The sequence below is a fragment of the Pogoniulus pusillus genome, chromosome 35 (assembly GCF_015220805.1).
Source record: "Pogoniulus pusillus isolate bPogPus1 chromosome 35, bPogPus1.pri, whole genome shotgun sequence".
In the NCBI taxonomy this organism is placed as follows: domain Eukaryota; kingdom Metazoa; phylum Chordata; class Aves; order Piciformes; family Lybiidae; genus Pogoniulus; species Pogoniulus pusillus.
The window spans coordinates 7449285-7737642 of NC_087298.1; the positions used below are offsets into that span (position 1 = coordinate 7449285).

The window sequence follows — 288358 nt, forward strand, 5'->3', positions numbered from 1 at the left end:
TTTTCCCAGTCATTCCTCTTGTGAGAGACAGAAGTCCACCTACAGTACAAATCATATCACTTTCTAAACCCACAAGTGAGTGCACTTCTGGTTCCTTCTGCCGCAAGCTTTGACGTCGAGTGGCATTCCCAGCATGGAGACAAATTTATTTATTCATTAATTTAATATATTCAATAAACGAACCAGCACACAGACTTATTCTTTACAAGTAATTAGAATGTATTACAAGCATACAAATGTGCCTAAGATTGAGAACTTGGGTTATAATCTAATGAAAATATTGTCGCTGAATTAATTTCCTATGTGGTGCCAGAGCCACGGAATAAAAAGTATATTGAAAGTCTTCGGAGACCTACTGTCAACAGCCTAGCACTACCTCCAGTTTTAGCTGCAGAAGATTAGATTTCAAAAGCCTGTTCCTTTTCAGGCATGTTCTAGTTGTCTTACAGGAATCTTCCATGCTTGAAAGGCCTCACAAATGTTTCAGAGATTAAGAAAGTGAAGAAATGGGCAATTTCTGCTACAAATGTCATTCAAACCATGGGATCTTAGCATCAGAGAATGCACTGAATTGGAAGGGACCTTTAAAGGCTGTCTAGTCCAACCCCACTGCAGCAAGCAGAGACATTCCCAACTAATTCAGGTTGCTCAGAGCCCAAACAGTCCTGACCTCCTTGGACAACCTGTTCCAGTATTCCACCACCCTCAGAGTAAAGAGCCTTTTCCTAGTGTCCGACCTAAATCTACCTTTCTCTAGTTTAAAACCATTGCCCCTGTCCTATTGCTATGTGCCCTTGTAAAATGTTCCTCCATAGCTTTCTTTTAGGCCTTCTTCAGGCACTAGAAGACTGTTATTAGATCTCCCTGGAGCCTTCTTTTCTCCAGGCTGAACATCCCAAACTGTCTCAACCTCTTCTGATGCTATTTCTCCTGATGCTAAAATACATCAGACTCAGAGCAATGGAATTCAAGTGCAGGTTTACCAGGAGCTTGAGGCAGTTGGTCCTCTCTGTGTCAACTGCAGTCTTATGAGCTGCAGATTACATCACTGCAGCACTGAGAGCAACAGTGGCTGGCTGTAGCTGTGGGTTCTCCCTCCGCACTGCGGCAACGGTGGGTACCAGCAGCACAGGGAAGGTCACCACTGCTTCATCCCTTCTAAGATCAGACACCCTGCTTGCCCAGTGTCTTCATTTTCTGAGCATTCTGCTCACTGACTGATGAGGTATCAGTGAGAAAATTAGTATTTTTTAGAGTGCAGTCCCAACTCATCATGTTGGGAGTGAACTGGAACACAGTTTGGTGATGCTCTCTGGGGCACAGCTGCAGAGTAAAGGGAGAAGTGTTCATGAAGTACAGCTACTGGGACTCATTCTTTGACTTGCCTTTGGAAATTAGACGAAGCTGGTGAGAGGTCTGGAACACAAGCCCTATGAGGAGAGGCTGAAGGAGCTGGGGTTGTTTAGCCTGGAGAAGAGGAAGCTCAGGGGTGACCTCATTGCTGTCTACAACTACCTGAAGGGAGGCTGTAGCCAGGTGGGGGTTGGTCTCTTCTCCCAGGCAACCAGCAACAGAACAAGGGGACACAGTCTCAAGTTGTGCCAGTGCAGGTACAGGCTGAATGTTAGGAGGAAGTTGTTGCCAGAGTGATTGGCATGGGAATGGGCTGCCCAGGGAGGTGTTGGAGTTGCCATCCTTGGAGACTGGATGAGGCACTTAGTGCCATGGTCTAGTTGATTGGCTAGGGATGGGTGCTAGGTTGGACTGGATGATCTTGGAGGTCTCTTCCAACCTGCCTGATTCTATGATTCTGTGGTACAACAGGGATATTGGTTCCAGTTTTCTGTTTCAATCAGGTGATACAGATGGGAATAAACCAAGCAGAATTGGCCTTGTTTGGGTGCATAGCTTCAAAGTTGGGCTGCATCACCCTGTGATGCCACATCTCTGGTGCACCCCTGGGAGCTGCCAGCCTGTTAGCGTTGTGTTTGTTTCAGTGCATTGTATGGAGCTCAGGCCTTCTCCCTCTTTATAGTAATGGGGGGGAAGAAAGAAATAAATTAAGTTATGCAGGCCTTTGTGGTTGTTATTTTTGTAGCAAGATGTATTTTGCCTGCTCCAGTAAGGTTTCCATTGCTGTGTCCTGCTTGAATGACTATTGCCACCGGGAGTGCAATTATCTGGTTCCTCCTCTCAGTCCTAAAGCAAAAGGTTTTCACATAGCACTGAGGTGTAAAGAAAGATCAAGGGAATGCACCGAGCTCACTGGGAGCACTTCTGTGCACCACTTATCAGCAGCTCCTTATCAACCTTAATCTGACAACACAGGTGTGAGGGAATGCCCCAGCTGGGACAGATCGCTGGTAATCTGATCAGGAGCAACTCATTGCTGGACACCAGTTTACTTGTTACCAGTTGAACAAAGGAACAAATTAAGCAAGCCTGATTAAGTCGTGTTGGTAACAAGGGAGGTGTGGTGGGGAGAGCTGCATGTCTTGGCTGTCTGTGGGTGTGCAGCTAATAACCATTACACAACACCCACAGACACGCTCCCCCGGGGGAGAGGGCATGGTAATTAGAGAATGGGTGTTTGGAAGGAAAAGGCACTTCATATCCCATGTTCTTCATTTTAATAATACAGCCTGCTGTGTTGTGAAACACCTTCCTTAGAAAAGCATTAAATGCTGTGGCCCATGTCCTCAGCCAGCCAGCGCTGAGCGAGCACTCCATGCTCTACCTGGGCAAAGGTCCCCAGGGCTGGGCTAGGAAAGGTCATGGCTAAAAGGGTCTGACTGGAGCCAGGGTAACAAAGCAGAGGAGTATTCTTCCTGAGGCACTCCTGAAAATGCCTTGCACAGAGGTTGGCATCACTGCACTGCCAGTTCTGTTCTTCTGCACACCCCATCTCCATTCCCCTTCTTGTCCACATCCCAGCTCCCACAGGGGCCCCACATGTGCCTGTCGGGATCCAGCACCCAAAGGGAGTGGGCATCACACTGGGCTTGTGAGATGTGCAAGCTTAGTCCTCCTCCTGCCCTGGTCCTGTCTTTGTGGGCAGCTGCCCAGGTTTTTCTCTACCCTCTGTTGCTGTCAAGAGCAGCCACTGCTGGTGAGACTGGGGCTCTGTTGGCAGCCTGAGGCAAAGCTGCTGCTGCTCCACCAAGACCTTGCTGGGTGGAGAAGGGGTGAATGGACTCTGCACTGTCTTTTGGCAATGGCACAAGGTTGTGTTTGTGGTCATGGGGAAGAGGCAACATAAAGACCCTGAAGCCACTCTTGTCTCAAGAGTCTGGGAGGCATCCTCATTGTGTGAAGAAAATCACTTTGGGTGTCCACCATGCTGGTCACTGTCACCTTCCTTGTGACTGTGTCTTTCAGCCACTATCATGACCTAGATTTCCAACTCCATTTTGTCACCTCTGTCTCTTCACAGTTCCCAAAACAATGTCTTGAACACCAAACTGAAGCAGCAGAAGAGCTCTAAGTGTTTTTGGAAAGAACTGTGTAGAGACTGTCTTGGTTCTGATGCTCCAGGAGGAGGCTGATTGCTTATGCAGGAAATGCTATGTCAAGTAGAAAGCTGTAAGAAATCTTTCTGCACCTTCCCCTTTCTACAGTAATTTATGTGGAAAAATGGCTCAACTCTGGCAAACCCACTTGAATTCTGAATAAGCCTACTGCAGCAAATGGAAAAGATTTGGTTTTTTGGAAGAGAAAGGACACACAAGCACCAGACCATGTCACTGACAGACAGCATGAGTGGTTTGAGCACTGAAGCCAGGCTTCTGGGCTGTCCAGCCTCCAATTCTTGGCTTCAGCTATTAAATGCTTGCCATAAAAGCATTGCTCTTATCTGCCTGTCTTCAATACTCCTCTTCCCTTTGGACATCATCTGACTCTGCCAGGGACCCTCATTATCTTCTGCTGCTAAGAATGGATCTTGTATTTGCCACCAGCTAACCAGTGGCTCACTGGCACAAGTGGTGGGCAGGAAGATTTCTGAGCAAGCAGATGCTGTGTTAGTCCTTGTGGCCACACCATCCCAAAGGCATATGGAAATATGACTCCATTACCTCTATTAGGCTAACGAAGAGAGAATGCAATGCCCTCCTATTAACTAAAGGTCAAAAGATTATCGGTTAATGTAAATCCAGAGGGTAGAAAAGAGCAAAAGGGTAAATCCATAGGGTAGAGAAGAGCAAATACTCTCTTAAGAGCCAGTGAAATGTGTGCTACTCTAATTCATGTTGTGGTTTACATAATTGTCTGCTCAGTGTTGCTCTCTTTCTCTGCAGTTCAGGGTGCAGCTCTCGTCATGTCTAACATCGTGTCTTGCTCACTGTGTGATAATCAAGGAGTCTGTGACCTGCAGGAGCAGTGAAACTAAACCCCAGGGCTCAGTGTGGAGCAATGAAGAGGGATTCCAACCCCAAGCACCATTGATGGGAACTGCCAGAGCCAAGTGAGGGTCAAGGACATGGCTATGTGCAGCTCATTTCTGAATGTAAGGTCTTCCACAGGTACAACTCGTGGCGTGTCTTCACTTCACCCAAGTATTTCTCACAGAGATCTCAAAGTATGAGACAAAACAGTCTAAAGAATGCAAATGGTGGCTCTTGCTTTGATAAATACTACAAACCAAACTCATTAGTGGGCTTTCAAAGAGAATTGTTTTGTTTTCCCATCATAAGTAAACAAAGAAATAGCATTCTCTATCATCTCCTTCATTTCAGAAGGTACCTGCTGGTTCTAGTGCTAATTACCATGTCGCTCGTGTGATGGAAAATAGCCCCACAGCATCTTAACTGCAAAACCTGGCTTTTAGGAAAGGAAGGTTTTCTGAGAAGGCAAAAACGTGCTTCATTCTTACTGAGTAATTGGTTTGTATTTGAATGCAAATAAATGAGAAGCGAGGCTGCTATGTCTGTAATAGCATTTCACATGCAGTCATCTTCTACAGTGGGGCCATATTCATGATGTTTCTTTTTTTGTTATTAAAAATATTGATAAAGCACTAGACATTCATTAGTCACACCACTTCCAAGTGCACAGAAGGATGAACAAATGTGTTTTCATTATAAGAGGTAATAATAATTAAGAGTGACAGCGCCTTATCCGCGGGATCTGCCTCCCAGCAGCAGTTTGGCTGATAAAAAACCAGAAGTTAAGATAAGGCAGCAATTATTAAGACAAATCTTTTGAAGGGCTGTTTGAACTCCGGTGTCCAGCAGATAATCTGATTTTACAAGGTGCTCCAAGGGGGGTGGGGTGGGGGGGTAGACTGCATGGGAAGCATTACCCAGGTGCAGGCCTTTAGCCCTTTGCACCGGCATTTTTACCTCTAGCCATTTCCCTGGTCTCTTCTTCTTTTGTTTGCTACAGCTGTGGCATATAAATCAGTCTTCATTCTGTCTCACTGACACCAAAGAGAAACACAGCACAAACAATGCACAACACCAAGCCCCAAATGTATTAATCATCTTTTTTTTTTTTCCTTTTCTTTATTTTTTTTTCCTGATCCCTTTCACCTATCTTTTTTTTGGGGGTGGGTGGGTGGGGGGAAGATTCAGAAATGGCTACAGGCAACTCAGTAATTCTTCCTTCATAAATATTAGATGCACACGGAGCATGAATATTTGAGCAGCTAACTCTGACTTAGGTGAAACCAATTGCTAATGGCAATTCATTTTTCCTTAGTGACATTCCACCAATAACCAGCATCAGTGGGACAGGATGATGCAATTTGGAGCTGGGCAGCAAAAGGGAAAGAAGGCACTGACTTGGAACAAAGATGCTTTATTGATCAGGCTTTCAGGTTGAACTCAGGGCTGTGTCTCTCCTCCCCTACCTTGGAGAGAGATTTAGAAGAGATATCCATGCTCAGCATTTATGTGTGGATCCTTAGGAATTAAATACTGGGAGAAAAGTTTGAAACACTCACAACTGATCTTTATCATATCTATGAGCTGTTCCCTTTTGACACAGCGTGCCCTGTGTGGCATTGCACATGCGACGTGCAAACTGCAGTGGGAAAGACCAGATGGTTCTCCAGCACCCCTCATTTGGGGTGCACTGCATCCCCATGGATAAAGCTGTGCCTTGCCCTGTGGAAGGGCAGGTGAGGTTACTTCCACCCAACCCCAGTTCCCCAGAGCATTCCCTTTCTCTCATTGACTCTTGCAGCCCTGTACTTAGAGCACAAGTCAGATTAAGCATTTGTTCCAGCGGAAAATGCTGCTGTTTTGGTCCTTAATGGACTCCTCTTCAAGCCAGATGAACTTGCCCTGCCTGCACAAGGACTGCAAAGGCTGTGCTTGCAGGGCATCATTGGCAGTGGTGGGTGGAAACAGGGCTGCCCCTTTTGGTGGCATCAGATCAGCTGTAGAACTCTGTGCTTTGATTTTTAATATAAAAAAGAGAGATTGTGACTTTATGCCTGAGGCATAGAAAAGAAATGTGGTGTGTCTGGAGCTGGGGAATGGCAATGAGTAATCAGATGTGACCGGATCAAACCTCAGCTGAAGTTCATGTTCCTGTTTACATGGCCCAAGAGACTCCAGCATGTATCTATCATTTTATATTGGTCTCAAATTTGCCATTACTCGATGAATACTTTATAATCCATTGCTAATACTCTTAACATTTGTCTGTTTCAGCATGAAGCTCCCCTTGAATGTTCTTTGCCTCAGGAAAGATCCTATTAGATCTCTCCAAAATCACCACAGCCACCATGCACCATTTTGCCAGGGCTTCTGCCACATCAGCCCATGCTGGGGCAGTGCTGGTGGTGGTTTGGGCAGAGAAGATGCTCTGGGCTTGCCACAGGGACCAGCAGCTGCTTGTACCAGTCTGTACCCAACAGATGGTGCCCAGTCAGTGCTTGGGCTGGCTGGTCTGCTGCCCACTCCCTTTGCCTGGCCAGGCAGTCAGACCAAAACCACTACAGCTCCAGCCCAGGGTCCTGCTTCTGGCTCCAGATATGCTATGACCCAGGCACTGGAAACACCAAATGCAGCTCCAGCAGCAACTGCGCATCAGCACATGAGGAGAAGATATGTTAGGGGGAAGTTCTTCCCAGAGATTGTGAAGTGACTGGCATTGGAATGGGTTGCTCAGGGAGGTGGTGGAATCACCACCCCTAGAGGTGTTCAAGAAAAGCCTGGATGAGGCACTTTTGCCATGGTCTAGCTGATTGGACAGGGTTGGGTGCTAGGTTGGACTGCATGATCTTGGAGGTCTCTTCCAACTTGGTTCATTATATGAATTCTAAGATCACTTCTGAGGCCCACAGGGTCCTTGGGCAGGGCCATAATGCCAGCTGGGTCTGTGTGTGCTGTACATACCAGGAAGGACTGGCAGCAGGGAGGAGAGTCTGCACTCAGGTACCCAGGATACCAGCACTGTTTTCCCAGATGAACCCTCTGTGGCGTTGAGCAGCAGAGCAGCACAGCTCCCTGCCAGGGCAGGCTGCTTGGGTTGGCTCCCTGCCCCCAGGCACAGCCAGCCTGAGGAGCTGGCCCTAAGCACCAGGCAACAGCAAGATGGACAGTTGGACTTTCTCATTCCCCTGTACCTCTTTTCTTGTGCTGCTTCTCCAAGTCAGCAGTACTGCTGGCTTTTCACTTAAGGATAAATGGCATCAGTTAAGACGATAAAACAATAACCACATGGACAACTGTGTGTCACCTCAGCAGAAGTGGTTAAAACCCTTGGCCCAGCTTATCTGGCTGCCTGATTCTGGAGCTGGTTCACTTTCCACACCTCCATTTGCTCTGCTTTACTTCCCTTCAAAGAATATCTCTTACAGAAATGTTCTTTTCTCACAGTGTCTTTTGAAAACCTAGCAGGAAATTTTCCATTTGAGACATTTTATTTCTATTAAAGAAATGAAAATTATCTCTGGAAAACTGAGCATATAGTTCCTGTAGGTGAAAACCAGCTTTTAGCTGGAAATCATAATCCTCAGCTTAAAAATAGTTTTAATGGCAAACTTTCAAGGCAGCCTACGAACAGTGTCTCTCTTGCTTTACAATGAAACCGCACCAATAGGATCAGGCCACATCTCACCAGGTGAGGCTGCTCAGGGCATGGGCACCACAGGCATCCAGTCAGATCACCCAGCCCTGGCAAATGGCAGGAATGTGGGAGGCTGTGCCCAAAGTGCTGCTGTTAACAGTAACAAATAGCCCTTAACTTCCACAAGCTTCTCTGGCTCTTGGACCCTGCCGCAGCAGACGATGGCAAGGAGCACTGACATCTTCCCTAGAAGCAGCAGCTCCTGTACCACTTGGACTGCTGCTCATCCTCCTGGCCTCTGCTGCACAAGGGATGAAGCAGAGGGCCAGCAAGCTGCTGTGTCCATGGTGTCAGCTGTGTGATGCAATGAAAAGACATCGCCTTGATTTCTTCTATAGCTGTGCCTGTGGCCAGTGGCAGAGGAGTGGTGCACACAGGCTTGTCATGACCCCAGGTGTGCCTAGAATGCTACCAGGTTTATTTTAGCTGACTAGTCATACTCATGTGCTTCAGAGTCAGCCTTCCTGGCACTGCCAGGAACAAGAAGCACCTGCCCCACACACATGTTGATCCTGACAGAGCTCTGCCTGAGTGGCTGGTCTGGTTGCACCACCTTTAATTCCTACAGACTTTTCCTGTCCTTAACTAGTCCATGCAAAAAATGGCTGAGGGCCATAAAATCATAAACTTGTTTTGGTGGGAAGACACTTTTAAGATCATCAGCTCTAACCATTAATCCAACACTGCCAGGTCACCACTCAACCGTGTCCCTAAGCACCATATCTACATCTGATGATGTGTAAAAGACTGTCCCCATCCCTACAGGAGAGCTTGCAAGCAGCGCTACAGGCTGGGGACAGAGTGGCTGGAGAGCAGCCAGGAAGAAAGGGATCTGGGGTTACTGGTAGATAGTAGCTGAACATGAGCCAGCAGTGTGCCCAAGTGGCCAAGGGAGCCAACAGCATCCTGGCCTGCATCAGGAACAGTGTGGCCAGTAGGACAAGGGAAGTTCTTCTTCCCCTGTATTCAACACTGGCCAGGCCACACCTTGAGTGCTGTGTCCAGTTCTGGGCTCCTCAATTCAAGAGAGATGTTGAGATACTGGAACGTGTCCAGAGAAGGGCAACACAGCTGGTGAAGGGCCTGGAACACAAACCCTATGAGGAGAGGCTGAGGGAGCTGGAGAAGAGGATGCTCAGAGGTGACCTCATTGTGTCTACAACTACCTGAAGGGAGGCTGTAGCCAGATGGGGTTGGTCTCTTCTCCCAGGCAACCAGCAACAGAACAAGGGGACGCAGTGTCAAGTTGTGCCAGAGGACGTTCAGGCTGGATGTTAGGAGGAAGTTGTTGGCAGAGAGAGTGATTGGCATTGGAATGGGCTGCCCAGGAAGGTGTTGGAGTTGCTGTCCCTGGAGATGTTCAAGAAAAGCCTGGCTGAGGTACTTAGTGCCATGGTCTGGTTGACCGGACAGGGCTGGGTGCTAGGTTGGACTGGGGATCTTGGAGGTCTCTTCCAACCTGGTTGATTGTATGATTCTGCAAAGGCCAAAGAACAGTGTGGAAGAAGACTCTGGGAGAACAAAGGGCACTCACTGCCTAGCCCAGGCTGCTGTCTCATGCCACTCAGAACTTCAGCACAGTGCTTGGTGGTCACAATTCCCAGTGATTGCAGTCCCCTGGTATTCCTGCCTGAGAGAAGAGTGATGCCATCCCCCTGTACACCCAAAACACACCTTCAGCCTGCAAAAGCAAAGAAAGAACTGCACGCTGAAAGAAAATCCTGCTTTGTTTACAGGTTGCTTTTATTTACAAATATACTGAAGTGGAATCTCTCTCTTTTTTTTTTTTTCCTCTTTTCCTGTTTTAGTTTAATGTCTGTGTGTCTGTGTGTCTGTGTGTCTGTGTGTGCACACACGTGCACATGGGAAGGAGCATAACGGATGACAAACTCAGGTACCTTAGCTGCCAGGCAATGGTGGCAGGGGTGGGGGAGGAAATTAGCAGTGAAGTGAAATTTAAAAAAACACTAATAAATAATTTAACAATGACAAGTCATTAAATAAAAAAAAAAAATAAAGAAAAGGAAAAAAAAAAAAAAGAAACAAAGAAATAAAGACCAAAAGAAAATTCCAATCTACATACATCATGGTGGTTTGTTACCAACACAGAGGGCAAAGAGCAAAGGGCCTAGGGTGGGAGGCAGCTAGTTAAGCATGAGAGAGCATAGTCATACTTTGTACAAGTTAAACAAATCGTAACAGACAGCTACAAAATACTACATTTCGATAACATAAATACAGAATATATAAATATACAAGTAATACAGCCATACACAGCTAAAAAATAGGGTGTTCACTTAAAAACAGAGTTCCCAATGCAAAGGATCTGGCAGCCCCTTCACAGTCGCTGCTGAGCAGAAACAGGGTGTGCAAAACCAAGGGGACCTGGCTGCATCCGTGAGGAGGGCAAACAAGTCTCAGTCCATTCAGACAGGCTTCACATGGTCATGCTTTAAACCCCACCAAAGCCCAAAGCCTTGGAATACCTGCTGAGAGGTAGGCAAGTGCCCAAGCAACCCCCAGCAAAGAGAGCAGCTGCCTGAAGCCCTGGCCATGCTGCGGTAGGGGCAGCTGTCCTGTGCCACCAGGGTGAGGAGGCTGGGCTGGAGGTAGACCTGCACACAGGCAGTGTCTGCTGCTCAGAAACTCACAACGTGGTTTGGGCACGGGACTGGGTCAAGCACTACCCTGAGCACGTGAGACTTTGGGCACTGCAGCTCCAGTTCCCATGGCTTTGATGTGCTTCAGTAGCCTCTCTGGCCTTTGAATGTTATGACCAAGCTCCAAGCTCATAAGAACACTTCCCTTCCTCCTGGGGTCTGCCGTTAATTTCTAGTGACTCTTGGGGACAAGCAAAATTATTATGACACAATTCAAAGAGGTGCTCTTGCACACCCCAGCTTGCAGCATCCCTAGCAGCATTACAGAGCTGGGTTCCCTGGGGCTCCTGGGGTGGTGGCTTGGGGTATACTTCTGATCCTTAAGGAAACTGGAAGGGAGTCCTGAGCACAGTAGGAAAAGGTAAGTGGGTTCACATCATCCCTGGAAGGTTTGCCAGCATGAAGGACCTTTCCCATGCAATGATGGTGCAGCGAGGTGGCTGAGCTGCTGCTGACAAGAGTGGCAATGACCCCTTCAAAGGACCTGGTAATACTCATCCAATTTGTGCAGGGTGGGTCTGAGAAACCCACTTAGCAGCCATGGTGGTGAGACCAATGTGAGTCACACCTCAGGCATGGTTAGCAGCAACTGAGCCACGTGAGCTGGATGTTTTGATGATGGAGTTTAAGGAAGAAAGGGAGATCAAAAGGCCTAGGGTGGTGTTTCAATCTTAGTGGTCACAACCACCACACTTTACTTACATTGTCTTCCATGTTGTGACTGTGAAACATATTTGCCTCCAGCCCCTAACTGCTTACAGCACAGGGTTTAACTCACAGTTACACAGAACATGAGGGGCTGAGAACATCGATGCTTGACAGGAACAAGTGCCTTGACAATCAGCCATGCCATGGAAATGTGCTGCTGCCCACCAAGAGCCTGGCACCAGAACCACACTGATCAGGAACCATTCCTGACTGCTGGGAATCTCTGTGTGCCACTGTTACAGATCTGGTAGCCACACAATGCAAACCTGTGAGGAAGCTGGTACCTTGCGCAGTCATTCTGATCTCACCCTCATCTTTTTCACACATTATTGAGCAAACACTGAAACCTAATCAATCATCTTTTACTTAATTGCATCTTGTCACCACTTTAGCTTAACATGTAATCCTTGTTTAGCCAAAACAACATGATTGAAACACGGCGAAGAGCTCACTTGATGTGTTTATATTAGAGAGGGGTTAATTTCCTAGGGAAAATGATCACTGTAAGGTGCATGTAATAAACTGCTGTCATGACCTCTAGCCTTCAAGCTCCCCTATGTGCAATCATTGTTTGTGGTTTCCGTGGAAGTGCCAGATGCTAAGAATTTTTGGCAAGAGTTTATCAATTTGACTCAGTGTAAGATATTAATGTGATATGGCCCATTAAACATTTTACTTTCACCTGATCGGTGACATTCCCTTGACAATAGAAGAGTAAAGCAGAAATCAAATAGGTCAGAGGTTGCCATATAATCTTTTACTGCAGGTCCCAGGTTAAAACCACAATGATCACACTCCAGTAGGGTAATTCATTCCACCTCAAAAAAGTGACATTTATTTTGCTTTAATGACTTTGGCCTTTGCCAGCTATCACGGGTCCACTGGAAATCACTGGCTATGCATTCCTTCCTTTGACCAGCAGCAACCCCACCGTGGCATGGGAGACATTCCACGTGCCAGAGGGCTTGACTGTGTCGTGCACATGGCACCAGATAGGGTAGAATATGGGGGAACAAACAGCTAAGGCATCATCATACAATACACCAAGGGAAGGGGAGATGGTATGTACAAGCAATGAAAGGGCATGGGAAAAAACCAGTCATCCAAAAAATCAGCAAAAGGTTATGGTTACTTCAGCTATAAAATGGGATATCTGATTCTTTCCTTGGAAATGGATTGTTTTTTTCAACATCCAGCCTAGAAGCAGAGGTAGAGTTGGGACAAGGCAGCTCTCCAAACTGTAGGTCACATTATAGTTCTCATATAAGTCCCTGTAAACACTAAAAATGCCATTTTGATCCTACCAGAAATGAGGGATGAAGCAAGGTTGTGCCTACAGATAAAGTCTATAAACCCAGTATGTTTGAGATGGTGAAGATGCTTTTCTATGACTCTACAGGAGCACAGCAGAAGGGTAGACAGGAAAACTTGATGAATTCATTAAGATCAGTGGTGACAAATGTTTATAATGTGCCACATGATATCTGCTTGCCTTCTGCCCTGCAAGCAGTGAGGATCACCTGAGTTCTTTATAGATGTTTGCTATCATGCAGAGAGAAAGGGAATCATTTATTTCGATACATGAGGAAAGGGGAAAGTAATTGAAGGGGTTGGGTAAAAAAGAATTCTTCCAATTTCAAACCCTATCCAGGGGCTTCCAACCATCACCTGAAAATCCACATCCCCAGCAGAAAGCAAGAGAATGGAGCTAGTAAAAGCCTACAGGTGTGACAGCCAGCTCCCTGGGCATGCCAGCCTACAGCTCAGGCTGCAGTCACAGAGGGAGGAGATGGGGACCTGCAGGGAGGGGAGCCATCACCCCAGCATCCTTGCAGAGCTGTCAGTCCCTTCACTGGAGAAGGGCTCTGTGTGTGGCAGAGGAACATTGCCACCGTGCAGCAGTGGGAAGGGGCTGCCTTGGGGCTGCACTTGCTCCCCTGCACTGCACACACAGAGCCTTCTCCCTTCGCCTCCAGAGAGGGAAAATGCAAGCACTCCACTTGCAGATAAAACTTTGCTTTCTTGAGAAACTTCCAACATGCTTGGTCCACATTTCCACACCTGGGGGGAGTGTGATCTTATTTTTCCCCTTAGACCAGTCATCTGATCCTGGCCATCTATATATCTCCGGGACAAAAGAGGGCCCCCCTCCATCAGCAAAGTGGTGGGTGGGCAGCTGTCCCCAGCAGGACCCCCTTCTGCTGAGGTTGCTGTCCCCTGGGTCCTGAGGCTGTGGGGGGCCAACTCTGGCCTGCCCCAGTGATGAGAGTCCTGGGCTCCTGCAGAAGGTGCTGAGCCTGTGAGTGACTGCAGGGCTGGCTGGGTACCAGTCCTCAGCCTGGAGGATTCGGATTAAACAGTGCCTTGGACTTGTTTTCGGCTGTTATGGTCAATATATTAAAGGTATTTATTTAAGAAAGTGCCTATCCTGCCAATCTTTCCCCATGAGCTCTATTTTGAACACACCCTATAATTACTGATATTACCCTGGCAAATTTTCCCCATGAAGTTTTCTCCACTAAGAGCCATGACCATACTTGTCTGCCTCTCCACATTATAATTATCACCAGGCAATATTTATAACTATACTATTATTATTTATGATATTTTATGCCCTACAAAAATCTACATGACATATGCTCAAACTTCAGCATCTGAGACATTCAGGCTTCAGCTGGGACATTCCCTTCAATCTGTGTACTCATTCTTCCTATGTTAGCACTACCAAGTTAGTTTGGCTACTTAAGGTACACACAGGAGTCGAATCAGTGTGAAATCTGCAGGGCTTGGGTTAGACTCCAGCTCAAACGTATCTAAACCACACAGTTTGTTGTTATTTTTTTTTCCCCAGTCAGTGCAAATTCCAGGGCTTCTGATGGTTTAGGCTAGAGTTTTATATCATAGCTCCTTGCTGAGGCCAGATAATTTATTCAAGTAGTGCTTAATTACTCCAGATGGACAACAGAACCTAGCACGTTTATGCCTCGTGCCAAAGGTAAACGAAGAGAACAGGATGAACAGCACAGGTTTGCCAATCGTGAGCTAGATTTGAAATTTGGCACTGCAACACTTACAAACAAATGCAAATGTTTCATTCTCACACTTCAATCAAACAAACAAGAAAGTTAATTAAATAAAACTCTGTCTTGTAAGCACCTTTTAGTTTTAATTATTTAAGATCAATACTAACCTAAAAGCCTCTGCCCCTAACATGCATCTCCTCTCCAGGGTCACAGACCTTTCTTCTTTTGAAATCACTGGCTTTCTCCACAAGTGTTAGTGTTAACCAGCTTCCCCAGTACCATATGCATAAGGGCTATAAACTAACGAGCTGGTCTAGGTTATGTAGAAACAGTGTAGAAAGGAAACAAATGTTGAACGTCACATTTACATTAACTTCTCACAGTTCAAATGGCAATTTCTCCACAACATAGTATGAATCATGCAGTAAGAAAAGGGAGGAACCTCCAGTTTCTTCCATTTATTTGTCATATGGTCGACTGATGTCAGTATCAGTGGCTTTAAAAAAAAAAAAAAAAGAAAGGAAAAAAAAAAAGAAAAAGAGTTTAAACATCCAAAAGAAAGGAAGAGAGAAAGGAGGAAAAGGTCTGGCTTTCCACAAAATCCATTTCCTTTACAATGATGAGCTCAAACCAAACCAAAGGCTGCTGATGAGCAGGGTCTTCTGTTCCTTCTGTGCTTGTCTCGTGGTCTGGTGCAAGCTGGGAATCAAGGGGATGGGACTGGTGGATGTGTTTTGTTTCTCTCTATATATGTATGTATGTAGGTAGCTAGTAATATATATATACATACATACACATATATGCACACAGATAGAGTCTTCCTAAAAATGCTCTTTGCAGTCCAGAGGCAGCAGGAGTCACTGTGAAGGAAGAGCTGGGCAACATATGGCTGTAGAGTCTGCACTGGAAAAAGTCACTGGCTAAATACGCGCCGGCTGCTTGTTCTCTGTTACTTTCATGAGGCGAAATAGGAGCTCTGCATAGAGTACAGCCTGTCAATGGGGTTTCCTACTCTAGCCTGCATGGAGTTAACTTCGGAAGAGGCAAGAAAACAGTCGCTCAAGCTAGTTAAAGAGGTATCACTGTCGATATCATGAAAAATGGAGTCGTTCCCTGCAAACGAAACGTAGATGTTAAGCTGGGTTCTGCGCGGCCGCGGCGGGACACAGTACACACGGATGCTCCTGCGTTGCACACTGCAGCAAAAGGCAACACTCCTGGCTTGGTTTCTACATCTTAACCTGAGTTTGCTCTAAGGGTCTGGCCTACAAAGAGGAAGGCTAGCAACCAACTCGCAGAGTTCAACTGGCAGCAGTGCCACCCAAATCTGCCAGGATCTAATTTATGCTTCAGTCAGCAGCAAAAAAGAGCCTTGGCTGACAATGGGAGCAAACAGCGCCGGGGAGGAGCAAGTCCCCAGGTCTCTGCGAGCTGGGATTTGGCATTTGGGGGGGCACAGGGGCTGCTGAGAAAGGTGAGACCAGACCTGAGTGCCTACAACAGGAAAAAGCAGTCTGGGAGCCATCACCAGTAATGGTCTTCATATATGGACAATGTAAAAGACAGATCTACAAATGTGACAGGATGCAGGAGGAGACTCAGCTTCCCTGGCCTCAAGTGAGCTACTGTTGTAAACACACTTTCCTCTCAGAAAATTCCACTCTTTTTTGGCTGGTTTGGAGCAGCACCTTTTATTTCCCTTAGCAACTGAGATTTCAGCTTACTTCAACTCATGAAGAGCCAGAAAGAGCTCTAGCTGTGAGCACTAAGAAAAGTGTTAGTCTGGCTCTTTTTCCTCCTGCACTCATTTGAAACAGCTTTGTGCTTTCTCCCGCAGTCTTTTGGGAGCACAGAACTTGCCTCTCGAGGACTTTTGCTTAGAAAGCCCAGCAAACTGTTAGCAACAAAATGAGGAGCCATCTAATGCTCCTTGGCACTTCAAATGTCCTCAGCTGCTTACAGGATTTACCAAATTGCCTGGTGTGTCTTGTGGACTTGTCTCAGTGTGAGAAGTAATAACACAGACCCAAAACCGATTTCTTGTTGGTCTCTGCATGCCATGTTCACAAAAGATACATGCACACAGACCTCTACATTCAAGTGCTCCTGGTCAGCAGAACAAGTCTGCCATAACAGGCCCTTTTGGGCTACAGCAAGGCCAATAATCACAGTCTGAGAAATTCTCTTAGGTTTTATTTAAATGCCACACTGCAATTGTCCAGAAGCAATTATTAGGCATTTGATGCCAGTGATGCATTTAGTGTTCCTCTCTGCTTGAGGGTGTGTGGTCAGGAAATCATGAAAGCAAACCATCATCTTATTTTGGGCAGTGAATAAAATTATGCAGGAGAAATGCACAAGAGATGTGTGGTGACACAACTCTTGGTAGCTCAAGAATTGCTCTTTAACAAATCCCAGCATCCAGACTGAGGGATCTTACAGGGGAACTTATTCATTTGGGGATGAATAGGTTACTTCTCCTTACTGAAGGCACTTTTGCCCCAAAGCTTCTAAGAAAAAGGAAAACTTTGTGAGATAGAATTTGGTACTATTTATTTCTCAGTGTCCTGGATGGGGATTAAAAAAAGTGGAGCTGGAGAGGTGGTATCACTTGATTTATGATTTATCACAATCCACACTGTGAAACAGTTCTGAAGAGCGTCCAGAGCCTGGGCTGAGCTCTCTTCTACCCCCTTCTGTGTACACAAAAATATACACACAAAACTGACTGGTACAAATTCCCTGCTACAATCTCAAAAAGAAATCTTAGAAGAGTAATTAACTCCACTGAACCTGTGGTGTGTGCCCCAGCATGGGAACCCTGCTACCTCTGACATGGCAGAATGATGCATGCCTTACCATAAGGGTTCATGTGGTCGCCTGGCATTTGTGGAGGGGTAAGACCCTGCTGAAATGGGTCTGTGCCATAACTGCTTTGATCCATTGCTACAATCTGCTGCTGTGGTGGTGCAAGTGGTGTGTAAGATGTCATCATCCCTTCCATTCGGTTGGACATTACTTCTGCAAAGCAAACAGGAGGGCACAGTCACTGTTTAGGAATGAAGAAGAAGTAGCAGACAGCAGCACCAGAGGCAATACTGAATCCAAGCACAGAGTGAGCCCAGCTAGGTGTGTCCTGCCCTTTAAAGAAGCCCTTTAAACCTTTTTCTGAGAGTACAACCCTGAGCACTAAGTTGAAAGACTTATAATTTCTGACTACATAGTTTCTGAGTCTCCTGGGTGCTGGACCATATCTTCCCAAAGTTTCTCCCAAAGTCTCAGCCCTGTTACTCTTTTGGGAGCAACTGACACCAGCCACCACTCCCTTGCTGGGCCATGGCAGGCTCTGGCTCATACTTCTGTTGGTACCAATTCTCCTCACTTAACATAAAGAGGAGGATCTGAGACTGCAAGGCCTTGGAAGTTGGAGACCCTCAAGAGCATCCATGGAGCAGCAAGGCAAGCACTGTGCAGTGTCTGTTCCAGGGTCCAGCCAGCTGCTGGGGCATAGGAAGGGCTCTCTGTGCCTTGGCTGGGTCAGCGGTGCCACCACCCTTGCAAAGAGCCTGCAGATGTCCTGCTGAGCATGGCTCCCCTTTCCTTTGGAGAACACAAACTGGAGGATCTGGAGTAAACCTCCTGGAGATTTCTTGCAATGAAAGTGCCTCTGCACTGCGCATTTCTTCTAGAAAGGAGGTAACAGAAACAGGTGTAAGCACCTCCAGGGTCTGGCCCCATGGGAGAACCCTGGGATAACCTGGGGCGGGCACTCAGACACAACAGCTCTGTATTCCTACTGGTGGTAGCACACAGTATTCAGGGACTTGTGCATGCCCTGTATGGCTGTGCTTAAGACATTAGGAGGAAATGGCACTCTGAGAACCTTACAGATTCTTTTCCCCTTGCTTTGGCTTTATCACAGATCCCCTACCTTGCCCTAGTCGCTGCGAGTTTTGCTGCTCCTGCTGCTGCTGATGCCTTCGTGCAAGTTTTTTCATCTGAGTAGAAGAGGAAGAACAGAACAAGCTCACAGCTCTGAATGCAGCAATTTTGTTTCCATACAAAACTCTCAGCAAACATCAAATCATTTAATGTAAACCATTTTTATATTCATGCACACACCACTGTGGGTTCAGTTTAATTTCTAAGCCTAAACATTACAGTTTCCAATTCATATTTGCATGCAAAATTTACTCCCAACCTCATGCTGCTTTGAGCACATGAACTTAATGTCTGTGTTAGAAAGTTGCCTTTCTTGTATGGATGTAGGAAGCAGTGCATACAAAATACCTACAGTTCAGTCCTGGGATCCCTGCGGTGTGTGCTAGGGGAGGGGGAAATCTATGTTGGAGGGCAATTTGCATTTCACTTTTGAGAACCTGACAAACAACCTACCTTTGCTCTTTGGTTTTGAAACCAGACCTGGACAACTCGCACACTGAGTCCTGTTTCAGCTGCTAGTGTTTCTCTGACCTACAGGACAAAACGGTTCATAACTGTTAAGTCTTCATATTGTTTTTCCAAACCAACCAGTTATGTTAGGCAGAACATGCCTGGCTGCTTACAGGAAAACCTGCATGGACAGAATGACTCTGTTAAATTCCTCATAGTTCTGCATAGTTTGTTCAAGTTCTGCCCTTCACATCACTACCAGTTTCTAAACAGTGAACAGTCTGAGCTGTTTAAATGACACTGAGTCACTTTGTGATTTTTGTTGCACACAGCTCTGTGCAAGAAGACACAAATCTGGCTGCAAACAAATTTCACATTGTTGAGGAACATACTTTAAAATGGCTAAGAGCCACATATGCACTGCCCCAAAAGACATAGCTTGTGTGTCATGAGGGGAACGCCACCTTTTGCAACAGTGGCAGCCTTCAGGATGCAACTCCATTGTTTTCCAATCAAACTCAGAAGGAACCAGTCACCTAGGCTGCTTTTCAGGAAGATTTGATTTGCCCCAGCTCTATCAGTGAAGCAATATGCTATGCCTTTCCCTAGCTGCCATAAACAAGATCAGCTGCAGGGTTACATTCCACAGAAAAGCAGGACTGGAAGAATAAGCAGTGAGACCAAAGCTGGGCCCTCATCTCACTAGGAAGCAACTCTCTCTGTAGTGGGAAGGAGAAGGGCAAAAGCCACTTGCTTACCTGGGCTCTGACACCCAAAGCCTATTTCATGTTTTATAAGAAGCAAGTATTGTTGTTCACCAGGAATCAGTTCTGGAGCTGCTCTGCATACTGTGGGTGAACAGCCAGAAATGAGAATGAGCTGAATGGTCCTACGCTGCTGATCATTTCAGGATGAGATGATGTTTAGATGAGCACCACCATGCATTGGCCTGGTCAATGTGTTCACCCTAAGGCACCTGCTGCTGTCCTGAGAAGAAGCAAGGGACTCTCTAGAGCTGTGGTCTGATCCTGCCACCCAGGACAGGACTGCCACTGCCTGACAGTAGCTGACTTCGGGTCCCTGATGAAGTACCTACCTTCCTACAGGGCTTGGAAGACACTTCAAAGGATGCTTTGAATGCTCGTCTCTGCTGCGTAGTAAGTATTGTTCTTGGTCGTTTAGGTCTTCTTGGGTCCTTCCCATCATCACTTCCTTTTCCTTGGGCCACTTGTCCTTTGGTGGGTTTAACATCTCCATCTTCATCATCACTTTTAACTGGTGAAAAATAAATAGGATATAAAATTGTATTTGTTCCATCAAGGTAACAAGGTATTTAAGAACTGCTCTTCAGCTGCCAAACTAACCAGCAGGTTCAGCTCTGATCCTGGGTTTATCTGAATACCTGCAGACAGGGAGAGATAATCTTAGTGTCCACTGCCTAAATCAAATGCCACAAAAGCATAGCTTTTAATTGAGGGCATGGGAGTGATCAGAGTATGGAAATTCAGAATATGTTTCAGTATTTCCAGGAATGAAGCACAGACACTCTGTGCCCTTTGGGCATCACTTGGTCTCTTATGTGTTCACCTGCTGCAACTACACCAACTGATACACACCTTTCCCTTTACAGCAAGCCACATCTGCTCCCCAGGCATTAGCTGCAGACAGGTACTACTGTGGCAGCAGAAAGTGTAAATGTAAATAGCACAACAATAGAATCATAGAAAAATAGAGTCAACTAGGTTGGAAGAGACCTCCAAGATCATCCAGTCCAACCTAGCACCCAGCCCTAGCCAATCAACCAGACCATGGCACTAAGTGCCTCAGCCAGGCTTTTCTTGAACACCTCCAGGGACCATCTCCCTGGGCAGCCCATTCCAATGCCAATCACTCTCTCTGGCAACAACTTCCTCCTAACATCCAGCCTAGACCTTCCCCTGGCACAACTTCAGAAATAGCTCAAAGTGTGTTTAGCTAAAGATAGTAGATTTCAGTTAGAGTTCTGAACATTTTGAAGCTCCAGTAATAACATTAAATACAATCTTTGCCACTTCATGTCTGTGTCCTACAGAAAACATCAGTATTCCTTCCCTGTGTCTTACAATGTGTCTGTATATGCATGCACAACATTCCCTTTCTTGGTAAATACATACAAGCATATATCTGCCTGTATTGTTCAGAGATAAAGTTTGTGTTTTCAATAACACAAGTGTTACTGTGGTGTTTAAGGCCAGGCTGGATGAGGCTTTGGCCAGCCTGACCTAGGGTAGGGTATCCCTGCACATGGCAGGGGAGTTGGAATTAGATGATCCTCGTGGTCCCTTCCAACCCTGACTGATTCTATGGTCCTATGATTCTAAATTCTGTATCTTTGTAAACCTTGTAATACAACATCTTGTTGTGCCTTGGACTGGGAAATTGCAATCATGGTGGCAAAGACTGAAGAGTAAGTGCAAATTTGGCTGTGAAACCCAACTTTTTCAACTCAGCATATTCTATTTAGCCAGACTACTGATTTTGCTTCCAGAAAACATTAATATAATCATTATAGGGACTTCAACAGGAAGAAGCACACTGCAGTTTTTATATACTCAAAGATTACGTTTGGGGAATTAACAAATTAGACTTTAATTCATTTTAGGGCCTGATTATTATGCACCTAGCAATCTAATCACCTTTTACTTTAATAAGCATCTTTTGCCTAATGATTAAAGAGAAGTTCAGTCATTTTAATAACCATGACATTATTAACTTTCCAGAATGCCATTTCTAAGGAAAGGTCTGTGAGGATTAATATTGCTCACTGGAGAGTTACTTTTGTGTCCAGTGGATAAATATTTGATTGGGGAAGGACACATTCTCAGCCAGGGCTGTGTGAAATCATTTGCCCTCCCACAGGCATCTGGGAGATCTGTGTTTTCAATGGATTAGACAATGGAAGACAAAACATCCCATTTAATTTGTCAACTTGTTTTTCAGGTTTGGGTTTGGCTAACAGATAATAATGGAGGGGTTAAAAAGCAAGCATCTCTAGCAGGAAGAAGCTACCCCTTGTGCCAAGGGAAATGCAATAGAAGCCAAGGTTGTTTTGTGCCACTGTGGCAGTGTGCTGCTGATCACAGCACAGAAAATCCGCTCCCGTAGGAAAGCCCACCCGTGCCCGTGCAGACCTCAAACGTGGCTGCCTGGCAAACAGCAGCCACCAGTGCTGGTGGAGTGAGTCAGGAAGAAAGGGGAGGAGGGTCCATGTCCATTGCTGTACACGGGGACAGCCCCACACACGCAGCTGTGTGGACACAGGCAGGCAGGCAGCAGGATGCTGAAGCTGGCGCTGAGAACGAGCTGCTGAAGGGCAAGTTGGGAACTCAGATGCCTCAGGCAAATTCACAAAGAGCCCAAACCCTGAGAGGTGAGATTTACAGAGCAGAGTACTCAAAGTCCTGCAAATACAGTATGGTAATAAATAACATGCTGCTCCAAGAAAGGCTCCAGTCCTGCACATCCTGCTGAGTCAGCAGTGACCTTTCTCTTACAGCATTCCTGACATGAAAATACAAATTTCAACAATATGGAGAATATGGCTCTCAGATTAGAGATTAGGGATAATTACTGCTCCTAGGTAAATTGGAGTAATGCATTTCCCATAAACGAGAGGCAAGCATTTGTGTCATTTGTAGCTTAATGGAATGGTAATTGTTGATTTTCTTAGATATTTTCTTGGGAAACAAGTGCAGGATTGTGATGGCTGGCAGCAAGTTGTGTACACACTCTCTCTAGTCTTGGGATCAGCCAGGGCACAATGACAGCAGGAGGTTTCCAGTGTCCTTGTGTACATGGCACAGGAAGGAGCCCTCCTGTCTCTCCTAGAACTGCCTGTGAAACAAACCTCATTGTTACCAACACTAGAGCCCCCGGGTTTTGGGCTGCAGAACCCAAATGTAGCGTGTGAACTCTTTGTCCTGTGCAGTACTCTGTTCCCAGCCCTGGACAGACAGCAAGAGGATTTGCTTGCTCCCTTTCAAAACCTTCCCTAGGAAATGGGTGGAGGAAAAGAAGCATCTGTCTCTCCATCATCAGAACTACTCAGGGAAGACACTCCACAGCTGCTATCAAGTGCGAGGGCTTCACTGTTCTCTTTAGAAGGCAAAAGCTCTGGTCACAGGACAGGGACCCTCTGCCTTAACTCCTAGGCTAAGTAGTGCAGACTTGCAATCACACTGTTCAAAGCCCAGGTCCCTCTGATGGAAGAGGTCACATTGCAGATTAGGTTTTGTCCTTTACTAAGCAGCAAATTAGGGGAGTCAAGCTAGGGAAAACAGACTGCAAACAGGGATCTTTTTAGCTGTGCCTGCTAATTAGTGTGCGTGCCACGTGCATATAGATAAGCGGAGAGGCTTTTCTATAGGAAAGCTCCACAAACCCCTGTGGCTTTTCCAGACAGAGCAGGTGTGGGAAAAGCTCACCTGAGTCTGAGTCGTCTGGGCTGACCGAGCTCAACAAGTCCTTCTCTTTTTCATAGTCACTTTTGCAGAGCAGCTGCCCTTCCTTAAGAACAAACTCGTCCCCTTTCCTCAGCTGCCGTTCACAAACGCAGCAGCAGAAGCAGCTTAAGTGGTAAACACACTCCAGGGCTCTCATCACGAATTCTGTTGGGGCGATCTTTTCCATACAGCCACTGCACTTTGCAGCAAACAGCCTGTAAGAGAGAGAGGCAGTAAAGTCAAAGGGAACATCAAATCATACGCTGCATGAATTTAAATACAGCAAATTCTTTAATTTAACTACAGCTCAGCTTGGCTCAAGCTTTTGCACACTGAGAGACTTGCATCCTTAGTGCTGGAAACATCACAGGCAGGTAATTTATTCAAATCTCAATCCCTGTGGTCTAGAGATTCCCAAATCACCTTTGCTGGATAAAAAAGACTAAGATTTATTCTTATCTCACTGTTTTGCTCCTCTTCAAAATGAGAAACAAAAGGGAGCTCTCAGAATTTGGATAACTTGTTCAAAGCCAAATGTATTCTAATTTGCCTTCTAGAGGAAGGGCCAGTTTGTGCTTTGTTTTATACAGGCTCTCTAGTTTCAGCACTTGAACCCTGTTCTGAATAGATTTCACGACGTCCCATTTTTGGTGTTGTGTCTGAGGAGGCTGATAAGTGAAGGCAGAAACAAGCATGAGTACTCAGCACTGTTGCTGAGAAGACAGTGTGCACACATGCAGTCGCACACATGCAATCGATAAAGAGAGGAGTGAAATAACATGGCTTTTCTTTGGATGTTGAGTTATTCCAGAACAACCTGTCTCTGAAGGGAGTACTGTGCATTTTAAATGGTGTGAAACATCCTTTGGCAGAGATAGGCAGTGATACAATCTGCTGAATTGCCACTATAATCACAGGCTCTAGAATGCACACTGTTTCTAGACCAGCTCTTATTAAACCTCTGCAACCCCCCTTCTTTCATCCATCATTAATTTTGTCAGATAAAGTTAGAATGATTTAGATTAATTTTATTTTGCTCTTCTAATGGCAACTAGGAATCTCCTTAGGTGAGCTTTTAGGAAGAGGGCTGCTTGAAATAAAGATGAATAGCTAAGTTACATCACTGTATCTGACCGTGGGCTCGGCAATTTGAAATTCAGTGTTTTTTATGGCAATACATCAAAGTGCAAGGTGCATTAACATTTACATTTCAGCAATGAAATGAACACAACTGCACCCATGTGTCCACAGCAACAAAAGGAGATTCTGCTTTTTAGGATGGGGTAAACTGTTTTGTGGTGTGGGTTTTTTTTTCCATCCTCAGAATGATCATCTTTCATAAAACAAGGTGATTATCTTCAATTTTAGAAGGCACAGGCTGTGGTAGTTACTGATTCCTCCAAAGCCTCCATTTTGTCTGAGCTGAGAAGTACAGCAAAATGGCAGTCACCAGCTCCACAGCAGAATGAAGGAGTCACAGAATGGGCAGGAGGGAAAAGAAAACGCAAATGCATTTGCATACAGCACCCAAAGAAAGGCTGAGTGCCCAAGAACTTGAAGGCTGTCCCTTGCTGTACCTTTTGCTCTAACAGCAGCCACCTTGCTGGCTCGGTGCATACCTTTGCAGCCCACAGCCACGGGGCACAGCTCAAGCCACGTGAGATGAACAGAGTGACTCCTTTTTGGGTCCATAATAAATTAAATGTATTAAAGGGGAACCGATGCCTCGAATGACCCACAGGCACTGTCATCTGATTTCATACAGCCTGTTGGCTTTGCCTGCAAGCTTTTTCCTACAATGCTTCAGCTAGCACATTCCTAAGCAGGAAATATTTTTATCTATACACAATAACATATTTGAAAGGATTAAAGCACAAAGGGGGGAAAAAAAAGAGCAAACAGATTTTAAGCACTTTTTTAAAAGTTGTTTCTATTTAACTGCTTAAACCTATTTGACTCAGTTTAATTAAGCTTGTATCCTTTGTCTGAAGACTGTTGTGATGATGGAGCACGCTTAAAGGCCTGAAGATTAGCAAATCTGGTGTGAAGGCATTCGGCTTCCTCGACCAGCATCTGCACTGGGACGGTTACTCTCTGTAAAATCTGACCGATGACTCCCGGGAGGGATGGACAGACTGACACATGGTCCAGCTCTGGGGCTGCAGGTGGAACAGGCAGGCCGGGAGGGGTGGATGCTGCAGCTGTTCCTACAGCCTCCAGTTCCGGCTCCATTCCCTGGCACCTCAAAAACCAATGCTGCCGTTCTGAGAAATCTTAGCAGCTTCACAAAGTGACCAAGACCCTGCGCTGCGGGCATTGCGACCTGCTAAACACCTCTGCAGGGCTGCTGTTGCAGGGCTGCTGTGACAGAGATGCTATGGCAGAGCTGCTGCGACAATCGCCGCGCCGCGGCCGTGCTGTTGATGACAACGCGGAGCGGTCCGAGGGGAGTCCCCTGGAGGAGCGAACGCTGGGCGCTGCTTCCCCAGCTCCGGGCTCCAAAAGGAAGGCTGCTCCTCCGAAAGCAGAGGCTGGCGGGGATGCCTGCTCCGGTAGCGGCTGCTGCCGAACCGACCCCTCCCGCTCGGATCCGCTGCAGCCTCGGAGCGTGCGTGGGCTGCAGGGAGACAGCGCGAAGCGGCCGCGGCCGGGCAGCAGCGGGCGGGTTCGCAGGTCCCCAGCACAACGGGGAACGGGGACAGAGCGGAGCCGGTGGCAGCACGGGACCGGCAGGATCAAGTCCGTCGCGGCGGGGACGGGCTCATGGCCCAGGGCGAGGCTGTGACTGCCCCCGGCTTCTGCCAGCAAACCTCGAAACGTGGGACGCAAAAGAGTGAGGGCAGAAGTGTCAGGGAGCTCACACACGGTGTGAGGTGGGAGAGCGTATCCCCCTTTCACACTCCTCGAACAGGGACAGCAAAATAGTCCATTCTCTTCTCAGCCCTGTGATGCTGAGCTGAGCAGATCCTTCACTGCCACACGGAGTATCTGGGGTTATTTTTCTTCCTATTTCTTCAAAACAAAAGATGTCTAACACATACACAGAAAACACTTCATGTTATTTATTGGCAAGTGCCAGGAAGATGGTGCTTCCGCCGCTTCCAAAGGCAGCCTTTTACTTACAACGAATGACATTGTCTTTAGTGCAGTACCAACTCATTCAGAGTAACCTTAGATGGGTCTGACAACACTGCATGGACTTCAGGTCTTTAGTTTGTCTGTTCTCCACACCCTGCTTCGGGATCCCACTGCACTGTGACCTGCACTCACATAACACACACGTGCTGCACTGTGTTGGATTTAATTCTGAGATGATAATTGTTAATTCTGTCTTATAAAGGGTTTACTGGTATTTTTTTCAGCTTCCAGAGAGTAACCTAAGGTTATGCACTGGTTTGTTGATTTTTTTTTTCTTTTGCACAAGGCAATCTCACAACAGGAAACTAATCTTGACAAATGACCAGACTTTGATATCTGTGATCTAAACCACTGCTCATTAGACTGTTCGTTTTATAAACGAATGGTAATAAACCTGTTGGGAAGTGTAGGATAGCAGGAATACTTTACAGATCACCCCTTCACAGGTTTCAATGGAAGCCGTAAATTTGAAGGGGAGCACACAGATACCCTGTGCTGAGACAAAGACTCTGCCCCACACACACTTAAAGAAATATTCCTTCTGCTTCCTAGACAGTTTACAAATAATCTGCATAACTCTGACTTTTTACCCCCATGCCTGATTATCTCCAGCGCTCTTAAGTTAATGTCAAACCTCAAAATCCTTGGACTTGTTAAAGTATGTGGAGAGTGGAAATCAAATGCCTTTATTAGAAGCCCCAGGAAATCTCCGACTCCTAAGCACAACGAAAACATTCCAAAGAAAATTGTTCAAAGAGCACAAAGGAGAAAAGCAGAACAAGAAAACCTTGTTTTGAATCAACGATCGCAAGAGTTTTATAAATAAATTCTGTTGCCTGGACAATTCTGAAAGACAACTCAATAGGTTTAGGAGTTTTTAAGTGTGTTTGCCTCTATGCCTGAAAACACTTGGGGGATTGGGCTGAGCTAAAGCTTGGAACAATGGCCTGTCTGTCCATCTGAGTATTTGTAATAATCACTGGGAAGCAACTTTACAGTACCAGAGAGACAAAAAGCCTTCACTAGCTAAAACTGGGTGAACTTAAGAAATTAATTTTGCATATATATCTGAGGCAATGGAAACACTGAGACGTGTGGTCTTCTCTTCAAACAGTAGATGAAAATGTTCACCAGCGGAAGAGGCCATAAAGATTTTATTTGTGAGGATATCCCTGTGAAGTCAGGCTGAATCAGTAATCCTTAGAAACAACCACAGTTACATGATCCACTGTGCCTTCCTGCATGGGCACAACCATCTGGTGTTTAATATGTACCACTGATTTATTGTCTCTCGCATAGTTATCTTGCAGCAAGTTTGACCCTGCCATGCTCCTGAGAATCACGGTTCTGCTGTTTACTCTCCTGACGTCCTGACAACCCACCCTTTACCTTTCTATTCCTCACCCAGGTCCTTCATTTCCTCCTGTCTGTGGGTAAACAGATTTTAATTGTTTTATTATAACTAATTTAATCTGTGCTGAGAGATCTCCATGTGCAGTGCAAAATTTGCTGTTCACATTAAGTGTGGTTCAAGAGGTTTGTTATACAGGACAGAGGTATAAAAATAGACTAATTCAGTCAGGTTGCTTATTTACTGGACCTCTGCCATGAAGCAGTAAATAGGAAGTTATTAAGCCATGTTTGATGTATGCAAGAGGACAGATGCTGCTGTCTACCTATCAGAGATGTTAAATCGTTTTCCTTTCTCCATTATTCTGACGTTCTGTGTTGCAAGAAACCACAGCAGATACCTGGCTTTTCTTTATCTAATAAACATGCAAAGATGGTGGTCACAAGCTTTTGTAAATATTTTATGTACAGGCTCTAGTTCTGCCATGGTTCTTTCTGATATCAGCTTGCATATGACATCCCTATGGTGCCTTATAGCCAGCTGGGAGCTCACTTGGCACTCGTATAGTAAGAAATATGGTAAAGCTGAAGTAAAATATATTATACTCTTCACACAACTGAGTTTTATTAAGAGAAGAAATTAAATTACTAATGAATGACATCTGTTACTTGTTCTTTGGGAGAAATTTTGACACTTTCATCTTCTTTAGATGACACAGAATGGAGAAAACACCATGCACAGGGCTCTTGGAGCATAAGACTTGAGCATTTTTGTAGCATCTTACAGCCCATGGGTGCTTATAAAAAAAAAAGATAAATTGTTGCTTGGTTACACTGAATTCTCCACATTCAAAACATCTCAAAATGCACTAAAGCAAAACAGAAATATTATAATTTTATGATTTGGGGGGAAAAAAATAAAAGAAACCCTAAAAAAAGAATCAATTGAAAATACTTTCCCTGCAGAAAAAAACAATTACATAGTTTATTAAAGCCAATTTCATAGCTGAAACTTCAGTAAAGGAAAGCTAATTCCCTTTCACTGAGTGGTAATAAAACATGTGCAAAAATTAAAAGTTTCTAGAAAAAAAAAAAGGCAATATTTAGGGAGAAACTAGAACAAAGAAACCTTTTTCTTCTTCACTGAGAACCGAAGAAAATATTTATTAACCCTCTATCCACAGGTGCTGTAATAAGAACACCAGCTCCTGGTGAAAGCTTGTGGTTAAAGCTGTGCCTCACCGCAGGGATTTGGATGCACAGATTAAAATGTCACTTATCTCAGTGCTGCGTTACTTTTTCTTCCCGTGGACATTTCACCTGTGTTTCCATGAGCAGTGCTGTTACTGCCATGCAATGGCAATCTAATGGGTAAGATAACAATAGAGCCCACGTGTTACCCTGTGCTACGTGAAATCTTGCTCTGAAGCTGGTGGGAGATGGACCATGTGCACTGTCAGAGCCATAAGCTCATGTAACCACGCAGATATGAGACAAATCTGCTGAACAAGGTCACCTAACCACTCTGTCAGGTTCCAGGGAACATCACAGGATGGCCACACCTACACAATGGCTTCTGTCACAATCGTATCCACAAAAATATTACCCTTTGTTTTATTTCCTTCCCATTGGAATAAGAGGCAAAAGTCCCATTTTCCTTGATAGGAGAAGAATTTGATTCATTTTTGAGCCAAATCATCAGGATTTGCAGTGCTGAACATAGCTCTGTATCATGTGGCAGTCCCAGCTGCATCATCACAGCTGGCCTTGACTGCAACAGAAGTGACAACTGACAAAAAGTCTCTTGCCCTGGGTCAATTTTCTGTCTCAGTAAAGGAAAAAAGAACAAAACAGCTGTGGGCAGTGTGCTGATGCTCCCTCTCGAGCAGAGCTTAGGGCCTCGCAAGATCCCTACAGGTGATACACCAGCAAGGGTTAGAATCATAGAATCAGTCAGAGTTGGAAGGGACCACAAGGAGCAGCCAGTTCCAACCCCCCTGCCATGGGGGCAAGGACACCCTACCCTAGAACAGGCTGCCCACAGCCTCATCCAGCCTGACCTTAAACACCTCCAGGGATGGGGCCTCAACCACCTTCCTGGGCAACACATTCCAGGCTCTCACCACTCTCACGATGAAAAACTTCCTCCTCACATCCAGTCTGAATCTCCCCACCTCCAGCTTCTCTCCATTTCCCCTAGTCCTGTCTCTCCCTGAGTCCCCCTTCTCCCCCTGAGAGCCTGAAAAGTTCCTCCAGAGCTTTTTTGTAGTCCCGCTTCAGCTGCTGGAAGGCCACAAGAAGGTCACCTGAGAGCATCCTCTTCTCCAGACTGAACAGCCCCAACTCTTTCAGTCTGTCCTCATAGCAGAGGTGCCCCAGTCCTCTGATCATCCTCATGGCCCTTCTCTGGACACACTCTGCCATCTCCACATCCCTCTTGTAATAGGGGCTCCAGACCTGGATTGGCCCAGAGGGACCACCTGGATTGGCCCAGAGGGACCATCGTGCAGACCATGCAGGCCACTACTCAAAGGATTCCCTAGACACCTGGCACTCAACCCCAGCTCCTGCAGCTGAGGCATCTCAAGATTCCTTCCACAGGCAGGCCCAACTTCTGCTGACCATGCCAGAACTCTGTGCACTGCTGGTTCCAGGGTCAGAACCATTTGTTGGGAAAGACCCAACAAATACATTCACTAAAACGAAACTCAAAGCTGCCATTCTAACCTAACTCGCTCAAGTGGGACCAGAACGACCTAAAAAGTTACATCTTCCTTAACTATAAAGTAAAACACAAAATGTAAAGTGCAGAGGAGTTTCTTGCTCCAAGCAGAATGTGACAGAACGGATTCTTCTCCCTGCTTAATTTTCATCCCCCTAATTGACCACTTTGTTCAACTGCCTTCCATCACTGCCATGCAGCTCTATTTCATAGCATTTTTCCTTACAACACTTTGATGGAAAAATTTATGAAGAATCGAATTATTGCTGTTAGAAGGGAATTAAAACAATTTTTCATTTACAAAGTCACTGATATTGCTCTACTGTGCTCCACCTTTGGGAATCCAATTGCTCTTCTCAGCTACTCCCATTCCTCTTTATAGCGAGGCAATTGCACTGTACAGATTATGGCTGCAATTTTCTCCTAATCTGTTCTGTAGAATAGAAACTGTTATAAAAGTTAAGGGCACCAATTGAATTGATAAAGCCAGGGCTGCAATTAAGAAGCCTAATAAATTAACAGAATATGACGAGTTGGTTAGAATTGTATTTTTAGGCATGCAAACATGTGGGAAATAATGTTATTTTTGCCTACAGGTTTTAAGAATGCAAAATGGGGTTTCTGCTGCTGGGCTTTTTTGTGTGGCTCCAAATTATACCAAAGTGTTATAAAAGCACAGTGTGTGTTGGGGAGTTTGTACTTCTGCTGCAATTCATGAGCTAGGCCATTACCCAAAAGCAGTGTTTTTTTTTTTTTTTTTGGGTTTCTGTCTTTGAATTTTTACACAGTTTTTTTACAGATATTAAACTAAATCATAGAATTATTGAATCAACCAGGTTGGAAGAGACCTCCAAGATCATCCAGTCCAACCTAGCACCCAGCCCTGTCCAGTCAATCAGACCATGGCACTAAGTGCCCCATCCAGTCTTTTCTTGAACCCCTCCAGGGACGGCAACTCCACCACCTCCCTGGGCAGCCCATTCCAATGCCAATCACTCTCTCTGCCAACAACTTCCTCCCAACATCCAGCCTAGACCTACCCTGGCACAACTTGAGACTGTGTCCCCTTGTTCTGTTGCTGGTTGCCTGGGAGAAGAGAACAACTCCCACTTAAATCCAGGGACATGGAATCACAAAACAGTAGTGGTTGGATGGGACTTCTGGAGATCATCCAGTCCAACCCCTCTCCCAGAGAAGGGTCACCTGGGGCAGATCACACAAGAGTGTGTTCAGGTAGGTTTTGGAAGTCTCTAGAGAAGGGGACTTCACAATCTCTCTGGGCATCCTGGTCCAGTGCTCCAGCATCCTCACAGGAAAGAAGTTTTTACCTGATGTTGAAGTGGAATTTGCCGTGTTCCAGTATGTACCCTTGCCCCTTGTCTTGTCACAGGACACTACTGAAAAGAGACTGACTCCTTGTTGACACCCACCCTGCAGATACTTGTAAGCACTAATAAGAGCTCCTCTCACTTTGCTGTTCTCCAGGCTAACCAGCCTCAGGTCTCTCAGCCTTTCCTCCTAAGACAGATACTTCAGTCCTTTCATAGCCTGTGTTGGACACTCTTTAGTATTTCCCTGTCTCCCTTGAACTAGGCATGCCAGAACATCCGCCTGTAATTCCTGCCTGTACAACTTCCCTGATTTCCAGTGGCTGCCCTGCTTGGGAGGGTCTCAGCCCCCAGCCCAGCCTGTCTGCAGCGCTGACTGTTCACCAGTCGGATGAGCTGCCTTATCCCTCTCGCTCACTAAGAGGCACAGTGAATTTACAGTTGCCTTTGAATTTACATCTCCAACAACACAGGGCAATTCTTCTAATATGATTTTTATGTGAAAATTCACCCTAAAGGCCCTACAAGCAGGGAAATTGTCCTGTCGGTGATTCACTGCCCCGGCCTTCACTTTTACAGAAAAAAAATAATCGTGTGTCAAAGCAATTCAAATGTAATTTCTAAGTTATTTCTTGGCTGGCAAGAATGTCTTAGGCAAAGAATTTACACAGGGCCTTTCCTCTCAACTACGAACATTAAGAGGAAGAAACGTTATTTGCCAGTATAAAACACAATAACTTCCTGTGCCTGCTGCACTGATGCTGTACAAGAGCTTGTGCCCAAACCCATCAGCGCAGCCAATTTAGCAACTGATTTGCAAGGGAAAGATACCTTAGTCCTGTGGTGTTAATGTCTTTACAGTGGGGGGTCTATTGCCAGCTTCTCCAAACTCATCAACACAATCTATTATTAATACCCAGAAAGGCTTTATAGTATCTTTATAGCACAAGGCAATGAAAGCTCTGTGGTGTAATCTGTTATCTATATTGCAAAAACATGGGAAATAAAACAAAACATAGACACTTCATAAACAAAATGTTTCATCTGTTACATCTCTCTGCCTCTCCTATATATAAAGCAGTAGGGTGCAGGAAAGGCATTCCGAGAGATTTGCTGTTAGATGTGGGGACCAGCTCCTTTTTAAATTTTATTTGCAATGTGACCAACTTTAAACGGCATGAAAATCTCTGCTTCCTCGGCTGCAATGAGCACGCTCGGATCCGTGCAAAATTGGGCTGCATGCTGCTTGCAGGGCGCGGGGCTTTAGCAGCAGAACGTGGCCGCTAGAACCCTAAAGGTGAGCTCCTTAGGGCACAGCGGTGAGCTGGGCAGCACCGCGCAGGGGCACAGCCGTGGTAGGGTGAGGAGGGAGGCACAGCCTGTGGTGCTGAGCACAGCACCCGTGCAGAGGCAGGCCCAGGTACTTATGTCAGGGCATTGCCATGGCAAGAGCTGAAGAATTCGTCTCGAGTAAAGCAGCAGCAAAACCAAGTGCCCACTGGCATTTTCCTGCAGGCAATTGCTTCTTTGGAACGCATTCAAGAACAGAATTTGAGCAGAGTTGGATCTTTTCTTCTGTTATTGATCTGTTTTGTGTGAAAAGCCCAGAAGTAGCCTACACTTAGGCCCTAGGAACAGACACAATCTGAAAGGCTCTTTAACAGCAAATAAGGGAACACACAGTTTAAAGCTCAGGAAGATTTTGTTTTGAATAAAGAGACTGTGGCAAAGGTGGGACTGAGAAGGGGAAACTAGGAAGTTTTGTATACTTGGTACATATATGTCTGCAATACAGTAAGAACCAAAAAAGCCCTCAACACAGGCCTGTGTCTTATTTCCCAGATGCCCTTTTATTTTCTTTGCCTGTTGAAAATAAATTGTTCTTTTGTAGGGTTTCTCTTTTCAGTCCGACTGGCAGCTATTATTTTTCTATTTCCTCTTTTTGTCACTTTGCATTATTTTTGGTGCTGTAATTCCCATTTGTTCCCACTCCTATCTTCCTGTCTCCCATTGTTCCATTTTTTAATCCCCAGTTTTACTCTTCTTCGGCTCTTTTTTGGCCCATTCTCAGTAGGGTTTGAGAGAATACCCAGGCGTGACTCCTTGCTATAGCAACCACACCTCCCCAGGAAAGCCACAACAATCTCTTCGGGAGGAGGAAAGTCTTTCACAAGCTGGCAGCAAAAGTAAATCCTTCTTCAAGGAACAAGAAGGATTAGCAGAGAGCAGTGGGCTGCAGACTTAACCCTACCCCTCATTTCTTTAGAGCACCAGTCACTCAGAACCCTGCTGTGATGTACAATTAAACAGAACCCAAAAAAATCCTGAATGACACAAGAGCCGGATTGTGTAAAGGTTTAATTCCACTTTAATACCTTTCCAAGTTCACAACTCAAAGATAGCAATTTAACCCAAGAATCCCCATCTGAGCATGAAAAGTTGCAGCTTGTCTTACAAAAGTCCCTGCTATATTCTGCTCTAAATCATGCTCTATTAGCCTGACCTTTAATGGATGAAACTTTTTTCCCCTCAGTCTTCTCACAGTTTCCCTTTACTGTCCTTCCACAAACTTTGCTCTTCAGATAAGGCAGAAGAGACTTGTCAGAGGCACAGAGCTTTTGGGAGGAACTGTAAAAAGGGTCAATAGAAAAGAAAAAGGAACACTAAAAAGAACCCAAACCAACCCCACAAAATTCAGGCATCTAAAGATGTGTCTAGGAATTTACTCTTGTAACTCAGAGTCACTCCTATTAACATTGTGTCAATTACTTAATATTGCAATGGAAAATAAACAGCTCACTTAACACAGGCTTTTCTGAAGCCTCCAAACATCTGATTCATCTTTTTAAAGTTAATGAACAGACTAACCTACTTATTTCAGTATGGATGATGATGACTATTAAAGTTGTCCTATAAACCTTATTTTTAGATTAGCATGAAACTGCCAAAACCTCCTATCTTTTGTGAGGCCACATCTAGTTGATAGAGTCCTAAAGACTTAGCTATCAGCATCTGTGTTGGTATTCAGGCTTTGGTAAACCAGACTCTCCAAACTCATACAAAAAGATTTATCCATAAGCAAGGTCCTATAGCATGCTCAGACCCTTCTTTTGCCTGGAACATTCACACAGGTTTTTAAGTTATTCCAGCAGTTAAACATATATCACACAGGACACTTGCACATGTGTGAAAATGAAATCCCATTAGACACCAACAACATTATTAGGCATGCAAAGAGGATTATTCCCTTAAGCTCACAAGACTGAAAGGTTTGTCTAAACATTTTATTAACTTTTGCTGAACTTTTTTTCTTTTTAATTTTAATTTTAATTAAATGAAACCTTGTAAGTAGGTCAAAGCTGGAAAATACAACTTCACTTTTGGTTATGTGTATGTATATATTTTATACACACATATGCACTCATGCACATACAGAAAGGAAAAGTTAGAGATGCCTATTAGAGAGAAAGCCTGCAAACCACCACCACCCCCCTCAGCACATCACATCACATCAGTACAGCATTCCTTTCTTTGGGTGAGAAAATGTGTACAGCTTGGAGCTGTTCTAGAAAAGCACAGAAATACCTCAAGGTATCCCTGAGGGTTCCACAAATGTTTCCAAAAGTTAGGTGCTTTGTTGAACATTTGGCCAAAAACTAAAGACTCCTGGTCTGGCTGTTCTGTCCTCTCTGCAGAGCTGGCAAAGCTCTTTAGGGTTTAGAGGGTATTTGCTGAAACAGAATGAAGTTTGCTCACCAGTAATTCTGAGGTCCTTAAGATCATCTGCTAAAGATAAATAAAGGAGGAGAAGCTGTGTCAGTTTTTGCTTCAAGTAAGTGCAACGAAGGGCTCCTTTGATACCATCAGGAACAAGCCTGGGTGCTCATCCACCGGCAGGACTTTAAACTCCACTCTGCTCCGCTTAGAGTTTGGTCCTAAATCTGGTGTGTGCTACTCCCTCACAGAACCCCCAGCTTTGACGTTAAAATGCCGTTAGCAGTGTCTCAATTCGCTGTTGGAAGGAAAACAATTCCTTTTTTGGACCTCACCTCAACACATGTCGCAACCCACAAACCAGCCTGCACTGAGCGTTTTGTGACCGCCAGGAGTGACACCGCAGCACATGCTCGTACCTGCTGCTGCCGCTGCTGGTGGCGGTGGGCACATCCGATGGTCAGGCGAGGGGCACGGCTGAGCTGCACATTGCTCTTGTTTCGCGGGCAATAGGCATTAAACTATATCAGATCTGCTTGTAGCACTGCAGCAAGCAGGCAGGAAATGTAGAAGTTCGGGTGTACAAGTTAATGAAATATGGTTGGGTGAACATAAGCTCTTCATTTAGACAATAACAGTTACCGCTGCAGTTTCTTTGTACCCGCTTTATGAAAGTCATAAACTCTCCAAAGAAAAGCACGAGCTATTTCACCCTGACGGTCTTTGACTCCCTCTCACTACCTGCTGGCACAGTTAGAAAGTATGAACTGCCTTTGAACAGATTAGGACCAAGTTAAAGTGTGACAACATCTTAAGCTTTCTCCACATGTTGCCAATGATTTCCAACTAAAGATGTTACCCTCATCACTTCTGCCACAATGATAAGAATCTATAGCCCACTCACTTGAGGAGATAAAAGCGGTTTAGCTGCGAGTATAAACTACTCTGACTTGCTAAGCTGAGTGGCTGGCTGTCCCAACCTAGCTGAATTTTTCCCCTACAAAGCACAAAATCCTTATCATTAGGGACTTAAGCTGCTTTTTATTTTAAGACAAAAAGAATACTGTTTATTAGCATCCAACTCAAACCAGCTGTAAACAGTTGCTTTGATGAAGAAGCAGCTACAACTTCAGTATGCCCCTAGGCACATACCCACTGAGTGTCAAGCATTAAAGGAAGAATGTAAGGTGTATACAGGGTCAAAAGAAGGCCAAGGGACATTTAAGACCTCGGGGATCCTGGATAGTCCGGTTTGCCTTTAGAACCAAAAGAGGATTTTAAGATATTTTGCTGTATGACCTTTATCTCAAGAGGCAGCTCTATGGCTGGGATCAGCCCGGAACAACAGACCTGCAGGATGAGGCTTTTCTCAGTGTGACTGTGGAAGCAACACGGTGAACTTTGATTTGACAAAGCCTAAATGGCTCCAGAATGCTGCACCTCATGGCAAACTCAGGATCCACATGGAAGACTGAAAGCAGAAGCCCTGCTGGGTTCTGTAGATATTTGAGTGCAGGGATGTGCAGGGAGTAATTCCAATTCTTGTATTGACCCATCTCATAACTTGCTTCTTTCACCAAGAATCACTTTGCTGGCTGTAACAAGTATATAAGAGATGCCCCACCAACTATTTTGGTGTGAGAAGTAAAAAGCTGTTACAGAATTAAAGACAAAATGGCAGGAAGACCAAAAAATTCATTAAAAATAAGTCTGAGAACCAACAGCAATAGCTGTGTCATGAAACATGTCTCCACAGTTCTAAATTCTCTTCTAATCAGACACACACCAGCACAGAGCCCAGACCTAAGGACGAGGTGCTTAGGCAATTCACAGATTCTGTTTGGATAACAGTTACCCTTGCATGTGGACTTGGAAGAGGTTCACAGTCATCAAAAGAAAGCAGTATAGTCCCATCTTTGTCACTCACTTCCAGCCAGCACTTACTCTGTTTCCTGGAGTGGTCCAGCCCAGTTACTACTCTCATCATGGTTAGAGGTCTCAAGCAGGTAAATGCACAGATAGCAAGAGATTCTTACATACCTCTGCTTGTTCACTTTACACTTTAATGTCTTTATTTGGACAGTGGTACTTACCACACACTTTCTAAACACAGAGCAAACATCCAAATCCTAGTGCCAGCAATGTGAATTTAAGAGAGAAATAGTCAGGGTTCGAGAGGTGAAACGGCTCAGGTGGTGAGCCTGAGTTGCCAAGTTCAACACAAGTGGGGGGGAAAAAGATCAATTCTTACAGGTTCCCCACAATGAAGTTCACACTGTCTCCATCCACACCATTTCCTGATACAGACAATTAAACACCAGGGTAACTTTGGGTGCTGCCAGGATTCCCATAACCCACTGAGGATGGAGGCTCCTGCAGGATCCAATCCTGAATCTACAAACTCGTGTTGCGTTTCAGGCCCATCCTCATCATGACACCATGTACAAGGACCACATCCCATTCCAGCAGGGAGTAAAGGACTAAAGAAACTTGGAGGTATGGCTGAGGAAGGACATAAAATAGCATCATTGACAGAGCTGATGTGGGGAGGAATCTGCAGTGGGGGTTGGTCTCCTGGAGAACTCCAAACCTGGGGGCACTCTAGAGCACGAACAAACCTAGCACAGGGCTCTGCTCAGCTCTGCTGTTGGCACTAAAGCAGGGCATAGCTGGGACACAGTGGATGCCTCACTTCACATTAGGGGACCTGGGTAATGTTGCAGGGATGCAGGTTCTATCCAGGAATCCTGCTTCTCTTATGGGGTAGCCTGCAGCCTCACTGTTCAAGCAACTGCAGGAGCTACATCAACACTTGCAGCCTGCCCACATGCCAATCTCACGGCCAGGGCCTGGCTCCCATCACAAAGAAACAGAGGCCTCAGGCCAGTCCTAAGCTCCACTGTGGATGTCCTGTGGGAGGAAGGAAGCAGAGTGTCTGTTCTGTGGTGTGCTGGAAAGGACAGGCTTTCTAGGGACCAGGCACATGGATGCAGACACTCCCTCATCATGAGAGCAAAGGCACTCTGGAGAAGCGTGGCCACCCATGCCTAGAGCTTTGTGTTCCAGCCAGCCTGACACAGACCCTTACAGCTGACCTGGGCAGTCCATGAGTGTGGTATGGCATTAGCTGCTGACCCTCCAGCCACCTCTCCTCCTCATCAGACCCTCTGCCTGGTGGATGCTGTAATCAGACCACTGGTCCAAGACTTGCTTCTACTTCCTACCCCTGGCTGATCAAGAAAGCCTCCCAAAATGAGCAGTGGTACAAAAGGTTTCAGTACTGAATGGCTTGTGGAGTTCATGTTCCTTCAGAAGCCTGCAGTGACTGCTTCAGTGTGAATTCAAATGAACTTGGCTACTAGGTGGGCCAGGCTAATCAGATCTCATTCTGGCCACACGACCTGGAAAGGCTCCATATTTTATAGGAAACTGTTACTTCTGTGGAAGGCTCTGGTCCCACCAGAGAAGCAGCAGCTCCAGGCACAGGTTCAGCACCTCCTCTTCCTCCCATGGCCAGGAAGATACAGACCAGTTTTACCAGTTCCTTTGGCAGATACAGAGTGCATCTGCCTGCCCACATCCTCACAGATACCACAGACAGATACCCTTGTTTTGGGGATTCAGTTCAGAACTGCTGCCCGGGCTTGAAGCCCTCTCCCGGGCTCTTGCCAGCCTCACAGCTTCCCCACAGCACCATCCTCCCACTGCCCACTCACACAAACCAGAGCCAGGGTTGTTTTTTTTTTTTTGCTGCTTGTCCCCACCCTTTCCCAGACTGCATCCCAGGAACATCTCCAGCCCTTGCCACGCTGGTGCCTGCCTGGAATTCAGCTTCTGGCCATCCATTCCATGCAGCTCCTGCCAGGTACACCTCAGGTACACTGCTGGAATTGCTGGCATGATTTTTGGTTTGCATGACAGGCCAAAGACTGCAGAAAGTGTGTAGTGCTGTTGGCTGTGCAGCATCACACACACAGTATAAAACCCCCAACTCTGCACAATTTATTCTGTTTAGAAATTTTCCTACATAAACCCTCATAAACTCTTTTTTAAAGAGACAGTGGTTCATCTTTATTGTCACTCTGATATCTTTATAAACTTACTCCAGTGATCTATAGGAAAAGCAAACCAGACAGCTCTGTATTTATGGGCATATTTAAGAAGCCTCTTATATTTAACAACTGCATTTAGCTGTGTTAACTGCAAGTTGCAGTAATAAAGGCTCTGCACACTTCGATGCTAAATTAAAAAAAGTTCTGCTGTTCAATAATACATAGATGCTGTTTTTTTTTTCATTACTCTTTAATATCATTTCCATTTAGTTTATAAATAATTGTAGCTAGCTAATGAAACGAAATAAAACCTGCCTCCAACCCATTCCCTAGAGCAAACTAAACTCCTCTTTTTAAAGCTTCTTAATCACCGCCCAGTTCTTACAAAATTAGCATAGTAATGGGCTTTAAATTGAGCCTCTTTGTTTTTTAATTAAGCTCCCAGCAGGTAAAAATAAAACAGATTATTGAAGAATATGCCAACACTAATAGCCTGAAACTCTTTTGACAATTAAAAAGATCCCATGTTAACCCTTTGGAGGAATCCTGCATGCTAATTAGTCACTCTGAGGCCCAAATCCATCAATATTCCATCTAGCCACCTTGTAAAGTTGAGGTGGTGAGGCTGATCTGTGGCACTCACTGCCATTTGTGATGGCAAGGTGAGGCACAAACTCTTCCCGGCAGCAGGACCACGTGGGATGGCAGCTTGGGACCCATGCGCCATTGCCTGGCACGCTGGCACCAGGACAGCGATTTGGTTTGTGCTGGGCACACATGGGGCAGCATCCACAAAGCTGAAGCTTGGGAAGTGTGGGGTGATGCCTGCTTTGATGCCAGCTGCCCAAATCCCACGGCTGGCTGGGCATCAGGGCAGAACAGGGGAGAGCTGGTGGGCAGAGGGAGGCCAGCACTGCGTGGCTGGAGCTGCTGCTCACCACCAAGGCTGCCTGTGCTAGGCAGTACTCTCTGGGCCCACAACCCAGATCCACTCCTTCTCCCAGCCCTGCAAGAGCAGCATCTCAGCTCCAGGGCCTCTGCCTTGAGCTCCTGGCTCCTTTACAGCTTTCTCTCTGCTCAGACAAAGAGCCTCTCTCGCACTCTTTTAACTGCAGTGCTCAGTGTTTGGCGATGCCTCCTTGGAGCCTCTGCTGCATTTTGTACAAAAACATTAAGAGGATGCCAGCGGCAGCAGCTCTGGTCGGCACTTCAGCCCCTGAGGCTTATTTGAAGTGTCTGCCTAGCAGCGAGTGCCCCAAACATGCCGGAGACACAGCTACTCCTTTTTGCTTAGCAACACCAAACTGCCCCAGAGGCAAAGGTAAATCTTAGGCAGAACAAGGGGGTTAAGAAAGAGCAGTGCCGAAGCCATGTCCTGGACAGCAGCGATTCTCTGGGAAAATGTAGTGGGTACTGCTGGCAGCCCAGACACAGGCACAGCACTGAGCTTCGCGGGTAGCTCTCAGTCAAATATTTGGAAACCTCCTTCCGAGGCCCACACTTCATTTTCAGTGTTATGAGGGCGTCAGTGTGAAGTGCTGGCTGCACTCTGCTCGCATCCAGCCAGGACTATTAATCCCTCGCTTTCGGGAGCTGCGTCCATCCCCAGAAATGAAATCCGCCACATGAAAAGCCCATTCATTTCCAGGGACGCTGATCACTCTGCCGCCTTCAGAGACTCGCAATAAATGCTACCGAATGCTCTTGTGTGCTCAGTAAAACCCTGTCAGGTCTTCGGCAGCTGCAGTAACCACTGTCAGTTGCTGCTTTATATTACACCTTATACCACAAGGGTCACTGTGATGGAATTAGAGGCCGACAGAGAATGTGATCAGATTTAAGGGCAGACTCCAGCCATGAATATACGCTGCCTTCTTTCACTGAGGCGTTTGGGAGCCTCTGACGTGTTCTAACATACAATTTTCAGAGACAAATGACATTTCTTGTGTCTCTTAACTGGTAGGAGATAATCTGGAGAAAGAAGGATGCACTTTACTTATAAGGGAATATGAATTCATTAGCAAAGACCTTAATTTACCCCCTGCACAGGGACAAGCGTTACACACTTCACTGGGCATCTCTGGACCTCTCACAAATAAGTGTCACCAGCAGAATCACTGAAAATCATTTTAATCCATCACAACTGAATTAACTTCCCCTGAAGTACCCTGGAGAAGATCACATATAATTTATATAAGAACTAGAGAGGCTGGACTGAAACATGATGAAGATGACTCAGAGTTTCTTAGATGGGATCCTAGGTCCCACAGCTGCTCTCTTCACTGCCTCTGCTGGACCTGAAGAAGAGACATATGTACAGAAATGCTAATTCCTCCTGGGACCGCTTCAGCTCTGGGGACCTCTCCAGGAATATATTTTCTTTTAAGCAAAAAGCCACGATGCTGAGAATAAGCTTGCAACATTTTCATCACATATGGCTGAGAACAGCTGGAGAGGCAGTGCTCAGCACACACTTCTTCATCCTTGTGCTTGAGGTTTGTCAGCTATTGGTGGGGCTCCAGGGGGCTGGAGAAGAGAGCAGCAACTTGTGAGGGAGGCGTTGCTCAAACTCCTGTAGATCTGACTTCAGAGAATGCAGCAAACAACTGAACTCCAACAGCCATTTCACACCGAAACTTCCTGGTAAACTGCAGGTAACAATTCTCTGTGCCTACAAGATTTATACTAGGGATGTCGATCTGGAATGCATGTGTACGTACAGTCTGCATCACATACCTGTGCCATGTCACATTAAACAAGCTGTTCTATGATACTGTGCTGGCAGAACCACTTTGAAGACACACGTTCACCCCAGCGCACCTCAGGAACGCAGAAATGCAAGAGGAGCTCCGCACAATAGTGCATTTAAAAATACTTCTGCCTTTTTGGACAGTTTTTACCAGGCCCAGAGACATTCCTTACTGTATGAATAATCCCTCTCCCACCACAGAATCAGTCAAAATGCAAGAAAATTTTTTTGCTACATCAAATCCTGACTGGTTTTCAGCTATGGCTGCAGACAGAACTACAATGAACCTACCAACTTTTGCGCTGTGTGCACAGGTTGTTATCTCCACCAGCGTCTTGACCTTTTGCAAATGTGATCCAAGGTGACCTTTTACTATTATTGCAGCAGTAAATGCAGTTTTCCAAGGAATTCTCACTGGAGCATGTTTTACATTAGCAGTTGGTTTGCATCAGAAAATCCAGCTTCTCTGCTGCACAGAGTTTATTAACACAGCTATCTCTATAGAGATGCACAGTTTTATATCAGCCTTATATGAAACCAGCCTTGTTATCACCAAGCCACTATCAGGCAGCACCTTTCAACAGGCAATGCAGCTGTCCAAACAGTGCCTGTTGTACCTGGGCAGCATATAGGTACTTGTTTACTCTCCTCTAGCAGAATACACAGAGGTAATTCTTCTGGATTTCATCACTGTCCCTTGTTTTACGCTTTATATTCAACCTCTCAGGAAATCAGAGAAAGGTATTATTTCCTAACAAAAATATCTGTCATCTGATCATGGCTGACAGCATCAGCCTCCCCCCTGCTTCCCCACACGAGTGCTTTTGTTTAATGTCTCCTTGGTGGGAGTATGTTTTATACTGGCAAAGTATAATACAGTACCTTTTCAACCACTGGTATCCAATCATTGCTTGTTGAAAGCTCTGCTGGTTGCTGGACATGGTGGTTGCTCAATAGAGGAGACAAAAAAAAGAACCACACAAAAAAAAAAGAAAAAGGCTTCACATGGACTTTTTTTGTTTGAAAATCTGCCTCTTGACAGATCAAAATATCAGTCCAGAATCAGCTCTACTGACCCAGGCAAGGGGATATTTCATAACTTGGAAGCACATCCATAGGTTACCAGAGTGAAATAAGAACAACGTGAAAAGAACAGTGTTTGGATCCTAAAAGTCTTTGAAGAGTTTAAGTTTTGGGAAAAAACATACCTGCAAAAGACCAGGATCAGAAACAGGACAGCAGTGCCACAAACTTCAGTCTTTCACCACATTCTCCTTCCTGATCTCACCTGGTTCACCATAAACATTGCACAGTCGTGTCTGTGCTAATCCACACATCCCCAGATGGGCACAGAATTTACTTCTTCACAACTCACTTTCTAATCAATCTTTGAAACACTTATCTGAGTGAGATGGAAGACCTGTGGAGCCACTCGAGCTGCAACCTCACTTGGAAAATACACAAGCAATTTTATTTCCACATTCTGTCAGACCTACGAGAAAGACTGTGCAGGTTTGGTAGTTAATAGCACAGCAGAAACCAGCATTTGCCCAACTCAAGGCTCTGGGAAGAAGCTGAAATACCAAGACTGTGTGCACCAGTCACCTGCAAGGAGCTCCTAGGTTGGTCAAGGGAAGCTCATGTCCCTATGTGAGTTAAGTACAGGATGAACAGATTAACATTGAGCCCTCTCTGACAAACATTACTGAGCCTAGGAGAAGCGTATCATGAGTGCTACCAACAATCCCATCAGCAGTCATATCTAGAGAAATCCTGGGCTGAAACTGGCAGGAAAGAGAAAACAGAAAGGGGATCCCCTGAACCAGTACCATGAAGATGCAAGAAGCCCAGTGCAAGGTTGTTCATTTGCACTTGAAAGCTAATGAACATCAAGTTAACAACCTGCCCTAAGCTTCTCTCACTTGTTGGTTCATGAATAATTAGTAGAACCTGTCAGTAACATCGAACAAAAGTCCGAGTCCCAGTGAGGCTCTGCTCCAGATTTTGTTGAACCACCTTAGAGTGAAGACTAGAATTAACTTACAAATGCACAAAGGTGTGATCGGAGTGGTTTCTGTCACAACACAGGGATGCACAGCTGACAGTGCTCTGCTTCCCAGCATTAAATACGTGTTCTGGAGCAGGAAGGTGGCCCCAGTGCTGAACTGTGCAGCTACTAAGTACATGAGAACCAGGACATTTCTGTCACGCTATGGGGAGGGCACAAAGCAGAGGAACTAAGTATGGGTGCTGATTTGGGGAGTTTGTTTTTTCCTTTGCCTGGTGAGTGTGTGTTTTTCTACTGTTTTGCCTCTTTGGGGCTGCTCTGTACCTTTGTAACAAAAGTATGTCCTTACTGTCAGTACTTGCTGAAGGGAGGCAGAGAAACGTAGACGGGGGGAGGAAGGGGATAGGTTCTGGATTTGGGTCAGAGAACACCAACACCAATGAGATACTGCAAGAGAACCTTTCAGAATGTCCTGCCAAGAGTGACAACAGCTGACAGTAAAGTCCAACTGCATGGAGAGAGAGAACACCTATAGAGCAGTGACTGACACTGCCACGTTACAGGGGACTCAGCCTAGGCATAGTAAGAGTGAATAAATATGGAAATGAAATTTTGGTCAGTTCAGAAGGAGAAACAAGAGACAGCCCATTGTATTATATCAAATATTATATTACCTATATAGGTTTCAAAGATACATATCCATAGTGTGTTTAGTTGTGCATTATTGCAGTCTGCACAGGTCTGTAAACTCTTGAGGTGTGTGTGTGTGTCTGCATATCTTCCCTACAACACACTCCTTGGAGTCCTGTGATAGTTAAGTGTACAGAACAGTACAGAACCCCCAGGTCCACAGCACCCTGCAAACCCTCAGCCGCTCTGCAGCAGCGCCCACAGGCTCTGCAGGAATCATCCTAGCCCTGCACCTCTGTCAATAACTGCTCACAGATGTTTCTTTACTGCCCTTTAAGGACGGTCTGGGCAGACAAAAGGGTAGAGGTGTGACTTTTCAAAATTCTGCTGTTTATTCAGAAGAAATCTTTAACTGCCTATCACCACATGACACTCTTTGATCCCACCCCTGTGCCCCCTTCCAGCTGTGCTCTCCTCCTCAAGGCAATGAGGCTCTAACGCAGCATTCACCTCCCGTTCACTGCGCATCGCTTTGCCTCGCCTGGCTTTTCCAGGCGACGTTCTGCTCTGCTGTGCAGTACAGTGCCGAGCACAGCAAGCTAGGCAACCTAACAGCACTGATCTACCCCAGCAGTGAGCATGGGAAAAGCAAGGCTGCGGAAGCAGGAGAGCGCTCGGAGCCGGGGAAGGGCTGGGGGAGCAGCCGTGCCGGTCCCTGCCGCGCCAGGCCAGCTTCCCTTCCCCTGCTGAGCCGCAGTCATGCCCTGCTGACAGTTACACAGAGCAGGGTTATGGCTCCTGTATTTTTCTTGCTTACTATATAAGCTGACTTTGGTCATCAGCTGTCAAATGGCAGAAGCAGAATAGAATAAGCGTACAGGGAGCTGAGCACCAAGCCCAGAAGCGTTATTCAGCCCTGTGGTTTCTTTTGCTCCCTTGCTCGCTTCAGCGTTTGACATTTCGCAGAATGTATCGGTCAAGACTATCACTAATTGCAGTAATGATCTCCCGGTTAAGAGTGAACTCTTGGCAAAGCTTCAAGCCCTAATCATTTCAACTGAATCCAACTGCAAGAGAACAACTACCTTTAAAGCTGTCATTTCTTATAGCAGGGTCGTTCCTGCCACCCCATGAAGCAAACATGCCAACATCCTCCAAGTCCATCCTCTAGCTGACCCACAGCAGCCCTCACAATTTCACTGGTTTTGTGACTCCCATAAAAAAGACAAAACTCTGGAAAGTTTTGTGCACAAGGCAGGCTCTTCCCTGGCAGTAACTTTGCAAACAATGCAAATCTGAAAATTACAACGAAACAAAAATTAGCAAAACATGCCTCCTGCACTCAAAACATTGTCTTCATTTTTTCTCTCACGTTTTTCCCTTCTTATTTTTGAAGAAGCATTTTCCAATTGAGTTTATTTTTTCTATCTTGGATTACCTGAAAGTGAGATAAGCAATCCATTCATATTTTATTAGATGTGGTATTATGCAAATTAGGGAAGTTGGACTTAACCGTAAATTAGCTCCCAGCTGCCTAGAGATTTCCCACCTACTAAACACTGACCCTCGGCATTCTTCTGTTCTGGAGAGGCTGAATGCAATCTCTGACTTGACCCTGTATGGATAAGGGGAGTGAGATGGGTTGGGCTTTAGAAGCCAGCCTGGAAAGCAGAGCTCCTTCAGCTCTTGATGTAAGCGTAAATATTTTTTAAACCCTTGCGATGTAAGTGACATAAAGAAGAGGCAAGAACAGTGATTTCCACACTCTGAGACAGTAATCTTCATTGGGCTTATAGCACCATAGTGGTTTACCTCAGCAATTCTGCCCACTGATCTCACAAAATAATAGGGAAAGCTGTAATTAAAGGCAGATTGAGATGCTGAACTTGAAGTCTTCAGACTTTCCAGTTCCTCCCCGGCAATGTATGAACACCTAAGTGCAAGTACAGCCCTGCAGTAACCATCCAAATACGCCTCCTGATCCAAAAGCAGGAGAAGAAAAGAGGTATTTCTTAGGGAACTCTTAAAATGGTTATGACTGCAGTTTATTCACAGCTACCAAGCACTACAGGCTGGATGAATCTCCAAGCTCTTCTTTTTGTTACCCACCAGAATCAGAAGTACGATGCCCTTAATTTAAACCACATTTCTCAAGCCTCTAAGTGGTTTAACAGAGTTGAAAAGCTCATCACCCTGTAGAAAAGTTTTGTGTCATTTTTCAGTCAAAAAAAAAAAAAAATCACAAGCTCTAATAAGCAAACTGAAAAAAAAAACCCAACTATGAATACATTCTTCCCAACACATACATTCTGCTTTTCACACACATTTTCTCAAGCTCATAGCAGACTTTCTACACAGCACATTACAGCAGAGCAAGATGCATTTGCTACAGGTATGTAACTTAAAACTGTTTGTAAGAAACATCCTAAACATGTCCCTTGCTGTAAATGTGACATCTTTACAGCATATGCTTAGTAAATGAAAGCTCTGGGAAAAGGAGGAAAGTCAGGATACCTCCCATATAACTGATTGTAAATTCTTGGGCACCAGGTTTATATTCTTAATAACCTACTAGTTAGACTTAGTGTGTCTGTTCCATCTAAGTCAATTTAAATGAGGTGTACCAGATACAGTACATAAAGTGTTTCATACTTGTGGAGATATGTTTAACTATTGTTTCTTTAGGAAAATCTAATAGCTAGCTCCATTTAATCACTGTCAGATGTTCTACATGTTGCAAGTGGTAACTTCCTTGACACAAACTGCTTTTAATCAGGAATCTCCGACATATCTTGCATACATCTCAGACTGACTTTTGTGATACATTAAAAAAAAAAAGGTTTTATAGTTTTGTTTTTTTTTTGTCATGTTACCCTGGTTTACTTTTTGCTTTACTGGGTACTTAGGCAACTTTTTCTTTCTCTGGAAAAGGCCAGGAATTCCATGGGGTTTCATAAAAATTAAAACCCAAGTGCAACATCTCCCCAAACACACACCCCCATCCCCTTCCAGCAAGCTCTCTCCACACTTACTTAGAGTCTGGATTAATACAATCAGTTCTGACACACTGGTGCAAACCCAGCCTTGGGCCCAAGTGCAGTGTTTCTGCTCTCCCCAGTCTCAATGGTTGTTTGTAAACACATCTTGGCTGAGAGCAGGCGGATGGAGCGCTGATAATAAGAGCCTTCAAACTATGTTCTTTAACTTCTCTGACTCTAAAAAGGCAATCAAAGCCACCCCCCAATGTGTGATTAAATATACGCAGGGGATAATCTCGCCTCCGAAAAGCTGGAGAAAAGGTGGTGTCGAGGCTGGTTTGAAGTGGCCTCCTTAATAGAAAAGGACGGTCCCTTTCTGTGTACATCATGATTTGCTTTGGGATTTCTGTTGTGCCCCGTAAGCCTACAGGATATTACAGCAGCTTTTGTGTCGCTGGTGACCCAGCTGTTCATTATTGAAAAATTCCACTGCTTGATGCTGAGGGCAGGAAGGCTGACCCCTCATCTTATGGACGTTACTATCTTTCAAAAGATACAGGATTAAAGGGCCGAGCAAAATCTGGAGGAAAGCTATGTCTGGTTTTCTGTGTTTTCGTTGTCTTTCGCTATATTGGCCCGGAGAGGGATGTTTGTACAGGATTTAATTAGTTGGAATCAGGCTGAGATTATTGTTGAGACTATTTACTCAGCAAATCTCCAGTCTGAGCCGGAGCTCGAAATGAGTCTGAATAAGAAAATCTAGGAGTGCTCAGTCTTACTGCTCATATTCTGTAACGAGCTGCGAGACACGGATGTGAAGGGTCTGATCATGTGAGGTGCTGAATGCCCTTCTTTCCCACTGGGATCAATATAGCATAGGGGGGGAACTACCATTATATCACATGATTGAGACTTAATCAGCTATAAATAGCAAGTGAGAAGATCACAAAAGCCCCTGAGGTTTAAGAAGAACTTTTACTGCATTCTCCTGAGGAGGATGTCTATAACACTAGTGCATGATACAGCACAAGAAACAATAACAGCCTTGTTGTTGTCACTACTGCAGTTGTGAGGATGCAGTCATTACACAGAGATTAGCATTTTATAATAATTAGACACTTTTTTTTTTTTTTAAGTAAAAGCATCAGGATTTGGAAATTAAATTGGACTTATCAGCCTCAGTGAAAAGAATAACTTGTATCTAGAAGGTAGCTGGAAGTAGAAGCTGGAAGGGCAACTAGCACGGGAGAAAGCAAATAAGGACACCAGCGTTACTGAGAACACAAAGCATTTGCCACTGGGTCTAACCTGATTCAGGGAGAAAGGAGGTTCTGGCAGAAGATTCCCTGGGATTCACATCTTAAACTACTCAATAGTTACAGGATCTGAGCTCTCTGCATTTCAAGGGGAGGGCAGTCACACTTAGGAAAGGTCAATAAGCTGCTCTTCTTACTTTTTACAGTAACAGAGGTGCTTCTGTCACCATGTACAAAGGCAGACATATTGATGTACTTTCTGGGGCTCTGGTGGGTGCAGAAGTGGTCTATCCATCCACACTTCCACAGTGCTCCTCTGCACAGGCATTCAGGTGGAAAGCCACCACAATACACAATCACTGGACTACCTTTCTGTGCAGAAGGACCTCTGCCAACATTATGAATAGCTGCTTGCAGACCCAAGTGGCCACTGTCCAGTATATTAAGAGGAGGCACTAAGCTTGCTAGAAAGGAGAAAAGTACATGAGACAACTTCCCTTAGCCAGGCACAATCCTCATCAAAAAATTACTCTGTGATTTATTAGGCTGGAAATCTTGCTGATGACCCAGAGCTAGCTGCCAGGACCTCACGTCTTGAACACTAAACAAGCCAAACAATATTACTGCAGCAGTGTCCCACTGTTAGATGAGAGTGCACAGAAACCAAAGGACTTCTGCAGGCAGGAGGATGTTTAAGGTGAGGTGGCCGTTGCTTTGGTTGCACTGGTTACTATGGCATGAACCTGGCCCTGCCTGCAAGGGGACAGGGGGTTATGCAGGCACGTTGGTCTGCAGATGTTACCATTCATGAAGCTGCTCTCTGCAGAAGAGAAAAGCTCTTCCCAGAGGCACAAGGCCCCTTGTTGCCTGGCTGCACTATTTCAGTCCAAATAATATTGTTTTAAAGTCACACTTGCCAGACTGAAGAGTAACAGATACAGAGAAAGCAAACACACGAACTCCAGCAGATCCTCACCAAGGCAGACACCAGCAACCGCCCATTTCAAAAGACAAAAGCACGCTCTGACCCATGCCTCAGAGCAAAAGGCAGCAGGAACACAGCATCTCAACTACTGGCAAATTAAAAGAAGGCAAGGAAGTGGAGGATAATTCAGTGCTGCTCTCAGATCCCAGAGTTGACTTTTTACCAGTTTTGAGCAAACTTTTGGCATTGGCTCAAAAGGCTTTTTGTGAGCAAGCATGTTGTCAGCATTTTTTCCTTTAAAGACATATAACCTAAAGTAAAAGAATAAAGCCAGGCTGAGATTTATGCTGCAGCTTTCTTTCACTCTTCCCCCAGCCCTCCCTTTGGTAAATTTCTGATGTTGATGTATTAGTCAGCTCTGCAAGCTGTGGGCATATGACTTCAAAGGCAGAGGTTTACCCTGCCAGGAAAGAGGACAGGATGGACCTCTCCAGTGCTGGGGGTGTGGATCCTGCCGCTGAGCAAGGCAGAAAGGCATCTTATCTGTAGCTGCTGTGTAGCACTGGGAACTTCCCTAGATCTCTGCCAACTGTTCTCAACGTGCCTGATGGATCACAGGGCCTGAGGAAATTATTGCCATGCTTATATTACATGGTTATATTATCTGCTCGCAGAAACCATAGCCCCCTTGTGCACTCAGACTCTTCTCCCTAAAAAAATGAAGAGAATTTGAATAGAATGGAGTCTGAATCACAGCAAGATGCAACAGACAATGACCAGAAAAACCTCTTTCAAATATTTTGCCAGTGATCCTGTATGAAACAGTAAGCATGCATTCCTCTCTGAAGTGCACTGTGAGTTTCCATAAATATGGTTTGGTTTTTTTTTCTGAAAGTCAGGATTTTACAAAGTTCAGATCATGGAGGAAAGTGCTGCATGGCTCAGTCTACAGATAGAAATCCCCAGGCACTGCAGAGAACACTGCTGCGGCACTGGATTCAGTTTACAATTGTGGGGGTTCTGGCTGCTGCTCAGGCTTGGGGAGAGAGATGGTTCAAATGAGCAGCTTCCAGAACTGCTCAGCAGGTACTGAACACATAAGAGGTCTTGTGGAAGAGGGTGTATGGTTTATCTCCTCCAAAATGAAAATTGACTGTATCTGCTGAATTCTTAGTTAAAAAAATAACCATTAATTGTCTTTTTTTTTTCTTAAGTAGTGGAGAAACAAGGTAAAGTTCTGAGGTCCATCTCATTTAAAATAACTGTACCACAGAGGCCATGGCTAAGCTGAGTGAAACTCAAACCTTTCTGGTTTATAACTCTGGAGCACAAAGGAGCACCACCATAACACAGCACAGAGGGTGAACATATCTGTGGACCAGTGCTGGACTGCCAGCAGAGGCACTCAGGTCCTCTAGAAAACGACCCAAGACTGGGTTTGGGGCTGGAATACATGTGGGACATGGGGTTTTGGTGTGCTGTGGCAGACACAGAGCAGTACCTCAAGAGCAAACCATTCGAGTCCTCTGCTACTGATGTGAATAAAGATAACACTGAAGGTCCATGAGGCACTACAGTTAGAGGCCAACAGAGCGTTAGACCTTCACAGTCTCTCTGACAGGCACATCACTGAATGGCACAGGCTGCATCATGACCCTTGGCTATTTGGGATCCTCTGGTCTGGCTGAGCAGGTTCCCTGTGTTAGGTTCACGGGGAACCTGTTTCCCTGTAAGGGACTCTGCAAGAACAAGCAGTGCCACAAACCATGTCTCACACCAGCACCTGAGAGGCAGGAGGTCCCTGGATGGTCCCAGAACTCACATTTGGGGCAGCCTCCACTGAGGCTGGCAGTGCTGCAGCAGCCTCAGCTGCGGGGAGAGCGCAAGCTGGCGACTCCAGCACTGGGACTGGTTGGTTATTCATCAGATGACCAGAAAAGCACTGCAGCAAACGCTCATTTGTTTGGCTTTGCAGCCACACTTGCTCCTTTGTTGAGCCGACGCAGAGAACAGAGTGCAGAACGACGGCCGAAGGCACCCAGGCTGCCCGTCCTGGGCCCGTCCACTGCTCAGCCGGAGCCGCACGCACCGCGCCGCCTTCAGCAGGGGCTAATGAAGCCCTTCCCCCTCGTTTTTCCTTTCTCTCTCTCCCCTTTCTTCTTCTTTTCACAAAGAGTGAATGGATGGTTAAAAAGCTCTGATCTGATAGCTCCGGCCAAGCTGCGTTGCACCTTGAGACAATCGACATCCAAGCTGCTGACAGCGTGATTTCCCTATCGGCTCATCCTCCCGCGGAGAGCCACCAGGGCCAGCGTTTTTGGTGATTTATAAAGAAAACTGTTTTCATAGACAGAACATGAAAGACACAAGCTGTAGATTACCACTAAGATTAGCATGCAAAAATGTATTTGAATTTCTGATCAGCAGGAGGCTTCAAAGGGACCAAGTGCAGATTAGCAGGTGTTACGTGCAAAAGAGAGAGAGAGCTTTTGTGCTACAAAGTTGCGCGAGCAAAACAAATATGTCTTTCACTTTGAAGAGCTGGGGAGGAATTTGTGGCCATTGCCATGGAAACTCAACAGGCCTGATGCTGTAAAGCCAGATTTTGGAGACAGAACCGCTGTTATGTCTGTATGCTGCCGATTATGTGGCTTTACCAGAAGACTGGTGGGGAAAGGGAAATGACAATGTGACACCACTGCGACACCTCTGCTGGTTTCGGTTGAAGTTCCATTATCTGAAAGAGGAAAGAGCACACCAGGTGCTGGCTTTCAATAATGGACCTCCACAAACTGCACTCCTTTGGAGGAAAATGTAAAGGTTCCAGAGGGCACTGATGATTTTAATACCTAGCTAAATTTTCTAGGGCAGTATGATCCCACTAAAAAAAGATTGCGTAGGGTCAGTCTTTGGCTAGATGCTTGTAAATTATTTTCCCACTTCTTTTTTTTTTGTCATCTCATCTCTGCATTGTAGTTGAACCATGTCCATGTGAATCACTGATTAGTTAGCAATGACCTTCAACCCAACCAAAGCAGTGGTCAGAGAATACACTACCACTGTCCTAACACCCTGAGCGACCACACTTGAGGTAGGTGGTGCAGCTCCATGTCCTCAAGCCCTCCAGGTGCTCAGCTCTAGATCTGGCAGCAGACATGGGCAGCCACTGCAGCCTCATAAGTACCCTCATGCACCCAGCCTTGGTGCCATGAACAGCTGAAACAGCCCCACAAGGGACAGAGACAAGTCCTGCCCCAGGCCAACATGGGGGAACAGAAGAGAAAGTGCAGCAAAGGTGAGAGATGGTGGAGAAGGTCCTCTCGGAGGAGCAGTGACAGCGGGACAGCAGGCTCAGGCTGCAAAGCTGCCCCCGCCTAAACACGCCTGCCTTTGGTTGCTCTGAATACCCTGCCCTGGTTACAGCTATTGTTTTATAAACAGAACACATCCACAATTAACCAGTTAGTCCACCACTAACTCATCACCATCAGTGTGATTAAAACACAAAATCAATTAACTGATACCAAGATATATTATGCTTAAAGGTCACAGTATCTCAGAGCTTCCTCTACACGCTCCGCTCTGCTCACCAGGCAGCCTGGCAGGACTGGCTGCAGGGTGTATCACCAGAGAGTATGCAGCAAACCACTGCCGGTGGGTGCAAGATCAAATCTGAGACCACAGACACACACCACTCTGTTCCTTCACACAAAGGTCCACCTCAGACTGGGGCCATGGCTTGGAAACATCTGCTCACTCCAGCACAGGCCTGGCATGACACTGCTTCCCCAGAGGGAGTAATGGACAGGGCACACTGGTGGCCACACTCTGGCAAGGGCAGAGGACAGACAGTGAGGGAGGCAGATGTGGGCAGAGGGTGACAGCTGTGGTCAAGCCAGTGCCTGGGAGAAAGGAGTCTCCTGCCAGCATCCCCAGCCCTGGCAAGGGGCACTGTGCCCAGAAGGCCACCACTGTAGATTATAAACCCTGTTATTTTCCCTGTGATAAGGCATCCTGCTCAGCGTGGCTGGAATCTGTGGTGGACAGGAGCAGAGACACTGGCACTGGGGCCATAGGACTCCCTTCCCCAGAGGGCACACAGCTAAGGTACTGCAACCACAGAGGAGGTCACTTCACACACGCTGGAAAATGAAGAGGCTGTGAAGGAAAGGCAGAGGTTGTTCATTCTCCACCGGTTTGGATTCCTCCAAGGGAAGGGCATGGCTGTGGACTGTGCTGCCTATGGCTGTCCTTATGGCTGGTGAGAAGCAAGTGCTCAGGGTGCCCAGGAGAGCCTCACATGGGATGCAACATACAAAGGAAGATTTGAAAAGGCCAGCTTCAGAAACCCCTCCAGGCTGGGGTCAGCAGGGACCAACGATTGTCTGTTTCCAGAGGCAGAGGATCCTGCCTCCAGGCACCTCTCTCTCAAGTGCATTCAAGATTTTGTGCAATGCTCCCTGAAGCACATTATACTTCACAGACCTCCCCAGGGGCTCTCTGGTTTTAGAGTGTTTGTGGGAGTGGGTTGAGGACAATAACTATTAGTTTTTCTCCACTTAGGACTGACCTTCCTAGAAAATACTGGAGAGAGGAATCAGGGCACTATGCCAGACATGAGGCCATTTCAGAGCCCCCTGGTAACACTGACTGAAGCTGGCTTCCTAGTTCTCAGACAAGTGCCAGAAGGTACTTCTTAGACACACTGGGAGTTTCTTCCTGTGGAAAATCTGAACTGTTATTTTAAAGAAATCATTCACCAGGGCTTGAGTGAGAGTAAGCCCTAGATAACACCTTAAAATGCCCTGTGCATCACGTTAAGAACGTACTCTACAAGAGGCAGAAGCAGCAGCACTGTCCAGACATTAAGCATCAACAATCTGCAAAGAGAAATGACTAACAGTAGTCACTGGGAGTGCTTGAAACACAGTGTACTTGCTAGAACACGTATTCCCTGCCTTAGATCTCATTTTTAACTTCCACAACTACTTGCATAAGAATACTGACTTCCTTTCCAGCCTGCCTTACCTTAACCTACTTCATTCATATTTGCAAGCATGCATTTTGCCCCCGAGAAATCTGGCAGAAAACGAAAGTGCTGTCCTTTTCTACTTGTTGGCTACTTATGAAAAGACTTACAGTATTAAAAAGCTAAAGAACTGGTTCCACAGAATTCCACAGAGATAAAGCATACAATTTGTTGCAGATATAGACTGAATTTCAGTATCGTTTGCATTCAGCTGAGAAGGACCAAAGACTTTTGTTTTTAATCACTAACTAGTCACATGCCTGTGTACACAAAGTAAAAGGCAGACAACACATGCATGTGACAAAAGAAGTATGCTTTAAAATATGACTCCTGGAAGCATATTTCATATGGGCCAAGTACTTTTAAATTAATTAGTTACATCCAGATATTTTTGGAAAGTTAAGAAGGGAGTATTTTGATCTTTCTTTAAGCCATGGGGTTTTGTGCAAAACTACTCCTTCAAGGGTAAGCATACAAGAAATATGCAAACATGTAATTTATCTAAGGGAAATTTAAAATGTAGTCCTTATATTTATAGCTTGTTCTTCACATTTCTAGTAAATACATATTTAAATTCATGTTTAATTCTTAGATAGCTAGGACACAAAGATAATCAAATTGAATTCATGTCATTTTGAAGTAGAGGTTGGAAACGTGTAAAGAGTGCCCCAAACAAATAAAGAGAGAATTTTTATGATACAGATCTAGAAGTTGAGGGAGTAACTTACATTCAAATGCCAAGGTTTTACACTGTCAGTTATGTAAAACAGCATAAGACAAGGCAGCTGAATTTGTAACTCACAAAACCCTGACAAGTGTGGTCAACCTCCTGAAAGCAATAATTTATTATCAGAAATGTCACGCCTACACAATAGACTTATTGTTGATTCATTAGGTAATTTCCCTTGAAGACCAGCTGTTTCTAGTGCGGTAGGATGAATAATGAGGAAGATATTCAATGTTCAGGGTACAAATGACAGACATAAGGAGGTTCTAACACCACCAGCGTCCCACTGCCTAGGGCACCAGCTCTGTGCTAGAGGGTAAAGGTCCTACACCTCCCACTTGCACAGAAAACCTCCCAGGTGTCAGATTTGCTCAGAGGGCAGGTTGCTGCGCAATACCTTCAATAGAATCAGGAGACCCATGTGATATGGCCAAGCAGCCCTTGGGCTCATTGTCACCTTCTATTTCCATTGACGTGCCCTGAGGGTAGATACTTTCTCCTCCCAGCAGACTCAATTTATTCCCAGGTGCTCTAGTGAATGTCTGGCCACCAGTACAGCTTGCAAAGACAGTCCTGATGGCTGTGCTCCAGGCAAGCTTTTATCCTATTTTCCAGAAGTGACTCTTTTTTAACCTTAAGCCAAGTACTATCTAGATAATAATTATTAAAATATAATTTACTACAGCTACTAGTACTATCTGCTAGTTGTTTGGTCTTGGGCTTGGTTTGTTTTGTTGGTTTTGGGTTTTTAATTTTACACAAATACATTATTCGTCCCTCAAATGATCCCTCTGAGGGCTACATCTCCATCACGTTAAGTAACGCTGCAATTAAAGTGAGTTAAATTCACCAATAAGCAGACAAGCACCATGTGCTGTATGGTTGGTGTTCATTATGCTCAGTACATTAATGCTAACAGTTTGTCAAGTCTTTTCAAGCTACAGCCAGCTAAAAAAAAGAAAAAGAAAAAGAAAAAGAAAAAGAAAAAGAAAAAGAAAAAGAAAAAGAAAAAGAAAAAGAAAAAGAAAAAGAAAAAGAAAAAGAAAAAGGAAAAGAAAAAGAAAAAGAAAAGGGAAAAGAAAAAGAAAGATAAAAAAAGGAAAAGGAAAAAGAAAAGAGAAAAAGAAAATGAAAGAGAAAAAAGAAAAGAGAAAAAGAAAAGATAAAAAAGGGAAAAGGGAAAAGGAAAAGGAAAAGAAAACTTGAGTCTAAAGCCTGCCATTTGATCATCCCTTTAAAGAGAATCTGAAATGCAAAAATCAGGTGAAATCATTTCTCTGCTTTTCAGGATGTGCTTCTTTGGAAATACAAATGCACGCCGAGCAGCACTACAGGCAGAAGCACCAAGATGAGCTGCACAGAGCAGGATCTGATTAGAATCATCACTGCTTTTGTTGTGTTCCCAAAGGCTGCAGCAGAGTGGAAGTCTGGACGCTGACAGTCAACTCAACAGCAGATTCAATGAACGTAACTAGTGTGCTGATACTCACAGGCTGACAGAAGGCACAACATTTTCACTGAAATTAAAGGAAAAAGCAAAAGCAGAGAATAAGCCCTCTCTGCCTTGCCTAGGGTGGTCTCAGGCTTTGGCATGATGGAAGAATTCCAGCTCTAAAGGCTCATCATTTGCAAGAGTCCCTATTCCTGTTGCATTTTCTTTTAAGTTGCAATAATGTTAATGCTTCCAACTAGGCATGGCTTTATGAAAACCAAAAGGAACCCCACACAGTAAACACTCCTGAAGTATTTTTGTTTTGTAGTAAGATGTACCTCTGTACTCCGCTGCTAATGGTATGGACAACACGGAATAGTTTCACTGAAAGCACCGTGTGAGATAAATAATTTACTAAATACCTTTGGCTGAAATCTTACTTGTGCTGAGGCTGAGATGAAAATCACGCTGTTGTCCTTACCTACCTACGGTCGGGGGGGGGGGAGGGGGGAGGGGAAAGGAGTGTAATAAAACCCTGGATTTACAGTTAATCAGCTCTGCCGACTTTGTGACTTCTGTGTGCATTTTAGTACTGCACCACAGCTGAGTAACTCTGCACCCTTAGACACCAGAAGAGGTGTTCTCCTTCATCACACTGTAGTTACTCTGCTGCTTTCAAAACATACCCTTTTACTCTTCAGTTGAATACAGACTAGAATATTTTTATTATCAGAAGAGAAGATGTATGAAGGTTTTTTTTTTCCCTAATAAAGGGGAATGTGCAAGCTTGCCCCTTTTGGGCTCTTTGTCTCACCCGGTGAACAGACAGCCCATTGCTTTAGGCATTCTGACCTCACTTGGCAAGCTTGAGGAAACCTTCCTCCACATCTGAAGTTTCCAAAGTTTAAGAGCGGTTTCCAATGGTCATTAAAACATTTGCATAATTCATGGTCTGATCCGGTTCTCCACAGAAGGGCTTTAAATTTGAGGTCACTGCTTGTCTAAAGGTAAGCAGAGATGAGAGAGCTGTTTGGGATTTATATTTCTAGAACCTCACCCTTACATTCTTTCAGTTTACCTCTTTAAAACACAAATTTAAGTCTGATTTACCAAAGTCGCAGGGAAAATCACAGCTATGCAGAAGCGGGTTGCACTGCATCTCCCGATGTGATCCCTGGGCTCACAATCTCACCACCTCCACCCCAGGGAGGATGGGAACATGGTCCTCCAGAAACATGCTGCAGTGAGAGCTGCAGACATTGTCACTCTCTGAAGCTGTTGTCACAATAAAGTCTCACTGCATTAGGACTCGATTGTGTACTTTTTCTACCAAAGCACAGCACTGACAATAGTCATTACCAACAATTCAACCTTAGGAATCTGCACTTCTGAGAAGCCTCCCACTGCAGGAACAGCTCTTGTATCTTGTTGCAACACTTCTCATGAATTAAGAGTGTGTTGCATTAGAATCAGGACACCGAAGTAACAACCAGGAGTTTGAAAACTCCTCCTTACTAACTTGGCTCTCAGCCGTCATGCTGGGACACAAGCAGGTGTGAGGCTTCCCAGCATTTTGGAAGGAGGGGACCTCCTTCCCTATATTTTGGCTTGTTAGACCCTGAAGTCCAAACATGGAGGTACACTCAGTACAATTTCTCCATAAGGAAATGTATAAACTGTGCCCTGCTATAGAGAGTTCTGTCAGCAGATGTGGTTTTGCAATTAACAAAATCTTGTCCACGGTTCAGTTTTAGAATCTGATTATTGTTCTACATTTATCTTACGCAAAGTGGCTGACAAATAACTGCAAAATAATGTGATAAAAACCATTTATAATGCCAGCTTATTCCAGGTCTTTCTCCCTAACTAGTTATGACAAGGTAATAATGCTGGTTATGCATTTGTCTGACTTTAAATTGGTTACTTATAGCCATGATGGATGAGGCGAAAGATCACCTTATTCTGAAGAGCAGCTCTTGATTTCTGATCTCATTTTTGCAGGTAATGAATTATATCTAATTAGTAGGTTCCAAATCTAATCAAGAGGTTGAGATGCTGACCCAGAGACAGGAAAAAAAGAGTGAGGAGGCCTCCATTTATGTTGGTTTCTTTTGGTTTTGGTTTTTTGCTTATCTTAAATAGAGAATGCTTCATGAATACAGTCTTCAGGAGAGCACTGGCTACATCACCTAAAGATGGAATCAATTTTAAAACTCACTGTTTCAGTTAACAGTTTAATGAAACTCATCTCCACAGATGTATTCTTTCCAGTGGGAATGTAAACTCCTTATTCACCATTATGGCCTATATATTTTATTATTTAGGAAATGTAGGAGAAATTGGTGGTGGTGGTGTAGGCAAATCGGGCTCTGAGTGAAAGAAATCACTTTTGATCAAATGAAAAGCAATTCTGTGAGTTAAGAAAAATTTAGAGCAGAGTTCTTGAGAAATAAACAACCATTGATAAAAAAAAATCAAGGAGTTGGAGTGGAAAAAAATAGCACAAGGGATAGATGGATAGATATATTTTTTGAAGTTCTTCTGCTTTACACCATAGCAGCTGCTAAACAAACAAATAAAGCCACATTTCTAATCACTTTTTGCTCTTACATGTGCAACCTTCCCCACTAGCAGCAGCAATGTAAATATACAAGTACAAAATTGATCCCAAAAGCCAGTCAATTAGCTAGGCACATTTGTTGTTCTTAGGCTTTCACACTAGACCCAGAGCCATTGGTTTACACCTAAAAAGAAATACAACGTTAATCACCTCCCTGTAATCTCACAGCCCTGCGTGTCTCGGACTGCAGGAGGCTGGATGAAGCCCTGAAACAGCAGCCTACCAGCGTGCAGGATGACCTCCTTTCACAGCTTCTCTCTTGCTTTCCCTTTATTTGTTAAATCTGTGTTAAGATCTTGCAAGGAACATTATTTATTAAAGTAAAGTGAGCATTTAAAAGACAAATCTTCTGCATTAGTAATAAGAACCTACACCACGTGGTTTATGATCATTATCCATTATACAAGTTCTTGCAATGCTGTAAGCTAAAGTTAGAATAAAGCCCTTTTTTTTTAAACAGAAGTCCTAAATAGATCTAAAATTTCCCCAAATATTACTAAAATATTGATCCAGTCTGTCTTACACAGCTCTATGTCTAGAAAAATAGCTTAGCCTAAAAAGGACAAAATCCTAATCCCTTATTTATGGCTTGTGGATCTACTCCTATCTACAGAAAATTCTACTGAACATAACTACAGAACACCAAGCCCTACAAACAAAAATTCTGCCCCAATGAGCCCACTAGGGGCACAGGCAAAGGCATGTTTAGGGAGGAAGCCAGCAAGAGGGAAAGCTAACAAAACCAAGGTGGAAGGAGTTTCTATAGAGTCCAATGGCATCAGGAAAACCCTACTGAGCACTTGGCTGATCCTGATGCCTTGAAGTAAGCTGGTATACCAGCATCCATGGCCACAAAAGTTGCTGTTTAGGATGGAAGGGGCCTTCGTGTCAACCAAGCCCCCAGTGCAGAAATCACCCCAGTGGTTGAACTTGCGTTCAAGCTGCTCAACCCTTTGTCCCTCTCAGGGGGCATGGCAGAACCCACAGGCCAGGCAGCAAGAAAAGCTCTGGGTGTATAGTTTGAATTCACAGATTCTGTGGTGAGAAGGTGCAGCTTCTCCCAGAGAAGGCTGGACTTTGCTTGGTTCAAAGGTTTCTGACATTTCCAATGGCCTTTTGCTGTGTGCTTAAAACAATGTCCCAGGGAAGGATTTTGAGTGCAACAGTCACACTTCCCCAAGTCTGAGGAATGTCAGAGAGATAAAAGGACTAAACAAACTGCAGCTCAAACACACAGCAAGGGTTGTGCTGTACCTGCAGTGGACACTTTGAGATAAGCCATCAGCTTTCAGAGCTTGTAAGGATCAGAGAGGGAGCCTAGGAAGCTGAGGCCATACCCTTCTGATTCATCACAGCAAAACTGACTGTCTGGGGTCATCTAAATTTCTGCCTTTCTGCGGTGAGGCTGTGGACATGAAGAAGCTCAGAGGATACAAACTCCCTGCTTGACCTGTGCAGACCATGTGCACCAGTCTGAAAACTGCTGATCCATCTTTGCTTTCCTAGGAACAAGTAGAATTGTATGTGATCTGTTAAAACTGAAATAATCCTCAATCTTCCAGTGTTATTACCTGCCAGAGTAAGTATTTCTTGCTTCAATCATAATTTGAGAGTCTCTTCAGTGGTCAGTACACATTCAGATAACTTCCCTTTCCAAAGATGTTCTGTCAAGCCACAGAACAGCTTTGTGCAGTTAAACTCAGTGCAATGAGACAAATCCCAATGAGAGCAGAGAGAGCACTGGACTGAATAAACTGGAGCCATCCTGTGTCCTGCTTATGCTTAACGTTGCTAGGACAACTCTATCTCTTGGTTAGTAAGCTACTAAGAGGAGCAGTACTTACTTTTTTTCTACTAGAGCACCCCAGAAACTCATGGTACTTTGCTTGGATTTGCCAAGTATGAGAAGAGAGAAGAATATGCTTTCTGAAAAATACATTTTTGACATCTGGATCAGAAGGTCCCTGGGCCACATATTTACTGAAAGGGAGACACAACTCCACGCTGCACTCACTTCATTACATGCCTGCCCTGCTCTTAGGCTCCTCCTGATCCTGCTGTCAAGCTCTTCAGATCCTACAGCTGAGAATGTGGTGAAGGAACTCTCTTATAATTTATAAGAACATATTGTACAGCAGTAGCAGCTAAGGTATTGCTAACTAAAGGAATGGCTTAGCAGAGCTCTGCAGTGTTATGGGTAAGACAACAGCAGCTGTCCTATTATGAGCCTTAATTTTATATAACTAGACTGCAAAAACTAGTATTGGCTTAAATCCATCTGTACAAAGTCTCAGCATGGAAACTTTCTCGAGCATCTGAGAAATATGGCAACAACAAGCTCTATTAGCCACAGTTGCATCCTTTTCCTTTTACAGTTACTTTGACAATGGAGAGATAAAATTAGTATTCTCCCAGTAAAAAGGATTCAGGCCTCCTTTCAGCTCTGCCTCTGACACCAAGTGTAATCTGTTTCTAAAGAAAAAAATCTTTCTAGGCAAATCTACTACTTATGCTGCCTTAATGTGTTAAACTGTGCTTAACAGTCCTGTGCAAATACAGGCTTAGTCCCAAAGCTTCTGCAGTGAGGCAGATTTCATCTCCAGGTGCTCTAAGCAGCCGCCTACCCCTGTACCCAGAGGTGTCCTGCACAGGTTGCGATGTTCACACTCATCTACCTGATGAAAGCCTCTTAATCCTTATATTTTGTGGCCTGAAGTCAATGCTAAAAGGAGTATTTGAACCGCCAAGGCAACTGCATAAGCAAAGGATAATCTCAGCGGATGCACCACTGTTTCCTGACTCACCACCCAGAACCACCAGCAGCAAAGGTATGGCATGTCCTTGGACTGCCACACCAGCAACACCCCTGTCTTCAAACCAGACACTGCTGCTGCAGGGAGATCTGCTCCTCTCTGAGCATGGCCACTTACAGTGAAAAATCTGCTCTGCCAAGCACTGTTTGTGGTCGCCAACCACAGGCTCATAAACTGTGTGGGTAAGGGTTGTGGAGTCTTTAGGCAGGGACAAGGAGGACTCTGAACCCCTTGATGTTGAGTGAATAAATGAATGTGCGCAAATGGCATTGAGCACTGTCACTTTGAAGGGTTTTACAGGCATTAAAATGAAGAGGACAAAGGAATTCCAACTACATTACTCGGGGGTTTTATTTAAAATGAAGAGAGGTGCTTTAAAATCCATCAAGCTACTAATGCTTATTTGCTGGGAATACTCATAAAACTTCCCAAAATCTAACTCCTGGAACCCAACCACCATAAAAGGGCTGAGTCTGTGCTCTCAAGTATTAAGACTTCACAGCTTACCTTGTCACAGGGCACTGACAACACATACTGTGCAATATCTGGTTAGGAAGAGTGACATTTGCTTGCCAGGCAGAGCAGTAATGGATTCACAGAACCATGGCTTTCATCTGAGGAGGTTAAAGTGACCAGTTCCAACTACACCTGTTTCTCAGGCAATTCCAGTTTAAAGAGCTCATTTTTAAAGCCAGACAACTCTATTTTTTCTGTATTTATCTATTTATTTATGCATTTCCAAAGATCACCACAATATTTGGTCTGTTATTAAACTCCATGTGTCAGGCACTAATGGCCTGTAATTATCTTTGCAACTAGATTTGATGTTGCAAAGTTACACAGTGCAGACAAGTGTCTTAATGATGAATGTCAGTGTCAGGGCTGCTGCTGGAGTTGCATCATAAGAAACACACTTCTGCTTCTGCAGGTTGCTTAGAAAACACACCTGCAGAATACCTGAGAACAGATCAATAGCAAGCCTTACATCAAAACTAAACCAGATCCCAAACACCCCCATTCTCTGTTTCAATCCATTTAAAAATGCCCTCCAAAATGAATGTAGAAGAGAAAAAGCACAGTTAGAGGTGCTCACATTTGCAGCTTGTACTCAACTGCACAGACCTGCGTGGATATGCTGCTACTTCTGTTGTTGTTAATCAACAAAATAATTCACCACATAATTGCATAAAATCAGCATAAAATCAAATGTTTGAGAGTGGTATCTCCTTTGTTCCCCTCGAGTTTGGCCAAACCAGCATGTTCTATGTCATTCTTTCTGTGAACAAATGGCTGAGAGCTATCGCTGCCAATTCCCCATTATATCCCTTTGCCCTCACTCATTCTGTCTTCATAGAGAACAGACACCCCCCAGCAGCAGGAACACGCTGCCATTAATTCAGTTACCCAGGGAATTTCACACCTTTGCCAGGCCCTTTACGGTTCTCATTTCAGTGCAACCTAATCTCAAATGGATGCAGAAAGCTGTGAAGAAGGGCAGCTCAAGCTGAAGGCAGCAATTAAATGATAATTAGGGCTTTACTTCATCTTGTGATTGATAGAGGCTTACTGGGCCCAAACTGCATCTTGTCATCTACTAATAGGCTAGGCAAGATACTCCACTCGAGTCTGAAGGATTTTGTCTTATCTCAAGAGAGATAATCTACTCAACAAGTAATCTCCTGCCTGTGGTAAAGTGCCACTGTATATTTACCAGGCCAGTATTCTTCATGGCTCAGCTCTGAACGAGCCTTAGGACCTCCTTAGGAGCGAGGGAGCTGTGGCTTTTCTTCCCCATTTTCAGGCTTTTTGGTGTCTCTCCCAGTTTAAACGCCAAAGGGGAGTCTGCAGCTTTGCCTCCTCTGAGCATGGTTGCTCACAGCACAGATCCTTCAAGAGCCACCACCTTGGAACCTCAGCCATGGAAAAAAATGGAACCGTTTTCAATCCTTCCTATGCCCCTTGAATGTGAACTGCATTGCAAAGACCAACCCCAGATCCACACCAAACACAGTCTGGGCAGAACATGGCAGTCGTGAAGCAGGAGATAATGCACAGGACTGGGGGCCAGCAGCTCCTGTGCCTCTAAGCTGATGTACTCGTCTGTGTCATTTGGGCCTTTGTAGACCCAATTACTTATTATAAACAATTCAGTTTATCTTTATCAGAATCATTATCTAAATTGGCTACATGACACATACTGTTTTCCTAACTGCACTCCTGGGAAAATCTGCTATAAAATCTGTGATTTTCTACTTTGTAATTATCCCTCTATGGGCTATAAAACATTACACTTGTGTTTAAAATAGGTATAGCTAGCATTTTCCACTGCTCAAAATGGAACATTTATCCCACCTCAGAAAATAAAATGCAGCAAAATATTTGGTGCAATCAACGCAAAGAGTTCCTGCAGCAGCCATGTTGTGGTTGCTGATTCAGTTCCAAAGGAGTTTCTCTTGATGCACTCCCATTTTTTTATCACAGAGTTTCAATCTCTTGCTTGATGTTTCTTTTTCTCTGGGCAAGGCACAGTGACCCAAGTTAGTGTCAAGCGAAACATGGCCTTAGCTGGCATTTTAGTCTGGAAATGATGAGGTGTCAACAATAACAGCTAACAGGATCATACTCCCAGTGTCATTAATTTTCTCTTTTCAGTATCCTCCACATTTCCTGTTGTAAAAAATCCTGGCCAATTCTTCCCCGTTGCTGACTTTTGTTTTCCTTACTGTTTTGAGAAATTCCTCCTTCCTCGGGATTTCTAAGTCTGTTTCACACAGTGCCAAGCCAGCAGCTCTCCCCATGATTAAAACAAAACACTTTAGTTCTAAAGAGCAGAGACCTAACCTCCCATCTCGCACAACATGAGGTGTCCCTGGCCTCCCTTTTTAGCTGATTCTGCTTGCTTGACGTACTTTCAGAAGTTCAGTTACTAGCAGTGGAGGGGTCATGTTTGCCCTCAAGTTGCTGCTTTTCATGCTTGACATGTTTTTCTACTGTCCGGTCCCTTAGCTGCAGCAGGGTCACGAGGATGGAGAAAAGGGTGGGGGTTACAGAAAGAGTATTGTGTTACACAAACCCCAAAAGGTTTCGGTTACAGAATGTATATTGTCCATGCCTATTGGGCTTGTGGAGAAGTATCAAGTTCACCACATTCTCATTTGGGGACTTTGATCCTTTCAGTTAAAAAGAAGCAGCTTAGAATTACTCTGCAGAGCAAAGAAATGAATCAGTTGTACTCACTCACCCAGCACTGAGGAATGCCAATATTTCTGTTAGCCAGCCCAATCCTAGGGAGATTTACCCAGCTGCAGAGAGGCTGGAAGGGGCTTAAGTCTATCAACACAACCACAGGCTCCCCCCCTCCTTTCAGAAAGGCCCAAGCACCTTTTATGTCGCCTGACTTTAAATGATGTGGACCTCCTTTCCTCTCAAAATGCACCTAAAGTCACTGGGTTTGAGTACTTTAATGCTCCTTTCAAACTTGAGTAATTTCATGCTCCTCCTTGTAGCTAAAGCAGCAATGGCAACTGCAGCCACGCATCTCCTCTCCCTCACCTCTGTCCCTCTAGGTTTTCCATGAGATCACCCTGGCATTCCTGCTAAGGTAGTCTCTCAGATAAATTGTATATGGAATCCCCAGAGCAGTTGTTTCTGCTGCTCTAACTTTCCTGTCCCCCTGGGAAAGTCTGACAGGTCTCAGTGAACTTTTCTTCTCCAAAAACCCATAAAATTCTGTAGTTCACTTTTCCTGGAGGAGTATTTTGGTTTTGCCTAGAACATACTTCTGCAGATAGTGATTCTGTTGCTTTTGTTTGTTGTTGGGTTTTTCTAATCTCTTGACGGGCATAGATAGTTCCTTTCCTCAGTCATCTTTTTAACCTCAAGGCCTGTTGAGCTATGAGGTGCACAGAATCATATTCTTTCTCATGGCTAAACCAGGGAGGTCTTACATATGGTGGGTTTGGTTTTTTATTTTAGTGAAAACAGAGACTCGGACCCAGCAGATGTTTTAGGGCTCATGACTAAGCTTTTGTCATCATGACAGCACCTAACCATGATCTAGACACGACCCACAGAAACTGGCATAATATAAGTAATGGGAGTGATAAGGACTGGCTTTTCTTTTGCTAGGTACCCACTGCTTAATGACAGGGAGCCTGGCTCCCTCATAGTGTGATCCTGCAGGTCAGTGCCCACTCCAAAGGACAGTGGTTTTGCCAACCCCAAACTCTATAATCTACTATCTACTACTGCTCAAGTTGCAGATTCTTCTCTTACTGCTGCAGCTCCAGTGACCCCTTTAGCACTAACTGAATGGCCACCTAGCACCTGCACAAACCACTTGCTGATGCCATCATTTGTGGATGACCCTCTCTCAACCCCCATGCAGCAGTCCCTGTAGGTGAGTGGAAATGCAATGTTGAAGATCCCTCAGTCTTTTTTCTCTGAGTCTCCCCTCACCACAACACTAGACTGAGCTTTGCAATCCCAAATGCAGCATTTTCCTGAGTGACTGCAGAAAAGCTTCTTAGTATTCCTGCCTGCTACAAAAGCAGAGGTATGAGGGACAGCCCAGGGAGGCAGCCACTGCAGACATCCTCTAGGAACTGATGCTCTTGTGATCAGGGGTCAAAAGAGACCCAGGAAGGCATAATGAAGCGTTAGCTGATTTTTCAAGGGGCTCTGTTTTGTTGCACTAGCAATTTTCTACAGCATTAAGCAGTTTCATGGTACATTGTACTGTGTTGCCTGAAATGGCACACTGCTTTCAGCTCAGAAAGCTGAAGGATTTGAGACTTGAAACATTGTGCCAGGCAGGAAGACTGGTAACAGAACGGCAGTGACCCACTATAAAGCTTCTACTATCCCAAACCTATCCTCTCTCCTAGGACTGCAGTCCTATCAGAAGTCCTGTTCCAGACTTTCAGCAAGCTGCTGCTGCTGCAGAGCCTGATAAAGAGCCTACATCTTCAATAATCCCCACCTATGCCTATCTAACCTGTACTCTTCTCCTTGCTCCAACCCTCCACCTTTTATCTTCTTTCTTACCTTTTCTCTTCCTTCCTATTCTTAGTGAAATTGCCCAGAAATTTGAATAATAAAATAGAACTCCTTAAAAGGCTGTGGAGTTAAGAACTCTCTTTTTATATCACAAATGCAATGTATCTATCTCAGTCACTATTTCCAGATGAATTTAGATCTCTACTTGTCCCTTGCAGTGACACAAGGGAAAGAGCAGGTTATCAGCACTTCCACATATGAGGGGCTGTACGTAAAGGACATCTTAGGATGGTCACACTGATTTTCAGAAAACAGACATACTCTCTGAAGAAAAGAATTTATCTAAGGAATGAAACTCTGCATGCCAGAGAACCAGAGTAATAGCCATGCTCCAGGGCAGTGTTAGACAGAGGAATCATGTCACATTGTTGGTGATCTGTGTAAGTTTCCAGGCATGGTATCCAGCACAAAGGAGAGCACTGCTGATGGGGGCTGTGCCTGCACAGTGGGATGGTGAGCTCCACGAGGCTCCATGAGGCTGTGCCTTGACTATTTCCCAACTGCTCTCTGGGATAAGAGCTGGAAATAAAGCATCTTTCTCTGCACCTTGATCTGCTTTGGTAAAAAGCCCTGACACGAAACAGGAGATGCAGCCTGGTTGCTGTGGGTGGGACATCACCAATCCTGGCCATGCAGTGAGGGTGCAACAGTACTCTGCACCCAGGGACATGCTTGTGCACATGTGGAGCAATCTGCTTCCACAGTATCCCATGAAGTCTGCATGGGAGTAACCAAGAATGAAAGCTGCCCTGGCACCATCAAGTCATCAAGGGTACATTCTGCTCAGAAGCTGTATGAACATTTCCACTTCAGTGTTTTCTGCTGAAGCACTGAGATAATCCTCTAGGTGCACTTTCTCCGCCTCAACATCCATCCTGCAAACCTCTATTATAATGCCGAGGAAGTCAAGGTGCTTACACAGCTGATTGCCTTCTCACAGCAAACTGCTGTGCATTCAATTGCATCTGGCAATATCCTCTGTAATCCAAACTATGTGGGTGAAAGCAATCAGGAAGGCTCAGATTAAACAGCAACAAAGCTCGATGTTGTTTCTGGGCTGCCCTGTCCTAGGTATTTACTCAAAAGTGCACTTTGCTTAAGAGTCATATTGTTTTTCTCCCGAAGAAACAGAACTTTTCTGTTTCTGAAGACAGCAAATCCTCAATTTCTTGTCAACTTCTAGAAAGCAGCTTGACTAAACGGAATTAACCAGAACCAAACTTCCTTTGCAGAGAAGTAGCAGGCTGCCCTTTCTTGCTAATCTACATCAATCCTTACCAAAGGGACACTTTTACAGGCAGCCTACCCTTCTCAGCAAGATAAAGTTCGACTAAAAGAACACATTAAAAGGAATATAAAAGTAGATGTCTGAATGAAGAGCTGTTCGCTGCAAACAGCCGCAGATAGAAATCCCAGGAAATGTCATCGCTCACTGTTTGTAGATACAGCTGTACCCATATCTCTAAATTACAAATGATAATGAGGTGTAAAGATTTTATCAGATACCTAGCCTGCTTGAAAGGCCTTTGTGTGTTGACTGGTGTAGTCTCATATTAGGTGGTAAGAATTTTGTTTTCTTTTCTAAGTGGAACATCAGATTACACAGGTCTTATTTCACTGCTGATTGCAGTCGTCCACTTAACATCTTGACAGATATTCAAGAATGGAGCAAGGCTGGTGGCGCTGCCGAGTGAGGTGCACATTCATCCATCATCTGCTAGCAGATCACTTGGAGGGCCAGGCCTTATGTCGTTAGCCTGCTGCACTCCACAACTTGGTGGCTTTTTTTTCCCCCTAATTCCTGCTAACTAGGTTTCTCAACAGTTTTGTCACAGCCTGTTAACTTTCCTTCCTACAAACAGAGACATCGACTGAAAACATCACAGTCCGGAGCTGGGTCACCATGGTAGTTTTGGCTGTGTTTGCTGGAGGTAATATAGTAGTGATGCTCGGGTTTATTTCATAGAATCATAGAATGTCAGGGGATGGAAGCGACCTCGGAAGATCATCTGGTCCAGGCCCCCCTGCCAGAGCAGGATCACCTAGAGCAGATCACACTGGAACACATCCAAACAGTTAGAATCATAGAATCAGTCAGGGTTGGAAGGGGCCACCAGGGTCATCTAGATCCAGCCCCCTCTGCCATGGGCAGGGACACCCTACCCTAGAGCAGCCCCAGCTCTTTCAATCTGTCCTCATAGCAGAGATGCTCCAGCCCTCTAAGAATCCTCATGGTCCTTCTCTGGACACGCTCCAGCATCTCCACATCCCTCTTGCAATAGGGGCTCCAGAACTGGATGCAGTACTCCAGGTGGGAAAATATGGTTAGATGCCACAAAGTAGGAGACAGTGCCTTAACTGTATGCAGGTTGTATAGGTCACAAGGGACTCTTCCATCCTCATCAAGGGGACTGCTAACTTTCTCTCCTTTCATACAACACAGTTCTTGAATATCTCCAGAGAGGCAGACTCCACCTCTCTGGGCAGCTGGTTCCAGTGCTCTGTCACACTCACAGTGAAAAAATTCCTCCTGAGGTTCACATGGAACCTCCTATGCCTCAGTTTCCACCCACTGCCCCTTGTCCTGTCACTGGGCATCACTGGCTCCATCCTCCTGGCACTCACCCTGCTCATATTTATAAATGTATTTCCAGCAAGTTCTGCCACTGCATGGTCTGCATATTGCTGAGTATTCTTCAAATGCTGCTTGTTCTCACAGCAGCAGGGCTGTGATTGCCCATTGCCCACCTTCTCTGCTCACATCCCAGCCCACTGTCACTACTCCTGTGAAAGAAATCGGGCTTCCATTTGAGCCTGACTCAGTAAAAGTGCAGATGCCCAAAGAATAATTGTCGTCCATGATCCAATCCTGTTCTGTCTTTCTGAAGAACAGTTTTTCAGAAGGGCCTGCCTGAAGATTTTCCTGACTCTAGGTGACCTCCATACCACCTCTGAGGCATTGGCAAGTCAAATGCCCTACCATGCTGTGACCTAACAGCACTACTAGCATGGGACAAAAGAAGAACCTTGAGAAAGACTTTTGCCCCATGGAAGGAAACATGGCAGTTTGTGCCCCACGTATTTGCTATTGCTTTTGCCTTTTGCCATCTAATTGCAAAAAAAAAAACCCCTCTGAATTAAGGGAAAGAATTGAGTTACAAATTAAATAGATGTTTGCTGCTGTTGCTGGATACAGGGCAAGCAGCAGAAGCATCTGTACCACCATGCTTTGGAGAGACACAGTGAGCTTGTGAGCTGGAGTGAGTCTCATCCAAAAAGCAAGCTGGTCCATCAGACCAACACCACCACTGCTGAAATGTTTTGTGAAACAAAGCTGATTGTTCAGTATCCATTCGTTACTGCTTTTGGCACCTCGTTCTGTCTCCTTTATGACTTCTTATTTTTGTCAGCTTTTCTACTTGGATACATTAAAAGTGGAACTCTCTTGAACCTCTTTAATGTTCTTAAACTCACAAACCACAAAGCATGCTTTATTTCTGGCAGTCTTTAAGATTTATTACACTGACTGGCCTTGTGTTCACACCTCTGTTGAAAGACAGAAACAAACTCTTTAGCATTAGAGAAAGAGAATCGTTGCTTGTCAACATGCCACCGCATAGTTTGACTTCCCTGGACCTACAAGGAGAGTAAGGTTTCTTTCTAACACCACTGTGTGAAACAGTCCTTAACAAGAAGCAATGAACAGAGAAACTTGAAGCTACCAGTCTATGTGAAATAGTTACCATCCTGCCTGGTCTCCTCTAACACTCAGTAGAAAAAAGCCTTTGCTTCTATTTGGGAAACACTCAGTAAAATCATTAAAAGCCATGGATGAAACCATATAAAATAGATTTGTGTTTCCTTGTCCCACTAAAGGCAACATAACAAAGGGCATATACCTCTTAATGTAAATAGATCACACTTGCACAACACTATTCTAAATAAATCTGGGGCTAATGTAGTTTATGAGATACACTGAGGAGGTTAAATTGTTTCTGACTAGGTGGTTAATTAAAGGATTTATTTTGCAATTGCAGAGGACCCATAACTCATGAGTTACTGCACAATAAAAGTGTTGTAGATGTGTAAAATAACACCACGATTAACTCCTCCAAGCCACCTAGCCCCACACAGTTCTGTGCCCCCTTCTTTGTACCAACAGCCCCAATCCAAACAGGCTTAGGCTTAAGCTTAGGCTTGGGGTTGTTGTTGTTTTGGGGGTTGGAGTTTTGCTTTGGTAATTGTTGGGGGTTTTCAGTGAAATAGATGCATCTGATGAAGTGGTTGGCTCAGGGCTTCTGCCATCAGAGGGAAAAAAATAAATATATTGAGGATTAATTATCAAGCCAAAATGCTTTGGAACAGAAGAGCGAAATAGCCCAGTAAGACTTTTTAATAGATGGTTCTCATTCTGTTTCTCTCTCAAAAGACTCCTGAGGATCTTTGAGCTCTGCGGTGAAGCCTCCATCAGAAGACACATTGCATTTGCGTTTCATTTGGCAAGGTCTAGCATTTGTTTTACCATTTCCTCAAAGTAATCTTAATGTTTAATGAAAAGTGACAAAGAGGAAGTGAGAAAAAAATAGGACAAGGTTTTCCTTTTAGTTAAAAACTCCGATTGTTTTGGTCCATATTAAAGGGGAGGGGGAAAAAAAATGCTTTTCCTATATATTTAAGCCCTCTAAAAATCCATGCCGTTCGCCTACCAGCATTAATGACGTTAGGGTGAATTATAAAGAGAAATCAAATTTTCCATAGCATTTGAACGCCATTAAAATGCCAAACAATAAACTACCAGACTGCAAATTAGATCAGTGGAAATATCAAACACATTGCGGTATAAAATCCATAATTGCATTTAGCGCTTTGGGTCCCAGGGGACAGGCTGCTAAAGATCATCACCGTGCCACATATGAGAAGCTATTGACAGAACGATAAAAATCGACAGGCTAACCAAATAAACACTGCAGGCTTCATTAAATATTCAGCAACTGAAATTTGACTATCATGCGCCTTTTTTTTTTATCCCCCACTAGATGTGTCCCGCTGCAGCGCTCCGGATTTTTCCTGTGACAGCAATTGGGGATGCTGTGCCCTGCAGGCTTGCGCAGCCCCGAGCGAGCGGCGGCACACGGTCAGCACCGGCAGGTACCGGCACCATCAATAAACATGCTGCAGCTCAGACAGGGTTATTATTCTTCTGAATACATTATTAGCCTTGGCCCCAGGATTATCTGGCTCCAAAGACTTTAATTAGAGGAAGTGTAATATCCACAAAAGTTTAACACTCCTCCTATGAGGACAGGGACATCTCCTCCCTAACAAGGCGCTGGTTTAAGGAGCTGAGCGCTCAATCACCTCCTCTCCTTCCCTGCCTCGGCTGGGTGGGGTGATGCGGTGACTGAGATCCTGCACACCCCAAGACAGGAGAGGGTCGGGCCGTCCCCAGGCAGCTGATGTTCAGATGTCTGCCTGTATTTAGAGGGCTGTGGAGTGTGCTGCTCACTGCCCCAGCTCTGTACCGCAGCCAGAAAGCACTGCTGGCTTGGGCACTGGGATGCTCATCCCTGCATGGCCCTGGCCTGGAGAAAGGCAGTTTGCTTTATGTAGCTCTGGCTTTTATCCTGTAAAAGAGACACAAAGGGAATGAGTGTCCCTGGTAGAAGACTGGATGGTGCCAATTCTGAATTTTATTAAACACTTATTTCTTGTTACTCTCATGGATTACCTGCTGCCAGCAAGACCATGCCTGTGGCTTTCACAGGCATTCACTCTGATCACGTTGAGAAAAATGGAGCTGCTGGAGAGCCTGAGATAGGCAGAGGACACAGAGCTATGCCATGTGCTTGTGGAAGAGATGCCTAAGAAAAGCCAGTATGTACAGAGGAGTTGCTGCTTATGGACTTGCCGTGTCTGAAAGGGTGAAAAGACTGAGACTTGGGTAGCAAACCACTCAAAATATTGAAAATATTCTGGCATATTTCTTAATATTGCAGTCACCATTTCAAATCCTGGGAACAGCTCCCAGTATCCTGTTAAGATACATTTTAGCCTGCTTGCACTTGCTGCAGTAGGAAAAAACAACTACAAAAAGGCTGCATGTTTCCCCTCTCTGTTTCTACAGGCCTTGAGTCTGAAATTAGAACAAATAAAATGTATAATGCATGCTCTGGAAGCACCCAATAGGGTTATAAGCAGCCATTCCCTCTTCATGGAGAAAAAGTTTATGTAAATGACTGATGACAGTGTTATTGTGTGAGGAATATCAATGGAGTAATTACAGTTACATAGCTTGCTGCTGCACTGCTGCTCTAAGCCTGTGTTAATTTTTCACACCACTCCCTTGGGAAAGATCGCAGTGTGCTCCTAAGAGCAGAGCTAATAATCGGAGCTCTGAGCCACTGCCGCTGAAACTAGCCCCAAGGTCTTTCTGAGCAGACTGCTAAACACTGACTGTCTCCCCAGAGAGAAGAGAACAGAGATAAAATGATTAAAAACTGCCAAATTGGACTGGCAATCACTTGGCTATACTGTCAGCCCAAGACAAGACAAATCTCAGTTATTTTTCCTTTTGTGAGCCGGAGAACTAGGACAGCACAAAGCAGCATGGCTGCAAACAGAGCAGCAGACTACCCACATTTCAGGTCTTCACAAGTACTGTGTCAACATCTGCAGACACAAATGATGTGTCAGTGATTGTATTTAACACCAACACAAATCAAGAATCTGAGAAAACCAATTTCTATTTAGGCCTACTGGGACCCTTATTATTATGAGTCAATTCCACTTGTTTGATCCCAGGAATAATTTCAGGACTGAGCAGATCACAGACTCAATAACTACATCTTACTCCATCTGAGCAGTTCCCTGAGGTTAGATACTGCTGATACTATTTGTCCTAAAATTTTAGACAGATGACATAGTCTGGTCAGTTCTGTAGAGTGAAAGGCAGCACAAGGATTAAGTGACAGAACACATCTAAAACTTGTCCAGTTAATGTGTTTTTTAAAAGTCAGCTGAAGTATCTCTGAACCTGAGCTGTGTGAACACTGTGAGGAGATCTCAAACCACATCTGATGGTCAGTAAAACAAAGCACCACTTCCCACTGTGGTGGAAGAAATAATCCATAGTGAAAGAGGGAAGTGCCACAGTTAGCCTACCAGCTAGAAAACACCAGCCCACAGCAAAGCAAACATGCAGTAGTGCCATAAACCACTTCAAAAAGGTACCTCAACCTTTCCTGGCAAGGAGATGCAGAACAGCAGCCTGAAATGGCTGTGGACAACCCAGCTGACCTAAAGCATCACTTGAGTCACACTGGCAGGATGTCCACTGGCAAAAAAGGCTCCATCCCTCTAAAGGGGCAGAAAGGTGACAGCCACAGAATTCTTTACCTCCTGATCACAGTATTTTTAGCTTGCATTAATTTCAGGTGTCAGCATTTATGTAACCACCTACCCAGACTCTTACTGGAGACTGATTGTCAAATGGCTCACATACTGGGAAGAAGATGTTCCTGTCTGGAACTGAGGCCCACTGACTCACTGCTGTCTACCCCCAGATGGAGAGATGGCACAGGGGCTTTTCTCCCCAACCCTCTACATTTCTGAAATGTTTATTTGTGATTAAAAATTCTTCTAGCCTGTTCCCTGTTGAAGCAACAGGGAAAAATCTGGCAAGAATGAACACTGGCATCTGGCTGGGCTGAGCTACAAGAGGCAACTTGCTTTGACCAATTCTCCAGTTTCCAGTTTTCACCAAAACATCCACTGCCATGTCCTATCCCCAGATATGTCGTTTACAGGACAACTACTGAAAGCCTCTAACAGAGTTTCACAGGGATGAAGATGGTATCTCAGCTGTGACATTTTCTTGATAGGACTGAACCTACAAACCTTCCCTACACAGGGCACTGATGTCTGCTTGGCAATTGCACCTCCTACCACCTACACAGTGCCCATATCTTCTGTGATAATGGAGCACAACACTGGGCTTGGACTCAGAATTCTACAGAGGTCCTATCCAACTGCCAACATGCTGTGATACCCTGCAAGTCCTGGATACCCTGCCTGGAGCCCAGCACAAGACCAGCTTCAGATCCTGACTGGAGCCCAGCACAAAATGAACTTAAGATCCTGCCCGAAGCCCAGCACAAAACCAGCTTCAGATCCTGCCCGAAGCCCAGCATGAAACCAGCTTCAGATCTTGCCCGGAGCCCAGCACAAAACCAACTTAAGAACCTGCCCAGAGCCCAGCACAAAACCAGCTTCAGATTCTGCCTGGAGCCCAGCACAAATCCAGCTTTTTATGTGAGCAACAGGCGAGAGAGAACAGGTTTGGTCCTTCTGATCCTAACAGAGATCTGCATTTTAGAAACAGGATACTTTAGAAACCCTGCACACGAAGGAGGGAGGGAGGTAAAGCAACTCTAGCACAAAAGTACTGTACTTTGTTTCCATTTCAGAACACTCCCAGTTTAGTGTTTTTGCTCTTTGCTCTGCATCACATATGGGATAGGGAAAGATTCATGACAAACCAAGGGGTTCACAAGAGGAAGGTCTGCATCAAGTCCTCCTCCCTCCATCCCAGAGAGGAAGGTGGAATGTCCAGTGACAGCTGTGCCCCAGGGACTGCCCTGAGGCAAGGGGCAGGTAGGGACACCAGGAGCCTCTGAATGGAACCTCTCCCCACAGGACATCAGCTGACCTCCTGAGTGCAGTAAAGCTGCATGCTGAGGCTGGACTCCGAATTACCAACTTACAACCACATCTAAAGCAGAGTATACTGCAGTTATTTAATAACCTTGAGTTTATTTCATTGATAGCTCATTTTTAGCTGTTTCTTTTTGATCTGTCTTAGTGCCTTGTCTGACACATCCTGCAGGTCCACTCCAGCTTGCTCTGGCTGTGCTGAACAGCACCATCTCTCCCATTAAACCCTGTGGCCTTTGCATTTCATCAGAATAATACAAGCAGAATCCTTTCCACCTGTTCCAAAACTGCTTTCACACAGAGAAACAGCTCTGCAAAGTCCCATTTATTACCTCTCAGCTATCTGTCAGTTAATGTTTCCTGCCTGTAGAAGAAGCTGTTTGGTAAGCCTCTAAAATGATATGGCTGTATCTGTGTGCTAGTTTGAAGCAGGCTAGAATGTTTTGGTGAGAGCAAGTGGATAATTGGCTATGAAAGGAAAACAATGGTTGTGTCTCCTTCCCTCACAGTCTCGCTGAGAGGTATGGGAACAAGAAAGTAAACATTAGATAACACTTTTCCCAACTTCTCACTCTGCTTTTGGCTTCAGACTGAGCTACATCTCCCTAACCTCACTGCCACTAACCTTGCTCCTTAACCTCTTGGCTGAACCTCTTTTTCTTCCTAGGATTTGGGGTAAGGTTGAGAGGGGCAGGGGGGAGGTGTAGGGGTGGTTGAGAGCCCCTCCTGGGGACTCAGGTTTCTGGGAGGGGAGTTGTGCTTCTGTATTACTTTTACTTTGTATATTTCTGTATATAACTGTATATACTGTAAATATCTGCTTGTATATTGTGCTAGCTGTAAATAAATAGCTTCATTTATATTCCCAGAGTCCGGCTGAGTTAGCTAGGTGTTTCTTAAAGTGTGTGTGTGGGGGAGGGTAACAGCCCAAACCACCACAATCTGCAACTGCTTTCCACTAAGCTACCCGCACTGGTGTATTCACACGCAAACTACCCAATGAAGATAGTCTAAACAGGTATATACTCATAGCTGGAGCCCTCTCTGCAGAGCTTTTGTGGAGTGGAAACACTTCAAGCTGCTGCTGCTCAGATTCAGCAAGCCTGGTCTGCGTGGATGTGACACAGCCCTCATCTCCTGTGTTCAACACAACACAGCCATCTTGCCAGCTGACAGACTTCAGCAGCAGAAACAACACAGGTTTGCTTACCCTGTTTGTGTTTTCCTTTCCAGCCTTACAGAAAAAAAGACAAAGCCAAACAAGCACTAGAATGATAACTTTGATACACATATACCCTTTCCACACACTAAATCCGAGGTTTATGCACTCACAAGATGCAGTTACAATGCACTTACAGAACATTATTATGAGCAGAGTCATACTGTAAACAGAAAAACAACTTTCGACTTCAGCTGCCATAGATCCAGATGCTTTCTCTGTTCTGCAACACTCCAGACACATATGATTAAAAAGAACATACCAGGTATTACAACTATTAAACTGTTAGATACAATTTACAATGGCCATAACCTCCTTGTCGTTGGTCTTTGCTAAAGTTAACCAGAAGTTTGTCAGGTATTTAACAGCCCATGGAGCGAACCCAGTTTGTGACTTGTTTCACAGAAGAGTGTTCAGCTATTTCTTACCATCACTCCCTTTTGTTTCAACTCAGTTTGCTTAAAGTAAGAAAAAACATGAGGCTAACCTGTACAGGGCTTTTTACTTTGGGTCCATTTATACAAAATGTTCCTTTTCATTTGTATTCAGAGGAGCTCAGACCCAATACCAGCTCTGAACTTGCAGAGAGTTGGCAATGAACACCTCCTGATGCCAATAGGCAAACCACCAAGGAGCAGTGCCAGAGCCCAGCCAACAAAGCAAGGGCTCAGCTCAGGGCAAAATAACCCCAAAGCCTTGCAGGCAGAGGCTGCTGACATGTGCCTGGGCACCAGGGTACCTGTGGCAGGGTGACCAGTCTGGCCCTTGCGGGCCACCCAGCCCCACACGCAGACAAGGTGCAGCCTGCCCATGTGCCCCACCATGTGAGTGTGCTTCACCGTGCTGGTGAAGGTCAGACTGAGTGGCCCTTCTGGAAGTGCTTTTACAAAGTATCCCAGGGAAACATTTCAGAGGCAGCTGGACATCTGGTGTTCCATTATCTGGAGGAAAAGCAGAAGGCACCAGGCTGGCCTGGCTGATGTAGAATCATAGAATCAACCATGTTGGAAGAAACCTCCAAGCTCATCCAGTCCAACCTAACACTCAGCCCTATCCAGTCAACTAGAACATGGCATTAAGTGCCTCATTCAGCCTTTTCTTGAACACAGCCACTCCATCACCTCCCTGGGCAGCCCATTCCAATGCCAATCACTCTCTCTGCCAAAGAACTTCCTCCTAACATCCAGCCTAGACCTCCCCTGGCACAACTTGAGACTGTGTCCCCTTCTGTTGCTGGTTGCTTGGCAGAAGAGACCAACCCCACCTGGCTACAGCCTCCCTTCAGGTAGCTGTAGACAACAATGACATCTGCCCTGAGCCTCTTCTTCTGCAGACTGCACACCCCCAGCTCCCTCAGCCTCTCCTTACAGGGCTGTGCTCCAGACCCCTCACCAGCCTTGCTGCTCTTCTCTGGACACCTTCCAGTACCTCAACATCTCTCAAATTGAGGAGCCCAGGACTGGACACAGCACTCAAGCTGTGGCCTGACCAGCACTGAGTACAGAGGCAGAATAACCTCCCTTGTCCTACTGGCCACACTGCTCCTGAGCCAGGCCAGGATGCCATTGGTTCTCCTGGCCACCTGGACACACTGCTGGCTCACACTACCCTGGCACTGTGAGATTTAGCACACTAGCTCTGCCATGTATTTTGGTGAAGGAGGATGGTAGGACTGGCCAACAGACAGGAGGGGAATAAGCACCCAGCAGTGTCCTTGCTTTATGGGACATTTTGTTAATTTTGGTAGAGCTGTATGACCGAACAAGCAAAGCTGCTGGTGCTCATTCACTGTGAGTAATGAGGTTTGACACATTTTTTTCTCAAGGATTATGGGAATAGGCTTCCCCACTCATCAGAAGAAAGATGTCTGGGTGGCTGTCTATCTTTCCCACAGAATCTGACCAATTTAAACATGTGAGAGCATGTACAACTCACTGTAAAGTTATTCTGGGTTTTGTGTCACCACCAGAGTGAGCACTGGAAAGGATAAGCAAAAGCTGAAGCCAAGATGATGTCTGAATGAATACCTTCTCCCTAAGTGCAGCTCGTTGCTTGCCACCTCTGACTAATTCACACAGAATTTAGCTCCAAACTTCCCTGGGTTTTTATCTTACAAAGGATCCCTTGGCTTAGCAGTTCCAGCAGATAATGAGAAGACCAGTTTACAAAACATCTTACCTTTTTACATTTATTTCTGGAGAGATGATAATTTAGAGCCTGACACCATGTGCAAGTCTTGCCCGAGCAGGAACCCTGCATGGTGTAATCATTTCCTGCTGCGAGGGCACAGTGTCTGCATCAAGACTTGCAGCCGACACGCTTCTGCCTGACATCAGTCTGGATCAGCTGCTTCTCCATGCCATCAGCACAACCCTTCAACCATTCCTCATCAGCCAACTTTCTCTTTCAGTGGCACAAGTGTTGTCAGGGTATGAGATGCCTTCCCCTCCACCCCCCCTGCTTTTTCTATTGCTTCAGTTCTCAGGGGAATGAACTGGGAGGTGCAGATTTTATTATGCTAATGAAATAAGAACACAACAGTCCTCTGAAGCATGCAAGCCAGAATCTAGGGGCAGTGCTCAAGACTTCTCCCACAGGAAAAACAGATACAAGGCTGGCTTTGAAAGTGGGCGTCTTCTACACTAACCACCGCATTGTCAGAAAACCACAGCTGTCCACCACATGAGCAAACTCAAATGTAATTGTGCTGGGGCATGCTGACAGTGCAGTGCCCACAACGCATCACACCCAGGGTGCTCACTGCAACAAGGGGCAGTGGGCTCCTCACCACTCCATGCCAACAGCCAGTGCTCCTGAGGAGAATTAATGGCATGGCACGTACCAGGCACAAAGCTGAGCTGTGCCAGAGCAAGATTTCCTGTTTATCTTCCTAAAAGTGAGGTGTAAAAGGGTCTCTCGGGGGGTTTCTAACATAATGCCTTTCCCTTTCACTTACTTTTTTACTCTTCTATGTGCCACAGTTTCTACTGGTGCATATCTCACTGCACAGAACCAGCGTAAGCATTCAAACCCTGTGGAGAGGGACCTGGGAGTGCTGGTGGGTAACAAGTTACCCATGGCACAGCAATGTGCCCTTGTGGCCAAGAAGGCCAATAGGATCTTGGAGTGTATTAAGAAGAGTGTTTCCAGCAGATCAATGGAGGTTCTCCTTCCCCTCTACTCTGCCCTGGTGAGATCTTATCTTGAGTACTGTGTTCAGTTTTGGGCTCCCCAGGTTAAGAGACAGGGATCTGCTGGAGAGGGTCCAGTGGAGGGCTACGAGGGTAATTACAGGTCTGGAGGGCATGTCTTAGGAGGAGAGGCTGAGGGACCCAGGGCTGTATAGTCTGGAAAAGAGAAGGCATAGAGGGGATTTGATAAATGTTTGTAAGTATCTGAGGGCTGGCCAGGAGGGAGGGACAGGCTCTGCTCACTGCTCCCTGGGATAGGACAAAGAGCAATGAGTGTAAGCTGCAGCAAAAGAGGTTTCACCTCAACACAAGGGGGAACTTCTTTACTGTGAGGGTCCCAGAGCACTGGAACAGGCTCCCCAGAGAGGCTGTGGAGTCTCCTTCTCTGGAGACTTTCAAGGCCTGTCTGGATGCATTCCTCTGTGATCTGTGCTAGGTTGTGTGGTCCTGCTCTGGCAGGGGGGTTAGACTCGATTTCCTTCCAACCCCTAAAATCCTGTGATCCTGTGAACTGAGAACCTCCACAATTCCAGCTGATGTCCAACCTTTTGAGATGCTGTGCATCACCCTCTAGATCAGCTGTGTGCCCTGTCATGCTCTTACAGTATACACAAAACAACACGGGTCTCCAATGAGAAAATAAACACCAAAAACCAAACAACACGGAACAAACAAACCAAACAGGCCATTATTGAAATGAGTTTAGTAAACAATAATCATAGGAATACTTAATAAGCACAGCCTTTCTGTGTTAAGTAGGAAATTAGATCCACTGCCCCATTACTATTTTGAGTGAGAAAGCAATGATGCCTTTAATTATGCATAGTCTGCTTTATTTGAACTGTGTTGGCTGTTGTGAGAGAAATAATCAATGTAAACGCCTCCTGAGGTCGCTCCTGAGGCAGACGTGAAATGAACTAAGTGAGCAGAGCAGTGTGTATAATCATATCAAGCAAATCCCCAGGTACTAGCCCGAGAATCACACATACATATGATTTATACACTCTCAACAACTCAACACTGACACCCCGAGCCATTTGAGCAGCAGAGCCTGCACACTGCTCTGAATCCTTACCTACGCACGACAAGTCGCAGGTTTTGAAGCTGGAATTAATTCAGTGCTCTTCAAAATTCATAGAGCCTGGGCTGAATTCAGTGGAAGTCCTCCTTGATCACAGATCATGGAACTCACTCAATTCCTCTTTTTTTTTTTTCCCCCAAAACCAGTTTATATTCTCAGGTTTGTAAACAGAACTCTCCAAAGAATTTCATAAGACTAAAGATAAGTAAAGGAAGGGGAAAAAAAGTTTAGGACCAAACCCTGTTTCAGTAAGAGATGTCTGGAGGTATCATCTTTCCATGTTGATAGTATTTATCCCATAACAAACTTTGATCTGGGTTTGTTTACAAAGCTACCCAGCATAATTTTGTTATTTTTCATGGTTTTGAGTGCAAGGAAATATTTTAAATATGAGTTCCTATTTCTTGTGTGAACTGGCAGCATCTGTGTTCAACTTGTGAAGGAGAGAACACAACACCTGGAACAAGACTATGTCTGAGTCTTCTAGCAGTCATCTTCTCATCCCTCAGATACTGTGCCAGTGCCACTGGTCACCTTGTCATGCCTGTTTTACTGCTGTAAGAAGCCTTCACCAAGAAGCTTATGAAAAAAATTTAAAAGCAATTGTGTTGTGATTCAGAGAATATTTTTTGGCTGCTACAGTGTGGTGGAAAAACTGCACTGTGCAAAATCCAGTCCTGGAATAAGTACTGGAGTAAGCACTGCAGTTTCCCCCCAAGTCTGCTGCGAAGGAATTTGCTGCAGAATCCTTCAAACACTGACATATCCTCTCCAGTGGCTCCAGCCCCATCCCCACAAGGGCTGCTTGGCCACACTGCCCTGGTCAGCCCTGCTGCAGGGCCTCCAGCTGTTCATCCCAGCCTGGCCGCAGGGCACTGGGGCCTGGACCCAGCCTCCAGCACAAATTCCCTCAGTACCAGCAGTACCGCTGAGGAGAGGCAGTGATGGATCAGAGAAGGCCAAATCCTGACTGATTTACATCCCTGTGAACCTAATTGCTTCAGTTTGCACCCTGTAAATCACACCTGCCAGTGAAATCATCCTGCCACTCCCTTGTGCGCAGCCCAAGTCTGTGATGGATTTGGCAACAAGACTCAGGTATCACAAGTCCCAGGTCAACACATCCATCATTTACTGGGGATGGCACAGGAGCCCTACTCTAAACCATTTTTTTACAGCTGCTTGCTGCAAGAACTCTTTCCAGTTAACCCTGACGAGGTTGTTTCCTCCCGACCCATCTGCTGAGAACACGATGCTGCACCTGTGCCGTCACCTTCATTGCCATGGAGACAGAGCCTCAGCACAGCCCTTCTTGAAATGCACATTTCTGTAAAGCAGAAGCCTGCTCTGCACACATAGCAGTTGGATATGTCTGACTGGAAACAGAGCTGGGTCCCACAGCCCTGGATATGTTCTCTTCCACTGGAAAAGACCATTTTAGGGAAAGTCAAGCCAGCCCAACCTGCTCCAGGATCCTGGACTGCAGCACACCTGAGTAGTCTGTGCCATATCGCCCAGGAGCCACACCAGATGCTTGTTGCTTACCATGGGCTGGGCAGTGGAAGTGGCAGACACCTCAGAGAAGGTGAGCAAGAAGTTTTTTATGCTGTTAAATTAATCCTTCTGTCACAACTGCATCCTCACATCATTCAAAGACTAAGCTGAACTGTGAGATTTGTATAATTTCCCTCCCTCCAAATAAAGCTTCTAAGCTGTCTCATGTAAGGCCTTCTGCTCCAGAAAGCACAGTGGAAAGATTTTTTTCTTGTAGCTGAACTACTACAGGGTTCTTCTGAAATCTCATCACTGCTGGTGGAGGAACCATATCACAAAGAAGCTCCTCAACACACGTTTTGATGTTTGTGTATGGACATCTGCTCTCCACTCCAAATATAACATTTCTGCAGGTCCCTCATCCATGTGTGAAACGGAGTTTGATCTTTCACAGAGACATTGCACTGGCGTGAACTTCACCCTAAGGAGTTAAATCAGCTTTTGCGATGGAAACTCTCATGATAAAAATAGATCCTCTTGCTCTAAAGGATTTGTACTGTGCATGATTTAAGGGGGCTTATTGAACTATCCTGTGCAGTTTGTTTTGTTGCACAGAAATCATATTTGTCAAAAATGTCTTTCTTTCACCAAGATTCGTTTGAACAGACTCTGCTGCACTGGCCATGCTGTGGGAAAATGCTAGCATCTCCTTTTCAAGTGGAAAAGGCAAGCTTATGCTTCTTAGCATTCTGGCTAGAAATAAAAGTTTTGTGGAGTAAGAGCATATAGTGGTCTATAATTATTACACATAATCCTCCAACCTTATCCCTTAGCATGTTACCATAAATCTTTAGCAGTAAGTCTGAATAGAGGTATCCAGGATCATGAAGTAGTATTTTGTGTGACTTCAAACTTCTCAAGTCTACAAGCAAAAGAGCTAAAAAGCAAATCCAACAAGAGACTGTGGGCTATTATCGGTGTTCTTTGCTGGATTTTACTATTTAATGTTCTTAAACCTGAAAAATATATTCATCCCCATGTTTTATGGCAGTTGGGTAGACACAAGAGTTGGGTATCAGGAACTTCTTCATGCAGAAATAGTGCTAATTGATTTAGCTTTCTTTTTTTTTTAAGAGGGCTGTTCTGATGACCTGAAAATGAATTGCAAGTGCAAAGACACATCCAGTCACCACAGGCTTGGCAGGCCTGGAAAGAAATGACTGGCACAAGCTCCAAGTTGAGGCTTAAGGCAACAATCACATGAATGATCATCTTACCACCTGCCTGGGTAGAACTGCACACTGAGGATATGATCTTTTTGCACAACAGGTATAGTATTTCTAATCCCAGCTTCTTGCTTTACCTCTATATAACATGTCCAAGACATAACAGTATTTTCTCAACAGTTTATGAGCTGTGAGTGCCAGTGAAACTGCATCCCAGCACTGCAACGCTTTAGTGAGGATGCCAGCAGAGCTGTAACAATGGGCTTTGTCAGTGCGCGCAACCACAAAACGTGGAGATGCTCCAGGAGCCTTGAATAGGCTCCTCTGCCACACACACAGCTGGAAGGACCTGAAATTCCTGTCTCCTCTCTTGAAAGAATATGGGCAGAAGGTTTCCAGAGCAGGGCATGACAAAGAGGCCAGCCCGTCTGCAGGACAGGAACAGGCAGCAGCAGCCTCCTCACCTGCAGGCCTGCACTGCCCAACTGCAGAGCAGCCATCCCCACAGGCTTATCCTTCAGCCAGAACTTGGGGGATCACACAGCCCTACACACATGTGCACACAAACACATCTGCACACGCTCACATTTTCCAGCCCCTTAAAGAAAATAAATCGCACGAACGTCATGCATATTTTAAGCTGATACCCTGGGGGATTTTCAGACCAAAAATGCCTTAACCAGAAAACTTTGTATTTTCCTTGCTCTCAAAAACTCAGAAGAATTCATATACAAACGATGACAAATACTTCATTCAAAGAGACAGTTACTCCCAGAGCAGAGGGAATAGGGCCAGCTCAAGTAGTTAGAACGGCTGCATGCAGCTAGCCCCTCTGCTTCAAGACCACAGGAATTGTTTATCACTGAGACTCTCCCAGGCTAATTGAAACCAGCCCTGACTTTTGAACCTGCCAGCACTAAAGAAACTTTAAGTGTTTTCTCCTACTGAGATTTGGCCTATGGGGACTGCTCATTGCTCACCCCTCAGTCATTTTCAGTTCATTTTATTTCCACCTTGAATGAATCCTTAGTCTAAAAGATGCTTAAGCAGTTCTCTGGTAAAGCACTTCATTTACAATGAGATTTTGAGACCATGTTGTAGCCTTCTAAGGACATTGATACTAAGTAAGTTTGAGTCCATACAACAAGAACCCCTGTTACGACAGTTTCAATAGTGCCTTTGTGGTTCCCATTTTACAAATGTAACTTACTGACACTGCAGTGCAGAGCATGTTCTCACCTAAGATTTTCACAAGCCCTTGGAAGTAGGAATCAATGCAGGGAATAGAGTCCAGTCAACCTGAAGCTAGCTTAGCATCTGCTGAAATCAACCTGAGAACCATTCCCATTTAAAGCCAGATTTCCCCAGTGCTGTGTGCTGTCCTAGACAGGTATGCTGGCAGCCCTTCATATGAATGGTGGATAGTTTCTTTCCAGTACATACCTTCACGAGGAGGATGTGATCACAGGACACCAATGTATAATGCCTCCCTACAAAAAAAAACATGTTGGAAAGCATTGCAACCATGACGCTCTACTGCTAACATGCAACCCATAGCCTTATCATTGATGGAGAAACTGATAGAGGTCACAGCACCAGGTCCTGGCAGCCTGTCATCCCAAACTCTCTTCCAGCTCTCCTAATTCCCCCAGGATACTGCTCAGCACATCGCAGATTAAGTCAGGACAAGCAGGCAGGCAGCAGCACATTTATCTTCTCTGCAAACATCAGTTCCAAGAGAGATTCCACAGATAAGACAAGTTCATTCAAATTCATTCATCTGAGAATAGAAACCTGAGCCAAAACTAACATGCATTTTATGCGTATTTACAGACCACCAGAGACTAAAGGAATCACCAAGAAATTCACAGGTACCTTCTCAGCAACAGTAGTGAAATGCCACAGGCTTGTTCTCCTGGGAGGTTTCATTGCACACCAGCCTGAAGTTCAGCTGCTTCCCAGGGCTTTTCTCCTTTGGTCCTGCTCACATCCTTGGTTGTGCTGCTGAACTGACCTTTGCCCACAAAGCAGTAAGGAGGACACTCTAAGCCTGTTGCTGTTTGGACAGATGATCCACCTTGTTACCACAGTAGTCAAACAAGTCCATAGGACCCAAGAAATGCTTGCTGCTCGATCACAAAAATAGCTTCTCTGCACTCTTGGAGCTGACTACATTCATCTGCCCAAAAGTTTGAGTGTCCCTGAGGGGCAGCCCTACTCTTGTGCCTGCAGCCACTCCAGTCCAGTCCTACAGCCCAGCACATCAACCAAGTCACCATTTTAAAGCTTCTGGGGAGCTTGGCGTGTGAAGCTAATAATGAGGAGCTACAGGCCTCTTGGAAGAAGAGGAGCAAAGCCTCAGGGAAGAATAGTAAAATAGTTTAGATCTTTGTCTCCGCCATGACTCTTGAGATGCAGTGAGTGCACGCTGCTGGATCCCTTGCTTTAAGTCCCTGCAAAGAACAGTTCCTTCTCTCAAATATGCTATGTGCAGATTATTAGTTGCCCCTGTGTATGGAATACACCTGGGGACTTGAAAAAAAGAGATCAGTTAAAACTTTGTGTGTGCTGTGTCCAAAGGAACCCAGTGCTCAAATACTGGCAGTTCATAGACAGTCAGTAGCCAGGTCCTTACGAGGACCTCTCTAACAGGCTGTTGCTGATGCTGGTGTGCATCAGCAAGAGTAGTAACTGCAGGCCACAGCACCAGTATTTTGCATAGATGCCAATACTTTCAAACTGTGGGTACTCCCTCTTGACAGGATGCAGGAGTGCTTGGGGGCTTTGGATTAGCTCCTGGAACAGGAACAGCCATGTCAGCACAGCACTATGCCCAGGCTGAGAAAAGTGGGGGCGTAAGAGTCAAGTTCACCTGGAAGTGGGACAGGGGGTAAAACAGCTTGGGAAATGCTGACAGAGGCTGGTTGACACTCAACCTGTCCCAAGGAAGCCTCAGGAATGCCTTCGTGCTCAGTATCGTGCAGGCATCAGCCTGGTAGGCTTGCACGTGCACACCAGTGGTTCCCCCTGGGATTGAAGCAGCGGCAGCACCATCCCATCACCCCGCAAGTGCAAGTGTTGATGCAAGTGGAGGGTCACCCCTAGCTTGCTCAAGGCCAGTCTGCCTAATCACCTCCTTACAGCCCTCATGAAGGGAAGAGCTTTCCACCATGCTGCTCTTCCTCTTCCACTGTGGGTATGCATGTCCAATCAAGTGGGCTTGGGCATGTGCCACCTCACAACATACAGCAGATTGATGCTTCCTCTATCAAGATGATGCTGCCTTTGTACCAAGCACTGACAGTTCCACCACAAACCTGACAACAGCGAAATGGGCTGCTCCTGCCCTTCCTCTGCTCTGTTGCCACAGACAGCTGAGATGCCCAGAATTAAACATGCAGAGCAGCTCTGCTGATGGATGTGAAGATGGCCTTGCAGGTACTGTGGCCACAAAGGACACTGCTTCTTCCTTTGTGGACACACACTAATATTTGTTATCATACAACAACACAGAAAGTAATTAAAGACTCAAGTTATGCTACTATGGAGAGGCCTTCACCTGCAGGCTGGAAAAATGAGATTGTGGGCTGCAAGATTGCAGGTTAAGGAAGTGAGAGATGTCAGTTCCAGTCTCCTCTCCCCTTGAGGGGTTTCACACCTTTCACCACCCTGGAAACCACCCTCACCTGTGAGCTACAAGGTGTCTGGGCCAGGTCCCATCTCCACCCTCCTGCAGATTTCTGTACCATGCAGAGAAGTCACTGGGTAAGTGTTCAAGGGGCCAGTATCACCTGGGCACAAAAGCGGTGAAGGCGCTTGCCTAGGTGTGGATCACAGGTGCCAGCCCAAACTCAAGCCTGCCCACCACTGCTGCCAGAGTGCAGTCAGGAGGAGCAGGGCTCCCATGAGCTCTTCAGGCTGTTGCAGGGAGGTGGAGAGGGAGAAGCACCACCGGCTCCTCCTCCGGCAGTGCTCTAAGAGAAGGTTTTGGCTGCCGGTGCATTTTGTGCGAAACCTGATCTTGTCAGCGTGCGCGGTGTGCTCTCGGCATGCCTACCGCGTCGAGCCCGCGGGCCCGGGCGAGGAGCACCTCCTTTTTGGAGCACATTCAGCTGGGTGTGAGCCAGAGCCCTGCAGAGGACAGGCAGCCCCAGCGCTTGCGCAGCCCTGCTCGGGCGGGAGCAGGGACACACAGGGCGCAGCTCCTCGACCTGTGCCTGTACCCCACAGAACACCGCTTCGAAGACCTGCTCTGCACCCTTGGCTTGGCACCAGATTGGGGCAAACCATCCAACCCCCACCAGCAGCTGCCCTTGAGATGGCAACTCGACAAGCCCTATTGGGCCGACCTGCCTGCCTCCAGAACAAACTACGTTCTGGGTGTCTGCGGGAAAAGGACCAGGGTCCCATGTCTGCCCCGGGGCTGGTAAGTGCAGCACAGCACAGCTCCCATGGCCCTGCGGCTTTACTGCTGCTGAAACCACCCCAGCTCCTTGCTCCCATGGTAGGGCAACAAAATACACCTGGGGACATTATATATATCAGCAACTGACAGCCTGACTACCGCCTGCATACACAGCCTTCACCAGAATGGGATGGGAAAGAAGGATTTGAATCTAGCCTTTAGAATAAGTATTTAAATATAGAAACTCTACAGTTCAAAGCTTCCAAAGACTCAGTCCCCTGGCCTGGCAGTCTCCACGTCACAAATTCTCTAGGGCTGGGAGAGGTCGTGGGGTGGCATGCCCCCCACCTGCCCTGCCTCACTGTCTCCTCCTCCAGAGCACCTGCCCTGTGCTGACCCCCCACAGCCATTCATGTTTCTTACGTTCTTCAAGTGAATCAAGCAAATCCCTCACCTTCAAAATGGAAACACAAACCCGGTTTTTATTAATTTAAAACAACCACACACATTAATTACAGCTATTAAAAGCTACTCTGTATTTATACTTAATAACAGCATCTTTATTGGGGGCTTGAGAGTTCACACTCATCTGACAGCCATTTTCTGCAAGGTCTGAACTAGATAAAGTTGCACAGACTTCACGCTGGCTTTGCCCTACTTCGGTGAAAGTAGATTTACGCTGCTGGGAGACAAAAAATTTGGCTGTAAAAATGTGAAATTACAAATCTAGCCTCTACGAAATCCCAGCATAACACAAAACGAATTCAAATACCAGGCACAAAATAATTTCTTTTAAAAATTCCTGTGCTTTTAAGCACGAATCCATTCCAGCCCATGTGATTCCAGCTGGCAGCCAGCTTAGTACTGCTCCCTACTGTCAGTACTAAAACAAACCGAAATTTACAGCCTTTCCTCCTCTCAAAATTGTCACAGTGACAGCATATCTGCTGATTTCACTCTTTCTAAAGGTCAGAGGGCTCTCTAGTTATTCACCCGGGTAAGCAAGGTAAACTCTCCTCTTTTTAACCTCTTTTCCTTATCACTTACACTGTGTCTTTTGGTTTTTGCACATCTTCCATATTCTAGCCCCAGCCCATGTACTCTATGACCCACCACAAGTCACAGCACACTGCATCCCTGCCTTGCTTTAGACAACTTCTGTTGCCATCCGTCGTGGCCCCACTGAGTGCACATTGTGAGGTTCATTCTGAAGAACAAACAAGTGTTTATTTGTTTGGGTTTTCACAGACACATCTACAGGTAAAACTTAATTTCAGAAAGGATATGCAAAAGCAGAGTGAAAACAACAGCTTTAGAAGAAAAAGCCAAGGGAAATGTTTCTCTCCCACCTCTGCTGAGGAGACACTAAGAGTGCTGCCCTAACAGTCTGTGAGGAGGGAGCTGGGATAACATATCTGCTTCTGGTCACTTGCTTGCTTAAGCTGCAAGTCTTTGACTTGTCTGGAAGAATGGAGATGGAGAGGAAAAAGAGAACTGCAGCAAAGGTGATGCAGGATGGCTGAAGGAGTATGCTCACCTCTGCCTGCCCAGTCTCAGTGCTATAGAATATGCACATGGATTTGCTTCAAGAGGAAGAATCAGTCGCTGCCCACTTCTTGCTATGGCTACTAGTTAAATGTGGCACTGTCCTGCACCTACAGAACTTCTGCCTATTGGCTAACAGGAATGATCTACCCTTTAAGCGGGAAATGGAGGATCAGGATTTTCTTTGTGGTTTTTGGTTTTGCTTGTTTTCCCTCCACCCCACCAGAATCTGGGTGTTTTAGCAGCATTCCAACCCCTGCTCCCCATCTTAGCAGGAATGCCAAGACAGCACTGATCCTGTAACTGACCCCTACTTGATAGCACCACTTTTTCATGGGGTATTAGTTCATAAAAGATTCTGCAGATCCACCTAAAGCTCCCTTCCTCTCTGAATTTCCTCATGATGCAATCCCTTGAAGTTTCAGGATGGCCTTTATTACAGCATATGCTGAGGCTTCAAAATGTAAAGCAACATAGTGAAAAGGCAGCATCTGTCTCTGCAGGCAGGAAAACCCTTTTGTTACCATATTGAACAGTTACACATAGCAAGAGATGCAGTTCAAGCAGTAAACTCTTGATCTTCACTCGAAAGTCTCTACTTTCACTTATCAGCCTGACATCTCACAGTGGGGCCACCTGACCAGACTATGGGGCTGGCTCCAGGGCTCACAGACTGGAACCAGACCTCTGAAGGAACAGGGGCGGACGGAGGTGGCCGGCTCCCTAGGACCCTCCAGCACAGTTCAAAGTGACATGTTTCAAACAGTCCTTTCCTCCATACCCCATTGCCTTCAAAGTACAAACAGCTTTATAGCCCGGAGCATGTCAAGGAGTCATCCAGGGATGCTCTGCAGTTGCTGGTAGCAGAGGCAGGCTCGCGGCTCTGTGGAGATGTTCACATCCCGCAGGCTTCCAGGACTGTTTCTAAAGAGCTCAAAGCTGATTCCATTCTTTGATTTCTGCCATCCCGTTTCTGCCAGAGCCTTTCACTTCACTGTCAGAACTCACATACAAAGAGTTTTAAGCAGAAATACAGCAACTTTTAAAAAAAAATAAAATTAAAATAAAAATCTCCCCAGCAATTGGGCTCCATAGTTCAAGACAAAACTTCTCTGAAGTAGAAAATGAGTTAACACATAATTAGGGGTTTTCCCAAAGAGACTGAATAATTTATGGAAAGTTACTGACATGTTCCTGACATGTTTAGTCCAGTTAATGCCTTTGTACAATATTAGGCTGTGACATCACAGCACTAAAAGACAATGTTTTCAAAAGAAAAACCAGTTATTGTGAAGCCAACAGAGGAGAAGCTCCAGAAACTGCTAAACTTAGTCCTATTCTCTAAATCACTACTTTATAAAAGGAAAAGGAAAACATTCCTGGCTGTGTGCAATGTGTGCTGAAGTCACAGGATCCCACTTGTAACAACTTTCCTTCCCCTTGTCACAGCTTAAATTAACTGCGCTCAGGAGGCGAATGAACCCAGCCCCAGCGCTCTGCCCAAGTCTTTCAGCAATTTGTTACCAAAACTGTTCGTGGAGCGAAGACCTAACTCACCGCTGGTTCAAAAAGAGTCACTCTGCATCTGAATGGACAAGTTTTCCACAGTGATATGTGGATTAATGGAGCACATACTTCGCAGAGAGCTGCAGGAAAACAACTGTCCTTAAACAAAGAGAGGGTGCTTCTCGCTATGTGAAGCTACAGACACTGTTTATCTAATGGTTGGAAAGTTTACAAGAAAACAGCAAACTTCGTGCTGTGGTTGTTGAACTGAAGTAGTACTTTACTAGAACCAGGTTTTTTCGGTAATTTTGCGGTTGTAACAACTATTTTCTTTACATACTGCTATAGAAAAGGGACTCTTTTTAACTTAATTGAAGACACTATCAAGAGTAAATATACTGGGGCTTTTAATAAAAACAGTATGAGGAGAACATTCAAAGCTAAATAATCAGAAGCAATTTGTGTTCATGAGCAGAATGATGTGTCATTTTTTTTCCCCCCTTGCAATGCTCTGTACTGGATCAGTTTTGAGACTGTGGCAAACTTTAAACCTATCTTAAAATAATGAACAGCAGTGAGGGTTGAAGATAGTTTGAAAAATACACTGGAAAGAGAAAACATATGCCACAGAGTGTGGTGCAAAAGTCATATTTCATGCATGACTTTAGAGAATGTTAATAAGGATTAGAACCATACTTCAGCAGAATAACAATCAGTCAAAGAAGTGTAATTAATTTTTCTTTAGATCTCTGTTAGACAAAAATACAGGAGAGATAGCATTGTTGCCTATAGGTTTTGCTCCAGCTAAGAAATAGAGCCTTTAAATACACATCGTAATTGTACACTATAACTGGAGTGTAATACATGACTCATTTGCTTTATAGTTGTTGGTTTTAGAATATTATGAATCCAAAAATATTTTAAACTCCCATTTCTATTTTTTTTTTTTTTTTGCTTTGGCCAATAAATATGATTAAGATAATACATCCAAAAACATATGTAAGCTGTGTATGTAGGACATATGGAAAGCAGATGTGTTCTTAATTTACATATGACCTAAAAAAATCAGCTGATTACCAGAGATGGTACTTTGTGAAGCTGTTTTGGCCTCAGAAGCATTGTTGCTAGCTCAGCACCATTTTAAAGAAGACAGTTTGCTTTTCTTGTGTCTGAACCCCCCAAACTCAACACTGCAGAAAGGCTCTACCCCTGGAACAGTGCTCATTTGCCTTCACACCAAAATGGAAAACCAAGATAACTTGCTTCTAAACACAAATATTACTGAGAACTTCTCTTCAATATTTTAAGCAAGTGTTCCAGTGTATGCTTACAAAACTTCAGTTGTGCCCCTACCAATGCTCTTTAGACCATAATGATAATAAAGGCCCTGCTCCCTTTCCATTATACGCCCAACTCTGAACACCAGCACCCCAAACCAGAGCTGTGTCCATCTCACTGGTGAGAAGTCACACTGAGGTGGTAGTCACTTCTGTCAGAGCCACCACAGATCAGGAAAGCAGTTTCTTAATGGTCACCCCTTGTGATAGATGTTCCTGGGGACTGTGTTCTGGGGTTTATTTTTTTAGCTGTGCTCGATAAGAAAAGAGCAACTTACCATCTGATACAAAATGCAATGAAAAGCTTCGTGTGTGAGGCTCTTGGAAGCACCTATAGCCAGGAAGGAATGTTCCCAGTTAGCATCAGAAGTCAAAGCTGGGTTGCAAAGTAGGGCACCAAACCTACAGGGTTCCTAAATCTTTCCAAAGCAAAACATTTTCTGAGAAGTGGTTCAAATCACAGGGGAGACTGTCAGAGGGACAAGACAGCTTTTCCAAAACATAGGGCAATTGAACACACTCCTGGTAAATAAAGACACATTTTTTTTCAGGCAGGCATTTGTCACAGTTAGGAAATTCTCACTCTTTTGCCAGGCTTCAGCTTGGCAGCATCCACAGGAGCAGCTCCAGCCAGAGTCCCCCTTGCAGAGGTGCCAAGATGCAAACCCGTCACAGCTGCCTCTCCCCAGCGCTCAGCAGCCATGCCTGGAGCCACAATGAGAAGCTGGACCTTTTTCACCCCCTCCTGCAGCAGACACGGGGAGCTATCCTCCTCCCAGCACAACAGATGCCGGGAAGACCTTGCACGGCCTCTGCACTCCCTCAAGCCAACAGGCAATATGGGGCCTTTTAAGCAAACAATATTCTAAACCCTGTCTCCTATCTCCTCCCTTGCCAACACGTAATTCGGGATCTGCTGGTGTAGCAGTGGCTCTGGACCTGGTGAAGCAAGCTCACACCCAGCCCTGCTGCTCACCCTGCCCCAGCAGCAGCACGGGATGGGGCTTTCCCCACCACTTCAGGGAGTCCCCCCTAGGAAAGGCTGTTCACCACAGCTTCCAGTTACACTGGGGACTGCCTGATGAGGGTGTGGGGAACTAACAGCCCACACCTACCTCCGTGTTGCAAGGCAGCTGATCTCCTGGGCATCTTCCTGCTGCATCTTCCATTCATGCAGGATGATGGCTGGGAGCCATCCTTGAGCCCCATGTGGCCCTGAGGACCAGAGTCCTGTGCTGGGCCTGGGTATGAACAGCACACACCCCAGCACAGCAGGACTGCTGTCTGCTGTTTCTCATGTATTAAGCTTTAAGCCAGATACAACTGGGGGCTGTTTCCCCAGCGTGGGCTCCGCAGCCTGTGCTGCTCTCCTGCTGCTCGCATATACGCTGTGTATCTAACACTGGTACACTACTTCACAGCAGAGCCAAGCTGTAAAATTCATTTCTGGCACAGCAGCTGTGATGCCAAGAGATGCTTTGGCCTGTCTGCAACGTGGGTTCAAATCCATACTGGTGCTGGGTCTCAGAAGCTCCCATCTGCAGGGTTTGGTCCTGCTCTGTGGTTTCTCTCCACTCCTCCTGAGTGCAGGGATTGCTGAGATCCACAGAGAAAGCTGCTGTGGTGAGCCATCAGTGTCACAGGCACTCGGCAGCACTGCTGCTGAATTAGGATCCCAAATTATTTCACCTCCTTCTCCTCACTGCCAGTATTTTTCTTTCCTTGTCCCAGAATCTGTCCTCCCTCCAAGAAATAGCTGTTTATATCAGACAAGGCAATGGGACATGCAGTTATTGTTGGACTCTTGTCTAAAAACTATTGCTCCTCTGGCTCTGCTCCTCTGCAGACAACCCTCCTCCATGGGCCAGTGCCAGGGCTTGCAGGATGCACAACCCAGCCATGCCACCTCTAGTTTGGGTGTCCCCTGCAACTGCCAGCATCTAGGGGGCACAGCTTGTAACAGATTCCCCAAGGAGAAATTAAATCCCATTCTACTCATCAGTGATACTTAATACAACTAGCACAGAAATCCTAAAATCTTAATCCTATGAGATGCAGCATCACTACACCAAGGAAAAGGGGCTGTAGAGAAGAATCCAGAGACCTCATGATCTGAAACATCTGCATTGTTTTACACTGGTCATCAAGACCCACTGTCCCTCTGAACTCCAAATGTTTCCCTTCTCCACTGTTCGATGCCTCCCTGGGTCACAGGCCCTCACACACAAATCATTTCAGCCTTTGGAGGGGGCTGAGAGGAAGGCAGGGAAGCTCTGAAATTCAATCCCCAAAGGTGGTTTTTTTTTTTTTCCTTTTTTCTTCTTTTTTTTTTTTTTTTTGGCCCAAACAAAAGTCATTTTCCTTTCACTGAGAATTCTTTAGCATCAAGTGCAGCTACAGAAACACTACCCCAGGCTGACTGTGGGTGGATGGTTGTTTTCCCTGTTTACTGAGCCTCCTGCTTAGAGAAGGGCAGGACTTGTCAAGAGGAGCAAAGGAACTTCAGGGCACACTGTGAGGACAGGGTTTGGTTCCCTCTGGAAGATGCAGAACATGCTGCATTCCCTTTCCCTACATCCTTCCAGACCGGACCTGTTGGTTGTTCCTGCAGGACACCCCACAGGCACTATGGCTGGTGGAACTACTGCCTCATCCGCACAAACTGGAGCAGCAAAGAGCTCCTAAGCTTACACCTATGAGATTAGTGGGATCTCAGACTGCTTTCTGGAGTTAACCTTGGCTGCAATACACACAGCCCTGTAGCACATCGCCTTGGTCTGTGGTTAACATTTCCAGTATGTTAAAATCCTCCTGTTGGTGCATTTGAGCGAGGCTCTCTTTGAAAGTCTGATGATGATCTGACAGCCATTTACAGTTTTACTGAACCTTGTCCTCAAGCACACCCTGACATCACACTGTCTGCTGCAATTCACCTATTAGCTGACTGACCTTAAAAGTTTACAGACGTTTTATGGACTCCTCTGCCAGCTTCACTGACTAGCTGCATATTTCACACTGTTTCCAGCTCACTACCTCCAGCCCTGTCCTTGCTGCAGAAACTGCTTCTAAACTGATACTTGATTCCAGGATCTGAGCAGAGCTGTGTGTATAAAGCAAACACACTCTGCTGCAGGAAAACTGCTACCTTGTAGGTCCCTTTCCTTGCTGTTTTTTTTCTACAATAAGGCAGGATGTATGCTCCCTTGTTTGAACTGTGTGAGGGCAGCCACTGGTGCTTAAGCTGGAAAACCAAATCCTGGCAAAGCAGCAAGCTGCTCTGTACACCCCAGACATGAGAACTTTCCCATCCTGACTCCTGCTGCCGCCTGGTCCTCGAGAGACATGGGAAGAGACAGTGTGTCCCAGGATGAGAGAGCCTGGGACAGGTCCCAGCCTGCAGGAACCCTGGGCAGGTCGCTCTGCAAAGGACTTTGATATCTGCTGGAGGAAAACGCCACAAGAGAAGCAAGCATCTCCTGAAGTTGAGATTTGTGCTCCAACTGGGGAGCATGAGGTCACCAGGAGACTGGCGGGGGGGGGGGGGGGGGGGGGGGGGGGGAGGGGGGGGGTTGGGGGTGCGTGAAATGGGCAGGGAGGAGAAAGGGGAATTCCTGGAAGATAATTTCTTACAACATTTAATTAGAACTGACTTTTAACATCTAAAATTACTTTTGAAATGTGCATGGAAATGAGAAATAGAGAGGAGCAGGACACGCCTGCTAAAACTGGGACTGGTGAGTCCTGCCCACTGAACCAGCCTGTGGCAGATGAGTTGAAGGAAGTTTTGTGCAGTGTCTCACCAGGAGTGCCAGGCTGAAGAAAAGGAAACAAATCTTAAAACCTTCCCATTCCCTTATTTTTGATTACAGCCTAGAAAAAAAAACACCAAAAAACAACCCAAAACAAACCAACCCAAAACAAAACACAACAACCCAAAACACACAAAAAACACAACACAACAATGAATCCGTTCCCCAGAATGCAGAGTCCTTTTAAAATTTCCCAGACTTCTGTTTCAAAAATTACAGCAACCAATATAAACTTCACAAATCCACCAAGGAGGCAACTCTTCAAATACCTGTGGTTTCCCACATTTTCCAAGGAAAACAAAAAGATTTATAGTTTCTCATGTTAAATCTGAGAGGCTAAACTTTGAGAGACATACTTGCCCACCTGCTGCATGTGTATTAGTTCTAGCTGAAGAGAAGTCAATAAAAATGGAGAAAGAAGAATTTGCAGAGCTGGTTAAAGTAATAAGATTTGTTTCAGAGCATCTGATCTTTAGACTAACAGACTTCCAAACAGTTGGACAAGTAAATAAAGCACCACAGGGAACCGCTAGTTGAAATAGGTTACCGCAGGGATACGCACAAAGGAATTCCTACAACTAAGAAAGGGCTGGAGCTATGAAACTTATAATACCAGCCATAGGGATGAATTGCTGACTTCCACAACACTTGGGAGTGAATTCTAGAGGCACTCACACTTGGAGGAGAATATAAAACTCTGTTCCGAGCTTTGGGAAGTGTTACACCCAATAACAGTAACTAGTAAGTGAAACCAGAATTTTGCACTGCCTGTTGATTCTGTGCTTCTGAAAGGAGAGATTTTCTGAGCTCTGCTTCTGAAAGGAGAGATTTTCTGAGTTCTGCTTCTGAAAGGAGAGGTTTTCTGAGTTCCACTTACTCTGTTGTGGGTTTTGTGGGTTTTTTTTTTTTTTTGTTTGTTTTTTTCTTTTTCTTTTTCTTCTGGGTGGAAGGTCTGAAGCAGCTTAGTGATACATTTCACTACCATGGTCTTACATACACCATGCCAGTGTATTTCCTTGAAAGGTCTTACTTCCTTTAGAGAAACCAAAAGAAAATCCAGACAAAAAAAGTTAGTCTGTGAATCCCCCCACCATCTCCCAGAGATTTTTCTGCACCACATACACAGCTTCTCCAGGATGGAAGCAGGACAGAAACGCCTGTCAGGCATGGGCAATGCAGATGACAGCCAGGCAATAGTCTCAGCTCCCAGGAACTGGGCGCAGGGTTGGGTAATACTTCAGGCATCAGCTCGGCTCTGATGGAGCACAGCACAGACAGCGAACAAAGCAAGAGATGTCCCATGTCCATCCAGCGATGAGGGGGTGGAGGTGACACTGTTGTAAGGTGCCATCTGATCAGGACTTCTTTTCTGTGCTTGACATGAATAAGGGGATTAGGATGGCAAGTTTCCGTGAGCTCACTCTATCGGACAAAAGGCCCTGAGGTTTAGTGTCACACTGCCTGATAAAAGTACAGGAGGCTGTCAATCAAGGGCTCCTAGGTACTTGTGTCGGTGACATAATCTTATTAGAAGATAAACCAGTGAAATCCTTTTCATGATGAAAAGTTACATTTAATTGCTGCTTTGCTTTTCTTCTCTTTCTCTTGTTCATTTGTCCATTTAATTCGGTTAATGTTAGCTATTACAAGAATATAAGGGCAGAATGATGCAAGCCATGCACGCTACAGCCATGCTCATAATAAACAAACGGTGAAGGATCCTGAAGGATGGCAGTGTCTGTGCAGAAACTGCATCCATTGTGATCTTTTAACCAGAAGGTCAAAAGAGTTACTGAATTAATTAGCCCTACTGCTCTTGCACAAAGATAAAGTTAAATGTTATGTCAGTTGCTTTAACACCAAAGTAAGCTGACAAAAAGACTAAAAACTGGTAAAGCTCAGTCCCTGTACCACAAACAAAGGGAGACTCTTAATATCCCCTTACAGGAGCAAAACCATATCTGCCTCAGTAACAGTGTTTCACTTGCAGCCAGTTTCAGGTCGTTTCTTTTTGGTTTCACAAGCAGGCGGCTGCTGCTGATCGCATGAATCACTGCACACAGCCAGAGCGTAGCAGAGCAAACTTCACCAGAGCCTGGAGGGGCGAGTCAGAGAGCCTCAGAGTCTGCATGCCCTGCGTGCCCGACGTGGTGCCCAGGACCTGCCAGGCTACACTGTAGGTTCAACCACAAGCAGGTCAGGATCCAGTCCCTACTACACAGGACAGGGTGACCAGAGGAGCCCTACCAGCACAAAAGCTCTCCTGTGCCCAGGAAGAAGGCTTGAGAGGGCACATAGGAGGTCTGCACAGTACTCTTGTGTGGGGAGAGAAGCACAGGAGACCCTGCCTGATCAGAAGACCCTTAGCCCTGATGTAGAGGAGGTGGCTCTGCTGCTGCTGTCCCTGAAGAACCAGAAGGTGGTCACCTGTGTGACTCCAACATGAGCATCCATCTGCCCTGGGCACACTAAGCACAGCCTCCAACCTTCCCAAGACACCCCAGTCATCACCTTGAGCCAAAGGAGGCCACCATCCTCACACCTGGCAGTGAGACTGGGAAGGGCAAGTGGTACAACACTGCACACTGCATGTGCTACTCACTGCCACATTGCACATGCTCACCATACAGCGTGGGCACTGCCTTGTGTGTGCCAGTCTGTGCACCACACTGCTGTATGTGCACACATGCAGCCCAGCACTCACACGTGTCAAGGCCAGGAAAGAGAGGATGAGGTGCCCTCACTGCCACTTCCCTGGGCATGGCAGCTCTCTGCCCACACAGGCAGCTCTGCCTGCAGTTGGTGCCTGGCAGGGATCAGCCATGGCCGAGCAGAAGCAGGACTATTTGGTCTGGCTCAAACTCCCCAGCAGAGCCAGAATCAGCAGAGGAGCTGGAAACCATGCAAAGTTATAAAGCTATTTTCCAAATATTTTCAGTTTGGGAGAGAGAGCTTGGATGTGATCTTGCTTTAATAGGACTAATCCAACAAAAGCTAAATGGAAGGTCAGGAAGTTTGTCCTGCAAAAATCCAAATGGACACAAAGATTATCCAAGCCTTTGCCAGAGCAGGAATGTTGCTCAGGTTACTGTAGCCTAGACTGCCCCAGAAAATGCCTCTGGGGAGTAAATGAGCATTCACCACACAATTCAGTCACCCTAGGGCCCCCAGTTCTTCAACTAGTTGTGCATGTAACTTTAACTTGTAAATAGCTATTGAAGAGACTGAGTAAAATTAGTCACATTATTAAGGCAGGGTTACAGCCCGAGCTAGAAGATAGGATTCTCAACTTAAATATTATTTAGTGTCATGTAATTGTCACAGTTAATAAACTACAAACATATTGCTGGTGAAGGGCTAGTGCCATTTAGTGCCACAGAGTGCCACTAAAATAAAGTTTACATGAAGCACCTGAGTGTGCACAATATCCACATAATTTAGGTCTGCTAATTTGAAATCTTCAAAGAAAAATAAAATAATTCCTTCCATAATATTCCTTATTTTATCCAAGAGCCTGTCTTCCTGAGAACAAACTAGCACTTGAAGCTGAAATGCTTTGAGAAATTAAATGTGTAATGCTCTCCTGTAATTCAGATGATCTTAAAGGAAATAAGTCCTCTGCAGTTCTTCAAGGAAATCAAGTTTTCACTTACAAAATTTCATTTACAGATTTTCATTAACAACAACAACCAAAATAATCCTCACAAATGTCTCAATACTTAGCTTTTTAAATAGAAGCATGCAGGAAAAAAATCCTAAAAGAGAAGAATGAGAGCAGTTGACAGCAGAACAGAAACAGCTGAGAAATGTGATTTAACATTGGTTAAATCGTTGGTAGTGATTGTTATGTTACTGGGCTGCTGATCACAAGTCACTGGCATCCCACAAACCCTTTGCCAGTGGAAATCTAACACCTGGTTTTGGGATGACAATTTCAAAACTGTGCAGTGTATTCTCAATTAATTACCTGCCTTACTGTTTTCTCTCAAAACAACACTTTCTACATTATGCATATTTACAAAATCCTTCATTAGGTCTTCAAATATTTAATCACACACACTTCATACCTGCCAGGTCTGCGTCAGACTCCAGAGACACCCATTACTAAACTGAGAAATCCTGTCAAAAATATTTGCATGCAGGTTATTTGCACCTCAATTCCTCTTACGTTTTGTTCTGAAATCGACAGGAGACGTGGAGCAAGATCAGCCTTTGCTCAGCTGTCAGGTAGTTGTCCTGGCCGTGCCCGTTGGAGGTGCTGCAGGCTGGAGGCTGATCATTGCAACCCATCTCCTACAAGTGAATCTTTAAAAGCTTCTGAAGCAGCTACGAGGAAAGAACAATGGGCGAGCCAAGCATAGAAATTTATTTTTACTGATCAAACTTAAGCAAATCCAAGGAGCCATTAGGAAGTGCTGTCAACTAAAGCCTGAAATCTAAGAAAGTCACCATTTAAAGCACAGTAGGCCCTTATAAACAGTTAATCCACGCAGCTGCAGTAGTTAAAGCAAACACACGACCCTTCACTGCGCCATCAATTACACCTTCCCAGAAAAAAATTACACAAACTTTGTTGGATTTTTCAGAGAGAAGATGGATTCTTTTGGAGACTTGAGGTCAAGACTGGGTTGTTTAAAGTATATTATTAACAAATAAACATTTATTGCAAAAAAAAACCCAATAGGCCTTTGGGGAGGAAAATTGTGTTATTTTTGGCATCAAATGACACAAGCCATTTATGACATGAATGGCTATCACCAACAGACTGATGAAATGGCAAATGTCTCCCACTTAACTTCCCCTGGCTTCCTGAATAAACTTTTTCAAACACTTTTTTCCTTCTGAAATGGCAATAAACTCCATGTAATTTTGGTTTTCTCTCTGTTCTAGCTATTTCAGGATCCGTAGCTGGAAAGGGTTGAAGGTACTTCCAGATGGAAGCTGAAGACTCCCCAAAGACTGGTAAGGCGATGAAAATCACATTGTTAGGATCCGGGGCTATGTATTGCCCTTGTTTGTGTGTATTCTTGCTTGAGTGACAACTCAAAATTGGCTTTCAGATGGCTGGGTGAAAAAGCTGAGGTTTAATTGTGGCATCCAACAAATTGAATGTTATAGCTCTTGTCATTGAATGTATCCGCTAGGCGCTCAGACAAACCCTTGCCAAAATAGGAGCTGAATTTTCAAGTAAGAAAAACTAAAAAAAGCCAAAAATGGAACAGGCTTCAATTATGCTAGACAACCAATATGCATAGACATGGGTGAAATGAAGACAGCTTGCCTGCCTTGGGCTTGTCTTCCAACCTTTCTGCAAGACACGGGTCAGCACAGCGAGCTCCAGCACTGCGCAATGCTTGGTCCTTCACCCTTGGCCAGGCACGGAGCATGGTTGTGTATGGGACCTCAGATCACATTGCTCTGGCCTCTGCCACGAAGGATACTGTGGGCAGGTGGCCACAGGGAGCAGGCACAGACAGTATGCCAGTGCTGCTCCACTGAGTCCTCCCATCTCTTCCACGTCTGGATGGGCAAGGCTGCTCTCCCTGTAATTGCCCTGGAATCTCTGGAGATGCTCCCACATAAAATTAATGCAGGCGCCATCTAGGGTAATTTATTCCACACCCACAAACCCATGCTGGGGAACTGGCCCGGGCATGGGTAGTGAGTCCAAGGCAGCATGACACCGAGGACCAAGCTGGCAGGAGCTACATGCACCCAAAACACCACCTGCTCCCTCCAGCTCATGACACCCACCCAGGAGATCAGGCACTTCGTAAGGGCCATGCAGCCCTCAGCAAAGGACATGATGGAAAGCTGCTGCCAAAAATACAAACTCTGCTTCCTCCTTGCATTGGTCTCCCTGGCTCCTGCCAGGGGTGTGACAGTCAGGAGTACCCAGAGTGCACCACCTGAAAGCAGGAGTCCTCCAGCAGTGGATTCTGCCTGCCCCTCCATTAGTGGAGTAGCTGCTTGTTGTAACGCTCTCTACTCCATCAGCTGAATCACTTGTTTGTTGGAGCTCCAACCACCAAGCCTGGCAGGTTCAAACCAAGATACCAAGTAGAGATAGTTATCGCTGCAGCTTTTCACATGCCGTTTGCTCCCTCAAATAGTTTTGCTCCATTTGTACTTATGCAGCTTCTCATAAACTGCTCTTGACAATAACCTGCCTTTTGTACTACGAGTGCTCTCATCACCATATCTCCTCTGTGAAAATAGTGTTGATTTTCCTTTCACACAAAGTGAAAGCCACAGGCGGGACATGGCAGTATCTGCTGTAAGCATCAAGCTGCAAGAGACACAAACTGCACACAGTTCCAGCACTTTGACTGCCACTCGTTCTTGGCTCTCACTAGAAAATGTGCAGATAGCTCCCTTGCAGCTTGGGAAAATGCTGGTAAATGAAGTAAATAATTTCTCATGTGTGTATAAATAAATAAAAGTGAGAAAGGATCCAGATAGTGCAGAGCTCCAGTGTGTCTGGCTGACAGGAAAGGTCACTGCCTCCAGGAGAAAGCAATGCTCAGAACACAAGAGCTCTTCCTGCTAAGACCTCAAAGACCTGGGTATGAAGATCCAGATAGCTGAGGCTGTGGGTGCTGCTGGGCATGCAGAGCCACTGGCACTGCAGCAAGGCTTTCAGCCACCTCTTGGCACTGGAGTCCATACCCAACTGCAGGGCAGACTCTTGCTTGGCTGGAGCCCATGGGCACAGGACAGGAACTGCCCAACTCTGGGTGGAACAACGTAAGCATCCAGCAGATACACACAGCTGCCTACAGTGATGACAAAGCAGGTGCTGCCATTCCTCACCCACTGCACCTTTCCACAGGGCCACCGTGGCAGCAGCACAGCTAAGAAAGCTGCACAGGACCTCAAACCTGAGCTCTACAAATACACGAAGGATCACCCCAGTCCCCTCATGGCAGCATGTGCTGGTGATGTCTAACAACAGCCACCACTTAGCTTCAGCAGTGTCAGATGGCACCCGGGTCCTGGCTGACCCCACAGCAGGCCCTGCACCCTCACCCACAGGGCTAACAGCGCTCCTGTAGCCTCTTCACTTCTTCTTTCCCAGTCCTGAATGCAAATGCTACTAGCAGGGTAGCTTGGAGGGCATTCTCTATATGGCTTCAATCCCTTAAATTCCGCTGAGCTTTCCCTAGTGACCTGTCGCAAAACAGAGATGCTGAGCCTGTGATTGTTTTCATGTAATATACCCCAGACTGACAGGTAATAAAACAGCACCGACTGAGTCACTTCAGAAAAATGTTTTCTCTTAAGATTTCAAGAGAGAGGCACACAATATGCAAAATTCATTCACTGGGACCGAGGGCAGACTGGCTTTGCATTGACCTCTGCTGCAGCAGCAGCAGGTCTTGCTCACTGTTCCTTTCTCACTCTGGACTCATAATCATTGATGACCAGAAGGTGACTTGAAACACACTATTTGCATCTCCCCAGTGCAGTTGCAGGCACAGAGAAGCCAAGTGGCTTGCAGAGGACCACAGAGCCAGCAGCAGAGTGAAGAGCACAAGCTTGGTTTTGTCAAACTGCTTAATGAAGGAACAGAACTTGTAAAGCCTCACTGCTGGTACTGATGTTCACATAGGGCTCCCCTGCACTATCTTCATCAGCTCAAGTGTGAGTTGGAGCTGACCCATAGGGTCATGCTCCACCTACAAAATGTTATCAGATGAAGCCAACTCATAACATTAAACTATGACTTCTGCCTAGGGTGGGTTTCACCTATGAAGAACCCCATCCCCAAAACATGAGCAAGCAGCTCCCCCAAGCTCTCTCTAGACACTTGCTGCCAGGTAAGTAAACTGACCTTACATGACACTGCAAGCCACTGCATGCCAGGACAACTGGCTTCAGTGGCATTACTCATGGGAGCCCTGGGAGCAGAGATCTGCTGGCTCAGGCCCCCACTGGGGCCCATGAACCTGCAGTGCCAGCCCTCCGCACAGGGAGTGTTCCCAGCACTGGTGACTGCTGCAGGAGGAATGTGCTGCCAACCTGTGTGAGCACTCACAGCCCGCCACGTGCACTCGTACTCTGAAGACAGCTCTGAAATTGTAACAGACAGGTACTGACTCCAGCATGCATGTACGTACAAACCTTCATGGGGTGGATATTCAGCCTGCAAACCACAATTATTAGTAGCAAGGTGGGGAGGATCAGCTCTTTCTCTCTTGAAAAATGAGAAATGCCAATCTCCTGATGTCCAGGTAGATCCATCTGAATGGGTAATCAACCTGTGTGCCCCTCATCACTCCACCAGTTTCTGCTCACTCACCACACTCAGGAAGAGCCAGTCTGTGGCTTTTGACCCTTATGAGGGTCCACACAGATCGGATATCCTGAACATGTCATTCTACTGGCAGGGAGGATGAACAGGTAACCTGGATCCCCAGCTGCTGGAAAGAGTCCCTGAGGTGGAAACAGGGCTGTAAGCCTCGGCAGCTCCAGACTGTGTGGCTGTGGTGGGATCCTGGGAGCTAGGGTGGTCCTTGCTCCCCACTTCTGATCACCTTTCCACAGCTGCCCACAGTGCCTGTTACTTCTCCTGTGCCTCCTGATCATCTGAAAAGCTTGTGATGAGGCTCAAGAACTGGGCAGATTGGCCCAGTTCCAGGTCTACCACAGAACTGAGGACACAGCATCACTAAATGCCAATAGCTGAGGCACTGCTGCACTGGAGATGGCTCAGCACAGATCATCAATGACCAAAGAACATCTGTAGAAGATACTGAGTAGCTATGAATAGTGCTGGGGCTAGCAGACTGTCACCTACAGCTGGACCTTACTGTACCATAGTTCCCCCCTAACCAAAGGTAGTTGATCTCTTTCATGGTCATTTTAGTGTTCTGGTTTTTTTTCATTTTATTTCAGTTTCATGATTCCCTACAGGGCTTTGTTGTTATTTGCTAACAAACCTCCTTGAATGATACAGAATTATTTGTCTCGTTTCACACGATCTGTCAAAAGAACAGCATGCACACCAGCATCCTCCCATGAAACTAGATTGAAGCTGTGACATGAGAGAAAAAAATCAGAAACTAGAGAAGCTGCTTCCATTGGGAAGCTGCAGAAACAGCTCTATCAGGCAACAGAAAACTGCTAGCTGTAGGCAAGCTGGTGATGTCAAAGGACAGGGTCCCACAGGTTGAAAACAACTGTTCTGTGGAGCAGATACTAACGAGAACTGTAACCTTTCTCACTAATGAGTTCTGGCAGGTATCATGCTGCAGCCCAAAGGTCCTGTCCCACAGAGCTCCCAGTGAGACCAGCTCCAGCTGGGGCAGGCAGCAGTGCCCAGTTAAGCCCCAACTCTGGAAAGCAGATGCTGTCCCCAGCTACACCGGCCACATCCACCTTCCATAAGAAATGTGCTTCCCCACTAACACACCAGGAATACAGCAGTGCCCTGCTTGTGAGGAGAAACTACTGTAAGAAGTGATGACATTTCTATCAGTCTGAGAGAACGAGGAGAAACCAGCAGCGGTGACTACAAATGCTTTAAAACAGTATTGACAAATCCTCCTGCAAATCCAAGTTTTCTTGCATCCTATGATAAAAATAACCCATGATAAAAGTAATGACTGGAAATAAAACCAACATTACTGATGTGGACTACTATTTTGGGGGATTCTTTTGTTTCTTTCTGTTTTGTTTTTGTAATCAGCCAATGGTGATTCAGGCTACACAGAGGAACAAACCCATGACAGCAAACTTCAAACAGCTACCATGAGGCTTTGTCTTCAGCATGTGCACACAAATTCTATTAGCTCTTACTGGGAGAGTGCACATGCAGTCTTGTACATGACAAATAATACACTGATCGTAGTAAAACCAAGAGCCAAACTCTACCCTTTGATGAGTGAAGATGGCCCCTACTGAAGTCAATCAGAATTGCATGTGCACAGTTCTCCACGCCGGCATTTTGCAAAGGAAAAGTATTTTGTGCATACTAAAAATATGTGACATTTTGGAAGTAAACCAAATGATCTCCATGACAAATGCTCTCTGAAAATGCACTGGCCTGCCATATGGACATCAGAGAATAAACCCTTATAAATTTCCCAAGGAATGGGTTATTCCTTGTTTATGTCATTATTAAGGGGCACTTAATCCACTTGTGCCATAGCAGTTCTGCTGCAGCTATAAAGATCACTGTAAAATTTCAAACCCAACAAAATAACAAACTGGAATTAATGCTATTAACAATTCCTTTACTGTAACACAATCTCACAAACGTCTACTTGCTCAGTTGCCCACAGGCAAATAGTTTCTGAAAGGTGAGTGAAACACCCCAGTGGTGTGTGAACATCGCAGGTGGGTTCAGCTGGGCTGCAGCATTTCCATCTCGCTCCAGAAAAGTTGGTGGAACAGATCCTGGTGTGCTCTGGTAATACTGACCTGTATGTTTTACCTTCTCCAGACAGTGGATACCTAACGTTGTGTACAAGATGCTTCATTTTAAGGGGTTTGTTTCTACATAATCTGCATCAGATTGCAAAATATGACAGACATGGTGCTTTCAATTTAGAAGAGGTATTCAGTGTCCAATAAAGGGCAACAGCAACAAATATTCTGTGTGAGTGTTAGACATATGAAAGGAGAAAATATTTATCATCAGTAATTTATCTGGGATCAACCAGAAACTGTTTTGCAAAATGGCTGCTGTGAGAACAGCCTGTTCAGGTCCAGGCAACACAAGCCCCTGTCTGCTTCTCACATCCCTTACAGCACAATTACCTTCCCCACTCTTCCTCAGTGCCCACCGGTGCCAGGGCTGGGCTCTGGTCCCAGTGACTTGCATCAGAATGATTGGACAAGTTTGTCAAGATACATTCAAAGCAGATGCATCAAAAAAGTTAAACAAGGGTAAGACAATATTTCATTTGAGGAATATCAGCCTAGCCAAAGCACGTCCAGGAACTTAAAGTACAGCTAGCACCTAAAGAAAACAAAAGTGAAAGATCTGCCTCAGTCTTATGCTGAATTTAGAAGCAGGGAATAATTTGCCTGAACAAAGTACGCAAGATTTGGATCTATATTAACGTGCATGTTATAAACCCTAAAGAGCAGTACATTGAAAACCAAAAGTCACCTCATTTTACCTTGGAAGTATTTTTACTCTCTTGTGGCCTTATTCTCTAACTCAGAAGTCTGGCTTTGCTTTCAACATTTATTTTAAATTAGATATGAAGTTGGTCACTTTTCTTTTACTTACTTTTTAACACAGAAGCATGGTATCTCCCTCCCTAAACGTTACCAGAGCTGTTAAAGCTCCCACTGCTGCAAAATAATCTTATCTCTCTGGTTTTTAACTCTTAACACAGAAAACACCTCTGCTTTTGAAAATAAAGTGAATACTTTTCTACTAAACAAAACAAATTGGTTTTGATTCACAGCTTTAGACACAGCACACCACAGTTCTACAGCCCACAAGGTGTATATTCAAATTGTTCCCTGACCCCACTTGATATATTTATTTCAATTTACTTGAGAGGAAATTTCTGTTCCTCTTTCCACCCATCTAAACCCAAAGTAACTCACACTGTTACTTCTAGCTAATCTTACTCTTTGTTTCAGAACAAATACAAAGCTTTTATATTTTGTAACAAACAAACTGGCATTTCATGATGAGTCAGTCAGCACCTTGTGAGTAATGCAACTGTCCCCAAATCAGCCCCCAAACCCCTTTCTACTGCACTAAACCATCCAAGAGCAACACCCAGGTTGTTTACCTTTACTGGAGATTACTGCACCATCCCCTTCACAGTTTTATTTATTTACTTGATTTCTTACTTGGCTTTAGCAGTAGCATGACATATCATGCAGGGAAAACAAAAGCCAACATAGGCAAAAAGTAGCATTTACCCCTGTTTTTAATATATGCCTGTCATTTGATCTAGTGCAGGCTTTAGAGTGGATACCGTAACGGTCCTTTTCCATCTTGCTGGGGTATAAAATTCACAGCCTTTTTGTGAATCTGTGGTTTATGCAACTCATGACATGGCCCTAGCCAGCCTGAGCAGCAGAAAATCCCTTTCTGATATTATTACAAAATATTGCAGTTGTATTTATGCACCACATTCTTCCAGAGCTGCCACGAGCACTGAACGGCACATGAGGGCTGTACAGACCAGACAGACAATGTACTTCCCTGCCCCTAGAAAAACGAAGCATTTCACCAGACTCTCTCTTTTCCCCCAAACCACCCCACTGAGCTTGTCTGCAGACATCTGTGGGCCCCACGTCTGTGTGCCAGGGTGGGAGGTGGACACGTGTGTCTGTCACCCCCTCGTTCCCCAGTGCGGGGGCTCCCAGCGTGGCTTTCCCCACAACTAGGAGGGCCCTGGCTGCTGGCGTGCACTGAAACCTCCTGCAGACTTCCACACTGAGCGAGCAGAGAACTCAAGCTCTCCTCTAACCACTTTCTGTATCTACTCTGCTCTTCATTCCAGGAGAAGGAGAGATTAAACAAAATTAAATCAATTCCTGCTACAACAAGAAGTAGTAGATTTAGTATAAATTTGAATTTTGTCTGGAATGGAAAACAAAAATCAGAGTTGCCTTATGAAAAGCACACTCCTTTTCCTGCTGGATATTTCTTCCCAACTATCTAACTCAAGCAGCCTCTACTTGTTACTAAACATACATCCACCTTCCAAGCTCACCAGCGAGCATTTTGAAACATACCAGGCTATACAGGTTGCTCCACAATGGGGGCAAGAGGGGTATATCTTTACACCTGAAATACATTACTAACATAATTAGTCTAAGAAGAGCCATTATAACCCAGCTACTTTATCATGATGTATTACTGATAGCTGAAAGGGTGTGATGTACTCCTTTGAACCAGCTCAAAAGTTTAGGCCAAAAAATAACAAGCCTGGTTTCTAAAAAGAACACAAAATGCTCCCATTTGTTTTACATTTGAGTGAAGAAATTCTGCAGTACATTTCAAATGTATTGGTTATTTTTTTTTTCCTCAGGTTAGTAGTCAAGCATTGTAAATTATCCTCTTATGAATCTAATTGCATACTACCTACACTGCAAAAGGATCCTCCCTATTATTTTCTCCCATGGATTAGTGCAAATAACGTATTATCACGGCAATTATTTTGTCCAGAAATGTTACCAGGATTGCAGCTGAAAACCAAAATGTCTCCCCAAATTCTTAAAGCACGTTCCACTCCAGATCCAGATCCCCACTAGTACTGACTCAGCCTAACGTGGAACCAGCTCGTGGCTCGTGGATGGTGCCATTCTCTGCCCCACAGCCTCCCATCGTGCTGCACTGATGGATCCCTGCTGGCAATGGGGGGACCAGAGGGGGCTCTGCCCCATTGCTGCTGCTCCGCTGACGTCATCGACAGAAATAACAGCTACGTTTCCTCAGCGTCCCACTTTTGGAATCGTTTGGAGGTGCTGCGAAAGGCTGAGCGTACGGAGAACTCCTGATCGGGCTGAGGTGCCCGGGAGCGTGGGGCTGGCTGGGTTTGCAGCAAAAACACCACAGCATTTCGGCCACTTTTAAAAGCATTTTTAGTGGATGACATAACTTTAATCATTACTCCATGTCCTGGGCATGTGCTTAGGCTACTCCTCATCTCTCAGTTTCAGTCAGCTTTTATACCACTTCCTAATGACACAGGCACAAGGCTGACATGAGGGGCAAGCGGAGTAGAGGGGACACCACTGCCCAGCACAAGGCTGCAGAGTTCCCATGATGAGCGGTCGAGCATAAGGACATGCCTGGTGCTCTCTGTTTAAAAAAAAAAAAAAAAAAAAGAGAAAAAAAAGGAAAAAAAGTAGGACTGAAAGCAAACAAAATCTTTCTGTTAACAACAGTGATCACCCATTCTGCATGGAGGAGAATCTTGGAGCTCAAGTCACCTCCTGCACCTCAGCTCCTGCCTACATTCCACAGCCTGCACTCACAACAGACACGCGTTCACTCTCTCTAGAAGAAAAACAACATTCACAAAAATAAGAGGCATTTACTAATAGGAAGCCTTTGTCATACTTAGAATATAAAATGCAACTGAGCTGGGAAATGTCAGCCTCGGTATTATATTCATGTGAAAGAATTTCCAGAATCTGGAGAGGATATCGTTTCCCTACAGCAACGAGGCTTCGTAGCGTTCCCTTCCCTCCCTGTGAGGTACACGCTGCTCCGAGCTGGTTGTGCACAAAAAATCAGCCCAGTCGCTGACCAGAAAGGACTCTAAGCTGAACAACAATACAAAGGCATACAAAAAATAGACTCTAAGTCTTTCTTAACAGCATCCAGAAATGACACTGTAACAATGCCTGACATATCTTGAACAATTTAACAAATATCTAAACATTTCTCCTCCCCACCTTAAACAAAACTCAGAATGTATTCATGAAAAATGATGGTACAGCAACTGTGAAGGTATGCTCCTACCCCTCGAATAAATGGCCTCTTTTGCAGCCTTTGTTTCCAGAATAGGAATAGGAACCTTTTTAGAAATTATGTGCATTTCTTGCATATGAAATAGGTAGCCTGAAACAGTTATTTTTCATAGCATGTCTTTTTTTTTTTTAATATCAGCAATAACTAGGACAAATCATTATGTAACACTGAGTAATGAAATAAACCAGGAATGCACAAGCAAGAAAAAAGAAAAAGAAAAAAAAAAAAAAGAAAAGAAAAAAAAAAAGAGGAGAGAAAAGATACAAATGGGAAAGAAATGTAATATTTATAATTATTAATGTTTTATAGCAGGAAGCACTGTTACGAGTGGTACAATAAATAAATTCGTTTAAGCAAAGAACCAGAATATAAACTACCATAATCCTCCTATTTTTTATAAACATTCATTCTGAAGATTTCAGTTTGTCAGAAAAGAAACTTTGGGGGGGGGGAAGTGCAAGATTCTAAACATGCAACAATTCTGCAATTTGGCAAAGATCTCATTAAAATCTAATTCACTTGGGCTTGCGAGTTGCCAGCCTCCTTGCTGCCATTGTACTGGTCTATTTTTTTCCCCTTAAAATCCTTGCAATCACATGTAGCTGTGACCCCAAAAATCTTAAATTCTAGCAAAATAATTTGTATTGAATCAAAAGATCAGGACATATTCGTGCAAAAAAATGTCCTGAATCTCTTGTATAAAAAGTATCTAAAATACATGCAGAGCTTGTCCCGCTGATGTACTGATATTTTTGTGATGAATTACACTTATCAGGCACCTTTGACTACTTCAAACTGTGCTTGGGCCACTAATCCATCTCCCCCAGGATTTATTCTAACATTCCAAGCAGAGGGGTAGCTTCAAACAGCCAACACTTCTATTAAGAAATTAAAAACAAAAAAAAAAAGAGAGAGAGAAAAAAAAAAAAAAAAGGGGGGGGGGGGGGAGAAAAAAAGAAAACTCTTCACCCTTCCCCCTAATGTGAAATGCCCTCACCCAAGGATGGGCAGTAATCATTCCTGACCCAGTGAAAGGTTTAAGGTCTGATATCTGACCCATCAGAAGCTTGCTTTCATTAGAAAGACGAGACACCAGTTTTCCAAAGATATACACACAGCACTTGATTATAGTCCTGGGAGTTCTGGAGAAATCTGACCTTTAAATTATATTATATGTACAGAAAAAATCTATTTAAAGCAAATTTCAGTAACTAAGATATTTAAGTAATCTTTATTCTCCCTAATCTTTTTCCATCCCCCCCCTCCCCCCCCCCCCCAAGATCTGTAAACAGGACTCAGGATAACAAAAAGCATCTGATCTGACTGATACTGGTCCCCCTCTGCAGTGACCCGGCTCCATCTCCTCCCTCAGAAGCTCTGAGCACAGAGGAGTTTTACACCCCTGGCACGCTACACCGCAGGACGATGGCTGGACCAGCACACTGAGGGGACTTGCACAACTTGCTCATGGCTCCACTCCTCTCTCCTCACTCTTCCTGATGAAACTCATCATCTGCATCGCACAGCCTCCATCTATGAACAGCTATTTTTGCCCTTCTGCCATCCAAAAAGACAATTTCTCCGCGACTCAAAGGCAGCAGGCAGGGAAGCAGACGAGCAGCGTCCGAGCAGTTTCACATGTTTGCTCTTTGGGGCTAATAAAATTTCAGAGAAAACAAATTCTGATTTACCGTGTCTTCCCTCCCCTTCCCCTGAGCTGCTGCTGCTGTCAGTCCTTAGGGGCACGCACAGCAGGTTACCATGTCATGTCACACTAGGTGCTGGGATTCAACAAAGGCTAACATGTTGATATCTTTTTATTGCTCGTCAGCCTGGTTACCCCATTTCCCCCCTATACAATTGGGCACCTTTGATAACACAGAAAGTTCTGAAGTGGTGACATTTATATTTTCAGTCAGAAAAGTATTTTGGTTTTGTTTTGGTTTGGTTTTTTTTTTTACAAAGACATAGTCCACAATCCTGCTTTTAAGTCACAAAGCATCATCCCTCATTTTGCAGAAACTGAAGGTGGGACTTAGAGAATGCATTTGTTTGTAATTAAGGTAAATATGTACATGACCAAACGCTGTTTTTTTTTAAGGTAAACCGAAGACTTCTAAACTCTTTCCTAATTAGCAAAAATACCTAAGGTAGCACTACCTACAGAGGTAGGAGTTCCCTTGATTTACAGCTAGCAGGGGTGGTTTATTTTGTGTAGAAGGACCAGATAAAAATCCATGGACATGGTCCCTGCAGAGGGGGTGTGAGGGCACACAGCCTGAGCTGCAGCCCTGGCCCAGGCAGGGCAGGACCACGGCAGCCCATGAAGAACAAGCTCTGGGATATTTTCATGGGAAGCACCCAGGCCCGCAGAAGACTCTTTGGTAGCATGCTGGTGAGGGCTGCAGTATGCAATAACACATTTTGTTGTAATTCCTAAACAGGGGGACATTTATCTGGGCCATTTATACAAGAGTTATAACCCTAACAATATTTATACTCAGCATGTCATGTTAGCATTTACTACCAGTTTCCATGGAGATGGATTTTCATGCTGTAGCTATGAAATGCACATTGTTGCCACTAAGCCACTTCAGGCCTTTCTGGAAGCCTGCTGAATGCCTGACAAAAGTTGATGCAAACCAATAGTTGTTGTTCTTTGTTTGTTGCCAGACTTCTAGCAGAGCCATATTATGTCCTAGTGATTGAAGTGCCCATGTTCGCCCCCCCTCCCGGCACAAAAAAGATCCTCAATTTCGGTGACAAGCATGAAGTGGGCTTCTGCAGGGGAGGACAAACGCGGCGCGGGGCAGGGGCTCTGTCTCCGCGCAGGGCCGCGGCGCGGCGGGGGGGCAGCTCCCGACAAAGCCTGACATTTGGGGAGAAAGCCGAAGGAAAATAAAGCGCGGCCAGCGCCCGGGCCTGGGCCAGCGTCGGCTCCTCCTGCCACAGCCGGCCGCGGAGGCTCGGCCGGCGCCAATCCCTGCGGACGAGCCCCGCGGGTATTGCCGCGGCCGCCCGCGCACCGTGCGCGCTCGACGGCGGCTCGGTGGCGACCCCGCTCTGAACGACTTGCTCGCGGCAGAGCACCGACGGCCCCGCTCCACCGCCGGGTCAGTGCCCAAGGGCTGGCCGCGGGACGCTCCCGGGGCTCCCAGCGCAGCTCCGAGGCTGCGAGCGGTGGCAGCAAGCCGGGGCCAGCCGCGGGCTTTTGAGTCCCGCAAGGCAGCTCCAAGCGCTGTGCTGCCCAGGCTTCGACAGCCTCGGCGGATCGGGCCGGGCCGAGTCAGGCAGCCCCGGGACAAATCATAACGGGCCGCCCCTCCACCACCGACCCCCTCCGACGGCACCGCCGCGTCTTGGACTGCGGCGAGTCCAAGCGCCCAGGGCCGATGGGCAGCTCCCTGCTCGGGACGGGCGCCGTGGTTCCAAGTTTCTCAAGTCCCGCCCGGCCCCGGGGTCCCCGCTCTCCGGGGCCGCCACTCGCGCAGCCACGGGCCCCGGCGCGTCGTCTCCCCGCTCTGCCGGACTGCGGGCAGCGGCCCGCTCGGAAACACGCTCCGAGCGCGCAGCGCGCCGGCGGACCGGGCCGCACCGAGCCGAGCCCCGCGGGCCGCCCGCTCTCTTACTGTTGGTAGTCCTGCTTGCAGTAGAGCTTTCGGTCCCGGAAGTAGCAGCTGGTGGTGAGGGCTTGCTGACACGCCGCGCACTGCAAGCACTCCTCATGCCAGGAGGACTCGTTCACCCGCATCAGAAACCGGTCCGAGATGGGCCGCTGGCAGCCCTCGCAGACGGCCTGGTGCTGGCAGTCCGACCCTGCGAACGGCAGACAGCAGCGTGAAGCGCTTGTCCCTGCCCCGCTCCCTCACCCGTCTCCCCTGACCCGACCCAGGCCCAATCCCCCGGTCCCTTAGATCGGTGACATCGAGCTGGAATAGCCGTCACCGAGTCCGCGTCCCGCAAACGTCGGCGGGGAAGATCCGCGCCCAGCGGCGGCGGCAGCCCTGTCAACCCCGCCAGAGAACAGCCCCGGGCACCGAGTGGTAGCTTTTGGCACAGCCGAGAAGCGAGCGGCAACTCACCCAGCAGCACTCCTAACGTGGCCGGACCCGAGCGCAGAGGGTGGTCTTCCATTTTAATACCGTCCAGCATCTTTGAGCAGTCCGACTGGCCCCGCGTAAAACACCTCTCCAAGGACTCGGGACCTGTTGCGATATCCATGGGGCGGGCGCCGGCGCGGCCCGGCGCTCCGGAGCGGCGGGGCGAAGCGCTGCCGGGCGGCGGGGCCGGCTCAGCCCCGCGTCTGGCCGAGTTCGGGGGCACTCTGCGGCCGGGAGGAGGGAGACGCTTTTATTTTTATCTGGGAGACATGAGGAGCGTTTCCTGCCTGGACTTCCAGAGACGGGGGGCAGAGGAAGGAGCCGGCGCCGCTGCCCATGGGGGCTACCCGCGCTACACGGGCGCGCACATGCCGCGCAGACGGCGCCGGGCTGCCCGCGGTGTCACCTGCTTGCCGGCAGCCCCACGCCCTCCACGGAGGGCCCTCCCGGGGCCGGGCCGGGCCGGGCGGAGCGGCGCGGCGGGGCCGGGCGGGGCGGCGGGGCTTCCCCGGCGCTCCGCAGCCCATGTGCCATGCGGCGTCCCGAGGAGCCGCGCCGTTTAGAGCAGGGGCCGCGGCGGAGGAACACACCCCCCGGCGCCTCACCCCTCCTCAAACTTGCTGACATTTGAACTCCATTGGTGCGCGTCGTATCGCTGCGCCGCGGTGATCCGTCTCCTCGACGTCAAATAGTGCCCTGGCCCCGCCGGTCCCCCGCGGCCCCCAAAGAGCAGCGGCGCCCGGGGCGCGGGGCGGGCGGGCTCCACGCACCCCGGGGCGGCGATCGGCGACGTGGGGCGGGCAGCGCGGGCCGGGACTGGGACCGGGACCGGGGTGGGACAGCGAGCGCGACCGCCGAGGAACGCGGTGGAGCGGCGCCTCGGCCGCTCTTCTCCCGGCCCGACGGCGGTTCCTGGCTCCTGCCCTCCTAGGGTAGGTAGCAGCGCGCGTCCCCGCCGGGCCGCGGACAGGTGGCAGCGGGACTGTCCCTTGGGGCAGCCGTCACCGGCGGGGACGAGGGATGGGACGCGAGGTTCGTACCGTGCTCTCCCGCCGCTGCCGGGAGGCTTCGCGCCGTCGCGGCTGAGCTGCTCGCAGAAGGGCAGCGGCAGGCGCGGGGCTGGAGGGAGCAGCTCGAGGGCTGCGGGACCGTACTGCGGCAGTGGCGGCCCGGAACTTACCGGCAGTGTCTGCACTTGATGAACAGTGCTTATGGGGAGCGCCGCTGGGCCCGAGGGGTGCCGCGATCAGCGCGATGAATCGCGACAGCATTTGCATGCTTCGTGGCTCAGTTTTGTGCGGGGATGTGCACCCGGTGTGCAGCGATAGCCTAGTCTGAACCCATCGCGCTTAATTATCCCGTCTGAGGGAATGAATCGAACGAACAGAGTGATGCCCGGCGATCCCCCGTACTGGAGAGACACCCGCGTTTAGGGCTTTCTTTTCGGTTTTGTGGAGGCTTTTTTGTTCGTTTGTTGTTTTTTTTGTCCCGATACAGTTAAAAATCTAAATGTGAGGAAATAAAATTCCGTAAGAGATTCGATGCGGACTTTCTGAATGTGACCCGTGATATGGTGTGACCTTGCTGAAGAAAGGGAGTTTATTTTGCAATGCTCCCAAAATACTGGTATTTAATAAGCGGGACAAGTGTTAACTAATTATTTAATGCTTCTTTTTCTGGGTCGTAAAACAAAGGCTTCTTCTTATGCTATTTTCGTACAGAATTGTCTCTGAAAGAAAATTATGATTATGTTTTAGTTAAATATTTTGGAATAAGTTTTTGGTAATGAAACTTATTTGAGTTTTGTTCTAGACAGTACAAATCTGAATCCTTTTCAGCCAGTGATGAGAAAATAATATATGATTATTTAATTCTGAAATCAAGATAAAATCTACTTAGATTTCACTGTTCTATCAGTGGAGAAAAAGCTTCTCGCTTACGTTATTTTTTTATGTTCCCTTATAATTTTCGTGCAAATATTCAGTGTTCTCCATCACACGGGGCTTCCATCAAATTGTTTTCTATAATTGCGAGAAAAATTAGAGCACCTCTTTACGCGGTAGCTCTCGTATTTTCTCGGTTTAAAAAAAAAAAAAAACAACAACAAAAAAGAAAGAGAGAAAAGAAAAAAAAATAATGGCAAAAAAGGAACCGTGTGCGGCGGGACAGTTGGGAGCGGAGCAGCAACCTTTCCAAACTCACGCTCGCAGCAATAATTTCGTCTTTGTCCGTGGGCTTTTACTCACAAATATCACACCAACGATTTATTGTTTTTTTGCCGTGTGTGTGTACGAACACTGCACCGGATAATTGTTATCCCTGTCTCTTACCCCGAGAACAATTCGATGAGGTGTTAGAGTCGGTTTGTATAGTGCTTTTAACGAAAAACAAAATACAATTAAAACACCCACGCGCAAAACCATCACAGAAATAAAACCAAACCAAGCCTAACGCAACCCCACCTCCCCGTGGCTTGGGTCTAATTCTTTATTTATTTGCAAGGCAAATCTTTTTGTTTTGAGGTGTTCTGTTTTAATTTTGAGAGTCGAACAAGAAATGCAGCCATTCACAATTCTGCATTTCCTGCACAAGAACGGAAGAGTGAAGCACTGGGATCTGTAACCGGAGGCTGAACCCGCCCGGGGAGGCTCCGCGACTGCCGTCTCGGGGCTCGCACAAACCTTCCACTGCGAGTAGTGAGACCGTGCCCGCAGGGCGAACCGCCCGGTCACTTTTCCTCGTTCCTCTCTGCTGCCCGCCGCACACGCTTGCCTGTGTCAGGGGCTGTGGGGAGCGCCGCGGGGGATCGGCGGAGGGACCACCCCCCACCCCCCCCCCGTAGATCTGCAAATGTGTGCGTGATCCCTCCGTGGATCTGCAGGCATGAGCGTGACAGCACCACCTTGCTGGGTGTCCCCACGTGTGACTGCTCGGGACATCGCGGGGCCCCGGGCTGCTCCACAGCGAACTCCCCTTCCCCTGCGTGGGGATATCGGCCCCGGCGCACTGTGTTGGGGTGTTCCAGCTGCCTGCAGGCGTGTGCGGCCCCGCTTCTGCCTGTGCATGCCCATTCCCAACTCCCTATGTGCGGGAACAGTGCGGACTCCCCGCCGTACCGACCTGCCCTGTTTGCGGTGGGTGCTGCTCAGGGCGCCGTGCCCGCACCGCGCAGGGTGTTCCGCAGGCTTCGGCGTTTGCTGCGCCGGTGCGAAGCATGCAACCCCGGGGGTGCGCTGTCGAATCCGCGAGTGCGGGACTGCGCCCCGGCCGGGGGAAACGACTAGGGCGCAGGGCCCGGTCCGGCCCGGCTGACCCCGGCCCAGCTGCCCGGTGCGGCGGGGCCCGGGCGCAGTCTGCCCCCTGCCGGCGTGTGGCGGCACGGCCAGGGCTCGGAGGGGCCCGGAGGGGCCGGGCCGGGCCGAGAGCGCGGCTGGGGTCAGCCGGGGCGATCAGCGCTTACAGGACCGGCCGGTCCGGGTACTGCCCTGCAGGGAGCTGGCGGCGCTGCCCACCCCTAGACGGGGCGGACCGGGCTCCCGCCTCCGCGATTCTGTTTGCGGAACCCTGATTGCGGTGAGAGGTGGGAACGCACGGGACATCCACGGGAGGCCTTGCTCACTTTGCCCTGTTTTTTCTCCACCCGCAGCTGGACTCCGCACCTTGCTGTTTTCAGAGCCCCGGTGTTCCTTTCACGCCAGCGACCAACGCAAGAATCATCACTACCCGGAACCCTCCCGCGGCGCGTGGCCCCTGGGGAGAGCGGGAGCACCGGGCCGGGTGCACAGAGCATAGGGACAGAGCTTGTCGCGGATGCAGCCATCGGGGCGGAGACCGTCCGGCGTCCCTCGGGAGACCTCACTACCGGCGGTCTGCAGAGCTCTCTCCATGTACCGGGCGCTCCTAAGAACGCCTCTGCATCCCGCGGCTTGGACCGAGACCTTGGCGGCGGTGCACCCCCACCGACGGTCCTCTGCCCCGGCGACCAGTAGGCCAGGCCGCGCCGTTGTGCGGGACCGCCGCGATACCCAGCTCCGCTGACCTGGGAACCTCGGCGGAGCGGCCCGGGGATAAGCCGCCGCCGGGTGCGCTTGGCGATGATTGATTCAGCCCGTTCTGCCTCCCTCGGAAGGACAAATGTAAGCGAGCTGCAAAGTGTAGTTACTAATAACAATAACAATAAATTATCGGGCTGTTGCTCAGCAGCGCAAACAAACGCCCTCGCCGTCAACCACGCGAAGCATCCCCGCGCCTGGCGGCCGCATCCCAAAAACCGATCTCTCTGCCGGACCCACTATGTCCTGCCCCGAGGAGGGTCCCCGCTTGCCCGGCAGCCTCATGAAGTAGGCCGCCGGGGTCGGACCAGTGCCCGGGGCCGGTGTGTGGGCTGGACCCGGAGAAGCCTGCATCCCGGGCCCTGAGTCGATGGAGCCCTTCAGAAGGCCCGACGCCCGACCGAGAAGCCGGGGAACCCCCGAGCTATCCCGCGGGGGAGTGGGCTAGCAGACCGCGGTCAGAACCTGCACCGCGTGGAAGGTGAAGAACACCGAGTCGGTATTTTAATTAAGCAGGGTCTCTTTGATATAGGCAGCCTGATGCTATCTCTGCGCGCTGTTCCCTTCACGGCAGCTTTTGAGTAGGAAAACTGCTGAGAAAGCGCGATCAGAGAGTGCCGGAGACACTCCGAGCAGCGCCAGAAAGCCCCGGGGCAGGCGGCGGGTGCGGTGCGAGTGCGCGGCGCGCTGGGAGTTCCAGCTCTGCTGTGGTGCGGGGCGCGCCGGGTGCATTTTCGGGGGGCCTGGAGGAACTAGAGTCAATTTACCATGATTAAAGGCACAAGCACGGAGGCGCCACACATTTGCATGCGCCTTCATCTTCCTTAAGTGGATTTTTGAGGGCAGCGCGGCAGACAGGCTGGGGCTCCGCGTCCCCCTCCGCCGGCGGAGCGCCTGAACGGACGGCCTCGGGCTGGAGGTCTCAGACCCCTCGCCCGCCAGAGGGACCCGCGGGACGGGCCTCCGCACCAAGTTTCCGATGGGGCCGCGCTAAGTCGGAGCGGGGCCGCTCCGCCGCCCGATTCCTGCTGCGACGACAGGCGCGACTCCTCTCTGTCCTCCCTTTCTCCGCAGCCAGCGGCTCGCCCGGCGCCGGGCACGTCTCGGAGAAGCACCGGGAGCCCCGTCTCCGGCTATCCGACGCACCCGCAGCCCCTCCGGCCCTGTTGCACCGGGATGCCCCTGACCCACTTATGGGCACGGCCCGTGTAACCGGCGCAACAGCATCCTCCGCCCTGTCCAAGAGCAGAAGCGGCTGCCATGGTCCGCCCCCTGCTCTGAGCCTCATGGCCCGGCTCAGCAGCAGCCGCCGTGAGAGAGTGCCAGAGAGGTTTCTTGGCTCCGGATCCAGTTCAAACCGAGCCGAAGCGCTCTGGTTTCCGACCCACTCGCCTCCCACCACCACCCCGGCTCGCCGTCCCGGTGCGGGAAGGGACTCGACGGGGCGGCCGGAGCAGATCGAGGCCCGGCTGGCAGCGGCGTGGGTCGCACATGTGTCCCTGAGGCGGCGGTGCCAGGTGCAGGGCTGGGGGCAGAGTTTACCGCCAGGCTCTGACGGCTCCGTGGGTTTCCCAGCCCCGGGGGCTGGGGGGGGGTCTTTTCCCAGTTCAGGGCAAATACCTTCGTTTCACTGGGAAATTTAACCTCTCCTTGGAGTTGGATCCATTATACGGGTTTAATATCCGCTCTTTTACAGCTCAGTGTTGTAAAGGCAGCAGCCAGGTCTGTGAACTCTGACATGTGCACCCGCGGGGGGGGGGTGGGGGTGGTGGTGTTGGTCTGGGGGGGCCGGGACCTGCCGGCGTGGAGTGATCCTGCGAGCACAGCCTTTCATCTACGGGACTGCCGCAATGGGCTGCCGACCGGCAGCGGGAGAAGCGGTGATGCCACTCGGGCCCTTAGAGGCCCCCGTTGCAGCCCCGGCGATCCGCAGTCCCTGGGGGTGCTGGAGGGGCTCCGTCTCTCCCGGGGAGCGGGCTGGACCAGCACAGCAGAGGCCGTGGCCATGTCGGTGGCCTTCCCCTCTTTGCGACACGGCAGGTGCCCCGAGGGCACGAGAGATGACAGGGGCTCCAAAAAAAAAACGGGCCCGGCAATGCCGATTCCGAGGACTGTCCCCGCCGACGGGACGCAATCCTGGAGGGACTGGCTGTAGGCAGCCGCTTCACCTTCACAGGCGTGAACGGGGCGGCGCGTCGGCGGGACGGGAAGGCACGAGGCCACGCCAAACCTTCCACTTTTTCTCCCGCGAACTGGCAGGTGTGTGGGGCAGATAGGGCAGGAGAGACGGGCAGTAGCGGTCCGGCACAGCACGGCCCCACGGGCACGGCGAGCGCTAGGCGCAAGCACTCCTGCCGGGCGGGCGGTGCTGCGGCGCAGCGCCGGGAACCCGCTCCTCCGGTAGGATGGCCGCGTTGAGCTGACCGGTGGATCCCGGCACCCGCGGGTCCCGCTGCCCCCCGAGCTGCAACCGCGGCTCCCGGTGCGGGCGGTCTGCCCGCGCCGAGCGGCTCCGCGGGAGTTCCCGTTGTGGCTGCCGAGGGCAGAGAGGACGGGCAGGGAGCGAGCTCCCGTCGGAGGGGCCCGGTCCTAGGAAAGGGGGGAGTTGGCCGCTCCTCTGCTTTTCCGGCGCCGCGGCATCGTTTCTGTACCCTTAATCGAGGAATCTAAATAAAACTCGATTTTCAGGACCAAAATATCCCGAAATAACAACGACGAGAAATAGTTTCCTCCTGGGGTTCTGTAGCCTCCAGGTAACGACTAAGGTTTCCCTTCGCCGTGCAGACAGCAGCGCGAACCACCGTCGCTCTGAGCCGCTCTCCTGTCTTCCCCACAGCACCAGGACTGGCAGAGAGGGGGCAGGAAGGCGGCGGGCCCCACTGAAACCGGCTCCACAGTCTAACCGTGGCTCCGCGCATCCGGCACTCTCGGAGCCGCCTCGGCCGCTCTCCGCCGGGAGTCAGGGCCCGACCCTCTAAGCCCCAGGCGAGGGATGCTTGTTCCCTTTCACATCGTCCACGACCGCCTCGAGACACTCGTGGGGCTGGTGCATGGGCCAGATAGGGCTGCGGCCTTGCCCCGGGGACACGCAGACCGCTACCGGTCTGGCCCTTTATGCGCTCGCGGAGCACTACCCGCAGCCTCCGGACGCACCGTCCTACCCCGAGGACCGAGACGCTGCCTTCACTCAGTGCCCTGGCGCATCCCCTTCCTCCCGCTAGAGCCCGGCCCCTGTTCCTGGGCAGGAGGCTGAGGTACAGCGTGGGCAACTGCCCGCTCTCGAGGAACTCAGCGGGTGGGGAGACGCGGCGCGGAGCCCTCCCGTCGGGAGGGCGGTTCTCCAGCTCCCGGGAACCCGGGACGCATCCCCAGTGCGGTGCTGGGATGGACCGAGCCCCTTCCCCCTGCGTGGCTACTCTGCTCTGTGCTTCTCGAAGGGAGAAATGAAAAACAAAGTCTGAAGGAGAAGAGAAGGCTTTGTCTGCGAGACGGCATCACTTTTTACCTAAAGAAATTAATAGTTTGGCAGAAAATTCAGTCGATGGGTAATCGTATCCCATTATCTGATTGGGCTTTGCCGTTGTGGCTCTGAAACGCCTTTGCAAACAAAACCCATCAGCGAAAATGGGGAAACAGCAGAACGGCTCAAGTAAATAGTGCTACAGCCTGTCCCGTCCCAGCACTCCTCGAAGAGCCGAATGCTCCTCTCTGGTTTGTATTAGTGATTATTGCACTGTCATTGAGGAATGCAGGGGTGGAAATATTTGCTTTGGGACTCCGAACACCCTCAGTACAAGAAGGAAGCCAAACGCGGAAGCGTTTTCTGTGCCGCGAAGGAACGCTCAGCAAAGCCGGAGGACACCCGAAGGCAGGACCCGCCGAGAGCCCCCGACACCGCAGACCTTCGGATCCATCTTGCTCACAGGCTGCTGCTCCCCAGAGCCCAGCACACACTGGTCTGGCAGCTCGTCACGCAGAGCGGTGGCGTGATGTAATCCCGCAGCATGATACGTTCTCACCTGATGCCAACTGATCGCTCTGGAGATGCGCGCGAAGCTCTTCTGGCAGCATTTTCTTGTCGTCTTTCTCTTCTGCACGTCTGACATGCCGGGTGCTGGCAAAGGCGAGCCCAGAGCAGCCCTCGGAGGTCTCCGGGACGTGGGGATTCCGGCCGCCTAGCACCGGGGCTATCTTCGCTGTGTCCCCTACGCCGCCTGCTCTGCTCGCACCCCCCATACCCCTTGTCCAGCTCTGGACAACGGCAGGCTCGCAACAACACCATTATTTTTTCTCCCAATGTCAATAAGCACAAAGGTTTTTATTTCTCGTTATCTCGGAACGTTAAGTTGATAGAAACTCAGCTGCGGCATCGGACTGAAGAGGAATCCTCTCTAAAGGTGTTTTCCTAAAAGAAATCCTAAAAGAAATCCTCTGATCCTGGGGCTCAAAGGTTATCACGAACAATAAACACTTTCACCCTCGTTTAGACAATGACAGATGAGCCTGTTTGACACTGCTCCCCGCACTACTGATTTGCTCCTCTAATTATTTCAGCATTTTTATATTGGGTCAGAACAAGGGATCTGCATCATTTTGGCCGGGACTGCCGTGCCTGATTTTCCTTCTATCCACATTTCGGTGTCTTGAGGCTCCGCGGGTGGGAAATGGGGCAGAGTGCTCTGGCAGTGACGGGACTGGTTCGCCACTTTCAGCCCCAGCCTTGGGTTTGCTCTTCCCGTAGGAATTTCCTGGGTATTTCTGGAGTTTCATATTTGCACAACACACGGGTAAAGGTGCTCCCGAAGGACGGTCTGGTTATCCGACAAACGCGTACGGAAAGAGACACGTTTAGCACAGATTTGGAGCACCCTTTTAACCCACGTGAAGAGGGACCATAAAGCAAATAACTGAAACAGTGGATGAAGAACTTCAAAGTCCGGTTTTCAATGGGTTCCCTGCAGACGGCAAGGCATTCGATTGCTGGAGCCTCTGTCACCTGAATGCTTGGGCGATAGTTTGCCATCCCTGCCCCCCCCCGCCCCCCCCCCCACACCTCCTGAAGCAGCGAGTTTCACGGCATAAATTCTGATTTTTCAGCCATTTGTCCACACACACAGAGTTAAAAATCTTGTTCGACTCGCAGCATTGGTTAAGCCCGATATAAAAAAACTAAACAAAATCAAAACAACCAACAAACCCCAAACAACAATAAAACAAACAAAAAAAAACCCTCACTAAACAAAAAAACTTCCCACGCACTCCCCAGAAGGCTGCCATATAAACTAATCGATAAATACATTTGCATTTCTGATTTGGGCTGCAATAGCTTGAGTAGAGATTGCTCCTTGGGCTCTAACAGCCGCAGGCGAGGCCGGCACCTCCCCAAGCCCCTCTCGAGAATCCACGGCGCTTCAGCCAGGCCCGGAGCTGCGCGGACGACCCCACAGGGAAAGAAAAAAAAAGGAGGAAAAGGCAAGAAAGAGCCTCCTTGCCCTGCTGTGGGTCCGGGATCAGCGAATTTGCTCAGCGGAGGCTCCGACACGCTTCCAGCCTCAGGATACCCAGGGCAGCCCCGGCACCGGACCCCCTCAGTCCCAGCGGGCTGGGCACCTGGCTCAGCCCCTCACCGGCTGGGTCAGACACCGAGGTTCAGATTCTTAAATACCAAGAGCACACAAGAGCTCGGGTCTTAATTTTTACTAGTGTCAAGGAATAAACCCATTGCTCATAAATGTGGGGGAAGACCGAGTATGCTGATGTGTTGTTATACCGTGTTTTTTTTTTTTTTATATGACAGGTTATAAGATTACTCCGGAGGCCAATACAGCACATTAAAGGGGCTCTCACGTCCTGTTTTCCTCTGCTATGGAAGTTGGTGAAGTGATAGGATTAGGGGTCATACACATTTAGACTCCCTTTATCACACCGCGAAATTTCACAGTAGAACACACGGGATGGACAGAACCTCAATTAGCTGATTTCGATCTCTCAGCAGCATGCAGGATTCTGAAAATCGTGTTTCTGACACTTTTTATGCAAGAGATTCTTTTCCTTGCCTTTGTGTGGGAAGAGGGAGTTGCAATCAAGATGTTAAGAAAAAGTGTGATGTAGTAAACAATAATAGTAGAATCAGGTATTAATGAGAGGCATTTAAGTTATTGGTAAGATATTAAACCGCTGCCGTTAAACTGGAAACAAACAGTTTTGAAGCTGTAAGACTTCTCATTTCCAAGCTCAATTTACCAAAGAAGATGGAGAAATGCTACACAGCGTTGACCTTTTTGTTGTGAAATCCTAAAGCATCTTTGTTGCCAGAGCAGCCGCTGCTCACTGAGCAACTGCTGTTAGTGTCAGATATCTCTGGATCTGGATCTCTGGATCCATCACCTGAGGGCAGATGCGGTGACCTCAGGACCCTGAAAAGAAGGGACAATGTCACTATCGCCAGGACATGGGGAGGGCTGGGCTCTGAGTGAAGAGACAGAGGACGGCAGGACAAAGATGGGCTAGAACTGCTTGAATATACACACTGAAAAGCCTGGGGAGAGGTAGGTGAGAGGAATTGTCAGGGCAACTGTTTTTCCTTTTGGCAGGTGAAAGATGCACAAAGCAGATTTTACTGGTGATGAAACAGAGTTTTGAGCACTCTGAGATACAGAGCTGAAAACATCACATGTCCACGAGAAAGAGAGTTTGCTTCTACAATATAACTATCCTGAAAAAAAAATAGCATTTTAATTTAAATTACAATTGTTCTATGAGAGACAGATGTGAACTGCTAAAAATGTTTATAACGTGGCTTAACAGTAAAAAAAAACCCAAATATTAATGAAATCTGTTTCACCGACAGGATTTGATTGGCATGCTGTATTAATTACAGGCCTTTCACCTCTGAAACTGCTCTTCTAATCCTGCCAGTGTCCAGGGAAAACAATGTAAAGCCTATATATGTATTCTAAAATGATATAGAATCATATAGGCATCTTTTAAAAATATAAGAATTAAAATTTCAGTCCTGGTCTCACTACAGTGAAATCCTTCCAAAGGAGCATCTGCCAACATATACATTCGGGCCACCAGCCCACAACCTCGATACACCTCGAATATTTACAGGCACTCCTGAGTCCAAACGGTATCTGCCGGCTTGTAATTCGGAATGAACATTCAAACGGGAATCGAATTTCTCCAGCAGAACGCAGCCAAGGTCTCCAGCAGGTGGAGACAGGAACGCTAGCGTCCGTCGTTTGAATAGCAGTAATAATAAACTAATCAACGATAGGCAGCTCGTTTCAGTGCCACTAAGTCAGAGTGTTCAAACAGCCATAATTTAGTTTTAAGTCATCGTCAGAGTAAGTATAGAAGCACAGGATCTTAAACGACCCTTAACGTTTACTCTTAGTGTCTGAAGCAGAGTGTATCTTCTGATCAGGTTTGTAAGTTTTTCTTTGCAGCCAGAAGAATTTTCTTAAGCTCTGAGGTAATGCATTGCTTGGGTGAGCCTGTACCCAGGGAAGAGTCCAAGTCCTCTCCACCGAGCATCCCATGCGGATTCAGTGCAGACTGAGAGGAGACTGACACGCCCTAGCCTGGAACCATACCCGACCGTGACACCTGCACTTGGGGGCAGTCATTGCCTGCACAAGCCAGAGTCCTTCTGGCTTTAGAGAGGCCCTCCACTTCCTTCCAGCCTTGGGCACCTCACATCCGTGCACATCTGTGAGCAGAGAGATGACAGAGCCCTCTTCTTTGTGTACCAGATAAGGGCACTGGATTGGTATGGTACCTGCATCTGACAGAGCACAGGAGAAGATCCCTGAAGTAGACTACTGAGGGAAGGGTGTTTTACCCTTTCCATAAGTAGGAAATGGAAATAAAGAGAGAATAATCACCTATTTAGAACCACAAGACTACACACAAAGAAGTTCTTTGGCCCTTAAGCTTACACCAAGCTGATGTTTGGGTGCCCTACACACAGGGAAAGAGCAGAATGAGCTGGCACTGCCAACCAGCACTGCTAACCAGCACTGCTAATGCACAGGGATGAGAGGTGGCATCAGCAGCCTAAATCCCATAGGAACCCATTCCCCAAGATCTCAGTCCTCTCTCTGCTGGTACTGGGGATGATGTTCAGTGTGACAGAGACCTTCAGAGGTGACTCAAGAGAGCAAATGATCCCTCAGCTACCTGCTAAGAAGCCCCCGTGTGGAACCTAAAGTGATCAGCATAACCTGGGGACTACTTTAAGTAAATACAGATATCTGGTTCTAGTTTGGAGATAACAAGGATGTGTTTTTCTCTGCAGTGGAAACACATTTAAAGCACCAGTGAGCAGCTTAGCTCCTGCTTCAAAATGGAAGTGGGAAGAATAAAACATTTAGTAATAGGATAATATTTTGAACTGTAAACCTCATTTTTAGTCTACTCTAGATGTTCTATGGCAGAACATTTTATGTGATTTGGATACAAACCCACTAGCACATTAAAGTTTATTTGCCTTGAAAAAATGGATGCGTCACTGATGATAGAAGATTTGGTGTTATACTGTCAATGCATATTTTATTTGATCTCTGTCTTAAATACAACTCAGACCTCTGGGCTCCATACCGAGTTGGACTTTAGCCTTTTCCTGTAATTATTTGGTGTCTTGTTAACATTTTATGAGCATGTCTGTTTAAATAAACTTATTTGATGTGCATTTATTTTGGCTGCTGCCTGCTGTATAGGATGGATGTGCTTTTCTCTTTGTCTTTTAAAAGAAATCAAAATAAAGCTGAACAATGGCACTGCAAGTGGAATAAATTTAAATGTAGTGTTTGTTTCATTTAACAACAATACAATACAGTTGAAATCAAATAGACCTGACAACATTATTTATGAGGATTTAATATTTATATGCTAAGTGTGGAACATTTGGGTAATTACAAGCGTAAAGGATGGGTTTGCTTGCCAGTTGCACTGACTGACTTACATCTGAGCACTACAGGCATAATTTGTTTGCAGCAACAGACTGTATGAAAGGCTGGGGTTACAGAGGACTTTTTACCTCCCTCCCCTACACTGTTTATTTGCCTTTTGAATACTTCTAGAGAAATAGAATATCTTCAGAATTTTTACTTCTTTGCATGCAAAGATCTTACTCGTTTCTGTCTTTGCATGATCTCAACAAGAAGAGAATCACTGAGACGTGTGAGGCACAGGCAGTCACTCTCAGGCATGCACCCAGAGGACTTGGCCCTTCCCAGGGACTTCAGGAAGGGTGAGCGGATATGCATCTCCTTGCTGCCACACTCTTCTTTCCCCCAAGAGTGCAGACAACCAAAGGACTCCTTAAAACATCTGATTCCTCTGTTTTAGATCTGTTGGTACCTTTGGTCATACATCAAAGGTGTAAAAGTGTATGTTGTGATAGTTCAGACAACCCTGCTAACCTCCATCCTCAGAGTGATGCTGGCCTCACCACACTCAATGCAGTCTCAGGAGGGGTGCCAGGGAGTAGCAGATGATGCCTGCAATAATGGTAAGCAATTTTTCCTTCAAGGTTCTTTACATGCAAAATATTTTCTGGTGAAGTTTTTTTATTTCACGTGCAGAAAATAAATTGAATGCCAAGCCAGAAGAAGAACCATACTAAATTATATCTTGCTTTTCTTTGTCACTTTTCCCCATAAGATACTGAAGAGAACTTGCAAATGTGCAGAGATGTGTCTGCATGGATGCTGCACCTACTCTCTGAATTTGCTTCCCAGACTTGACACATCCAGAGTGCATCCTTTGAGATGTTGAGGATAACTAATACTCACCTGAGTAACTTTCCAGATATCACTAGAGGGGAAGGAATATTTCAGTGCTCAAAACCCTGTTGCCACCCTCACAGATTACTCTCCTCATCTTTCACTTCCCAGAAAAATAATACAACTATCCTCTTTCCCTTCCCCTGTAACACTTCGTCCCTCAGGCTAAACTGCCTCCAAGTCTTTACTTCTCCAGCAGTCACTGTTTCCCACTGGGTATCATGTTGGCAGAGCTACACAGAACTATTCCCTATATTGCTTTCAAAGAATCAGGAACCAAATGAGAGATTCTTTTTCGTAATCAGGTCAAATCAAGAGTTAAACCTGCGCCGTGGGAGGAACACTCAGACTCTCAAATCCTTCTTTTCTCACCTAGCTCCATCTACTGATATTACAGCAGATTGCACGTAGCTGCAGAGCTGTGCTGCGCATACCAGACATGTTCTGTCTTCCATCAGGAGTAATTTTAATGTTTGTTCTTCAAGAGATTAGAAAAAACCCCTGCTATCAAGCGAAAGACAAGTGCTTGTGTATCTTCCCCCCGCGGGGTTTTTACATCTGAAGTGTGAAGTGAATTACAGGGTACGATAACCCAGTAGAAAGTGCTTGGTGAAAAGGGTTTTGGAGCCAGTTCAATAACCCACCGTGAGACCACACATCAGAATTGCTTTTACCTGGGGAGTAAATTGAAACGGAGCCTGTAAGGAGGAGCCAACATCAGAGCAAAGATGCAGTTAAGATCTGAGAAAAGGTAGCGTTTGTGGGCACAAACAGCAAAGAGTGTGTATGAGGCCAAACCTGATAGCCCTATCCCAGGCAAAGTTCCAGCTGAATGGGATGGGCTGAAGTCATGAGGGAGTTTGCAGGGCAAGATTTGTTCGTTCAAACTTCGAGGTGCTACTCATGGCTGCAGTGCAGGTCTGCTCATAGCTGCAGTGCAGGTCTGCCCTCACAGTGCTGACACTCTGTCTCAGTGCCTTTTTGAATCCCTTCTCCATTCTGCTAAGAACCTGGTCACCAAGTCAAGCTGTGCTCCCCTCCCAGCATGAACTGATCAGTGTTTCACATTTGCTCTTGTGGTGTTGCTTGATTATTGTTATTTTGCCAGTCTGTGCTGCAGCACATTCTAAGTTTGTTTTTGCAGAAGAAGGAAGAAGGAATGTCAGGCTGGAAAAGCCTCCTGTCATTTAAACTTGAACAAGCATTCAGAGGCAAAACATTCAAATCCTTATTCCAAAAAAAGAGCTTCCAAACCCCAATTCTTTTAAAGTCCATACAGATGGCTTAAAATCACTGAGAGCAATAAATAATGGTTGAGTTTTCCTCCTGCTCTCAAGTACCACAAGTGGTGCTGTCAGCTCTCAGGTGTGAGCACAAGGACTAGAATCTCACATTTTAAAGCAAGCACTGGGAGTTCCACAGAGCCCCACGGCTCCTGGATCTGAGCCTCTAAAGGCAATACTGAATCCTGTGACACCTACAATACAACCTCAATATTATGTATAAAGGGGACCATAGTAACTCATTGAGGAAAAGGCTGAGTAAAAGCATGGTGGGATTGCAAACAGCTGCATTTTGCCTTTTATTTGCACTTTGGAGCAGCACTTTGAGGGCTCATATTTTGCATAATTTAGTTAGAAAACCTGTAGTTGTTATTGGGACAAACAGCTTCAAGGAGCAGCAGACATTGCCAACTATCTCCCTCCATTGTTGACTCCTCCTAGCACTGGGCATATGCTCTGAGGTGGAACTTGCTCTACTTATGTTAAACTGATAGTGGAAGTAGTAAAGTCTTTTCCCTTTTGGTTTAAATGAATCCTTGCCACTTAAGTTCATGTTTATTTTTATAATATGGACTCTCTGTCGTTTATTGCTCCCAAAGGGACTCCAAATACCATGATGGTTATGAGTGAACCTGGGAATATACTTCTGAATTGCTTGTGATTTATCCTGTTTCTGATGCACATAATAACACAGCTCTTCCAAAGCCTGTTCAAGGCTTTTAATTATTAATTTCTGTACTTTGTGTGGCACCATGTGACAGTTATTGCTGCTGTGGGTGGGAATTACTGTGTCTCTGCTTTCTGGTAACAGCATTGTCATTGGGAATTTCATATTTCAGGCTAATGGCTGAATAGCTTTGGAACAGCTTGAACCTGCCCTCAGCAATGGAACAAAGTAATTTAAAACCAGTCCCTTTGCAGCATCAGGATGCTGAGGAGTGCAGAGCTCAAGGGGAAAGATAAGGCCAGCAGGAACTGTGACTCTGTGTGGTGGGCAGCTGGCTCTGTAAACATAGCACAGCCTTCAAGTTGCTGCGGACTCCACTGTGGTAAAGATGATGCAAGACCAGGGTGACTCTACACATAAGCACATTTTAATTCCTCAGTGCTTGTTGCCAGTAGCTCTAACTCCACATAACTCTTTGAAAAGACCAGCAGATTCCAACAGGTAATAGTCTGCTATTTGAGTGCACCCATCTGCTTGGACCAGACAGAGCTCTCACAACAGGCAAGGCCTCCTTGCAGCACTGATGCACTTGTCCTGAGCACCACGGGACACTTTCTGTAGCAAAGTCTGTGTGACCCTGTGTGGTAACACAGATCTGTAGCTTTCTCTCATTTCATGTTTCCCTCTCTGCTTTGTGTATCCAGCTTTTCTCAGGAGAGAAGGAGATTTTCCCACCCCAAGACCTGCGTCCTGCTATGTGATGCATGCAAGACTGGACCCCTTACACTGAGGATGCCACAGAATCAGGTCTATGAAGAAGACCTTCAGCAGCAACCAGGGGAGAAGCCCTCCCTCCTTCCCCCCTTCCTCCTCAGTTACTAAATCTGTTTAAACTAGGGGAGAGGGGTGAGGAAGTGAGACCTTTTGGAGAAGCCACATAGATGTTTGTTTTCCTTGGGGGTTTATATCAACATTGGTCTTGACATTTTGCCTCTTATTATGTGTGGCTCTTTAAAGGGTGAAATAATATTTTCTTTTGCTTGAGAAAAGGACAAAGTTCAGTCAAAGCGCTCAACCCAAAATCATTTTCTTCTTTCCCAACAGTTTACACATTGTCTACACTAGGGCTCTGTGTAAAGCACCACTCTGCAAACAAAAGGAGACTGGCAGGGAGATGCAGCTCCTCCAGCCCACCCAGCTCAGGTGGAGCCAGTGCTTGGCACCGCTCAGTGTCCCCAGCTGCCCCTTGGACTGAATGCAAATCCACCATGGGACACTTCCTAGTGACTGCCTTCAGTAAGTTTCACAACTGGCAAAATGCACTTTGAAGTTTGAAAATACAGCTTTCCTCTCTGCTTGTCTAATATTCTTCACCTGGCAAAAGCCCATTTCCAGCACAGGCTCTTTATTGTCAGGAAAGTGAGTTTAGGAACATGGCTGCTGCTGGGATCAGAGCTGCTGTTCATGGTAGGGACACAAAGACTAATTTCCTTTGCTAACCCATGAACTTAATGGCCAAATTTGTATGTTTCTGAACCAGCTACTGCTCTGCTAAGCATGCTGCTCCTGGGCAAAAGGCTCCTGACACCATCCACAGTGAGAGTGAAGTATTTTCCTAGATGACACAGAAAGGTAACGATGGTACAAGAGCTGAGGCCAAACAGATCATTGCAGCACACAAGAACTACCCCACTGCAGCTTCAGCTGGAGAATGGTCCATGGCAAAGGACTTCAGGTTCTGTCACAGGTCAAAGGCATGCAGCAGAGTGAGAGGTGTAGGAGGTGCTGGGCCAGGGTGGAACAGCTGAAGCTTTATGATGAAGATAGGAAATCAAAGACAAACGCCCACCCTTGCCATAATCAGTGTTCAGAGGATACTATATCACAGCACATGTATCTGTCAGGGCATGCTGCCTCCTGAATGCTCAAAACCTAAATGATGCCCTTTTGTTTCACAGAATCACTGAATCAGTCAGGGTTGGAAGGGACCACAAGGATCATCTAGTTCCAACCTCCCTGCCATGGGCAGGGACACCCTACCCTAGACCAAGCTGGCCAGAGCCTCATCCAGCCTGGCCTTAAACACCTCCAGGGATGGGGCCTCAACCACCCCCTTGGACAACCCATTTCAGGCTCTCACCACTCTCACGATGAAGAATTTCCTCCTCACATCCAGTCTGAATCTCCCCACCTTCAATTTTGATCCATTCCCCCTAGTCCTGTCACTGCCTGATATCCTAAAAAGTCCCTTCCCAGCTTTTTTGTAGTCCCCCTTCAGATACTGGAAGGCTACAATAAGGTCACCTTGCAGCCTCCTCTTCTCCAGTTTGATGCACTTCCTTAGGTTTTTAGTGGCATCACATCTTCTAATCCTATCTGAAGCTCAGATGTGCTCATGCTTGGGCAAATAAAATAATTCCACTTGGAAAAGTTTGGGTCGTTGTTAGTGTGAGATGGTAGCTCCTCTTAAAATTAGATAAGATTAGCCTCTTCTATTGCCCTTTGCAGATAGATGTTGTGAAAGTTGCTGGAATTTAGGTTTGATTACATTCCATAGAAAGCTAAATATAATACTGAAATTGGAACATACTAATTGCTACAGATTCAGAGCTTCATGTTCCAAGCATGGTACATCACTCATCTGCAGAATTATTTTACCCCAATATTTAATTGTAACCTAGTAAATCTGCATAGTGTGAAACCAAGTGAAAACAGAGCCAAATAATAATGGTGCAAACCTCTGGTAGTAAACTGGAAGAGTTTTCTGTAAGTTGTGCAGTTTGATTTCAGACAGATTTTTTTTATTCAGTGTTCTCTCCAGGAATGCATTACACAGGCAGACAGTCCTCAAGCAATGCAATACAATATGTACCAACAGAAAGCTCACAAATTTATAGAGCCCCAGAACTAGTTGTGATAAGCCTTAGTGATAACCCACTAAGGCTATGCTGTGCTCTCCAGGTGGGATGGAAGGGGTAGGTCACTTTGCCAAGTTCACTCACTGTGATGAAACCAGCCCAAGTGACTCGAGGGGCACGATGAGTTACCATTACCTCAAACCAGCTGTTCAAATGCTGTAGGACACACAGCAGACCTCTGACCCACAGGTGAAGAGCAAATTAATGCAAATCATAATTCCCCAATTATTTGGGGGTGAAATGTGATACTGGAGTTAGTGCTCACCAATCAGGTTAACAAGTTAGCTGAACTTTATCTTTCTGTACTTAAGTTACTGGGAAATCATCTCAGTGACATGACTGAGGTGATATTGTCACCCCTTGTTTACAGAAGGGCTGCAGGGGTCAGATGCTGTCCCCGACTGGGTGCTGCAGCATCATTGTCCAGGGCATGGTCCCACTTCTCCTAGTCTTCCAATCCTTACCCTGGCTGCCTTCATCCTCCCATCCCCGCTGCTCCAGCCTGTGTTTTGCAACCAAGAAACCTCATGTGGTTTCTGTCTCACACATGTGGGAGCTGGAGAAAGCACAGCAACACTTCTCTGGTCTTGAAGCCTTCTAAGTGGTCATGTTTATTAGGTATTTATCTACAGACAACAAGAGCAGCTTGCAGCAAAATGAGAAGCTAACAAGAAGCTCGAGAGCTATTTATGTCTGCACAACCTCCATGCCATTGGAGCAGAGTTGCCAACCTTACCTGGGGACAGGTGGGTAAGACCAGGAGTGCTGCTCTCAAGCACCCAGGGTAGCCATGGCTCTGCTGGGGAGTCAGGAGCCAGGATGCTTGGACCTTGTCCTGCCCAACTGTGCTCCCTGAGGGACATGGACCCCTGCCTGTCCCAGCCATGATGCTGAGGAACATAGAACCCTTCCTGTCCCAAAGAAGAGAGACCTCTGCCTGTCCCAGTCATTCTCACAAGGGATATGGACACCTGCCCATCCCAAGGGACATGGAACTTTGCTCAACCCAGCTGTGCTCCCGAGTGGCACAGACCCCTGTCTGCCCCAGCTGTGCTCCCATGCCATAGCACCTGGATGAAGCAGTACTGTGTAGAACAATAGGCTCATCCAGCACCCTCAGAGCAAATCTCTCCTTCCTTGAGGAGATCACAGTAGCCTAAGGGCTCTGTTACCTCAGCCATGGTATTCTGGGTGGAGGCTGATGCTTCTTTAACAGCTCGTGGTAAATATGGTGTATGTTGTTGGGATAAGATTTATCCTTTCCTTTCATTCTACCAGCTGTCAAATGTGTTTGATTTTTCTCAGGCTCTGAGTGCAGCAGGAATTTAGCCAAAAAATACAACTGATGATGATTTTCACTGCAGTTTCAAGCATCTGCCATTCATAATGAGGCCTGATTAAAAATGTAAGAAGGTTATTTTTAGTTTCAGAATGTGGCAAAGCCTCGCTGCAAAACATGGTGTGAGGCATGAATAATTAACTTCAAAAAAAATAAACCATCAAGGTATATCAAGCTGCAGAAAGCCATCGAGTGACTCTTGCTGGAGCACTGCCTCTGCTGTGCCCTGTGCTGCGCAGAGCTCAGCGGAGCAGAGGTGCCTCCTGCACGCAGTCAGCTCTTCAGCTCTTCTTAACGTTTTGCTGCTTTTATTTTGTTTCTTACAGGCAGTGAGTTACAAATTAGTGGCTCGCCGCCTGGTGAACAACTTTGGCATGGCTTTGGAGTATGCAAATCCTTCAGCAAATGATGGGGGAAATGCAGGAGTGCCTCTCCAGGTGGTGGCAGGAGCAAGCAGGGCTGCCGAAATGCAGTTTTTCTACTCTCTGCAGGTTCAGTGGATCTGTGCGTGGAGAGAGGCTCCCCTTGCTGCTGAGCTGGCCTGTAGAGATGCAGCTTTTGCATTAGATAAATCCCTGCCAGCAGTGGCATGCACACATCTGGCATCTCCCTAGCATGAACCTGCCCCTGAGCCCAGCTGGCATCTCCCTGCAGCAAGTACCAGGCTCCCTGGGTGTGCCTCCAGCTCACTGCTGTGAACCTGCTGCTGGAGCCTCTCTGCCTTTCTGTCTTTTCACAGAGTGTACATTAAAAAGAGCTTTTTCTAGAAACCATGCAGGAGATAAGAAACTGTGGCATAGGCTTGCTCTGCTTTCCCCCATCTGTGCCAGAAGCCAATGGGCAATCCCATGTGGGACACAGGAGATGCTGGGAGAAGATGAAAGAAAGTGACATGGTTGCAGGCCCTGACTCTGGTGGTGGTTGCTTTCATGCCTGTGGTTCTGTTAACTCCTGCACGTTCAGTATGTGAAGGTGTAAACAGCGAAGACCAGTTGGTTTAGGGAACTCACTTACTTTTACTCACATTACAAAACCACCTCTAGTCTCTTGGAAGGAATTGACAATGACAGGACAGAACTGTCTGATAATAAATTTATCAAGATGTTAATGATCATCAGCTTCCCTGTGTACTACTTGGCAAAATCGCTACAGGTCTTCCTATTAGCTGGAACTGCTACCCATTTAGGGCTTGCTTTGAAATTTTATCTTTCCATCTTGTTTTCTGTTTCCTCTTTTTTCTCCCCCCCTCCTTCTTCTTTTTCAGAGACCTCATCTGTTTGCCAGTATTCTCTGATCAACATCTCTCATGTGTTTCCTATTAAGGCTATGATGTGTCTAGCCATTTTACTTCTCCTGCCCTTTTAAGTGGTGTCAGTCTTTTTGCTTTGCTACTAGTTGCCTTTTATCTCTGCAGTCTCCAATTCTCAGTGCACATCATTATCTAACTCTTGAACTATCTTTTTGGTGCTCACTATGACAAATCTCAGAGGCCAGTGGCAAGCCCTTGCCAGGATGTAGTTAACAATGCCTGACCAGCCATCAGAAGAGGTGGCTTTCTGTGAAAAACCAGAAACTCCCTGGTTTTGTGACCCCAGTTATGGATATGGGTGTCTGCCAGGCATCTCTGGCACTGGGCATCATCTGAGCACAAGATGCTCTGCCAAACTAGAACCCACAGCACAGAAACCCTCCTGCCATCTTGAGAACCTGGGCACCCCACATCTAGCACCATGGCTGTGCCTACCTGTGTGTGCCTGGTCCTGTCCTCAATTCCCCCAGATCTGGGTGTCAGGGTCTGCTTTATCATGTGGGATGGCATGCATGGCTAGGTGGGAAGCCTGAGACCTGTGTCAGGGCTGTGCTGGGGTCTTCAAAGGTTTGAAGATCTTGCTTTAAAAGGGGAAAAAAAAAATCATTGAATGTTATCCAGTGTTGATCAGGGTGCTCCTTATGGCCCTGTGAGCTCTTTGTGAGTATGAGAATTCAGTGGTGAGGATCTGAGGTGTTTATTTTGGCTGATATCTGTGCTTTCATGATTATTGTCTTTCTTCCAGGCTTTACTCTTTCTAGCTGCTTTCCTGCATGGTGCAGTGTGCATGGTCACCTTAATGTCTGGCTTATTTATTTGTATTTCATACTGCATTTAATCCCAAAGTGGATGTCACTTATGCTCCACAGACAGCACCACAGAACACCACATAACATCAATCTGTAACTAACTATGGGTGGTGTTATCCTACACCGTTACTAAGAATAGCTTCTAAACACATACCCAAACCCCAGACTGCAGGGCCTCCCTCATCTCAAATGACTGATAATCTTCCCATCCCAGCTGTCACAGCCCTTCTAGTGGCATCAAGCTCTGCCACTCTAGCAGAGACCATCCCTGAGCTTGTAGAGGGTAACGGATGATATCTGGTACCTGCATGGACAAAGCTATTGCAGAGCTCATCTGTGGGCAGTGGACAAATGTTACCTATCTGCTGTCTCTTCATGGGGCAATTTCCAGAGAAATCCTGCATCTCCTGCCTCCCAGAGTGATGTGAGCCCAGCTAGCCAGGAACTCACTGGGGTCAGCTGCTAGCACAAAGGAGCGAGGCCTCATGCATGGCTCCTCCTGGGCTGCTGGCAGTGCACATGAAGTCAGCTTGCAGCAAGCTAGCAGAGGTGAGCAGAGGACTCAAAATCACAACTCAGAGTCAACACAGCAACTTTTCCTGTGCCCTTCACAGCATGAGCAACATGCATGGTGCCAGGGCATGGCTGCCCGGGTGGTGTGCTCCCAGGTGCCAGAGAAGGCATCAAGCAATACTGCCTAGGCACTGGGGTGCCCTCACTCCTGCTCACTCTCATGTGATGCAACAAGGACAAGCAACCAGATAAGAAAATGAAACGCAGCTCAGCCAGTTCAATGAAATGCACACAGTGTCAGTCAAAACCAATCTCTTTTTCTCTTTGAAATAAAGTAAGTCTTTATTAGAGTAATTTCAGCATAAACTCTTTTCCCCCCCCCTCACGTTAAGTTATGACTTTAAAAGACATTTAAGGTGCAAATGCAACAGCACTTAAAGTCCAAATGCAACAACATCAAAACTTCTAGAACGTTTTTTCCAAAGGAAATAAGAACAATCCTACCAGAAATGACATTTTCCATAATAAAATTAATCCCCCCTGAACTCCTATTTCTTTCATTCCTGATCTCTGTCTGACAGCTCTGTTACAGATGTGATGCCCAAGCACAGAAAACGAAGAGAAAGCATTCTGTGAACAAGTAATTTCTTATGCCTTTTCACCTGCCTCGCTGACAGGAGCTGGCACTTTGGTGCAGCAGCCTGTGCCGGTGGCAGCTGATGCAGCTCCGGCTGCTGCTCCCCCTGGGGAGGACGCCGAGCTGACCATCGCTGTGGCGGTGGTGAGGAAGAGGCTGGAGAGACTGAACGTAGCTGCCTGACGACAGCGAGAAGTTGGCGTCACTCTGGGTTGGTAACACTTTGTTCGCACACTTTGTTCTGAAAGGAAGGACTTCCCCCTCTGCAAATCGGTCCCCGGCGAGGCTGTCACCGCCGGCCGCGCCGCAGCTCTGCGCCGTGCTGCACCCGCGGGAGCACATTGTCGGCACTCCTGAGCCTTGCCAGCAATACCCTCTGGCTCCTGGGAGGGGCTGATCCCAGAGCTGCTGTCCCCTCTGCAGGAGCACCTGCGAGAGGATGAGCCTGCAAGTCCCCAGGTCACTTCTACGATTTCATGTCACTTGTGGCCAGGGCTAGCAGGGCCCCATTCAGCAGAGTGCTTGAAGGAACTGAAGAGCTCAGCAGCACTGGCACCGCTGCTCGCTGTGAGGAGCGAGGTCTCGCCCGTTCTGCCCAACATGCAGGCAGCACCGCTGGCCAGCTGCTCGGTGGGGCTGGCATCTCCGCAAACCCCGCGGAGGAGGGTCCTGTGCTGGTGCTGGCAATCCCAACTCCAGCAGCCCCCCAGAAACCTCTCCTGAAAGTACTTGCAACACCATAACGAAGTCCTGTTCCACCTGGCACACTGCCCACACCCTTCTCATCCACTTGCCAAGCTTCTGCTTTAAGGATTCACAGGTACTAAAGTGGTAATTGGAGCAAAAACACAGAACTGGTTTTGCTCTGACTGGAAGAAAATCTACTCATTACTCCTTGAAAAAAAAAAAAAACAGCAAAGCCTTCTATTTTTGTAAGAATAAGAGTAGGTGAAGTAAAAGGCAGCAGATAGCCTCTGCACGGTGCTGTCTTGAGTGGCAAGTACTCTTGGCTTTGCCACACACCTGGGTGTGCAAAGCCTCTGGCATTTGTCAGGCAATGCCACAGGAAGGGCTGCACAGTGACACCAACAACACTGAGAAATCACAAGACAGTCCTCATTTTTCAAGTGCAAAGTGAGTGATAACTGTTAAAGAATTCAGCCCCATATGCCAAACCAGAAAGGTGTTCCAGCTCACTTTTCCAGGGGGTATGAAAAGGATTTCCTGCAGTGTGGTTCATTCAACTCACTTTTCATAAGCTAGTTTTCAACAACATCATCCAAAAGCCATTAGTTTCATTGTATGTATCATGCAGCATTATTTAGTAGGTCAGAAAGAAAATGTAAATGGACAGGTGCTTTAAATTACAAGATGGTGGAGGTGGCTAATAAAAAAAAACACTAGAAAACATTGGTAACCTTATTTTGGGCTTGAAGTGGGTCCTGTAACTGATGGGCAAATAACTTGGAGAAACACTGAGATCTGTCAGAAGTGGTAGGTTTAAAATGCATTCAGGAAATCAAGCTGCTCCCCAGAGGCCAGAGCACAGTGCATGCCTCCCAGACGTTGAGCACCTTTAAGGCTATTTATTTCCTCTTGTATATTTGCACCGTGGGGACAGTTAATTACATAACAGAAATGTCCTATATGCATGACACAGAGGAACCTCAAAACTCTTGTATTTCTTGTCATGACCTGAAAGCTGAGAGAACAGTGATTGCTACCTCCAGGTACACTGCTGTTGACCTGGGGAGAGACTGAACTCTCCTCTGCACTTCTGCATCCTGAGCTGCAGAGAAGTGAGGATGGAAGGAGATGATCCTGAGCTCAGGGCACTTCAGCTGCAACCCACCTCCACCCTGCCCAGAGTACCCACCCTTGTGCCAAGACTGCATACCTAGTCCCACCATCTCACAAGAACCAAGCAAGGGGCTTCTTGTGCTGTGTGCTGGCCATGCCATTGTTCAGAATCTGGCAAATGACCTCAGCAACAACTTAGCAGCCTCCTAGCAGTATCACAGCCTTATGTGGGCTAATGCAGTGTGGATAGAGCACACAGAGAGCAGACACAGCCCCCGGTGCACAGTCCTAGGGCCTTTTGGAACCTATGGACTACTGGAGTCATAGCTTGTACCATTGTCTCTGGGCCTCTTTCCCAGAGTTAGCCAGCACCTATGCAAAGGGCCAGGACCCAGGGTCACAGTCACATGTGTGCAACCAGTCCTACCACACGTGCACGAGAGACTGCAGTCAGAAACCTTACACGAGTGCCAGCAGGATGGCTCAGGAGGAGAGGTAGTATCACAAAGTACAAAAACCCAGGAAGGATTTAACAGGGAGATGAAGAGGATTTAATTGTTCTATGCATTGGAGGCTACTTATTGAGATGTCTGCTGAAAGGCTGGTGCTTATAACACACCCATGTAGACAGCATGCAAGAAGAGAGAGTTTGGGTTATATAGGCATTCCCCCAAATCACCACATCTTCCCTGATTCTTTTGGCTGGAAATCTAACAGGAAGCAACTGCTTTCCAACATGCTTGATATGTCCTAATTATTCCAGGTTGGAAACATGTCAACAGCTAAAGCAGAGATGCTCTAGTGCCAGTTCCTGGCCAAATTCAGACTGCTCCTTTGTTCTTGAAGCTCAGGGCACAGGAGAAAGGATGAAGGCAATTAAATTGTAGGGAAAAGCAGTAACAGGGAAAAGGCAAATCAATGAGGGCATGACTAGCAGCTGGAGCAGCAAAAGTTTTGGGCTGCCCCTCTGCATTTCCCACTCTGCCTGGGAGTGCTTAGGACCCTGGTATCCCTCCATGGGGTGGGAGGCTTGCAGAACCGCAGCTTTCTGCACACTTGCACTGCAGGGTGCTCTCAGGCTTCACGTGATTCTCTTCTGAAGCTTGAAAGAAAGTTTGCCTTTATTTATCTACAGTTTGTCTTGCCAGATGACAGAGGTTAGCAACTTTAGTCTAGCTGATGCTGCCCCAACCGGATTGAACTGTGCCCTTCAGTCACCCTTGTTAGGGTCTGATGCTGAAGATGGAGAGAGAGGACATGCGCAAAGTCCCTAAGAACAACAGGAAATGGAAGGAACAAACCCCTCAGTTTTTCTCTGCCTTGGATGCCCTGATGATATCGGCTCAGATGATGATGTGCAACCAGTGCTAAGGCTGGAGGATAGGGTTACTGCCTGAACCCCAGAAAGTGAGGCTGCCTGCTCTGTGCTTGATTAGAGCACTCACCCTGCGAGATGTGCTCTGGGCGGTATGACTCGCAGGCGCTGGAAATTCCAGCTTTTTTCTTTTTCCTCTGCATCTTCCCCCTGTGTGCATAGTTTGCATGCCAGGGGATGAGCTTCCCTGCCCACATGCTTTTCTGATTGCTTGGTTTGCAGACATGAAAAGATCGTGTGCCTTGTGCCAAAGCATCATGAAATCCAATGAACTAATTGCTGCAGGGGCAGATGATGCTTGGGACTTTGGTTTGGAAAATATACACATGTGTATGTTCTGCTGGGGTGCAGCACACCTACTGGCCTCTCCTCACCAGAAAGGAAAGGTGGAAGACTCTATGTTGGCATTTCATTATACAGCCAACAGACACTTTAGAAATGGGTAGTACTGGAAAGCAGTCCTGTGGAGAGGGACCTGGGGGTCCTGGTGGATAACAAGTTAACCATGGCACAGCAATGTGCCCCTGTGGCCAAGAAGGCCAATGGGCTCCTGGGGTGTATTAGGAAGAATGTGTCCAGCAGATCAAGGGAGGTTCTCCTCCCCTCTACTCTGCCCTGGTGAGACCTCATCTTGAGTATGGTGTTCAGTTTTGGGCTCCCCGGTTTAAGAGGGACAAGGATCTGCTGGAGAGAGTCCAGTGGAGAGCTAGGAGGGTAATTACAGGGCTGGAGGGCATGTCTTATGAGGAGAGGCTGAGGGACCCAGGGCTGTATAGTCTGGAAAACAGAAGACTTAGAGGGGATTTGATAAATGTTTATAATTATGTGAGGGCTGGCCAGGAGTGGAGGGACAGTCTCTGCTCACTTGCTCCCTGGGATAGGACAAAGAGCAATGAGTGTAAGCTGCAGCAAAAGAGGTTCCACCTCAACACAAGGGGGAACTTCTTTACTGTGAGCGTCCCAGAGCACTGGAACAGGCTCCCCAGAGAGGCTGTGGGGGTCTCTTTCTCTGGAGACTTTCAAGGCCTGTCTGGATGTGCTCCTCTGTGATCTGTGTTAGATAGTACTGTCTCTAGCTGGGGGATTGGACTCGATGATCTCCCTCGGTCCCTTCCAGCCCCTAACATCCTGTGATCCTGTGACCCCCTGAATACAGCTGTCAGAATAACAGACACGCTGTATCCAAGGCAGAAAAATTTCAGTCTGTTATGGTGGGTGAAGTCCTTTTTGCTGCCTGGTCACTTGGGTTCTGATGGCACTGGCCTGTCTGAAATCTGAACAGTCTATTTGTGAGATGCTAAACCCACTTAAGGAGATGCACTGCAAGAAGATGAGAAGGAAATGATTGTGCTGTTAAGGATTGTATGGCTTTATGCAGCAAATACAAAAGCCAAAAATTTAACTTATTTTATCCTTACTAGATACTTACTGAAAGAAAAAAAAAAAAAAGTGACATTAAATAGCTGAGACAGCAGAATTTGGCCTGGAATCTGGATTTCATATCTGAGGTTTTTAAAGAATCAAATGAACAGATATAGTAAAATAAAGGCAGCCTTTTAAAATGAAGGAGTAACAGAAAATTGGTCACATTGTCTGTAACAAACTGCAATTTAGCCTAGAATTGTATTTGCTCATAATGAAGCTTCCAAGTAGCATTTCCTTCCCACTTAACTCTATGGATAACTTTCCCACCTTCAGATCTGATAAACCCCAACTGCTTTTGCTTCCTGAAATCTATGAGCATATGTTCAGATCCTCACAGATGAGGAATTCAGTGCCTTTGTGAATACTAAAACCCTTTTGGCTCTGCCCATGAAAAAGGGAGCCATACACTGTATTTCCAATGCTGTTTCACAGTGTCAGGTGTAACTTGAAGGGTTATACTTCTTTATGAGGTCTTGCACACAGGGACAGATTTACACTGTCTCCAGGGATGCTCTACTGCCTACTCCTGCCTCAAAGCCTTGGGGAGCACCTTATCCTGGGCTGGGAGCAACAGCCTGGGGGTCAGCTTTACTGACCTTGATGTAGGAGATGCACCCTGGGAGTACTTTCTGTGCCAGCTGGCCTTGAGTCTCAACATCTTTTCCCTGTTTCACTCACTCACACAGGCTGCCCCCAGTTAAGGAGCTGTAGCTGCTCTGGTGATAGCAGTAAATGAGGCATCACGAACGGGGCCAATTATCACAGAATTGGCAACGTGGTTTGGGCAAACTCCAGCACCTGCTGCTGGGGTTGGCTGATGCCTGTCCCTGTGCTGACAAACGAATGAAAACAGAGTGAAAGGAAAGCCAGGATGCCCATAGGCTGCCCCTCATGCTGTGTGTGCCATTATGATGGCCCTGAGGAGAGGCCCAGCACTGGGGTTTGCAGCCAGGCTGCACCCATGTCATGCCATAGCAAGAGCAGCTGGGCCCTTCTGTGCCTCCAGCTGCAAAACCTCAACAGCTCACAGAAGGTTTGTGTGGGAGTGCAGTGACCACCCCACATCCAACACCTGCTGCTCCCAATAGTGGTGAGGAGCTGTGCTATGGGAGGAGAAACCCAAGGGGAGCATTGCCCCATCAGTGAGTCCATCTCTGCAGGAGGGTTTCATTAAACACAGTGCACAGGCAATGATTACACATTGGCCCAGATAGTGCCCTGAGCAGCATCCCAACAGGTTTTGAGCTGAGCCTAAACTAACAGAGGATCATACATGTGTTTTGAATGTTTTTGGCATTTCTTTAGCGTGCTTGCAGTGTTTGTACTACTAAACCACAGCTTCCTTCTTTGGGGAAAATAAGAAAGGTCAGAGGAATATCTAATAAACACAAGCAGGACAAAGGAAAACAACCAAGATGCATTTGAAATCCTGTTGGTATGTAACCAAAATGCTTAAGCTACCAAGGAAGCACACTTTAGGGTATTTGCTCTGCTAGCTGCATGGCTGCCCCTGCACGAGGCTGACTGTTTCCTGCCATCTCTGCACCACTGTCCCCAGCTTGCTATGCCCGCCTGGTTTTGTACAGCATGGCCACACAGCTGATGACCAACCTGTTATCCATCCACCCCAAGCAGGGCCACACTGCAGCCCTCACAGCAGCTTCTGTGTGGTTTGGTGACAAACCAGCTTGACAGGAAAGTGGATAGTTAAAAGCTGTTTCTATTGAGGTTCTTGCATGAACAACAAAGCCAAGTCCAAGAAGTTTCAGATGTTGAAGCCTAACAGAAGATATTTAAGTGGGGAAGGTGCCTCTGCAGAAAGAAGAGGGAAGGGGCAGCAGCTTCTCCAGCCCAGACAAGGAGAGTAGAGACCTATCCTGCTGAGGTGGCATTAGATGGGCATCTCCACTGCACACAAAAGCAGCCTTTGCATGAGATACCTTGTCTCTCTTACTCCAGTAGTATTGCAACTGTAAAAATCACACCTATGAAATTTTATATTAGATGGATTAAGAGGAATTCACTTCATTAAAACTTCATGAGAGCAAATCTTGCAGTTTTATGGTGTCTAGGTGTGAATTTTCCGTTCTCTTGATGACTTTTTTCTTGTCTACAACCAGAGATCAAGCCTGCCCTGAGCTGGCACACGACAGAGAAGAAATACATCATCAGTATGTTGTGACGTAGTGCAGAAACCAATCCCTGGGCAGCTGGAGCCAGCAGAGAATATTACAGGTCCTCCAGGGTGGAACAACCCAACCTTCAAACAACTGCTTTTCAACCTGCCTCATTCAAAAAGGCCCCCAAACAGGGAAATCCAGGGCCCTTCACTGTGGTTTCATGCATCAAACTAAAAATAAACCCCAAATTGAAAAGAAGGATCAGGTGAAATCAGTGAATTTTGCCTGGTTCCCATCCAAAACCTCAAAGCCCCTCAGGCCACACCAAAACTCACACAGCTTCACCAGGAGCTCACCTGGTTTCCAGTTCCATTGCCAAAGTTCTGCATAGCTTTACAGGAATCCCAATTAAACCCAGAGTGAATCCCTTGTGAAGCCTTACATATAACACTTCTATATTCTGCCCCCCACCCCTCCCTTTCTTTTTTAATGCCTATACCCAAATGGTTGCCAAACTGAGGCATCTATAAGTATTGGAAACACTTCAATTATTTAAAGTACATGCACAGTGGAGAGTCAATTAAAATCACTGACGTGCCTCTTTTTTTTGTGTGTGTGGTGTAAGTGTTTCCATTTGGAAGCAATTCAACTCGAATTCTAGCAAAGCCCTTCAGAGCATATTGAACTGATTTAAGGAGTTTGCATCCAAAAAATTTGAAATTTAAACAATGAAAAAAAGAGGTTAAAAGGCACATTAATGGTTGTTTATAAATCATGCCCTCAAATGTTAAGAAAACACACTGCTTTCCTTGTTGGCAGGAGGGGTGGGGGGGGGAAAAAAAGACCATACAGTAGATGCACAGATGTGGGCAGGGGATTAGGTGCGGTTTCCCCGGTGCTGTGGCAAAACAGCCCAGGCCAAAGGCTGCTGGGGCAGGAAGGTGGGCGAGGGGCCATGGCCTCAGCCTGGTTGCAGCCCCAGCTGGCTGTATGAGGCAACACTGGGTGAACTGGAGCCATGCAACCACTCTCCCAGACCCCACTATGGCCTGTCACTGTGCCACCTTCCCCTGTCAGGCCAGCCAGAAGCTTTGTTGTGCCTTCAACTTGCTAAGGCAAATTTTCAGGGGGTGCTTCTTTAAAAACAAGCCACTTCTGCTACTCTTCTCCAGCCTCTCATTTTTAGACTAGCTGAGAGCAAGCTCCACCAAGACAGAGCCCAAACTCAAGAGGATAACATTAGCACACCTGAACAGAACTGTGTTTTCTTTTTTCCTTGCATGCACTTATGAAAAATGAAAGGGATCTGCTTTCATCTGTCTGAAAACAACAATTTCCTATGAAAGATCTTTAGCCCTGAGGGTGCTGTGGGTGTCTCTGCCCCTCCCCATCAATATTCTTTTGCCTGCACAAATGGAAAAAATTGGGGCAGCCCCTAGGCTATTAATACTTTTCCAAAGGTTTCTCTCAAAATAAAACAAACCCCAAAAGCACAAAAATCTTCTCCCCCCCCCCACCCAGTGACTGCTGCAGACTGTGTATGGAAAATCCAAAGACTTCCCAGAATTGCTCCAAAATCAAAATGCCCTGGGGAAATAGGCCTTGTTTTAGAGCTAGCACAGGAGCTGGTGGCTCCAAAAGGCTGGAGGCACACACGCAAGGAGATAAGGTACTGAGGAAACTCAGCCACGGGCTGCGAAGGAGAGGGAGAAGTGCAGGGACACTGGGAATGGTCACAGACCTGTTCTAGAGCACGTAATGAGCAATACCAGCACCTTCACTCACACCTCTGCTTTCTGAGCATCATATTCCTGTGGCTCCCAGGGACTGCCTGCAGCCTGAGGAGCTGGGCAGGTATGAAGTCAGCCTCTGCTCTGAGAGCCAGAGATCCACTGCTGAAGGAGACAGGTGGATGTCGAGAGCTGCCGTTGCTATTTGGGAAGAGCAAGTGCCCCCAGTCCAACCACCATCAGTGCACTCACACAATGGCTGCTGTGTGGCTAACACCACTGGGAATTAGAGGCCAAGAAGATATTTTGGATTCTCAAAATGCTATGTGGCAAAATTAGAGGCAGCTTGGAAAACATGCCTGTTGTTAAACAACATTCTTCCCTGGCAAGCACAGCGAGGCTGCCATCTCCCACCTCTGCTGACACACGTCTAAGCTGCTGCTAGGTGTTCTGCTGACATGTTTGTCTTTATCTCTGTGTCCTGCAGAGCTGCATAATTACCTTCTTAACCAAAAGCACTGATGGAAACGTGGGGCTAACTCAACGCTTGTCTCAAGAGCTCATTTTGCAGTGGATTTCCAGGGAAAATCTTGCAGTCTCCACGTATCAGAGGCTTAAGCCAAGTTGTGAAGCTCTCTGTGATTTGGTGTGACAGACAGGAACAGCTACACAGCCCACATCAGCCTCTGGTGCTGGGTGATGCCTCTGCATGTGTGCAACCCTGCCGAGATGCTGGGGCCCTCTTGCTGTGCAAGAGCAGCCAGCGAACATCTCAGCTGTGCCTGGACTAGCGCAGCGCAGAGCACACCACTCCTCTCTTTAATCTGTTCCCTTCCTCCTTGCTGTTATTTATAACTGTTTAAAGCACCTATTGAGCCCTGTCTGTAAAAGGCCTGGGTGCTTTTTGATCATGCCATGAATCTTTTCCTCGCAGACTTCTCCTGGCCCTACGCAGCTTCCCTGAAGAGCTGCACACACTTCTGTTCTTTTCAGAGGAGGAGTCCCCAGTGAGGATTACGGAGCTATAAAAGCGGAAGCGGACTGCTTGGCAGAGCATTCCTTGAGATTTGCCAGCCTAAGCACACAGATGTTTCTCAGATGGGTGAATTTGGAAATGAAGATCTACGTGGCATCTGTCAAAGGGCTAGTGTTTCTGATCTGTGACAAACACTGCACAGGATCCTGTCTGTCCTGCCAGGCCAGTGCTGCACACAGCAGATATACCCATCACTGAAGCTAATCCCAAGTAATTTATTAATCTTCTTGTGCACGCTCGTTTGTACCTCATAATTCTCTTGTCCATAATGAAAAATTATCTCTTGTTGCTGTTGTCCTTCCAGAGCAAAGGAGAGCTGCAGCAAAGGCATCCAAATGCTTTTTGGATGATGGACCACCTCTCAGCCCTCAAATGTCCCTGCAAACCTCCTTGGAGGGAGAGGTTTCTGGACTGTAACTGCAGTGATTTTCCTGACAATTATTTTGTTCAAAGAGCTGATCAGAGCAGACACAAGCAGCTGCTGTTAGACACTGGCACAGGCAGAACCCTAGCAGCACACCCCAGTGCAGGCTGCTGCAGGACCGTCCCAGAATTTATTCCTCTGTGCCTCAGTAAGAACAGGACTTTTACCTCAAATAGCACAAGTGGTGGCCACCCTCAAGGCTGGCATCTGCCACTGCTCAAGGCTGATCTGATATTCAGGGTCCAGGGCAAGGGCAAAATGAGCACAACACTCTAAAAAATGTGCTAGACCCATTGTAGCATTCTCTTCTTGTCCCATCACTGCTGGGAGGTCCTGCAAGCCTACTTGCCGGCTGGCTGGGATACACAAGGAGCTGTCATCTGCACTCAGAGCTGGCTTGCTCTGTGTGGAGGTGCAGATGGGCCTGCAGTGTGTCACCTCTCACAAGAGCAATGGCAGAGCTGCTTCAGCAGTGTTTGCCCCTACAGAGAGCAGAAGTTCTCTGCTCTGAGCAGGGACAAGCCATGGATGGGGGCAGAGAAGATGAAAAGGATGTACAAACACCAGCACACATTTGCTCATCATGAATCCTGAATCATAATTCTTCACTTTGGAGCATGCAATAAAATTCCAACTGCAAAGTGCTTACAGTTGTTGTAATATTCTGTAAATCACAAAAGAAAGAGAAAAGAATTAAGCTACAGGTTTCTGAGGAGTTATGAATAATGGATTGTCAGCCTCAGTTCAGACCTGTGCTAAAAATCTTTTTAACTAATGCATTAACTCTTTCACTGCTACTGCAGATGAAAGCATTAGGGTCACAGGATGTTACAATTTCAACATCCTGCTCCAATTCATCCAGCTATATGGTAGGTGCCTGCTGGATACAATTCCCTTTTCTGCAGAGTGAGATTTCACATTCAAAGCTGATGTGAGTGTTAATTCATCATTAGACTATTGCAGAAAAAAACAGGGAACTCACATGCCTACATGAAGTCTGCCAAAAAACATCAAATGAAGACATGAAAAAGGAAGGAGGTTACTGGCAATCCCTCATAATGGTACTCACAGCCTGCAACATGCAATTCTTGCACAGAGACTAAAAAAAGAAAATCCCCAAACAAGCCAATAAAATTAATCTATAATTGCAATTCATTGCTTTTTTCCCTCAAAAGATGTTGCACGGGACTCCTAGGCTCTGGTGGAACACTCCAAGTTGTCTTCACATCTGCTGCAGAGACCCACAAGCAAGAGAATCCCTGTCCTGCTTGATGCTCTCTGTCTCATGCTCTGCCAGGGCCAGCTCCAGTGCAGCCCTGCATGATGTGGCTGTACCAGCACTGGACACATCTCTGTGCTTTCTGGGCTAAAGCTGGAGCAGATCCCCCACCCTGAGGACTCGGTTCTACACTCCCTGCTGCAATGAGACAGAGCACACTTTATGCCTCAGTATTGTTCCTCTGCTCTGCTGCTTGGGTAGAGTTCACAGGAGCTTGTGTGATTTCACCTCCACCCTTCAGAATGTGATGTTCCTCATTACTTTTCATTGAAAGCCAAGGTGTCTGGCACAAAAAAGGATGCGGCACACTGCTCTGAATAGCTGCATGGAGAATGCACCTGGTTTGGGCATGAGGTTAATAACAGAGGCTCTGCAGAGGAGGCAAAGCGACATGAAACAAATCACAGTCATTCAGATGCCTTGAGCTTCTCCATAGAGCTGCTGCTCCCTTGCTCCCAGTGACCTTTGTGGTCAGGGCACCTCAAAGCCTCTTTCTTCTTTCTGTGGAGATAGTGGCACCTGGCTGTAAGTGAGCAAGAGGCTCGGGCAACAGGTAACTTCCAGCACCAGCATAGAAGATGAGTGTGTTCTCAGGCGACCTTGCCTGGCTGCTCGTTTCTGACTGCTGGAAACCTCATCAGGCTCCTAGAGTCACTGAACGCTGGTGTCCCACACTGAAGAACTTGCCTGTTCCCTCCTGGAAGCCAACAGCAGCCTGTGAGCAAGAGGAGCAGGCAGGCCTACTGCCAGGCAGTCATACCAGACAGCACATCTGACCTCAGGAATATTGATTAATATGGGGACAAGACTGTCTGCGGAATGTCTAGCAAAGTGCAGCACTGAATTTCATGCACAAACATTTTAGAAAGACACAAATCCATCTGTGAACCTACCAAGCCTCATGCAGTGTCCCCTTTCCCAGCAGCAAGGCTGAGTACTGGGCAGCTAAGGGGCTGTCTGCTGGTACTGACTTCCCTCCTACCACTGAGCACTCAGTGGGGCCAACTCTCCAGAACACACATTCATCTGTGCCCATTAATATACTCAATATTAAAATAGCATAATGGCAACAGTAAATAACAATGTTTTGACCTCATACACCATTTGATCTGGGAATAACAAACATTTACAAATGGAATTCAGCGAGGAGCACACCCTCCAATGCCAACTGCCTCTGCTCTGCCCCAGAAGATGCTGCTTCACAGTCAAAGCAAGCAAGCAGACCTGCCACAGTAATGTCTCTTCATTTATGTCTCTGACCTGCTAGAGTTCCCCCTGCAAGTGTTACGACAGACCAGAGTTCAATCTTGCAGGACAGACATGGCTAGGGAGGTGTTGTAGTTTAGGGATGCTCATTGCCTAGTGCAGTGGAAGACAGCCAGCCTGGGAAGGAGCTACCCCAGCTCATGGGTCACATAGGACATTTGAGTGCACTCTACAGGTGCAGGAAGAGCTGCACAAGGCAGCAATGATTCAAGCTGAATGTCTGTCTCTGGTGCTAATTATAAGATAATACTTGAAGAGTACTTGCACTGCTGTTGTAGAGGCAGCTTTAGAAGCAACTGCATGAGCTCACTAAGGGCTTGACCACTATGGTGTGGTAACTTCACGCCTCTTACCCATATCCTCCAGCTGACAGCATCATCAGCCCTACCACAACTCACAGCAGTTTTGGAAAGCAGCTTAACTGTAGTGTCTCTCCCATTGCTAGAAACAGGGATCCCAGCACGTGGATGAACTCATCAACTGGGCAGGGTGACAAAACCTGACTTGTGCTACAATTGCTTTCAGATGGTTTGCATCACAGCAGCATCAACAGCACGACTGTTCCCCATGCCAGACAAGATCCTTGGAGTAATAGAGCAGTTCACACCAAAGTATGGGAAGGGGAGAACATCTCCAGACTTCTGCCTAGCAGAAAGTACAGAGAGCACATTGTAGGAGAACTTCTGGGTGCTAGATGTCCGGTGGATCTGCTCTTGTTGTCACAGGGGTGCACCTATTACCATGACAGGTACAGCACTAGTTCTTGCTACTCTGGAAGCATGGCTGCAGAGGAGCCTCTGGCCAGCTGCAGCAGTTTCAGCAGGCGCTGTCCTGGTGGGCGCTGCTTACTGGGACAGAGTGTCAGTGGCGCTGCCTGGAGAGGAGTTGGGCTAAAGGAGAGAACATTTTTCACCGTGAGGGAGGTGGGACACTGGAACAAGTTGCTCAGAAAATTTATGAATGCCTCATCCCTGGAAATGTTCAAGGTCAGGTTGGACAACGCTTTCAGCAGCTTGTTCTAGTGGAAGATGTCCGTATCCATGCCCACGGCAGGGGGATTGGTACTAGCTGCCCTGTAATGTTGCTTCAAACCCAAACCATTCTGTGACATTGCACCCTAGTGACGCTGTCACCAGCAGGCTGCATCCCCATACAGCCCTGGACCACCCGTTCTGGACAGTCAGACACTACGCCGTGGGCCGTGCCCGTGCTCGAGTGGGGTTTATCACTCCGGGGTCCACAGCCGAGCTGCCAGGGACAGGTCTCCTGCGGTGGCGGGACCAGGCTGACAGCCACGCCAGCGCCGGCAGAGGACAGCGGGGCGCGCCCGGCGCGCAGCCACCCCTCGCCCCTGCAGCGGCTCCTCCTCCCGGCGCAGCCACCGCCTCCTGCCCGGCCCCTGTGCCGTCCCGGCCTGACCCCTAGCGGCCGTTTGGCGGCGGCACACGCATGGGGCCCTGAGCTGAGCGCAGCTGGTTCAGGCGGCAGCGGCCTCGCAGCAGCCAGCGCTGCGCCCCCGAGGCCAGGGGACCGTATGGGTGCAGGTGGCGAGTTTTACCGGACAGCCCCGTCCTTCGCCGGTCGCCAGCGCCGGTCTGTGATAAAAGAACAGCAGGAAAACTTCTGCCCCCACCTTTAGCTCCTACAAACAGGGGAGAGGATGTTCTCCACCCACATCTTCCCCTTCTCACACCCACCATCCACGTGGGCATTCCTCCAGGCAGACATCCCCAGGACTGGGGGTCCAAGTGAGTACGAGCAGCACCAAATAACTCCAGCATAAAAAAACAAAGAAACAAAACTAACAACAACAAACTAAAGTTGTATTGAAAATGTTCAATTCATTTGTATTTAAGGTGAAATTTCCTTCCCAGCAGGTTTGCAGGTTGTGATATGCAAGCAGCATACAGGGAGATTTGTGTGTCCTCTAATCTTGCCTCTCCTCCTTTGATTGCATCCACAGCCTCAAATGCAACCCTGTGATGACTGCAAGATGTGCATCTGCTTTGGGAAGGAGCCATGTGCTGCCTGTGACACCAGGCAATGACACACGAGATAAGATGAACCTCAAGAAAGCTTAACACCAACACCTCTCAGCAGTGGGCTGGTCTGTCTAGCCAGAGCTGACCTCCAGCCCATCCCAGCCTCGACTGCAGGTATCAAGCTGGACCTACAAAGTGCAAGAGTGACTGAGCAGAACTCACCACGCACCAGATAATGCACAAAACAATCTAAAAGGCAAGGTGTGTGATTGCTAGTACTATGTGGTGCTAGAAGCATGTGTGCCACTTCACAAGGGAACGCCTTAGTGCTGTGGTGCAGAGTCTGCAACGGGAATCAGTAAAAGTTATTCATATAGTTGACACAGGAGAAAGTAGAAACACATGTTGTATCTGCAGCATACTGTACTCCCACTGAAGTTACATTACTTATCTCTAGGTACAGGAGTGTTCTAAGCTGTTATTCCCTGCAAATACATCTGTTAGAGAGCATCTCATCCCTGTGGCTGTCTGAGTTCCATGGCACTGTGATCTTCCCTGCACAGCAGTGGGGCTAGTCCAGCATTTCACAGTGGTCGAAACAGCCCTCACTGTTTGTACAGGGCAGAGGTGGTGTTTCAGACTGAAAGCCAACAGCTAACACAGAATTCATGGGAACATCAGGCATGCAAACCCAAACTGACCCAGAAAAAAACATTCCAGAATATATCCTGCCAAGTGCCGGCAGCTGGTGGTGCAGAGTCTAACCCAGCCTGGCTGTTAGTATCAGGGTGACACATTGGTCATTCTTATTCATTGTGATGTTCATTAGTACCTGGGGAATTCGTTACTAAACACATACAGGTTACCTCCATTGTAGCTACTGAAAGAAACAGGCACTTCTGTCCTCAGTTATATATTTTACAACTGTAGTGACATCAGTAAAAGGCACTTTTGGTTCGGGTTTAAAACCAAAACGTCAAGGCAAAGCTGAGATGCCGCAGTTGCAAGGAACTGCCACAAATACCTTCAGCAGAGCTGGATATTAAAACCTGTGAGCTTGTTTGGTCAGAGTAAAGTAATAAACCACCATGTTCAATCACATTGGAATGCGAGGGCTGCAGCAAGCGTGGCGATGCCTCTCTGCTGCCATGCATTTTCCAACGGCTGCTTCACACAAACTTCTCAGCAAAAGTTCCGAAGACAAAGTAAATTTTGGTGCAGAGAATGCACAAAACAATATTGCAAAGGGCGGCAGTGACCAAAAACTAATCATCGTGACACTTCAGCATGTACGGCCGAAGAACAAGGGACCTGTTGCTGAGAGGCAAAGGGCAGCTGGGCTAAATTAGCTGAGCAAGTTTGAGTCTGGATAGTGTCATTAGGAGAAAAGCAGAACTATGCCATAAACTCTAATGAATGCATTAATGGATGGCTTGTGCCTCTCAAAAGGGGAAAAAACGGTTTAAATAAAGTTATTAACACAGCCCACCTGTGTTTGGCTCTTGGACTATGTTGTTTAAATAGCCCATTAACTCTTGGAGTAACTAATCTTGAAAGTGAATATAGCCTTTCTGAAGTAGACATTTAACTACATTCATATAATTCAATTAGATTGAGCATTCTTAGTCCAAAGCCAGTATTCTGTGCTTTCATCTCTAATAATGGTGCACAGCAAACCTGGTTAATATGGTGTTAAAAAAAAAAAAAAAAAAAAAAAATTTGCATTTGCAATGCTAACCAAAAATAAATTGCTGGACTGAACCCTAAATTCTAACATACAACTTAAGTGGTGTGGGTTAGAATAGAATAATAATACAGAATTTAAAGGTTGTGTTTTATTCTAAGGTTCAATATTACAAGAGTGAGCTGAGCTTTATGGCTCTACCTTAAATTTGTGAAGGTGAAACTAATGATTAAAAAAAAACCCAAACCCTGATACTGAGATAAGGTTTTTTTTGTTGTTGTTTTTTTTTTGTTTTTTTGGGGGGGGTGGGGGAACCAGAGCTCACGTGAATCAACAAACAATACCCTGGATTGCTCCTGCTTGGGTTTTTGGAGGGGCAGGGGAGGGGTAACAAAGAAGACCAAATCATGGCCTAAGCAAGTTCATCCCGTTAATAAATAGTTAAAACAAATTCATTAGGAAAGAAGAACTTTATAGATTTAGTTAAAGGTTTCTTCCTATTTATGTCACTGAGAAATGATAAAATTCCTTTTATCACTCTACAACTTGTTAATGTTTTACCCCAGGACCACTTCATCTGTAATAAACATCTTAACAAAATATGCATCCCTAGGGAGGAACCGTTAATTTCCTTAAGGCCTCACACATGTAATAGGTTTTTATTGCATGCAGGTGCTTTGCGAAATTGCATTGACTTGTAATAAACGTCCAGTAAAGAGCAGGTAGCACCTAAAAGGGGGAAGTGTTTGTGCACCTGTCTGAAGAGAGACTTAACACACCCTAATCCTCCACGGGCTTCTCTTCAACTGCACATAGACCATCACCGAGCCTCACCTTCTAGGGCGTCTGCTGCCTCTAAACACAGCAAGGTAAATGCTTGGATTTTTACAGTCGTGTTTAACCAGCTTAACAAATAAATACTAGGTGAATTGATTATGTATTCGAATATTTGTGTTGCTGCTTTGGTTAAAATTGCAGCACGAATTATGCTCACACTTTAAAGAACAGGGAAAATAATGCATGGCAGATTTTCCTTTTGTAGGAAGCTATCTGGGTTGGACTCTTCATGGGATTTCTATGTTGTTAGATTGTTTAGAATTAAGTAGAAAGAAAGTTTAACAGAATTCTTAACCACTAATACTATACCTTAGATCTTTCAGTGAGGGTAGATTTGCCTTAGAAGCTTTGTTTTGGAGAAGTTTAATTATTTTTAATTATTGGTTATTTTAAAAACCACACTTGAACAAAGCCTTATCTCTGCTTTTCCCTGGATGCTAGTTGAGGGCGGCTATTTGGCTCGTCACGCTAATTAACGGCAATGAAAGCGCTGCCTTTCAAGACAGTTCCCACCTAGCAGCAGCGTCGAGTACATGTGCTGAATTCAGCTCTTTGTTTTTCAAGCAGTTGCTTTGCCAATGCTCCGTGCTCGCAATACCTGCGAGCAAAGAATTGCTCCCCCTCCTACCCGGGGGAAGGTGGGAGGGATGTCCAAGGACAACATTCGCAGAAAACCGAGGAGTTAATGTTGTGTGTCACTATTAGAGGCAATGCTACCGAGTTTGTGACTTTGAGGAATTTCTGAGTTTAGTTGCAAAGTCCAGAACTTAGGTTCTTCAGTAAACCCTCTACAGATTTCCTTCCCCTCCCTTCCCCTCTCTTTTTTTCCCCTCTAAGTATAATTTCCCAGTGAAGGGATATTAAAGCGAAATTGCACTTAGAAGCCACATAAATGGTTCTGGAGAGATCAAGTAGCTCAGATTAGGGATTTTTGAGATGAGGTTGAAACAAACACCTTGCTACAAACCTGCGTAGGCTCTGTTGCCTGCAGGGCACCAGTAGCAGGGTGCTCTGGGCTGCAATAGTCACTGCAACTATAAGTGAAATACGGGGCAAACGTTTTCAAAAGCTTCAAACCCCAGCTTTAGTTACAATCTTTACCTAAGGACATAAGAGAGCATTTTGACTTTTAGGAGGACTATCACTAAACCACCCAAAATTCTTTGTCATTTCTGATTTGGGCGTTTTTAAGAACTGTCCCCATCTGTGAGATTAGGAACTGAAATGTTTTGCATAGCCGTGACAGAGTGTTGTACACTTGCAGTCAGAAGTATCACCTGAAATGATTACTGATGACCGAAGCCTTTAAACTCAGCAAAAGTCTGTAAGAATCTGAGAAGCATTTTAGGTGTTTAACTTAAAACAAAAGCAAACAACCAAACCCCCAAAACAAATAAACAGTCAAAACCCCACCGCCAAAACAACAACAACAAATCAAAACCGAAAATAAAACGACCCACAAAAACAACTAACCCAGAACTTATTTTTCACTGGCATCTTCCTGAACTGGGCACATAATCTAAAAACTGTTCTTGATGTTATCAAAGTCAAGAATAACAACAAACGAATATACCAGAATAAACCCTGACTTCATCTATGTGTGTGGAAGGTGAATTTACTAATTAGTGGTACTCATAAGAACACTATAGCTATTGAAGTGAGTGAAAGAGACAAATTTAAGGTCTTCAGTGAGTAAATAGCATGGAAAAGAAAGAATTTACCTCCCTCCCCCCCCCGCCCCCCCCCCCCCCCCCCAAAAAAAAAAGAGCAAAGACTGAAATGGTGAATTCTGAATAAAATCTCCCTGCATTTAAAAGGCAGAGAAAAAAGGGACAATAAGTAACCTCACACCTGAGCTAAGATGGCAAAGAAATAAATAGCACTGCAAAAATCAGGAAAGCATTTAAAGACATAAGTCACTCGTGCACAGCCCCATTAAGCCTGAAGGGGCTGTGCACACACAGAGGGCTCGGCTCAAGCCAGCCCTCAGTTCTGACCCCTGTGAAACACCAAATGTCCGAGAAGGACGATGAATTATATGCCTGGCATCTATGAGGGCTCATTAGAAAAGATTGTGTTGTGCTGCAGAGGCAGGAGGTGTGGAGGGGGTGTTGTGGAGAGCATCCAGGGGACACTGGAGATGCTGAGAGGTTTTGGGGATCCCGTGCAGCATGCAGTGCTGGGGACAGATCTATGGGAAGCAGCATAAGGCACTGCCAGGCATGAGGACTGTTCCTCTGGCACCCCAATGTATGGAAGGCACTGCTCCCATCCCACCTAGACCAGCGCTGCCTCATCTCTTGAACTTAGGCCAAAAGGGGAGAGATGACAGGAGGCAGCTTTTTAGGGGCTTTTTGCCAGAAAACCCCATCAGAGTTGGTGATAGGGCTGAGAAGGGGATAGCTGAGGTGTACATCCCTGTGCTGGCAGTTCCAACTCATCCTGGGAGAGGATGGGTGGTGTGGGCTGTGTGGTGGAGCAAGGGGGTACTGTGGGGACTCTGCTGTGCTCCAGCTTGTTTGAGAGAGGTCAGAATCACTCACAGGACCACAGACACAATCAATGGGTGCTCAGTCCAGACACAACGAGACAATGACATGAACAGGGACGCTTGTCCCTCTTGGGTAGGAGCTGGAAAACAGTGTGGTGAGCAGCAGAACTCCCTGCCCTCCTCTTCCTCACATGTTTCAAGCGAGCTGTGCTCAGCTTGAGCTGTGTGCCCTGTGCTGAGGCCAGGCATGGTGTGTTGAACCACAAGCAAGCTGGTGGGATTTGAGGCTGACAGGAATAAGGGTGATACTTCCCTGTAGGCAGCATTTGAGCAATTTTCCCCACTCCCCCCGAAATGGCCATGGGAGTATTTCCTTCCACTCGAGGAACCATTCAGAGGCTGTGCCGTGCCAGGGGCTGCGCTGCTCATAGACACAGGACAGGTATCTCCAGTGGGCACTGGGGATTCCATGGCACAGGCCACCAAAGAGCATGTCACAGAGAAATCCTGTCCCACACGGAGCGCTGGCGAGAGGAGCAGGCTGCGGGCGCCGAGAGCGGCTTCTCGGAGCGCTCTGCGGGAAACCCCCGGCCAGGGCACGAGTTCTGTGGGTGGAAACGAGGAGCTGCCACCACAAGCAATTTTCTTTACTTTCTGGTGAGAAAGATCTCTGTTTCTGCCGGCTGCCAGGCTCAATCCTTTCCCCTCCACGCCCAAGATTTTGTACGAAACCGCCAGCGCTGGAGCAAGTCCCGGAGCAAAGTGACGCTGCCGGCCCCAGCCCGGCTCGACGCAGGGAGAAGGGCAGAGGTGCCGGGGTCGGCAGCTGCACTGTGCGGGACGGGGCCAAGAACAGCAACTTGTGCTTCCTGTAGTTCTGACAGAGCTGCTTTTTAAAGGGGTCAAATAGTAGGAACGATCATCTTCAAAGAAAGAGGATTTATAGATGCCAGGTCCCAGGCTTTGCCCGTCGGAGCTCCGAGCAGACGAGAGACCTTCCTTCGCTCGTTATCCCAACCCTGCGGCTCCCGGGGCTGCCCCGAGAGCTGCGAGTTCAGAATCCCACTGGCTGCTGTTTCAAATATTCCCTCAGAAAAGCTTGACGTAGCATCTTGATTTTTTTTGGTCAAAGAAAAAGAAGAAAAACTAAACAAACAAGCCAAAAACAAACCACCAAAGCAAAAGAGTTAGCCCCCTCAGGACCGAGGCAGAAAATAGAGACAGGAGTCGTAGAGGCAAATGTAATTAGGAGACATATGAGATGATTCAAAAAAGTTCAAAAGAATATGGGAAAGGAAATGTATAAAAAGTAAATAAAACACATTGTTTAAAAATGTTTCATATTAGACTTCCCCTATAAACGTTTTTACTTTTTATTTTATAGATTTCATGCTATTCTAATCAACTTTATTTTTGTAACTTCACAACTGAAACTGCAAACCTTACAGCCTGTTTTCACATTTCTGGTGTGTCCTGTCAGTCTTTTATATCTCTCTAGATAGATGGAAGGGGGGGGGGGGAATGAAGTCAATGAAGTGAGCCAAAAAATTCTAATTTCAAAACTTTTATAGAAATTTCTGCCGAAGAAACTCAGGCACCACATCATGGAAAGATCATAAAGGTTTGGTGAAAACAGTTCCAACTCCCAGACAAATCAAAGGCTAAATAGTTTACTATTGCTTATGAAGAATACATAAACTTATAAAGGATATTAATGAAGGTGTAAATTCTTAGTGAGGAAAAAGAAACCTTTGCTGTAGAGGGCTGAGGTATTAAAATAAAGCAAACACAACACCTCATCTGCCATGCCTTAAACTGCACCAGAACATTGGAATTAGAGAAGCCAGGTAATCTAAAAACCAATTTAGAGATGCAAGGCTTTTGCTGGCCTGCAGTCATCTGGATGAAGGTCTCATCTCATCTTTACAATCAAAGAGTTAACTCTGATGTCCCAGCACACAAATAAGTAAATGTGGGATAATTAGGAAACAAATTCTGCAAACATCTTGAAAGGGGCTGGAGACCTTTGATCTTTATAGAAAAGAAAACATTACAATACAGTCTAGCTTTTGGGGTCTGCACACATTTTATACCAAGGCAGAGGATGGTATCTTTCTTAAAAATCAAGTAACACCTAATTCCATCATACCCTAATTATCTTAACTGATTTCATATGTCTAAAGGTATTTCACCAAAAGATTAGAGTAGAAAGAGGGACTGACAAAATAATTAAATATGCAATTTGCCAAGCTTGGGCAATATGGCTTTGAAATCACCTTTTCAGGAAGTTTTACAGCTTGTTCATTGACATATATATTGCAGCCTTCAGATTCTTATTTAAGCTCTTTTGATTACTTTAATGGATTAATACCCGAGTACCATCAATGTAAAGTCTAATACTCAAGCCTGTTTCTAATTTGCCAAAAGTTGCACTGGCTTCCTTTTGGTATTATGATAAGGAGAAAAAAAAATAATCTGTGCCCTAATACATTTTTAATGTTTAAGTAATAAAATTCTGTCCTCCAAACTCGCTCTGTGAACACAGATATAGGCCTGGATCTAGCATCCTCTTTGGTTACATGGAGTGCTATTGTGTTTTCTAAGGTTTTGGTGACCTAAGCAATACACAATCAACCATCAACAACATGGGGAGCAGTGTGTCTTATCAGATGGGTGCAGGATTGCCACTTTCATCCTCTCAGTTTTATTTTGGGGGAAAAAAACTTGTAATGAATTCATGTCTGGAGCCTTCACCACTGCACTGTTCAAGGGGCATACATGCCAGGGTTTTCATGGCAGCGTCTGCCACAGCATCCAGCTCTGGCATCATTGCCTGCTGTCCCCTCCCAACCCAATTATGCACTTGCTGCTGGAGCCACCACAGTACATGGACACCTCTCAACATGCGTCCATGACATGGGCTGAGTTGAGAGGATGACCTCATCACATTTCCAGGTCTATCTTCCAGCCAGACACAGGGAGAATATTCCAATACCCACAGCAATAACAATATTCCTTCTTCTCTCTGCTGCTCTGCATCTTTAATGATGCAAAGCTTGCAGGGAAAACTTCCACCTAAAATGGATGACCCATAATGGAAACCATAAAGGCAATCATGAGAGGTCAGAGCAAGAATTGCTCAACCAAGACTCTGACATTGGCCAGACACAAATGCTCAAAGCAGAGCAGTGCATCCCATGGATGCTCCTCTGGCACTCTACAGCTGAGGAGTTTCCCAAGACACAGGTGGTTTCTGTGTCTAGCAGCCCTCCCTGAACATCTTTCCTCCCACCTCTCTCATCACAACCCATGGGAACACATTCCACGCTGTGTGAAGAACCACCTTCCTTGGCTTGTTTTGCACCGCACAACATGAAAAGGACTGACTTCTGCTCATCCATATTCTTGTTAATTAAAGAACCACCACAGCTCTTCCACCCAGGTGACACAAAGAGCAACACTGCTGAAGCTGAAAGACATTTTAAAAAGCAAAATGAAAATACACACCTGAAGAGTTTAACAATTTGGTCATGGATACCCAGAAGCATCATTACTCCAATGCAATTCAAGCATAAACCAAGCAATTGTGTAGCAGGGAAAATGCAGCCAACTACTCAGACATTTAAGCAGCAAGGCTCACTACACTTTATCTATGCACCTACTGAGGTTTCTTGTTGTGCCTTTTGTAGAGACAAGCAGCCACCCCCGATCCTTGGGGAACAAACATTTCCCTTCTAACCATTGCTTCACAAAATTCTCTGGGCTACTCAAGTCGCTGACATGGCCCAGGATCACCTGGTTTCTGCTCCTGCAGCCTACACCCTTGCTCCAGGTCAGGTTTTGTGCCATTGAAAGGAAAAAAGTGCTTCAGATATTTAAACAGAGATAAAAAAGAAAGAGTTTAGAAATGCACAAGACTCTGGACAGCAGAAAAGGGAAAGGTCTGCAGGCTTTTCTCTGGAAGCCAACACACATTCCTTAATGAGGAACAGTTTTTTCTTGAGATTTAACAAAACAATCTAACCCAAAGCAGCCCAGCTTTGCCTCTTCCTGAAAAATTCCAGCCTAATTATAAACTTCCTCTGAAAGATGAAGAAAATGTAGCTGATATTCACTGTCTGGGAGAAGATGCAGCCAGCAGAAACTTGAGCAGAGCCATTCTGCAAATGGCTGCCAATTGGCTCCACACCTGAAAGAGATGATGAAGAGAACCTTCCCAGCCTTCTTGTCAGAGCAGAGCTCTGTGCCGGGTCTCACCTTTTATTGTGGGTCAAAGCTTAGCTTTGCAGGCTTACATCTAGCTCCTTTGTGTGTGGAAACACTAGTTTCAGTGGCACTTCAGAGTGTATGGTGTGCCACTGCCCTCCATCCTCCTCCAGCAACAGCCCCAGCTCTAGATGGTTTGGGTTGTTTTCCCACTGCTTTTTTTGAGCTTTATTATTTCCCTGTTACACATTATCATTTGAAGTCATCAGAAATGACCCAGGGTAGACAAAGGGCACTTGCTGACCACAAACATGTGTGCAGTGTTCCTGCTTAGAAAGGCTATCTATGGGCTACTTGAAGGTCTCAGAGCAGGAGATGGAGAAATGCTGGGGGACTTGGGTCTTTGCTGCCTGAGGATGCTTCCCTCCCTGCTGAGGAAGGAGTGGGCCCCCAGAGTGAGCACTGACCTGGGTTATCCCCTTCCAGTGGATCTGCTGGCTGAACTGGGTGTCTCACCTGAGGTCTTCTGCCAGGCCTGGACCTTTCTCTTCTTGGAGAGGATGGAGGCCATGGCCTGGGATGCCACTAGTGCAGGGGTTCCAGGCCAGCTTGCCTGTGCCTGATGGAGCAGCTGGAGTCTGGATGGGCAGGAGTGGCACTGCTACCATGATGCTGCCTGCCACAAAGCTCTCTAGGGCTGTATGAGGGCATCTTGGCCAGAGCACTGGGTGACAACAAAGATTCCTGCCACGGCCTGTGACACTGGGGAAGGTGCTGAGAGCTGGGAAAGCAGGAAAATAGTAGTGCTGCTGCAACAGTGAGACAGAGTTCAGGGCCTGCTTGTTTATTAGTGTCCATAAAGTCTCACCAGGTGACACACATTAGATTAAAAATCCAGGCAATGTCAGAAATGTTCATTGGAAGCCACAGTTCAACAGGTGCCTTTCAAATTAACTAATTGGACCACAACAGAGAGACACCAAACTGACCCAGTCCTCTCCAGCTTTAAAATCATGTACATACACTAAATTTCAGGGTCAATTTATCTCAACATGCCCCTTCTTCACTGGTGCATAGCAAAAGGGAGTGCACAGGCATATTTATGGCAGCCACTGCTTATCAGATGGTATAAATATGTCTGTGCTAAAATAAATCAAGACATGGATGTGAAGCTCAGTGACCCTCAGCGAGGAGGAAGTGTTGATGCGCACCTGGGCTGTGGGCATGAGGCAGGCTGCCTGCCTTCAGCACAGAGGCGAGTTGCCCCACAGGGAGGGCAGATCAGGACTGCCAAACAGCAGAAACTTTGATGGGATTTGCCTCCTTGGTTTTGTTTGTCCCTGCATGAAGGAGCAGACAGGGAGGATTAAAAGGGGACTTCTCTATTTTCTCTTTTTCTGATCGTTCATCTGTGGCTGTTCACCTGATTGCATTTTGGATATAATGAAGCTCCTGAAGACAAGGCTTTGTCTCAGCTTGTCCCAGTTGGATCTGGGACCTGCCTCCTCTGACATAAGGTGCCATTAAGGCATGTCATGCTCCCCTGTTGAACTACAGAAATAATAAATGGAGTTCCTAAACTTTTAGCTGTTACCAATTTACTCTAATCTCATTAGCACTGTTGTCCAAATTCTAAACATCCTTGCAGCTGAAAAACCCCAAGGAAGCTTCTAGCTAATATGGGATTAAGAGGGAAAACAACTAAGTGGATTCTCCCTTAGCCATTGTTTTTAGGAAAGAGCACTTCAGTGCATCCCTGGAGGCTCAGAGGGTGGTAATGCACAGGAGACATGCAGAGAGACTTCTGATTTGGTGTCACTCACTTGTGCATCTTGTGTCTGCTGCAGCCTCGGGAAACAGCTAACATTTAAGGTTTGCCAAACAGAGTGGCAGGAAATTCGGGTTAAATTTCAAACAGCAAATCAGAATAACTCACAAAACAGGGGAAGCCTTGGGACAGAGCTGCTGGCAGTGAATGCAAACAGTACTCACCAAAGAATTACAGACACTGCACAGAACTGCCTTGTCAAGAAGTCTACTTAGCAAACAAACCCACCAGCAAAACACTACCAAGATAGAGCTGCTGTGTTTCCTTATGGGACTATTTAAGATAACACCCACCCCTGTGCCTGGACAGTTAGGGCGTTCTAAGAATAAAATGATTAAAGAACATTTTGCAACCTATAAACCTGGTGCAGTTTAAAAGAAGTCTTTTAACCTTGGAGGTCTTATTTTCCTTAATAAGAAGTTGGGAAACCCCTTGCTTTCCCCAGTTTGATCAGCTCATTAACCGACTGACAATATCTCAGGAGCTGCCGATACTCAATGCTTTAATAATAACATCTGCTGACTTCCTCAGGGCCCTTTTCAGAAGAAATTAGGTACAGGTTTGCATGCCAAAGAGAGCAGGGATGTCATGAATCTGCATCCAGCTGGGAAAAGCAGACAGGCTGCAGAATCGCTGCTGCCACATCGTCACCGCCGGAGCGAAGCGCGGCTGGCGGAGGCAGGTTTTTGTTGCTGCCTCCCTCCCCTTCACCAAGAGCACTGCCGCGGCTGCTCCCCGGGCCCCCCGCCCCGAGCATCGCCCCGCACCAGGCCAAGGTGGGGAGGTGCCACCGAAAGGGCTGCTAACTGCTGTGGGATTTTTTTAATCTAGTTTCCTATGAAAACAAGGTTCCTGTGATCCCTCTATGCTTGTCTGTCTGCCTGTCCTGCCCAATAACTTTGAACTCTTTTCCTTGCTGATTTAAACCAGATTTTCACCGAGAGGGAGAAGTCTCAAGGATAATTAAGTTCCTACAAGTTTCATATAAGTAGGCATTCAGGCAGAAAAAGGAATTTAGAGTTAGAACAGGCAAAAAAAAAAAAGAGTTTGCATGAAGGGCTTTTAGTTCCATTAGCTTCTGCTGACTGCGACAGGTCACCGCTGGGAGACTGTGGGAAAAGCTTTAGGTGTAGGTGGGAAGAGTAGGAAATCTTTGTGTAATTCAGATAAAAATCAGCGGCAGGAAACCACCTCCGCTGCTCTCAGTGTCCATGAAAAACTGATTCTCACACGTCCTCGAGGTTTGTGTTTCTCAGTTTTCACCCATAGTGTGGCCCAAAGCATTTTCCCCTGGTCGCGGTGAGCCTGTTAGTCGCTTAGGAGGACAAAAGCGCACATTTGGAGCCCATTCGCTGCTTCCTTCATCCATCACAACTTCATGTGGCTCAGCCAGGCTGCGGGCAGGTGCTTTGCACCAGCCTCCCACCCACAAGAAAGACACTGGGCAGCTGTGCCACTGGGCCACGGAGGGGAATTTTACACTTGGGTGTTTCGTACAGCTAAGAAAAGTGTTATCACAGAAATGAGTCCCACGTAGCAGCAAGTCTTGGTGCACTGTCATTAGGTCTTTACACACCATATCTTGCTGCAGCATTCACACTGTAGCCAGTGCCTGGACCACTAGCACCATCCCTGGCACGGTGCTGGGCAGGCAGCTGGGAGAAGGGGGGGCTCAGCTGCTGTTACTGTTCCCTCTCCTCTTTGCTCATCTCGTGCCCTCTGTTTTTTTTGCCTAACAAATCCCAACAATCAAGCCCTGAGGTACTCCTGCAGGACATACGTCAGGGAACAGCAATAACAGACTTCTCACCTGGGTTTTGAAGAACAACCACGCTCAGACTCTCCTGCTGGGATCATTTCCCTGGCAGGAATGACCTGAAATGACCTTACAGCACATCAGCTTCTCAGACTCCCTATTTTCTTGACACTTTGGTGACTTTGTAGGTGCTCTCCCCCCACTTCCAGCAAACCCAAATCCCCAAACCGTCACCAGGACCATGGGAGTAGCCCACTGGTGTGCTCCCAGAGGAAGAGCAGAGCAGAGGGAGGGAGGGACGTGGTGCTGAGCATCACTGTCTCCCTTCCTAAAGAGGCTCAGCTTTAAGTCCAGTGCTCCCAAAAAGTGTTCAACAAAGACTTCCTGATGGACACTACACAGCCCTCCCAGGCCTCACCTGTTTTGCCTTTAGGAGGCTTTCTTAATACCCACTATGAATTTTCCTTGCTACCATTTAAAACCAGCACTTTTGGTGCCCTCTGTCAAAGGAGAGGAGACTCACTGAGAGTTGTGGGTCTGTCACTGAGGAAGTCTGTTCCCTGCCCCAGCCTCACGTCCTGGTGCTCTGATGGCTCTGTTGGCTGTGATGTGGCCAGCATCATCTCCTGGCCAGAGTGCCCCCGGCCATGCAATGCCAAACCTGCCACAAAACAATCTGAACCTGGCCTGATCTAAGACATCACCCTGCTCTTGGGAACTTGTTGAAGTAAGATTTTGTTTCTTTGCCCATCTGACAGTGCTAAAAAAACCCTGCTCTGGACCATCAGTACCTTTACTGTTCCTCACCAGATTACTTCAAACTGTAAAACTATAAACTATAAGCAAAGCAGTGAGCAGGCTGACACGTTACCACAGGTATGAAACTCCTCCCAAGAGCAGAACACAACCTCCTCCAAGCTACCTCGAGTCTTTGCAGTAGCTGCAGGCAATGACAGGAGCTGGAATCCTGACTCAGGCAGGGCTGCCCTCTCCAGGGAGCACCATTGCCTTGGAGAGCACCAGGAGCTGGGGACAGAGTCCTCTCCATCCTTCCCCTCTCTCCTCCCTTTTCCTAATTATTGGGGAAACAACCAATTAGCTGATTTTCAAAAAAGTGATAACCAGCAGTGAATTTCTGCCTATAACTTAACCTAGTTTCTTTTTTTTTCCCAAATAAAATAAACAAAATATGAGGGGAAAAAAAAAGGTGCCAGTGGAAGTGTTTCAGCGTGGACCACATGCATGTCTGCTCCAGTGCCAGCAAGTTCCTCGGAGGAGCTGTAAAGGCAGCACAAAAGCTGATATTCTGGCACTGCCAGCAGCTCTGACTGGGGCCAAACTTCCCTTGAAAGGCTTTTTTCTGATTATGAAAATCAAGATTTTAGCTACAGATGCAGAAAAAGAAACAAACAAAAGGCAAAGTACCTTTTTTCCCAGCATGTGGCTGTAGTTACTCGAGGACAGAGGTAACACATGGCAGGGTTTCACAGCAACAGTGTTTTCACGGGTCAGTTTGCCATCACTAAATCACTCATCCACATAATCCTCAGGGCTTCACATGGCACTGGCCAAACCCAGACTGCCACTTCTTCCTTCCTGCTCTCAAAGCCTCACTGGGCTGCTAACTGGGACGAGTGCCTCCCCTGCCCCATCACCAGTGTGATGCAGCTGACACAGGGTGGCTCAGAGCCTTGGGCACCGTCGAGCAGTATGATTGCAATGGGAGTAGTGGCAGCAGTGGCAACCCCAGGCAATGCAGCTGGCAGATCCGCCTGCAAGGAAAGCCTCCTAACACCATCCTAGCCTCCTAGCCTCAGAGCACTTGCCCTGCTCTGAAGCACCAGGAGTTCTGGACATTGGGTGAGGACAGGCATTGACTTCAGGCTTCTTCACTCTTCTGTGCATGTTTTGAAAGAACCTCACGGATGATCTGCTCCAGTGCCAGTGAATGATGGATGTTAATTTGAGGCCTTAAGGTCCATGAACCTAGCTAACCTTTCTGAGAGTCACTCAGGTGAGCACATAGCATTTAAAAGCCTGTTCTAGTAAAAGCCCCTCATAGGGGATTACCTGGTGAAGTGTTTAAACCAGGCTGAACAAGGCTTCGAGCAACCTGATCTAGTAGGATGTGTCCCTGCCCATGGCAGCAGGGTTGGAACCAGATGATCTTTAAGGCCCATCCCAACTCAAGCCATTCTATGAGTTTGGTTGGGACAGTTTTCAGTAGCAGCAGGTGAGTGGCAGAGAGCTCCTTCACAGGCACAGATGTAGCTTTGGGAAGCACAGAACAGTCTCCACCATACAAGTTGGTGGTAAAACTGTAAAACAAAATCTGGCAGAGCAGCTGGATGAATTCTCAGTTTAATTTAAGATCCAACACTCACAAGTCAAACTACAAAGTGGTCCCACTTGGGGCATTCTCTCAGTTTTCAGTTTAACCAAGCAAAATTCTAGAGGTCAGATTTCACCCTCAGTAGAAGTATGGTGTGAGACTTCCAGCATGGAAGTGGGGAAAAAAAAAACCCCAACCAACAGCCTAGAACCTGGTTCCTCTGGAGAATTGCACTAAGGTTTGATTGGGCTTTTTCTCCTTGACACATTGCTCATTTTATTAACTTCTGCTTTGCTTTAAAACGAGGCATCTACCGTTTTGCTTCCTTGAAGAAGCTCATAATGTTATAATTCAAGTGTCAGGACAGATTAGGTTAAATGTACTGTGTGATTCCCAAAGGAAAACAAACTTCCAAACATACTCTATTTGCCTTGTTACATGTCATGGATCGCATTAGAGCTGAACATGTAATTCTGTCGCCTAATGTGTTAAAGTTGGCATGAATTTTATTCTCTGTGCAAGGTGAGAAATTACTTAGCTAACAAAACATTTCGTTTCCCCCCCCCCCCCCCGCCCTCCACTTTTGCGTTCCTTCTTTATGAGTTTCTGAATGAGACATATTCACTTTTAAAAAAAAAATAATTAATTAAAATATCCCTGCACTTATTTGTGAAAAATGTATATTAAACCCAAAACACATCAAATGGAAAGAAATCACAGATGGTTTTATTCACAAGCAGTAGAATTAATGGCCTTTCCTACTCTTTATAAATATTGGAAGCAGATGAGTTCATTACTATTTCACTCTAATAAAGAAAACCTGCTTTATTTTGACAAGACATCTACTTATCTAGTGTTTCTACTGACCAATAAATCTGTTTTCTTTGAACAAACAGCATCAAAAATAAATAAAGGTTATCACTAAACAAAAACCTGCCTGGAAATTTTGTTCATCAAAAAATCTAACCCACCCCACCTCCCCCCAATCATTGTTTCTGACAGTGCAGAACTGAAATTCAAGGGATTTCTGAAAATGTCACTGATTTTCAAAACAGAAAGTTCTGAAATGTTTACTTTGTGGTTGTCTTAAATTTTTACATCTTTCAACAAAGCAAGCAGAAAAGTGAAAACATCTGAAAAGGCTTTTGAAAAGAAAAGAGTCAGCACAAGCTGGATAAAGCTGTGGGCTCCTTTATCTTTGAGAAATCTGCACACATGGAGGGGAGTTTAGGGGCTTTCTTTTTTTTCCTATATGCTGTGCATTCAAACACTTCCCAGTTCACAATCCAGGCTACCTCGAGTTTGCCAGACCTTCAAAGTGCTGCTGGCAGCCTTTCCTGTGCTGGGATAAAACCTCTTACCCTGGGGAAGCAAAAGCTGAGTCATTTTTAACCCCAAACAACATTCACTGATGTGGTCATCCTGTTAGTCATGGAAATCCTGTGTTAGTTCTATTTATGCTTCTTTCAACACTTATTAACCAAGGAGTGAGGAGGTTTTATTTTAAACTGCAGAAGATGTTTATCCTCTGCCGGGCCATGACAATCAGTTACATGGTTTATCCATCATTTCAGAGAAAGGAAAGGATTTTGAGAAACTCCCCAGGCAAGTTAATTTTTAAAGCTGTAGGAGGGAGAGGAGAAAAGAAAACAAACACCACCACCAAAGCCACAGGCGCACAAAGCCGAACACAACCGCCGAGCGCCGCAGGCACCGCGGCTGGCTCCGAGCAGCCTTTGCGCCTGCTGCTTCCCCTTTGACAAAGGGAGATTTCCTCGGGGCAGGAATGGCCCCGCTCCTGCTGCCGGCAGCACTGAGCACAGCAGCAGAAGTTAGACATTGTCCTTCGAAAGCAAATTCTGTGAATGACGGGCAATGTAAACCAGGTCCGGTGTCTCCCTGCGCAGCAACCCAGGGTGGCAGATACCCGGGGAGCTGGCCCCTCTCAGCATCAGCCAAACTCCATTTGGCATCAAAAACCTCTTTGCAGGTGAGGTTAAACTCAGCTCGGTCAATGAGAGACAAATGCAGGACAAGGAACTGAAGTAGTAGAGAACAAGAGTCTCAGCTGAGGGGAAAAAGACGGTTCAAGGGGTGGAGACTTGCATTTTCCTAACAAAAGGAGATTCTGTTCAGTTGCTGCATTGGCCTTTGATGGCAGCCAGGGACACGACAGGTGAGGCTCTGGGTTTTCTTTCTGTTTCCCCCAATCTGTGCTTTTGAACCCCATATCCATGCTTCAGCTTTGATCTGTGAGCAAAACGCATCCGTCTGAAGAGTTACACCATGTCTGGAGGGGCAGACAGGGTTGTCCCTGAAGCAAGCAGGGAGGATGCCTTCAGTGACCCAGGCTTTGAGCATCACTGTTGCTTCTAACGAGGCAGACTCTCGTCTAGCTCATCACTACCAGCAGCAGCAACTCTTAGCTTAGGGCTGTTTCAGAAGAAACGGCAGAGACACTTGTTGAAGATTTTTAATGTTCAATAATTACCCCCAAATGCTGAGCAGCTGAATTAGGAAATGCAAAGACCAGGAGCCCAGCAGAAATACCAGGCTTTCAATAAAGTCTGGAGTATTTCAACAGCAGTGATCCCAAAGGCCTCAGAGGGGGAGGAGTCTTGGCTATCAGCAGCAGGAGGAAGGGCAGCTCATACAGCTGGTCCTGCGGCCACCCCCAAACAAAACCAAGGGGTGAGGATGAGGGTTCTCCCTGGCAGGAGTCCCTGGGAGCTTGGCTGTGTTTCCAGGCAGTGAGTGTGCAGCTCCATGCAGCTTCCTGTGCCACAGAGCAGAGCCCAAGTGCAGCAGAGACAGCTAATCAGACAGAAGTGACTTTGACATTTGCAGCATCACCTGCTCAGCAAAGCTCCATGGCAACTCATGTGCCTGCCTGGTGCACACTGACATGAGAGGAGGTGAACCAGGGCATGTGATGGGCCCACCCTGGTTTATGTCCCCCCTGTGCTGCCTCCTCCCCAGCTGGGATATTCAATCAGGTGCTGGTGACAACTCCCACGGCAGCTCCAAGTTGCAGTTTCTCAGTTGTTGGTGGAACAAGAAGTACTTGCTTTCAAAAAGAGGTTATAAAAACATGTGCCTAAAGAGAACGTCAGGAACTTGAGTATTAATCTCCTTTAATTCAAAGACCACTCAAAATAAGCAAGACAGAAATATTGGCTGGGGTAAGAGAAGATGCCAGAGGTTGTGTTGTGCACCGCCAGCTTGAGTCAAGTTCAGAAGAATAATTCAGCATGAAGAATAACAGTTTGCAGTTCTAGTGGTGTGGTATGAGCCTTTCCCTGGTTAAGAAGCCTGTTTCCCCTCAGGGGCTTGCTGCTGCCAGTCACACAGCCCTTGCCTGCCCGCAGCAACACTGTCTGGCAGCCACCACAGCCAGGACCTCTGCAGCTGCCTGCCTGGGGCTGGCAGGATAGGCTCTGCCTGGAACTGACTGCTGCCATTACTACTGCCAGCACTAGCCCTGGGCCAGGCGCTTCTTTTGCCAGGTTTCACCCCATCCTGCCCAGTAATAAGGTGTCTCCTGCTGCTGGGAGGTAGCCAAAGGTCCTTCACCCCCCAGCACCTCATAGCTGGCCAGTGCTGGTCTCCCATCTCTGGAACCAAGGCAGCATCCTTGTGGAGCAAAGTGCTCAGCTAAGCAGGGTCAGGCAGGAGAGATGGACAAAAGCACAGCACTTCCCCTGCAGTTTCCACTTCTACCCTAAACTGTCTCTCTTAAAAGCTGCACTTGAGTCCATTATAAGCCCTTGTTTATTTCTGCACTATCTTGGTTTATAATAGCTGTAAAAAACAAGACCAGAGAGCCCTGAGCCAGGCAGAGCTGCACTCTGCCTACAGAAATGCTCCCAGCTGGCCTGTGCCACCTCCATCCCTGGTGTGTCAGCTCTGTGCTGGAACACTGCACTGAAGAGCAGCTGTTGTGGTGGCCTGTGGACCAGAAAGCTTTGCCTAAAATCTGCCTGCTGCAAGGACACCACAGGAGCAGGCAGTGGCTAAGGACTATGTGGATGGGGGGGCTGTAGAAGAGGGTCATGCAGCCCCATGGAAACCACACACTGCTGTCATGCTGCATGCCATTGGCACCTGTTGCATGGTGCTGTAACCTGCTGCATGTGGCTGTAGCAGTCCATTGCTGTTCTGGCTGCAACTGCAGGAGCTCCTGGTGAAAGCCATCACTGCACTGCGCTGTGGTGGAACTGGTATCCCTGCCATGGGGACACATGACTGTGGAGAAGGGCTGGGGAAGGACCAGCCCTGCACAACTGCACACATAGGGAAGCGATCCCTTCAAAGCAAGCCTGTGCTGACGAGTCCACCTGCACTGGTGTTGCCAGACTCCATGACTTTAACTTGACCTCCTCATAATTACACACAATGCAAACTTTGCAGCTGATAATTATGAGTGACTAAAGCTGTTACTCTTTATACACAGGATAAATAAGTTGTTCTACTGATGTTGCTGTCATTTACTGTAGTGACACATTTAATGACACATGTCTTTGGGACACAGGCTGTGTGGCAGTGTAGATGTCACATGGGGTCACTTGTACTCCAGAAAACACTTTGGCAGATCTATTTTGACTTCTGTATTTTGACTTTGCAGCCACCTTTTGAAAAAAAAAAAAATCTGTCCAAAATATCTTTAAGGTTTTTTTTTTAATATCTAATTTCCAAGGACACCCCCCCCAAACAAAAGCAAATTACTGACAAGGGGATCACACTATCACCTGTGAAGCTGACCCTTCAGATCATCAGTTGGGAGTGACCAGTGCTGCAGGCAGTCACTGCTGCTCATCACCTCCTCCTTGCAAGCTTTGCAGCCCCTGGTCCAACTCTAATGATGCCTCTTCTCCCATTTATTTATTTCTCCTGTGCCTAAAATCAGCTCATATCCTCTGCAGTGTCCTCCACCTTCCTGAGCAGTTTAAGAGCAAAAGAAAAGATCTCTCTGGTCTCAGTCTTTAGATGCCACAAATGCTGCTCAGCAAATCCCCATCAGTCCCAAGGAGGAGGCCATCTGCTCAGCTGGGGCAGAGGGAAAAGCACCTTCTGACTGTCTCTCTCACATGAAAGCCTGCGATGCCTGTTCTTCACTGAGACTCTCCAGTCTATGGACTGACATGTGTGATGATTTGATACTTCCTGAGCAAAGGAGACAGGAGTTGGGAAGGGAGGAACACTCACCTCTGGAAACACCCAGTGGGTGACAAATCCAGCTTTGAACCCAAGGCTGACCCCACACCACTCTCATTACCTAATGAACATTTGTCAGGGTACAGAGACCAGTGCCTGCTGTAGCTGAAGCCAATTCTAAGCATTACCTGGACCAAGCAAACCTGTAATCCCATCAAGAAACAGAAGTAGTTCCAGGCACCACAGCTAAAACGACTACACAGTGTTTCAGAACAAGCACTGATTTGTATCTTTCCTCCTGATGTTTTAAAAGTACAAAACATGCAGGTTTGGGATCTGAAGAGCAGCTGGTCTCAAGGGATGCCCCTTTCCACTCCCGCAAACTGAAGCTGTGGTGTTTTAAGCTTCTTAAACCCCAAATTTAAAAGACAAAGGCAGGAGAATAAACTGATTAAAACAAGTTTTATTTATCAAATTATATTAAGAATACAGACTAAGTTATCACACAATGAAACTTCCCTTTGTAAAATACAGGAGGGTCATCTAAAATAAATATAAATTGTAGTAACATTCATAAGATTAATGCACAGTAAATTCACTTTCAATAACCCAACAAAATGCATAGCATCTTAGAAAAACACTTTGCAACTGCATAAACGAATTCTCTCTTCCATTTTGCACAACGACATTGACAACTGTTGCTGTTAGGAAAGAATTTCACAATAAACAACCAGAACATCCCAACGGTTTGGTTTCCCTGTGTTGAATGAATCGAGCAGCACCTTACTGAGCTTTCCCACCAGCAGAGGAGCACCCTCCCTGCTGCCAGGCTGTCAGATGTTTACGGCTCAGGGTAACCAACGCTGCCGCTGCTCGGCTGTCCCACTGCCGGGAGCGATTCCTGTCTGCTCGCCAAGGCTCGAAGGCTGAGGTAATTATCTGAACGCAGTGAGACCTGCTTGGCCCTCAGGAGGAGTGGGATTGGCTTTGCCAGCACCTGCGGGACGTGCCCGCTGCCACCTGGCTGGTGGGCAGATCTGGGGAGACAGACCCCATGTTGTCTGAGGGCAGTGGGGAGGTGAAGGCCAATGTGGGACCAGCCAGCTCCAAAGGCATCTTATTCTGTTTTCCCTCCCACGAGGAGATTTTTAGGGCCTCACTGAGGAGGAGGTGTCCAGACCCACGGACACAGGCTGCTGTACCAGCTGGCACATGTCCATGTTGGGATTCTTCAGGCTCTGTGGTGTGTGGGGTCAGTCTGGAGAGCTCAGGAAACCAGTGTGGGAGCAGAGGTGGGTGTGAAACCAAACAAGCCCAAAGCTACAGACTAGTAACAACCTCGCACTACACAGGAGGCTCCAGGGGGGATCCTCTGCTACAAACACCACAGGGGCAAACTCCCAGCCAGCCAAAGGAAGAAAGCCTGACAAAGTTTATTTCTATGTAACTACAGCTACAAGATGCTCCCTCCGGGAAGGCACCTGCTACGACTGTCCACACTTGAGTTTTACCACAAAGTTCACACTCTACATTACGTTCTGGACTAATTTGTTGCCTTTCCATTGTTAACACATCAGACAGCACAGCCAGGCCTGGATGGCTCACGAGTCACCTCGGCACGCTACCTGCTCCTTGCCATGAGGAATCCAGGAGGCAGTGTGTCACTACTAATTCACATCAGACAGTGTATTTTACAGAAAACCAACCCCCCCTGCTGCTTTTCTGTCTCTGCTGCAGACACACGATAATTTGGCAAACTAATTTCTCATCAGCCACAGGATTAAGCTACCTAGAGACTAGTTTTGTCCTAGAAATAGTGGCAAGGTAGTCAAGCACATCTGGCAAAGCTCTGCAAATCCACTTTTGTTGCTTTCCATTGACTCATGCCCTCCCCTTACGCTCTAAAGTTTTCTCCACAGCCAAATACCATTATCAGGCTACCTGAATGTTTATTTTGCCTGGGCCTGTGCTACCACTGTCACCTTCTGTACAGGGAGCAAGTAAGATGTAGAGAGATGCTGGTACTGGCTATGGTATGTGCCAATGAGAGGGATTTGCTGCGAGATGCAAAGGCCAGCCTTGCAGTAAGCTGCTATGAGTATGAAAGCTACAGAATGGCAAATAAAACCTGCCTGTAGAAGTGCTGATGCCCAAAAGCTTGGGAATTTAGAGGAGTGATTAACAAAGCTTCCTATTACTGGTGGACTGAGAAGATGACACATAGTCAACTGCCCTGCACCACTTGTCTTACTGTGATTCCAAGCAGTGGCTCTGAGTCCACTTCCTTTGGAAATGCCCAGTTTTCTGGTCTTCAGCAGCAGGTCTGAGAGCTCAGCTTGCTCTCATCTGCTGTAGCTCTTTGCCCAGAACACCTTTAACTCATTGACCTGTTTGTGCTTTTGGTACAGGGTACCCTTGCAGTGCCACAGCTCAGAAACATGCTGTGAAGGTCAAACTAACCTCTCCAGTTTCTCTGCAGATGCACTGAAGCAGCTTTGCTGGTTCAGTGTAAGAGGGAGCAGTAAGAACCAACTATACAAATACACCCTGAAGCCTTCTTAGATGCCTGCCCCAGCTGCATGTCTTGTCAGCATTTTGAGCCATCCAGTGTTTCCTGTAGGTCACTGAGGAGAAAAGCTGAGTTCACTACCTTTAAAAAGGCTGAACAAACGTAACTGCTGCTATAAATATTAAAGCACCAATTTCATTTACTGATGCTCTCTAAGCTAAAACTCAGGGAAGGGACTCAAAGCCAAGCCACCACTTTTCTGAGACATCCAGGAAGGGCCCCGCTGAACCACCCAGAAGCTACCTGAACCTGCTCCTCACGGAGCACTCCAGCCCTGCTCTCAGCATGGGCAGATGTGGTGCAAGGATGAGCTCCTGGCAGTCATCTGCCCATCTCCCAGCAGCAGGAATTGTCCTTCGATCTCGGCAGATCCTGCACCAGCCTGCAGCCCTCACTCCTCCACCACCAGTAACAGGGAAGGTCTCTACAGCTCCTCCATCCCAAAGTGATGAGGAACACAGCACTGCAGACAGCTTCTACCCACCTGCAGTGTCTGCTCGGCCACAGGAGAAGCTATAAACGGATGCCACAGAAAACTACAGAACAAATTACAAGCAGAAAAATAGAAAGACAAAAGATGGATGAGATGGGCATAGCACTACAGCATGGAGTGGATTTGAACTTCAAGTGAACCTGAGCCAAATGACCAGGCTGCCATGGTATGTTCATTTGTTGATGTCGGCATCATCAATCTAGGCTTTGTGAAGCTTGGCAGTGAGGTCTGGCTTTGCTTTCCTGCAGAAGAAATAAGAACTAAAAAGGGTGCTGCAACCTCCCAGTAAACGAGCACTTCCAGGGGGTCACCCAAACCTCCAGAGATGGTGTGAAGGGATGAACTTTAATCCTTTTTCCCAAATATCTGCAACCACATTGGCCTCTGCTCTGCAATCATGCAACCTTGCTTTAGAAAATGATTTACCTGATTGAAAGAAGTTGAAGCAAAAAGCCTTGGAATTGGCCTGTCCCAAATGTTAGGGTGTTTTGTGCTCATTATCCCAACAATATGGTATGGTGCCTTAAAACCAGAAATGAATCTTTGGACAAAAAAACACCCCCAATTTTACATATGTACAAATAAAAAATACAGGCTGATAGCACAAAACCTACTGTTAGTCACCATCCTGTCCAACTAGAAAACTCAAGATCAATCAAAAGCAGTGCAAAGCAGGTCAGGGCCCATGCAGGACCCAGACTGAGAGCAACAATACTGTTATTTGTTACTATGGCAATTGCATTTCAATAGAGTTAGGTAATCAGTATTTTACAACATAAAAAGTTGTAGGTTTCAACACTTACTTAAAAATTGCCATTTTGCTGCCATGATGTAGCTTTGTTCTACAGCAGAGACTTGAAAAAGCAGCATGGAGTCAGATGGGCACTTCTAAATAACTTATTACAGCAACAGACTTCTCCAAGACATGCATTTGACTCAGGAGCAAGCTCAGGTCAGCGATCACAAGGAGGCTGAGGTCAGGGTTTAATGCATCCCACTCTCATCCTGCACTACGTCAGAGTTCAGTGCGTCCTCGTGAGCGCACGAGGGAACAGGCACATCTCTTGTTTTAGCAGCTAGCGGGGCAAGTGTTAGAAAACTGTCCAAAGTGATGGGCAGGTGACAGCATCCATGTTGTCAGCAAAGCTCCAGCTTTGCTGGCAGCTTGGCCAAGGGTTGGTGGGGCACTGGTGGGCTCCACCTGGGCCACTGCCAGAATCCAGCCCAGAAAGGAAGAAAGGGTGCTTGTTGCTCTAGGTCCTCAGGGACACACAGACACCCTGTGCAATGCAGAAGTGCTTGATCTCAGGATCTACACTGCAATTTCTGCTCTCTGTACCCCTCCACCTTGCCAGCATCTGGGAACAGAGCCCAAGGCAGGTCTGAGCAAACACTCTCAGCTCCACTGGCCAACAGCAAAAGCAACTTATCACAGTCTGGGATTGATCCTGGCCACAGAAGAGCTGCTGTGTGCCCAGGTCTCAGTGGAGGCAGACAGGACCATGGTAGAGCTGCTGTGTCCAGGCTGTGATGGAGGCAGATGGGGCATCCACTGTGGCTTGGTGTTGCCCACCAGACTAAGGTACAGGGGTTTCTCATGAGTTCCATGTCAGCATGGGCAGGATGCCCAGGGGTTTCAAGATTAAAGAAGAGCAAAAAATAGGGATGGTCACTTTTGGGGCCTACTGCAGATCATTTCTTCATGGTTCACAAGCTCAGGGCTTGCTGCTGGCAGCAGCCTGTTACAGCTCTGGTTTTTTGACTGTCCTGCAGCAGGGGTTATGAAGTGGGGATGACCAAGGGGCTGCTGTCGGGGATCCCAGTCCTGTACTCACGTGGAGGGGTTCCAAAACAGCGGGGGAGGGTGGGAACAGCTGCCGAAGGTTGCACAGTCCCAATACATGGAGCAGCGTGTGCAGGAGGTGGTGCAGTGCGGGGCGGGCAGTGATGGCCAGAGGAGTGGAGGTCTGCCAGGCCAGCGCCGGTGCCAGGTCCCGCACCCGCTCAGTAGTATGCGTGCACAGGCCCACTCCAGCATCAGAGGGCGCTCTCAGGACGGTGGGACCGGTGGGCAGCGGGTGGGGCTGGGCGGCAGGCGGGCAGCTGCGCTCTGCTCTGTCCGGAAGCTGTACTCGTACTGTAGGGAAAAGCAAGACAGAGGCAGTCATGGGGCACTGCCTGATGGCAGCCAGGCCAGAGCACACAGCCACACTCCCCAGCCTGTTGATGATACAGCAAGCAGAAAAATGAGGCGAGAATTTGGCCTGGCAGCACCCTGAGCTGTAACCTTGTTTCCTTTCCCTAAATGAGCCACACTGCGATGTGGCAAATGAGCCTGCCAGCACCAGCCAGCCCCATGCCAGTACCCACCCTGGAGGAAGGATTCACCCCCTCCCTAAAATCGAGCATTAACACAAACATGACCACACTTATCCCAATTCCCTTTTGCAGGCCTCATTCACACAAGCTGGTAGCATAATTATGTGTTACTCTTAGCAAGGTGAGAAGAAATGCCTAAATATGTCCCTGCACCACAGAGATGTCACTGCAGCTGGATGGATGCTGCTGCAGCTGAGGGACACTCCGACAGCTCAGACATCCCTGCCACTGGCTGGCCACGGACATGATGGCCTGGGTGCCGCGGCATGTGGAGTGTGCCGTAGCAGTGCCATCTCGTGGCATGCTGTGGGCCACACCATGGCAGCCTCAGGCTCCCCTGGACGCTGCTGTAGCACCCTTGGGAAAGGCTGAGACCACTATGGCTCTCCTGTCATGGGCAGTGCAGCCGAAGCAGAGCAATGTGTTGGGGCAGGAGCAGCACACAGTCCTGGCACACCTGCCACAATGGCTTTGGATATGGTTTGTCCCGTTTGCGGCTCCTGGGATGTCCCCAACTCCTTGGGGCCAGGCCCATTCACCAGCACTCCTCACTGGGCAGGCTGGGGCACCGGACATGTAGCTGACAAGGTGGCCCTGGGAACTCAGTGACCTTGCTGGCACCTACTCCATGTATGTGCACAGGAACAGAGGTACCAGTGCTGGAGAGGCTGGCTGTCCCAGGGTGACTGTGCCAGGGTCGCCATGGAGCTGCATGAGGGTTGCATGTGGAGAGACATGCTGGTCCTGCTGCCCAAGGCAGCAGCGGAGTCCCCATCCTTGGAGAGGGTTAAAAGTTGTGCAGATGTAGTGTGGAGGGACATGGTTTAGTGGTAACCCGGCAGTGTTGGTATATCTGTTGGACTTGATGATCTTAAGAGTCTCTCTGAACCAAAGTGACTGTTTCCACAGTTCTCTGCTCCTCCAGGCAGCTCCCAACAGACATGGGCTGGGTCTTTCTTCCCCCAGCACCAGACCCTCCTCTGGGTCCCGGTTCACCGTGTCCTGCAATCATGCGAGCGATGCTACGAAGCACAGGACTACGGGTGGCCCAGCTCCTGCCGCAAACACGGCGCCAGTCCCCGCAGACCCGCTCCCGGTCCCCGGGCAGAGGGGGACCGAAATGAGAAGGCGCGGGGGCTGCGTGGGGCCGGCAGGGGGCGCCCAGGGACCGCGGCGTGAGCCCCTCCCCGCTCCCGCCGGTGAGAACCGGGGCGGTCCCGAAACAGCCGCGGCAACGCCGCTGCGTCCAACGACACTAGCTCCGACCCTACGCATCCCGAGCAGGCTGCGCGGGAGGTGATGTCGCGGAGCCCTCCTCCGCCTTCAGCTTGCCTTTTAATTGGCAAACACGTCTCCATTAATTTTACCTCAATGTCATGATGTCACAGCCAGCAGTACCAGCCCCGAGCTAAATAAGCAGTAAGCCTCATTTTTCAACACACAAACACATAAAGATGTCAGCTCAAACTGTTTACTAATTAACACTTAAAAAGACACAAATTAGATATGCGTGGCTAAGAGCAATTATAATCAAGACGAATTTCTCTAGTCATTTGGGAACTGAAAAAAATGCCTAATTGCTGGAACCAATGTTTTAAAAACTGAAATCATGCCAGTTAGCAAATATGTTCATTTAAAGAACATTTCATGTGACTACACTCTGGAGGATTGACTACAAACATGAGAACAAGGAAAAATATTTCTGTATAAAATTAAAATTTTAAGCTCTTTTAGATTTACAACTTCTTCATTAAATATATTTGCAAAGAGCAGCCCATGAAAACTTGTAGCAATTAAGTGGTTAAATGAACTGCCTTCCTTGTCAGTTTAAAAGGAATGATTAATATTAGATGCTCGCTTTTCTAATTAGGCTCTCTCCAGACTCTCTGCTCAGTGCCAAGCTTAAAGTGAGGATGGGGTGTGCCCTGCCAGCGCCCCATGACAGCCTGATGCCTGACTCTGCTGCCAACAGCCACGTGGCAAAGCAGCATGCACTACCACCACCACGAGCTGTGAGGGGTGACAGTGCCTTTGCCACCACCTGCACCACTCCTCACTGCACAGCAGCTGCCTCACCTGCCAAGACGCCAGCTCAGTGACATTCCCTAGCCCGGACAAACCCATGCAGCCTTCACAGGAAGAGCAGCAGCCATGCTGCCTCATCGTCCCACATCCACTGAAACTGCCATGAGCAAAGGGTGCCCTCAGCTTAAACCTGCCTTTACCCACTGAGCATCACTTCACATCCCACTTCTTCATACACTACTCCAGTCCTGCTGTGTGAGAAGTGACTTCAGGTGCTGTCCAAACACACAGTACAGGATTTGTACCTATTTTTATCGTTTTTCCTGAGAGGGTGAAGTACTTTCATTCATCCTTGCCTTGCAGCTTGGAGAATGGGTGCATAAATCCACAAATGTGACGACAGAGAACAATAACTCTTGGAATTCTTTGGGAGCATTTTTTGCAAGGCATCTAGCTCCAGGGAAAATGTTCTTGCTGCTTTGGAAATCCAGAAGATTTGCTGTAATGTTGCTATTGCTTGCAAGGGAAATAAAGCCATGCAGAAATTCACAATATTTATATGCCTAGCTATCTATGTGCAGACAAGATGCTTCATCAAGGAATATGGGCTGCATAATTATACTTTTCATTACTCTGAAACACACACAGCTTGTAACAGAACACAAGGGTGTGGGGGAGAACTGACAGGTATCAACCTCTCTCCTCAAGACCACAGAAATGTCTCCAGTGTCAATGTCTCTGGGCTTTGTGGGCCTGTAAGTAGTATAGGGCACGATCATACAGACTACACCTCCTGGTAGCGTTCTGAGCTGCCCAGATCTCTCTTGCACATGCCTATCCAACACCACTTTGCTTTCCCTCCAGCAAAAGGGACCTGCTGTCCTGCAGCCAGCTCCTTGTGAGGGCAGGTTGGAAGGAGGCAAATACCTGTGGGGGCCGCCAGCCCTGAAAAGCCCTGGCCCCCAGCACACATGGCCTTTGTGAAAGATGCTACAGTGAAATGGCACATGTGCTCCTGCCAGCAATTGCCCATTTCAGGCAGCATCTTCAGAGTGATTGTTGCAGCTCCCTTAGCAACCATCCACCTTCTCTTCATACTCAGACAAAACTTCCAGGTAGGAGAAGAGGATGAATTTAGGAAACTGGACTCATAACTGGAATCAAAAAGTGGAGATGTCACAAAGAGTCTGGAAGTTTTGCTATGCACTTTCTTACTCTCTGCCTTTAAGTCAGTTGGTCAGCACAAGAGAAGATGTTTGTGACACAGAAGATGTTTGTGAATGATGGTGCCTGAAGACACACATGCTGTTGAAACATCCTGATCTAAGACTTCAGCTGAAATGCAGCCCTAGCAAAGCAGGCGACTCGTTGGCACCATGCATATGGCAAAATGCTCCCCTGGGAACACGAAATCACCCTCAGTTTGATGGCTGTCTCCTCCTCGAGCTCCCGGAAGACTCAGCCTCACTGAAAGTGCAGTCCAGTTTTCCTGGTGACTTGTCACCAGCACCATCATACTGAAAAGCGATAAAGCAGTTTACCTGGCACTGCTTAGTCAATGAGACACAAAGGGCAACCTAATGCAGGGTCCTGCTGTCACATCGTTTGTTAAGAAGAAAGGTTAAATAAGGAAGAGATCTGCAATTAAACAGAGGGCAGCAGACTTTGCCATTAGAGTCAACACCTAAAGTGTCCTCAACCTGCACAGATCACAGAGAACATCTCTAATTCTAAGGTTACTGTTTTGACTCGTCATTTATTTTATCCACCACCAGGAACCTGTTAAAAACAAGAGAGGCCTTTTCCACACAGGAAGGAATCTCACAATGAGGTGAACACAGCTCTCACGACACTTTTGCTTAGTGCCTGGCTGGCTACCTACCTCCTTTTCAATTTCTGCAAGGGTTTTGATTGTGATGCCCAAGAGATCAACTGGCTGCATCTGGAAAAAACAAACAAACAATAATCAGAAATGTCAATTTTAGGCATTTTTTTGTTTGAAAATCTTCTGTTTAAAGCTGGCAAATGCTCTATCACCAGAGATTAAGAGACATCATCTGCAAACACTAGCAGAACCCTGTTTTGCTGTCCACCACAGGAGTGAAGAAGCAGAAGCAGGTTAGGGACAGCAGCTCTTAATGCCTTTGTCCCCAAGTGAGGACAGCTGACACTCGTCTCATTCTCACTTTGCCAAGGTAGGTATTTAGCCACCTCCCTGCTGCAGGATGGCTGTTATGGGAATGCACCCCCTAACACCCTATGGATTTCATGTGGCTGCAGCATGTAGGTGCAAGCAGCACAGGCTGCAGGAAGCTCTGACCAAACTGACCATATGGTGGCAATGGTGTCTCAAGGATCCGAGGGGAAGACTAGCACGACCTAATCTCTCTACATTTGTCCTCACAGCAGGGACTCAGCTTTCTGGGAATAACGGCCCATAAACAACACTTTCCAAAAGCAATGGTTGTGAAAAACCACATCCGGCTACACACGGAGGTTGTGTGCTTTCTTCTTCCTGCTGACAAAGTGGGAGCACAATGTGAAAAATCAGATACAGCTGATGGCTTGGTGTTTGCCTCAGCAGCTTCTTGTAAACTGATTTTAAACTGGTTCAGGATCAGCTGGCTGAGGGAACTGGTAATAGGATGCTGAACCTCTGAGCTCTGGATCACCAATGTAAACCAGCATTGGCCCTGCAGTGCTCAAAGGTCACTCTCTATCTGTGCCGTGGTTTCTAATTTCAGCTGAGCAAACCTGCCCTGCCCAGGCTGAATGCTGAGCAGGCAGGATGTGGTGCCCTTCTGAGCTTGCCCTGCTGCCAGGCAGGAGCTGTGCTGTCAGCAGCACAGGCACGCTGAGCTGGAGCCATGCAGCTGGCAGCACATGCACACAGAGCTGGACTCTGCTCCGGGAGTGAACATGTTTAGAAGTGTGCTGTATGTGAAAAGCAACCCAGCCTGCTCTGCTGCTGCACTGCAGTCACTGTGACTCAGACAATCTCCCAGGCCAGAGGGCAACAGGAATCCTAAAAATCATTCTTTCATCCTGCTGCTGCTCCTTGGAACCCAGCTGAGGTCCAGCTGTGGTGTCATTAGGACATAGCTGCCTCTGCAGATTTTCCTGGCTGGAACTAGTAAACATGAGGGCATCACCTCCCCCTCACCCCCCTTACTGGACTTTGGCCAGCGCAGCCATTGTAATCCCACTACCCACAGTCAGCTACAGTCACTCATGCTCCACCTGTAAACCCACCAGCACCCACCAAGACTGAGCAGCTCTGGAAGACCCTTTCCCACAACAGTTGACACCACTGAAGTACACCACACCACTTACAATTGCCCTGAATTTCTGGGGTGCAAAAAGGAAGCTACAAAGCTGACTACACTCTTGTATTTCTGATGGTGATAAACTTTCAACTCCCAGGACAGTTCAGTTTTAAAAGTATCTGGCCAAAGTCATTCCTGCCCCATGGGAATACTGTGCAATACAACCTTGGCTCAGCTCAAGCACTGGGTATTAGGCTCCACCAAAAAAAAACTCCCAGCAGCAGGTAATCTATGTGGATGCTTTGTGATCACTCTCCATCAAAAGATGAATTTCTGACACTGGGATAATAAGGAAGGCAACTTACCCCTTCAGGAGCACAGGTAAACTTCTCTGAAATCATGAAAGGCACTCCATCCATTGCTGAAAGGGACAGAACAAGCAGGCATGTCACATCTCCAGCTGACTTCTGACATACAACTTCACACATTCTCAGTGACAGATCAAGTATTCATGGCATTGACACATGATTGATAGCTTGCAGGGGTTATTGCCAGCCTTTTCCTCCCTCTAACCTGCCAGTGGTGTCTCTCTGTTCAAGACACAGCTGGGCTAGTCCCCACCGAATCAGGAATTCAATGAACCTTCCCTGCTCTATCCACATACAATTTCATGGTCTCAATTTTGAGTCTTCCAGTTTGGTTCAGCTGCTGAAACAGGACAGTATTTGAAACCGAAAACAAATACATCTTGAGAGGACAGACATCTATTTACCACACAGAACTATCTGTGCAAGTCTCTGGTTTCTGAAGAACATGCCTGGTTCGGGTGACTTGTATCACTCATGAGATACGTCAGTACAAGGGAGATGTCTACTGTTAAAATACGTAACTCAGCAATTTCCACACCAGACTGAAAAAAGCACATTTCTAAGGCAGAGTGCACACCCACTTTATTTCAGTTCCACCTTTAACGTGTTAAGTCTTTAAATTTCAGCTCTGAAATAAGTAAAAGCTTCAAACTAGAGCAAATTTAATCCCTGAAATAATCCTCAAATAGCATTTTCTTTCACAGAGCATCTACACCTTTCTCTGCTTGTTGTTTCTAACTTCCATCAGCATCAGCAAGTTACCACATTCATGATTTAACAAGGGTTATTTAAGAATTCTTTGCATTTTACATTTGCTTTGTGTATTTTGACTTTAAGAACCCCCTCTGCTGGAGTAATTTCATTATCAAAGGTGCTATGTGGCAGCGCTATATGAAACAAAAGGTAACAGATGAAAACCAGCATCACCAAATCCAGGAAGTTTTGAACCTGAAAGACCATCTGCATTTGTTATCCCGACAGAAACCTGCTTTGATCAGTCACACACTGGCTTTTGTAAAGTAATTTAAAGACTAAGCCTCGATGAGCGTGCGCCGTCCCTGGCAGCCCCTGCCTCCATCCACCCGTCCGTCCTTGTGCGCCTCAGCCCTCCCGGAGCTCAAAACTGCAGAGCAAAGCAGCAGATGAAAGCAGGGTGTGCCAAAGGCTCAGCAGCACAATTAGCACTCTCCTAAACAAACGAGCTTCAACAGAGCTGTAATTAAGCAGGCCTGTAATTAAGTATATGCCCTTTATCATAACGATCATGGTTAAAAATGGCATGATGCATGGAAGTGTGTTATTAATGCTGCACTCCCCAAGCACAGGAGCGTGCACAGGAGCCACTGTGTCAGGTCTGTCACTCGGCTGCTGGTAAAATACATTAAAGGCAGAAATCAGAAAAGAGCTCACTCATTCAGCAGCTCTCTTCACAGCCAGGCACTGGCAGTCACGAGGATTTAAACACCCACCAATCCAGGAAACTTTACGGAAATAACGCACCCGGCTGCCCCAGCTGCCTGCTCCCTCTGCCTTAGCTTTGTCAGCACTGGAGGGTGCAGCCTTCAACCCCTCAGACCCAGCAACGTTCTGCAGGTAGGATCTGTGTGGGGCTGCGAGCAGTTGGTGGGGACTCCTGAGACACAAGGGGAGACACAAGCTCTGACTGAGAACAGAAAGGTGGGCAAGGTCCCATTTTTACAGTATTACCACCACCAGCAGCATTACTCATACATGAGTGAGCTCATGCACTGATCCACACAGGTTTTAACATCTTTAAAAGGTTGCAACTTTAAAATATTCTAGAAGACCTATGCAACATTTGTGCCTTGCACATTTCACTTCAAGCCCCCCTGCCCACTGGTCAGTGCAGGCACAGGAACACCACCCTGACTGACTGTGGCTCCCAGCGCTGCACTGGGAATCACTGCTTGCCTGCAAAGCCTCACCTGCTGTAGGGCCAAGGCATTCATGATGCCAGGGCCTGGTTGAACCCAGGAAGCTGAAAGATTCTCCCTGTGCAACTGCACCCACAGCATCTGCAAAAGGTCAGGGAGGTGCCTGTGCTCTTTTCCCTCAAAATGGAAGACATTAAAAAGGAATTTCAAGGAAAAAAATAGTATTTCCAATGCCTCCCAGGAACTGCCTACATGAAGGTCACATCCAATTAGCTCAGTCACTGCAATTAGATAATTGAAGGAGCCAGCAGATGGAACCTTCAGAGGACACTTCCAACCTAGACCATTCTATGATTCTAAAACCAACCTTTAGGGTGGTGTTCCCACAACTCCACATTAACAGTCAGGAGGAGACCAGATCCTCCAGTAACTGGCACACAAGAGGGCACCAGAGCTATCCCCTTGGTCAGCTCAGCACCACTGAGAAGCACAGCCAACTTTTAACCAGTGGCCATTTCTTCATTATAATTCATTCAGACTTTGCTCTCAGCCTTTAAAGGGCAGGCCACAAAACCACACTCTATAAATACAACTTGTTAGCTCAGAAATTCTCTCTTTCATCTGAAAAAGTACTGTCACCCTCCTCTAAGCACATGATAGATGCTGCCTTCTGTGCTGTAGACTCCAACTAAATCTCAGTTGTCAAATTAGTAATTCATCTTTCTTGAATAACTATATTTTTAGCAAAGCTACCAGATTTAAATAATCAGACCTGCCAATGCTACCCTAATTTAAACACGCTGACGAACTTTCACAGGCAGCATCAGCTAACATAATGAGTTTCTGGATGACAAAGAACTTCAGACCGTAGATCTCTACACTATCCCGTGTAATAAGCACTTGTTCTTTTCAACAATGAGCACATAAAAGAGGAATCTAAATAATAATTGCTGTAATTATCTTGAAAAATATGTGGTGATTAATGGTGATTATGAAAATCTGTATAATTGTTCATTGAAATCTCCAATGATCAGATGCTTTCGTGAAACAGCTATTAATGAACAACTTAGGAACACAAAAAGCAGCAGAGCTCCAGCCGAGCTGCTGGCCGCCGGACACGCATGCGGAAGCCATCGCGCGCGCGCCTGCCTCAGCCTTCACCCCTGCAAGAGGTTCCAAGATGTCCACGACGTGACGCATATGTCATTGTGGTTCAAAGCACGAAGTTCAACCTGTTATTTATGCAAATAATTAATTACTCTTGTACCCAACTAGCAGTTTGTCATGACACATTAATGACTTGATAGACTTCTATGAACTAGTGAACACAGGACAGCAGAGCGCTTTTTATCGTCATTTAATTTAAAAACGATCCTGTGTGAAATTATCTAGTCGTGAGTGATAGAAGCATAAAGAACAGACTCAGCAAAGCTTCTTTTGGATCATTGCTTTATTAATGGTAACGTCAGGGAAATGAAAAATGCTAACATTGTCATATTTAGCTCCTGGGTATAGATGAATAGCTGCCTCAGTGCTCGGCGGGTTCAGTTTGCACACTGCAGCGAGCGCTAATTCTTCACACCACTATTGTGGGGATACACAGCTATGGAGGAGTTTATATACCTCAACTCCCAAGGAAACAGCAGCTCTTTCTGCATTTAAATTCTCACCATAAGCTTTTATAGCTTTGGATTTCTTTATTGCTACTTTTGCATAGCCTTTTACATTAGAATTTTCAACTGCTTGATATTAAAGATATTTACTTAATAAATCCCTTGCAAAACATCTTCCTGCACAACTCTGAAAACTAAGCATTGCTAAAGCAAACCAACAACAAAAAACCCCAAACCAACAATGAATGTACCATTGCCACATTTAAAATTTAAATTATCTCAGATCTTAGATATTACAGATATTATATTGCTATAATATTGCAAAAGTCTTCAGATTTTCCCCAGACCTGCAGCCCTAGTGATGTGTTTATGTTTTACCAAAATAAGTATCTCCTAAAGTAGCCTACAGCAGTACTGTAAAACCAGCACAGCTCACCTGTTCAGAGAAAACTTCGTTTCCAGCTCAACGACACCAGAGGAACTTGGAAATGGGTAACAATCAGCAGGCTGGCAGCACACAGGCCAGGTGACTGCATGCACCTGCCATGGGAAGCCATGGCTGGCCTGGACAGCTGGCACCGCAGGATTCATGCTGCAGCCAGGGGTGGCTGGGGAGCTGTGGGGAGCTGGTGAAACTACACCATGCTGGCTAGGGCTGGGTGGTGAGACAAGGATGCAGAAACAAAACATGGTGAGGTTTGGAAGGGACCTCTGGAAATCATCTAGTCCAATCCCCCTGCTGAAATAGGGTCACCCGCAGCAGACTGCCCATGATTGCATCCAGGCAGGTCTTGAATCTCTCCAGAGGAGACTCTGCAGCTTCTGTGCTCTGGTACCCTTACAGGTCAGAAGTTTTTGCTTATGCTCAGACAGAACCTTTTGGCTTTCAGTTTGGGCCAGTTACCCCTTGTCCTGTTGCTGAAAAGAGTCTGGCCCCATTCTTAACTACTAATAAGATCTCCTCTCAGTCTTCTCCAGTCTGAACAGCCCCAGGTCTCTCAGTCTCTGTAAGAGAGATGCTCCAGCCCCTGTATCATCAGGGACAGGACATTAGGACCAGGACACCACCCACTTATTATTTCTTCCCAGCCTCCTACAGACACCCTGACCACACACAGGTCTGTCTCCTGTTGGCACCTGGCTACGCTCTGCACGCTTGAACCTTTACACTGCATGTGGAGGATGGCACCGGACACCTGCACAAACCCAAGCAGGTATGTGAGGTGTGGAAGGGGGAGAAATCATTCAGAAGTATGGAAAAAGTGTTTAGCAGCAGTCTGCAACCCATCAAGGGACAGACAAGAGCTTTTCAAAACAAACCACACTCTCCATGATACACAGCTAAGCCTCCTACTCCTGTAGTTCTGTACACGGTAATTTAAATAGCAGGCTGAATAGCAAACATGTGTGTGTGCTCACTCTGCTACTGTGCACCGAGTCCCAGATGGAACAACACCACTCTGCATTTCCAAATCACTAATGATAGCAAAACCTCAAGGGGAAAACAAAAGCAAACTCTCCAGTCAGCTCCTGCCAAGCCGGCTGCAACTGGGAGTGCTGTGACCGCCCCCAGGCTGCGCTCCCCAGCTGCAGACACCGCCCCCAAAGAAGCACAGCTTTCTGCTTCATACAGGCAAGAACCCAAACCCGAGATGTTGATTCCTATTTCCTCTAGCTCCTCTCCAGTCCTCTTCTGGCCCTATAGTAAGGGAGCCCTCGGACAAGAGGCAGGAACACCAAGCTGTCCCCAGCCAAGCACACCATCATGTGTTTGCCAAAGCCCATGGTGTCTCCGAGACATACTGTGGCATGCATTGTTGCTTGGGCTTGTCATCAGTGCTGCTCCTGCAGTGGCCATTGTCACTGGCTGTACCAAGTGGGACCTTTGGTTGCTGGCCCTGCACAGCCTATCATCAGTCAACAAGAGGAGACCAGGATGGTTCTCAGCTCTGCTGAGCAATCAGGTGTGAACTGGGCTGGCAGTGCTACACAGGCTCTGCCTGCACACCCAGCCCCAGAGGTGCCTCCAGCAGTTCACCACCTTCCTCTTGTTTGGTTGCAATGAACTAAGGCACAAGCTCAAGCTCCTGAGACAGTCTCAGAGCACCACACCCAGCTAAGGCAGTCCTGCAGCTCCAGGAGGAGCTGGATCTTGCACCAGGTAGCTGCGGGGAAGAGCGAGGAAACCCAGCTGAGAACTCTCTAGCTCAGTGCCCAGACCTGGGCTAGGCAGCACACAACCAAGCAATGCTTGGTATGGTGAGCAGAGGCCTCTGAGGCTGTGAAAGGAAACCTCTGCCATGGGAAAGGTTTACAGCTTTCCCATTTGTCTTGAAACAACCTTGATTAAAAACCAGACCCGGACTAAATTTTCATTTTTGCTAATTTGATTGTCAGCCCTGATTTTCTCTGTTTCCTGCATAGCTCACAACACAGCACAATTAGTTCTTTACTGCTAGATCAAGCCACAAAAACACTTGAGAAAATACTCCTGGCTTTGATTATTTTCTTTTTTAAATAAAGTGAAGGTTAAGTACTGCGTGGTGATGGCTAAGCAGTACCTCAGCACTGTGGCTGTATCGGCACCAGGGAACATGGAGAGACTTCAAACAAGCTCTTCAAATTGCAAGTGTTTAGGAGCTCTTGATTTTATTATTTTTTAATAAAATGTCCCCTTTGAAGTCTCTGCACCACACTAAACTTCAAAGATCACACCTAAGCACGTGCTACTTCCAAGCAACAACCCTTAATTAATTAGACTGGAGCAGATACAAAGCAGTGGTGAGGGGCCACGGCAGAACCGGGGCAGGTCCCGCTCTAGGACAAGGAGGCAAAGTGGAGGCTCCTGCAGCCTCCACACAAGGCTGCACGCTGAAGAGAAACACAGGCGCTTTTCAATTGCTTTCAGCTCCAGCTGTAATGACAGACAGACTCCTTGGAAGTCATTAAACATGTAATGTCTGTCTGCAGCAGAGAGGAGGGAGGTGCAGGCAGGACTCGGGCTGGAGCAGGCAGTTGCAAAAAGCATCTCAGGAAGCACCCACAATAGCTGCAGTGTTCCCTGGCTGGCGGCTGTAAATTTCTCCTTCTTGATGAGAGAAACATCCTGTTGGGTAACGGCTGCTTCCTTCCAGCACTGGTACTTTTTGCACTTCAGTTGTTTCAGAATCGTAGGTTAAGAGCAGGGTATATGAAAGAAACACACTACATTGTGTTACATTATCTGGCCCTGAAAGCTTTGATTTTCTTCTACCAGACACCCACAGAGGTGTGATTTTGTACAACAGGGACAGGGATTTTGTCACTGCAAGGGTACTGGGTTCCCCGACTGGAAAAGCTCTGGACAGGGGCCAGGTCTCCAGGCAATGGCAGATGCTCACACTTGCAGCAATGGCTGCGATCCTGTCCAGCAGCAGCACTGCAGCTGTGCACCAAGCGACCAACATCTGTGTCAGAAGGCTCCTGGGGAGATCAGGGTGCGCAGCGCCCACTCCTAGCAGCTTTGCTTTAAAGGACCTTAGTCTTCTCTAAACACACAGGCAACTTCTTGCTTTCCAATAAAAGCAGAATAAAGATGGATGAGCTGTTTTGAAGCACCCTGCCCTCCACACATGTCCCAGGCACCCCTAACCTGCGAGCACTGCTACAAAAGACATGAGTCTCATCTCCTGCACAGGAGCCCAACGCACAGAATGTGTTCCCATCATCCAGTGATGCAACACTTATCAGGCCAGAAAAGCTTCAAGAAGAACCCAAAGCTGAGCTTTCCATCTCAGATGAAGATGGCAGCTGGCACTGGTGACATCCCAGCTGCAGGGGGCTGCACACAGTACTGAGATCTGGGCACCCAAGAAGATAGGGAGAAGTTTCCTCATCCTCTCAAGGGCCAGAGCTCAAGGCCACAGCCCTGCAGAGCCAAAAGCTCTGCTGCAGGAGGAGATCCACCATGCCACTGCACAGTGACTCTGGACCCAGATCTCCTAATATAATTTAATTTTTAAGTGCTCAGAGTCATTAGTGGAGCCACATATTTCTATCAGGTAAATTTCATTTGCATATGCAAATTATATCTAAATACACTGCACCATTAATATGATCACTAATTACATAATAATAGTCACCAATCTCCACACAGATCAAACTTACAGTTTTGTAGCTATTAAGGAAATTGTGCTTTGTAATTAAGATAATCCTCATTTCCAGATGCTAATTAACTATATAATAATTAGCTTCTTTTGCTAATGCAAATTAAGTATTTTCATCTTTATTGGTAAAAGAGTTGCTTATCACTTAAAAAAAAGAGACAACCTAGAAATAATCCCTCCTCCCCCTTAAAGGTGAAAAGGTAACTCCATTTTTATCAGTCTCATTTGTGAATGCAAATTAGCCCTGATTAATCAAGTCACAGATAAATGTGCCCATCTCCTAGCATGGATGGCTGCCTGGAGCTTCTCTCCTGCCCTCAGAGGACACAGACCATTGGTGGCCCACAGGAACACCCAGCTGGGTGCTACTCCTTGGCCACTGGTACCCAGCTGGGTGCAGCTCCTTGGTCAATGCCTCCCTGCCCTGAGAACTGCATGGTGCAGAGCAGCATCCAGCCCTGCTCCAGGGCACGCTGCCCAACCAGGTTGTGGAGTGCCCACAGCCACCAAGCAGAGCTCTGCTGATGTGTGGCTTGTTCCACAGGGTGCCAAGGAGAGACACTGGGCACAAGGGCCAGGCTTGCAGTGACAAGCACGGCCAACCAACCAAGGAGCCACCACCGCCAGCCAAGCCGCCTCAGCAGGACTCAGCCTGGGCTGCAGCGCATTCATCATCTGCTAAACCAATCCACCCGCTCCGCACCACCATTTGTCATTAATTATGCTAATCAGCAAACCATTACTCTCCGATGACACCACAGCACTTATTAGCTAGTTATGGCTTTTCAAAAGCACAGCTTATTGTGTATGCAAGTGCTGCGCATACATTAGCCTACAGGGAAGAAATGTCCAATTATGAAAAGAAGAAATTTGCTATTATCTCCTGCTAACAAACCAATTTAGTAATTATAAAAGTCTCTGAACTCAGAAGGATTTTTTAAGAAGAGCTGAGTGATGAAACCAGAGAATTTTGTTTGCAATAACTTTCTGAGTTGGAGCTAAAGCGACGATAGGGGAATGAACAGTTTTTATTAGCATAATTATAATTCTTGCATCTTAACTTCAGATGATCAAAAAGCAGAATTTATCTAAAAGCATGACTGTAATTGGCTCTTCCCTTACAGTACCTCTTTTACTTTGGGAGATACACAACCAAATTTGCCTAACATTACAGGTATCCACACAGATATAAACCTACTCATGCTGCAGCTCTTTACCATATCTGCTGTTTCATGAGGAACAGCAGCCCTTGCTCAGCCCCTGCATGCCCAGGAGATGACGCACAATGAACGGGACTGAAAGACCTTTCCAGAGGGAAGGCAGCAGGAGCACAAGGGAACAAAGCAGGACACAGCCTGATGCTGACAGAGCTGAACAGATCAGAGAGGGCAGCTGAAGACCCAGCTGAAACCCAGCCTTGTTAGAGCTTCCAATTCATTTACAATTCTCCAGTTGTTTTGCTCACTGCAAGAAGAATTCCACTAGTTTTAGGAGCTTAATAAGTGTTAAGAGCTCATTAATATCATCAGAGTAAATGGGCCTATTAAAACATCTTTAAGAAATATCTGAACATAAATCTCCCTAAACTATATTTAATGACTGTACTTAAGATACATTATATGCAAGTCTTAATGAGACATTAGATAGCATTTTGAAGATTAAAATTAGAGAATCCATATAAAGTCTGTCCACTTAATGTAGCCTTAAGCTACACTGATGAAAAACATTACTACCAAATTATTACTTCATTAGAACAAATATTTTCCAATAAATCCTGATTTATGCCATTAGTCGTCTCCATATATACTATTTTTAATATATATATAAAGAGTATACACAAAACAATTTTCTAGTTCCACAGGAGACAGGGGAAATTCTGAGCTTTCTAATGGCTGAGTTAATTACTTGCCTTTATTCTACTGAGTTAAAAATAAGCACTCTTCATAAAAGTCCATTTAGTGTATGCCCACTTTTCTAATTTAATTGGAGATTTTAATCCCATTAACCACAAGGTCATTCTTTAAACATCTGATGTCTTGCTTTGCAAAGATTAGCAGAATGTCTTGGACTCTGGCTCTTACTGTCCCTTCAGCCCCGCTTTGGATGTCCAACTCTGGTGGCAGAGACCCTGGATGAAACCTGGCCCAAGCAGGACCCTTGCACCTCAAGGCCACCTGCTACTTGTCGGTGGAGGTGCGCAAGGGATGAAAATGAAGGAAAATCCATCAACCTCACACAAGACTGTCAGGAGGAGAAAGGCCCGAGTAGGGCACCACACACCTGTCCACAGCATGGCACAGAAAGGCATGGGATACAATGACAAAACTAACCTAGGCCTAGTATTGCTCCTGGACAAACCCTAACAACATGTTAACACCCATCACAGCATCCTGACTGCTCCAGTGGGACTGGGAGCAGCCACAGGAACCGCTGCCCATAGTGTGCCTGTGAGATGGGTGTCTGCTGCATGGCACAGCCAGGCAAGGGGACACTTTCATTGCCAAAACCAGTCACAATAACCTTATTAGCAAGAGGGCTTTCTGGGTGGCTTGTTTTGTATAAGCAGGTTTTCATTAGATGAATGAAGCCAAACAACCTTTATAAATGTTTTCAATTATGAAATTATGCCATTGAGATATCCAGATGAGGATAATCAGGGAAAACACCACTGACACCTCCTGATAGGAGTCATAGCCTCCTGCCTGGATGACTGCACCTTCCAATAACATACAGCCTAGCCACACCAGTCATCTAAAACCCCTTTCTTTATTAGATGAAATCTATAGCAACAAGACTATTTTCATTTGTTCTGCTCAAGTCTTCTATCCAAAAGAGAGAACATCTCATTGTAACAATTTTGCATTTTTAACTGTGCAAATTAAGCATTCTTCATAAATAACAGCCTGGTTTTCTGCACTAGAACTCCTTTTTATGAGCAGCACAGTAACGAACAATGAGCAATGTGTTCTATTATTCTCTGTCAAATCACAGAATGCTACATTAGAATAACTCTGCTGGTCAATGTAATATAGTAGATTAAATTCAACTTCTGTGCAAAAACCACTGTAAAACAGCACGATAAGGCAGCTATAAAAAATTTAATTTTACTCCAAACTCCATCAGAAAAAAAAAAAATGGTGTGAAAAGTAATTTTGCATAATCAGTACACGCCATCTGGAACAATTAACCGATTTCTATAGAACTATGAGGATCAGTCATATCTGCTTATTAAAGATCAGAAATTATACAAGTAATAAATCCTTGAAAAAACTAAGCGTACTCCCGCCTGTCAACGCTATTTTAACTTCAAATACTGAAGAACGCCTGATAAGGCTGAAAAGAAGAGATTAATATATGCAAATTACATCCAGCATTTAAAATCCCCAACAACTGTCTCCGGTTTTCTGTCCCTTATTGCTGCCTTTATGTTTTATTCATACACCAACTCACCTGTCACTTCATAAGCTATAATATTATGGGGGTATTATTAAACAGCATAAAGCCGTGCTTTAATTGGAAAGCTTCATTGCATTTTCCAATTATTTGGAGTAAATTAAAAGCAGATGCACATAGTTTAATAAGGAGTCTAATATCAGTTCCGGGAAATCAAAATTCATTGTCATTACTAAGCCGTGATAGTTTTGCAAACTGTACTCGATTTCAGAGGTTCTGAAAAGAAAATCTGTCTCTGCAATCTGCTAATTGTCATTCGGTTAATAACTGTTTAAAGAGCCAAACCACAGAGTGGCTTCCTACTAGAAAAAAAATTAAACTCTGGCACTCGGAGAAGCAAAACAAATACAGCGCAGCTGGCCACAGAGGTTGCGTTCTGCAAGCCACCGGCGCCAATCCCACCGGATCGTCCTCCTCCAGCAGCCACGTTCCTACGACGACTACGGAACAAGGGAAGCGTGGCACCCTTGCCCCAGCATGTGCCACGTCATCGGTAGGATCCCTCTGGCATCGCCCTCCCTTTCAGCCTAACTGCCACTGCCTTTTGGATGTGCCCTGCACACCCTACCGGCGTCAATGCCTTTGCCACCGCCCCCGCCACAGGGACGGGGACGTCCCTGCCAGTACACCTGCTCATACATAATTCAAGGCAGGCAGATAATCCTCTCAGCAGAGATCAACAAGCAGCTCCTGCGGAAGGTGCCGTGCGATCTGGAAAGACGGGTCAACTCTGCTGGTCTGGTACGGTGCAGGGGAGAAGCCAGGACCTCCTATGCCAGCCTGCAGCTTCACGGGACAGCCGAGAGTAAGGCGGGGGAAAGAGCGGCACCACAGCAGAGCTGTCAGGCTCTCGTACAAGTAGGCAAGAGATGATGAAGATAAAGAACGCCACTTCGGACGACAGCAGGTTAATCAGAAAATCACATCTGAGAAATTACACAGGCGGGAGAACTCCTGGCTTAATCTTTCAGCGTTTGGGCTGCGCCTGCCTGAGCGCAGCACTGACAACGCAGGGCGGCACGCTGCAGCAGCGAGCACGCAACAACCTGCACACCACGGATGAGCTAATTTAATAAGAAATACACTTTTCTGAATCTCATTAAATCTAGTATTAACTAACACTTACATTTCCCTTTCCGAAATACACAGCTGCAGCATTTTACATGAGACTTCAGTCTCCCTGAACTGCTGGATATTAATAGAGCCTTTTATACTTAGAAGATTATCCAGGTCTCTTAGCCCAAAGACTGAGAATTGCAATAGACCAAAGAACAAGCTGACTTTAATCTCAGCCTCAGCGAAGAGGTTTTTGCGCAGAATAAAAGCTTGTGTCACAACTTGTCTTCCTTTTGGACCGTCCCGATTAAAAGTGTGTCACCAAAAATAAATCGAGTTCCACTTCTATTCTTAAGAAGTGCAAAGAACATAACACGTGGGAATCGGGAGCGACAGTAAAATGTAGCACAGGGCCTCCCCCTTCCGAGAGCAGAATGTGCTAAAAACACCTGAACATGGAAGAGTATCTCAAAACCACCAGAAACTATGCTGGAAGATGAAGATAAAGGCAATTCTTGTGCAGTGATCCAAAAAATAGCATCTTCCTTTTTTTTCAAAATTACCTGTTTTAATAAAGCAGACACAGTGTGTGCCAAGCGAACCATTTAATTATCTGCAGAAATGATGAAGCAAAACAATAGTTTGCAAAAATAAATGACTAACCTCTGATTAAAACGTCTGTCCTCATTACATACAGATAAAAGATACAGTATCTTTTAAAAGAAAATGTACATTGAAGAGAGGGAAGTGGCAGTTGCGGCATAGATAACCTGACATTTTGCGACAAGAGAGAAGTTGACACGTGGGCATTGAAATGTAACAAAATCTTTATTGTTTTTTCTATTTCTTAATCTAGAAAGACCTCGGAGAGCATTCTTTTGTAATTAAAAAAGAACACACACGCACACACGAAAAGAATAAAAAGGAAAAAAAAACCACCACAAAACAAAACCACAAGAGGTACATGGAACAAGGCACTCCCGAGCCCAGCGGGGAGCAGCAGGAAAGCAAAGCTGCTAGACCCAGCCCAGCCAGCTTGGCCCTGCACGGGGCTCTGCAGCAGAGCTCCAGCACAGCTCCACGACCAGGCATTGGTTTCTCAGCAGAGCTCACAGTCACGCTGAACAAATCATCTGAGCTTCAGAAAGGGAGGAGGAATCTGGACGCAAACTGCTGCCATAAGAGCAGTGTATGAAATAAATACTTCCAGCAAAACTACCCAAATTACAACTACCCCCTGCCAAGGTCTGCATTATCCAATAGAGCAAAGCAACTCGGCTTCCTTTTCAGGAATCCCCTGGCTTTGATGTTTTTCCAGGTCATTAACATGAGTTTCCACTCTCTTTGCTGTCTCCAGAAATCTGGACAATAAACCAGCATGAAATGAACATCAACCTCACTGCATTCCCTCCAGGACTCCACCTCTTCCCACCACCATGCTGAGGACTCTCCTGTCACTTCTTAAGGATCTCATACTGGGAAAGCTTTGCCGGGGTGACCCAGCAGACCAAACTCAGGCTGCAACCTACATTTGCAGATGTTTCCCTCTACAACTGCAGCTCAATCGTCCCACTTCACAAGAGTAACTGTGTTGGCCACTTGCCTTCCCCAAATCACTACCTATGGCTCACCAGACACTGAAACAAAACCACCCTACTTCCTGATCACGTCACAAAGTTTAAGACCTTTTCATAGGTGTCTGAAAGAGGTAAGTAAACATTTAAATATAATAAATGGTTACATAGAAAATACAATAAGTAACCATTTAAGTAAACATTTACCTTTAAAGCTGAATCTTAAGGTAAATATTGGTGCATGATTTAAAAATAAACAAATCAGACATGTGTAGAAAGTGCCACCTGTAAGAGCTGCCCACAAAAACATCCTCTTCACGGCGAGCTGGCAAACATACATCAGCCGACACCAAGCTGGCAACTGGCACCGCTTCCCTGTCTTGGCGCTCAGTCCAGTTTCCCTGAGAAAAATACTTCCCACAAGTATGTGTGCTGATAATGTGGTTAAAGACAATCACAAACCAGTACTGTCAAGAAATATATGCAAAGGTAACTGCTTTGAGAACCCATTGCTCCTAAGCAAACGAACAGCAAACACTGCAGCCTTGTTCACAGTCACAAATGTTGCTTCATCATTAGATAAAAGTGTGTGACACGTTTCATGATGTGACATCTAAGCTCCAACCCGGAGGACATGGCATTTTGCCTTTGAAAGAGAAGGAAAACCTTCAGCTCAGTATCTGCAAAACTGAAGAACGCTGGCATTTTCAGAGAGCAGCTACAGTCATCCTGAGTGTGAAGAAAGGATTTAAGATCTATGGATTAATACATGACTTGAGGTACCAAACTCATGGATGGCACATCAGCATGTCAAACTACAGTCAACTATTTAAGTACTTGCACAAGTATTTTAACTTTTTTGGACTGTCAGCTGGCAATTATTTGAAAGTACTACCAACAAACATACATCAGAGTATGTTCTGCTTTTGTTCTGTTGCTTTCTCAGCACAGTTTCCACATTTTAGTGTTGCAAAATAAGAACCTTGACCTATCCAAGGGTAACTCTGACCATCTTATCTCCAGGTTTCCTCTAGAAAACAAACCCTTGAGAAGTTTATATGAGTGAGGTTACGTTCTGGCCATGAGAGAACAGCTGTAGTGGTGCCTGTGATTTCATACACAAAATTGGTGCAAAATTTCTTTGTGCACATATTCTGGTAGGGCTGTGCAGAAATATCTGATAGATACCCAACCATGCACTTTCTCTTCTGCAGTCTGAGAACAGGTGAAGAGAAGGTACAATCAGTGACTGTCCTATATTCAAATGATATGACTTTGAATGCTACAACTTACAAACAAGCCTCCCTCGGGCATGATGCCAAAAGTGGCTACAGAAAAAGTTCAGAGCAAAAGAACACAACTCTTCTCAGCAGCACGCAGGCCCCACACCACAGGCAGCAATGTCTTTGCCCACCTGACTTCAGCTAAGAAGACCCATGCTGTGGGAAAACACACAGCTTGGACCAGCGCCTGAGTTCCCAGAAACCACAGCCAAGGCCATAAAGATCTCATTCTGCAAACCTCAGTCACTAGTTTCCAATGCAACACCCTGCCACGTGCTCCACAAGGTGTGCTAAACCTTTTTTTCCATCCCTAACGCTTCTCCTGAGACAAGTTGCCTGAGTACAACTCAAACTGGCAGGTTGAGGCAATTCTGGAAGTGAAATCAGAGGTTTGAGCGGGTGCGGGGAGGCTCTGCCAGTGTCGACAGCCAAGTGCTGTGCCCCCTGCAGCGTGGTCCTGCATGGCTGGCTGGGCAAACGCGCCGCTGCCGGCCTCGTCCCCGGGCAGGAGACAGCTTTTGCCTGTAGTCAGAACTTGAAGGGGCTTTCAATGGAAGATTTTGTAATTTGAAAGGTTTACGTTTCAGTGGCACTTACACAGCAGAAAACTTATGGGAGGCGAGATCCCCAAGAGGCATCAGTATACTGGTCTGAAACACACTGTTTATTAACTTCAGTGAGAGCTATGCTGGTATCAGAGCCCATCCAATTAGTGAGGCCTGCAGGAATATCTGGACTCCTAAATCTCTCAGTTTCTGAAAGGGTTAAAGCTTATTATTAGCATATAATTTACAGGTCCTTTCTCCCAGGAAAGAAATAATGCACAGTAAATGCCACATTCATTTTAATAATACATGTTACAGTCTGTGCCCAACATCTGCACAAAGGTAAAGCAGACAGATTTTTTTGACATGTCCCACTCTGCCATCCAAACACAGGCTTTTTGTTTCTTAAGTGACGGAAGGTTTAATCAAGAAAGCAGGCAATTCATCAATCGAAACAAGGCTGCTCACACCGCCCTGACAGCACACACATGGTTTTATACAGAAGAAACCTGGCCACCTGTCAGCAGCACCTTTTACATCAGGATATACAAATGCACCGAGTGATCAATCCTCCAGCTTTTCCCATTCATTTCTTCATTTTCTTATTATATTTTTCTTTATGCTAGATGTTGCCCTCATTCTCTGCAGGGATAGATGGGAGACAAGGCAAGCTATGGCTGTTTATACACTATCATAAAAATTTATATACCCTTAGAGTGACTTATTTCCCTTCTATTTGACTACCATTATTATAAATAATTTTTCACTTCATTCAGGAATTTTCCCTGTATGTTATTATCTGTGGCTGACTGAGAGGGCTCCCTCTCTTCCTCACTGTCCTGGTGGCTCTGATAAGCCAAAGCAATATGCAGCCAGAAGATGCTGAAGTCTGAAATGAAGGCAATATGTAGTCACAACAACATCTTAATTAAGCTGAAGGCCATGAAGAAAGACTGTGCTGTGAAATACTGAGCAGTGTCTGTCGACAGGTCTGTCTGGAGCAAGGCATTCTTCTTCCTGCTGCTGCCCGTTTGAACATGCATATTAAACCTGTCAGATCCTCAGCACCAGGCTCCCAGAAGCACCCAGAGCCCTCCTGCACATCAGCTCAGGTGTAATTCTGCCTTTTGACCTCTGGCACGTGGCACGGAGTGGGACCAGGGAGTCTGCTGGAGAGGGAAGATGATGCCAGCAGCTTAAGTCTAAGTGCAGACAGCAGTGGCATGTGGCAGGCTCCTGCTGCAAGGTCTGGACAACGGTTTCCTGCACCCTGTCAAAGACTGATTGATAAGTTTACTGTGCAAAGATGAGTCTCCCTAACTTTCTGGTCATCCAGGGTCTCACTCCCAGCACTAGAAACAACAAAAGGCTGGTTAAAAACTGTAATTACTACTTTTAGGACCATTTTTATCTTGACAATAATTGCACTACACACTCCAAGGAGTAACAGGACAGTTCCAGTGGAGACATGGCAATTTCTGCCAAAATGCATTTTGAGGTCCCAAGTGGGTTCGATAGACAAAATTCATTTTACCTTCCACAAAGATGCTGAGCCCCAGCTGGAAATGCTGTTTTCATTGACTACAGACAAAACCTTGGGTTTCTACAGACACAGAACTGAGACAATGCTGTCACTGTTGATTTCACCCTCATTTACAGCTCCCCCTTCCCCAGTATTCCATCCTGCTCCCACCACAACAACTCAAACTGTGGCAATACCAAAACTGGAAGAGATCATTCATAGCGGCTTTTGTTTCCCTGCAACAGCACCAGCAAATCTTCCTTTTTGCAGAGAGCCAAAAGAGGGAGCCCGAAGGCTTGTCCACGCACGGTGGGACCGAAGAGGAGCCCTGCACCTGCCCAGGCCACTGTCACCTCACCTGCTCGCCACCACAGCCTGCACATTGTCCAGGCACACACAGCTCCCCCCTGCATGCCACAGCCAGGACCCCACTGTGGCAAACCACATCCCAGCACAGCAATTAGGGACAACGGTGGAAGCATGTTAATAAATTTCCCGTTGCCATGGCACTGCAGGGAGGCGCTGGCGTCGCAGCGCAGATGAACGGACTGGCTGCAAACACTACACCAACGTAACAGGAAACTTTGGAACCGTTTCCACAGCGTGTCTGGGGGCTAATCTACCTCGGCAATGTTTAAGCACGCAAAGGGAATTGTCCCAGCACCTCATCACAGCTGCCGAGAAGGCAGCAGCGGTCAGGAGCTATGCATGAAGATCCCTGCCAACACACAGGATGTTTCATGTGACAAGGCTCTTTCTTCAGAACCGACTGCCAGCTGCAATAGCCATTACAGCACACGTATGCACGGCTTGTGCAACAGCACGTCTGGAGGACAACGTGCACTTGGGGTTCAAAAAGAGTTATGTGCTTTGACTGAAATGTGCTCACGCAGACATGGAGGCCTAATGCCATGCCCAGCTCCGCAGGCTTGTTTTGTGCTTTGCCTGCAATTATCTGGTAAAGTGTTCAGGTTCTTTGCAAAATAGGTCATCTTTCCAGGTTGTGCTGCAAGCAAAGGCAGTCCATGGGAAGTCCTAAAGCAGAGCTGTTCTCAGTAGCAATCATGCAGAGTTGCTGCCTTGCTCTTTATGCGTTTGATGCTTTCTCAGGAGAGAAAGCACAGCTTCCTATCCTCCACACAAGACTGTCTCAAGTGAACACCAGCACACGCCTTCCTTTACATTTCTAAATCTATTAGGGCAGGAGAGTAACAAGAAAAACGAGTACTGACAAGAATTATGCAATTGTTATATTCCCTCTATTTAGGAACCTGAAGCTGCAGCTTCAGTCAGAGATTACCTTTTAAATAACCCTTTGATTATGGTACATGAATTAATGCCATGTTCCCATGTTAGATTTGTCACTCACTATTAGTAGCACAAACCTGTAAATGGCACTTTTTTGCCATCTTCTCTTCTCTGATTATGCAGAAACACTACCTTTTGTACAGCCCACTGAATCTACTGTTGTGTTTTGTGGGATTCCAAACTGTGCTGAAAACCTCCTTCAGCCAGATGACAAGACTGTACCTTCAATAGGTTTTGACAGAGTGAGGTTTAAAGCCAGTATTTTAGTCCTTTGGCAAAAATAACACAGAGCTCTGTGGCTAAGTGTGATTCTGCCATGCCTATCACAATATTTGCTCAGTGTAATGTTACTCCAAAAAAAGAGAAAAAGTAATTCTAAGGAAAAAACTCTCCTGCACATCAGCACAACTCAGATGAAGCACAGAACATGAGCTGGCCTCCTAAGAGAAGGGGCAGGTGAGATGCACTGTTGTGCCACAGCTGCATTTAACATTTTTCTTTACTTTGCAGGACCAGAAGTTCTTCCACTGTGGTTCACAAATAGCTTCCAGCCCACACAGCTATCAGCATAACCAGAAGTGACTGACCTCAGGAGATACAACTCTGTGGAACATCCCTGCCTCTCACTCCCACAGCCATTGCTTCCTGGGGTTCTGGGAAACCAGACTATGTTCCTTTTTAGCTCACTCTTCCTTCAAGACAGGAAACACTTAAGCAGAGGACCTTCTCCAGAGGAGTAGAGCTGTCAGGAAGAGCTCACAGGGTCCCCAGCTCCAAAACAAACCCACGGGGTGGTCCTGAAGCACAGGAACAAGTATCTGTACCTGCATGGTGAAGGAATGGGCTTGATCCTGACCATTCTAAATACACAATTTCCCTGCAGACCAGTATTAGTCAAAAATAAAGACCAGCTTAATTACTCATTGGTAGTTTTTTTCTACACTGACATCTGGAAACTATCACTAACTCTAGCACTTGTACACCAGCCTGGAACAGCGAACAGACAGAAAGCTGCAGCTTAAAGAGACCAAGCATGCATGTACAAGCACACGCTGCTTCAGAACACTGAACTCTCCCCATATCCCAACATCTTATTATTTGCCCCAATACAAGACAAAGTTTAGCATGAAACAGGCAGAGAAGTTTCTTAGAACTCACCTGTGAAGATCATGAAAAAGATGAGCAAAGTTTGTGTCAGTGTCGCTTTCCATTAAAGCTCTCATCCAGCAGCTCTGCAGGCAGCAGCATCCCTCTCCCAGGGCTGTGATCTCCCCAGTGATCAGTAACATTTGCTGCCAGTAACATGTGTGCCTGGGCATTTTCTGAGGTCCTGCATCTCTTCTGCTCTCAACCATTAAAATGGCACTGAGAAGCTGAACATGCTATCTCCTAGGTACCACACACCTGGCTGGCTGCGCACACAGGGCTGCTTTGCTTGGTTACACTTCTGATTACACAGGGGAGCAGAGGAAACGTGGCATGTGCCAGCTCACCTGATATGGCATACAAATTTGAGTGCTGGTGCTCCAGGTCCAGGCGAGTGCTGTGACTTTTCCCTCGAAAGCTGGCAGGAAGTGTCAGCGAGATGTGCCTGAGGAAGAGAGGAGGAAACAGAGATGATGCCTCTATAAAGCAGAAAATGCTGCTGCCCTCAGCCTGCTTTTGCCTGATGATTCTTGTCAAGCTAAGGAGCAAATATCAATTTTCACATTGCTTGTAAAAGCTGGAGTGGATCTCAAATAGCAGAAGGAGACCAAGGTAGTGCCTTGGCTGTAACAACCGAGAGTGGTTCTGCTGCTTAACCTGCTGCTCAGTCTAGCTGTGAGCAAGACCATCCACACCAGCACAGGCCCCACTGAACCCTGGGACTTGGCCAACAACAGAAGTGTTGCAGATGTAGGGGTGATGTACATGTTGGGCTTCCCTACAACAGCCTCTGAGGACAGGGAAGCCAAACTTCATCTCTGTCTGCAGACATACACTACTCCCACCCCCCCACCAACACTCTGCACAGAGTTCCTGCAGCAGAGATATTTTTACATCTTCCATTAAACTTTACTATAAATAGGGAAAAAGAAGCTCATGGAAGCAAAGCTGGAACTATTCTCAGTGGCTCAGAGCTTACTAAGAGGAAAGCTTACTTGCACGTGGCAAGCCTGGACACAGGCTAGAAGACAAGGTGGGTGACCTTCCCAGGAACACATGGTGTGGGAGGAAGTGATGCAATGACTGCTAAGCCCTGCTCTTCTCAGGCCCTAGGCCTGGAGCTACCAGAGCCTAAAGCTGTTCCGCATGGAGGATGGGCCAACAGCCCTCTGAGCAGTGAGCAAAAGCAGTGCCACCTCCCCACCCAGCAGGACACCGCTTAGAAAGTTGCCTGGACATGCCAGCTCCGGGCTTAGGACAGCATGAGCAGGGCTGCCTGCCACACAGCTGTGACTCTGTGCCTACTATCACACTGCCCATTCAGCCACCCAGCCATGGTGCTCCACTGAGAAGCCTGCCTCAAGAAAAGACTTTTTGCTAGTAATGATTATTGATAGCCTACAGATTTCTATGCTTTGATGAGAAACTCAGGCTGTTGCCTTTTAATTCAAATCTGTATTTCTCTAATGCTGATCCCAGGTCTGTGTGAATATTTACAAAATGTTATCATTAATCTTCTGGACCACATTGCCATACCCAATGAAGATGCTCCCTCTCCATAGAGGAGCTTAGTGCAGCATGAGGGCAAAGCAGCAGCTTCCATTTCACAGGAGTGAGAGCTACCAGACCTGGCCAGAGCCTTGGCAGCACCCTTGTGCCAGGAAAACAAGGCAGCCTTTGTGTTCCCTCACAAACACCCTGCCTGTGAGAAAGGGCTCTATGTACTCTGCAGCACAGCATCGAATCCATATTCTTAGCCAGCAGGCTTTATCTATCCAGCAAATCATCTGGAAATTATCTGCTTTTAAAAACAGGACACATTTTGTGGAGAACTATGTATTTTTAGCCCTTGATGCAGCTGATGGTGAACAGCATTGATAAAATAAGAAAAAGCAAACGTCAGTTTGAGTTTGGTTGGGCTTCCCAAAGCTATTTTTAACAAAAAAAAGATGGTGTGAAAATACTTCTGAATTTGGCTAACAGTTTGCTGTTTAAAACACAATCCATATGAGACTCTTGAGCAGAGGCAGGTTTGTCATGAACACATTTTAAAACAGAAGACCACTGCCTGTAGGCATTACAGGCTTTTCATTTGTTTTTTTAATAGCAGTATCCAAAAATACTTCGAGGCACTGAAACAACCAACAGGAAGACTTTTGAATTTCTCTTCCTTGTCCAGGGGACCACTTTCTTCATCCCAAACAAAATGCCAGGACTTGTTTTGGAAGTAACCAAAGCAGACCTAGTTAAAGGCACATTTCTGGGCAAAGTATTTGAAAAGTTTCAACCATCCTCTGTTGCAGGAGAGGCTGACCCTTGTCCCTCTGGCCAGTTCTGTTCCATGACCCAGCACCAAGCCGGCCAGGCCACCACAGGCTGTGAGAGATAAGCATTCCCCTCAACCAGAGAACAGCAGGGGCTGTGGAAGCACCAAGATGGACCTGTCAGCCTCTCAAATGCATGCTAGCAGCCTTCTAGCAAAGCTCTGAATGCTTGGTTTGCAAAAGATTTTCTGAACTAAGACCCCAGTTGCTACCAGCCTACCTGGTAACTCCTGCAAGCACTTCACAAGTGCCAGACGCTGAAGTGGTGCACACATTCCTCACCAGCCAAGGGACCCTCACCACACCCCCGCGTGTCCAGATATCACTGCCCAGCTCCCCAGGGCATCCCACTTGCTCTCCATTTCAGGCATGTCAGTGTTCAAAGAGACACAGAAGTGCTCCCTCATGGCAGGGGAAGCTGAACAGACCATGTATGGGGTGCACACCTCGGTAGGCAGGTGCTCTTGCCACCACTCCTGGGCGTTAAAGTGCCAGTTCAGATGCTGTGGACACCAGCCTGACAGAAGCAGGGTGGAAAGGGCCTGGATGCCAGCTGCTATGAGTGGTTTGAAAACAACAGCCTGTGTGCCTGCCCCCGCTTCCATGGCCACTTCCCATTTCTGAGACAAATGCCATTTCATCACTCCCACTGTGCAGTACCAAGGAGAGCCTGGTCTCTCCAAGAAGAACAGTTAGCTGCAAGACCACAAGACGGAGGACAACAACTGGTAGGAGGAGATAAGCTCACTCCTTCCCCTTAACAGCATGACATTGTAGGGGGAAAAAAAAACCACGAGGAAACAAAGCCTAATTTATTTTAAATTAATGCAAACTTTGGCCAGGATCAATATAACTTATACCTACTAAGTTGATTGCATAATGCATTTTCCTTATGTGTTGTGAAAGCCAAATCATTTTGCATTGTAGAAGACAAAAAAAAAAAAGGCTTCCATTGAAAAGCAAGAAAATCCCAATTACAAAGTCCCCAAGTTCCTAAACACATATCGTGGAAGTATGTGCAGCTCTGCGGCATATGGCAAATCAATTACTAGTTTAAATTTTAAAACAAAAACATGGTAAATGTGTTGCAGAAATAATCAAGAACAACGGTTTGCTTTAGATTACAGCGGCCACTAGAGTTTTGAATACAATTAATCATCATTCCAGGCAATGGGAAGCCATATTGACACTTATTCCTAATTTGAATATTTAATTAGGGTGAAGTTCTTCATCAAATTATCACAGAACTGGGAGGAAAGCCTAAAAGATTTAAACAATTACTACTTTAACCCTTCATCAACTGCTCACCTGTGAGCACAAGAATTTTTTTCCTGATCTGCAAAGCAAGAACCTGCTGAAGCAACACAGACAGACAGCATTTAAAAGACATCACAAATACCCTGGAAAGGTACATGGATGTTCGGCATCCCGCAGGGCTCCTTTGAGATGCCAGACTGACACACACTTCTGACTGCCTACGCTCCTCGACCTTTAGCAGAGCAAAGCTTTCAGGCCAGATCTCCATTTCAGCATCAAGCGTGGTTCCTCCCAGGGCTTTTGTGGTTTCTATTTGTTGGTTTTGGCTTTTGTTTGCTTCTTTTTAAACTGAAGAGCCTGCTCAGAATCGCTCACTGAAGGACACCAAAGTGCAGCCACCCAGTACTGCCTGCCCTAAACAGAAAGTGTCCCAGCCCTGCACTGGGAGCTCACTGGACAGGAACCTCAGCACTGCTCTGGACCCACCACACCTCCTGCCACACCACAGACACTCTCCCTTCTGCACAGCTCTGCCTCAGACCGCTCAAACATCCCTTTATGTGCTGTACTAATCCATATAAGAAAAATCTCTTTTAATGAGGAGTGATATAGTTATGAACTCTCTAGAGCCATAATTAGAGCAAACTAATTGAAGTTGTGTTTTGACACACTTTCCAAATTCACGGGTACTGCATGACATATTCACAACACTACTGCTGCACAGCCATGGTGACAGCAAAATCATTAGGCTAATAACGCTTATTTGCATTCTTATCATGCCAGCAGCATGCCGTTAAATACTGCTCCAACCAGTGCTCCTCTACTCTCAAAGTTTCCACTGAAAGATATTAACAGTAATTATTAGTACTTTGGTGGAATCTCGAATGTTAAAAGAATGGCAACGCACATTAACTATCCCCATGCCAATTATTTTCCTTTTGAACTGTCACAAAAAAAACCCAGTTTTTTTCCTCCCCACCAAACAAAAGCAACAAAGTGAATTTTGTGCTGCTGTGGTGAATGGAGAGGCTCAGCCTGTGCAGGCCAGCAGTCATCAAGTCTTCAGTCTTCTCTCTCCAACCCCCTAGTCAAAACCACATTGTTCCAGCATGGGTTAAACACTAAATATATTTTTCCCCAGCAGACAATAATTTCCAGGCAATTCAGGAGGAAAACAACTGCAGCAGCACAGTTCAGGACAGGGTAGGTTTAATTAATCCCTTCACTTCAGGTTTTCTCTTAGTTATTAAATCTAGAGAACAAGTCTACATATGACAGCAACTGAAGCAGAACATCATGGAGATCGTTCACACACTAGCAAAGGCAGTTTGAGGTCTGTGTGCACTATGGTCACTTGAATATTTTTTTTTGCTGAGAAAAACTCCCATCAAACAGGCCCCAGAATGCCCAAGAGTTCCAAACAGTTTATTACTAACTGTCTGCAGGAAGGCAATGAACTGCTTTTGAAGTTAGGGAGCAAGTACTCCTAAGAAGTATCAGAGGATCACAAGGGGAAATGCCAGGTATCAAAGGATGCTTCATAATTCATAGGAAAATACCAGCAATGCACAGCAAAAAGGACAACATTTTTTGCTTTCCAGCTGGATAGATGAGCATGGGAGAAAGAGATCAAACAACACTTTTAAGAACTGCCCCACATTACCAAATATTAGAAACCACACCTTATGCTGCAGACTTGAGTTGTCCTGTGCTTTGATGTACCACTGTCATGACTGCATTTTACTTCAATGTTGCAAAAACTGCAGGAATAGCTTCAAATAAAAAGAATCCCATTTTCCACTATCAATGGATTATGCAAAGATCATGTCTCATGCAAAACCGAGGACAGAACAATCAAATTCCAAGCTGTAGAAAGCTGAAAACACACCTACAAGAAATCAGTCTCAGGCTGCAGCTCTCAGGACATGTAATCCAACTTGAAAGCTTTGTCTGTGGAGGGAGAAAAGAGCTGATTTTTAAGAAGGGAGCTTCTGGATTTTCACTAACAGACACCAGAGGATCTCTCAGCAACTACTTACTCTACCAAATTGCATTTTCCAAACTGCAGCTACCAAATGGCACCACAGCAGATATCTGTGGCTCCAATGGTGTCCAGAATCCTATCCACAGTATTTATTCACAGTCCTTAACTTTTACTGTGTGATGCCAGAACACCTACCTCATACTCCAAAGAACTGCAATGAAAAAACAACAACTGTGAGGCAAGAATCACCTCGGGTAATGGACTTCATTCCAGACAATCTACTCTAATCGTGTAAACCAAATATTTAAATACTTTCTAAAACCTTCCTGACCCTTTCCCTAAAACAAGCAACATATGGACTTTGCAAGCATTTCATCTCATTCCAAGCTACTAAAATATCCTGTTTCCCCCCAAATCAATGAGAGCTGGTGGAGCCAGATTCAGATTTTATAAAAGTCCAAATGCACAAGAGAATGAAAAAGGGAGTGAGTGACTCTTTCCACTTTTAGATTTACCAGTTTAATTCTCCCAGCTGCAGGAAGGGAGGAAGGCCTGCCTGCAGCACACTTCCTCAATGCACTACATGCAGCATGCCTGTGTCTCCCCTCCTGAAACGACCACGCCTCAGTGCTGGGGAAAGTGATGCTGTGCTGTTCCGTTAAAGCTGAAGCAATCACCAGCTGAATGGAACAAACCCCGATGAGGGTAACAAGGGAGGCACAATGTACTGCAGAGCAGCAACCTAAAATGTAAGGCTTAATGCAGAATAAAGCTCCTGCAGCTTCCTCTATACAGGGATTAATTTAGATCAGAGGACTTCAGTAAGCAGGATAGAACAGCTGCCAAACAATAGAAGAAAACCAACAAGTTTAATTTACACTGCTTGGAAGTCTGAGCTGTAGCCCATTAAATTGTTATAGGCAGAGGACTGCATCAAAGAACGAAGGCCTCATACTGTAAGCATGAAGTGCTTATGAAGTGGTTGTCTGAGATGAGCAGTGCGGCGTCTCAGGAGGCTGCAGTGGGAAGAGCGCAGCTTTCCACATCCTTCACCAGCTACTCTCCAGAGTCAGGAGTTTTCAGATAATGAAGCAGTAGGGAAAAATTGCCAAACAGCAGAAATACTCCAAAAAGATAAATTACACACGGTGTAAGCTTCCTCGGTTAGGATTTTAAATTCTGTCAAATTAATCAGCACAACAAAGCCCAGGCTCTCTTGTATCTGATGAGAAGCATCTCCTGGAGGCCAGTCTCTTGCTGAGGGGCAAGGGTGGGTCCTGCCCAACCCCCCAGCACTGGGATGCTGCTGGCATAGCACAGCTGAGGCTGTGGGGAGCAGCGACACCTCCCCTGCAGAACCTGCTAAACAAATATTCCACATAAAGACTCATTTGGGAAGAGCACGTTGTCAGCACTTTGCCAGTAATAAATAATGACAGTCCAAACACTTTACTAAAAGCAATAAACTCAAGAAGTGTTTTGGAAAATGGTGAAAGTGATTGATTTAAAGAAGGAAATATCTGAACGCAGCCACATGCACTTCAGGGTGAAAGCACAGATTACAAATCAACAGTGGCAGAGATCATATTAAATAGCAGACAACAGTGAAGTTTTAGGGAAAAAATGTTCGATTCCCCCCCAGGGCTTATTTAACAACTGAGTAGAAGGCTTCTTTGAATGAATACCTTGGGTTTGTACTTAATGACCCTATGCTATACCCCAAAGAAAACAGGCCTCCAGGAATATTACTATACCAGCAACAGGGCTCTATAAAGAAAAATGACCCTACAGAGACAGAAGCCTCTTCACTTAGAGCACTCCCCAAATTTTAATGGATCCTCAAAACCAGCTAAATCAATCAGCCTTCTTCTAACTACAGTTAATGTCTCTCTCTCTCTCGGCCTCAACAAGGGATTCTTGTGCCTGGAAACCACTCACACTGTTTAAACATTTTTTCCTAATCATCATTTTCTACCACTGAGGCATACTGGACTGTGACCAATTTTTGCACGTCTTCATCCAGCTGAGTTGGATGGGAGCCACATGGTCAGTGCAGTTTCATAACAAATTCCTTATGGGAAACAGACTCTGGATAGATGTATGCCAGCACCCCTTACCCACTCAAGCCAACTATCATGCTCAGATCTGCATGGTGTGCACACATCACACACATTTCATCTTTAAATTCTGCTTCTTGCCATACCCACTTCTTGCTATATCCACAGCAAGGATCTACAGAAACACTTCCTCCAAACTCCAATTTACTGTTTAAATCTCACTTGTTTTTTTCCTAACCCACAGCTACTGTGAACCTATCCACTGCACCTTCACATAGATTATGTAGCTTATAAACTGGGAATGTTGGGCTGTACTTCACAATACAAGTGATGTGAGCACTCAAGCCAACAAGTATGTTTTGTTGTAAAGCAGAAGCCCTGATGATGAAACAGATTATGAAACCTAACTGTCAAGAAGGAAGCATCCTGAAGAAAGGTTCAGACCATCAGAGATCTACTGACAATGTTTCCCAGCGCAGTTTCCAGTCCAATCAGAAAGATCCATCCCAAAGAACTCTTCATTTGGTAACATTTGGTTCAGGTGAGGGACTCTTAGGTAGATTCCCCCGAGTCTGTGAAAGCACCATGGCCACCAGGATTAGCAGGGGTATCTGCCTCTGGTCCACAGCAGCTTTCTGAAGCCTTGGCTTTGTTCCATACCAGAATAGAAAAGCAATGAAACCCTGGAACCTTTTCTTCCACAGACTCTCCATAAAATCTATTTTAAACATCTTAAAAAGAAAAAAAAAAAAAGAATAAGGTAATTCAAAATAATATTGTTACTTAAAAAAAACAGGGAGGTAAAAGGCTTCCCCCCTTCCCCTCACTGAACCCACTGCACAGAGCAAGACTGGCTCATGGTCAGAGCAAGTTCAGGTCTCCACCACGCAGGCTCTTGGTGCTGCTTTATTAGCTGCCACCTATTGCACATCATCAGCCTCCAGCAGAAAGCCACATACTGATCACTTCCCAAGCTTACATGACAAAGTTCAAACACTATTAATAAATCAATTTGAAAAATCAGACTTCTCTGCCCAGAAAGGAAATTCTTATGTTCTTTAACATGAAGCTCTGCTGGGAGCAGAGGAACAGGAGCAAATCATTTCCCTTTTCCAAGGAGGGACAGCACAGCTATTTAAAAGGTAACTGGGAGAACAGGAGGAAAATTTACACATCCTGTTCTTATTTCTGGAGTTTAAATACGGCAATTGTTATCTTCTTATCAAAACCAGAGCAGCACTTCCCTCATGCAATACTCCTGCCAGATCAGGATTTCAAGACTCGAGCCCAGAGCATGGAGAGCCTGCGTGGGGAAGGATGGCTGCCAGCCTCTGCAGACCTGCAGCTGCCAAGGCTGTGAGCTGCAGCACAAGTGAGCTGGGTCTTTGGTTATAAGCCACGTGGATCAGGCAGGAGGTACCAGCACAGCTGGTGTGTGCTGAGGCTCTGGGTCTCTCTCAGTGGACAGTCCCTCTCTGCACAAGCCCGGACACCAGAGAGGAAACAGGCAGCAGGGAGAGTGCACATGCTGCTCTATTCCCCAGCATTGCTCCTGGGCTAGGGCACAGCCCAGCAGGATGGCTGCCTTCTTGCGACAGCCTGGTATGGGACCCTGAGTCATGCTGGAGATGCTGCAGGGACTGGTACCCTGCCTGCAGCCCCTTCAGTCAGATGGCATAAAGCACCCACTGCCTATCTCGGGTGGGCTCCAGCCCCAGCAGTCTGGGCCCTTGCGTGCCCACAGAGGGCATTTCACACTGCCCGGCTGGACACTAACCCCCTGAACCCAGAGAGGCTCCTGACTCTGGCAGAATGCCATGCTCCAGCTCACACTACACTCAGTGCCCATGACCTCTCAGACCAGCCCAGCTGCTTTGCCTCACTAACCAGGAGCAAACTATGCCCTTTCCATCCAGCTGGTTTGTGTCAGCTTGGGTTCTGCAGGCAGCTGCAGTGCACCAGCAGCACATCCCTGGGAAAACAGCTACCCCTCTCACAATTCTCTCTTTCTCTAGCTCTGCAAACTGGTCTCTCCTTCTGCTGGTGCCCACAACAGCTCATGCCTGGCTGCATCAGGAGTCCTACATCTCAAAAACCCAACAGAGCCACCTGGCTTGCCTGACTTGCATCCTACCACAATGGCAGTTCCTTCCTGAGATGCAGTGCTGCAGTGCCACTGGCCTCTCCTGGCCTGGCCAGGCCAGACATCCTGATAGTACTGTCACCTTCTCCTGGTCATCAGGCTTGCCTGGGAGGTGAAGCACTCAAGGCTGACACTTTTTTGGTCATCCATGTGCCCTTCTGGTCAGTTCAGAGCACAAGCAACAGACTTGCAGCTCAGTCTCAGATGGTGACAGCTCAGGCTTCTGTGGTTCTCAATTACAGCAGCCACAGAGATGTGCCATAGGCATCCCAGGAAGGCAGTCAGAGGAGTTCTGCCCTTCTGAAGCTGAAGACTGAGTGCCCAGCTACGCTGAGGCATGATAGGAATATAAGCGGATTGCAGTAAGATCTTCCTCCTCCGTGGTAAGCCATTAACCTTTCAGATGACAGCCTTGCAAACTAAATGACTGAACAATTCCCAGGGTCAGCACGAATCTACATTTTCAAAACCTGACATCAACAAGTAAAAGTTGTGACTGAATCCTGGTTTCTCCGAAGGGAAGATTAAACGCCTGTGACACATCATCTGCAATCAGAGTGCTCCATTTCCCAAAGTATCCGTCACAGATTGATAACATCCACGCAAAAAGTTAAGTGCAATTATGTCTGTCACTGTAAAACACACTTCAGCAGCACTGACTGACATCTTGCTCACAGCTGACAAATTGTGAGAGGGCTGTTTGAATGACAGTGGCAGAGACTGCTGCAGCACCTCTGGAAGGGATGCAAAATGTGCTCCCAAACCACAGAAGCCACAGGGGTTTGCAAAGCAGAGTGGCTGTGACTGGAGCCATCATGTAGGCAGTAATAAGGCAGGATGTCTCAAGGTTGGCCCTCCATGCATTCAGAGATCAGTGACTTGATCCCAAGAAGCTGGAACTGGACTGAAAGAGAATGTCACACATGACTCCTGCTCATCTGCTCCAACAGAACGTGGTGCATGGAGGGGCCAAACCCCAGGACACTGCTCAAATACTTGTGACCTGCACTTGTGTAAAGGGTTAACCCTCCTGGGAGAGTGGTCTTGACTCTGACCCCAGCTCCTCCTGCCCCCTGTCTGGGGGTGAGTCTGAACCTGACTCCAGGTTACCTGTTACCATCTCTTTTGGGGAAGGATTCCTTTTTTGCTCCCCAAAGTGATGTCTGCTGAGCTTAGGCCCTGAACACTGAGCAGAGCTACCAAGCAAAGTTACACTGAACTCTCACTGGTAACTCAATCAACAAAAGGAGATCTTTAGTAGCAGCCTTCTAGGATGGGAAACTGCAACTGCATTTCTCCAGGCTGCCATCAGTGCTGAGAAGCTGTCGCAGAATGTAGAGAGACAAGACAGTAAGGCGGCTTGATGCCTTACACAATGGCACAGTTGTACTCCACAGCAGAGAGTACCACCCTCACTGGGATATGCAGGGCTGCCTTAGAGACCATTAAGCCAAATGCCTGTAGTAGGAAACACCAAGAAGAAATGGCTGGAAAAATAACATATGCAGTCCAGCATGAATGTCAAACAAAGCCTCCACTTGTGCAGCTCCGGCTGTGAGCTGTAACCCCACGACACGAGCGACAGAGGCAGGAATGCTGACGTGAAACAAGTTGTGGAGGTCAAACCAGTGACATATGACAGAACTCTGATGTGCTGCCATCCACTGCCATCGGTAACTTACATCATGGATCAGAGGAGGAACCACAGCTTGTGCAGAAATTAACTTCTCCCACAGTAAAGAGACCTTCTGTTTAGGAGGGTTGTGTGTGCAGAAGCTCACTGGTGTGTTTTACTGATTTAGTTCACATCCAGTGCTAACAATTGTTCTGAAGTACCCAAGCACACCACATCCTCTTGATGTAGAATTATTTTATAGCACTAGACAGCAACAGAAGAGAATAGCTTAAATATCTGACCAGCCTAATGGCAGAATCTGCACAGTGCGCTCTGTTCAGCACTGCTCACTGATTTTCACTTAGCACTCAATGGCAGCATAAGAGTAACTCAATTGCTGTTCCTGTCAGGATACACCAACATGGAATAGAGCAGCAAACTGGCTACCAATGTAAGCTCGTCCCTCTATAGTGATGTAAAAATAAGAGGTTACTTGTGACTACAATCTTCCACAGACATTAAGTGTTGAATAACATACATTGCTGATAAAGTATTAGAAAAAGCTTTCAAGTAATATCTGTTCCTTGTAATAATGAAATATTTGCAGGGTGCACCTTTATATACATTTCTATTTCTTAAAAAATATATTGGATAATAAATAATCAGAGTAAAAAAAGAAAACAGACATGAAAGATGCTCTGAATGATCAGGCTGGTGGTGTAAAAGTTACCTGTAAATCACACATAGGGCATGAGTGTGGAGCTGGCTACAGACAGGTGGTTTTTACTAGGAGGCATTAATGTAACATTCAATTATTCTACTGCATACTGGCTGTTTTAACTCAGCCAAATTAGAATACATTTTATATTGACTATTTTGACATTTGCTTTATTTGGCAAGTAAAACAAAACTGATCCAATTTCCTTGCAGCCATTGTAAACCATAAACTGTACAACAAGAGGTTATAAAATATATAAGCCTTGTAAACACTTCTTTTTCAGAATGTCACTGATGCTCAGAGCTCTAATTTTGGCCCCGCTCCCAATAGCTCTGATGCTGCTCTGCAGCCTTCCCTGCTCAGCCATAAAGTGACCCTTCCACACTTAGTTATTAAGGGCAGTCATTGACATTCTCTTGCTATGATAATTTTTTCTCTTTATTGTGGAGATCTGCCCAGGCAGGAATTTCTTGCAGACAGAAAATGAAGATCCGTGCTCTAAAATCAAGACATCTTTTTCTCTGATCTTGCATGGCCTGTGCTAGCATGTAGCTTATGTCCAGTGGAGCTTCAAAACAACATACCAGCTCCCAGTGGGAAAGGCTGAAATCTCAAGAAGACTGCTGGCTTTTCATCTCTTTTGCCTCCATCTCTGTTTGAGAAGCAAGACAGCATCTCTGCCTGTAGCACACCTGACAGCACAGAGCAGCAAGCAGTGTGCCACGTCGTGGCAGGCAACCCTGCAAAGTGCTCAGGGAAAGAAATGTCCAAATGCTTTGGAGAGCTCAAAGAGCCACTTCAAGACAGTAGATTTAAGTCTAGGTCATGGATGAAGGCTTGAATGTACACACCTGCCTTAAAAAGATGCACAACATCTTTCTCAGAAAGAGTTTACAGTAGTTTAAAAGCATCACCCTCTGATGTGACCTGTAAAGTAAGACTCTAAAGGACAAGAGTATTTTCCACCCATATGATACAACAACCTTGCATACAAACTGATCTCCCTGAAATTCCCCTCTGCTCTCTCCTTTGAAATTCAAGCTCTCAACAGTTATTGTAATACTGTAAATGTATCTGCAGTACACCAAGTGCCTAGTGCAAAGAGATGTGTTCCATTAATTAAGCAAAACTCCAAAGGGACAAGTATTGAACATGCTTCCCCTAGCTAGAGCCTGGCCCAGAGCTCAGCCAATGTGCCCCATCAGTAGGAGCCCATCTCACACTGGATGCTGTGCTTCCGTAGCAAGCGGCAGTAGCATAAGGTGCTCGGTTCAGTCACTGTCTGGGTTGGTCTGCTGCTTAACACCTTCAGTTTTGTCCACAGAAATGCAGTAAGCTGTTAATACCAGGACTACTGTTTATGTGAGTGCAGACACAGGAGCACACATTTAGACACACACATAAATATTGTCTATAACACAGGAAAAAACCAACCTGGACAGACTCTGTGGCAGCATTGGCTCAGGAGCGCTGCTTCTGTCAAGTCACTGCAAAATGAGCGGCCTGCTCTGCACACTCAGTGTCAGGGGTATAACTGCAGCACAGCAGTCAAGTCCAAGAAAAGAAAAACAGGGCAGTACTTCAAACCATGAGTGCACTGCCTCTGGATAAAGAACAGAACTTGACTCCCTACACATTAAGATCTATATGAACACTTCTCTCTCCCTTTGATCAAGAAGAGAAATCACCTTGGTTACAGTTCTGGCCCACCTTCTGAGGTGATCCACACACTTGTGGGGAAACTACATCTCAGTTTAAAGCAAAGAAAAAAATGCAGTTTGCTGCTTTCTGATATCTTTACCTTGTATGTCTTTACACAACAACAGCCAAAGGAACTTCCAGTAGGCAAACACTTGAAAGAACAACACATTCCCTTCATTGTCAAATCACACCACATAATCATTCACCCCAGTGTGATACCTTAGTCTTGATTCCATCAGGCAAGGTTAGTAACACATTACTCAGCATTAAGCAGAAGGGGCTGGAAAGCACAAAACTTACCTCGGCAGGTTAGGAGCTGGTGTTGAAGTTGGTGCTTGGGAGGGAGGACTTGCAGGCTGTGACGACTCATGGTTGCGGGGGACTCTGCCCATCCTATACCAGATGCCCATGTTGTTCAGCTCCCTGTGTAAGCAACACAAAAGATGTTAATGCTACAAGCAAATGCTGCACACGTGCATGAGTGTCAAGCACTGATGTGTTTCACAAACACCTTGGTTAGAAAGAGCCAGTCTAATTAGAAAAAAAAAAAAGAGTGGGGTTAGTTAACTCCTACATCAAAGTCAGCAACACTTGCACCTATGTAGACTTTTCCAGTGACAAGCTTCAGCTCTCACGAACTGCTTAATTACAGGAAAACAGGGTGCTTAACCTCAGTACAAATGAATTTATGCCAACAGCTTCTGGAGGGAGGGGTACTTACCCTATGAATGTGTACTGAGGAGGGGCTTGTTTAGATCGACCCATGATTCGGATGTCACAGATTGCTGCCTCTGTAGAATCCCGCGGGATGAATTTAATGCACAGCCTCTTCTTTCTGAAAGCTACTTCTTCTGTAGAAACAATCCAGGACACAGGGTCATTTTTATGCAAGATTAGGGTATAAATGTTATTTATTGTCTTGCCAGATATTAGGCAGATAATTACAGCAGGAACTGGAGCCAAAAAACAGATATATGTCAGCAAACCAGACAGTGCAGTGCCACTCAGTGACTGGAGAAATGTTCTATCAGGAGCTCTCTGTAGAAGGTGTGAGATTTGTTATTAGGCACTGTGATAAACCAATACTCCTTACTACCCTCTGCAGAGAGGATAAGACATCAGTATGCCAGAATACTGCACCATGGCACATATAGCAGGGGTTTTCTCGACTTCCACGTACTTCTCACATTCTCCTTCTCTTTCCAAGGTAATGTTTGCCTTACTAGCCCGGACAGTTGTATCTAAATGTTCCTCCCACAAGCACTGCCTCTAGCAACATACCTGGAAGCTGGTGACACAATCTGGCAGTTTATTCTGCTGAACAAAGAGAGACGCAGGCAGAAAGACTGCCAGACAGACTAGCTCTCCACCCCAAACTCATGCATCCCAAGTGCTAATGACCCCTCCTGACTTGGTCAGCAAGTGCTGAAATGATACTACCACTACATTCACCACAGTATCTTTGTAGGGATGAATCTGACTTACACAGCAAAGCTCCTAATGGGGCAACTGTGCTGCACTGACCTGTGTTCAGAGGTGGATGGATGTGAAGTGTGGCCTTTTCCTGCTATGCATTACAGAGCAGTTTGACTTGTTTTCATGTTCTCCATCAAGAAAACCTCAAATCCACCAGAATTAGATGTGAATTTGTTATACAGATAAGCCCTATGCACAGTGTATGCCTGCATACAGATATAACCCACAACCAGCTCTGGGTCAGCCTCCCCACAGCAGGTGGTACTGGCACACAGGCACAGCTTTATGATGCTTGGAAACCATTGCTCTATCTCACCCTAAAGAGTCCATGAAAACCTTAGTGTGAGCAAGGTGAGGTTTCCATTAGCAAATACAGGCACTTGAAAGACAGGAGAGAAGTCTGAAAATCTGAAGTACAGGCAGTGAATGAAAATCTGGAAACACCCAAAACTACAAACCAATGCCTGCAAAATAAACCCCTGTCAGTTTAATAGGAATAAATATCCTCTAGCTTAAAAATATGCTCTCACTTCAACAGATGGCAAGCAGCCCTGTCCCTATAGGCTTCTCTTGTTTCGTAATCCGCCCCTTGGAGAAGGCAATCCATCCTGGCTTCGGAAATTCGCTGTCACACCAGCACCAATAAATGTACAGGCAGAGCGAGGTGTGTCACAGCACAGCATCTGTGCATGCAGCTTTGCACTGACAGTGCTGCTTTTTAGAGATGTTAAATACCTGTATCCCCAAAGTCTACTCCTCTCCTACTTTGGAAAATGAGGGCATTTGAAATAAACTCCTAAAACGGGTTTTAGGTGCCCAGGGTTTAGGGCTATTTAAAAATGCTCTCAGAACCTTGTCTGGAGTATAATGTTTAATATATTTACTGCAAGTCAACTGCCACTTAGAGAGGAGCACAGAAACACAAATATGCACAAATTTAACTCTGAACTCTGCCTCTTACTCAACTTTCAGTCGAATACAAAGCTGACTATTTGCTTTTGTCTTTGTCTCTTTCACACTTGGCTAGACTTTGCAGTCTAGCAAACTAGGTTTTGGAGCTGGATTCATCAATTACAGATGCTTAACCAGTGTTAATTTTAAGTAAACATATTATAAACAGTCAATCGAAACGAGTTCAGTCATGCTAACAGAGACAGGGATTTGCACCACTTCATTAATACAGACACTGTCTCTGTTTAAAGATCATCTAGGTCACAATCCAATGCTTTCTAACTTACTTTGGATGTTCCCTTCTATCTTTTCACCATGACTTTCACAAAAAATACAGCAGCATACAGAAGGTGCCCAACACTCCAGAGGGTGAGCAGAATAAGCTGATGCCTCCAGCCCATGCCACATATGCCCACAATTTCTTCAGGGAAAGGGGGTGAACCAGGATAATGGGAAACAGGCTGCAGAACTTCTCACTTCTCCATTATGTGTTCAGATCAGAACCAGGTCAGCAGTGACTGAAAAACCACTCTCATCTGCTGCAAGACCCTGACAAATTATTCCCTGCAAAGCAGGCTCATGTACCTCCTCTCTACTCATAACTGGACTGGGTTTCATTACTGATAAGCACTGGTACCAGTCCCACTCTGCAACAGCAGCTGTGCACTCACACCAGCACATAGTGTCCTGCAGCCCTTCCACACCCAGCTCCCACGGGGCTCATGCCCAGCCTCCTCCACACTGCAGAGCCAGAGCACTCAGTGCCTGCTGCAGAGCGCAGTTCTGTGACCAGACGTGGCTCCAGCTGCGCTGCCACCAGTCTCCAGGGATCCGAACGCACTGTTTGGAAACTGTCAGCATAAATGTTGCAGCAAAGCCACTCCTGCCTTGCAGAAATAAGGATGGTGTTAACCCCGGGCATTATACTTGTGCCTTCTCTCAGCAAGCACAACCTCTACTACCCTCAGCACTACCTGCCAGGACAAAGACCTTTCTTTGTTCACAGCAGGAGGGGTAAAGTCATCATGAAGAGACCCAGCCCCATAAGCACATCCCCTTCCCTTCAGCATCCATTTATGAACATACCTAAGTCCAGCAGCTCTGCTCTCATTAGGCCCAGTGCACCCATGCAAACTAAACAAGAACTATTCTGTCCTGCCCCAGAGCTGTGCTGCTCCAGCAGGTGCTAATCAGGCAGCAGTATGCAAAAGCCTGAAGGGTATAGGAAAGCCACAGGCTGTTCCACTGCAGTGCAGAGCTGCCTGCAACATGCCCACATAACCCTGCAGCAGTGCTAAGAGCATTCCTCCACCTGGGAGACAGCCCTCCACCACCCAAGTGCACAGGCAGGCACAGGTGGAGCAACAGCTTCCAAGGAACAGGGTTGAAGCACAGACACCAACTTACGTGAATCAATGGTCTCCTGGATGGGGATGAAGCCCACCGGTAGAGTGTCCTTGATATCAATGAGCTTCATATCAACCAAGACATTGCCTAAATGACTCTTTGGAGAGAAAAAAGAAACTGTTTACTATGACAATGTCATGAAATTAAGTCCAGCTTCTCACCTGCTGAAGCCCAAGACTCCTTGTCATTATATGTGACACACCAACTTTAAAAACATCAAGGAGGTACCAAGCCAACACCTGCAACTGTTCCCTCTGCAGGAACTACCTAATGACTAAATCGTCCAGGAGATATTGGACAACTTTCAGCATTCTTAAACCTCATCCACTGCCACACTTCTGGATCCTCAGAAGCACAACAAAATTCCTCCCTTTTAGAATCAAAGTTTTGCTTCACCAACTCACTCACTAAGCAGGTCACTTTAGTTCTCACAGACTCTACACATCTGCAACAGCAACGTGACATTTCTGTGACAGTAGCAGTGGAAAGCTTTACAGGAAGATGGTTTGTGTAGCCACAGCCAAAGTTATTACATGCATTAGCTAATTAGGACTGAATAGACATGGTTCTAGCTCCAAACACAGGCAGTCTCCAGAAGAGCAGGCCATTTGGAATGGAGAACTTCATTTGGAGTCCATATGAATTCTGAACTGATGCCTCATCCTATTAATCAAGGCTTGAAGAGCTCAAAACACAATTCACAATGACAGCCTCCACAATTGTTTAGAGATCAGATTTTCTTTGCAGTTCTTGTTAAAGCCAACATTGCTGCCAGTAACCTGGATTCAGTATGGAAGAAAAACCACACTTCAGTTACTGCCCAGCCTTTATTAACAGAAATGCAATACAAAACAATTAACATTTCATCCTAAACCATCAAACCATGTCAGCATGTTTTACTGGTATTGGGTGCCAAGTATTCCTTTAGTTCTTATTTGGCAGAGTGTTTCAGGTCAACTTCTACTCTCTGATAATTACACTGAAATGTTTCAAAACATATTTAAAATTGCAGTATCTGAAATAAAGGCAGATCAGCTCTGAGTTCATTTTTCGGAGGTTCTGCATTTTATGGCCAACTCCTCACCAGCAGGGCCAGCAGGCCTGCAGTCATGTCTCACCACACACAGAGTAGTGCTCTTTGCTCACAGAGTGGCCCAAGCCAGACAGCCCCCGAGTGCCTCTGGTCCCCTCTTTGGCCAGGGCATCTCTGAGCCAGCTGGATGCTGCAAAGCCTGAATGTATCTGTTAACATGGTCCTGGCACAGCAGATGGTAAACAAATGGTCACTGCTGATCCATCTTTCATGTTTTATTTATCCAAACTGTCTGTGTTCAAACATCAGCATGCAACTTGCAACTGAATCAACGATAGTTCCTCCATCAACAGCAAACAGGAGAGAAGCCTCAGGTAAGCTTGCTAGCTCTGAAACACTGGGGAACATCTCTAATGCTCCATCATATACTCAGGAGAAATGGGTACAAAGTCTTCCCACTTGTGAGATACACCAGCTGAGGCCTCCTCACCATGACACTCAAATAGGAGCAACGTCCTCTTAATCTGCCAAATCTTGTCAGTTGTTAAGAGTGACAGTTCTGACAGAGACACTACAGACTGTCTGTTATAAAGCAGCTGAGGTGCACTAACTCTGCAAACTACATGTTCTTCAGGACAAAGAGGTCCCAAAGTTCTGTTAAAAAAGCCCCAAGAGGTATAACTTCCAACCTCAAGCACAGCAGTGAGGCTCTCCCTCCTGGATGCAAGCTCTAGGTTACTGCCTCCAGGGAGGACCGCAGCATTTTGACCCTTGGTGGTTCCCAGTCAGACATTACATTTTACCCTCATGCAGCTCAAAAGGACTGAGAGGGAAGGAAAAGCTCTTGTTGGGCTAAATGAGGACAAGGGTGCTGCTCCCTGCATAGGAGAAGGCTGTTTTTCACCTTGTCTGCTCCTCTCCTCCTATCAGCCTGTTTCCAGCCTCTGCAGCCAGAGGACCAAGAGCACTGATTAGCTCAAATTGCATTCCAGGGACTGGCAGACTGGCACCAGCACCTACTGGTCTGGTCTCAGCCTTACAAAAAGGTTGCCTCACACACACAAAGCCCACAGCCTCAACAAGCATTAGTGCACGTTCCCCCTGGAAGGGTATCTTCAGGATGGAGCCTGCTTGGCCAGGCAAAGCAGGCTGCGCACTAACCTTGGAAAATCCACCTTGGGAGAAGAGAAGGCACTGCAGGTGTCCACAGTGAACCAGAGAGGCACTGGTCCACACCAGTGTCCAAACACAGGAAGTCACTGCCTGTAGGCTGCTGCCCAGAGCTCTGCCAGCAGCAGTCACAGGTCTAGCTGTGATACTTTGGTATCTCAAGCCCACTGAGGCAGGGCTTGAGATACTATGACACAGTGACATGCCCCACACCTCACACGCCAGCCTGCTGTGCAGATGAGATCAGCATCCTCCCCTCACACTCCCTTTAGTTCACTCCTCATCAATATGAGGAATATATTCCCAAACTGCACTGAGCAGAAGATCCATGCCAAAAGCCCAACAGGCACCAACTGAGGGTATTTACACTGTCTCTGGTTGCCAGCAGTTGCTACTATCCTGGAATTATTTCTGACAGCCTCGCATTTAAGGTAGCCACAGATAAAATTAATACTTAAATCATCACAGATCTTTGTTTAGTATCCTTCCTGCCTATTCTGGGCCTATTATTCCTGCTACTGCAGGTACTTCAGGATGAAAAGCAGAATTATTGTCCATTCACTCCAGAAAGTGGTATTTCCCATAGCTCTGGAGCTTTATTTTAATCTAGAGGCAGGCAGGGAAGTGGATGAAATAAAGGCCAAATACTGGAAATTGGCAGCTCCTGATTTTCCTGTGATCAGCCTTTGAAATCACAGTCGCTTTTCTGTTCCTGTTGCTGGTGAAAGCACAAAATGGTATCACCATACCCTGAAAGTGAGTTGCTGTGAATATCCCAAACATGACAAAAAGCAGGATTACCCACTAGATGGAGTGCATTCATTGTAGAATTAAACAGTTACTCAAGAAAAGAGGAAGTTTTCATATTAGCCTCAATAAAAAACACAGTAGAAGGAATCAGGCTCTTGCTGCACACAGTCTCCACCCCTTCACAGGAGACGTGGGCAGAAAACTGCCACTCACCAGAAATTAACTTATGCTTAATAGCCATACTAGAAGATGACAAGTATAGGGTAGCACACGCGCAACGTGGGCAAACGTTCAGGAATCAGCAGCACAAACAAAGAAAGAAAAGCTAATCCTGTGAAAAAAACATCTCTCATGCCCATGATTTCAGAAACTAACACTTCCCTCATCAACACTACCTGCATATTTCCTTCTCTACATAACTACAGCTAGAAATTCATCACATGCATGCAGCACCACTGCTGCAGCAGGCAATGCTGGTGTGAGGTGGTTGCTGAAATGCAAACACTCTCTTTTCTGCTGCTTTTATTGCAGATTTTGCCAACAATTTCTTTCCACAAGGAACACAGGCAAAATGCAAATATCTAGCCATTGCTGTTTGCCTCCTGACTCACCCAAACTCAGTGAAATGCTTGCTTGAATTATAATTGGCTCCATAAAATGAATCATGTTATAGGTAAGAGCACACCAGGTACAGATGCAAATCATGCAGACACACAGCAAATGGACTTACATTTTCTTTTGAAAACGATCTTGTGAAGCACAGGTATCGTGTGACCTTGGATTTAAATAAGCCATCTTTCCAGAGGTCAGCATCCAAGCCATCTGCTGTTTGTGCAACCTGGAAAGGAGAGACAGAGGGAGAGAGGAGACATGCGAGCTCAGATAAAGTTAATATATGTGCAGTACTTCTTCTGCAGACCTCTTCTAATTAACGGTAGCCCGAACTCTCACAGCATCTCATTAGTTCCTTCACGAGGTGCAGTGCAAAGAACTTCCAAGAGGAGGTATAAAAAGAAGTTCTAAAAATGCTGTCTCTTGGGAGACCATTGATTAAAGATGCTCTGACAAAAGCTATTCTAATGAGGAAACAGCAACTTTGGTTACAGTTTCCAAACAATAGTTTGGAAAAGTCAGCACATTGAGGCTCTCATTACCACCCTACATGCAAGGGCACATTGGGGCAAGCTGTGAGGAGGGGTCTGTGTAGACAAAGCACAGAAACTGCCCAAGTCAGGATGATTTTCATAGAAAAGACACCACAGAATTCTGGCTCCTGGGGTGAAAAGATGCTTGGAGCAGCTGGGGAAAGTCCTGGTCACTCGTGGACTTCAGCAGCAGTGCTATGTGAGGACACACCCAGCCAACGTCCTTCACCAACACAACCCTCCATCCAGTAGAATCAGTGGTATGAACTGAGGGGAAGGCAAAGGAGGAAGACCCCAAGTCCCCTATCAAAAGGGCAGAATCACATGCAGGAAGAGAAAGGCAAGAAGATTCCTCTCAACTTTGAGCTGATTCAAGGAGCAGGCATAAGGCAGCACCACACCCAGGGAAAAGGCTCTGCTCTATCACCAGCTGAGCACTTGTCCTGCACCGTGCAAGCTGGTAAGAGCCTCTGCCCCAAAAGGTTTGTTGCTAACTAAGAGAGGGAAACCACGCAAATGCAAAGAGAAAGGCAGCAGAAATAAGCCAACCCCACCAGACTAATACCTGATTAACGGCTCTCAACAGGAGACTTGCATGCTCTAAAGCTATGCAGCAGCACAGCTGACCTTCTACCTAATGCCTCTCAGATGGGACAAACACCTCCACTGTGACTCTTCCACATTTAATCTTACAGACTCGAGCAAGCCCATGGCTCCAGAGCAGCCTGATACCAAAGAGCTGACGTTCATTGCTACTGCTTGATCCCGTGTTTCGTCAAGCACAGACTCCGCGCAGGGTGCAGGAAGCCAGAGATGTGTGCTGACAAGACCCTTTGACTATCCGAAGTGCAGGAACGAAAAGTGTCTGATCAAAGGGAGCAAAGTGCCTGGGCTCCTCTCTGCATTCCAGCAGCCTCTGTCCACAAACCTCTGCTCAGCTCAAGACCCTGTGTGACACACAGCTTGTGGTCGGGCTTCTGCCAAGAAAAATGCCTCATTTGAAATATGAGGACTGTAAAATATGATTTTGGAGACATTGTGTGTTTCTTTATTACTCCTTGAATTGAACTCTTTCTTAAACTGATAATTTAAGAATATATAAAATCTCTGTCCTGTGGGTAGAGTCCTGGTGAAGAGATATTCAGGAAACAGACTGCTTAGAAAAGGGACATTTAGTTTGAATTCCAGCCCTTGTTAGAAATAGTTTGAGGGACTACAAATAATCACTCTAATTAATATAGTTCAAGTTTTCTGTTTCAGTTTTTGTTAGAAAATTTTGTTTTCTTTGTTTCCACATTAAAGATGTTCAATACTCAACAGGCAGTCACAGACTCAGTCTGCAGCAGAGGTGCTACAGCTCTGATTCTACCTTACCCACTGAATTGTTGGGTGCTGCCCAACCTGGCAGAACTAGGCAGACTGCACCATGCCACCTGCATCATGCCTTGCAGGAGGATGCCAGCAGCAGAGGAAAAAGCAGATGAGCATACAGGCTCCACAGCCCCATGGAAATGTCAGCAAAACCATTTCTGCTCCTGCCAAAATGCAACAGTGGCAGGTGACATCCTCAGCAATTAACCCTGAGCACTCTGTCTTCACATCATCCTGTTGGAGAATGCAAGCAAGCATTAACTTGTCAAAAAACTCATGGGGAAAGAAAACAGAGCAACATAAACAGGAAACTTCTTACATCACCTCCTGGGCTCCTGCAGGCAAGGAGGATCCCCATCACCTCTTGAAGCAGAGATGTGCCTGAGGAGCACTGCTTCATGATGGGGTAACAAGGGAGGGAGCCAATCTGAAGAGACTGGAGCAGACCTGTTCCACAGGATGGACACTGTACAGACCCAGCTCACCAAGCTTCTTGCTCAGTTAAGAGGAGAGGAACATGTGGGATGGACAACACAGTACTGGGCACCCAGCGGCCTAGGCACAAGGAATGGGCCTTCTCACAGAGCTGAGGAAAAGCTATCTTCAAGCATGTACTACAGACAGACTTCATGGAATGTCACCAGTAAATCAGGTGTTCCCCTCAGGCCACCTCTTCAAGTGCGGGGTGATCTACCTGATGCTCAGCCATAAGTAGAGGATTCCTGCTACTACAGGACAAGCCTTTGGCAAATAGGGCTACTAAACCACCTGTCCTACACATGGGGCTGCCCTACTGGTGTGTGTGTGGCTGTTCCTGCTCCAGCATGGCCCTGGGGGAGCAGCATGCTCAGGCTCTTGCCCCAGAGCCAACCCCATTGTAGGGGTGACATTCAGCTCAAAGCAAGGAACACAACTGTACAGGAACCACACCTTGTATCCCAGGCTCTCTGCCTCCCACCTCTCCTACCTTTCCTCCCCACCCACATGCTTGGTCTTGCCAGTTTGGGCAGATTTTCAGGAACCTAAGTTCAGACACACTTTACATTTTCTCAAAATCAAGTCCTTGGTTCTTCAGTTGTTAAGAGACCTGGGAGTCATTATGAGCATCAGTTGCCATTTTTTAAACAGAAACAAAGACAATGGAGATCTCTGAATAATTAAAAAACTGCTGAGGGAAAAAGAGCTCTGAGCCATTCACCAACACTCCCCTGACTCTGACACTCTCCAGCCAGGCCACACCAAACTCTGGGAAATGTACATCCTCTTGGCATTCCATTTACCCCTGAGATGAAAGCACCCATGCCTTTGCTTGCTTTAAAGAGGAGCAAAACAGAAAGGAAGGAAAAGAGTATGACAATGGCTGTTTACTGGAGAAAGGACAGGAATGAAAGGGTAACTGGATAACACCTATAACACAGCTGTCTTTGAAAGACAGAACTAAGTGCTTGACTATCACAACCCCCAAAGCCATCAGTGAAATCACACAATGTCAAAATCATCACCAAGAGGAAATATCTTCCCACACAGCTCTGTGTCCCCCGGTGGAACTGAACACTATAGGGTGCTGCAACACAAGACAAAGCAATTAGATCCTGTCCTGGAGTCCTGTATACCCCAAAACTCCTCTCCCTCCGTGGTTTGAATGGGAGAGGAAAGGTGGAAAAACCCGTTTCCCCTCCTGCCCTGCAGGTGTGAAGTGGGGAGCAAAGGGCCCTTCTGGCATGAGGGGTGCCCCGTGCAGATGCCTGCACTGCAGTTGGGCTGGGGACTGGCTGTGGTCTTCGTGCCTAGGAAGTGGTAACTCAACTCTTTGTCTAGCAAGGGTATAAATATTGGGGTACTTCCCACCTTAGAGTTCTCCCCCGCCTGGATAGCTCCTGCAGAAGGAGTCCCCTGGTGCTCCAAAGGACAAGCTCCTGAGGGACAGGACCGTCCCTGCTTTGGATGGCTCCCACCATAAGCAGCCTTTGTGCAAGCTCAATAGGCCTAGGGAACCTCGGATGTCTTTTGAAAGAGAGAGAGCGGACAAGCACCTGGACCGCCCTCTCTGACAGCCTAACTCACCTGTGAGTGAGCTTTCAGCTCAGCTTGATTAATAGTGGGGACTTCTATGTTTAGTAGCTTAGCCTTTTCCATCTCCTGACTTCTAAAATAGTCAAATTTATCTATGGTGTCCTTATCAGATCTTCTCAATCAAACCGAATCTGCTAATTAAAACTAAATTAATTTCTGTATATAGTTTGGGGACAGGTTTCAGGAAAATAAAATAGTTCTATTTTTATCTATATTCCTGACTCGGCCACATTAATTCCCTGCCTCCATAACAGATCCCTAAGAGGACCAAAACAACATCCTAAGTAAAACCGGTGTTAACACTTCCCAAAAGATGTGCATGGCTTTCTATCTCAGAATGCTGTCTGAAGCTCTCACTATCAGGGTCTTAGGAAGCACACTCCTGGGACAGAGGTACCAGAACTGCCCTCATAACACCCTGAAGCAACAATTAGTGTCTCCTTAGGGAAACTGATTAGTTGGAGAAGCACAGAACCTGAAACTGTCCAAGTCTGCATGTTGCCCAGGTCTCACACTGAGAAGTGCCCTTCTGCATACTCAGCTTCATGTCTCCAGATAGGACTGACTGGGTTCCAAAGAGGTCAAGAGAAGGTGGCAAGCTCACATAGCACACACTACTCCAATGCCCCAGCTCACGCAGAGGAGCCACCTTCCCAGACATCGAGGAAAAGGAAGCACAGCCCTGCGTGACACTGTCCTGCACACCTGGGCACCAGGACATCCTGTCACACCAGGGTGGCACCCAACATGGCCCCAACACAGCTGGTTCTGTGTGGTTAAACAGACCCTCAACTGCAGCACACAGAATCCAGGCACAGCTCTGGACTGATCTGCCATAGGTGAAGCTAAAGGAGTGTGTGGAGGCCATGATTAGGCTAAGACAACTGCAGACAGATCCCCAGGGCCAGCAGCAGGGACTGCTGGCCCCAGAGTCAGAGCAGAGCTCCTTGTAAACAGAGAGGAGGGCAGAAGAATCAGAGGCAAGGCAGCCTCCTCTCAGCCCCCTAGGAGAGAGCGACCCACATTCACCAGCATGATTACACCACCACTGTAATTGGATTAAGCCACAGGAAGACTCTTTTATCTTGTTTATTTTAAACTGTGCTAGTGCTGAAGCTCCCTATTAAAGCGCAGCCAGGCTATCTGGGGTGAGCGCGCTCTCTGCCCAGTCATTTAAGCAGAATGCAATTCTGTTATCACAACTCTCACATTGTCCCGTGCTCCTTTATCAGGGCAAGTAGCTAATTACACAGCCTGGCTCACACAGGTAATCAGCAGTCAGAAAAATGCAGTAAATGCAAAAACCTTCCAGGTCTTTAAGGAGGCTTTTCACAATGCCCTCCCTTGTGTCCTTACTTCAGTCTGATCCATTTTCTTCCTTCTCTTACTGAACAGAGTACACAATGATCCAGAACTGAAAAAGTGGGAGCAAAGCCTCAAGTCAACCGGTTTCTACTCCTGACTATACAAGCTGTGTGACTCTGGAAACTCAAGGTGTGACGTAGCACAGTTGGAGCAGGATACATAGAAAGGTGAGCAGATGGACTATAGGCCAAACCTTTCCATATAGAGCTCTGCAAGGTCACTGCTTTATGGTATTTCTCTGTTTGGGACACTAATCTATGGGGAGAAAAAACACACTGTTGGCTACAGAGCAAGTAACACCTACGGAACAAGCAGCTGTTAAACAGTGACCTCCCTTTATCCATTCACACATTTATCTCTGCTGTATCCAGCTGCCTTTTCCTGCTGCCCAGACGCATGTCAAAGCTTAGTTTACAGGTTTGCATTCTGTCCATCAAATCATCCTTGCAATTTCAGCTGAACGTGAAACTCTTTGCTTCCCACTCTAGAGCTTCTCATCATCATTGTGCAGTGGTGATATGTGGGATTAAACAGCTGATGTGGGATCCATTTATTCAGAGATATAATTTGTGCAGTACTTAGGACTCCTTCAGGATGAATGTTACTAGGAATATTAAATTTGCATGCCACAGTGGCCAGCTGTTCCTGAAAATCCTTCCTCCAGGTAATTATGATCCTCTGGAGTGGCACAGATGAAGCAGCGTGACTGCACCCACAAACCTCCACTGAGGGAAAGCACTATGTGCTGTGGGCTGAGAGGTGGGCAGCTGGATAGCCAATTACTTCTCAAAGCACAGCTCTGAAAGCAAGCCCTCTCTGGAAGAGATGCTGTTCCCAGCAAAGTAAGCCTCATTAGTGCAGAACCAAAGCATTGGCAACACGAGCTGAAACAGCTCTACTTACTACATCATAACCTGTCGGCGCTCGGTTCCGGGATGCAACCACACCAACACCCGTGATGGGATCCATCGGCAAGTCAGGCAAGGCATCAGAAAGGTCTCGCACCTCAGGCATTATGGACTGATCCTGAAAGAAAGGAGCAGAATTAAAGGGCTGCTCAGCAGCATAGCCAGTGAAGACAGAGAGCACCAAGCGCCTGCATGCATGCCACAGAGCCTGTGCTGACACACCACAGACTGCCAAGTTAAACACAGGATTAGGCCAGACACACCTTCTGCACTTTCATTTGCTTTTGATAAGAAGGTACATTTGTGCAACGCCCAATAGGTTTGAAATTTGTGCCAGCAGCCTCTTCCAAGATTTTTTTGCTTCTAGATCCTTAGCATGGGTTGGTCTGCATCTAAAACCAACGGAAATACCTCAGATCATTCCCTCTCCCCCCAAACAGAGGGCAAATTTCACCTGAGTCAGTCTAGTTGAAGCAGCTCTGCCATTTTAAGTGGCAAGAAATCTGCTCCAAACAGCTCCATTAGGAGGTTCCCCATCTACCGCGGGTGTTAGACATGCTGGGAGTTCCTCCATGAGCCTTTAGTCCCAATTACACCCTCCTGAACCAGACTATTTTCATGTAGCAGCACAGATGTATCTGGCGCTCTACGCAAAACTGCACTTGCTGCAAGAGCCTCAACACCAGGGGAACACAGACGAAGCAGCACAGGATGGTCTGATGCAAAGCAGAGGCCCTGAAGAGGCCTGAGCATCTTCCAGCAGAAAGGAGACGTCAAGGGAGGGAGATATGCAAAGGGGATAGAAGCAGGTAAGACCAACCAATTTTGGAGAGATGCTGTTGCAGGAAGCAGGAGGAGAAGACAAGAGAGCTGCTGAAGCAACTCCCTGAGGAGGAGGATGAGGAAAGGTGCTACTGCTTCAGCATGTGGGCTCCTGCAGAGGCAGCCAGTTAGGGCAAGTATTCTCCAGCTTTCAGGTAGGAATGCCCCAGGAAAGCGCCCCCCACGCACCCCGAGATAAAAGGGCAGTGCTTTGTGTAAACAAGCATCACTGCTGTGCAGCCAGATAAGCTGTGAACCAGAGCTACCTAATTCAGTACCCTCCTCAGAGTAATTAAACCCCAGCATTTCTATGCCACATAGATGGCTGGTTACTTACTGCTTCTAGCAAAGGCAGAGGTGAGTGCTGGTGCCAGTGGGACCTGGTTTACACTTCACAATGCCCAGTCTGAACAAACATCGTGCTTCAGGCAATAAAGAAGAGCAAGTCTGGGCCCTATGTAAATAATAATAATGTCACACGAGCAGCCAGTCTACCTTGATGAGTCCAAAAGAACAGAAGCTAGTGACCAGTAATGGTGACAACACTGCTAATGAGCCAAACCCAGGAGAGAACTCTGCTTCAGCACCAGCATGCTCAGAGCAAAGCAGACCCACTTTCCTCTGGATGCAGTTTACGCCACTGAGACACGAGTAGAAGCGCACCCTGAAGTGCAGGGACTCACTCTCCCCGTCACGATGAACCTTGTCTTTAGCATGGACAAGGAACAGAGGACACTACCACAGAACACTGGCGGCACCTGGTACAGCCCAAGCAAACTTGCACCACTGCCTGCAACTCTCCAACAACTCAGCTCATCCAGATGCTTTGCAAATAATCCAGAAGTCACTGCTTAAAACGTGCAGTGCCAAGCAAGCAACATGAATTTAACAAAGAACTCCCAATCTGGCTCTCAGATAGATGCACATTCTCTGACCCGTTTCCAAGTCACTCTCAATAACGTGATGACTTCTTATTACACACTGGGAGGAGCTGGGAGATAATGAATGCTGATAGCAGCTTCTCTTAGGCCATTTTGAACTGAAACCCAGGTAGGTGACGATATCCCCCAGCATACCAAGAACACCGCATGGCAGGTTCCAGCATGGCTGTGCCTGCACCGCAGGGAAACAGATCCACCCAGCTCCCACCAAACCTGCCCCGACGAAGCGCCAGCTCGCTCAGCAGAGGGAGGGGAGCAGGGGTGGCTGGGATGGCACCCACACCTCACCTTAAAGAAGCAGAGGGGCTGTGCCCCCTCTCTGGCCCTGGGAGAGTCCGAACAGGCATGGGGGGCCCTGGTACTCCCTCCTCCTCCATGGCAGTGGTGGTGGGGATTGGGATCTGCTGCTGAATGCTGCCCAGGCTCCTGCTCACCACACTGGGGCCTGCTGCAGGGAGATTCAGCTACCCTGGCAGGAACCTGAGCAGCAGCAGAGCTGGCTTGGAAGAGGCCAAGAACAGGGCCTCAGGGGTTGCCACTACCACCACAGGAGGCAGAGTGGGTGTTGCTGGGCAGAGCCCCAAGCCTAGCAGCACTCTGTCCTCAGCAGGAGAAAGAAGGGCACTTTTGTCAGAGCCTTTTGTGGTCCTGCAGCAGTGGGAGGAGAAATGGCATCAATCTTCACTTTGTGCTGGCTTGCACAAAGCCCCTCTATGAGGCACAAAGAACAGGGCTTTCCACCTCGAGAGGGCAGGAGACTGAAGCTACCGGGTGAGATGCGTAGCATCACCACAGCAGGGCCCAGAGCAGCACCATTATAGCAAAGGCTGAGCTGAGCAACCTGCACCCACTACTGCTAGGCAAGCAGGGCAAATCTGGCAGCTTTTTCTGCACCAAAAAACGAACCTCAGAGTCTCTGGGCAGCACGGTGCATTCTGCTGTGTAGCCACAGGGCAGCAGCAGCCCTGCTCATATGCATCAGCACCCTTGTCTAGCCACCATGGCACAGCAAGGCCAACTCAAGGCATCTTCCTGCTGTGCAGGCAGCATTGAGGATGCATCTGGAACAGATATGGAGCAGCAGCAACTGATTTGCACACTCAGATAAATGTTTTTGTGAACTCTGCACAGGTCAGAGGGGAGTCTCTGGCTGGGCAATCACACAGACGATTAGTTACATCGCGCTTCTCCCCCAGGGTGTCTGCGAAGTTTGGTTTCTTTTCTATCACACCTTTGAACTTCGAAATAAAAAGCAAACAGTGAAAGAACTGATTAAATTAAGGAGCAAGATTCTATAAATACTCCTGTTAGACAGCTTGTTATTTTAATGAAGTTCTCTTTAAACAACACAAGTTTGACCTATATGCCCGTCTAACGTTATGGTGGCTGAGAACTCAAACCAGCTGACCAGGAGATGGCCTTTCACCATCCCGTGCTAGCTGAGCTCTGCTGAAGGGCCTACATCACACAGCCTGCTGCAGGGTTATTCTGGGAACAGCCCCAAACAATTAGAAGAACATTTTTCCCATTAGTTGGGAACGTGCTCCCTGGAGGTCGTTCCCAACTGCAGGGCCACATCCAGCCCTCGGCATGTCCCTGCAATGGAGAGAAGCCGGATGCAAGCCCTGCAGCAGGAAGCAGCTTCAAAACGAGGTGGAGTCACTTGGAGAAAGCCAGGGAGGGAAAGGATGTGTGTCTATCAGAAAAAGTCACCATGCATCCTACTGGCACCAGACCCAGGCAGCATGAAGCAGAGAGAGGCAGCATAGTCACTGGACAAGATGCACAGAACAGACTTGTGGGTGACACACAGCTGCTGGCTTTATCCTGAATGCTTTCTGCTCTCTCAAACAGGCCATACCACAGGGCAGAAGGCACAGGGGCCCTGGAGTCTTGATGACAGACTGCAAGAAAGACCTTCAAGGGCTCTGACACTCTCTGCTACAGCCTTATTCCCTCTGACTTCATTCAACAGCCTGCCTGGAGTATGATGGCCTTTGATGCAAAATGGAGCATGGGGCATTCTGTCCTGCCACCCATGACTCCAGAGGCTGCCAGCACATAGGGTAAACCGGGTACAGGTGACAGAGGAGAGCTAGGCAGGTGAGGACAGCAAGCAGTGATCTTTCACCTAAAAGCCCCACATGTACAGTCCAGATATGGTCTGTTTGATTCATCAGCACACCGTGCTCACTGGTGCTCTGCTCTGCATCCTCCTGATGTGAAATACCAACTTCCAACAAGCACACAGGCTCTGCTACCCAGGAGATACCATGGGGCCCATGCCACCCTAGTAGTGCAGCTCAAGGCAGCTGCCTCAATATCCTAAGCCCTGCACCCTGCAGAGACAACAAGACAAGGGTAGCTCATCACCCTGGATGGGTCTGTTGGGCAGCCCATGCCCACAGCCACATACACCTCCCCTTCTCCTAGCACTGCCAAGGTTGTCTGTTATGTCCTTTTTACTTCCTCTTACCCATTTTCTTGCTAGTTCATCTTCGCTCTTATTAGCTTATCCTAGACATACTTTTCTCCTGGCTTCACTGTCCATTCCAAGTATTCCACTGAGGTGACTGATCACATACACTAAAGGAACACAATTTAGGAAACAAATGTATTACTTTAGGTTTGTAGAGTTTTTCTGTCTTTCAGACTTCCTCTTCAACAAGTTAGACAAGTTCAAGAGCTGGTGGGTGCATGATCTGATCAGGTCCGATGAGGTATTTGCTACAGAAGCATCATGCTGCCAAAGCAGGTCAAGTTCCAAAGTTAAACAGCAAAGGACATGGAGAAAGAATGGTCTTATTGTTTCTTCTTTCAACCACAAGGCCTGCACTTTGACATTGACCTGCTCTTCCCACAGGCAGTAAAGGATGAGCTAAGGCAAAACGGAAAAAAATTGCCAGCTACCTCACTGAGTTCCTGCACCCTGCAGGAAATAGCCCCACCAAACCAAAGCAGACAGGCTGCTAAAGCCCGTGCTCACATGCCTGGGCTATGGCTCCATCAGTGTGAAAAGGTGGTAGGTACAGCTGGCACAGCATGGGATGCTCAGAAGTTACACTAATGTACTCCTCCATATACATGGTCCTCCCACCACGTCCGGGAACAGGACGCAGCCCCAGCCAATTTTCTATTTCTGTTCATGGAATAGGATGTAGTTCCAGGCAGAAAACACGGCAGGACACAGGGTCAGGGCCCTGGAGGGCTCTGTCACAGGCAGGCAGAATCTCAGTTTCACGTTTCTCCCCAAACAAAGGTATGTCTGGAACCACCCCTGCACCCAGGCCATCTCGAAACAGCTGCCCCATACCAGCTGCAAAATCTCTACAATTTGCAAGTGAACTGGATGGAAACAGGAACTTAAGTCACGGAATGAGTAAAATGGAGATCGTGTATTGTTTCACAGCACTTCCAACTATGGGCACACATTTGTGAAGAGCATCCTATTTCAAACCAAAATAGGTTTCCATGTACAGATGGCCTTACACCAGGGCAGCAGAATTTCAGTGACATTCACCTCAGTTATTTCTATCTTGGCACACAGATGAACAAGCCCCTGGGGGCTAGAGGAACCCCTGAGCTTAAGATTTACCTTGTTAGAGAAATAATGACTAAAAGACTGGAACGTTGCGTTTCATTTCACACCTCCAGAAGCTTAAACTAAGCCTTCCCCCCCAAACGCTGAGAAAATATAGTGGCAATCTTAGCTAAAAGTTACAAAGGTGGCACTGTGAGCCTGCCACAAAACACACAGGCTCCACTAAGGTGTGCATTAGCATGTTCTCATTAAGATAAAATAAAACACAAGATGGAGAAACCTAAGTTTTAGCCTGACCAGCTGAACACCTGCAGAATCCCAGCCTGCCTCGTGCTCACTGAAGGACTCTGCTTAGGTTACCATCACCAAGCTGTGAACGTCTCAGCTCAGACAAAGCACAGAAAGAAGCCTGGTAGATCTTTTGAGAACCTTTCCAGAAATCTCCATGAAAGTTCAAAAGCCTCGCAAGAGGTGAGCATTTAAAACATGGTATGACTGCTCTGGCCAGAGCTGTAGAGAGAGCCCACACTGCACCTCCAGATACACAGAAACCTGAGAACCGCTGAGAAAACAGGGTGCGGGAGCAAACCACGCCGTGAACAGCTGCAGCAAAAGACCACGCGAAACACGAGGGATTTGTTATTTTCTCCAACCAGTTACTATTAACATTCGTAGTAAGCTCTAGAGCAGGTCAAGGTCACCGGGGCTCTGCCCTACAGCTGATCACCGAGGACAGCCCCAGCAAAGCCCTCTGATCCTACCTGAAGGACAACGGCGAGCCCAGGACCAGCCCGCAGCCTGGCCGCTCGCACGCCGGGCTGCAGCGCTGCGAAGGCGCGGCCTCCCCGCGACGCACGGCACTGGCAATGGCCCGGGGGCTCCCACGGGTCCCTCCACCACGGGCTCGCCGGGGAGGCTGAGAGCGCGGACTGGGATTCAGTGGGAGAGGGCCCCGGCTTCCAGCCCCGCCCGGAAACCCCAGCCGTGTGAGTGTCCCTACCAGCGGAGGGACTAGAGGGGGGGAGCCGGGCCGACCCCCGTTCCCAGACACGCCGCCCCGGCGGAGCCGCGATCGCCCGCCAGGCCCGGCCCCCCGTCCAGGAGCGCGGTGGCAGGGCCGCGCCGGCTACGGGGACACTTAACTGTTGCCCGTGCGGCGGGCGGCGGGTCACGGCTCCCCCGGCGCAGACAGAAGCAGCTCCTCATTGCCCGGCGAGGCCGGCGCAGCGGCGGCGGGGGGGGGGAGCGGCCTGCGGGCCCGGGCGGAGCAGCGCGGGGCGGGGACGGGCGGGCAGGCCGCGGACGGGCCCCGCACGGAGCCTTACCCGGCCGAGCGGACTGTGCCGGGCCCAGGGAGCGCCGGGGCCGCAGCAACGCAGCTCAGCGCAGCCCGGGCTCCCCCCCGCCGCCGCCGCCGCCGCTGCCGCCGCCGCCGCCGCGCAGGCAGGCCCCCGCCCCTCCGCGCCCACCCGCTGCCGGACCGCGGCGCGCAGGGCCCAGAACCCGCCCCGCCCGGCCCCCGCGCCGCCCCGACCCCTCGGTCCGCCTTATGCCATCCCGCGGGGCTCTCACCGTGCGGCCGCGCAGCTCTGTCTCCCGCCACCACTGCCCGGGCACGGCCCACAGCGGAACCGGCCCCGCGGGCCCAACCGGCGCTCCGCTTGGCTGCTCTGGCCCTGCCCCACCCCCGGGGCTCCGCCACCCCGCAGCGTGCCCGGCGGTGGGGGGTGTCCCATCGCCGCCTCCTCACCCTGTGTTTCACCAAACGCGGGGCGCAGGGCTCAAGAGGCCGACTCCCGCCAGCACACCCCCCACACCCTCCCCCCCAAACATTAAACTGTTCATCTTAAAACAATTCCACTCGAGTGGGAGCTTCTCAGTGGGTTCTGCTGGCTAAAGGTTCTGCCCTAGCCTTCAGCCGCGGTCCTTGAACCTTGGGATGACGGGCCAGGTGAAAAAAAGAGCTTTTCCGTCATACTGCATCTAGGTGATAGGCAGCAGATGCTGTTGACTGATGAGGGGCAAGCTGTCAAGATACTTTTCTTGAGGAAACAGTCTCTGAGGTTAGGGGATAAGCAGTTTCGGGAGCTACCTCGACTTCAGTAAGAGAGGTGATGCTCTCTGACCACGTCCTGAAAAACAAAGCAAATATGGTTCAGAGAGGTCAGGATTTGCTAGGGTAACCAGAAGCCAGCTGCAGCATGGACACGAGGGTCTGCAGAAGCGTGGTTCTGCTCAACAGTATCAAATGAGATTGAGAAGACACTTGTTTAAATTAGCAGGTGATGCAAATCACAGCACAGCTGGGAACAGTAGAGTGGGCTTTAGCCATAATTGCATGAACAAATTCGTCTGTCCCACATTTTGTTTTGAGCATTTTACCTCAAAGAAAGTCATCAATGATAATCTGGAGAGCAGTGAGATTGGTGGAGTAGCTGGCATCAATGGCCTTTAATGCAAGACGGAAGAAGTTGGGGCTGCTAATCTAAAGAAAATAAAAGAATCTTGGGGTAAAGAATGAAATGAGGGAGACAAATGTGTTAATTTGTGGGTGGATTAAAGAGAGCAGTAACCTGTTCTACTGTCCTTTGTGACAGAGAAAAAAGTGATGGGTGTGAAGTTCAGCAAAGGCAGAGTGAAGAACCTGACAATAGCGAAGAGAGAAACACGTCTTGGGGTATCTTTATTGCTGGTCAAGTTGAAAGTCTTCCTAAAAGCACTTAGCAGATATTACTCAGTCATTCCCTCGGGGCAGGGGCCAGACAAGGTGGTTTCCTGGGTCCTTTCTAGAGCTGGCTTCCTCTATTTTCTGTGGCATGCTGCCTGCTCAAAGCCATGGTTTCCTTTGTGATGGGAACACGCATAAGAGAGAAAGGATCTCGCTCACATGATGTTACTGAAATTTTCTCCTGCTCTTTTGCCCTGACAAACTCAGGTGCCATCTGAAGGGGTGGCAGATTTAACCTCTGTTGTTATAGGGTGATTCCTTGTCTGATACTCTGTCTTTAACTACACTACTGAGTCCCTGCGGTTTTTGCTTCTGCCATTTTTTTTTTTGTTGTTCAGATTTGATCATCTTTGGAAGGAGCTCTGATCAGCTTGTTCCATTCCCACATGGATAACTGTTTGCTTCTCCCATTCTGTTTAGACTCTTATGTATATTTCTCCCACCAGGCTAAAGTGAGAAAGAGCAGCTGAGCAAATGAGCCTTCTTTTTCTCTCCATGAGTGTCTCCAGACTGTTGTTGCATCTATCTCGTTCTCACCGAGGTAGGTAGGAGCTTGGCTGACCAAGAGTTTCCCACAGGCCCTGCTATGGCTGCTCTGTGTTTGTTGAGGAGCCTGCATAGCTGAGTGCAGGGGAGCTCTTGGGTTTGATCCTTAGGCTTGTTTCAGCTCCTTGCTCTTCATCCTGGTGTGGTCAGACTTACTACCAAAATAAACACTAGGAGCTTTGCTCAGTTCATGTTTGAGAGACTGGTGTGGAAAGCAACATACACATTAGTGGTTTTGTATTCCTGTCTGTGCAGAACGCACAAAATATTCTGCAACAGCAGAATCCTGGCATCTTGCTTACTCCTGGATACATCCCTGGGCTGGCATCAAACTCTTCTCCTGTCCTGGATGGTGCTTCTCTCCAGTAAAGCATTTGAGTGGTGTTTGCTGGTAGTGGTAATAACTGGGTATTTTAAACTGTTCTCTCACAGTTCAGCCAAGGTTTTCTGGCTTCTACCATGTACAGCCCTGATGGCTGGTACTGGCTTCTGGGTCCAAAGATTAAAAAAACCCACAACATATATTTTGAGTGATAAGGAATACAATTTTTTTTTTTTTAATCCTTTCTTTCTTTTGATTTGGAGAGTAATTTACAGAAAAGGAAAGATGATGCCTGGTGGAAATGAGAAATATATGTCCCATACATAATATATGCCCCAAATGCCCTATTACAAATACAACAAGATTTCCTGAACTGGAGAAGTTGTTACACATTACAGTGTGCTAATGCTCCCCCATGGAGATGCTGATACTGAGAGAGTCTTTAGTGTAATAATATTAAAAATCCTAGAGTTTCAATAAGATCCTCCCTTCTACCACGGCGGTAGGAAATGAATTGATTCCAAAGGAAGGCTCTAATTGCTGCTTAGTATCCACGAAATATTCCAAGATTCACTGCAAACATATCCCACCATGTCTGTGGCATGATCTGCAATAATGGTTTTTTTTTCCAAAGAGACAGTCATTTTCCTGTGCAGTTTAGCTGCTGCTTCAGTGTTACACTCAGAGAAGCTGCTCAAATGAGCAACCATGTCTGCCACAGCTTGGGGCGAGCTCTTGGGCTTCTAGCCGTGAAGACCTTTAAACCTTGGCAACATTTGGAGGCTGGGGAGAGGCACCATTGTGCTCTTTTACAGAGCATAAGCCCAGGCTCTGAATCAGCAAGTCTTTGCACACTTGGTATTAGGTACATGAACACTGGAGTTGGTTCATCTAACAGTGTGAAGTTACTCAAAAGTATAAGTATTTACAAGTGTAATGTTTTCCACTGAATATCTTACATAAATCTTTTCCAAAATGCATTTATTTCTTTCTGTTTATTCAGAGCATGTCTTTTCTCATGAGCTCTGCAGCCACGTACACGCTGTCCAGTTTGTACCAGTGTCTTGTTTTCAGGACACTGAATAGGAGGAATTTAAGTCCGTCTTGGCTGGAGCTGTGGCTGAATGAACACAGCTCACTCATCCCTGAATGGATGGATGCCAGAATTTGCATCCTTCAGAACAGTGTTGGAAATAAACCTGAGTGCTAGCCGGGTTTGTTAGCAATGCAAGACACTGTTTGTGTCACTCTGCTCTATTCAACCACAGCTTGGCTTTGCTGGAAGGATGGTGATGGCTGGTGCCACATCTTAGGGCTTCATGCTGGGGACAGCACAGCTTTTTGCACTTCACAGTGGGTCATGGTGGTGATGAGAATGCTCAGAGAGCCTTTCTAGCAGCCACTCCAGAGCTCACCCCCTCTTGCACTGGCCACAAAGGGCCCTGCCTGCTGCGCCTGTTCTCCATGAGGTGAGCTGTACAGGGCTATGACCGTCCTTGCAGAAGGGCAGAGCCCATGTCACCGTGTCTTCAGCCAGAGAGCACCTCGGGGGAGCAGCTAAATCTGCATCTAGGTGAGAGGCTGGACTGAAATAAGAGACTGCAGTTGAGCCTTACCTCTCCCTTTGTTTTAAGTGTATTGTAACAGCAACATCTGTCCATTCCAGACAACACCTCAGAAGAACATCATAGCCCAGGCCCAAACACTTCCAGCAGAACAGAAACAACACAAAGAGTCCTCATTTCTTACAAGCAAAGTCTGTGTTAAACTGCAGCCTGCACCACTCCCAGCTCACTTGATATGGCACAGTGGAGGTTCTGGATGCTGCCCTGGTGCCAGGATGGGGACGTGCAGTACTGCAGGCTAGCACAGTGGCACTGCCACAGCTCTGCTTCACAAGCTGCTCCGGAGGGAAGCAGGAACTCCTGACAAGCGCTGTCCAGGCTTTGCTTTCAGAAAAGACCTCAGTTTGCAGAGGGAAACACTAATAGCCTGTAAAGGATCCTGCATCCTCATTCTGACTGTAAGCTCAAGCCCTTGTTTGTATAAAATCCTTTATGCTGCAGAAATTCATCTCTCTCTGTAGCCACATTTAGTGTAGCTGTGAAATACTGCTGCATGGACCATTTTTTCTATGCCTGCTTTTAGAGAAAAATCAGCTCAGTTTAATTTCTTGCTGGAACTGCAGCAGGTTGAAGTTCAGCTGCTGCCTGGCTTTAAGGTTTCCTGGAGCTAGTTTTAACCTGGTGCTTTATGGACCAAAATGTCTCTTTGCAGCTACAATTTCCTCTCTGTGTTTCTAGTTTAAATCTTGATAATATTAAAAGGAATTAGAAGGTTCTTACATCTCCTTTAATTCAAGCTCTTCATGCACATCTGTCCCCAGTCACTGAAGGACAGCAACTGATATAGAGAGAGGGAAGTGTGCAGCTGCAGACTAAGTTCACCCTGAGAGGTCTCTGGGTGGTTTTGTCTCTGGCAACACCCAGGCAAGGCTTACCAGAAACCCTGAGAATTACTGAACCTCCATCCTCTGTCCTCTGCAATACCCAGAGCCTGTGGCATGGCACTGTCCTAGCAGAAGATCAACCGGTAGAGCTAAACTTCCACTTTTAAAACAGCAGCAAGTTCTTAAAGCAAACAAGCTCCCTCTGAAGGCTGCAAACGTCCCAGCAGGCCTCTGCTTTCTACTGGGATGTGTGAGGGTTGCTTTTTAACAGAGACCCTGAAGCATTTCAGGTAGTGACATGATCCTGGGAGGAGATGCAGGGTTATTTCAGGAACTCGCTGTAGTCAGAAACCCACAGATCACCCACCAGCTTTCACAGCATTTTTGCATTTCATTTTACTTTGAGTTTAATCTTTTGTTCCTATTCAACAAGTCTGTCTAACATTTCCTGCAGGGAAAATAGCTCACTGTTTTACTACTGCAGTCTTCCTCAGTTTTGGCTGTTTGATGCACCTCAGTGCCAAGCTGCAGCCCAAGCAGAGCTCCTCATCTCCTGGACCCAGCACACCACAGCCAGGCAGATACTTTGCTCAAAGTCTAGTAGCCCTCACCTGTGAGATGCATTTTCAGTTCTTTGCCACTGTGGCACCAATACTTTCTTCTGTCCCTTTTGGTTTTGTCTGGCCATGACACAGAGGAAGTGACTTTAGCCAAGGTTAAGACATGATATCTGAATTTAAGCTGGAGAGTGAAGTGGCACACAACATCTCTCCATCTTTAGGTTTGGGGCGATGTACACAAATCTCAAATGGCAGCCTGAAGGGCTGAGCCCTTAGCTGGCAGCACAGCTCCCAGGTCTTCTGCCTGCCCTACAGCAAGGCTCTCCTGACTACTAGCCTCAGCCTCCCTCTCTCCTTCATCTGCAGCAACTTTGTGCCCTGCAGCCTAGTGAGTGTGCATTGTGACCCCAGAATGGGGTGGGAAGTGGTTTTTCAGAAGTCTCAGGTCTTGCACCTTCAGCCAGTGCAGGACTGCAGCACAAAGCAGCAGCAGTGCCCAACCCACTACTTAAATATTATAGGTCATAATAGTTAAGTGGCCTGGCTATAACCCTGTAACTAGTTTGCCTTGACAGAATGGGCATTGCTCAGCACATACTAGCAGTTGTCTGTAAAATACACTTATGAATTGTTCATAAATTTCCTGACAGTGTCAGACCCAGTGTTGAGGCTCCCATGCTGCCCCTAGAGCCCCCACACAGATGGGTGCCATCCATCCTCCTCCTGCCACCAAGGATGATGCTGGCTCTGGCTGCAACTCAGGGGTGAGGAGCCCAGGCTGGAGCTTGGGGACCAGGAGTGCTGAGTGGGTGCTGGGGAACCTGGGACAAGGCCCTTTCTGCCAGGTGATGAGCACACTAATGTAGACCCCACAGAGCTGGACTGATCCAAAGAGAAATCATCCATCTGGGATATCAGCATGGAAGATAGACAGCCACACTTGCTGACTGATGTGTCCTCATTGAGGTTTCTGTTTTGACTTCTGCCCTACTTGGGGGCAGGAGCACCACCTTGAACCTTGAGAATTGGTGGACTGGACTTCCAGCAAAATAGAAATAGCTGTTTGCTTGCTCCCATGTTTGGTCCCTCATGTTGCAGCTTCTGCTGCAGCTATCACTGAGTCCCAAGGAGATGCTGCAGCTCATGCAGACGCCTGCATACAAAATGCAAGTGCTGTATTTTGTGTTATGAGCCCCAGGTCAATAAAGCACTAAACCCAAGTCTTCAGTCTCAAGCATGTGCTTAACCAGCTCCTGAGTTAGAGGAATGGCCACAGTCAGTAACTCGATGGCAGCCCCCAAGGAATAAGCCTGCTCATCTGCTTGTTGCATTCAGATAGCCCCAGCAGCAGCAGTGAAGCTGCTGCCACATCCCTGCTTCAGCAGGGTCCCTCAAGGAGGACAGGTCCCTCTTGAGAACATACATGACTGTGGGACACGCTGGGTTGATGCCTGCACTGTCATCACAGGCAGATGTGTTCAGAGCCTGACCAAGCACTGAGCAGAGATGAGCAAGAAGCTGGAGCTGGCTGTGCACGGCAGGGTTCTAGACTGCCAGCAATGACTCATCTCTCTAGAAATGGGGTCATCAGGCACACTTGCCATGGGGACAGAGGAGGCACATAACTGCTTGCACAGGTCAGTGGCCTGCTGGCACCTCTTTCCAGGACCTTGCATGGAAACCATCTCTGTCTGACAGCCAGCTTCCTTTATTTCCCATTCAGGAAAATATTGTTTGCAAGTGCATTCACTGCCTGGAGCATCACATTCACAGGACTCGAGTGAGCAATGCCTGGAAAGTTACCAAAACAGCCTGTGCAGAAATTTGCTTTGCACTGTTGTTTCAGGGATCCACTCTGGAACAGATAAAGCAATCTGGAAAATGAACTATTTCTGGATTTACTTATTGTTTTCCTTCCTATCCCATAGTTATTACTGAACAGCACTGGTGCTGTACAAGTTAAGTCCTCATGTCTCTGTTTCAGTTATGATATACACAACACACATACACAATGCCACTGTTAGTGATAATGGCAATTCACATAGCACCCAGTGGCTGCTCTGGCCACAGCTGCCATTCAGCCTCACCCCTGTGAAGAGGTTCACATTATTCCTCATTTGAGATGTTCCAGGAGCGACTTGCACCATCCCCTCCCACAACAGGGAAACCAGAGCCCAAAGCACCTTATAACCTGCCTGGGTCACAGAAAGCCTGTCCTGAGGTGCATGGGGCACCAGCACCATTTAATAGCACAAGGCTGAAATCTGTGTTTGTGAGCCCCATTTCAGGGTCCTGCAGCCAAGACCAGCCCCATGCTGCAGAAACACCTCACAACTGAGGCACAACTGCTGTTCCACCCAAATGGAAGGGAAAAAAAACCTCCATGTGGCTTAATTACCAAGGAGAGCCACACAGCCAGATTCTCAGATTATGAATAATAGCCACAGTGAGATGGAAACCTTTGCTTGAATAACTTTGAATGATGAACACATTTGGGGAAATAATGTTTTCTTTACAGACCTCCTCTGACAAAATGCTGCTGCTTGCTTTGCTTTCTCTCCCGGGGTGGACACTGTCCTGCAGTGCTGTGCCGTGTCTGTGCCATCAACTGCTCCCAGCAGGGCAGAGGGAGCTGAACCCAGAAGCATGGTGCTTTCTGCTCTGCCAAGGTTTTCCCTCTGAATAGGTGCAGGGAAAATCCGCAGATAATGTCTCTCAGGGCTGTGAGGCTGCTGCCCGAGGAACATGCTGGCAGCAGAGAGCGCTGAGGTGACTGCTTGGAGGAGAGCCAGCCCATCAGTTAAGGGGTGACCATTTGGCAGGTGGCACTGGGAACTTGGTCAAGGTTCAGCTGCCCTTGCAAGACTTTCTAGGTGCAGCCCCTTCTCCATTTAGCCATGCAGGACCCCAAAAACCACAGCCCCTCAGACTTCCCAAACCAGGCTACAGCCAACATCCTTCATTCCTCTGATATGTAAAGAGATCATTCATGTAATAGTTAAATTACTGAAGCCAGATAAATTACTGAAGCCAGAGTATTAATGCTCCCATTCCAGCCCAAAGTTGTCCTCCCTGCCCTGATCCCACCACTGCAGCGCATGCAGGAGCACAGCAGCACTGGGTAAGAGCAAGTCCCTCATCCCTCCATTGCAATTCCCAGGCCAGCTGGCAGCATTAGACGCTGCTGCTTGGCTCCTTGGCTGTTGCAGCTTGTGCATATTAGCACCCCAGTGAGTTTCCCATACGTCTGACAGGACTCAGTGTGGAAAATGATGCCAAAGTCAGTCAAAACTGGACAATTACAGCAGCACTGGGAGACCAGAAAAATTGCAATCCAAATGTCTTTAATGAAGAGCCAGCAGGAACAGAGAGAGCCTCCCCAGCTTCACCTGGCTGTCCTCAAACAAAAGGTCACTTTCACAAGGGCATCGCAGCACCCGGAATCCACCCAGATGAATTATGTAGCTGAGGCTCAGCATCAGAAATGGGAGTATGACTTCAGAAATGAGGTCTCCATGGGGAAACCCTAACCCACTGTGGCCAGTGACTGAAGCAGAAGCCATGACTCTTCTGAGTGGTTCTGAGCCCACCACAGGTAGAGCATCTTGCACTGGCTGCTGCAGTGATGGCAGGGAAAAGGCTGCATGCTCAGCACCTGCTTAACATTCTCCAGGTTTACCAAAACTTTAGACATCAGTTCTGCAGGATCTGCTTAGGAAAAAACACTTAACAACCCTTACAAGGAGGGAGATAAAACCAAAATGAAGCACACCAGGCAGTTCCCTCAGAAAGATTTCTCATAGCTGGGAAGTACAAGAGGATGAGTGTCATATGATGAGAGAATCTACAGATCAGCCAGCATCACTAATGAGGAGCTCTTCTTTGAATACATGATCTGACATCCCATTTTGTTTTCTTTCCAGCTTTGAGTTTACTCCTGCAGAAGTTTTAAGGGTTTTGTTTCACAATTACAGGCCTGTGGTTTCCTCAGAGCACATCCCAAGAGAGCAGACACTTCTGAAGTGGGACCTGCCCCCCCTAGGAGAAATCATCAATTCCCTGGGGACCAAAGGGAGGTTCAGGCAGCCAGGGTGGCTTTGTGTTCAGGGTGTACAAAGTGCCTTAACAATGCAATAATGAGATGACATTAGAATAAGGGGGGCTCTTCCAGCTCCTTTCTAGCTGAGAGGATGCTTGTGTCAAGCATAGCTTTCATGTGGAAAATTGTGCATTTTTACAATGTAAATATTCTAAGAAAAATGCTTTGATAGAGAAAAATCAACCCAAAGCTCAGCTGAATTTAAAGGCCTGTTTCCAGAGTTTCTTCTTTTTTTTGCTCAAAGATCTCACTGCAAGGTGTTCTACTTCTTCCATCTCCTGGGTAATTGTGGGGTTTATTGCAGCAACTTCTCTGGTATATAAATGTTCAGCTTTTCCATTCCTCCTGTGGTTGTTACCCTGCCCTTCAAGGTGGGGAGGAATTGGTGCCTCAGTGCTGTGCCAGCCTGAGTGCCCATGACAAGCACCAACAAGCATCTTCCCAGGGCTCAGATGGGAGGGAGCAGGTCCCTCTGCCCTAGGGGGACAGTGGCAGAGTTCCCAGCTACAGCAAGCACAGAGAGTGTCTGTGCAGGCTCCTGCATGCACACTTAAGCTTGTGCACACATGTGCAAACAGGCACACATGTGGAGGTACTGGGGCTCTGCCAAGGCAGCAGGGCAAGGACCCCACCCACCAAGCGCTCTCATGGTCCAAGATTCAGGAAAGCAGAGTCAACCCCTCTCCAGACCAGCCAGCAGGCTGAAGGGATGAAATAGGTCTGAGACTAAACTAGGAAATTGACCCACAAGTTAGGTCCAGTGATTGCTGGGCCAGCTCATGGGGCCATGGAAGGACCAAAGCCAAGCCAGACATCCACAGGATCTACAAAGAGTAAGCCTGAGCCTCTTATGGCATAGCTCAGGTGAGGGCTGAGAACCCAGCACCGAGTGCAAGTGGACTCTTGGACCCATGGCCCAGATGGGGCTGGTCAGGGCTATTAGGGAAATTAGTACCCCAGACTCTGGGTGGAGATTCCATGAAGTACTGTCATCTCCTACAGGTATGACAACCTCTGCCCATTCTCAGTGGGACAGAGGCCACTGGGTGTTGTTCTGACACCAAAAGAATCCCAACTATGGCCATGCACAGGGCATCCTGGCTGCCCTCTCCAGTGACACAGTGACTGGAGACTCTGACCTTGTGTCTGTAATAACCACCTAAACTAATCAGAGACAAAACTTTATGAAGCCCCTTCCTCCCTGCCCAGGCAGCTCACACACCTGGACAACAGGAGAAAGAGCTGAGCAATGCCTGGTCCTGTCCTGCCCCAGGTATCGCTGTCTTCATCTTAAAAGTGACAGTAAAACAGCATCCGCATTATGGCGACATTAGCAGAATAGCTGCCACAGGGTGGCCTCCAGCTTTATGCTTTTCAGGCAGAGGCCAGCAGCAAGAGATCAAAAACCTGTTTTTATCTTGCTTCAGAGCTGTGTCAGCTCAATGAGCCAACAAACCCTGCAGCGCCAGCGCGCGTCCTGCTAGTGCTGCTTAGCACTCGGAGCATTAAATTATTGACAGGATGCTGCTTGTGAACCTGCAGCACTCCTGACCCAGATACTCGTCATCAGTAAACCTGGAAGACAGAAGTCTCCAAAATGTCAGATTTGCTGAAATATTCATGTTGTAAATACAGATGGTATAAAATCTCCAGCCTGCGTATTTACTTGTGTCAGCTCCAGCCCTGAACGCCACTGAGTCACAGCTGCTTTATTGAATTCAGACGCAATAGTGAGGAAGGCGACGCACGATGCTGAATGGGCTTTAGGTGACACAAGCTCCTTGCATACATTACTGCTTCCAAGCAAAAATGCTTCTCACTTCTCCCTCCAGTCTGACACAGTATTAACTCTGCTTTCTCCATTGCCCTGCTGGAAGCAAGTCAAAGCTGCAGCGTTATTTCTGTAACAGAAGGTTCAACAAGCAAATGGACATTAATCCTGAATAATGGATCCAGCATATCAGGGACAAGCCTTTCCCACTCCTAGGGAATGCAAAGTCCTGGAGATGGCAGGGGCTGCTGGCCCAGTCTGGCAGGGTTCCTGGCTAAGGTATTCACCTTCAGTGCAGCACAACTGTGCTTTTGCAGGAGTTAGTTCAGTCCTGTTGATGAGAGAAGAGCCTCTGTCCCAGGAGGATTGATGCGCAGGAAGCTCTCAGTAAAGGGCCATCCAAGACTCTGCCCTCTGCCTGTATTCTGAACTAGCTCCTGGAAGAGCATCTGTAGTCATCTCTTGGTCCTGAGCTCCACAAGCTGGGTTGGCAGTGTGTGGCACAGCAGTGCTTTTCCTCCACCCCAAAAATGTGTAGAGATGCATCTCCTTCAGGGGCCTGACTCCCACCATTGGCCAGAAAGGTCCCACTTAGTGGAAGCATGGTTTTCCCTAAACTCCATCATCAACTGACAAAATGGGTGAGGCAGTTTTGAATTTTGTTTAGAGTCTGTCCAGCTGTGGAGTCCTTAGCACAGAAAAGACACAGACCTGTTGGAGCAGGATCAGAGGAAGCCACAAAGATGATCCAAGGGCTGGAACTCCTCTGCAGTGAGGCCAGGCAGAGAGTTGATCAGCCTGAAGAGGAGAAGGCTCCATGAAGACCTTGTGGTCTTCCATTACTTAAAGGGGCTAATGAGAAAGCTAGGGACAGACTTTTTATCAGGGCCTGTTGTGACAAGACAATGAGTGATGTCTTTAAGCTAAAAGAGAGAGATTTAGACTAAAAAGAAGGAAGATATTTTTTTACAGTGAGAATGGTAAAACTGGCACAGTTTGCCCAGAGAGGTGGTACAAGCCTCATCCTTGGAAACATTCCAGGTCAGGATTCTGAGCTGACTGCAGGTGAAGTTGGACTAGATGACCTTTAAATGTCCCTTCCAGTCCAAACCATTTTGTGATTCTATGATCATGATGTTGTCCACACTCACTTCAGCAAAAGTTCATTCCCCCTAAACACTGAGGGAAAGAGTCACCACTTCCCAGCAGTGATGAGCAGCAAACTGGAGGCCTGTCCTACCATATGATTCCCCATGTGTGACAAGTGTGAGCTCGTGCAAGGTGAGGGATGCACACCTACCAAGAGGGACCTCCTGCCATGTGCTGTCCCGTTCACCTCTGCAAACACCCACAGGGATGTTTGCAGGGGTGAATGGGGCAGCCCACGTGCAAAACCATCCATGGGTGCCCTACACAACCAGGACTCTGGTCCAACGGTGCACAAGGGGCACAGCACCACAAGAAGTGGTGTGAAGCCTTCCCTTGCCTGCAAGCAGAGGGTACAAAGCGAAGCGCTCCAGCTGCCTGTGCCTTGCTGCCCTTGTGCAGTTGTCTGCCAGTTGTGTGTGCCGATTGCTATGAATGCCACCATCTGGTGTGCCACGTGGACATCATAATCTTTTCTTAATTACATTAGCAGTGCAATCAGTTACTGCATTACAAGGCCGGCGATGAGCTTTTAAATCTTGGTGGAAATCATAAATAATTGCACTAAGTACCAGGCGCCAGATGTGAGTGCCAACTTCAGTTGCTCTAGATAAATAGTAACCTTACAACAGTGTTAGATAACAGTCCAGTCGCTGCTTTTCATGGCTTAACAGTGGCTGCACTCCCATTTCTTTCCAGGCAGGTTCTATCCCCAGTGGGAGGTTATCAAAAAATCCACCCCACAAACAGGATTATTTGAAATGTTAAAAGTAACAGCATGGAGGAAGAAACATAGCTTCTGGTTTAACATGCTGGAGTGGGTGCGTTCCAGGCAGCCCTTTCTGCCACTCTAGGGGTGGGATGAGGGCCAGCTGAAATCCAGCAGGATGAGGAGACACCTGGATGGACCTAGTGATGGGACACAATCTCAAGTTGTGCAAGGGAAGGTATAGGCTGGATGTTAGGAGGAAGTTCTTCACAGAGTGAGTGATTGGCATTGGAATGGGCTGCCCAGGGAGGTGGTGGAGTCCCCATCCCTGGTTCAAGAAAAGCCTGGATGAGGCACTTAGTGCCATGCTCTGGTTGATTGGACAGGGCTGGGTGATAGGTTGGACTGGTTGAGCTTGGAGGTCTCTTCCAACCTGGTTGATTCTATGATTCTATGGCGTATCCTCACCTAGCAGCAACTGCAGTGAGGACTGCTCCACTGGGACATCTTAGGGCTGAGATGGGCTGGCCATGGGGTGGGGTTGCTGGGGCTTGCCTCTGGGACAGCTGAGCCAGGACTGTGCTGATTTCAGGATTTTTTTTTTTTTTGGTGTTTTTTTTTGTGGGTTTTGTTTGTTTGTGTGTTTGTTTTTTTATAAAATTATATCTGCATCACTGATAATTTTTTTTGCCAACTTCCTTGGAGTGAGGAAACTCACTGAAATGACCCTGCCCTTAACTAATGTGTGAGCTGAAGAAAGAGCCTTCATCATACAATCAGAGGAATCTTATACTACCACCTGCAGCCCCAATGGGCTGCAGTCCCTGCTGCTGTCCTGCTCCCGGGGAAGCACATGGATATCTGCTGGGAGGTTGGCTTTGGCACAGCCATCTGTGTCCCCATGGCCACCCATGTGCCTATGGCCACAAGGACACGGCAGCTCAGCCCTCAGTCAGCAGGCAGTTAGGAGTCAACTCCTTGTCAGCGGCAATGGAATTCAAAGCTGCAAATGCAGTTTGAGATATCAGATGCCATTCAGAACCCACCCAGTGCCCATTACATCACCTGGGAGCTGCCATTTCCCCAGATGTGCCCAGCTCTATGCCAGCACAACTTGCACCCAGCACAGCCTCCAGCTGAGCAAGGGGGATGTGACACTTCTAGCATTGCTCTGAGATGGCAGAAAGTGGCACAGCGTGGTGGTGACTGTGCTGTCAGTGGTACATGGGCAAGGCCCCAGGGGCTGCTGTCCCCTGAGGATGCTCACCCCTCTGCAGCGTCCCAGGGGCTTGCAGGTGGGCCCCATCCAACAGGTCCCATGGAGAGAGCACACTCCAGCAGGTTGGGATCCATCCTGAAAGAGAACAGGAGCTGATACCCTTGCAGTGTTTAAATAAGCAAAGTTTTTTGTGCAAAGCAGAGGTTAATGTACTTTATTGTTCAATGTCATGTTTATAGTGGATTGTTGGAGGAAAAAAATGTGATTAATTGCCCAGAAACCCACGGATCTACAATTATTTGGTTGTTGTGAACAAATAAAGGGCTACAGTATTCATCATATTCAAATGAGGCAGTAAAATAAATGATGGCATGCCGTTTATGAACAAAACCTAGCTGTGTTCCCTCACAATCTGAAAATGTACTCGAAAAATTGTAAATGAGATACAGCCATTGTCGAGGGCTCACTGGTGATTTGTCTTTGTGTAATGTTTTGCAGTGCTGACCCATCACTTGCCTGTTTTAATTTATGTCACAATATGCACCTTCATTATGCACTTTATGAAAACGAAGTGCCAATTTGTAATAAAGACTTGTTTTCAATGAAATCTCCTCTTTTTGGTAGGTGTTCTGCTTTTCATTAGCACCCATTTCACCAGGCCTAGTTAAAGAGCACAGGTACAGACTAAATATGTCCGATCATTCATCATAATTTTGCTTTCCACTTTGTCACAGCTTGGGTATTTAAGGAAGATAGATGATACAAGATGTTGTCTCCTTTTCAGACTCTTTATGCTCTGGTAAGTGTGTCCGATGCAGAATTATTTTGCCACTTTATTATTTTCTAGTGAGTGTTTGTCACAGCCTGCTCAGCCTCTCAGTGCAGTGCTGGTGTTTGCTGTCACTCACTGCTGTCTTGCTGGCTGGGGCAGGGCTTGGGCCAGTGGAGTCTCCTTGCTCTCAGCAGCTCCACACAGAGCTCAGCCCAGCACCACGCTGCTGCTGGTGCTGCCTGACCACAGCAGAAGCCAAAATGTCAGTACTTGTTCCTTAGGGACTTGTTTTTTCTCCTCTTGGGCAGCCACATGCAGGTGGCACTAGCACTTTCAGGCATCTCTGCCTGTCTCATGGTGCTGGGGGCTGTCTGCCAAGCCTTGACCCATGTCCATCTCATGGACATTCCATCACTGCTCAGTGTCAAGCCCATCCCACATCTTGTCAAGTTGCCTTTTGCTGGCCAATGATCCTTCACCATTTCATCCTTCTCTGGTCTGACCCTGGGATACCTCAGTGGTCACAGGTGATGGGATTGCTGGTGCTCTCCCTTCTTTCTCCATGGATGGGCATGGGTGACAGGTGCTGGGGTCTGCAGTTTGTGCTAGTAGGAACAGGGCCAAGGAAGTGCTGGGTGACAGCACTGAGAGGATTCACTCTGATGTCCCTCAGGCTGGGTGCCTCAAGCCCAGGCACTGCAATGCAAACAGCAAAGTGTGGCCATCACCCAGTTCTAGGTGCTTCCAGGAACTGCTGGGGCCTAGCCATCCCTGGCATGGAGGGAAGCTCCTGACACTCACCAGGAAGGTCTCCCTATTGATACTGTTCTGTCACAACTGAGCATCAATGAAGAATTCAAGGGGACTCCACAACTCTCTGACCATGCATATCTACCCTAGAGAGCTGCACCATGCCTCCAGTCTGGTTTCAGTTCCTGTTGTGAAAGCAGCACATCCCATGGCTGCACAGACCATGAAAAGGACAACAGAACACTGGAGAGTGGAAGGTCTTTTAGGCAAGGGCTCTCCTTGGGATCTGCAGTTCCTCCTGCTGCTGGTTAGCTTCTGCAAATAGTGGACCCAAATCCTGCACCTCTGTGAGATGTCTCCAGTTGAGGAAGGAGCAGCTGGCTTTGCTTTCTGCTCTTTGGTGGACAACGGTCATACAGAGGAGGGCAAGCTCATCTCCAGGCTGCTGCACCAGAAACACCAGAAGTGAATGAGTGTCCCTGACTCAGGTGCCCAGCACCGCTGCGTTTGGAGCAGCTGGTGCCACTGGAGCACCACAGTCACATGCCTGCGCTCTTGCGCCAGCCTGCGAGCAGCCATCCAGAGCGGGAGTGCTAACGAGCTAACAAATGTCTCACAGGTTTTGATAATGAGCAGCACACCGGAGCCAAAGCCCCGCTCCCCTTGCCCACACCTCTCTTTGACTCTGGCCCATGCCAGTGCCGCAGCACAGCCCCTGCCCTTTCACCAGGACGGGGTGCACCCAGGCACAGCACGATCTGAAGGCTCTCCCATCCACTCGGCCCGGGAGAAGCCCTTGGCCTCAGCTGCTGAGCAGCGTGTTGTGCGCGGCGGCAGCCCAGGAGGATGGCGGCTGTGGATGTTGCCCGACGGCAGGGCTGGCTCTCCCCCAGGCTGGCACGCAGCGGCGGTGGCACAGATGTGCGAGTGCAGATAGAGCTGGTGAGCAGAGGTGCCAGGAGGCTGGTGGCTGTGCCAGGGCTCATTGTGCTGCTGCTGAGGCTGGCAATCAGCTGCAGCCAGCTCAGGGAAGCAATGCTGGCTCTTCCCAGTGCAGTCCCAGTGGCTGCACGCAGCTCGGGCGGCTTTGTGTTTTTAATCTGCTTGTCACCACATTCCTCTGGTCCTTCCCAGATTCTGCTTCTCTGGCACGCGTGCACAGGCTCATCAGGACTCATAGCACCAGGTATTTTCATACATTCCTGCTATTGCCAGAGCCTTTATGTTCCAGGCACCTTGACTCCGCACGTACAATGGCTCTCTCCAGTCAGCAGAAGCAGAAGGGGAGAGAGCTGGGACTCCTTGAAGGATTCTTCTGAAGTCTGGAGCCCTCCTTGATATTTAGATGCTTACCAGCAGATGTACAGACAGTGCCCCATAAGTCGTGGGCAGGAATTGATGTTTGCTGCACAGCAGAGAGAAGCTGTAGTACGTTTTGCCACTGCCCACATGCACTGGGTCTGAAAAAAAATCAGACCTTTATATTTAAATCCCTAAGCCTGTCATGGATGAGCAAACAGAGCCCCATCAGTCTGAGGAGGTCCTTGAGCCAAGAGGCACTTTGAGATTGAAGGGCTGGGCATTGTTGTCATACTTGTTTGGGTTCCCCTGCCATGCCCTGACTTGGAAGCACAAGGCTGGGTGGTGTGAGGCAGCCTGGGGGAGAGCTCTGCTCCCACTGCAAAGGCTGCAACCACGAATCCCCTGACCTGGGCTGCCCAGCGAGAATGTATCTTTCCTTGAGGTGATGCTTTGTGTTAGGGCAGGTGTCACATTTGGGAGTGGGTCTGGTGCAGACCTCCAGGACAGGTCAATTCCTAAAGCTCCTGCAACTCCTTTGTGAGCAGAGCACAACCTATATGAATGTGTTAATTCAATTTCTAAAAGTGAGAAAAAAAAACACACCATCAGTATAGCTTCTAGTTCTGCTCTGTAAGTATCATATAATTTAGATTAACAGATATTTTGCAGATGCCACTGAACTTGACAAGATATAATTATTTTTAACAAGAAAAAGTTGGTTTTTTTGACTGCTCTTTGAATGCAGGGCTGTTCCCAAGCAGTGATCGCGCTGTGCATTGTGCCAGAGAGAACAACTCGTGTGGCAGAGATGTAGAGCTCGTTTTCTATTTGCAGTGAGTATTTATGCTAATATTTGTGACTTCTAAAGATGTCCTTGTAAAGGCTGTGCAGCTCTTTTCAGGGCTGTAGGCTCTAAGTGTTTCAGATTGGTGTTGGTTTTGCTTCTGGTTCCCATCACGGTGGGGTTTGCGCGACGGGCACAGTGAAACCCTGCCAGCAGCCAAAGCTACGGCTGGGCAGAGCCTGCAGCTCCCGGGAACGAGCGACCCGCAAATTAATCCCGACCGAGGACGGAATCGGGAGGGCCGGGAGAGGCGGGGAAAGGGACACAGAGGGGATGGGGAAAGGAGGGAAACACATGTCCGTGGGTGACCCGCGCACTGTGCCATGCACGCCTTTGTCACCCCCAGTGCTGTTGGTGCCAGCGGTGTCCCTGGTGTCCCGCGTCTCCCGCGGGGTTCCGCTCCGCTCGTAGCGAGCAGCTCCCACCAGGTGGCGCTGTTGGAGGCCACTGCGTGCCCCGTGCTGCGGAACCCGAGACCCCCCTGGACCCACCTCGGAGCGTGCCGGGACACCCCTAGACCATCCCGGGAGCCCCAGATCCCATCCAGGCCACCTCGGACTCATCCGGGCCACGCTGAGATAGCTCCCTAAGCACGCCTCGGGACATCCCCCATTTCTTCGGAACTCACTCCGACTTCCTGGGACGCTGCTCAGACCCCCCAGCCCTGTCCCACTGCTGCTTGGCAGTGCCCTTCGGTCTGGGAACGAATCACGGGAACAGATCACCTCCCTCGGCTCTGTGGAGAAATCCCAGGTCAGAGTCCGAGGACAAAAAACGGTCAATTAAAATGTCCCAGCAGAAAAGATCAAGATCTCCAGTAAAACAGAAGAATAAAAACTACATCCAGAGAAGTCAGGTAAAAAAGGAGATTGTGTTGGATCAGATTAATTGAATTTCCAATTTGTGGCTGATCCTAGTGAAAACCCAGCCTGTGATTTGTGCACAGCTTCACCAAGATGCTGGGGAAAGCCGCGGTGTTGCCCCCTCTCTGCCAGCCTGTTTCCCGGGAAGGTGGTATTGAACATACGGAGTCTTTTTTTATAAGGACCACCAGAAAAGCATAAGCAGTGACACCTCCCGCGGCACAGAGGTGATCCTAGAACAGGCGACTTTGAGGGGGGTTTCATTTTCTGCAGCTCACCCGCAGGATCGTTTCAAATGTTTTGCATTTAGATCTGTCTCTGTAACAACCCTGATGAGTTGATGACAGGCAAAACCAGCCTTTCTAGGGGAGAGACAAAGCAAATCCTGGGACTATTCCCAGAGGGCAGGGGAGAAATGAGACCGTTCCCATGCCCAGGAAAGTTGTAATCAGCAGCAAATAGAAGTAGCCAAATACAGCTGTACACTTAGGGCTGGTGCATGTGCAGCTAAAACTTCCTTTATCACCAGCACTTGAGCCACAACCCAGTTGGTAACAACACCAAAATGATATTTATGTTTATTATCTGAATGATTAATTCTGAAAGCAGCAAAGGAGGAAGAAGCAGAAGCAGGCACACATTCCTGCTGCCATCATGAGTCACCCTGGCCCTGGGTCCCCCAGCTCTGCATTGGCCACACACAGCCTCCCAGACTCAGCTCCATTCCATCCCATCCCATCCCCTCCATTCTGCTTAAGCACCTTCACTGTCCCAGCCAATCCCTGCAGGTAGAAACTGTTTTGCTTTCAGTGCAAATAACAAGACAGGAGTTTTGATTAAACACACTTGTGCCAGCTAGCCCCCAGGCTGGGTCACCCAAGAGCTCCCCTGGAAGGAGCAGAGCTCAGCACCCATTCTCACCCACAGAGCTGTCAGGCAACAGCACAGAGGGCACCAACGCTTTCCTTTTCCCTTTCATTATTATTTTTAAGGAGAGCAGTTTTCCATCAAGGAAAGAATTTTCATTGAAATGGAAATACTCTTGGGGATGTCAGTTTTGATGACACCTTTGATGGGAGAAAGATTAAACAAAATTTTTTTTCCCCTCCTTTTTATATTTGGTTGAAAATTTTGATTTGATAATGTAAAATATTAAAAATAAATACATTCACTGTTCTTACTCAAATTACTTTTGCTTAAAATTGCACACAGTATTAAATATTTAGCATTATAATATATAGCATGTTGTATTTGATAATACATTTTTATACATAATGAAACAATTTTATGTTATCAAGAAGGCAGTTCAGATGCTTCAAAATTAAGGATTGGAGACTTTTTTTCCCCTCCCTATTCTATGGTAAATATTGAAGTTTTGCTACAACTCAAGAGGAAAATGCATTTTGAAGTGCAAATATGTTCCAGAGACCTGAAATGCTGTTTTCTGATGATTCCAAACCCCAGTTTTTACTTTGGGTTTAGGGTTCTTGCAGATCCTGAGGCCACCCCAGCCCCAGCCTGTGGGCAGTGGGAGCTTCCTCTGTATTGGGTCTTGCTCTGTCCCTCCCCATTCACCTCATTTTAGCACCTGCCAGGCTAAGGAGCAATGCTATGCAGAATGATCTCAAACCATTGCTTATTAATAAACGTGTGTTATGTGAGATGTACTGTATTGATTTAAACCCACAGGGCAGCTTTGGGATGAGAAGGCTTAATTTATAGAAACGCTGATGTCTGATAGCAATAAATAATGAGGGCGATTGCAAAAAGAGGGTTCACAGGGCACTGCCCTCCAACTCCTGCTGGCTGCTCTTGTCCTGCTAATAAATTGGTTAATAAAAGGAGAGAGAGAAAGCCTGGTTTCAGACGTTATAAAAACAAATGACATTTTTTTGTTTAGTGGACAGGAAAGAAACGGGAAGGCAGGGAAGTCAGCTGGGTGCACCAGGAATCACTCTGTGGCTCGCAGTCTGAATTCCTTAATGACATTCTCATTAAAAGTTCTTGCTGCCAAATGCTGTTTGCTTTTGCCTTCAGAACTGTCTGCATTAATAATGAGTAACTCTGCTTGGAAGTTATTTACATAAAGTATTGTTCTCATGTCACCGTGCTGACAGCCACGCCAGGCTGGGGAGGGGGCCACTACCCAAACCCACGGCCATGCAACAAGAGACACTGAATGCTTCCGAGGTGCCATTCCTCTTGTGCTCAAGCCAGCAATGACCTGAGGACCCAGCAGCTGGGCAGGAGCCTCAGCTCACTACAGCTGGAGGCTCTGGGCAATGGCCACCTGCTGCCCTGCACTAAGATCTGTAGGTGTGAAACCTCACAGAAGGCCAGGAGAGATGACTCCTATACTCTTGGGGGGTTTCAGTAAGAGAAACAACCTGTTATTATCTAGAGCAAATTTGTGAGACCCTTCTTATAAGCAAACTGCATGTGGCCTCTGCACCAAGACTGTCAGCTGAGCACTACCCAAGACTCACACCAGCTTTGTCCTTCCTTCCACCTTACTGTTACCTTCACAGCTTACCTTCTGCCTACTAACAAGAGGCCCACCTTGCCACACACTATTCTCAGCCCCTAAGGCACACCAGCCTGAGCCCCAGAGTCCCCACTCTGTCTGGGCAGCTCCAGGACTCCAAACTCTACCCAGGCAGAGAGCAAATCCCAGACTTTGTTCTCCTCCTATGCCAAATCTCTGTCTCGTTCAGTTTCGGCTGCTAGTCTCCTGCTCCTGTGTCCTGGCTGCAGCTCTGCCACAGACCAGACCTCACTCAGTGCAAGGGCTGTGTGCCACTTGGGGACAGACACTTAATGCTTGGCACCTTGGCCACTGGCCTGCAGGTTTTTGAGCAGCAGGCAGCCAGATGATGCAGCTTGTTCACTTACTGGAGTAGCCTCATATCCAGGGCTAACCTGCAGTAGTTGTTCTACCACATGACTACCCCTCCCCAGCTAAAGAGAGGAACTAGAAAAACAAGAGACCCTCAGGGGGAAATGAAAACGAATTTGAAGAAAAGAGTGAAACCGATGTTAATACTTCTGTGAAGTACACAAAGCTACACCCAGCCCAGTGTTCCTAATGGCCACAATAGGCAGCAAAGCAGTCCTTGGGCACAGAACGGTGAACAACTCCCTCCAGGGATGGAGTGAACCAAAAGGGAAAGGAAGGTGAGAATCAGAAGGATCCTCACTCTCAGCAGACTTCCCCCTTTATCCTGATTGGGATGTTTCTGGTCCAGGAATCTGTAGCCAGCTTGGGGCAGTTGCTCCAGCTGACTTGGCACTCTTGGTGGCCTGCAGCCCACAGCAAGCCAAGGATTCCATCCCAGCCAAGTGAGGCCTCTCTCTTGCATCACAGCACTGGAATAAGTCACCAGAGTCAGTGTACAGCACCTAATACAGTGACTTAAGGGTTTATCAGATAGCAGCACTGCCTCTCACTGGAGAAACTGCACCTTCAAGCTACCCAGATGCACAGGCATGAGGACACGATGTCCTCTCACATAGCTTTCTGCCCTCAGACATCACTCCTGGTGTCTGCTGTTGCTCATAATCCCTGTGCTGCCCCACTGCCTCACACAGCTAGGGTAAGAGGCAGAGCAGCTAATATGCCCACTCCTGGGGAAAGCATTCCCTTCCCTGCAATTAGAGCAGGAGGATGGGAGGGAACAAACCTCATTTTAAAGGGCTATGCAAATGACTGTTGGCTCTGCAGTGTCATCACTGACAACCTGCTGAAGATCCGTCCAGGTTTGCATCCATCTCCCCTGGCAGCCCCTACGTGGTTTAATGTCACACAAGTGCAGTTCTAACTGGGACTCACTTATCCCTCGATAATATTATCATGTGTTATTATAAATGACATTGTAAAATATTTGCATTACAGCAAAAATAGTAAGCTCCATGAGAAACAGAAGACCCTTTCACCAGGCAATAAACCAATGCAAAATGGAATGCCAGCCCTTGCCATCTGAGAGAGCAGTTAAAGCTGGTCTGGAAGAGGAGCTGGAGAGAACATTCTGGAATCGTCCCTGGAACAAAATTATGTGAAAAGTCTAGTTTCAGGTCAGCAGAAATCACTTGCTTCGAAAATTGAAATGTTCTGCTCTGAAAAGGTTGAGGCTGAACGTTTGACCTTATCAGGAAAACCTCCCCCCCCACATTCCTAATTTTCCTTTCCACAGAAATTTTTGTCAGGCAACACAAAGTTCCTACAAAACATCTTGCTTATGACCAGCTGACATTTCCTGACAAAAATGGTCCAGCCAGGAGCCTGCCAGCAGCCCCTTGGTTGGATGGACGATGGGAACCACCCGAACCTGAGAGCAGAGCAAAAGTGCCCCCAGCGGCACCCAGCCTTGTCTCAGCCCCAGGTACAGGACCTGCCAAGCCTCAGGCTCAACTTTCTACAGCTATGCCAGGCCCTTCTGCAGCAGGATCCCCTGGTGACTGTCACCTGCTATACTACCCCTGCTCCAGCAGGTGTTTAGGATGTTAATCCCGGTAAATTTTGATGCATTATGTTTACTCCTGGTTTGACTGGCAGAGCCGTGCCCATCCCTGCGGGCACGCTCACACACCACCTCCCGAGCACACACCGTGGCTGTCGCTGGCTCCGCCGCAGCTGAACACCGTCGGCTGCCTCCCCACTTGCCTCTGAGCCAAGAAATCACCTTCTGGGTCCTGCAGGTGTTTTCCCTCCTGCTCCTGGCACACTGCGCCCGACTGCCTGGGTCGCCACACGCTTGCCGGTGATTCCCTGGGCGCTGCAACAGCCACACAGCACCGACATGGGGTTTGCTCTTTGCAAACCATGGCCTGGAGATCTGCCCCTTCAGTTTCCCTTGTGGAGCCAGCAGTTTATTCACAGCATCGCAATCCCAAGCCAAGGGTGCTGTGCAAACAGCGCGGGGCTGCACGGAGTGGCCATCGCTGCGCTCTGAGTGCTGCCACAGCCTGGGTGCCCCCACAGGCAGGTGAACACTGTGGAACATTTGCATGCTGTCAGCACCCGACCCTTGCGCGCAGTCAGGGGCATCGATGGCACTGGGTGGGTGCCGGCACAGAGGCACACGCAGCTGGTTTTGTGGCAGATCCAGGCAAATACAGGCTGAAGCACACAGGCAGGGGCCCGTGTGTGCAGGTGGGCAGCTCGGGCACACACCGCAGTGTACAGGCATGTGCAAGGCGTGCCCGGACCTTCTCACCGCTGTGCGGGCAGCTTGGTTTTCCCAGAGGCGTCGGCTCCAGCCTCGCCTTCCCGCTCAGCATCCCAGCACTGCCCGGGGTCCCTCGGTCTCGCCGCGGTGCTGCTCTCCCTCTCCTTAAGGAAACAGCGCACAAAGGGCCATAAGAAATCGCCCAGACGCAGTGAAAGATTTTCATGGCAAGAAATCAAATAAAATGTTGGTAGTGATGAAGTGAAAAATAAAACATGCTTTCAGAAAATGGTCCTTTTCTTCTCCGTGCCTGGGGCGGGAGGGGCCTGAAGTGGAACACAGACAAAGGTGCCCAAGGTCTCAATCATCTCACCGCTTAATTATTCCATCTCTCAGAAGGCATCTCCAGGCAATTAGAATAATCATTCATGCCTGTGCTTTACCAGGGACTCTTGCATTCTTCCTGTGAAGCATCAGGGCCGGATTGTAATTTTTTCGTGGGTTTTTTTGTTTTTGTTTTAACTTTAGCAGTGACCTGCAACTAAAGGAAAAATAAAAGTTTTTTTGAAATATTAGTTTAATAAGACATGAGAATAATGTTAAGGATATGAGCCTCCCTTATTTATTATTTATGTGTACAGTGTGATTTAGAGATGCACTTGAACCAAACAAGTCACTACCAAAGAGTGGATCTATCTCTCTCTATATATATTAAAAAAAACTACAATATTCGCCTGGAGATTCTGTCCACATATTCGGAGATTGTGATTTAACATACACAGTTTATCAAGGCTGGTGTGCTGCACAGTGAGACTGGAGTTTTATGTAAGGGTATAAATAATCAATGCACATAGCAACTTTAAATTACTGCTAATGTGTTTTACTTATGTTCCCACTAGAACGATATGTGAAATAACAGGGAGTTGCTAGGCACACACTTGACAAATAATATCCATGAGTTTCCATTTTTATTATTTTTATACATTTCTTATTAAAGCAAGCGGTGGAGTTCGAGCCCAGCAGCCAGCCCTTACTGGTGGATTAGGGTAAGTGTGTGAAACGGGGGGGTGGGGGGCTGCTAATGCTGCGTGGCACAGCGAGGTGCTGCTGGGACACCAATTGCTGCATCGCCCTCTCCGCTGTATGCCCCTTGCTGGGCTTCGTGCCAGCAAGTGGGCCTGGAACAGCCAAGTTCTGGCTCCAGCCAAGGCAGCTCTGCAGCCCTGGCAGCTTTGCAGCCCCAGCAACTCCTGCTCCTGCAGTCCTGGAGGGTTTTACTGTTTGCTGCTCCCCTCCTCTGGGCTGGATATGGGCAGCTTCAACCAGGGCCTGTCCCATGCAGATAGTGCTGGCCCTGACATTATTTGTGTTGGACTCATAACTAAACGGATTTCTTTCTTTCAATTTCAAACCTGTGTCTTCCCTGCTTTTCCTCCAGCTGTTGGGAAGGGGAAGCTGAGGCTTCCTGCCGCTGGTTTTGAGCAGTTCTGGGGAGAAGTCACAGCAACAGTGTGATCCTTCATTTCAAGAAGGAGGATGTTTAGATGCTCTGATGCAAACTATCACCTGATGGCTCTGGACTAAAGCCATGAATCCTCTGGTCTTGTGTGGGTCTGTGCAGTTATATCAGGGGAGCAGTGAACTGTAATAGTCCCACAGGCTTCATGGTCCTCAGGGGCAGCCCAGGCTCCCATTCACTTGCCATTTGAACTAGCAGAGGTTTCTTTCTGAGTGACTTTTTCATTCCTGTTAGGGTCTTGGACATGGACCCAATTTTCCTGGTTTACTTCCATGAGCTGCTACATCCAAATCATAATTGACCTTTTTGCTTCTGCCATTTACTTTATACAGTGTCTGTAAATGTCTTTGCTGGACTGAAACCTGAACCCAAAGAACTGGATTCTGCAATGGTCCAAAACCTCAGCAATTCATCCAAGGATAATTTGCTGTGACACCATGCAGGCAGTGGGCTGACCCTGGGAGCAGGCAGCCCAGCACCTGGCAGAGCCATGACAGCACTTGGGCAGATCTAGGGACATGGAAGGACTGAGTGAACCAGGAGCACATCCCCTGCTTTATTTTGCCCCCAAAATAGACAACAGGCACCAGCTAGCTCTGCTGAAGACCCAGCGTTGCCAAAGCCACCAGGCTGTGTGGCTGGTGCCTGCTGTGGGAGCTGGGCCAGGCGCAGGGTTTCTACTGGAGGTGGCCTAGTCCTCACTCTGCTGGAAAGGAGTCAAGTAAAGCAGCATCTGTTAGAGGATTTGACCTGCACACACCCTGATTGTAGGAGCAGAGCCTCAACAGTCAAGCTTGAAAGATGCCATCACAGAAATCCAAATATTAAACAAGGCACTGGCAGGAAAGACATTGAATAGATGGGAGGAAAGATTTGCTTTAAAGCATGCAATCATCTGATATTTGGGTGCTGGTGCTGTTATGAAAACCTCTTCTGTGCTGCAGTAATTGGCATATGAGAAGCAAAGAGCCTGCTGCTCTGGGACTGCCCACCCTGCATCCACAGTGGCCCTGCACTAAACCCCAGCAGGAAGCTTCGTTGCTTTCCATTAAAATTATTTAGCAAACAATAACTATTTCTTTGTAAACAAGTCCTTAAGCATTTATTACTCTGTCACCATCAAAAAAACATAGCTTTGTAGTCCACTTAATGGAAGAAAATTAACAGAGTGTTTTAAAAAAACACTCCACTGAGAAATGTTAAAAGGCAAATGGATTTCCCAAGGGCTGGCAGGTCAGGGCTGTCCCTGGCTTGCTGGGAGCAGATGGGTGCTTCCAGTGACATTGCCATGACCCATCTCAGTGATACAACCTTCCCTTGCTGTGCAGCTAAGCCATCAAGAACCATCAGCCTCCAACACACTCCAAACACAAACTAAACAGTCTCTGGTAAGGCAAACAGAGCCCAGTCCCACACAACTAATGGTAATGGAAAAAACTTGTGTTAACCTCAGTTGCATTCAGATGCATCATTATAGGACCTAAATAAAATTATTGTCATATAAGACCAGTAGCTTACAGGTCCTTTTTGTCATTGGTGAACTGAAAGCTGTCAATAAAGAGTGTAGCTGGGCTGTGGAGCTGGGAGCAAGGATACTAATTTGGTTAATAGAATTGTCAAGATTTTATCTTAAAATGCATCCCCAACGAGTGAACAACTACAACTGTCCACCACAGCAAAGTGTGGCTGTCCCCACGGGTGGGGACAAGGGTGCTCAGGCTAGGCCAGCACCCAGGCCTGGCCACACTAGACCTAGCCAGGATGCAGAGGCACAGCTGCTGGGGAAGATGCTGTGACATAGTGAACACACACTCCCAAACACAACGTGGAGGAAAGACATCCTTCAGCACCGAATTTGGTACAGGCAGGGGAGAGGGAAAAAAAGCAAACCCTATTCAAGTGAAAAGCAGCTTTGGATCTTTAATTAAAAAACAGGGTTCACAGCACCAGGGCATTGACTTCCACTAGTTAATCTCCATCACTTCATTTCACCACCAACTTCCATACTCTACAAAACTGCTGGAGACAATTTTTATTGATTGCTCTTCAAGCCGTCAAAAGCGTCCCTGGCTGATCATATGTTACCCCCAGACACCTTGTGCATTTCAGATAATAACTTGGTGCTCTAGAGAAGAAATGAATTGGATGTGCAGTCAGTAACTGTCCAAGTGAATCATGTTACTATATGTCAGCAGCCCAGGCTCTGACTATCATTTTAACAGAGAGAAATCCACTATTTTCATGGCTGTTTGAAATTATTTTCCAGATGAATAAGATATAACAACAACTACTTACAGTAAAGAATAATATGGGGAATCTATTTGCTACTTGGAAACAAATCTTTCAAGTATAATGCTGCTTAATATTGCTTAATCTGTAACTACAAACATGAAATTTTGAAACTAGCTTTCAGGTAGTACCAAAAAACCCTTGTGATGGGAGCGAGTGGGAAGCTGGAGTTGGTGTAGGTGCTCAGTGGTATTTTGTGTCTCATAATGGCAAATAAAATAATTCATAGAGAAAATGGAGCATTACTAAAATACTGTTGACAGAGAGGAGTGCCAAACACCAGCAGTGACAGTTTATTTTGCATAAACACTTATCATGTACCAAGTCTCTTCCCTTCCTTCAGGTGTGTTTGTCAGTGCGTGTTTGGTTCAGGAGTGCTATAAATAACCACAAATGGATTTTGTGAGGGTAAAAATAAGGAAACAATTCAGAAGCTTTTGTCAAGCTGTTAAACTCTTTAACTGTGCTGCCTTTCCACTTTTTTGTGGAGCTGTACTAACACTGTTTGATTTGGTTTCACAGAGTACTCAGGTCATCCCTTTGAGCTCTGCTGACAGGCAACTGCTGTGCACAACTCCTGATAGATGTTGAGACCAAACCGGGATCGTTTTCAGGTATGGCATTTTGAGAGTGGACAGATGTCATAGAATCATAGAATGCTTTAGGTTGGAAGTGACCTCAAAGCTCATCCAATTCCAACCCCCTGCCATAGGCAGGGACACCTCCCACTAGAACAGATCACTCAATGCCTCATCTAACCTGGCCTTGAAAGCTTCCAGGGAAGGATCAACCACAACCTCCCTGGGCAACCTGTGCCAGTGTCTCACCACTCTCACAGTAAAAAACCCTTTCCTAACATCTAGTTTGAATCTCCCCTCTTCCAGTTCAAACCCATTACTCCTCATCCTGTCATTACAAGACTTTGTAAATACTCTCTCCCCAGCCTTCCTCTAGGTCCCTTACAGATACTGGAAGGCCACTATAAGGCCTTCTCTTCTCCAGGCTGAAGAGCCCCAGCTCTTGTATCCTGTCCTCACAGCAGAGGTGCTCCAGCCCTCATCTTCGTGGCCTCCTCTGGACTCACTCAAACAGTTTGATGTCCTTCTTGTGTTGGGGGCTCCAGAACTGCACACAGTACTCCAGGTGGGACATGTGAGGCCATGCCCAGGTGTATGCATTGCCACTGGTCTGCAATTATCAACCTTTGCTTCATGGTGCCTCATTAAAAGCATTTCTAAGTAAGAATTTCATGTATCCCAGAATGGGAACAACATATAAAATACCTACATCAAAAAATGCAGCCTGTGACTTCTGCTATTTCATGCCTGGTGGTGGCCAGAGGTGGCTCATGGGCTCTGTGGGGCTCAGTCGGGCAGTGCCAGGCACCGGCACAGGGCTGTCAAGCAGGGGGCAACCCTCCAATCCTTTGGTGGACGACCTGCTGGACTGTGCATGCTCAAGAGCAGAAGCCAGAGCCATCACTGCCCATGAAGCCATGCTCCAAGTGCCTGCCAGGCACCTTGAGCCTATCCATGAGGTGGTACCCACACACTGCCCATATCCAGGGCTGAACTGCAGCAGTTGCTCTATCACCCATTGATCCCTGTCCATCCAGGAATGGAAATTAGGAAAAAGAGAGTAGATCCATGGATAGAAATGAAAACATGTTTGATAAATCAGCAGGACTAATATTAATGCCAAGATAAACTACCAATATTGATGCCAAGATAAAGTTATACTGAGCCCAGTGAATACAGAGTAGTCACAAAAAAAAAAAACAAACAGGAAAGCAACCAACAGAAGCAGAATGGTGAGGAACCCCCTCCAGGGATGGGGAAGAGAGGGAGGAAAACAAAGAGAAAGAGAGAGATGAGGAGCCACTCTCACCAAACTTCCCCCTTTATACTGAGTGGGATGTTTCTGGTCTGGAATATACCTGCAGCCAACTTGAGGCAGCTGCATCAGCTGACTCGATGCTGTTGATGGTCTGCAGCCCATGTCTGGCCAAGGATTCCATCCCATTCAAATCAGAACAGGTGGGCACGGCTGCCTGGCTCCCAGGAGCCTGGGTGGGATGATGCCACTGCTCTGGGCTTGCAGCACTTGGCAGGGCGGCCAGGGCAGCACCTTGCAGTGTGGCAGGGCAATGGAGCTGTACCTGCACTTGATGCAGGGACCCCTCCCATGGGAAAGTCCTCTGGCACTGGCAAATCTACTGCTGGAAACCCCCACCCAAGGCAGAGCCGAAGGAGCAGATGTCCCTTTCACTGCCTTATCTCCTGCTTTACAGAAGACTAATGAGAGGGATTATTTGACTGATATCAGCCTGCTTTCCCTGTCCATCACATGTGGTTTCCTCTCCAAGGGCTGCAGACTCTGAAAAAAGCTGTGCAGATCTCTTTCAGGCATCTGCCTGTAGGCTCCCAACTGCCCTATCCACCCCACTTATTCACAGGAAAGAGCCCCAAAGGGACATTCCCTTGGGACACAGCTCTCAGCCATTTCTGCAGAGCTCACTGAGGGGCTGAGCCGATGGGCACGGCTGGGACCCCCAGTGCCTGGCCCCATGGTGCCCTGTAACCTTGCTTAGCCCTGGGGACAGTTGCCAGACTGCCTGAACTGGGGTGGCACATCCCAGGACGTGATAGCCAGTTGGGGCTGAGTAACTCTTCACACACAGATGTTGTCAGAGCTATGTGACATCTGTGAATAAAGCAGCAAAAGTGACAGAAAGAAAGAAAAGGTTGTTTGGTGACTTGGAAGGGGTCCAGCAATGGCTGCAGCTCTGTTATCAGCAGGTGCAGAGGTCAGGTCCACTTTTAACTACCATTGTGTATTAGCTCATCATCTCTATTGCAGTCAAGTTACTACACTGAAAGGGTTAAATAAGTCATGAGGCAGAACTGTTGAAAAAGAGCAACTTACTCCTTTGGTGGTTGGAAAAAAGAAAACAAAATTGAGGCAAACCACATTTATTCTGACGAGTTCTGGGATTTTGATGAGTCCAGAAACACAGATTTATTTGCATACATGAAAGCAGTCATCCCAGCTGGATGCTGGGAGCCATTTGCCATGCCTTACTGGGATGATCAAGGCCAGTTCAAGATCCTGCTCAAAGCAGCTGGACCTTTCTCAGTCATGCTTCTGCTTTCTGCAGTGCCCATCCCAGCACGTTCCTGGGACACAGTGCAGACTCTGCCTGGTGGGAGCGGGGGTGGGATGGGCACATGCCAGAAGTGTTTTGGATTTGTCACGACAGAACACCACCAGCTTCCCTCTCTCCTTCAATCTGTTCTTTGGCTTCTCAGCTTCCTGCACCAGTCCCTGATGTTCTGTCACAGGCTCCCCGTGGGAGCTGGAAGCAGAAAACGCTCCTGCCACTCGCGATGGCTAAGCCTGTTTGTGTTCCAGCTGGTAAGTCATAAAGAAATGGTAAAACACAACCCCCTCAGGGCTGCTGGGAGCTGGATCGAGTTTTTCCATCTCTCCCCAGAGACAACTCTTTATTCTCACACTGACAAAACTAATGGCCTCTCCGGGTCCGACAGTGACAAAGCAGCCGACGGTGTTGGCCCCACCAGTGCGGTGTCATGTGTGACTGGTCCAGACTCTTGTCTTGGTCCAGGGTCAGCTCTCTGCCCAGGTCGTCCTCAAACTGACTCAGGCCCAAGCTTCTTGCTGCTAGAGCTTCCAGATAAATATTTAATTTTTAAGAATGAAATCTTAATTACTACACGGGGTTTCACAGGGAGATTGTAATGCAGGTGCCCTCCTCATGCTCGGGCAAGCAAAAGCAGTTGGGACACCCTACACCTACCCAGCTCCACCATGGCACCCCCCTGCCAGCAGCACCCTGCTGCTCATCACTCACCACAGTGGGTCTGGGGTCTGCTCTGTGGAGGTCCAATAAAAGTCAGGTGGGTGCTGCCCTGCCACTACTGAGGAGGCACCACCACCTGTGTGTCCCTCTTGGGGTTTCCCACACCCAGTGTGTTCTAGCCATGCCACTCTGCGAGGCCAGCCAGGTGGATGCCTGCACACGATGTGCTCCTCCATCATTTAATCTGGAGTGATGCATATAGAAATTTAGATCAGGCAGCTTGACATTCCTGACTGCTGAGGCTGTGAATCGATGGCCTCTCTACTCCCTGCCGGGGAGATCGATTCCCCAAGCACAATGGATTGGTTTCATCACTTTGGTTTCACCTTGTCAAAGTCATGTCTGATTTACTTTAGTCTGGAGGGCAGATTTTAAGTATTTCATTGCATTTTGTAATCTTGCTGTGTGTCTTGCTAATCGCTCTGCCCTCGGTGTGGCAGGAGTGTGCCTGGCACCCAGTGTGGAAAACAGACACCCCACAAGTGGTGCTGGCCTTTTCCCCCAGGCATTAAAATGCAGCAGGTTTGCCAGCCCTGCTGAAATGCTCCTGTCCTTGGGCATTTGTCTGGGCCAGCACTGTGGCCATAGGACCTGAATTACCTGGCAGGGGCCTAGACCAGTACAGGTGGTGTCCCACTGCTGCCCTGCTTCAGATCCCACCACTCTGGTGGTGAGACCTGGGCTCCATCTGTGGTGGGGCAGTGGCTCCGCTGCAGAGTGGTGGGCTCGATATTGGGTTGTCCCACAGGCTGAGGAGCGAGGAACAATTAGCTTGGTCCAGGCAGGACCAGGTAAGAGCACCTCTGAAATGTTACCAGCAGGAGGAAAACACCTCTGGGGCTGCCGTGTCACTGTGGGGAGTCCTGGGGCTCTGAGAGGAGGCTTAGTCCAGGATTTGGTCTGGTCAGAAAAAAAATGAGTTTTGCATCCTCCACCAAAAGGAATGAAAATAAAAGATGCTAGTGGGGCTAGCATGGCTGCAGACACCCTGGGATGGATGGCAGCCAGTCCTGAGAGCTTCCTAATGGCTTGTTGTTAGCAAAATTATTTTCCCGGTGCTCGATTTGGCCCAAATTCTGCTTTGTCCAATTATACTCCTGGGTGAGTTTCCTGAATGTAAGTATTGATCACCCCTCAGACAGGTTTTCTGTCTGTTCTGTGCATTACCTCTGCTCTTCTTCAGGTAATCAATTATATTTTTATAGCTATGGGTATTAATCAATATACAGTAGCTATCTTAATTGATTTGTCTAAGGCCTTCCATCCGCAGCCCATCAGTTACCTGGAAAGGTCAGGGCATGTGTGCGGTGGTGGAGTGGGTGCAAGGTGTCCCCACGAGGTGATGTGAAGCAGGGTGCCAGGAGGGCACCAGCCCCAGGCCCTTTCCAAACGCCTCTGCCAGATTCCTCCCACGGTCCCTGTGGCTGTCGCCACTCTGACTCTCTCCCTGCCGCTCATTATCATTATTTATCTGTTACGGCTGCATCTGGAGGCCACAGGAAGGGTCAGGGAACATTCATACAGAGAATTAGCAGTAATATTTCAGGTGGGAAATATATATCTCCTGGTTTAAATGGAGCTAGGAGGGGTAAGTGGGCTGGGAGCTAAGACCAAGCTTCGTGCTCCTCCCTCCTCCTGGTCCATCCATCACCCCAGCGGGTCTCCCAGCACTGTGCTGCACGGGGACACACACATTGCACACCACTGGCACTTCCAGTGATGCTGGTTCCATGGATCACCTCAAGTTTTGATTCTCACATGGATGACAATAAGCATCTATGACTGGAAAGGACCCTTGAGATGCTCCTGCTCTCTGGGGTAGTACAGAGTTGCTCATTTCATTGCTGCAGAAGTGCACTGACTCTGGGAGCACAGCACAGCCCCACCAGCCTGCACTAGCCCAGCAGGGCATGAGCTCACCACTGGCACTCAGCTGGGTGGAGCACCAGGCTGGAGCCAAGCAGGAGTGCAAGGGTTAATTTGGGAAGATCTGTGTTGATAATAAAGCTGCTTTTTTCCTGGCGATGATATGAACGGAGCAGGGTTGCTATGGCAACGGTGGCTCTAGAAACCCCCGGCCGCTGCCGGCTGCCAGGTCTTCCCAGGCTGGGATGTGCTCACCGACCCATCCTGATCACCCACCGTGCCCTGCCCACCCACCTATCCTCTGCCCAGTGCCCCATCCTGTGCCCACCCACCCATCTGCTGTCCAAACCATCATCCACTGCCCACTGACCCATCCTGTGACCATGCACTCATCCCCTGCCCACATCACCATCCCTTGCCTGCTGCCCCATCCTGTGCCCACCAGCCCAGCCTACACCAACTGCAGCATCCTCTGTGCATGTCCACACCTCGCACCCACCCCACCATTCTGCTCCACTGCTCTATCCCATGCCCACCACAGTGGCCCACACCCATCCATCCTAGACCCTACTCACCCCCAGGGCACCCTGAGAATACTGGGCAGCCACCATAAGATGGGTCATGGGATAGAGGCTCCCACTGTAGCCCTTTGCTGACCCTTTCCATCTGCTTTGCATCCTCAGAGCTGTCCTCAGGGCATGGCCATGCCCAAATCTGCCTTCTCCATCTACACAGGGTCTGAGCTTTGCCATGTCACCCACTCTATGGATGTCACTTGCAGGGTGGCCACAGGGGCCTATGGTGCCTATGGCAGCCAGGACAGCCCTTGTCCTTGGTAGGTCAGAGCTGACCAGGACCTCCAGTCCCGCTTCAGAGGGTGGCAGTGTTGAGCCCTCAGGAGATGCGGGTCCAGCTGTCCCAGTGGGATCTGTACCCACCTCCTGCCAGGGCTCAGCATCACCCCATGTCTCTTGGGGTCACACTTGCCCCTGGGTCCATCTGCTGCTGACATGGCACACGACATGATGCTCACTGAATCATTCACCCTCCTCCCTCTCTCCCTCCCTCGGCCATTAATGAAGTGAAATAAATTTTCCATTTTTAAACATGAAGTTTGGGGTGGGGGCAGGGGAGGAGGGAAGGGAAAAAAAGAAAAAGGAAAAGAAAAAAAGCAGCAGTTCTGCACACAAGCAATTCCCAGCGGGAGGGGAGAGCGAGGAGCGCGGGGCCGTGTGCTAAATACAGAACAAAGCCTTCTGTCTGAAAATACCTACGAGGAGCTAACAAATGCTAATGACAAAATAATGTATGGGGGGTTTAACGCTGGATGCTTTTTATCAGCAAATTAGCACAGTTATTATGCTGTAAATGCATTTAACAATAATTTGTTTCAATAACTGTAGAACTGGTATTTTAAAAAATATACACCATATTTAGAGCACTTCATCCATGAAGGACCATTATTGTTTTTTTCCTCCCAAGAGAGTTATAAAGGTCTCTCTTACAAGTGAAAGAAATACAATCATCACCCTTCACAGTTCAGTTATTCTCTTTTATTTTATTCAGAGCCATTTAAAGTTTGTGTTTTTAAAGGAAAAAGAGAGAATGTCTTTAAAGGGTCAGGGCCAGAGAGGGCCTGGGGACCTGTGTGCTGTGCTTAGGTTTAGATGGGGCTGCTGGAGCTGGTGGACTGTGCTGCACGAGCTGGATGGATGCTGGCATGGAGCTGAGGGCAGCTGATGTCTGCCAACACCTTGGGGTGCTCCCACCACTGCTCCTCTGACACTACTCACACACAATGGCAGCTCTGGTGGCAGTTCCATGGGGGTGGTCATCCTTGCTGGACCTGGGTCCCCAAGGCCAGGAGCAGGTGGAGGTTCTGGGCAGGGCAGATGGGCACATGGTCCTGCCCACACTAGAGTAATGAGACTCACTGGCTATGACAGGGCTCTAGCAAGGCACCTGGCCAGGGTCCCTGGCAAGGGGATATGCCTGAGATCACATCCCACATTGCCCCAAACCAGGCAGAAGGAACAGGCCTTGGAAGAAGGGCATGATGGAGCAGAATAGCTCATCTGCAGACACAGATATTTATCAACTGTTTGCTATAAAGAGTGTTCAGTGGGTGTCAGCCCATGGATCCCTTATTCCAGACGCTGTGACCCTGGGATGATGCAGGTGGGATGGCAGCATGTCCCCTCTGCCAGCAGGACAGAGACATGGTCCAGCTCCTGCAGCCCCTTGCAGACCACAAGGATGATGAAGAAACACTCTTCACTGACGAGATGATCCTGATGGTCCAGCAGCTCCCACCTCTGTCAACGTGCCCTGAAAACACTTCTCCCTGAGTGTGGCTGTACCCTACACCTGGCAGCCCTGAGTCCTGCTCTGCCCATGGGCTCTGCCGGCTGTGCCCACTTTGCCCACAGGCCCTGCCCGCTGTGCCCACTCCGCTCGCGGGCTCTGCCTGCTGTGCCCATTCTGCCTGCAGGCCCTGCCCGCAGGGTGGTCTCAGCCACACACAGGCAGCGCTGCTCCGTGTGAGAGCTGCTTGTTTACAGCCCAGCTCTTCAGTCACAAACCATTAAGGAAGAGAAACAGCTACAGAGACACTCACTGAGAAATGGATTCATGTGTAAATCAGCTGCTTTTAAAATTTCACTGAGCATGAAAGTTCACCTTTAAAATCTACATAAACCACAGCTGTTCCCAGGGCAGCCCAGGCGTAATCCCATGCTGGAGAGGAAACATTTACACGTGTAACACAAGTACAGCGTTGTCGGGAGGCCAAGCCTGCATCTGCACCTGTAAACACCTTCTTGTAGCAGGAGGGTCAGGAGCCAGCACCAGCTGCAGCATCCAGCACTCAGCACCCAGCACTAGGCAGCTGCAGCCTCCAGAGCTGCTGCTCTGCTGGTGCTGACTGGGACAGCCATGTGCCATGAGAACGTGTGGCGACACTGCACCGTCATCTGGCAGCTGGACAGAAGGCTGCATGGTCTGACTTTCTGGGAGACAGAAAAGAAGGGACTCAGGTGTCCATTGGGCTGCTGGCACCAGTGGCAAATGCAGCCCAGACTCCTATGTGTGCTCCTCTAACCAGCCAGGCCACGCTAGGAATTCCCAAGAAATGCAGGCTGAGGAATGTTTGATGCTTTCTGGAGCTTGGTGCTTTCTCGGGCTTGGTGCTTTCTCAGAGTCAATGCTTTCTCAGGCCTTGGGATGAAGTTTGGCCGTTTCAGGTGCAGGCACAGCTCTGCTCTCAGCTCACCCTAGCAAGCACTACTGATTTATAAAATCAAACAATAACTTTCAGGACAGTCTGCTCACACCATAAACATCTGAAAGAAAATCCATCTCTTCTCCATGCAAAACCACTGATGAGTTCATGAACTATACTGTGCAATAAATCAGTTTTGCTTGTGCAGGAGAGCTGAGGTTTTTTAGGTTCCTAATAGGCACTCTGACAATGTGATTGCTCCATATTTCTTTGTAGCTGTCACCTTTGCAGGCCTGTCAATGCTCCTAATCTTTTTTCATTGCGATGTCAAGTTTTGGTAAGTGAAGAGAAAGGTAGGAGATGGGATGGGGATGTGAGTGATACTAGGACAGGTCCCCCAGGTCCCTCCTGCAGCTCCGTCCCTCTTGGCTGGAGCCTGCCCATGGGCTGCCGCCCTGCAGAGGGAGCTCGGAGGTGCTGCAGCACCAGGCTGATGTAGCATCACTGTGCATGGGTCTGGCACCAGTGTCAGGATGGCCACCTGCTCCAAGGTCACCACCATCCTTCCTCTTGCCCTGCTATGCCCTCACCAAAACTATTCTCCACCTTCTCCTCTCACCAAACCTGCAGAGGCAGAAGGTGGAGGTCCTGTGACAAGACAGGCAGCTCTAAGCTGCTAATGCACACAAGAAAACATACTTTTAATATTCAGCATCTGGATAGACAATAAAAACTGGGACAAATAATCTAGTTGAGGCAATTACCTTAGCATAAATGTATATATTATTTATAAATGGCTTTGAATATATAAATAATATTGATAAAATTTGCATGAGTAAAAAGAGACACAATTACCAAGTGATGCCTCAGAGCAGTGCATGCTGCTGGCTGCGTGCTGCCCTGATTCCTGTTCTGGGAGATCCTGTCCCAGTCTTCTTTTGGTGCTAAAAATACAACATACACATTAAATGAGAAAAAAGGTAGAATCTAAGCCAAATAAAAGAGTTTAGAAAAGTCAGCACTGCCCACATAGTCTACCTGAGAGGGTTCAGCCAGGTTTTGGCTGAGATTTGGTATTATTATATACCTGGAATTGGTATTGTCCAGGTTGAGTGTCCCAGTTCCAGAGAGGTGAAAGCCTATTGTCCACCAGCAGCCTGCAGGGCTGCAGCCCCTAGGAATGCCAGAGTGTCACTCCCCTGCTGCCAGCACTTGCTACTGTCCCTTGGTATCACTCACACCCTTGGCTTTGCCAGGAGCGTGACTCCAGACAGGCTGGCCCAGCCAAGTCCATGGAAAAGCTGTTGCCTCTGTGTTGCCCCTGCTGTGGTTTACTGCCCTGGCACTGCCAAGGAGACCACGATGGCCACACTTACCTGTCTCACCAGTCACCTCTTGCTCCCTGCAGGCCTCATAGTAGCCCCTACTCTGCCCTTCCCCTTCTCCTCAGGAAAGGGCTGGGAAGCACTAAAGACTGTTAGCACTTCCCAGACTTCACTGAAACCCATGAGGAGCTTTTGTAAAGTCAAATTTGCCAGCAAAGTGAAAACCTGAATGAGAAGGAAACGAGCCAAGCCCTTGCCTGGTTTCTGAGCCGCCTGGAGATGAAGTTGTCTAAGCCTGGCGCGTCCCACACACCGCACACAGCTCTTTAATAAAATTGGCTGAGATTTGTTGATAAGCCTGAAGCAAAGTCAATGTGAAGTGTCAATCCCACCGTTCGCGGGAGCCTTCAGGGGTCAAGCTGCTTCCTCGGTATGATCGCCGTATCAAAGATATGTCAGCCGCGCGTTAACTGTTTTCTTATGAATCGCGCAGGAGATCAGACGTGAGGCACAGATAAACCAAAGCACAGGGGCTGGGGCTGAGCTCTGCTTTGCCGGCTGAGGCTCCTCTTGGCCCATGGGGCCTCTACAGCCTCCAACCCGCGCCAGCCGGGACAGGGTGGCAAAGCTGGCTGGTGGCACTGGGATGTCAGGGTTGACGAGCAGGGGGTACACAGACACTGAATCCCATTTAGCCTCACGGGTGCCCCACCACGTGTGCCAGGCTGTTCTTTGTGAGATGAGCATCTGATGGTTCTGCAGGCTGCACTAACTGAAGCTGAAAGAGAAGAAATCAAAAGAAGTGGGGTTTAATTAAGTCTCAACCGAGATTTATGCAACTTTCTCTCCCCATCATAAATATTAATAAGGAGCAAGCAGTGGCTCTGCAGCAGACACTGTCGAGCCATGAAGGGATGTTAATTCCAGGCTCTTTGAGATGGACTAAGCGTGACACAGAGCCTCTTTGATTTGGAATATGCCTTGGGTTTAAAAGTTAAATAACATGAAGGGGGATTTAGTGGGTAGTAAACCATTAGTGAGTCCAGGATTTAAACTCCAGTACGCATGTAGTGTATTTCACGATTGCCAAACTGATTAATGGAAGTGTCGCTGGAGGAGGTCCCTCACCAGAGCTGAGTGTGTGCTGGCAGCAGTGTGTGCACGGCTGGAGTGGCAGTGATGGTATGTGGGACAAGTAGGATGCAGGTGCTGCAAAGGACTAAAAGGAGACACCTTGGGACAGTATGCAGGAGTCAGGGCAACCAGGACCCTCTCACTTACCCTGCACACCCCACAGGCAGCTATGAAAGGTGACATAGCCAGCCTTGGTAAGGACTCACAGAGCCCACTAAATCTCCAGCCATCCCTTAAATAAAACTTTATGCTGGCTAATAAATTTTAATGCCACTTGTCAGTGCCTGATAACTGCAATCATTTAACAGAGGAGGAGGAACCTCTGTGCTGGAGCACGGTGCTGTGCTGCATGTGGTGCCCTTTGTGCCCACAGTGCTGCCCCTCCATGCAGCTGCCTGTTATGTCCACCCAAGGAACAAGCAAACCCTGTCCATTCTCTCCCTCCTGGAAGCAAATTGGCCCTTCCCAGTGTGCACTGAGAAGAGGCACCTCTTATGGCTAGAAAACAACTGTGGCCTGAGGAGAGGGGCAAAAGGGCTCTGCAGGTGATGTTCACAATGAAGCTTAATGACAGCAAGGCTGGTGTGACACCACTCACTGTCCCACATGCACCATGTCTGCTCACTCAATGTCTTGTTTTTCTCATCCTCAGGCTGAGCTTCCTGGTGCAGTTCAGAAGTCTGCTGGCAGCCCTGACCATTACACCACACAAATCCACCATTTCCACACCATACTTGTGACTCATTAAGGCCAAGAAGTGTAAGAAGCATGTCCTGTGAGGGTGAGCTCTGTCCCTTGGCATAATGTGTGTTGTGGGGCTCTGGGCCTTGACTGCAGCTGCTCAGCCTCACTGCAATAATCAATAATGATAATAATGATTACAGGAGCAGCATGAATTTCCTATCAAATTAAATCAAACTATGAATAATTTTCATGTTTTATTAAACGAAAGCCTCTGTCTGAAGAGGTTTGATGGTGCCACAGTGTCTTTGATTTGCCACAGAAGGGCATGAGAACAGACCTGAGCTCAGGCTTCTCTGGAGGGATGGGGGCACAGATGCCCATAGCTTCCCTCTCTGCTTTCATATGTCCAGGTTAGGCTCATGGTTTGGCACAGAACTGCTCAGCCTGTGAAGTCTAGCTCTCATTAGCATGACTTTAAGCTGGCCTGAATTAGCCTGGCTTTAACCCTCTCATCCTTTGCCCATCTATTTTTAGGAAACATATAAAGGTAGGGAAAAAAATCCCCACATGGCCTCTGAGCTGAGCCACCAACACATGAGAGTTGTCCCCTCTCTGAAGGTCTCACAGCAATTCACAAGCCCCAGGGCAGCAGATAAACCTAATGGCTTGGTGAGTTGGTACCAAGTTTGCTTGACCCTGGCCTGTGGTAGCCTGCTGCTTGAACCCAGGTGCTGACTGAGGCAAATATTTGGGTTTTATTTGCTGGTTGAACAGAGAGTAAGAAGAGTAAACAGCAATTTATGCCACCTCAAACAAGTGATTGAGGATTAAAAAAAAAAATCCAAACAACAACTTTTGCCTTTGGAAGAATGAAACACTGTGTTTGGGATCTGGGGATCCCAAACAAGTTTCCAATTTTGAGATAACTGCTTTTGAGACCAACAAATTTGTTTGGTTTCACCAAAAACAACTACAAAAAATTTTGATAGCTTGGGAACTGAGTTTTTCATCATTAATTCCAAACACTTTCCCAGCTTTATTTTGGACCCTGAGCCTAGGTTGACACCAGAGTTTATCCAGCTGCAGCATTTCTCAGCTTTCTTCCGCAGATGTAAGAGGCTGCTGAGACTTGCCTGCATGGTCAAGGTTGTGCCTGCTGCTGGGGACAGCAAATGTCATCAGACCCCTGTTGACAAGTGGTCTCACTCATGAGGCATTTAGTGTTTTTATCTGTATTATACTTTGGGACATGGTTTAATGGCCATGGTGGTGTTAGGTCAGCAGCTGGACTTGATGATCTTAGAGGTCCTTTCCAGCTGAAACAACTGCACATTTCCACACAGCAACCATGATAGCTGCGTGACTGCAGGACCTGCCCAGCAGAACCCAGCAAGAGAAACCACCTTGGAAGGTGGTGTGTGAGAACAGATTGGATTTAACTTCACTGGACAAGGAAGCATCATGCAGCAAGATATACGTGTGGAAAGGATCAGCATTTCCTTCCTCTGCTCGCCTCACATGCCGCCTTGCAGCACGGCTGCACACTGAGATTTCATGTAATTTTGTTTTAGTGCAGAATTTAATGTTAACTTTAAATATGTAATTATCTTTAATTGAAATTACATCCATGCTTTTCATTAACAAGATGCAAAGAGCGAGCAGCCTAACGCAGAGATGTGGGATCCAGGCTGCACATGCCCAGGCCAGGTTGCAGGTTTGCTGTGGCCCTGACGCAGACGCAGCCTCGTTAACTCCTCTCAGAAGTTTCCCAGGCTCTGTTGGCAGTGCCCAGCAGCGAGGGGTGGTGGGACCCTTCTATCCGGCCTTAGCCGTGCGCCTGCACCCACTCCCTGCACTTGCAGGGTGCTCCTGCACCCCCCACACCCTGAGGTGCCCCTGCACAGTTCTCAAGGTGCCCCTGCCCAAACTCTCCATCCCTGCCCTGAGGAGTGAGAGCGCAGCCCGGTGGCTGCTCTGCTGGGCGGGGTAGGGGCAACAGCGAGAGCGGCGCCCACCGCCGGGCCCGAGGTGGGGTGCAGGAGTGCTGGGCAACGGGAACCGATTCGTCACGGCGCTGTAAAGTCCTACGAAGTGCTGACAGGAAAAGTCCAAGAAATGCTGCCAGTCTGTCTGTCCCAGAGTTCCTGCCTTTCCGGAGCTGCCCGTGTCCCGCTGCCACCTCGCTGCGCTGCGCAGAGCAGCGCAGGGCATCGTGGAGGAGCAGCACGGCGCGGAAGCACGGAGAAGGAACGCGGAGAACTCAGGGCAGGAGCACAACGAAGGACAGCGGAGAAGAGCGGAGCAAGGACAGCGGAGACGCACAGGGCATGAGCGCGGAGAAGGCGCTGGGAGCAGCGGCGCGGAGCAGCAGCGCGGAGCAGCGAGTCCGTCGGCTCCGGTCACCAGGGGGTAGCATTGGTTCGGCGCTGCCGCTCCCGCCGCCGCCGCACTCAACATGGCTTCGAAATCCCCGGGCTCTGACCCCTTCCAGGAGAGCAGATATTGGTTTGTCTGCCAGAGTAGCCCAGGAACGGCGCATTTCCTTAAGTGAACGTAAAATTGCATTTAGAGGCGACCACAGCCCCTCTGTCATGTTGCATGGAAAAAATCATCTGTTTCTAGCTTTAGTCCTTTTCAGACCTTTAGGTCAGTGATTCAAGTGGACATTAAACTAATACAGCAAGACAACGTTGTTACCAGCGTCTGGTGGCTCTTCTGAAACCCTCTCGGTCCTTTCAAACCCTTGTACGTCGCTCAGAGTTGTGCGCCAGGCAGTTTTGCTCCCCTGGGGAGCTTGGGGCTCACCAGCACACCAAACCTGTCTTTCAAATACCAGACTGCTCCGTCGTGTGTTCTGCACCTTCACTGTTCTGACAGGATAATCTGGTCCCTCACACTGTCAGCCACTGAGGCGGCACGCAGGTGAGCCAGCCCTGATCCAGCAGAGGGATTCCCTGTGCTGGCTGTTACTACTTAGGAGCCTCAGTCGTGGTGAAGACTTGTGAGAGCCATATCTCAGCATCCAGCACTTGCCACAGACCCTGGTTCAGGCTGGGAAATGCATTCTACATTTTTGATGTAATGTTTTGTAATGTTTCACCCAACAACCCATAAATTTCACAAGAACAAGCCCATAAAGGGTTTGTTGAGAAGAAAAGGACAGATTGCTACAGGCTGTAACTCTGAGAGTTAGAGACCTTTAAAGAAGCTCTTGACAAACAGCAGAAGAGCCATACATGTGCAGGACCTCTCCTCAAGGGATGGAGCTCTCCCACCAGGCACGGGCTGGATCCTGCTCTCTCCAGCCTCCTCCTGGTTACTCCTCCAAACCTGCTGCCTCTCTCTGGGCTGCTCCTCTGCATGGCACAGGGATAGATCCTTGGTATGCCCCAGTCCCTCAGGGCAGTGGCAGCACCTGGATAATGGACCTCCGGGGGATGCACGGGGCAGTGGAAAAACGGCACAAATGCTTCCCAGGAGCTTGCTAAGAAGAGAGCAGAGCACAGTATGTGGCAGGAGAAGCTGTACTGAGGACACCTCTTACCCCATCTATCAGCTACATTTAAATTTCACGATGATTTTAGAAGCGTGAAGAAAGACCTTCCTGTATGTGAATGATCACATTGCTCCCTGGCTATGCTCCAGGAACTCAGGTCTTTGTTGCCACCAAAGCAGTCTCTGTACCTTTGGCATGCACAGTTCCAACGGATTTCTACTAATTGCTCCTCAGACTTGTTAGTAGCAGTCAACGAGACAATCAGCACATGCTAAAGTCCTGCTCTGACAGTGCAATCAATTAAATATCAATTAATCAGTTAATCAGTATAGAGCATACACAGAACAATGCCAGTGATAGCTGGTCTCTAACCCTGAACATTTTATGCCAGTTCCATCTATGTAGCTTGACAGGTATGTTATTTTTTGGCAAGGACAGTGGAGTTTCAATCCATGGGGCAGAGCTAGACCAGTGCTGCAAACACTTTCTCACTGGTACTCACTCGAAAGCTGATCAACTCCCTTTTCTGCATCACCTGTGTTTGCCTCTTCTGCTGTGGTCGTTTTCAACCAGTAGCCTGGCAACTGAAATTTAGTGATCCCCCTGAGAAGTACTTTTAAAACTCAACCTGATCAAATATCCCCATAAGTGCATGGTAGATCTTCACTGTGAAGTTGCCACTCAGGTGCATAATGATAACACTGTGTCCTTCTCGTTACCTGTGTGAGGTACGAGGAATGAGAAACAAAACCTGTGCCCTGCATAACTCAACATCCATCAGGAATTCACTTTGCTGGCCTCGTGCTTTCCTCTCCTGCAGAGCCAAGGCTTTATCAACACATAAAATCACAGACAACTTGCATGGAAAAATGGGTCACAAATTTGGGAATTTGCTTCTAAATAGTAAGAAATTAAATTTGCCATGAAAATTGTAACAAATTCTTCTTCCAGCTGTGGTGATAGGAAAGATGCCAACATCCTGGTGTACCAGATCTTGGCACTCTCCAGACTCTGGCTGGTAAGTGTTTCTCCCATACTCTGCACAGTTGGAAGAACCTATCAACCTCCATCACAACCACCCAGCACCCTGCTGCCCACTTCTTCTAGGGGACCCGCTATGGCCCAGGGTGTAGCCACCCCACAAAAGGGTACTGGGTCTTCTTCACCTCTGATGCTAGAGATGGCTTCTCCTGCCTGGGGTCCCTGGTGTCAGTGGGTGTGGAATGATTCCTGAGCACTGACATTCATGGTACTGGTGCTCCACTCCTGAGAGAGCTGCTTGAACAATTCTCTTTCTAGACCAACCCCTCTTGCTCTTCTTTCTTCTCTCCTCCACTTTGTGATCATTCACACTAGAAAGTCACCCAGTTGGCATCTTTTCAAAACCCCAAACACTTCTCGTGTAAAGGCAGCACAGGTGGCCCCAGAGACCTTTTCACCTCAGGCATGTCCTGCCTGTGTCTTAACCTGATTTGGATGTGGCTGTGATGTGAGTGATACACCTACCCAGAGCCTGAGACCTCCAGAAGCCACTGCTCGTTTCCATAGACCCCATAAATGGATAACTGGCTCTTTTAATCTTGTTACTAAATTGTAATGGAATTATCCTTCTAATCCTTTGGAGCAAGAGCAGAACTCAGCCACCAATATAAAATTAAAAAAAAAAAATCAAACCTTCAGTAATCATAGATTTTAAAACTATTTATTTTGTGCTGCTCTCAGATAGGCTGTGTATACAATTTTATTTCAGAGGAATAATGCCATGTAGTGCACTTGGTGGCTGCACTGTGATTAAGTCCTTTTTAATCTGCTGTGTATGTTGAGGTGCAGTGCTTTCCCAGCACAGCTCCCTCCATGCCAGACTCTCTATTAATGGGGTTACTGGCTTATCGGAACGAGGCAGAATTACCCAGCTCCAGGAGGTTTTTACTCTGATCTGCTTAGAATCCCAGGCCATTTCAGGGCAGGGAGAGGGCTCAGAGACTGTAAGCCTGTTTCCTCCTCAAGACCATGTGCCCCTCACTGATCTATTTTCTTGCAAGGAACTTTCTAGCTGGTAAATCTGTTTAGAGTGATTGGTTCCTGCTGCTGCTGTGTCTGTCTGTCTGCCTCACCATGGGCAGTCACTGGCTGCTGTCAGGAGAGGCAGCTAACACTGCTGACAGTGGGATAGGAAAGCAGAGACAGAACCAGCAAACAGGTCCGTGGGTACCTCGTAGCTGTGGCTGCCTGGACATAGTCATAGTGAGAACAGCAAACAAGTGCAATGAAGAAATCACTGGCAATAGGATGGGGAAGTACAGTTGGCTCCAGAGCCCAGGGTACCTGGTGCCATCAGGAAAAGGCAGCTGGTTCTGCCACGGTGCAGTGCACAGAGCCATCCTGCTCATAACCCCCCTGCATCCTCCTCCTCCTTGTCAGCATTTTCAGTAACAGGTCCTGTTCATTCCTTTCCAACCATAACTCCCAAATCTGGACTCTGAGAGGTAATGGTAAAGTGGGGATGGGGACCAGGGCAGTGGAGGCTTTGGTCAGGGCAAGCAGAGCATGGTGAGCAAGGTTTTGCTTCACACAGCACAACCCTATTGTCCTGGGGGCACGATGAAAATATCTGGCTGATACAAAAGCATCCTCTGGAAACAGATGGGGTTATGGGAGCAGGAGCTCTCGGTAGGGTTTGTGTGATGTGAAGGAAGAAATATTGGTGCAAGAGACCTAGTCCCAGTTAGCTGTGTGGGCACATGGGGCACGGTGGGGAGTGAGAAAGGAGCGGGTTAGGGATGTGCTAGCATCCTGTCACAAAGCATTTGCTGACCTTTCTGTAAATATTTCTCAGAAAAGGCTAAGTGCCCGGGTCAGTTCAGAGGGTGCTGTGCTGTGATCAGCACTTTGCCCAGGGCCACGGCCACGGCTGCCTTTGACAAATAGCAGTTGACCTGAGCCACTGCGGGCACAGGCAGCCGCGCAGCGCGGGGGCAAGCCCAGCCCGCGGCACGCCGATGGCTGGAACGTGGCCTGCGCGCCCGCTGCCTGCCGCAGCCCGTTCGGTTCCAGCGGCCATGACTCGAGCAGTGGGCAGATGATGTTCGAGGGAAACGAATGCAGTTTGCTCCTTAATGCAGTGAACGCCGCAGCGTACGAGGCGCTTCCGAAATGCCGCTGTCCGTCCGATGTTTTTGCCTGGGTTTTCTAACCCCAAATTAAAGAGGCCTTAGCCATCCACACTGCAAACACCAGATGTGAAGTGCAAAGAGTAATCTGATGGAAGGTCAAATCATCTGACTTAAATGTTACACAAAGGGGGGGAAAAAAGTTTCAGAGGGATGATTTTAACATGTGAAAAGTTTTTTTTTTCTTTTTTTTTCCTTTTTTTTGTCATTTGATGGCAAAACTACTGCATGGGAATTAAAGCTCAGAGATTTGCACAGTGAAATCTCATAGACCAGACCACTGCAAATGCTGTGTTGCTAAATGCAAACAGCTGGAGAAACACCCCCTCAAACACTGTCTGTTGGAAGGACATACTGTGGCTGGCACAGCCAGCATTTTATCAATTCTACCAGCCCACGAAAAACCTGCCCTGTTTTTTTACATCAGTTTAATTCTGGATCCCACTGGACCAGTTTGCATTGGTGAAAACGAAGCTGATGTGGTGGAACCTGGTAACAAATCTTCACGACAGCATTTGAGCACAGGAGGCTGCACAGAGTACATTGGGCTGGAGCAAAGCACCTGTGCTGAGCAGCCCAAATCTGTGCACACTGTGCTGGCCAGGCTAGTAGCAAGGGGAGGAAGGTGAGGTAAAGCTGTGCTCCACACATTCCCTTCCATACCAAGTACCTGCATGCCAGTGCTTTCCTGAGCTACTCTTTGTTCCCCCTCTGACCCAAGTGCTGCCTGTGACTGTGCATGGCTGCTCCCTGCTCCTGCTCACCTCCAGCACAATTCCTGCCAGCTGTCATCTCCTTCCTGCTCCCAGAGACACAGACACAGGGAAGGGATCTGCTAAGGTTTTGTCAGAAGTTCAACGACCTCATAGCATCCAAAATGCTGAAAAAAAACATTCAGGAGGTTGGCATGAGCATCGAGGACTTGGTGTGTGCCTCCCTGCTCTGACACTGACAGCTCCAGGAGCACATTTCCCGGCGGCTGTTCCATTACGCGTGTGCGCAGGAATGCCTGTGCATGTGTGCGTGGGAATGCCTTGGGCCCCTGGCCTGCAGAGATTTATGTACGTGCTTAACTATTAGCAGATGAGAAATCCCATTGAGACTATGCATGTGCTATGGGTTAAAGATAGGCATAAAGCTTTGAAGAGTCTAAATCTTAGATTATAAAGATTATAAATTTTAGGAGGCCTAGAACAGCTCCTGTCTGTATGCAAACAGTCAAAGGACAGCTTCTGCCTGCAGTTGCACCATCTTACCTTCATCCCCTGGTTGGTATTGGTGGGTGCCCAGCCTGGCTGAGGGAGGATCTGGGCAGGCTTGTAGTCATGGTGTGGCCATCAGGGGAATGCATTTCTCCATGCACTAGCTTCGGCAGCTCAAAGGAAGGGGATGCAATGAGAAACAGATGATACATTCATTCATCTTTTGACTCCCACACTCATAAACAGGGTGCTGGAGTGAGTTGCAGGCTGCTGGCAGCACCTGCTCAGGAGAGTTGGCCAGGTCTGGGTCTCCTCATGGGCATTAGCCTCTCTTCTGCTGCCTTAGCAAGATGTGAGAAGCTGATGCAGCAAGAACCAAATACAAAAAATGGGGACACATCTAATCTTTGCAGTGCTTAGATGGGGCAGCGCTGGATAGCAGAGCTCACGGTGCAAGTCTGCAGGTCCAGGGGTTCCCACTGCCCACCAGCAACCCAACTCTGTCACCAGAAACTCTGTGGCATGCAGGTGGCACCAGCCATCCAGTTTTGCTTGGTATAATTTCAAAAAGACAGGGCAAGAGGAAACTATTTCCTGCTACTCTGTATTTTTTAATTCAGATTTTCACAGCTCTGCCTGTCCTAAATCCCAAGCAGATGGTGCAACTCAGCCCGTCTCCTCCAGCAAGGATGATCCCCGGGGCCTCCCTGCAGAGAGTGTACATTTCAAAGGATAATTCCACAAGCACTTCTTACCCTGATCCGGAGCCTTCTGAGCATCCGTATACTTCATCACTCTTCACACAGATCTGCCCCTGCCTTGCAGCAGCTCCCACTGGGGGTTCCTCCTCTCTTTCAAAAGGTGAGCAGAGTCACAAGCTCTTAGACGTGGCCTTGGAAGCAAAAGTAGCTGCGAAATGCAAGGACAACAAGTGAAAAACACAAAGGAGAACAGAAAGAGAAAAGAAGGAAAACCCCTGTATGACTTCTCTAATTCATGCTGTGAAAACAGGACCTGTCCCCCCCACCTTCCAAGCACAGAGGTGACCCCAGCGTGGTGAACATGGGGCCAAGGGGAACCTTTTGCAAAGCCCTTTCCCCGCAGCACCTTTTTGTGCTCATGAAGCATTTCTGCACTAACAAATCCTGTTTGATAATTGTGTTGCAAAAGCCTCACTCTGAATATTTAATAGAATTATTGCTAGTTATCAGCACAAGTAGGTGATAAATCACAAGCTGCCTTTCCCCAACACCAGGCAGAGCTATTAGGGGGTTTCAATCACACTTCTCTCCCTGCCCCTGTGGCAGGATGACCATGAATTAAAAAGAAAAACAAACAAACAGCCTGCCCCCACCTCCCCGGGTTTCACTGCTTGACAGAATAAAAAGATAAAGAAAGACTTAAGGACTCTGGCTTGGGCCCAGCCCAGCAGTCCCCAAGTGCCACCGCGCAACTTTCCAGGTCCTTTACTCCCCATCCAGCGCTGCTCCCCTCCAGCAAAGCCCTGCAGCTCTGCCCCCCCCCCCCCCCTCCACCGTGTATGAATGAGGTGATCTTTTAGCTGCCCTTTGTCTTGGAAAAAAAATTAATTCTCATTTGCATTACCTCGACTAAATGTCACCCACCGATATTTTGTTAGACATTAGCAATGCTGGCAGAGAGGGGCACGGGATAATTGCGTTCTGCCTAGCGGTGGGATTTACATAATTTCAGACAGCAATTAAAGAATCCCTGGGAATTTTTTTTTTCAGCCCTCCCCCCCCCCCCTTCCCTTCCCTTCCAACCTCTCCTACAAAGAAAGTGTTCGTTTACATTAAGTGCTCAGCTCCTCGCTGTTCATTTGCATAAAATTAAAGGTTTTTGTGTTCTGGAACAGCAGGGTAACATTTAAAATTCCGTTTCAAAAAGCTCACCTTAGAATAATAAAATGTTAATATCATT

The 288358-nt window shown here is 47.2% G+C and overlaps 2 protein-coding genes and 1 non-coding gene across 17 annotated transcripts; all 3 read right to left on the reverse strand.

Annotated features, from left to right (window-relative positions):
- Window positions 1-15047: 15047 nt before the first annotated feature.
- On the reverse strand, window positions 15048-116073 carry LMX1B (LIM homeobox transcription factor 1 beta). 2 transcript variants are annotated; one of them, XM_064170943.1, is made up of 8 exons: window positions 115935-116073; window positions 115482-115668; window positions 23323-23555; window positions 19956-20134; window positions 18863-18940; window positions 18399-18465; window positions 17348-17488; window positions 15048-15580 (listed from the first exon to the last, which is right to left on the reverse strand). In XM_064170943.1, exons 1-8 carry the CDS (start codon window positions 116071-116073, stop codon window positions 15423-15425), a joined length of 1182 nt encoding a protein of 393 aa, XP_064027013.1. In that variant the 3' UTR covers window positions 15048-15422. The 2 variants fall into 2 exon arrangements, with proteins under 2 accessions (XP_064027013.1, XP_064027012.1); XM_064170942.1 differs by having other exon boundaries at window positions 17327-17488.
- Window positions 70185-70310, reverse strand: LOC135190355 (U6atac minor spliceosomal RNA). Its single transcript, XR_010308491.1, has one exon. It is a non-coding gene; the product is annotated as a U6atac minor spliceosomal RNA (small nuclear RNA).
- Window positions 116074-179013: 62940 nt separating the features above from the next.
- MVB12B (multivesicular body subunit 12B) lies at window positions 179014-240222 on the reverse strand. 14 transcript variants are annotated; one of them, XM_064171679.1, is made up of 14 exons: window positions 239961-240222; window positions 239770-239872; window positions 238960-239519; window positions 233243-233359; window positions 232347-232475; window positions 232079-232201; window positions 225952-226059; window positions 222269-222365; window positions 219156-219285; window positions 218735-218857; window positions 204983-205080; window positions 185093-185148; window positions 183344-183403; window positions 180466-182978 (listed from the first exon to the last, which is right to left on the reverse strand). In XM_064171679.1, the coding sequence occupies exons 5-14, from the start codon at window positions 232359-232361 to the stop codon at window positions 182880-182882; spliced, it is 909 nt and encodes a 302-aa protein (XP_064027749.1). In that variant the 5' UTR covers window positions 232362-232475; window positions 233243-233359; window positions 238960-239519; window positions 239770-239872; window positions 239961-240222; the 3' UTR covers window positions 180466-182879. The 14 variants fall into 14 exon arrangements, with proteins under 14 accessions (XP_064027747.1, XP_064027749.1, XP_064027748.1 ...); XM_064171678.1 differs by lacking the exons at window positions 239770-239872; window positions 239961-240222 and having other exon boundaries at window positions 238960-239613; XM_064171680.1 differs by lacking the exons at window positions 238960-239519; window positions 239770-239872; window positions 239961-240222 and adding an exon at window positions 238531-238618.
- Window positions 240223-288358: the final 48136 nt, after the last annotated feature.

Excerpts from the sequence above, each read along its gene's own strand:
- MVB12B (XM_064171676.1), bottom strand. The coding sequence starts at position 238,593 with ATGAGGAGCTGCTTCTGTCTGCGCCGGGGGAGCCGTGACCCGCCGCCC. Across the intron at positions 232,202-238,530 it reads CGCCCGCCGCACGGGCAACA|GATCAGTCCATAATGCCTGA; the intron begins GTTAAGTGTCCC and ends CCTTTCTTTCAG. Across the intron at positions 218,858-219,155 it reads CCTCAGTACACATTCATAGG|GGAGCTGAACAACATGGGCA; the intron begins GTAAGTACCCCT and ends TTGCTTACACAG.
- LMX1B (XM_064170942.1), bottom strand. The coding sequence starts at position 116,073 with ATGGATATCGCAACAGGTCCCGAGTCCTTGGAGAGGTGTTTTACGCGG. Across the intron at positions 115,669-115,934 it reads CACGTTAGGAGTGCTGCTGG|GGTCGGACTGCCAGCACCAG; the intron begins GTGAGTTGCCGC and ends TGCCGTTCGCAG. Across the intron at positions 18,941-19,955 it reads CTTCCAAGCCCTGTAGGAAG|GTCAGAGAAACACTAGCAGC; the intron begins GTAGGTACTTCA and ends TTTGTCCTGTAG.